This window comes from Lonchura striata, chromosome 6 (assembly GCF_046129695.1).
Source record: "Lonchura striata isolate bLonStr1 chromosome 6, bLonStr1.mat, whole genome shotgun sequence".
NCBI lineage: Eukaryota > Metazoa > Chordata > Aves > Passeriformes > Estrildidae > Lonchura > Lonchura striata.
Genome location: NC_134608.1, coordinates 44,032,160 through 44,292,049, shown reverse-complemented (window position 1 = coordinate 44,292,049; position 259,890 = coordinate 44,032,160). Strand labels below are relative to the sequence as shown.

At 41.5% G+C, this 259,890-nt stretch overlaps 2 protein-coding genes across 6 annotated transcripts; both read left to right on the top strand.

Annotated features, from left to right (window-relative positions):
- Positions 1 to 58,147: 58,147 nt before the first annotated feature.
- C6H11orf24 (chromosome 6 C11orf24 homolog) lies at positions 58,148 to 78,439 on the top strand. 5 transcript variants are annotated; one of them, XM_021555128.3, is made up of 6 exons: positions 58,148 to 58,280; positions 59,024 to 59,141; positions 62,525 to 62,621; positions 74,133 to 74,371; positions 75,386 to 75,502; positions 76,649 to 78,439. In XM_021555128.3, exons 4-6 carry the CDS (start codon positions 74,215 to 74,217, stop codon positions 77,791 to 77,793), a joined length of 1,419 nt encoding a protein of 472 aa, XP_021410803.2. In that variant the 5' UTR covers positions 58,148 to 58,280; positions 59,024 to 59,141; positions 62,525 to 62,621; positions 74,133 to 74,214; the 3' UTR covers positions 77,794 to 78,439. The 5 variants fall into 5 exon arrangements, with proteins under 5 accessions (XP_021410803.2, XP_021410804.2, XP_021410802.2 ...); XM_021555129.3 differs by having other exon boundaries at positions 58,269 to 58,284; XM_021555127.3 differs by lacking the exon at positions 58,148 to 58,280 and adding an exon at positions 58,326 to 58,465.
- A 38,539-nt stretch (positions 78,440 to 116,978) lies between these two features.
- On the top strand, positions 116,979 to 249,408 carry LRP5 (LDL receptor related protein 5). The gene is made up of 23 exons (XM_021555189.2): positions 116,979 to 117,168; positions 146,880 to 147,276; positions 161,201 to 161,398; positions 164,939 to 165,135; positions 167,470 to 167,601; positions 182,166 to 182,562; positions 183,041 to 183,212; positions 215,957 to 216,173; positions 217,605 to 217,894; positions 219,907 to 220,133; positions 220,438 to 220,622; positions 222,811 to 223,134; positions 223,934 to 224,136; positions 224,423 to 224,634; positions 226,558 to 226,748; positions 229,176 to 229,385; positions 231,641 to 231,766; positions 234,708 to 234,944; positions 235,501 to 235,611; positions 237,478 to 237,714; positions 238,997 to 239,136; positions 242,001 to 242,098; positions 242,592 to 249,408. The coding sequence occupies exons 1-23, from the start codon at positions 117,075 to 117,077 to the stop codon at positions 242,851 to 242,853; spliced, it is 4,857 nt and encodes a 1,618-aa protein (XP_021410864.1). The 5' UTR covers positions 116,979 to 117,074; the 3' UTR covers positions 242,854 to 249,408.
- Positions 249,409 to 259,890: the final 10,482 nt, after the last annotated feature.

Here is a 259,890-nt window from a genome sequence, read left to right as displayed (position 1 = left end):
ATAGACAGAAGGTGGTATTTGTACAGAAAACAAAGGTTGGAACCTGAAGAAAAAGAGGCTCCAGGTATTGTTCACAAACTTGAGGCAAAGCCCTTCCAATTTATTATGGATTTACTAATTTCAGTAAGCCTGTTATTGCTCTTACGGTGTCATGTACAAAGCCCAGTCACATGAGGGACCCACAATATTAAATGTTATATAAATGTACAGAAAGGTATCAAAAAGGTATTTTAAATAAAGATATGTTTTTTGGTTTTGTTTTCATTTTGTTGTTGTTTTTTGTTTAGGTTTTTTCCCTCTTTTTTTGGGTTTTAAAAAATATTTTGTTTGGGTTTTTTGTTTCTTTGCTTGGGTTTTTGTTTATTTTTGGTTTTTTGGGGGTTTTTTTGGGATTGTTTTTGGGGGGGGGGAGTGTTGGTTTTTTCTTTCCTGGAATTAAATGCTTGCTTCTGGGTACTTTTAAAATTGCTTGTGGTTTTGTAGTAGCACATCTCTAGAAGTTTGACTCTCCTGGCTCACCTTTAACTTCATAGGAACTGTGCATACAGCAGGTGACCAGCTGGACCACAGCCAGCCCATGATTTGCAACTTCCAGGGCAGTTGCAAAAGTATTCTCCATTTCCTCTTGAATTGTACCTGAATCCACCCCTTTTTTTTTTCCTTTCCAAACTCAGCTTAGGTTGTTTGGGGTTGCTTTTCCTTGTCTCTATGTGTCTTTGCTTTGCTTGCTTACTTTGGATGCAGTTTGTATGAAGGCTGCTCTACAAAAACTTTGAGAGCTGGGAAGTGTCTCCCTTAAGCTGTATTGATCTCTGCGATTTCCATGCTTTGGAGGGAGGAATTGTTACTATCTTCCCAAAGCTCCATTGTTACTCAGAAATTCATTATATTGGCTTGAATTTTTAATTTTCTTTTGTCATATCAACAAGGAAGGCTGCTAATCCTGTAATTTTCTTTATAATCAACTTTTCCTTCCTGCACAGACAGGCAAATCAGTGCAAGAATACAGAGTCCCGAGGAGTTATGATACAGAGTGTTACTCCCCATTCCTGATTATTCTGCAAGTTCAGAGAAAATTTGTTCCACAAACAGCAGCAAGATGCCTGGTGCTCTCAGTCCCCCAACTCCTCTAAAATAGAGACAAAGCAGAGGTAGTTGTTACACCTGACCTAATCCTGAGTGGCCACCAGAAGAAACAATGAACTGCTTACTATCTCTCATGGTAAATAGTAGTGAACCAGGTTCTGCTATGCAGACTCTTTGGGCTGCCTGGATCACACCTGTTAGAAGGGAGGAAGGATTTGCATTCATCCATTACAGATTGCTGAATCCAAAGAGATGGTATTTGCAGTTCTGTTACTGAGCAGTCTCCATCCATGTGACTAGCAGTAGGAACCTGTGTGTCAAGTGATAGAGCAAAACCACAGATTTCACCTTGCAAGCTTTGTTGTTGTAGAAAGTTTGTGTGGGTGCTTTTCTTTTCTTGGACAGAGTTGTTTCGGTTTTGACAGGTTTTTTGGTTGGTTTGTTTTTAAAGTACAGGATCATGGAATATTCCGATGGATACTGATCTGATTCCACCTGAGTATGCTGATCAAAGTGTTATTTTCCCATCTATATTTATCTACATTACTTGTACTAATACACACCTGGAAAAATTAGTGTCTGTTTCTAAAATGATCCAAACAGCAGAGAAAGGGAAAAAAGGATCCAGAAATGTTCTTGTTGCAGATTTTCATGCACTCACACTGTTCTGCCATTATCTACTTACAAAACCTAACAGTGTTTTCTTCTCATCACTGCTTTTGTTGGATTTGTTGGAGAGATATGTGGGTATTCATCTTTTTCCTTCTCTTATCAGAGCCTGTCAGGCCTTTGGCTTTTCCTGATGGAGGATGGTTCTCAGGTGTGTTTTTGGTTTTGTTTTGTTGTTTGCTTTTTTAAAGTTCACTAGATGCTCATTTCCTTTTTGCTCCATCAGCATGAAAGAGTTACCTCACAGTGAGCACTGGATGCACATGCAAGTCATGTTCTGACATAAAACACAGGCACTTCGCTAAGAGTAAATCCCATGAGAAGGGCAGTAAATCAAGCACAATGTTCTCTTTTCCCTGTGGGTACCTCAAGCCTCAGCTATTGTTTCCAGAAAGGCTGCCTTACCCAGCAATGGTGCAGTAGCATGGATAATTTGTGTGCTTGTAATTTTGGCTTCATATCCCAGGGCTGGCACAAGACTTCTTCCTCTCCTTGGGGAAAAAAGAAAAAAAAAAAAAAAAAAAGGAAAAATATAGAGAATTTATGTCAAGTGGCAAAAAATAAGTTGAGTGCATCTCTGCAGCATTTCCATCAAGCAAAATGGAGTTTACTTGTTCACTACTTGTTCAGAAGGGGGAATAATGTCTTTTACCATTTGATTACACATTTTGGAAGAATGCAAGAGGTTAATTTAGGGGAGGGAAGGATGAGGAGTTTAAAAGAACTCTGTCCTTTTTTACTTCATTTATGTATTTTGGGGAAGGATAAAAAATATGAGCTGAAGTAAGTTTGGACCAGATGATCTATCAACACCTGCAACAGTGGAAAATGTCTCAGGATTTAATATATGCAACTACTGAGCATCATTTCTTCTTGCATGTCTGTTACATTGGAGGCTTGCATCTTATGGAGGTAATTTTGAGAACAGTTTGGAAGAAATCCAGAAAAAAATTCTGTCAAAGCCAGCCAATTTTTGTTAAGACATTTGGATACAGTACCAGATATGAGTTATGTGGGAAAAACCACTTTGGCTTTATTTGATGTTGAAAGACATACAGGAGTCTTGGTGTTCTTCTGGTGATTCAACTCGAGTGCAACATATCTGCTTTGCTGTTTCACCCTTACAATTCTGCAGATGGGAGTGTCACACCATTTTACATGACATTGGCCCTAAAACTACTTGATTAGCCTCAGGAGAGGTTCCTGCAGGTCCTAGGAAAATTTCATTCTGTAGAGGTGGAATTTTCAGTGACTTTCACTTTGGTTTTTCAAAATCATTATCCATTTAAGGTGCTAAGATTAGGCTGATTGAGAGGGATTGTTGCTCTGCTCTTTTGGCAACCAGAGATCACTGTAAAATGTCACAAAGGGGGCAATCTATCTCTGTCTGCTTTTCAAAATTTTGGTCATAATGCCCAGTTGCCTACTTTGTTCATGTAATGGTGAGTTCTGCTAAAGTCTCTTTGGTAAATAATTTGATTACTTAGAGTGAAAGAAAAATTGATCATTTGTCTGTGCTTACTTTTGAGGCTTTCCCTCAGTGTGCTTGTGATAACTATGTGTGTCTCAGTGCAATGGCATTACAGCTTTGATAAGATGTCTTCCCTAAATATGATAGAAAGTCTTGCTGGACTCCAAAGAGCAATGCAGTAAATCTACCTCAGTTATTATCACTTCAGGAACTGTCATAATTGACCTGCTTCCTTGTGGCTGTAAAGCACATTGAAATATATTACTGTTAAGAGCCTTTTCTCTGTCCTCTCAGCTCTGTCTGGGACTGAAGCATGGAAAAAAAAAAATTGGTTACTGCCATGGATGTCCATGGAGGAGGCTTGATGCCTGTATTCTAAGGTGTGGAAAGACTGTGTTATTCCTGGAGGCAGAATAGAAGGCAAGAGATGGAAATTTAATCTGTACTCATTTTTTCATACAGGCAAGTAAGAAGTTACCAACACATTTGGACTGGGCTTTGCCTTGGCAACAAGGGTTTTTTTTTTGGCTTGACAGGGTTTGGTTTGGTTGTTTTTGGTTTTTTTCCTCTGTTAAAGACTCCATCCTGATGACTTTGGCATTTGTGTGAAACCACAAAGTGGTAGATGCAAGAGGCAGGATTGAAAGCTCTGAGTTGGTGCGTGGGCTGGTACTTTGAAATGACAGAGGGATGGAATCAGAAAAGCGGGGATGTAATGTGTTCTAGACATGCCTGCCTATTCTGACTTTGTTTTTCTGCAGACAGCACCTTCCTCTTGGTCAGTCTCAGAAGATGTTTGTCTGCTTTTCTTCGTAGTTGTAACACTTCACTAGCAGTTTACAGAGGGAGCATAATGAAAACACAAAACCCTTCACTGGAAATGGTGCCATTAGAGGATAGGGAAAGGCTGGGATGACAGATTCCTCAATACAGTTCTAGTTTTGCATGTGAAACATTTCACTAATCTCCTGTCTCCCTCTGTTTTTTCATTGTCCTTCTAATCTTCTTTTTTCATACCCTATCAGTAAGTTAATGAAGTCTACCTCAAAGGTTTGCTATGTGACTTAAGAGGGTTTAAAAATTGCATTGCAGTGAAGTAAAAGATTCTCCTGAAATTTAGCCTTTCACATTCTCCTCCTTTCCCTTAATTTAGAGGAAGAATAAACTTGTGTCCATCTTTCTAGATGATCTAGAAAAAAAAGTTCTTTTTGATTTGCTGTAACTTTCTGACATCCTTCTCAGCCTTCTGACAGAAGTAACCATAGTCATGGCAGTGCAGTGATAGGTCTTCCAAGATGAAGGCTGATTGGAAATTTTGTCTTTCTTGAAATTTCTGAGGGATTTGAAGACCTGGATTAACTTTCTAGGAGGGTATAGTTTCCCCAGCAGGAGCAAGGAGGGCCCAGTGTGCAAATACTGCTTTAATGAAGCATTGAAAAAGAAGCAGCCTGTGTTCCAAGACTGAGGGAGGTCTGGCTCACATGATTCAGGGTGCTGAGTCTGTAGCTGAAGGCTAGTAGTTCAATGCCAAACCCGTTTACCTCTTTGAAGAATTCCAAGATGCCTCTGAGGAGAGGTGGAGACAAATAGGGAAACTTGGTCAGTGACACACCAGGATAAACAAGGAGTTTCCCTATTCAGAGTTAGAACGTGGATGGAAGTGATCAGAGTAGATGCTTGCACTTGTCTGCATAAAGCAAATCAGTTTTGCTTCTCCTGCTTTGCTGTCCTTTCTCATTCCCATTACCTGAATGTAAAAGGACATCTGGTGATAGGGGAAATTTTTCTTGATTCTTCTGAATATTAATGGGAACCCCCTTTTTCTTTTAAGGAGCTCTGGCTTTTCTTGTCAGTGGGGTTTTTTTCACACAAAGGGGAAGATGATGTGCCATCGTGTCAGAAAGCTGCTTCCCCAGCAGATGTCTGCCAGCATGAGAGGTCATATCTGCCTGACCTGCCATGAGCAGAGAGAGGCAGCTCTCCCTCAAGGGCTCAGAGCCCAGTTTATCAATACAACTTCTTCACATCCCAACTACTCTGGAAAAATAGCTACTTGCTGGCAGCTAATACATTATTAGTCCCCCAAAAAAGGCGGCTAGGTTCAAATCTGTAGTTTACATGGCAGGGGAATGGCAGGGAGCAGCTGTCTAGGTGGCTGCAGGATGCAATGATTTTTCAGTGAAAGCTGAAGTCAGTGGAAGGCCCTGGTTTCACTAAGGAACCTTAAGGGTAAGAGCAATATCTTATTAAATGTCTAAGTAGTCTGATAGACTCTGTCTTATGAACAGAATTCCAGGCTTGAGATGAGGCATTAAGAACTGCCTTGTGTTCCTGTGCATAAAGGGCACTGTGTGTGAGTCCCAGCTGCCAAAGATGTTACTGCATGTGCAGTGTTGTGCTGAATGCAGAGATTACTGCACCTTCACAGCAAACCCTGAAGGTTTTCCTCAGCTGCCTCAAGAAATACAGCAACTTTATTCTTTGCATTGAAACAGCTTCTGTTGCTGAAACTGAGAAGTACAGAAGAAAAACCTTCATTTTTCCCAGTGCAGCTTTGCTTTTGGTAGTGTATTTCTCTCCTCAAGAAAACCTTAGACCTGGTATGTAAGAGCAATGTCTTTAAAGGACTCCACAACTGAAATCAGAACTTGTTCTTTATTATAGCTCCTTCTCAGGTCTTAGTCTTCTTTTCGTTATGGTTAAGTAATAGAAATTCACTTTAACTTTTTCATAGTAACACCTAACATCTGATATAGGTATGCTTTTGGTTTCTGCTATCCTTTTTTGTCCAGAAAGTATAGATACACAGAACAGTTCAATGCTTTCAATTATGTGTTTTGTTGTTTTATTTTTTAATGTTAAATAAACTCCAGGATTCTAGCTTATACGATCATGCCCTATCTCAGCTTCTTTTTGAAGCTCCAGTCTGTACAGTCTGCCAGTCCTGTTACACCCCATAATAACCATTAGCCTGTTCTGTAGGCTTTTATCCTTTTCATCCAGTATCCATCCATTAGGTGTAGCAGGCAGAGCTTGTAGGACAGGGTTGGCCAGTCTCATCATCCTTGCCCCAAAGAGGCCACTTCCCTGCAAGCCCCCTGCCCCAGGCACTGTGTCAGAGCTGCTCTGGCCACCTGGCCATGCTTGGGTTGGGCACTGGGCACCCCTCGTGAGGCTGCTGCATTGCTGAACGGGCTCTGTGTGTGGATTTGAGGCCATACCTTCTGCATTCACACAGAAATGCAGACATTTCTTTTGCATTCTTCTTCCAGTCGCTTTATGTTGCGGATAGAATTTTAGTTTACAAATCTGCAAGCAGCAGTGGTCTAGTTACAGTCTCTGTTAAGCTTTTAAAAACCAAATGGCCCCTTGTAATTGAGAAGTCATCAGTGTAGAAACCAGCTATTTGTTACTTTAAAAAAGAAAAAAAATTCCAAATGGTTCTTAGCTGTTCATTTTTTCCTCATATGCTTGTTTATTTGAGGCAGAAAAATGTGTTAGGTTAAAATACTAGTAAGTGGAATTTCCAGGAGGAGCTCTACTTTTGGTGTATTTTTCATCAGCATTTTGTAGCTAATGCCCGAGTACCACTGAATTATTCTGCTAGAGGATGTTCTAACCCATATTCCTCTCTGCTCTGCAAGGGAATGGAAACTCCACAGGTCATAAGCCTGTAATCTATTGATTCATTATATCAGCCAGACACTATAGAGCAGGCATTTTGCAAAAAATCCTGCTGCCTTAGTGTAGCTGTTCATCTGTCTGGTTCTTGTTGTGGAAAGTTTTCTCATATTTCATGGGCCAGATGATCTAATTTTTATGTGAATTTTCAGGGTTTTTTCCTGAAAAAAAGTATTTTCTGAAGTGAAAGTAAAGTATTTTCTGAAGTGAAATTTTGCTGAGGAAATCTGTTAATGCACTGTGCCTTGTGGTGAAATGGTAGTTAAGGACAGGACAGACTGACAAGGCCATTTCTGTGGGGGTGAGGGCAACACAGAGTAAAGCTTGCTTTCAAACAAGGGATTACTGGATCCTTGTTTGCTCTCCTGCTGTTTGCAATCTTATTTATGAGTCTACTCTTAGTTGTCCTATTTTAGGAGAGAATTGTGAAAAAGGTGATTCATCGCTCATGATGCCTGACACCCTCTGACTCTCTGGAGGCTGGATAGTTTGTGTACCTTGTACAAACCTGGGTTACTGCATCAGTTTTGTGGTTTCCTGTGGTCAAGATTTGATTGTTTTGAGTCATCTCTCTCTGATTTCCTTGACCATGGAAATACTGACATGCTCAGTATTGTGGCAGGGACACATGTGTTCTCTAATGGCCTTGGCATTGGTTTACCTGTTTTGACTCTGTTATCCTCCTCATCTCAAAGTGAATTGAGAATTGTTGGTTTTTCTGTCAGCCTCTCCTGAGAGCTAGAGCCATTTCAAGGTAACAGTGAGACCATGCAGGCCATGCCATCTGCAAGGTGTTGAATTTCTAGTTTGGGTTTGTTTAGTCAGCTACACATTATCCTGCGGGCAGGACATAGGGCTGGACACACATGAGGTCACCACAGCTGTCAGGAATGAATTTAGGTTCGGAATCTGGAGAAAACAGCAATCCATGCTTATGCCACCTGAAGGAATCCACATGAACTCTATGATCTTCATACTGCTTGTGCCTCAGGATTAGCCATGAACATCAAGAGTCCATGGGCAGACAGTTTTTTCTTCAGGAAAAAATTATTTGTGCTCTGCAATTTTTGCTGGCTTCTGGATTGCCAGATGAAATGTGATGCATGGTGTCCTAAATGGATTGATTCCTGGTTACCTGGAGAAGATGAGCTGATACTGCTGGTTACAAGACTGTCTGAGGTATCTGGGCTAATAAACTCTGTCACAAGAAAGGTGCCAGAGAAAGATCTAGGGCTTTCCTTCCTTTCCTTGATAATGAATTTCTGATGAAATGTTTTTCCCCCTTCAGGCTGGTACCCTAATTTATTGACTTTCAGTTAATTTGTGTCTATACTTGTTTTCCTGATCCCTTGAAAATGCAGTTGCCTGTGTACAAAGTTTCCTAATGCTCTGAACAGTGGGGACTTGGACATACTGCCTTTTGTGGAGAGCTGGTTCTTGTAATAAGTTCAAGAATTGTATTCTGTAACTGCTTAACATTTTCCAGTATTTAATAGGAAGATCCTGTTACCCTCCACAGGCTATGAACTTAGAAAACTGAGAACTAAATAGAGACCAGGGATTGTCCCAGTACTGGCCTTCTGACTACCCATTTCTTACTTACTGCCCCAAATTACTTATTTTCTATAGCAGAATGATGTAATGATCTTGTTTCATCTCGATGTTTCTGTAAGGGCAAAAAAATTACCAGGATATTTTAAATTAGCTCTTAATAAAGCCTTTCTGATTTATTGCAGACTCTTCTGGAAAGTTAAGTCTCCCATAAAATCCTGTAGCAGTGATTTGGAAATTTAATTATGTTTTTGCTTCAGAGGTTATGAAAAGAAATTTCTTTGTGAGGGAGGGAAAGGAAGCTGAACTTTTGAAATCAGTCTCTTGCACTGAAGAAGGCCAGCTAGAGCTAGGTTCATGAATAAAACTTGTTTTTATGGAGCAAGGTTTCTAAGCAAAGGAAAAGACAAACTGTAACTGAGAGCTAGCATTCAAAGAAGCTCTTGAGGCCAACATCAGCAAAACTGTTGGTTTATTACCACAGCCCAGGCACAGCAGTTATACTGATGTAAAATAACTGGGCCAAAAGAATATTACCATTTACCTCTGTTATGAATGCTAAGCATTAGTGCATACTATTGCCCATTCTGGGTGGTGGTGAGGATGCACAGGCAGGACCTTACCACCATCTGTATCCAAACCCATGAAAATCCCTCACCACAGAGTATTCACATCGAGGATTTGCTGATGCTGCTTTCAGAAGGAAGAATGAGTGTCAGGGCCTTGTTCCATCAGCTTTAAGACCAGATTTTTGCCCTTTTCACCCCTTCTATGCCATTCAGCTAGTGCCTTTTAATAGCTTTATTCTAGCCTTATATATTTACCTACAGCCACACATCAAAATCAATACCTTCTCTTTAGAATTCTTTTGATGCATTACAGTATTGGAGAGAATTTCCAATGGGAACACTGGGAAATTGGAGATTAGTTACCAAGTAAATATACTTGGTGCCAGAAGGCTATTCTGGTTTCATAAGCACAATTTAATAATTTTTTTTTTGCCTTTGTGTATGTCAAAATCATAACTGAATGATTCTTGCTTGTGATTCTAAAGAAATTTGACTGAGATCCTTTTCTCCTTTTTTCACTCAGTAGCAGCTTCTGGAGTTTTTCCACTCTCACTGTGGAAAAACCTGGTCTAATGAGGCTGCACAAGACCAAATGCATCCCCCGTCTTGGTCCCCTGGGTCATCAGAGCTCTTCTTTGCTTTGTTCCTCCTGATGCTTAATCCAACCTGCTGTGCAAAGGAGGTTGCTCTAATTGTGTTTGCTCACTACACAAATTTTTGTGGTAAACAAAGGTTTTGCCATACTTTCCATTGTATTAGAAATCTTAACAAAACAGTTCCTCAACTAATGACTCTTTCTCCCCCAACAATTTGGGCCCAACTGTTCATTTAACAAATAACGGTGTTGCTCTTTTCTTTTAGCACCCTCTAATAAACCAAGAGCAAATTACTGACTGACCTACTTTCTGGGATTGTTTAAATAATCCTCAATATGGCAGTATAATTTGATGCCTTAAAATACAGGGCATACAATTTGCAATTTAAAAGAAGAAATATTGGATGTTAACACAAGTGGGGTAACATAATAGCCTGAGGAATATTATGTTTCATATCTAAGGTCCCCCTCCTTTCTTATTCCCTTCAGCAACAGCATTTTGTTCTCCCCTCTTGTACATGAACTTATTCCTGAATTTCTGAATGAATATTTCACCCATCTCTGAGCCATTTCTGAGTGGTCTGGAGCTAAACTACAATATGTGTTTTCTATCTTTAATAGCAGTATGTTTTAAAGGGAGAAAAATTAGTGCTTGCATTACACCATTTCTTGCTTTGTGCATTCCTTTTACATCTGAGCATATATCAGTGATGGCCCATTTAAAGAAGAAGAAAAGTATTTCAGGAGTAGGGGGAATCACTAAGATACTTAATTTTCTTTCTTAGAAAGGTGACAGAAACCTTTCAAAGTCAACAGTCAGCTAGCTTCCTGATTTAGTAAAATACTGTACTTAATTCTACCTAAAAAGCATTTTTTGTTACAGATTCATGCTTCAGCACTGAATCTCAATTTCTTTAAATCCAGAATGTCATAAGCATATGACCCTATTTGTTTGTGGCCATTTCAAAGAATCACCAAATGGATCAGGTTGGAAGAGACCATAGTGATCTGATCCAACTTTTCTGCTTAAATGGGGCCATCCCAGAGCACATGGCACAGGATTGTGTCCAGATAGATCCTGAGTATCTCCAGTGAGGAGACTCCACACACTCTCTGGCCAATCCAGTGTGCAATCACCCACACAGTCAAGAAGTTCTTCCTTGTGTTCAGATTAAAATTCCTGTGCATCAGTTTCTGCCCACTGCCTCTTGTTCTATTGCTTGGCTCCCTCCTCCTGGCATCCTCACTTCAAATACTTATTGACATTGATGAGGTTTCCTCTCAGTCTTCTCTTCTTGAGGCTGAAGGCCCAGGTCCCTCAGCATTTCCTTGTGAGATGCTCCAGCCCTTTAACCATCTTTGTTGCCCTCCACTGAACTTGTTCCAGGAGCTCCATGTTTCTCTAGTCCTGAGGAGCCCAGAACTGGACACAGGACTCCAGATGTGCCTCACCAGGGCTGAGTAGAGGGACAGGATCTTTTCCCTCGACCTGCTGGCAATGCTGTTCCAAATGCATCCCAAGATCCCATTGGCCTCCTTGGCCACTGCTGCCCATGGACAGCTTGTTTTCCACCAGGACCTCCAGGTCCTTCTCCACAGAGCTGCTTTCCAAGAGCTCAGCCCCAGCCTGTCCAGGTGTGTTTCTTTCAGCAATAAGTAAGATATGAGAAAAGATATCCCCTCAAAATTCTCTGCTGAATTTTCTTCTTAGTTGCTACCTTCTTCCTATTATCTTGATTTCAGTGCCCATATTATAAAATTTTAACACACTACTGCTTGCCTACAGAAATAATTATCAAATAACTTCAGGTTTCATATATGACAGAATCCCAGTTCAAATCTTGACAAGGATGGATCTACTTTTGATTATTGTTGCACAGGTGTGGCAAGCTCCCAGTGGTCTCTAGGAGACCTTCAAGGTCTCAAGGTATACATCAGGATTCACCCTATTTTATAATAGAGTTTGGACTGAAGTTCCTGAGCATGGTTGCATTTCAGAGTTGCTGAATGCATGTCCTGGTCATGACTTTGAGTAAGTTATTTCATTGCAAATCCTGAGTAATGGGATTTCTAATTTCCCCTTGGTTGCTTAAGCAACCTCTTAGGATTTGGGCCTTCGTGTAGATGTCACTGAAGACTTCCAGCAAATCTGTGGTTACTGGCAAACTAAAACATGTTGCAGCTTCAGATTTGTAGAAGCCTCTGCTTATACATACAACCTTGGGTTAAACAAGGACTATTTATTACACAATTAGGAATACTCTCTATATGGGTTTATTTGATTTCTGTTCTAACAAGGACAAGTGCCAGACATTTAAAAAATTAATGTCTGATCCAACATACTTTATTCTGCCAGAGGAAGGGGTTCATTGAATGAGAAAGATCTCCACAGGAAACTAAGAGAAAACAGAGCAACTTGAAGTGGTTAGAAAAATGTGTCTAACCTTAGCAACTTTCAATAAAGAATTTGGAACATCTGGATTTTAATTAAATGCTTGGTCACTTCAGTGTGTATGGAACAAGACTAAAAATTACCTAGTGACAGTACTCAGTTACTGGTTCTAACCAGGCATTGCATCTACATTCAAACAAGACAATAAGGGGAAAAAAAAAAGGACTCAAGAAAGAAGAACTTGGTTATGCTACAGAGGTTTGATAAATATTTGGTGGTAGTTGAAATATGTGAAGAGCAAAGTTGTGGAGCCAGGTTTGTTTACCAGATGTCTTACAGAGGAATTAGAATACACTTTCTCTTGCCTAATTTTTGGACCTAAGTATTACTGTCATGTTGTCTAGGAGACTGATGAATTACCTCACAAAGAAAATGATGAATGCATTGTTATGACATATGTGAGACTGGACTGATAAAGCAGTAGACCATATTACAGAAGCAATTGGATATTGACCCTATATGGGGGAGGACTCAGTAGATTCAGCAATATTTATTTCAATAGTGGAAACTAGGGTTAGGAATAGGATAAAAGAAGAAAGGAGACATTAATAAAATGTATGTGGTGCTGCTCAGCTGCATTTCTCCATCTTCTTGGTATCACAAGTGTTTAGTCAGCATTATTGGCAGGGACTTATTCTAACACCTAATTCTTGTTCAGCGAGAGGCACTACAACACTTGCTAAATAGAAGTGCCAAAACTGTGCAAAAATTGGAGGGAAGAATGAAGTTCAGTAGATTCTTTGCTTTAACAAACACTTCTTGACTGCTCTTTCCAATCAGTTTATTCTGCTAAATGATCACAGATGGATCATTGTTAGTTGCCCTCATAGTAAACACTGTTATATTAAATGTATGTTAAATTTCTGACCTTCTCTCTCTCTGTCTTTGCCTACAGGAAAACTCCATGGAAATATTCAAACTAACTGCAGAGTAGGAGGTGTAAATTAGCCTGTCTGACTCTTCCTGCTTCATATGCTTTAGGGTTTTCAGGATCTGGGCTAGCTCTTTTAATACTCCATGCCATGATGACATTGGAAGCCCAGCAGTTTTCTATCTCCATGTTGCTGTAAGTGAGGTTTTCCCTATGGCATGACCAATTCAAGCTGGGTTCTGCTTACCTGTTTGATGTTCTATGGTGAATGTCTGGTATTTGTTTTAGCACTGTAAGGTGCTGTAAAGAGACTGCAGAATCCTTCATTGAATCAGCCTTTCTTATACAGCAGGATGTCTCTGAAAGTAATAGACATGTCAAATGAGAATTGTTTCTTCAATTTGGAAAGAAGAGTTGAAAGAAAAGAGGAGTAGAGGATTTTTTCAGCAGTATCAGGATTTCTCCCAACATTTGCATGGTCTACTGAGACACATTCCTTCTTAATTCCCATTCCAGAGGTCAACAGGTGGAAGATCATGTCTCTCAGTGGGAAAACCTGCTCTGAGACACTCCTTCCAAAGGGTTTGAAAGGGTGTGGTTGTATGTGCAAGTCCCAGCAAGTGCCAGTTGCTCTTTACCTGGCTAGAAACCTTGAAGTCTTCAGTAGTAAGGCAATGCTCTACCTGAGAGGGAGCAGGCAGAGAACACAGTATTCACAGTATTTAGAAGATTTTCATGTCTGTGGACAGGATAAATTAATGCACTGGGAACCAGAGAATAAATGCAAGGGAAAAAGAAACACAAATTAAACAGTCAAGAGACTGTGGTTTCATGTTTAGTCTGGAAACTTGTCAGGATGTCCTGTGGGTTCATTATGGCTCCAGTGGTGTTTCCCAGTATATCACACTACAGTCTAATCAAATAGAGAGTGTATATAATTCTCAGGACACTTTAAGGGGCCTAAATCTGTGCTTTTTCTGTCTGTTGTTTTTCTTTTGGGCAGGCTTTGTGAATAAATTTTGAGATATTTCCTTCTGAGCCACTTGTTTTAGACTAGCGAGAGAAGGCAGCCTCCTTTATAGCTCAACAATGGACAGCTCTGCAGTGAAGTGTGTGTCTTGACAAATCAAAAATATGCCCTGGCAAGGAATTGCTCCAATGAGATGAGTGTAGGGGAAGACATTCCCATCCCCTACGGACCTAGGGGCATAATGGCACCTGGAGTCAATGGCTACATTAGGCAAGATGTCTGAAAGAGCAACATCTCCAGGATTAGCATAGGAAGAAAGCTGGGACTGTGCAAATCATTTTGTCCAACAGATGAAGCCCTAAAATGTTATTGAAGCATCTGAAACAGGAAGACAGTTTGTAAAATCAGGAGAGATAAAAGGGCTTTTCCAAGCCACAGTAAAGCAAAAGTTTTTTTCTGACCCACACTTATCTTCCTAAAGTAGTCAGTCTGAAACCGTGTGCGCACGGCTTCTAAAAGCCCTGGAATCCCAGTGCCTGCTAGTTTGTGGAGGTGAAACAGAACATGAATTTGGTAGCCTTTAAGAGACTGGCATGATGTCAAAGCTGATCTTCAGTGTGTTATGAGGGAAAATTTGTGTTTGCTGTGATTTAATCTCTTTTGCTCAACAGTCCAGTGATGTCATTTAAGAGATGAGAGGAAATGAAGAGTGTTTGGTCTTTGTGCTGATTTCATTGGGGTAGTTAAGGTTCTTCTCAATAGGTAGTGGGGGCCTGTGTTTTGGATTTGTTCTGGAAACAGCTCTGAAAAGTCAGGGATGTTTCAGTTATTATTGAGCTGTTCTTACACAGAGTCAAGGCCTTTCCTGCTTCTCCACTCCACCAGCGAGGAGGCTGGGGGTGCACAAGGAATTGGGAAGGCATACAGCCAGGGCAGCTGACCCCAGCTGACCAAAGGGATATTCCAGACCATAAGGCATTGTGCTCAGCACATAAAGCTGGGGGAAGAACAAGGAAGGGTTGGATGATATTTGCCTTCCCAAGTCACCATTACACATGATGGAGCCCTCCTTTCTTGGGGAAGGCTGAACACCTGCCCATGGGAAGTGATTTAATTACTTGTTTTATTTTGCTTGTATACACATGGCTTTTGCTTTCCCTATTAAACTGTCTTTATCCAAACCTACAAGTTTTTTCACTTCTACCCTCTGATTCTCTCCCCTATCCCCCTGTGGAGGATTGAGTGAGTGGCTCTGTCTGGCTGAGTTGCCAGCTGGTGTTGAACCATGACAGTCTCAGATCCAAAAAGATATTTAATCTAAGAATTGGGAGGACAAGCCACAGGTTCGAAATAAATTATGTATGGGTTTTGTATATCCCAGTTTTCAAAAGAATATAATTTTACATCTTCACAGTTTGAGATATTTTTATCTCCTCCAAAAATCCTTGCTTCTGTATTGTATCTATTTGTACTTTTTGAATGGTCCCTGTTGACACTTCACATCAGTAGAAAACTGGTCTTTGGAGAAAGTAGGAGCATCTGAATATGGAGCACTCTTAAATATACAGTACAGCAGAAGCTGGGTGCACTGCACTTATTTTCAGTGCTGCTCCATTTCATTTGAGACCATGTACTTAGCTGAGTCTGGAAATCTGTTTTCTAGGGCCTGCACAAGGCTTCTGTTCTGAATGGCTGCTAGACTGCAATCTTTCTTTCTAAACAAAAAGTTGGAGTTAGGGAGGGAAAGGACCAGTTTCAGAGATGTGCAGAGCTGGGCAAGTCTGATCCTTACTATGGTGATTTGCCTACTTGGCCATGCTGCTTCCTCAAGCTATCAAGGGAGCAGGGCAATCACTTGCCTCTGCCAGGGTACCTAGATTGCAGCTGAACACAGAAGTGCAACAAGTCAGGCAGCAGGCAGGACACAGGGAGAAAACAGCAGTGCTTCATTTGAACTGGCAGCATTTGATGCAACACATCAGGAGCTGTAAAGAGACAGGAGGCATTTCTCTTTAGCCGGACTGCTGATGTCAACTTGGATAGCAGATGCTTCAGCTAGATTACAGAGACAGGATAGAAAAGGTCTCACTTTCTCACAGGGTTTTCAATCTCCTACTGTTTTCCTCTAGCCTTGTTAGCTTTATCATATGTTACACTGAGACCTGTGATTTTCATATGGAAAAAGGGAAAATGTGAAGTCGTAGTTCTGCATCACTTTTCCTACAGAGGGGCAGAATTGGCAAGAAATGGTGATTAAATATTTGCACTTTCTCACTTTCTATTTATTTCAGGAATCAGCCCACACCTGCACACAGGCACACGTTGAAAGCTGAAGCTGAATGTGCAGTAGTCAAGGTTCATACCATCATTTAATTGCACCTTGTGCAGTGAGATTATACTTAATGGTATGATGCAGAAGCATTCTGTGGGGAACACAGCAGTGACAATCCCACCAAATCATTGGCAGGAATGCATAATCTACAGCCCTGCATAAACTCTGGGTCCCACAAGAATCTAAATCTGAACTATACAACATAAGGAATTGCTACACTTGAGATAAACTGAAGCAACTGGAGAAGGCTCAAGTGCTGACCTTCCTCTGTTTTAGACCCCTGCGGCTCCAACTCAAGGAATTCTATCCTGAGCATGCCAATTGATACATATTCATACTGCTTATTGAAAGAGACAACGCCCTGGCTATTAAATCTCATACTTGCTGATGAGTTTGATGTAATTGCTGCAGCTGTTAAGCAAAACGTGTAATTTTTACTTTCTTTTTACTTTGTTCTCTAGGAAGTTGTTTTAGCATGTCCAAGTTGCTTTTGGTATCATGGGTTGACTAATTTCTGTACATTACTGTTATTCCAGTGCAGCCTGGAGAAAACTTGTGTTTTGATTGCCAAGTAGAAATCACTGCATGTGCATCTTGTCTGCTTCTCTGCAGTGCTTTGTTCTTGCAAACTTGCTCTTTCAAAACAGAGAATGTCAGGAGAAAGTGAGACCAAGAATTCAGAGCTGTGGAAATTACCAGTTAGCTAAGGGTTGTTCCTGTTCTTGGTGTCTTGGATGGCTGTTGGTTTGGGTTTTTGTTTTAATCGTGAAGACTGTAGTAAACGAGCAAGAGGCAGTTCCTTTGTTTCTGCTCTGTATCAGTATGCAGCTATTGGTACGAAACGCTGACATTCCCTGAGCATCCCGGCTAAACAAAAATCTTTGGAACAAAGTGTTTAGGAAGGGCAAACAAGCGTGGGCATGGGGTGGGGATGAGTGTGTGAACGCTGGTGTTTAATTTACGCTGATATTTCTTCGTCCACCTAGAAAAGAGTTAAACGGCAAAATCACCTGATCCGGTTTTCACCTCCCGAGCTTGTTCCTTAGAATGAGAAATACTTTCCTGTCCGCTTTTGAAAGAAACAACTTCAAAACCTTTGTGGCTGGGATGCCATCATGCTCTGCACAGCCCGGGTTCAGCTGGACCGAGATGCAGCCACCATCAGCAAGACAAAGGCAGAGATAATGAAAACGGGAACTAACCCAAAGAATTAAGGGGACCGAGCAGCATCTGATGAGAGCTGAAAGGAAAACCCGGCTGGTGTTTCCGAGCGCTTATGGTCATCTCCGCCGCAAGCGCCCGGTCTCATCGCAGGATGCCGGGAGGTGAGGACCGGACCCTCCGCAGAAGGTCCCACATCAGTCACAACACAGCGTTCTTCTGGCCACTTACAGGAGGGGAAGCGCATAAATGGAGTTGTCTCTTCCCCCTCCGGCAGAATTTTGCAGAGAGATTGGAAGTGGAGGGAAGGAGTTAATCTCTGTGCAGTCAGACTGTGCCTCCTCCTCGCTATTTTCTCCTCAACTCCTCTGTTGTTGCCGCACTGTAAGTGCTCGGGCTGAGCTGCCGGAGCAGCTCCCTGATTGCACTGCCCAGGCACGAACACCACCTGCTTCAAAACTCAGTCGATTTACTTTTTTAATTACAAACCCCGCCCCCCCCAAAAAAAAAACAAAAAACAAACAAACAAACAAACAAAAACCCCAAAAACCAAAATAAAAAAAAATACCCAAAAAAACCACCCCAAAAATAAAAAATCCCCCCCAAAAAAAACCAAACCAAAAAAACCCTCAAAACCAAAGACACTTATAAAAGGGCTTATTTAGTGTATGCTAGCAGTTTGCTTTCCTCTTCCCTAATGATTTAGCTTTTTAAGTCTCTGTGGCAGAGCCTCAGCCATTGCTTTCTTGAAAGCACTCCCAGACACTCTGTAATTCTGCTGCTTCTGTGCATTCCTAAGCAACAGCCACCACCACTGTCAGCTCTGCCATGAGGATCATCCTGCCTTCCCACTACTTCTTTTATAAGCTCTGCTGCCTTCAGAGATCTGTGTGATTGTTCCCATGGGGCTACTGCAGAAAGGCACAGTTAAAAACTTAAATCAGAAAGGACCACTGTTATTGCCTAGCTCCACCCTTTCCATTTAACAGAGGACACAAAGCTTCTTGTTGAAAGTCTTCAGTTGGATCTTTTAACTTTTGTCTGAAGAACAGAATTGCCTAGATACCTGTCTCCACAAAGAGGGGATAGCAGAGCAAAATCTGGATCAGATCAGCAGTTTGTTTTCCCTAGAATCATATTTTCTTAGGTGCTAAAGTAATTAACACTTCAAAGGCAAATGAAACAACATTTTACTTGCAAAAATATAGATAGGGTGTTGATCATAATACTTTTGGATTTTGACATGAGCTATTTCCTGACAAGAAACAGGAATGGTGCTGCATAAAGATCTCAGTATAAAAGTTTGGAAGTTGCTGAAGTCCGTCATGCCAGTGTACACATTATTATCTATCCTTACTTTGTGCAGACTGCACACTTATCCACAACATCTGACCTAAGCAATAACCCCTCACTCCCTTGAAAGGTGCAGGTAGGATGTTTTTGTCCATTTTCACATCTAGGACATGCTGCACCCGGAATTCCCTATTTTGCAGCATGACTGTGGGTGCGCACATCAGCCTGCACTGTGCTTTTCATGTAACAAAGTCACCTCCTCACCACTTGGACCTGTGTTGGTGACAAGTCTGAGTTTTTATTTCAATATTTAAACTGGAAAAGCATTATTCTTATAAGAATCTCTGAACATCAGCAATTCTAAACTCTACTTAGGATTTTTTATGACATATCTTTATTGCAATGTGGTTTTTTGGAGTTTATTTCAGAGGTGTGCACAAGTTCAAAATCTTCCCAAATACCAGCATGTGTGGTCTCACTTGGTATGAGGGATATCTGCTGTGCCTGAGGGGAAAATTACTGAACTGAATTTGGCCCAGAGGCATAAACCAGCCTTCTTCCCCCCTTGCACAGTATCAGAAATAAAATTACATAGCCCTGTTCCTAGAACACACCTAGACAACACAAGCTCTGCCAATGGGATCCCAGTTTTAACTGAACTGTGAAACTAAAGAGCTGTTGACTGACACAGGGTGATAGTACCAGAACCTCATTGAAGAGTTATTGACTTTTCTCTGCATCATTTTATTTTCAATTACAGAATCAATCTAGTCTGGAAAACCATTGTAGGGAAATAGTATATTCATTGACAAAATCAAAGCATTGACTAACATGATTTTAATTTTAGGACTAGCAATAAACTTCTCTATTTAACACTGGGTTTATTTTTATCCTTTGAAAATAAGCCATGCTGGCCTCCTGCTTTTCACAAGGAGCTCAACTTGCCATGACTCAAAACTTCAGTCTTCTTTATGAAAGAAAAAGAAACATTTTTCTTTAAGAGGAGGAAGAAGAGTATTTCTTATAACTCTTGAAATCATATTGCATCATCTTGCAAAGCATGATGGAAAAAGGATGTGTGACTCACTCCCTTTTTCAGGGCCCTCAGACACAAAATATTAATCTTATAACTCCCTTTGCAAAGAGGTGTTCCTCATTAAGAAGTTGATAAGGTGAAGTTGATAATGTAAATTCTCCTTACCTGTGGGAATGCCATGGCTTGTGCCAAACCTCAGTAAGTTCAGTAACCCTTGGGGTGAGGGAAGTGTGTGCATACTTCAGCACTTATTGAAACTCAGCCCATCCCTGTACCTTCAAGGATTTGTAGAGGACTGGGTCTCTGGAAAGTGAGCTACCCAGGGACAGGCAGCATAAATGTCATCAGGCACGAGCTCAGCCTCCACACAGTAGCAGTGATCCTTCCTGAGCTGACAAGTTGTTGGGTTTCCATGGCAGTTTAAGGCATGCTCAGATTTCCGCTCAAACCTTAAAACCTTGCCTTGAAAATCTTAGAATTTGAATCCATAGATTGGCTCTGTCACTTTTCATCATTTACAGGAAGACAGAAGCATCACGGACTCATTTTCCCTAGCCCAAAAGGCTTTCAAAAAATCTTTCTCAGGGACCAGGGGACAACCTGAATCATAGTTCTTGTTGGCCACAGAGAATTTCTTGCAGACAAGTGGGAAGCCAAGGTGAAAAAGCAGATTGACATAGTTTGATCCCTTATTGCTCTCAAGTGCAGGCTGTGCAAAAATGAATGTGTACTTTGGACTCCATTTTATACCAATGATCTCCACCAGCAACACAAACCTTATCATTAGCTATGGGGATCTCATTGTTGCTCATCCCTGCTTGTTGTCTTCCTTGGTTAATGAAGCCTTTACATTTTTGAAATGTTGTCTCCAAAATTTGAATTCCATCCAGAGGGACTGCAGAAGATTTGGTTCTTCATTGCATGTTTATGACTGTCCCAATGACTGGGGAAAGAAGGTAGAGGACTGGGTGATTTGCACTTGTTTCTGCAGAGCTGTTAAATTTCTTAACAACATTCTTAAACTAAGACCTAATTCAGTTTGCATGTGGTATCCAAGGAAAAGGTATCTGGGGCATTTCCAAATACTAAGGCTGTAAATTTTATTACTGAGCACAGTTAGGAGAGAAGAAAGGTGGGGCTGCTGCTCTGTTGCTTTTGTTAATGTCTTCATGTGGACACAACAACCAGAATGCTACTGATTTTTTGCATTGAGCTGTGAATGAGGAGTGTACTGGTATATTTGTCTGCCTGGCAGCACATGCCAGTTTAGAGGTAAGGAAACCATGGCAGTGGGGTGCAAAATAACTTAAGCTACGAAGCTGGTCAGTGCAGAAGTCCAGCTGTTTAATTTTCTGGAGCCAGAGAGGTTTATAATGCTGCCTGGTGAAAATCCCCTGCCCTGAGGATAGCCATGGGGGGTCCTCATGGATCAGAGTACAATTTGGTGTCCAGAAACACCTTGCTTCTAGCATAGCTCCATTGTCTAATCATCATGGATATCCCACACGAGGTCCTGACCCATGTTTGCCCACACAGGTTTCAGAGAGCACTAACTTTGAATGTATGGCTGCTGGATGGGACTGTCCATTGCCTGAAATGCAGGCAAGGGAGTGTATATCTGCCCCTTGTTCACATTTCAGCTTTAGTTATGGGTAAAGGGGACTTTGAACTGAGACATGAGTCCATGAACTGCAGCACACGGCAGCTTCTCCCATTGTGCCAACTGTGCTGCAAGGCTCTGCTGGCTGCAGGGCTAGCAAAAACCTAAGAATGGTGGTATAGTAGGCTGCCCCAGGAAGAATTCATTAATTTTGCTCACCTGAGTCCATAAATTTGCCTCTGTAGAATTTCTACAATGGTTTTAATTATTCAGTTTCATTCAATACTAACAAATTAGGCTGGAGAGACTTATTCTTGTAGATGAAGTTCACACCTCTATGTTCTGCAGCATATTAGAAAGGGAAGATGCCCCTTTATCCTAACTCAGAAGGAGGTTTTTATTACTGTGAGATAGTCTGAAGATGAGAGTAGCTACGTAAATGAGAGGATATGGACTTTGCATTCATGTATGTGCATATACATCACAGAATCACAGAATATGTCACATTGGAAGGGACTCCGATGGTCATCAAGTCCAACTCCTGGCCCTACACAGGACACACAAAGGATGCCATTAAGGGCCTTGAGAGCATTGTCCCAACACTTCTTGAACTCTGTCAGGCTGGTGCTGTTGCCACTTTCCTGGGGAGCCAGTTCCAGTACCCAAGCACACTCTGGGTGAAGAACCTTTTTCTAATATCCAGCTTAAATCTCCCTGATGTGACTTCAGGCCATTTCCTCGAGTCCTGTCACTTGAGAAAAGTGTTACCTGAGAGAAGAGATCAGTGCCTACCCCTTCTTTTCCCTTCAGGAGGAAGCTGTAACTGCAGTGAGGTCTGCCCTCAGTCTCCTCCATGCTGAACCAAGTGACCTCAGCTGCTCCTCACACAGCTTCCCCTCAAGGCTTTCACCATCCTCATGCCCCTCCTTTGGACAATCTCTAATAGCTTCAGCTCATTTTAATATTGTGACACCCAAAACTGCCCCCAGCACTGGAGGTGAGGCTGCCCCAATGCAGAGCAGAGGGGACAGTCCCCTCCCTTGCCCAGCTGTGCCTGATGTCCCCAGGACAGGCTTGGCCCTCCTGGCTGCCAGGGCACTGCAGACTCAGATCCAACTTCCATGGACCAGGACCCCCAGGGCCCTTTCCTGTGGCACTGCTCTGCAGCCTCTCATTCCCCAGTCTGTCTGTGCATCCAGGATTGCCCACATACATAGTGTGTGTATATATAAGCAGCGTTAAATGTAGCTCTTATTTGCCACAGACTGATCTAGAAACACTTTGGAAATTGGAAGTGCTCCGCCCTCCTTCCTCCTACACACAGATTTACTCATGCCCTGGCACTGGTGTTCTTTGGACCCTCAGTGGTATACATGGATTTGTAAATGGGGAAATGAAGATCCCAGAGCAGGAGAGGCAGTAGGAAACAGAAGCCAACATCTAGGAGGGGACTGATTACAGCCCAGGGACAATCCTCTCCATTGCTAAGGGTGCCATGAGATCTCTAGTAACCCTACAGTTCATCAAGTCCAGCATGATTAAAAGATTGCCCTCATTATTGTTTAACTTGGTGTCATTTATATTGAAGAGTGAAATGGAATGACATGGAGAGTGAAATTCACAGGCATTGGAAACATAGGCTGAGCCCAAAAAAACCCCTATTTTGTGGCTGTTGCCACAAAACCCCTCTGGCTCCCCAGCAGTTGAGTTTTGTGTAAGTTAGCACCCCTGCTGCCCCTCTTGAGGATGCAGAATTCTGTGTGAACAGAGCACAACCAGCAGTAGCATGGCTGCAGGCCAGGAGTGAGGGGAGGAAGGCTAGTTCTTCAGCTCTGAGCTTTGTTGATACTGGCTTATATTTTTTGTGTTTGGATGCTAATATGCTTAAGGAGAGGCAGAGCTGGTTTGACAGATCCACACTTGTGTTACAATGAAATTCCCGGAGCAGTGAAAATTTTCAATCATGCAGAAATATTTTGATATTGCAAACTGTGTTCAGAATGGCAGCTCTTCTTCCTGGAGCCCTTAGCCATGAGCATGTAGATATTGACTTTAAACAGGGACAATTTGGCACTGGGTGAAGGTTTTATTCATGGAACACTCTGACACACAGACCTATTTGATACAACAAAGGTAGGGAAAAGTCTAAAAGCTGGGAGATTTGTTTTCTTCACTCTTGCGTATAAGGGGTGCAAGGTCAATGCCTGTGTCACTGAGTGAAATCAGATTTATATCAACAAGATGAACTGGCTGAGCACAATATTGCAAGGGCCAGTCCTAATATTCAATCTGAAAAGGTAGAATTGCAGTCATTTGATAATAACAGTTTTGAAAAGCGTGAACTATCCGTTCAGAATTTCATTATCAAGTACTGCTGGAAAATGTACATGTTTATATTTGGTTATAAAGCAATCTGCAGCTACATGAGGAAAGCAGAATTACAGTGACATATACATGATGAAGCTTCAAGTGTTATTCCATTACTGGAAATCTCTAATGTCACATGAGTCCAGATGACTGTGCTTTATCTTAAATCCTTTAAGATTCAGTTTAGAATTGAGATTTTGGGATGAATCCAACCAAAACTTTCAAATTTTTCATTACTTCACCTGAAGTTACCAGTCCTAACAAGCCAAAAGCTTCTGAAAGTGAGCAGGTTTCAGATAATGCAGTGAAACAGTGTGTTTGCACTGAAACCTGGAATTTAATGAGATGCACATGTTTGATGACAAGTTCTGCAGAGATCCAGCTGTGGCATATGGGTAGGCTTCAAATATGTCTCTCAGCACACTAGGCTGCTAAATGTCAAACAAAAGAGCACAGGGACAGAGTATGGTGACAGCCTACACTGAGGAAAGAGCAGATTAAAAAAATCTTATTCTATTCATTGCTTTCATTTGTCATGAAGGATTTATCATGAAAACTGTCTTGCTCATCAAGAAAACAGCAACACAAAATGTGAGAGACCTGGAAAGAGAGGTAATATTGAAAGGTGCTCTTGAGTCTGAGCAGCCTTGAGAATCATGGGACACACAAATGATGTGTGGTTGTAGAAAATGGAAATTAAATGTTTCTGGGACAATGATCTGGAGGAGCAGGAAAGACTGCTCAACAGTGCAGACCCAGATGTGTGACATGAGACTGTCACACTGTGTGATGGCATGTGGGAGCAAGGCAGGACATTTTGTGAAAAGTCTGGAAGTGCTAAAGTATTCTTGCCAAAAGAAAAGAAAGTCATTTACTGTGAAAGGACTCAAGGTGACAGCAAAGGGAAAACAATACAGTGAGTTGTTCAGGAATAAGAGGTTATTTCTATCATTAAGGGATATTAAAAAGTTTACTGACCAGATAGATGCTGGATGCTCTGTCTTTCCTAAAGATACAGGTGCTGAAAAGATCACTTGGTGCTCATAGCTGTCCGTATTAGGAAAAAGTTAACAGAATGAGACTTGATGGATGGCAGAAATATGAGAAGCAGAAAACAGTATCAGTGGTGTGGCAATCAGTGCAGATGATGCAAGAAATATTTAGAACTTGTAACAGACCCAGGTCACTGTTAAAACATTTACAAAATGCAGGAAAACTGTGCATAGAGAGCAAGGAAAGAGATTCCTATGTCATGAAAGATGTTCTTTGGATTGTAACACAGTGCATCAAACTGGAAAAGGATTTTGCAGTTAAGAGTCACAAACATGGCATTACTGGCAATATATGGTCAGTGTGAGGTGTATGTCAAAATGGAAAGGTTACAAAGAAAGCTGTAATGAACTTCTGTTTGGAAGAACTGTGCCTGAGCTGGCAGAGCATGCCCTGAGAAAGTGGAAAGTTTAGAAAATTAAGATGTAAGTCTTTCAGTGTGGTGATGTAAGTCACCTAATTATGCGTGACAGTACACGCTCCATCTGTCAATACACAATCATGTTGTCTGCATCAGATATTTCACACCCATGATAAGGCCACTGTATCTCTGTTCCTCTGGCCATATGGGTCTCCACTGTGAATCAGGTAGGAAAAAAAGGCTGCAGGCTTGCTACACGTTAAGGAAGGAGAAAAAGCTTCACCCCTTAATCTTTCACTTTTCTACTGTAAAAATGAGGTCTCACTGAGAGCAGGTGCACAAACACTCAAGGAAGGCCAAGGGGCACTGACCCTGCTTTCCCCATTTATGTTCAGATATTGTTCCTGTGCCTAATTGTCGGGATAGAGCACAACATTAAACTGGCAGCCAAAATATCCTGTGATAGTTCTGATTGCTCTGGTCATGTGATGAGAAATTACTGGACTGAACAGCAGAAGAGAAATTCCTATATCCAAAAGAAAGAGGCAGAGAAGTTCTGTTTTGTACATGGATCAATGAAAGCAAAACACAAATACTAGAAAAATGTCAAGCATGGACCAACCCAGAAGAACAGGGATTGTTAGGAGAAAGGACTGAGATTGCTCAGTGAACAATTTTCAATTTCAGGGAGAAAGATAGAATTTTATGAGGACCAGGCTATGTCTGTATCTTGTGAGAGACCATGGGATGGGATGGGACTGGGGTGGATGACACTTGAGGATTGGAGGAGATGTAGGAGATGTTGAGACAGATATCAGCAGGTCAGCCAGGAGTGGGTGTGTAAGAGCCTTTCTTTCTGAGACAACATACGTGCCCAGCCTATCCCTGGCAGTCACATCCAATACTGGAAATGACAGATACTGTCAACAGACATATGGATATCAGCTTGCTCATGTGGCCCCTTGCATATTGCTCAGAGTCATAAAAAAAGGTGAAAAAATGAACTCTACACAATGTGAGTGCATACCCAGGACAAGGAAATTGAGATCAGATTCAGAGGTTGGAAATTATTCACTGAATTATTTCCTTGTTAGTTCCAAAGCGGAACAATCTGTTGCTAGTATGGATTTATCTAAAAAAAGTGACATTACAGCAGATTAGTGAGGTCGACTGAAATTCCAGAAAGTGCCATACTTACCATGATTTTCGAGCAACCTGAAGGCTAATGGTATTTTGTCTTTTACAGGTTGCTATATTTACAAGTTTTTAAGTAAGAAAGGAAATTTCAAATGGGTTCTAAAAAGTGGTATGGTTTGATATAGAACAGTAGTTTTAATCTGTTGTCTATGAGACATGAGGAGGTAGGCTGCAAAGCATTATCAGTTTATTTTCTTTAAAACCCATGCAATATATTCCCACGTATTCAGACTGGGAAATTTTAGAAACATCCTACAATATATCTCAAGAACACATGTATTTTAAAAGAAAGCACTGTGCCTATAATAGCCCATTCAACTATTTTTGTAACAATTGCACCCACTGTACTTAAAATTGCTTTGTTTTCAGATGACCTGGCACAATGACAAAAACCAATGACACATGAGCACAATGGCAAGTGCTTGTCCCAAGAACCTCAAGTATTGTGTTATACACTTAAGGGGTGGGTGGGGAATCTGATTTGAGGGGGGAGGTTTTGCATGCTGACAGGACAGCGTGGGATTGAAAATCTGGTAAAACCTGGTTGCTGGCAAGGGAAGAGTGGGGAGGTACAGAACACATTTCAAGTCTTAAGTACAAAACTGGTGGAAGTATTTGTTAGTTTATTTTGTATGTAATTTCTACTTTTAGTTAAAGGTTCGTCTGAGCTCTGTCTTGTCTGTTAAGCAAACACCACTTGTGACATTTCAACATCACAGTGTTGGGGTCTGTGCACCATGAATTACATTGCTAATGACTTTAAAAGAGCCTGGCAGGACTCACTTGACTCTCTGTGGTGAAATTCTCTGCATTTTTATGTGCTCTGCTTGGCACACTGGCCCGCTGAGAAATTGCATGATGTCAGATTTCCTGTCTAGGACTTTACCTTTCTAAAGCTTTATGTTGTTATGGTGTAACGCAGCAAGCTGCAGAAAAAGAATGCTTCTCATCCAAGGAACTGAATTAAGGGTCCTTGAACTTGTGACTCTTGCGCAGCTGAATTATTTTTGGTTATATCTTTATGCCTTGTGAACAGCAGAGTGGAAGTTAACAGGATGAAATTAATGTGCTTTCTGGTTCTCAGGGGAGCCAGGGTGTAAGGCACGCTTCACTCTGTTGGTAAAGCTTGCACAGATTTTTTTCATAAAAAGAATTGCAGAAACAATAGCAACATGGCCATTACACATATAAGAAACATTTGCATTGTTCAGAAAAAACCAGGAGGGTTCTGTATGAAATAAGAGAACTCAATTTTGAGGTACCAGTAGTAAATACTAAAAGATAAAGACTTAATCATGTAAGTGGGGTGTGTATGTGTGTGTGTTTGGATTTCTGTGAAGATTTCTGGAAGAAAATTATTGTGCATCTGTAAATTAGGATCCTTTAGGCCTATCTCAGATCAGTGAGCCACAAACCTGCTGAACAGTGTCTTCTCTGCTTGCTCTGTGTATCCCTATATGCCTCTGAGACAAAAAGGTCTGCCTCTTTTTGGCTAAAGCTTGTAGCTTTTTTTAATTAGCAGCAGCAGACGTGGATCACTTCTCTGTCTAAGCATAGGAGCAGCTGCAAGGGGGAGTTGAGAGAGATTTGGGGGGTAGGAATCCACACTGGACACAAGAAGCATCTTGTTTAGTGCTTTGTTACAGGAAAAACTCTGGCACAAGAGATGCATGGGTGGAGTTGCAAGCCCTTCCTCTGCTGGAAACAGCATCTGGTTGTATCTCCAACACACCCTTCCTCCTGCCCTTGGTGCCCAGCAGTGGGGACATGAGAGGGCTGCAACTGCAGGAGAGAGCAGTCCTCTGTGTGGTGGTTCTGCAGGGAGTTCTCCCTCAAAAGGGGAGCCCATGTTGTCTTTGCTGGGTGTTTCAGGGATTTCTTTGTGTGGACTTAGCAAAAATGAGCGTGTGGTTTGGTTCTGCCAGGATGGGCGGAGTTGCTCAGGATTGTGTTAGGGAGATGAATTTTCTGCTAACAGCAGGCAGCAGGTCCTGCAGCTTTCCCTGGAGCCTCTGAGCCTGGCCTTGGTGGTGAAGAGACTATGGCCAGCCAGATTAGGGGTAGATTAGGTGCTACACACTTAGCTGAGCTGCTCTTGAGTTGACAGTTCCTACTGCTCCTGTTTAAACAAGCATACTTTAGAAATTGCTTACCTGGCTTGTGCATCACCTAAAAGGCAAGCAGGCTTGACAGCAAATGCACCAAGCAATAAATGGACTTGTACTGTGTGACTTCATGTGGTGACCAGTGACAGGACCAAAGGGAATGCCCTGATGTGTCAAGGGAGGTTTGCTTTAGGTATTAGAAAAAGGTTCTTCACCCAGTGGGTGTTTGGGCACTGGAACAGGCTCCCCAGGGATGAGGTCACAGCACCAAACCTGACAGAGCTCAAAATGTGTTTGGACAATGCTCTTGGGCATATGGTGTGACTCCTGGGGATGGTGCTGTGCATGGATGGGAGCTGGACTTGGTGATCCTTGTGGGTCCCTTGCAACTCTGCATATTCTGTGATTCTGTAATTGATAGGTCAACAGCACAGGGAAAGGAGAGAAGGTGGAGGAGAAAAAAACCCACAGAAACTCACAGCTTCATTTCAGACCTATTTTGCTCTCTGCTTCAGTGATACAGGTTCCTGCTTAAATCAGGACCCTCCCATTTTTCATTCTGAATTATTTACTGCAATTCTGAAACAGAAACAATAAAGTGAGGTCTGTCTATGCCACCCAAATCATTAAGACAGCACATCTGTGGCTAATGATTGCCAGCAGTGTTTGCCTTTTGCCCAACCAGGAATCTTTACCTGCCTCTGTAGGAAGTGGTGTGACTCACTTTTTTCCTTCAGATGGAAACATTCCAATCCTTAGCATAAGGTGAGTAGAGTGATTCTTGATCCCTGGGCAGTTATTTATAAGGATGCAGGAAGCAAAGAAATATACACAGTTCTGTGAAGGCACAGCCCCCCACACTCCACTCTCCCTTCCAAGAAGGATTAATTCAGGCTGTGATGAGTATGCACAAGAAAAGGTTACTGAGATGATCAAGGAGTGAAGATCCTCTCTTACAGGAATAAATCAGAAAGGCTATGTCTGTTCAGTCAGGTAATCAGGAATGGAGAAGGAGAGACAATTCCTGTCTGTAAATCCTGCTTCTATGTATGCATTAGTTGAGAAGAGAGAAAATAATGATGTGTTGGCACAAAATCTAACATTTATTTGGGATGTATAGGAGTATGTCTAAATTTAAGCAAGACGTTAGAAGGCTTTTAGCTGTTTCATGGATGTCTCAGCTGTTGGGCAGCTTTAGAATAAAAGCCTTTGCTTTTCTTTCCAGAGTTTACAACAAAGGCATTATTTGTCTTTCCCTGAGAAGTGAGAGCACATGTCTTAAAACATTTCCAGCAAAGACATGCACTGGAGCAATTTGTGTTCTCTGACTTCTGTTCCTACAAGGTTTCATCTTAGACTGATACAACAATTTATTAAATGAAGACACTCAGTTTTAATCTAGTTTGTTTTCTTCTTGCCTTTTTCCCCCTCAGACTCTCCATTTCTATACAAGTGCTACAGGTCTCTCTTGAGCTTGTAGGGGTGGAGGGTAATTTCTGCCCTTGCTAAATTGCTGTGGCATCAAACAAAGCAGAGGGAAGACCAGAACAGCCTTTCTGCAGCATCCCTATCATAACTGCTCAGTCATATCACAGACAATGTGGTTTTAGGGACTACAGAAACATCCCTTGTGAGCGTAGCATTTCTCCCTGGTTTTGCTTAGTTTAAATGAAGCCTAAAAGGATGGATGGGTGTGATGGGTTTGCCTGTGAAACTGGGGACAGTGCTTGAAAGCCCAAGTAGCGTTTTCTGGTTTTATGCCCCTTTGCACTCAGTGCTGAACAAACAGGTGTCTGAAGAAAGTGCTGTCCTGATTTTTGGATGGGATGCAGAACATGAGTAAAGGCTCTGTGGCTGCTGAAGTGTTAGAGCTGTGCTGGGAGGGGAAGGGGCACTCATTACTACTGGCTGATATCAATAGCCTGGAGGTATTAAATGGAGGATGAAAATGCTGCTGGCATTAGGCTTTGTGGAGGCAAATCTTCCATTCAGTTTCTGGAACAGGAATACAGGTAGGACCCCAAATGAAGCCTCATGTGGGTAAAGGTGCATTTGCCCAGGAGTCAAAGCTCCTCTGAAAAATGTTTTACCCTTGAAGCCACAATCATGACACAGATTTCAAGAGCTTCAAGTGAAGCCTAAGCTGACCCACTGTACAGTCCACCTGCCCTGCCAGAGCAGTGCACCAAAGACTTCCTGCCTGCTCCCAGCTGTCGTCCACAGACAGACCTCAGCAGTGTGGCAGACAGGGAGCAGACTCCTGGGCACAGAAATGTCTCTGGTGGACCTGTCCATTCTGCCTGTGATGTGACTCAGTGTCCTAATAAACTTGGTGAGCAGCTAGTTTGTGGTGAAGTCCTTCTCTCATAGGGACAATGCTTCTGTATCCATCTCCTTCAGAGAGATGGCAACAATGAGTGATAAATTTTGCTCAGGTTGTCATTCCTCATTTTTCAACTGCTGAGAGGCAGAAAAGCTCAGCTATTGCTTTTTTTTAAAAAAAAAAAAGTTGAGTTAGAAAAAGGAGGGTTGAAAAGGAATTTTTTTTTTTACCAGATCTAAACGTATTCATGATGATGATGATGATGACCTGCTGTCATTCCAGATGTAAACCACAACTATAGTATTTGTTAGAAAAGTCAGATCTTACAAGGAGCAGCTGAAGGAGCTGAAGTTCTTTAGCCTGGAGGAAAGGAAGCTGGTGAGGAGTTCATCACTCTCTACAACTGCCTGAAAGGAGGGTGTATCTGGGTAGGGGCCAGTCTCTTCCCCCTGGTAACAAGTGATAACACAATGTAAACCAGCCTCAAGCTGCACCAGGGCAGGTTTAGATTGGATATTAGGAAAAAATACTTCACTGGAAGTGTTATCAAGCATTGGAACAGGATGCCAAGGGAAGTTGTGGAGTCACCATTCCTGGTGGTATTTAAAAGGCATGTGCTTGTGGCACTTAGGGACATGGTTTAGTGGTGGATTTGGCAGCATTAGCTTTGAACTTGATGATCTTAAGAGTCTTTTCCAACCTACATGAATCTATGATTCTATGATTCTCTGTTTACTGAGATTTAAATTTATCTAGGAGACATCTCTCACAAGGTTGTCAAAGTCTATGACAACTTTGTGGGAACAGAGAAGTTCCATTTCTAGCAGTTCCTCTTTCTAAAATTTACTTTGTGTTTTTTGGGTTTACTGCCAGGGTGGTACTGGTTTAAGTACTCTACTTTCCCCACAGTCCTAACTCTGACCCCTCGCTCCCCACCTCAGCATCATGGCACTCTGTTGTATTGTGATGTTCCCTTATCCACTTCTGGTATCACATTCTGTCACATGAATGGGCTGTTGTGCCACTGCCAAAAATAAATGCTGTGCTGGCTTTTCCTAAATATGTACAGACTCAGCTGGGTCTCCAGGACTTTTTATAGCCCTCCAGCGCAGTCCTATCTTTGGTAGCATCAGCATTTCCATAGCAACTAACTGTGATGTCAAAGCAACTTGGTTTTTTTGGTGAAAACAGGCAGGAAGCAATGAACTCTTCATAAGCAAACATCCATTTTTAATTCAAGTGTCTCTCATAGTGTCTGCCACTGCTGCTGTTTATGGTTCTAATCCTAATTATCTCACTGTTACCTTGCTGTCTCCCATCTGTCACACCCACCAGCTGCATGTTCTTTGCTTAGGTCCTGCAGTGTGCCCTTCCTTACAGGAATGTGTGGGTATTCTTGAGGAGAAAGGTGTGCTCCTTTCAAAGCTAGAAGCACCAGCAGGAGTGGCAGAGATATAGCAGTAGCATTTATATACAAGCTTGCTTATTTTTTCCTAAACCAAACCTAACCTAACTGGTCAACACCAGCCTTCTCCAACCTTTTCCAGTGGTGGATATACTTCCAGCGAAATGGAAGTATGGAATTTGTAGTGATGTGACATGAGCCTTCTGACTATACTTTCCAGGACCTCTTACAGTCAGGTTCTCCAGGGGGAAGAATCATGAATTGATGCGTTACACTGACAGCTTTTAAGGGAAAAAAGGGAATAAATGAGCTTCTGAGTCCGAAAGGCTGCTTGCTAACCCTATCTTAAATGAACCCTCAAGACCACAGATTCTATCTTAGCCTTGTCCACTTGCAGTACTGCCACTTTGCATGTCCTCTACCCACAGCACAGCAGGGAACAGTAGGGGATTTAACTTTTAATAGGATCTCTCTGTCTTTATCTGCAGTACTGCATATTCCTTGGACCAAAGAGTCACGTGATGGAGAGTGCCTTGTGGTATTAAGGATTAAGCCTGTAAGAAATTTGATTTGTAGGGCAGATTTCCCCCCATGCTGAGGGTGGGAGAAACAACACAATTGTGGCTTAATGCTGCAAAGAACAGAATTTATCTACTCAGAGCTTTCCAGATGTCATCTGTTTTGTGGGACTGATTGTGTTTTTACAGTTTAAGTGAAGATATAAGAGTGACTTTTTGTATCTACAGGAGTGAATGACGTTTACCCAATACTACTTTGGGCAAGGAAGAGTCAATGTACTCCTCCCTGCCCAACCTGAATCAACAAATAAATGAGTTTACCTCCTCTTTAATTACAGGTAAGTCACTGGCTCATTGGCAGCAGAAAATGCACTGTGGTTTCTCCTGCTTTTTATTCTTGAGCATTATTAAATACATACATATAAAAAAAGAGCTGAGAGAGAAAAATGAACAACTGACTTCCTGGCCCTGCAGAGGAGACAAGTTCACACAAAACCTCATCTGCCTTTACTCCATGGGAAGACATAGGCAGGGCTCTTACTCATCTATAAATTGTCTTGCAGACTAACTTCTCCCCCATCTCATAGGCACTGGCTGGCACTGCATTCTCTGGGATCCTCTGGATCTGGGCTCCTTGGCCCAGGTGAGGCACAGTCCACAGAAAAGGGACATCTTGTCACTCAGTGTCCCTAGGGCAGAAGTGAATCCTACCTTCTGTACCCATCACAGGGTGACAAGACCATCTGCAGCTCCCATCTCATCCTTGTCTTCTGTGCAGCTGAGCTGTTTGCTGTGCTGAGCTGACTGCTGGCTTCTGCAGCAGGCAAGACACTGCTGCACAGAGCCAGGGGATCTGCACGGTCCCACCTCACACCCCCAGCCTCCACTCATTCACCTTGGTGCAGCCATTGATCCCGAAACATAATGATGGGCACAAACCTGGCAGGTATTCAGTTAATCATTTAGAAATAAATGCACATAAACTCAGTATCATGAGAGTTTCTCTCATAATATAGCCATCACTGTTTGCAAAATGCTACAGTTACAGTTGCTCATTACAGACATACTGCACTTTACTTCATTTTACACCGTTTCTCAGAACTTCTATCTGTGGCAAAGTTTTTCAACCAGTATGATGACAATAATAATTATCGTAGGGAAAATCAAGCAAGTCAAAACAACCAATACATATTGATACATGTTTTATGACAAAAAATCCTGGCAGACTATAGATAACATATTGTGGCTTTAAAAGTTGTGTTGATGGGGTCTTGTCTTGAGACCCTGCTACCCATCCACTTCCATGCCAACAGAGCTGAATAAGTATTTATGCTGAATAAGTGTTTCTCAAAATAACACCCAAATGCATTCATCAGAGTACATGGCTTTTTGCTTTTCTTTTTTTTCCTTCTTGTCTGTATTGCTTCCTAGAATCTGAACTGCAAATGTCAATCAGCTCAGCTAACCAGTGTCTCCTCAGGGAAGAGAGCCAGGAGCTCCTCAATGGGATCTAGAAAAGGAAACACCTGATGGCACGCAAGCAACCTTATTAAATTCCAGCCAGATCCCACCCACTGTGCTGATCTTCTTCACCTGTGACACTTCCAACAAGATGAGGTAAATCAATGCCCAAGAAACCTATATTTCTTCCTCTCTCTAAGTTTGGCATTTCAATGCTAGTAAGAATATTTTTAGGAAATTGGGGGTTCTTTCTATCATCACAGTGTGATTTCATGTACTCACCAGTACTCTCAGGTTTATGAACTTTGTGCAGAACCTGGTCTTTAGCATCCCCTCCTTATTTTTTCTTTCAGTTAAAAAATTCAAATTTAATATTGACAGTCTTAAGCAATGCGGAAGAGATAAAAGCTACAGAAATAACCCAGACCTAAGCAAAATCATCTGCTCCTGATTTGTGAATTGCATTGTGATTTTTGAAACTGCTGTGCGTATAATTTTCTGCATGGAGTTTTCTTAGCAACAGTGTTAACAACTGGCCAGGTCTAGACCTGAACATTAACTCATGTGTTGGTTCATATGCAGTGCTATATGAACCACCCCCTTACAAAAAGGGGGGAAAATAATCTGCTTGCTGGTTAAACCAGGATAAAAGAATGTTTCAATTTAGAATGCCTAAACTTTATAATTGTTCCTCTACAAGAATAATCTGAATCTGACCAATGCTACCTATAGAACAACCTCCTGTTTTCATCATGGTATGAGTATGAGATTGTAGCATGACCTGCATCTGGCCAATGAGTAGCTGGTTGTTTTGTGACAGGCCACAAGTAATCCTGACTTCATATATTTGTAGAGATACTGGAATTTAATCAATTTATTCAGCAGAATTGTATTCATTTATTTGGTTAACAAAACTGCTTACAGTCAGGATTTGATGCTTGTACTAGGTAAAGGCTCCAAGTTTCAGTCGTGAATGTCTGGAAAACTGGAGAGAAAAAGGGGGAAAACATAAATTTGAAAGATTATCATACCTCTGAAACCTTCTCCATGTCAAAAGGAAGGCTGTGATTACTTCTACTGGCAGAAGAAAGGCAAGTTGCAAAGGTAATATAGGTAAAAGAAGAGAGCTTGTGGTGCCCTAGAGGCTATTATGAGGGAGCTATCTATGGCTGCTATGCTTGTTACAGAAAGCTGACTGAGAGGAGGAGGGAGTTAAAACAAATGTCTCCAACATCTTCAAGTATGTGCCACTCGGTGTTAGTGGTATCACCCCTTTCCTCACCTTGTGCCTGAATGTCTGTACAGCACAGCACCCAGGCACCACTTTTCTATCCCTTCCCTTGGAAATGCTCAGTGCTGCACAGAAGTTCCATAGTTTTTCCACAGAAGCAATGTAACAAGCACCTCTCCCTCTGCACACCCTACACCTGGAGGGAAACCAAGGCAGACTCTGTGCAGGATGTGTCTGACACTGGCTCCTGTGTGGATCCTGTGCCACATTTTCCTTCTGTGGGCTCGCTAACACGAGGTGTGTGGGTATGCAGGTGTAGTCATGCTTCTGTGTGAAACAAAGACACTGGGCTTTGCTCTTTGCCATTCAGTTTGTTCTTCCTGAGGTGGCAGGGACCTTCTCAGACCCTGCTGAGGTGATGCACAGGGAAACAAACAGGGCACATGGAGGAGCTGAGCTTCCACATGTAAGGCGAAGGTGGAAGGCGTGCATCTCCTCTTGTTCCCAATCCATGAGGGTCCTGTCTTAATAGCACTGCCTTTTTGGGGGAGGTGAGGCCCTTTATGAAGCCTCTTCTGAAAAGTTGCTCTTCTCATCTGTGAGGGGACAGCTTCTGCCTTGCAGTGAGGAACAAGGTACCTCAGCCACAGAGAGCTGGTGTATGACACCAGTGTGTTTATATGCTGCTCGTGAAGCAAAGAAGGTTTATCTGCTTTTGGAGCTGCTTCGTTACATTTAGATTTTTAGTTAAGTTTCCCTAAAGAAGAGACAGCAGGGGAGGACATACTGTTCACTGTCTACAACCCTTTTCCAGACACCAGGATGCCCCAAGGGGCTGAGACACCCAGGAGAACAGGTTCTTCCAGCAAGCCAGGAGAAAAGCATCTTCCTAGTGATTCCAAACAGGTAGCATTCAGAAACTGCTCCTGATCTCCCTGCAAGCTCTTTGTGCATGTGCTGTGGGGACGACTTTCCCTGCTCCCTTCCAGCTTTATAATCCCCTGGACCTGTTAATAACAAGAAGCCACAAGAGAGGCAGCTGTTGCAGTGAAACACAGCAAAAAACTTCCACAAGACAATATTTATCCAAGGCAATAAGGAGGAGCTTCCTTATTTTGCAGAGCTATCAGTTTTGCAACTCTCTATCTTTTACATTTATTTCCAGTCTGCACGAGCCAGTGTGACTTGTCATTGTTTGCTTAGAGGGATTGTCTTGCCTTCCAGCAAAAATACCAGTTATTTCTAATTCTCTTTTACTGCTAAAGAGATAACTTTGCTTGAGGGAAGCCTGATATTGAAGGCTGAGAGATTTTCCCATCTCTCTGAGGAGCTTCCTCCACACACCTCTATGGATACACCATCCTCCTCCTTCCCTGGCTTCCTTTCCTCTGACCCAGAGTTCCCAAAGAACTCTGTGGATATCATCTATAGAGAGGAAGTTACCCTACAGATGGGTAATCCTTATAAACCCCCTCCAGACCAGTCTTAGCCCATGTTGTCCTGCTAAGGTGACAGTGGTCTTGCCTCTCTGCCTGAGCAGCACCGTGGTTGCCAGGTTTTGGGGTGAGTTTTTTCCACCATCTCTGAAATAATCCAGTGGTTGTGTGCTGGATAATGACAGCAGAATGGCAGTGATGGCAAGACTGATCATGCTAGGTTGGATACATGTGCAAGTTGACAGCCCAGGCATGTGATCAGGGCAGGAAGACACGATGGCTGTGGATTTGAGCACTTTGAGGGGTGTGAAAGGCATGAAAGGAAATGGTTACTGATTAGTGACCAGCTAGAAGCTCTGAGTGAGGCCTCCACCTTCATATTAGTTATCTTCATTATGGAAGTACCTGCAGAATTCAACCTTTTTTTGTGGGAGTGTAGCCAAGTAAGGAACACCACTGTCCCTTTGGGAGCAGTTCAGAGGTCTCTCCTCAGCAACACATCCTTGGCCAAGCTACTCCATGAAGGCTGCAACAAGCCTGAATTTCATCTCTTGTTTATGCCAGGGCTCTGTTAGGACAAAGAAAGCTGCTGCATTTTCTCATTCTCTACAGGCATTTCTGTGTATGGGGGAACAAGGGAGGAATCTGCCAGTCTGCATCTACAAGGCTGGGAAAGAAAGGCACAAAACCTTTTCTTGTGGTCCACTGATTGGGAAAGAAAAACACAGGGAAATCTCTTCCATGCTCACTCATGGCTTCTAAGCAAGACATTTTGTTCCTCAGGGCACAAGGGAGGTTGGGTATATTCTCCTCAGAGCCCAGCCCCACATCAAGCACAAGGAAAGTACTTCCCAGTAGTGTCTTCCTCTTCACAGCTGAATTCAAGGGCAGATCCCGAGCTTTTCTTCAGCCACTGAGGATGTGACAAGGCTGCCTGCCTAGTAAGACACAAGGTCTCAGGCTGGTTGTCCCTGTTCCAAGCCCTATGGAGCTGCTGACATCCCTGCATTTCAGATTTTGGACTGAACAGCTCTAATCCACAGATTGTGAATGACTCAAATGCTCTTCATCAGCAGTTGTTGAATCTTTCCCTTTTACTTTCCAGGAAGGGGGAAGAGACTGATGTATTCACTTTGCTGGGATGGCAAAGGATAGAAACAAACTGTAAAAAGGAACAGCATATTTCAAAATTATTCAAATCCTGAGGTTTACTGCATGCAATCTGCCCTTCCAGGATTTCAGCTCTCTCATGAGTGGTATCTTAATTTGCATCCAATTATGATTAAAGTGTGCACCATTTAACTTTCTAAGGGAATTCTCACAAACTGACATGTGAGATGCTTCTCATAGCTTAATGATAACTGGTTGCAGAAAGCTACTGCAATTCTGTGTGTGTGGTTGTATCATTGCTTTTCAGAGTGCTCAGACTGCTCATCTTTGTCACATGTTCCATGCTGCAAACTTCTCAGGGAGATTTTTATTTTGTTGGGGAGTGAAAAAGGGAAAGGAGAGAGTTAGAAGTCAAATTTTTTTAAAGGAATGTCATGCAAACCCCCCTCACTGTGGTGCTGAAGTCCTGTGTGAAGTTTTATTGCTAATATTTCCTTTTACTATGATGGTGATTAGAGGTATCAACGATTTTACTGTGCACGGTGCAAACATTATAAATTGCTTCTCCCAGCCTCTCAAATTACCAATAATCTAACAGTCTGATGTCAGCAAATCTGAAACCATTAAGTGGCTAGGAATTTATCACCCCAGAGAGAAAGAGATCACTGATCACCTCCCCCACATGCTCAAGCCTTTCACTCAGTCCCATCTGCAGTGGCTTCTTTTTCCTTTAAGAAAACAGAGCACACCAAAAGTCTGTGCCATGACCTACGATTCTGTAGGTCCTGAGACTCCAGGGCCTGTTGGTAGGGAGCTGAGCCTGGTCTGTGGAAGTCTTGCAACAAGCAGCATTTTGCAGCCAGGCTGCCTTAATTTTGGGGTGGGTTCATCTGTCCAGAGCTGTGTATACTGCCAGCCCAGCCTTTTAAAAGCCTTTATTAAACAAATTCCAAAGGAATGCTACCAGGATACCATAATCAGCGCTGCTAAGATTTTTTTAAAATCACCCCACTGCCATTGTTTGAAGGATATTTTCTATTTCTGCTATTCTTTTTGCTGAGAGGTGGTGACAGCCATGGAGAGATGCATTTGTAAACATTCATAATTCTCTCCTGGCTAAGGCCAAGACAATACCCTTTCCTTATCTCAGAGAGCAGTTGAATTAATGGTGATGTCAGTCAATGGACTCTTGATTTTGTTGATGCCTCTCCAGCTCAGTCACTAGCCTTCAAGGAGGATATGGGGTTCAAACTGTCATGTGGCCAATAGTTTGTACAAAATTTTCATATGTCATGCTGATATGATTGTCTTTTGCAAACAGCCAATTTCCCAGTCCTCCAGTAAAAAGCCCCACAAGTCTCAGTTCTTTCCCTGCCTTAGATAATCTATATTTTAGCCTCTGGGGAACTGGTAGGCCCAAATTTTGGAGCAAATGCTAATTAAACAGCTGTACTTCAGCCACACGGGGCTGGTAACAAAAGGCAACAGCTGTGTGAAAATTTTTCTGCCTTCAGTGCTGAAGATGGTGAGCTGAGCAAAACTTATTGCATGCCCATTCCCTCCCTTGTGCAGGTGGTTTGCACAGTGCAGAGCACCATGTGGACCTTGGGTTCTGACTATGTTGGAGCACAACAAGCAAGGGGGACTGAAGCTGCCCATCTGACAAGTAAGAAAAGGTGCATCATCCTTAAACAACTCTATCCCCCTCCTGAGAGGTCAGCTCCCCATGGAAAAAGGGGATGTGCCCTTTTGGGTGATGGGGAAGGCTTAAATCAATTGAAAAAAGGAGGCCTGAAATCTTGTCCTTTTTATTTTTGGGAATGAGGAATTACTCATACCTCAGCTTGGTCTGTTTTCATTACAAATAAAGCCAAGTACCACCAGGCTTTTCCTCTGTAGTGATACAGAAATGGGTGAGTTCATACCACTGTAACATGACAGATGCCAAGAGAATTCATTTGAAGGGGACTGATGAGAAAAAAAAGACACAACCATATTTTCTTTTGTCAACACTTAATCAATTAATGTTTTCAATGAAGAGCTGGGAGAATAGACTCTGAAAAGAGGTCACAAGCCATCCAGAACCATGGGGAATCTCCCACCACTCTTGCTGTGCCTGTGGCTCCATGTGCCTTGGTTACTTGGTCATTTTATTTGGATTCTGCAGCTGGAACATCCCACAGAGGTTGGAGGCTGTCAGCCTCAAGGATGCCCTAGTGAAGCTAGAGCAATCAGTTCCAACACCCCTTGGCATTGCCAGCAGCCTACTTGAGTGCACCAGGTACTTTTAGCAAGATTAGAGGCTTTGAGGTCAGTCTAAGACCATGCAAGGACCTTCTAACAAAACAGCATCTGTAGATGCAGCTGACACCTCAGCTCAAAAAACCAGCAGATTTTAGGTTCTGGTAAACACCATCCCGACAGAAGAAGGGCAATTCCATCCTCCTGGCTGGCTCAATGACCCAAGTGAAGCAATCCAGCACTTGTGAAGTGTCCCAGTCTTTCTGTCATGGTCTCATTTCTGACTGACAGACAAGTCTTGCTGTAGTTTCAGCTGCAGGGCTCTCCTCTCCATCAGGGGCTTGTTGCCCTCACAAGCTACCCTGGTTTTTCTTTTGTGTCCTGTGCTTTATGGTGCGACTTTGACACTCACTGGTTGTTTTACAGCCTTCTGCCTACTCCTACAATGCATATGAGAACAGGACTGAAGGGCCAAGGATGAATGTAAATGGGGCTCCTGGGGCCATGGGCAGAGGTTGTTTGTGGGGTTGGTTGGATCAATTAAGATCTATAGCAGTCAACCTGAAAGCAGGTTGTACAGAGCTGGTGTTCAGTCTCTTCTCCCTGGTAGCCAGCAACAGGATGAGAGGAAATGGCCTCAAGTTATGCAAGGGAGGTTTAAATTAAGTATTAGGAAAAATTTCTTTCCTGAAAGGATGGTCAGGTGTTGAAAAGAGGCTGCCCAGGGAAGACTTGTAATTGTTATCCCTGGAAGTGTTCAAAAGGCAACTGGGGATATGGCTTAGTGTGGAACATGGCAGATGCTGGGTGAATGGTTGGGCTTTACAGTCTTAGATGTCTTCTCCAACTTTTATAATTCTGTGTCTGTGCTCCAAATGAGCAGTTGTAAAAGTTGTGAGTCTTGGGTGGTACAGTGAGAGCCCCCTGGCAGTGGGCAATTGCAGATACACAAAGAAGAACAGATCAAGCCCAGAGTGTGAGGGTTTTCACAGTCTCCACCAATGCATGGTTTCTGTATTTTATGGTGCCTTTGTCTGCCCTGAATCTGTCCATCCTTTCCTGTCCAGAATCCAACACATTCTGCTGTGGGCAGTTCTGCAGTGTCACTACACATCATGGGAAAAGCTCCTGTTCCCCCTGAACATTATGAATCTGTTGTCTCTTGCCTTTGTTTGAGTTTTCTGAGCTTTTTTATGAGAGGAGGCGGAAGTTAGTTATCTTTTCTAATTTCTGCCATGCCATCTGAATTACTGATTTCATGATTTCAATGGGTTCAGAATGGCTGAAGGCTGCAAACTGTGTGCTCTGACATCAGTAAACATGCAGTGGATTGGTAGCAGACTGTCTTCTCTCTGCCTTTGAATGACTTGATTTTAATAACTTAATGGCATAGAGGGAAAGGGATGGAGGTACCCAAGCAGATGCTTCTCTCTATTATTGCAACTACTAGACTCTTTCAGACAAAAGAGAGCTAACAGCACTGTGAAACCATGGCCTTTCTTGCCTTATCCCAGCCTGGCTGGTTGCCAGGCTAGCTAGGCAGATAAAGTCCCACAGCATCTCATTGCTTGCTATGACCTGATGCTGAAAAATGCACTTTTCCAGACCATGTTGTTGTGTGCCACCCATCTCCTGAAACAGGGAAATTCAGTTTGAGAGACAGGGAGTGACATTCAGCTGTGTTCTTATCTCCTCCACAAAAATGATTATTTCTTTATATGTTTGCTTTTTTAAAAAAGTCAGGGCCTCAGGAAAGCAATCTATCCTGTCCCTAAAATACTGGGATATACAAACACTGAGACCTTGGCCTCAGTGTTAAAGGTCACTGTAATAAGCTGCACCTCTCTGCTCTCTCTCCAATTGCTTATTCTTTCAATTCTACCCTTCAACTCTGAATGTGTCCCTGGATATTATTCCTTCAGACAGCCAGTCCCCAGCAGCTTAGAGGATACTCCTTCTTGCACAAGAGCAGCTGGATCTTCTCTGCATGCCTGCAAGGCTAAACCCTGCTGATTATTTCATGGGAAAAGATGGGAGGGAGAGACCCGGATAGCCAGAACAGAATAGCTTAACTCCTACGCTGCTGGATCTCCTACCCCACTCCTGTGCTGGTGATCTGGCAGAGTGTGTGCAGGTTGGGACACACCCAGGTGCTGCCTGGATACCCTTGCTTTTCAAGGAATAGTTGGTGCAAAGAAAAGAGGTGAGGTGGTACCAAGCAGCAGGGAGAGAAATGCAGCTTGAAAATAACACAGCACCTGCAGGTTTTGAGGGGAGACAGCAGAGGGGATCTGGGAGATGCTGCTGCATTTCTTGACAAAGGGAAAAACACCAGGGCTGGATATCCTTTCTGAAATGTTCATGTTGTAGTCACACTGGGCTTTTTCTCACCTGAAATAATTTTCTATTTTCAGAGGAAGCAACATCGTTGCTCTTAAAGGCTCAGGCTGGTATTGAGAGTAACCCAAAGAAGCAGTTCTTTGAGGGGCGCCTCTGGGAGCCCTGCAGATGGTGAGGACAACCAGGAGCCTGCAGTGGCTGAGAAGTGGTCAGGTGGTGATAAGAGTTCCTGAGAAGAAAAGCCCCTCTGTTCTCTCCCTCAAAGCCTCCTGCAGCAGCTGGAACCTTCAGTCCTCTCCAGGGCTCTGCCTGATCCAAACGCCTTTGCCAGGCCTTCTGCTTTGCTTTGGTGAGCAGGAAAATCCCGCAGGGAGAATTTGCTCTTTTACTCCTTTAGCTTGGCTGTCTGCTGGGCTTTGTTCCATCCTCAGCCCCAGCCACCATGCAGCTCCAAGCCGGACCCCATTCCTTCCTTCCCCTCGCCCCCACCCTCGCAGCGCTGCCCTCCAGCCGTGCCTCTGCAGAGTGCGAGCGCAGCTCTCGGAAACGGCCCTGCCGCTTTGCAGGGAGACCCGGGGATTATTTGCAGTGCCCTCCCTGTCCAGATCACTCTGGTTCTTGCTCCCAAATGCTCGTGTTTGCGGCTGTTCGCCACTTCTTGAGTGCAGCCGGTGTGTGATGCGGCGTGCGAGCTCTTTGGTGTACCCCAAGAAGGGAAAAGCAGCCCTACACCCTATTTGCAAATGAATGTACTCCATCCCCCCGCGCTTCTCTCCCTCCCCGCTGCCAGCCCCACTGCTCCTCCCATGCACGGAGGGAAGAGTGCCTGGCTGGGCACACGCACGTCCCTGCAGGACAGGGGAGGATGAACCGCAGATCCCTCGGCAGCGTTCCCTCCTCCTCCCTGCCAGCGCCGTCAGCCTGGCGGAACTTCGAGCCGAGCTGTCACAATGTGAGTGGGAAGTGGCAGCACAAAGGGACTCGCAGCCCGTATGGATCTGCCCACCATCCTGCCTCCTCGCTCCCTTCATGCCCAGCCTGTGCCTTGCTTCCTGCAGCCATGGGCAGCAGGAAGGTGGAGGGAGAGGGATGCAGAGGGACAGTGCCCCGCAGGGTGTGTTGTGTGACCCCCACACCCAAGAGCCTCGGAGCCGCAGCTGCTCCGTGCTGCATCGGCCACCAGCATTTTCATGGGATGGCTCTGGGTTGAAGCCAGGTCCGTATTGGGGTGTGCGTGAGGAGAAATGTGTCCTTGGGTAGCACCCCACAATGGATGCTACAACGCCACTTGCTCCTCCCAGAAGAGAAGTTTCAGCATGTCTCGCTCAGATCTCTCTGCCGTCCACTTCATCCCGAGTTCGCCGCACTTGGTGGAAGCAGTTCAGTCAGCTTTGGATTGCATCTGTGTCAGCAGGGAACAGCAAAGCCTGCCAGCTGAGGTGGGAGATGCCAGCAAACCAGTGGCGCCCTCTCCTGCCTTATCCTTCCTTTTCGGTTTGCAGCCAAGTCCTTGCTGTCTTTACGGGGTTTTGTGGGATAAAGTATCCCCCTGGGGAAGCAAAACTTAGCGCACCCTGCTGAAGACCTCTTCTTTCACAACAGTTTGCAAGCCACCACTCTAACGTAGGGTTTGGCATCTTTCCCCCTTTTGCCTCTCATTTCTATCTAACAGCCTTTATAATCGCGCAGACTCATTTATTTCTTTTGTGTGTTCCTGACAAGAGATTTCCTGGCTCCCAGCTTGGATTGAGGTCTGAGCAGATCCTGTGCTCACCTATCCTGCCCCAGCAGTCCTGATGGTGGCAGCTGAGCTCTTTCTACCTGCAGCACACCCTGGGCTTTGTTTGTAGCTGCCTGGAGCTGTATGAATCCACACTGGTGTGCAGTGGAAAGGGAGAGGTCTGATTCCTTTGGTACAGGGCTTGCAATTCCAGCAGTGGGTCCTGCAGCAATTGAATCAGACTCAGACTGACCCAAATGGACCCCTGCCCTGCAAACTCAGGTGTAAGAAGTGAATTTGCAAAGGGATTTTTAATCTATCTAAGCACAATCTGAGGTAGTATTAATTATTTCATAACAAGTGATCAGATTTAAAGGGGAGAGAGGACATTTTGTCATTGACTGTAGTAGTTATAAAATGAGAATATGATGCAGGTTCAGAGGCCAAGGTTGTTTTATTTCCACCCAGATCTCATGCGTGAATACAGAAACTCTGCAGTGAAAAAAACATGCACGTTACTCTGCAAATGATTCCTCCGTGTGGTGCCTCTCTGTTTAGGTAGAGTTTCCAGGAGTCAGTTGTCCTTCATAACCTGAGCAGGAATGCTGCAACCCAAGATGCCCAGAAAGTTGTCTGTTATTGTGGCTATTGCCATTAATGAAAGCTCAAGAAGGAGTGGCAACAGCTATAAAATGGTACTAAAGGCAGTGGTTCCAGTGGCAAATGATGAAGCCTAAGAAAACTCTGCAGGCTTGAGATCATGGGAAATACAGGAATCTCTGACCTCGTATAGTCTGCACACTTTTTTTTTCTGCCAACTGATGCTAAATCTACATCTGCTTTGAATAGCAGAGAGGGAAGAGGTTGGCTGGCAAAGGGTGAAATCAGGATGTCCACTGATCTGTGTCCTTGCTATGAAGTTTGAAAGTGCTATTGGAGACCTTCAAGCCATTCTGTTTTCCTTTGGCAGCTACTGCAGTCCAGCCCCGAGGGAAGATCTTGCTAGCTGATTTGGGATATGGTTTTACTGCATTGGTGCTGACTCAGATGATTTACAAGGGCAAATTCTGAACCTCATCTACCTGCTACTGTTTCCTTAGCTGTCTGGGGAGTCAGAGAATGGGAGCAGACCATCTGTCATCCCCAAATCAAAAGAAATATTTGAAAAGTTCACTTGGAAACAGAAATGTTCATTGGCTAGGGGTGAAATCTGGGACTCTCTTACACTTGAATAACCCCATATGGAATGGTATTGGCAGGAGCCAGCACCCTCTAGGGCATACAGACATGCTGCATTACACATCTGAAATGCATGGCCGTGCATGAAGACTGCCAGAGTCAGGAAGAAACAGCTGCAAAAGTAGCACCAGATTTTGATGTAATATGTACTGCTTTCCATTGGATGAGAAACAAAACCTGTGGCAAAGAGGGAGAGCTGTCCATTCAGCCTAGCTTTCCATGGTAAAATGGAGGACAGCCTGCCAGCCTTCAGCAAGGGATTAGATCCCCTCAGCAAAATGACACCCCACAACCTACACTCCAGGAGCACCCACCTGGGACACATGCTGCAAAGACAGAGTAAAATTTGTAAATTCCTGTTGGATTTGGGGCTTTTGGCCCTGTTCTGTGAGCCCAGGAATTGCCAAGGAGTGCAAATATTTTCTAATATAAGGTGTGGATAACCAAGAGGGGGTTAATTCCATATCAGTTTGCTCTGCTTGACCATTTAAAGTTGTTGGATACAGATACAGCGAAAAAAGGCTGAGCTCAGCTGTCACTCAGTGGTGAAGCAGGGCTGGTGCCCTTTGGCAGTGGTAGGGGAACAAATAGGTTGGGAGGAGGTGTTCTACCTGCTCAGTCAGTATCTGGCTGGAGATTCAAGAAGTGGTTTTAAGGTTCAAACACCTCAAGGGAGAGTAAAGCTGGAGGAAAGAGACAGTGACCATAAGCATAATATGCTCTAGTTCAACATTAAACATCTTGAAATACTATGGGTTTGTTTTTTCCTAAAAACACAGCACTCTTCTGGTTACTGTAGACTACAAGGTATGCCTGTTCTTAGGCTTTTTCTCTTATCCTAAGAATTATAAATCTGTCTTACTGCTAGTGGGTGAAAGCTCAGGTATCTAAATCACTATTATGAAACTGGAAATATACAATCTAAAAGCCCTATTTCATGACTGCAAAATAGCCAGAGTTGACAATGCTGCAGATAACTCGGGTCTAAAGCATCTGAGTTAATTTCCAAAGGTTCCTCTCCTGCATTTCCTTCTCCTAAAGGCTCCTGACTGCTCTGATGTGGGTTATCTTGATTAATAATGCAGAGATGTGTGAGAAGGCAAAAGCAACATCAATCCCTAGAGGCAGTTCAATAAAGCAACAAATGGTTTTCTTCTGAGGTGTGTATTTATCCTGATGGTGCTGTGATGAGACAGATAAAAAGCTAGGTAGGAAGGCTGGTCCTGGTGACTCCTGGAGCAACAGGCATCTTTTATGGCTCCCTTCTGCCTCATGACAAATTATAGGCTTGGCATCTCTTCCTCAGCAGAAGTACTGATGAGATCCTGGCTCCTTACAGTCTCAGCTCCTCAAAATTTAGCAGCAGAGAACATAAGAATTCTGTCCCACAGGCCCCAGCCACTCTTGAGAGGATGACTTCGAACTTCACTTCAAGGGGGAGCCAGAGCAGCAAATATGTAGTCAAGGATTAAAAAGAAGTGATTGGAATGGGAACCTCTTCTGTGTCAGTTCTATGGCTGCTTTACCAGAGTGGCACAATGTGCACGGAGTAACAGACATAGTCTAAATGCTTTTGCTATGGTAATTTATAGAAGATGCATGATATCCTATTGGATGAAGTGATCCCTGATTAGCTCACTCCCTGTTTTCTGCTCACATTGTTCAGATGTGTTTCAGTGCTGGTAGAGGTAGAGTGCAGTAATACAGGTTCTCAGTGTGGATAAAATGGCATTGCTCTGTTCCCTTCAGAAATTCAGCCCATGTTCTCACACACAGGTCTAGACTAGGATTCTCCTATTCCCTCCTGTCCTGAACAAACCCTTGAACCACCACCAATATAACTCTGCTCTATCTTCCTGCATCTTACTGGCAGGAGCTGATCCAACCAGCTGCCACTCAACACCCTTCTGACACGCTTGTACAGACAGTGTTGCTGCTCTTGGCTCCTCAGAACCATGCTGAGAGCCCACTGTCCCAAGGCCTTTTTGACTCTGGGCTCTACCACCAGCTTTAAGATTGCAGCACCTCCTGGGCTGGGAATACATGGGCTGTGAATGTGTTTGTCAGTACTGGCTGTGCAGCCTGCAGTAATGCATGCAGGCAAAATGGAAACCCGTGAGAAGCAACATTAGCAGAATATGCAGAGGGCCAGATTCTGATGGCATATGTGCACCTTCAGACCTAGTGCATGCAGTGACAGCCAGCTCAAATGAAACTTAACATGAACCAAAAGGGAAAAAGCAGCTTGACAACTCTAACCCTTGGCAAAATGAAACCAATCTGAAAGCACATCTGCAAAAAATATGGCAAATTAACAACCTTATTCATTAACAAATTCTCTTGTGATGAGTAATGTCTCCTGGCACCTAGCAAGCAGTCAACCTCAAGCTAGCAGAAGTCAGGAAGGATGTTGAATAATCCTGTTTTTTGCATCAGGTCATCCTCCTCATTCTGGAGGCATGCGTCTTCCCTGGCTCTTTTAGAGGCTTTAGCCCTTTCAAAGGGAAGGCTGCAAACTGTGGTTGCAATCCATGAATATGATCCCTGAAATGTAGTTATTTCTTTCAAGGGTGCTAGCCTTCTTTTTCAAGAACTCCAGTTTTCACTTTCCCTTCTGCTCTCTAATCTATTGAATCAGAGATAAAATGTTACTGTAGGTAAGTTAGAGACTACTAAAAGTGGTTTGTGATCTTCTAAAAACTTGGGAAGTTTTTTCTGGCCTTCTGGGTAACTGTGTGAACTGCCCAAAGTATTGCCTAACTTGCTTGGACTGTTGAAGGTTTGATGTGGCTTTAGGATGTAAGGAAAGCCAGTGGCTGTGTGCAGCCATTAACAAATGGAGGGCCACAGACCTCACTCACTGAGCTCAGGGGCCAGCAATGGCAGATTTTTTCACTGTGTTATGTTGTTGCTCAATGAGTTGTGCAACCACTCAAAGTTTAGAAGGACTGCACCCATTACCTTATTAATTCAAATAACATGCTGCCAGCCTCAGATAAAGGGAAAGTAATGACCTCCTGCAATGTCAGGGGTTTATTTACATTGTTTTCTATGCCAACAACTGTGAACATTTTCCCTGGAGTAAAGAAACTTCCTCTAGCTGGGTTCTTTCTGACGACCAAATGAGCAGAGGAGTGGCATGTGGCCATTTTGCTTCATGCTGATAAACAAAAAAAGGCCTGTGAGTATATTTGTTTGATCAAGGGCTTTTCTTTTCTGATGTGATTCTATGCTTTTGCAGAATCAGGGATGGTGAGTCCTCTCTTTCTCACTTTTGATGAGACCAAGGAGGTGCCTAACACAGAGATATGACTCATGACTTTACATCTGATTGCCAGTTGCCAGCCCTGAATATTCCCAGGTTCCTTTTCCTGCGTTCCTCCTATAAACAGCTCTCCAGGGTAGATCTTTAAGACAAGCTCCCAAGCCACCTGCTCTCTTCTCACCTGCTGTTCTTTTTCTCTTGGCATGAAATGTCTGGCTTAGGTTTCTGTCCTGAAGGATCTAACAGCTGCTGAACTGGGTTATTATCTGCAGAGAAAGGAGGTAGGGAAACACAGAGACCAGTAACTTAGCTCTAATTTTTTCCTCTCCAAGAGAAGAACATTCATGAGACTAAAAGGCAAGAAAAGAAGCTTTGTTCAAACTGTCAACTTTATCTCCTCTTCCCTTAAGAGTGATCAATCAGTGTGGCTTCTGCCAGCCCAAACCTAATTCTTAGTACCCAACAAAACAGAGTTTTCCCCCTGCACCAACAGAGAGCTCCTGTTAACTCACCCTAAAGTTGTATTAGCTGGTTTTGCTAAGTCTTTTGCAAGGCACCATATATCTGTGTTCAGCTTGTGTTTCATCACATTCACCATGTCCCTATCCAAGATGCAACCTGTACTTTTCTGTCCTCTACACCACCTCTTTTCAGCTTAGGATGAAACCCTTACTTCTTGGAGTTTGTCCTTTCACATTACTATACTAAAAAGTACTCAGACTCAATGTGCCTATGGCCAAGTAACCCAGCCCATGCCATATGACTGATGGTGGAAGATATTTCTCTGGAGCCTGCAAGGAGCTGTGCAGAGTTAAACCACCTAGAAGTATTGTACTGCCCTTAGGCACAGCTGTCAGATGGTACAGTGTGATTGTGTGATTATTTCTATTATTTGTATCCTTTTCTTCCCTCTCTATCCTCTTTCTTCTTACAAGAACACCAGATTTAGTCTGAGTACCACAATGCACACATTGCAATGAGACCTGGTGGAATTTGGTGTAAGACTGTTTCTCAGGGAGCCATTCAAGAGCTCTTGCTTAAACTCCCCTTCCATAATAGAAAACCCTTAATTCTCTTTGTAGTGGATTCCATCTTTCATCTAGCAAATACCCTTTTGAGCCAATTTGCATTGCTGGAGAACAAATCTGGACCAAAGGAGTTTACACACTTCTGATTTGAGAAATAGAGATTACAAAAGGGGTCAGCCCAGAGCAACAAGCAGGAAAGTTTAGTTGTTGACTAGATCAGTGGTCTCCAAAGTGGGGTGTGTGCACACCATGGGGTGCACACAACTATTCAAAACTTTTTTACTGATAGTGGTATGCAAGATCAAAAATGTTTGGAGAACATGGATCTACATTTACCACAACACATGCTGTTCTGTCTTAGTTCTACATTTATGTCCAAGGAGCCAACAGGATTAGCCATTGCAAGGGTAGTTTAAACTTGGTTATGAACAGAAAGACCTCAGAGACAGGACAGCCACATAAAAAGAGATGACCAGGGTGAGATCTCTGATGACTGAGTTTCTGGATATACACAAGACAGAGGCAATTATTTGCCCTGTGGACAAGTAGATCTCCAAGGGCTGGCATGAGTCAATGTTTGCCAAGTGGCTGTGTTCTGTTTTCTCTGAGTGATTCTCTGAAGACCTGAACATGAATGCTGAGAGATGGTGATCTCTGGTATCGTGAATGTGAGTGTTTTTAGTATAAGACATTTTAGTACCATTTAGAAAGCAACACATGCTTATAAAGGGCAACGGATATCTTGCCCCATTAATATGGAGATTTTCGCATACTTGTTGGCTGATTACTACTTATAGTACGCAGTACCACATTCTGTATTCACATCAAATCTGTCATCTTAATGGAAGTAAAAGAAGTGAGGCCAAATAAGACATATATATGTCCACTGGTGATTTAGGGACATGGATGTACTTTAGTGTGTATGTTTTTTTGGAAACTTCTCTACCATTATCAAGGTGTGTGGTTTCAGGGTAAGCAAATGGGTTCAATCTCTAAACAACTGACATTTTCAAGTGATTACTACCAAATTTCAGAATTAAATGACCTTGTTGTAAGGATGGAGGCAGTGCACAGTTTCTGTCAGTTTTAGAGGCAGAAGAGACACTGCTAAGACAAGAGATTTTAGTGCAGCTGTAAGATCAAGTACTTGGAAGTTTGCTGAAAAGCACTTTGCTAGTTCTGAAGGTATCACTGTGGAGCAAAGGGGAAGAAGGACACACCAAACTGAAGGAAAGGTAACAGAAGCAGTAGCTGGTGACAGTCTTCTCCTGCACTGTTTGTGTGAAGAGGTCTTTGGGAGTGTAGGTAGCAATGGAGGCCCGTTTTCTCTGTCTCCAGCAGGCTGGGGGACATTGCAAGCAGCACAGGTTGCAATCTGAAACTCTGATTGTTTCAGAACAATGTTGCAGAGCAGTGGTGGGACAGACACAAAACATCCCATCTTGCCTTTGAAATGTGCACCAGTCGGTGGGCACTGAGCAAGGATCCCTGCCAGCTTGCTCCCACTGTCCCCTTGGACAGCCTCCAAGCACTGATTAGCAGCTGCCCTGTTGAGATGTGCAGATCTGGTGCAGCAGGAGGAGATGGTCTGTCACCAAAGTGGCATGAGAGTGGGCTTATATCAAAGACATTAATTTTGTCTGACAGGATGGCAATAAGTTAATCAAGCAGAAAAAGCAGTGAGCAGAAGATACTTTAACCCTTTTCTACTTCCTTGCAGGTTCTGGAAAGGGGAATCAGTCCTTAAGCCACCCTCAGAAATGTGCATGCACCTCCTTGTCTAGCCTGCTTTCAATCCAATTCCCCACTGGTTTTCAGGCTACCTCTGCTATCTCCTTCTACCACCCCACTCCTCCTTTGAGGCTTTTTTGTCAGTCCTAGGTCATGGGTAGGAAAGCCACAGTGTCCTGGGCAGGCTGGGGAGGAAATCCTCATATGGCACCAGTAGCAGTCAGCACTCAGCTCATTAAGGAGATGCTTATTTAGGAAACTAAGCACCAGAGAGTTTGCTAATTGTTAACTGCCCTCTCTTGCCCTTTCTGTACCTTATCTCAGGAGAAGACTGGTGCCATGCCCTGCTGTCCTCCAGCCTCTGTAGACACTCCATGGACCCCTGTTTAAAAAGTGTGGATGTTCATGCACATGCTGTATCATTAGAGCAGCTACCCTGTTCTTCCATCAGTATTTCTACTATTTAGACTGTTGTGTGGTTTGTTTGGGCTGAGATTTTATTTTTTTAGCAAAATCTACAGGTATTTCTGTGATGGTTTGGTAATAATTAAGTGCCTCTTTCTATGCAGGGACACCTCAGAATTTGCCTGAATCAAGTCACAAGGCTTTATTATAAAATAACCAGCTTTTTTCTTTTGTAGCATAACAAACCAAACCATATCTGCTCCACACTGAGTTAATTTATGCAGACTCCTGATCACCTCATATTTTAATATTGCAGCTATAAACCCTGGAATGGAAAGGTGATGGTCAGAATGGTGACTTGCAGAAATGCCACCAGACACAAGGCTGGCAGCAACACTGTGAGGCATTGTTTTAATGATCTTTGTTTCTTTGGGTTATACAAATAGCTACAGCCTTTTACTTCTGTGCCTGTCTAAGGCCAGAGGGCTGGTGGCTCAATGGAGGCTGCTGTTAAGATGGCAAGTAGAGAGAAAATTATGGAAAAATCACTGGCAAATCCACAGCTTGCAAACTCACAGGCTGAAAATAAAGCAAACACACACCAACAGCAACATTTGCAGAGTATTCATCCATTCTGGTTTCACCTGTACATAATCTTCAGATATTCTTGGCATTAGATCAAGATCCTGGTCTGTGTTGTGAGGAGAGAGGGAGGAGGAGGACTGAAGCAGGAAGTCCTGTGTTTGGCTTGAATACGTTGCAGTCAAAATCAGGTGTTGTGCATTCAATTGGAAAAGTAGCATTTGAGCTTGACTCCTTATTATTGACAGTCATTTCAAGCAAGTAAACCCCTGCTTTCAGCATAAAGGCTATAGGCTCAAGTTCCAGGTTATTTTTATGCACTCCTAATCTCTCAGGTTAAAAATCCCCCTGGCATAGCTCTAGGCAAAGATTTGGTAACTACTGTCATTATTACATTTTTTTTGTCTTTTCATAATGGCCATTCCCTGTTCTCTGCCACTCCACTCAAACCCCCACTTTTCCCACTCTATGGATACTTGCTTATGCTGCTTTTCCAGAATTACTTTCTGAAGGGGTTACCTCTTGTTCCCAAATACATTCTTTCCACCAGCTTGGGCTGTTCTGCAAAAAAAGGAAGCAGCCGGTGCAAAGCATTCTAGCCTGAGTCAGAAATCCTTATGGATGAGCTGAACAGAGTGGAGCAGAAACCAGGCCAACAGCAGCTCTCATGAGAATTTAGCTGTATCCCTGGAGTGGCCATTCTGATCTGATCTCTCCTCCCAGCCCTTCTACTTCCCTGTACGGTCACACCTCTGTCAGGAAGGGCGTGCATAAAATCTTGGTGTGGACAAGACAGGTTGTACTGACCAGCAACAGCACGTTTCACTTTTCCTTAGGAAAAATCCCCCAATTCACTTACTCGAAGTGTTTCCCACCCCTATTAGTGAAGCAAGGCCTGTCTGCCCCCTTTCAGAATGGTATTTTGCATGTGAGGACCAGCTCTTGTGTGTGTCTGTACAATAAGCATGGGACATGTCCCACATCTCTCAACACGAGCATTACAAACCAGAAGCAGAAAACACCACATTCTCCCCCTTGTGGTGACGTTGGAGTCTCTGCATCAGGAGAAATCCAAATGCTAGGACAGCCAACAACAATTCCCACAATAATCCCACAGAGGTGGATTTGGACACTTGGGAATTGGCATGAATTCATCTGGCAAGCTCCAGTTCTGGTTTATTATAACCCTACAGGATGTATAGATATATACAGGATCTATAGGTACAAGACAGCAGCATTGCCTGCTGCCACATAAATGGAGCACAGCTGCCAACTGCAGCCCAGAGGTGAGCTACAACAGCACTCCCATCCAGACTTCACAAAGTCTTCCACGGATAAGGCATGCATTTGTGCTTGGCTAAGGGATTTTCCTGGCTGCATTGTGTTGGCAGGACAAAACAGTGGGGCCGTGGTTAAAAACTTCTTGCCTTATGCTATGGCCCCAGAGCAATTTTAAGTTTTCTGATACCCCTTTCTGCACTACCTCTCGAGCAGTTTGTGGCTCTCTTTGGTCCCAGGTTCTCTCCGTTTTCAGCCAGCATTAGTTAAAAGATGGAAGAGATAGAAAGGTTAGTAAAGACAGATGAGCGCAGGACGCTGCAATGCATTGCTCCACAACGTCAGGTACAATACATCTGACAATGCACTGCTAGAAATATCTTTCAGGCTGCTCCTGTGAGGAGGTAATGTATATGTAACTCGTACTTCAGAGAGTCCCATGGCTTCTGAGAGGAAGGATTTCTGGCAAAGTGTGATATGGATTTATCATGGCAAAGCTGCAGTAATATGATGTCAGCGGTACAGCTCTAGGAGTTTGAACATCAACAGGAGCATCCTGATGGGTCCCAAGTAATGTTATAATGTAATGTTCTGCTGATGCCCAGAGAAGATAATTGGTAGTTGTTTGTGTGCATTTAATGCTTTACAGTAATTACAAATCTAGTCAATTCAATGGTCTCTGCTTGTGACTAGTTCTTTAATTTGGTCTATATTATTAAAATTAAATTACATGAGAGTCTTGTCTTTAAAGTAAGTTTAAAAAGAGGTTTTGTATTTAGTTATGAATTTTTTTAAGTGACTACTATCAGTGGATGGGAACCCCTCTGCTCAAATATGAGGAGTTAATCTCAGTGAAATATAGATAAGTTTATCTACATTATCACTTCTAAGGGCACTTGTTTCACATTTCCATATGTTTCCTCACACACACCAAAACAAATTTAGAATGATAGTCAAGATTTGTATGCAGTATCTTGCTTAAGGAAGCTAGAATGCTCTAAAAAGGCTTAAAAGTTAGAAGAATTGGCCAGACTCATGATTTTGTGGCACTGAATTTAGGGCTGGGAAAGATGTAGGGTCAGAAAGAAATCCAGTTCTCTTCAATATTGTTATACCAAAGCAAGCCATTGTACACTTGGCTGCTGGAGAACAAGAAGTCTCTTTCCCCAGCTAAAATGTCTCTTCTCTCAGCCTAGGAAAACCAGTGCTCCTGCAGTCTGTGCTGCCTCAGTTGCACACAGCAATAATACCTATTCTAGCAGTGGTATTTTGCAGAGAACGTAATTCCCAAAGAATGTATTTTCTTATCATACCACTGTCTTTAAAAATAAAAGCTCCAAAGAAACATCATGGATTTTTTTTTTCACAACATGATTTTTATTAGCAATTTATTCAGTCTGACAGATGCCTGCATGCAAACTATGCAAAGAGCAGATCTCTTCCTCCAAGTGTAAATATTTATAGATCATATTAAATGGTATTTAGTACTATGCAAACATATTGTCAACAGTTCTAGCCAGATTCTTCCCTAATCACAGCCTGGGAGTTGGCACAGGCATGTCCTCCATGAGAAGATGGTTATCAGAAAAAATAATAGCAGGTTAAATAGGTTCTTGGCTTAATTAAGACTTGAGTTTACACCAGAGGTGAATCTGGCCGATACCAAGCTAAAACTGTTAGAGCAGCTTGTATGTACCACACACAGAGCTGGAAAGATGATGCTTCCCTGGGGGGACAGCTTTCCCAAGCAGGCTGGGAACCTCTCTTGGCACTGGACAAAATGGGCCATTACAATGCAGGGTAGGGAGTTTCAACCTTTTATATGTTTTAATGTAGTTCCACATTTTCTTAGACATAATAGGAGGTGTATGACTATTCCTCAATTTGCATTAACTGGCTACGTTTATTTGAATAGTCCAGAAGAGCAAATATTTCTCATTCAAATCACCATCTGTTCTCAAAACAGAAAAGTGTTTTCTTAAACACAGATCTGCCTTTTGGACTCCAACTCAGACAGTGCAAAGTCCCTGAATAGGTTAATGTCTGTGACACAGCTGGACTATACTGAAGCCACTGTGTTTCAACTAATATCCTAAAATCTCCTTTCCTGCATCACCAGCCCAAAACCCTTTGATAGCATTTTGTTATATCCCATAATCTCTACTCTCCTGACAATCTGGAATAAATGCAAACCAACTGAAAGCTCATTTATATTCTATGAAAACCTGCTATTGCAAGCATGTCTTAGCACCCTGGCTTTTCACACAAGAGATGTAAAGTTGCAAAGATCCCTAAACACTTCAAGATTGTCCTCTGGCTGTCTCAAACAAAACAGCCCAACTCACTTTCTCCATGCATCGTAGGGAGACAGGCGAGTGAGGGCACGTTCATGGCATCCCATTCTCTCTGGCTGCGCGATAACAGCTTTTTTTCAGTGCCTCTACTTTCCCATTCTGCATCTGGACTTCTCTATGGGCATTTTTTTTTCTCCTGGGACTGTTTTTCCCAGAAATGTGCTTGTTTTCCCCTGCACCAACCCTAAGGGCCACATGCCCTTGTGCTTTGCTCGACAGCTTCACAATATTTCCTCCACCATTGTGCTTGGTCCTGCCAGAAAATCTGTTCTACAGCAGACAGTCCTCCTCCCCCCTTAAACTGTCTCTTCTAATTCTATTACATTGCAGAGCTTCCTTCTCCCTTCCTCCTCCTCTGGAAAGGAAGGCAGGGAATATTCAGTAAATGCTAGCATCCTACATGAATGATGGAATGATATATCTATACAATGTATACAGACAGACATGCTTTAAATGGACTACTTAATGCCAACTTTGCATTTTGTCTATTTTTAATTAACTGATGGACCAGGGTTTCAGCTCCTCCGCCTCCTCCTCCTCACTGCTCATTTTGAAAAGCAAATTTCTGTGTTCTAAAATTACATTGGGACGTGTGAATGATTTTGGCATCACTTTTATCTACAGCCAGATTAGCAGTAGCAGACAAATCCATACATGACTTGAAGGAACAAGAATTTCTTCCTCACCTGTTTGATGGTAGAATTACTATGTGAAGCATCTCACAGTCTGGACATCTGTGTCTGTGTGCACAAGGCTGGTTTCTGCACATTTTTTGATTACCCTTTTTTCATATCATCACAGAATGGTTTCAGTTGGAAGAGATCTTAAAGATCACCCAGATCCCACCCCCATGTCATTGACAGAGACACCTTCCACTAGACAAAGTTGCTCAGGGCTCCATCCAGCCTGGCCTTGAACACAGAGAGGGATGGAGCATCCACAGCTTCTCTGGGAGAACTGATCCAGTGACTCACCACCTCCACAGTAAAGAATTTCTTCCAGTGTCTAATGCCTCTCTGGGCAATCTGGAAATAACCCAAAGGAGCTGAATTCAGGAGACCCTGTGCTTGCTCAGGAATGGGCACGCATGGTTTCTTAAGTCCTGCACCCTACACCATCTCGGGGAGCCAGCTCCACACGTCAGAGTGCAGCTCAGATATTTATATCATGTATTTGTCTGTATACACGTGAGCAGTACATGTTCTAGAAATTATTCAAAGCTCTGTTGCTGGTAGGGTTTGTCCCAAGCAGCAGGGGGCTGCTGATGTGCAAACTTTTGCCATAGATAGCGACACTAAAAACAACAAAATGATCATTGAAGAGCTGATTTCTGGCCTTCGATTTAGTATTTATTTCAGCAGCATTCTCGTTTACTCAATGCTGAGGGCAGTGGACTGGCATGTCCGTAGAGCAGACCTGCACACTGCAGGGGTTATACGAGAACAGTTGTGTCTGGATTATGGTGGAATGTGTGTTTCTCATACTCCGGGACAGCAAGATGCTGTTAGCCAGTGTAATTATATATGTATATGTATATTTTTTTTCCTCCCTGCTGGGTGGTGATAACGAACCATAGAGTGGTTTGGGTTGGAAGGGGCTTTAAAGCTCGTCCAGCTGCAGCCCCGCTGCCACGGGCAGGGGCACCTCCCGGCAGACCAGGCTGCTCAGAGCCGCTGCAGCCGCAGGACGGGTCGGCATCAGCGGGAGCTTTGCCAAGGCCGCTCCCGCCGCTGTGCCGCCACCGCAGCCGGAAGGCAGCCCGGTGCGAGCACGGCTCCTCGCCGCTGTGCGCCAGGCAGAACTGCGGAGACACCCCGGCAGCGTTAAGCCGCGGCAATTCACACACAGCCCCCCGCCCCGGGCCCGCGGCGCCCGTCACTTCCGCGGGCAGCGCCCGGCCCTGCCCCGCGGCCTTCCCGCGGCCTTCCCGGGGCCTTCCCGGGGCCTTCCCGCGGCCTTCCCGGGGCCTTCCCGGGGCGGCCGGGCGGGGCGGGGCTCGCGGGGCCGGGCCAATGGAGCGCGGAGGGGCGGGGCCCGGCCGTGGCATGTGGCGGGGCCGCGGGGCTCCGGCGCTCCTGTCCGTCCCTTCCCGTCGCGGGGCTCTCCCTGCCTCTCCCTGCCCGCGGGGCCGCGCCAGCGCCGGCCGAGCGCCTCTCCCGCCCCGGGGCCGCCTTCTCCGCCGGGCCCCGCCACGTCGTGAGTTGCGGGCGGGCGGTGATCCTCTGGGCCTGAGGGGCGCGCTGCCGGCGGGCGGCCGTGCCGGGGTCGTGCCGGGCGGGCGAGCAGCCGCGAGCGGGGAGCGGCCGCTCGGCAGCCGTTCCCGGGAGCCGCCACATAAAGTTGCGGGCACACTGTGGCACGAGTTGGGAATAAATTTTGCAGTAAGTTGCAGCCCTCCCCCCGCGGCAGCGGAGGCTGCGGGCTGTGAGCCTTGTCGGGGTTTTGTTAGCGGGGAGGCGGGAGCGGGGAGAGCGGGGTTTCATCGCGGGGAGGGGGTGATTGACTCAGCAAGTAACTCCCGCCGGAGTATGGCATTTTTAGGCCCTACGGACCACCTCAAAGATCCGGTGTCTGTGGGGGTCGCCACCCTTAGGCACGGCATCACCGATATATAAATATATCGTGTGTCCGAATAAATGATGTTGAGTGTCTGCGAGTGAGGTTGCCCTGGTAAGTGGCGTCCTGTGGTATGGCACTGAAATGTTTTTCAGTTTATCCTACCTGAAGTACAGGTTTTCAGAAGATTTGACTGTACCCTGTGCGATGTTAGCAAGGTGTCAGCTGGAGTCCAGGAAGTGGCAGGAAGAATAAACACTGTTTTTTGACAAGGCTCTCAAATATGGCATTCTCTGGGGATATCCCCTTGCAGTGAATCGTCTCCTGGTGGATTCTGCAAATCCTTTAACTTTCCCCTCTGTCTCCTGAACTTTGTTTTCTAGGATTGGGAAAAGAAACTCCTGTCGCAGGATCAAGTAATGTGCCTTGGTGTCCTACATGTTAGCTGACTGAATCCCTGCCAGACTTGGTCATGCAACACCACTGCTGTTTCCTGATAAAGTGAGTTATCTGACTGCTTACTGGAGGGACAAACCCAACAAATCCTCCCCACCTTAAGACAGATTGCTGTGTACTTTTGATGAGCAATGTAAATTTGTTGATAGTGAACATCTGGTGCCCTTTAGTCCTCAGAGGGTTTATGACTGAATGGTAGCTTTGAAGAGTAGGCTACAGGATGCAGATTGATGCAATGTCTCTGTTTCAAAAGTACATGTATTAATCTAATGTATCTACCATAATCAACCACTACTATGCATATTAATGCAGTCCATTATGTGATAATGGATAGTTTAAGAGAAAACCATCAATTTTTATTAGCTTTCATGTCTGTACTAGATTTGTACATGTGTTGGGTGTGTTTTCTGCTTGATTCTGGCTTTTATGTATATATAATGCAGGCATACACACATGTATTGTTTTAGTACTTTTTTGGAAGAAATTCCAGTCTACATGTCTCTTAACATGTTGGTGAGGACATCTTTATTTTTTGTTTTTAATTGAGAATTCCCCGCTGGATTTATAAACCCATCTGCCAGGAAACAGACTTTGCATCTGGTTAGCTATTATTGAAATTCTTATTGGCACATCCATACAATGTGAAGCCTCTGCCTTCTAAGGCAAGTCTCCTGGCACAGGCTTTTTGAAGGCTACGGGAGTAATTTGCAAGCAAAATTTCAAGCTTTGGTGATGAAAAACTTCAATGCTGAAGACCTGGTGATTAAAATGTTTGGATGTATACAATGGGTTAGAGGAAATGTGCTAGCAGGCTTTTCACTAGTATGTTACTGGCTAAATTTTCAAGTGAGAGTGTTGCAGGGACACTAAGGAACGGAGATGTTTGTGCATGGGAAAGCTGGAGGAAAAAGCAGTCAATTCACCAGGACTTGCAGGTAGTTCCTCAGCTGCTATGCATTGCAGATCAGTGACAACCCACAGCAGCTGGCCATTTGTCCTTGTTTCAATTGGGGTGGGATGCTTTTCTGAAGGAGGTGTCTGTACCTATGTACACAACTGGTTCAAAGTTCATTAGTGAGGTACACAAAATGCCCTTCCCACCCTGTCCAACACAGTAATTGTAGTGTGAACCCCTATGGGTTGTGCTGAGCCAGCAGCCAGACCAGATGACCTTTGACTTTTTTTCCTCCTGCCCTTAAAAGGACTGGGAGGGCAGTATCCCTGCTGTGTGTGCTGTTGCTGGATGCCATCTAACACTGTGTGCTCTGGCTCAGCAAGGCTGGTTCCCTTCCCAGCTTCCAGCCTGTTCTGCAGGTGTAGTCCATTGTCATACACCACATGTCAATGGCACCCAGCCTGGGTGTGGGAAGGGCTCCCAGAAGGCTGTTGACTTGGTTGATAGTGGAGCCAAGAAGTTCTGTGAAATAAACTGCTGTTGAGCCCTCTCTTGCTTGATGGTAGCAAGCATTTGATGTGTTCATTCCTCCAGTCATTTCTGGTTTCCTTCTTACAGCTTAGACGGGGGGGAGTTACTGAAGGAGTTGTGAATTGGCAGCTGGAGTCTATGGATGCTTCTGGCACTGCAGGGACAGTGACAATGCTGAAAATTAGTGCAGGCAGCACCTGGTTGTGCTTTTTGGGTTCACAGCTCTTTCAGCTTTTGAGTGCTGGCAATCCAAGAGAGTCCCCATGCAGGTGAGATGCTCAGGATGCTTGTGGGGCAGCAATTCATTCAGGAAAGGACAGCTTATCTCCTCCACGGTATGGAGACTCCCTTCTTGAAGGAATGTCTGCATTGACATTTCTGCATGTGCCTGTGAACAACTTGTCCAATGAAAGTAAGTAGCAAGAACTGCAGAGGTGGGCTCTAATGCTCAGTGGAGCCACATGACTGTTTTGCTGGTGTGTAAAGTAGCATTTGGCTGCTTGCTGTTTTGCTGTCTGGCTTGTGCATTGCTTTGGTTCTGTAGATGAAAACCTTGCATTTAGCTGAGGGCTCTGCTTTGCTGTTCTTGTGATTTCACTGGAATGAGGTTTCCTCAGGGCAGTTTTGAATGTCCATCACCATAGATGCCAAAATGTCTGAGGGTCTTCTATTTCCTTTGCTGGCTTTATTTTTCTTTGCTGTTCTGGGCACAGCCTCCTCAAGGCTCAGACCTTGGGTTTTAGTGCTGAGAGGTAGCTGTGCTGCTGCACTGGCACCAGGGTGGTGCTGTGTAGTGCTGTCGGACTGGATGGGACTGGAACCCTGTCTCCAGTGGTGGCATTGCTGTGGTAGGAAGGCTGGTCTTCAGACAACCTTTGCAGAATGTGAGGTCTGGAATGACAGTGTGTGGGTCTGCATTCTTCATCATGTCCTTTCCTCCTGTTGAACATAACTTGTCAACCATTTGGAAAACATGCTGGGTGCTTGTTTGGTTGGTTGCTTTCTTCCAAGACTATGTGATGAAAAGAAAGGAGCAGAAGGCAAAGAGCCAGGGATAAGGGTATTTGTTTATTTGTGGCCAGCTGGACTGTCCCCCAGGGTAGCAGGGCCCACAGTACATTTGTACATTTTGCACCTGCGTGAGGAACCAGCTGGTCCCCCATTTGAGCAGGAAGTTTGGCCTGTGCTGGCAGTGTGGGTTGCAGGGGTGTGCCTGGATTATCTCTGTGCATCACCACAGCTCCTGGCACCTTTGCTTGTGGAGACTCAGCTGGGCTGTGTCCCCTAAAGGACAGCTAAATTGTGTTCTGCAGATGTGGCCATGGGGTGTCCAAGCCCCCACAGCTACCTGTGTTATTCCCTAAGTACACAGAGAAGGAAGGTGAGGTGGTCTGTGTACAAGAGCCTTTTCATTAACTTACTGAGACATTCAGCAAGTCCCCTTCACTGCTTCTGCTAACAATGACTGTTCAGGAGGGCATTGGGACTGCCTTCCCTGGCTCCACCTGACTCTGACTTGGTGCCAAGCCCAGAGAACTACTTATGCAATAGTCCAGCAAAGCATGTCAGTATATATTTCTCATGTGTCCCACTGTCCTGATTTCAGATTTGTTAAAAATAAAAAAAAGGGATGAAGGAGAGTGGCTGATAAAATTTGTGTTGAATTTTACATGTATGTTTGTGTTGGATTTATATTTGTTTGGCTTGAGGAGACTTTGCTGCACTTTAACTAAATCTGTTTTTAAATCCATTTAAGTTAAACTGCTACTACAGCTAGTGTGTGGAGACCAGGATGAAATCTCATTAATTTTAATAGGATTAAGCATGTTCTTTTGCTGAGTCTTCTGCTCTATCTTTTTTATGTTTGGCTTTTCTATATAGAAAGTAGGATAAACTTTTCCACTCTTCCACCTCTTTGTGAAAATGCTTTGACAGGCTCACAGAAATGTCTCTCTAGTTGCATACAATAACATTTTACACATTTTTTTTCCTATGCTTTCAGCTGTAGTCCTACTGTATCCAGGCTTTTATTGGCTTTTGCTTTCCCTAAAGGCACACTAATTCCTGACAGCAAGAAAACAGTTACAAGTGTTTGCATGGTAAGTTTCTACACTCAAAATCATTATTTTTGCTTTTGGTCTCTCTGCATAGATTTGAAACTGCTGTAAAACAAGCCAATTAGTAGAGAGAAACTCTGTAGAAAGTCAGCAGGGACTGAGCATGTGCAGATGGATGAGGGCAAAATTAATCTTTGTTCAACAACTAGGAATAAATTGAAGTACAGGAAATAAAGGTAGAAGTGGTCTAAATGCAAACTGGTTGAAGGGTAATATTTGGGATCTGTCTAAGATTAAACAACCATTAACTGGAGAGGAGGCTGCTTTATGCATTTGTGTTACCTCTTTACTTCCACATTTCTCAGTGTACATCATGCCCTGAATATAATTATTGATATAGGAATTTGATTTGTTTGTAGTTTATGTTATAGGAACACTCCTCTTCCCTCTCTCCATCTGAAAAGACAAATCCCACAGCAGGTATTTCTGGATGTTCCTGAGATGCTCCTAATGACACACTTACTACATATGTGCTTTCATAGGAAAAGCTGACTGTCTTGTAGCTGTACACTAAGCTGGATTTCAAGAGACTTGATTTACATTTTCACTTCCACCTCTGATTAGTTCCTCCTGTAGCTATACACAAATGACTCAGTCTCACACCCCTTTTCCCACCCTGTGAGATAAGGGAGGGTTGATCTACCTTGCTTCTGCTCTGCTCTTTTGAACTGATGCCCTGTTGTAGTATGGACTAACCCATGTTACAAAGGTTTGGCTTGTGTTTTTGTGTCAGCAAAACTCCTCTATAACATCAGTCCTTTTGATGAAGCTTTACATCATCGGTGTGTTGTCTTGCTGGCAGTAGCATCTAGATTGAAACTCCTGTATCTAATTAAAAAAGGAGAACATGGTGGGGAAAAAAGCATTCCGGGTTTTTTTCTGGAAGATAAACAGAGATCAGCTTTTTAAGGGGGTTAAAGATGGGAAATTCTGACAGGTGAGAAATGCCCAGTGATACCTTCAAGTTCTCAATGTGTAAGCAAAGAGCACTTATTCTCATCATAAAAAGGGTAGGCTTGGAAGGGACCTTAAATATCATCTAGTTCCAAACCCCCTGCCATGGGCAGAGATGATCAGGTTGCTCAGGGCTCCTTCCAGCCTGGCCTTGGACATTTTCAGGGAAGGGGTATCTACAGCTTCACTGAGGAACCTGTGCCAGTGCTTCACCACCCTCACAGTGAAGAATTAATTCCTAGCATCTAATCTAAATCTCTCCTTGTCCTGTCACTTTCTTCCCCTGTAAAATGTCCATCTCCCTCTTTTTTATATGCCCCCTTCAAGTACTGCAAGAACATAGTGAGGTCTCCCCAGAATCTTTTCTTCTCCATTCTGAACAACTCTCTTAGCCTGTCTTCATAGGAGATGTGCTGGACACAGCACTCCAGGTGAGGTTTCACCAGAGCACAGTAGAGAGGCACAATTCCCTCCCTTGACCTACTGACCATGCTGCTGTTGATGCAGCCTAGGCTTTCTAGGCTGTAAACATGCATTGCTGAAATATAAATTATATCTTCATCTATGATGATGATTTTTAAGGGATTGCCAGCAGTTTATATTTGCCTTGTGGCAGTGGCAGGACCCATGTGTTGTGGCTATAATGATCATCTCTGAGGTGGCTGGAGGAGGCATGTGCTGTGGCAGAAATGCATTGCTGACAGTGTCTGGGCTATCCCTGACTCCACTGGGCACATTTTGGGTGGTGTAGCCAGCAAGGGAATGCAGTATCATGAGCCTGCCAGTAGCTACTCAACTAAATTCTGTGCAGGTCTCAGGTTCCACAGGTTCTGTTAGACTTACTGTCACATATGAAGTTAAACATGGGCTTTGTGTGTTTGAAGAATTACTGCCCAAGACAGATATGCTAATGTGGAAACAGCTGATAGTGTTCTTCGGGGATAGTTGCTTGAGTTTGAGAAGCGTGTGGCCTGGTCTGAGCTCTAATGCAGATGGCTTTTGTTACCAAATGACTTGGTAAGCAAAAGCAGGAAGTTGTGTTGGTTTACTGTTTAGCAAGTAGCTTTTGACTGAATCCCGTGTATTCATAGATTCCCATTTGTTGTTTTCTGTCCACTGCAAAGGGAGCAAGGATTTCTAGGCTTTGCAAATCTTGTAATGTAGAGAAGCTGGATATATATTGATTACATGAATCCATCCTCTTAAGGAATATCTGAATGAAAGACTTTAAAAATAAAATATAAACAGAAAATGGTGGTGAGTTGGGGGATTTTGGTTGCCTTTTTTTTCCTGCAGGTTTTGGCAATATTAGTAAGCAGTTTCTTTCTGGGTGGTATGTTCTGCACTTGGTCTTTGACCCCTCTGAAAGTGAAAACACATGTAATGCAAACTGTGGAGTAGGCAGCCTGCCCCCCTGGGAGCTGACTGAAATCAAACCCCTCTACTGAATGAGCTCTTAAGTTATTGCATGTCTTGGGACAAATTTGTTTGCTGTAAATCAGTAAGATAACACCTGCAGAGGTCCCTTCTGGAGTTAAAAGGCATGCTCCAAAATTGTGATGAACAGCTGACTCAGGCATTCACATTTACAGTTGCTTCTTAGGAATATGCAGTGAATGCCATCCAGTGAACATAGGACTATAACACAGGATTTCATACAGAGATTCATCTGCATAAAAGATATCTGGGTGAAGGAAAGAATTTGTAAATAAAAGACAGGGACAAATTCATTTCAGTGTTTTCTCTCATCTCCAGCAATGTTACTGCTGTGGGGAAGTGCTTTAAAAAGCAAAGACTGAAATGGTGGGCATGCAGTTTAAATGGCTAGAGATTGTTTGATTTTTGTAGATGTTAATATGCATCTGCATAGGTAGAGAGTTTTCTGTCTTGACTTAGAGGTGCTAGAGAATTTGTTAAATCTTCTTCAGATGGCTGTCAGAAAAAAAAGGCATATAAACCCAAAACTAACTCCTAAATCCTCAACACATGATCCTCACTGCAGTGCAGTTTTTCTGCTCTGCTGTCAGCTTGGGCAGATTTATCTCATGATATTATTCCAGGCAATTGAAGTGAAAGTGCCCTTCTTCATTACATCCCAAAAGGATGCTGATTCTAAACTGCCCAAAATAGAGAAGAAGCCCGAAGAGGATACCTGGAGTTTTCTCTGATCTCTTCTGGAAGCTTTCAGATTTCTGGATGGTTTTAAGAAGCAAACACACTTCTCAGCAGTTGACAGTTGTGGTGCCAAACATGCCATTGTGTCATTCTGAGATTCCTGACATTCTGTAGAGATGACTCTGCTGTTTATAGGGCAGTTCTTGGTTTACTGCAGACTGCAGCTTTTGAGGAAAGCAGCATTGGTACCACTTCATCTTGTGTTCTGAGGCAGCTTACTGGTGGGGTTTAGCCCTCTGCTTCATTACAATTGGACAGAAGCAAGAGCAGCTGAGAGGGCAGGGGCAGGTTTATGGGTTTGAGGTCCCCACAACCAGCTGATGGGACTCTTCAGCCTTCACGCTGGATGTGTTAGTCTGGTCTCTAGTTCTGAGGGTCCTAAACTTGGTTTAAAGGATGAGGCTGAAGAAGTGTTGTACCTCAGTGCTGACTGCCTGGGTTCTAACTTTTCTGCATTTATAGCCATTTCCCATTCCAGTCTTGCAGAGTCTCTAGCAGCAAACAATTTGAAACAAAATGCGTTGTTTGATAGGTAGAAGTGCATGTTAATTCAAGTGTGAATTCTTTAATTCTTGGCACATATTTTGTTTTGTATCTGATTTCATTCAGTCACAGTCTGTTCCACCTGTTGATTCCTGACCTACAATGGTGTTCTGCTGCTCTGATGATATTGGACAGGTTTGTACTGGAGTACACTGGAGCTGAAGTCCTCAGAACACCAGTCAGAAGCAAGCAGTGAGAGTTACTGCTTGTACTGTGGTTATCACATCCTTGTCCTTTTCCTTATTTTTCTTGTCTGAGCTTGGACAACCTCTCCTGGGGAAACTCTTGGCCTAGGTAATGAGTATATGGTGAGCTCATCTTTGAACCAGGGTGAAATCAGGGTCTGTCTTGTTGGTAGTTTGGCTTTTCTAGTTCACTATTCCCCTCATTAGAGGATTGGGGAATCTTTGGCATAAAATCAATAGCCAGAAGTTTCTAATAGGTTTAGTCTTCCTGCTACTTCTAGGTCACAGCTTCTGGAGAAGTAAGAATAACCTTGTGGTTTTGTTACAAGTTCAGGTATTAAAATTTGAGAGAGAGGTTTCAAGTTTGGTTTTTTTTTTCTTTTTTTTGTTGCTGTACTGCTGAGCAAAAATTGAAGACTGATATTAACACAGAGGTATCTGAGATGGCTTCTGAAAATATCTGTATTTATAACTCCATCTGTCCAGTCAAATGCAGAACACTTTTCACATTGGTGAATGGTACCAGTTAAAGTGATGTTTGTGGTAATTGTAATCTCTGTAGATGCCCATGGCATTCAGGTGACCCCCTGGAATACTTTTAGAGTACAGCTGCTGCCCTGCTGGTTTGTAGGAGATGAGAGCCGAGAGCTGGGCTGAGGCACTTCTGCAGATGCTGCCTTGGCAGCTCATGAGGGTAAGGAGAGGGAGGATATTTTTCCTCTAGGTTCTGATAACAGGTTTAAATTCAGATTTGTGCATGACCTGAAGACTTGCTGGCTAAGAAGAACCTGCCACAGGGAAGATCAGCAAGGATGAGGAGAGCTGCTACTGCATTTGATTCTTTCTTTGTTTGGAAAAAAATAGATTTGGCTAAGCTTTCCTACCCACCCTGCCCTATGATTTCCACACTTTTCAAGCTCTCAAAATCACAAAGCATGTGCCAACAAACTTTATTTGGTATCACTGTAAGTGTATTCCTGGCTTGGAGACTTTACGAAGAATCTCTTCTTTGTCCTAACATATGTATGGTGAAAACCTCCCCAGTGTCATATTGCATTGAGATAAGCTGCAGTGTCTTTTTGCTGCATCTCACTTGGGAGACTCCACATGAAACTACCTTTGTTTTTAAACCTGAGTTGTTTGCTTAAATAAGGGAAACCCATAATCTAGGAGCCTTCAGGTTGTTTTGCTTGTGAAGATAACTGGAGGTGAAGCCACATATGTTTGGATTTTTTTATTAAAATTTATGTTAATTTTCCATATTTCAGGATATGCACAAAGATAGGGAAACATTTTTGACTTTCTTCCAGTTGTTTTAGGGCTGAGCAGACATTCCCTTTCACTTGTAGCACTGGGGTTGTGTTTTTGCTGTTTCCAGGCTCTCTGAACTTTTCCTAAGTTTCTGAACTCCCATGATTTTGCCTGATGCTTTTGTAATATAAAGTGACATTTTTGCTGTGTGTAAGCCTGCTGAAAACCATGGACAGGCTTAAATACCTGAGTAAAGTTGCAGAACCTTGTGTTCTGGATGGAGGTATATCCTGTGTTTCCACTGGCCTAAAATTAGTATTTCAGCTACATGAACCTACAGAAGAGCATAATGGTTTCTCAGAATTGTCTAGAGTGGAAGACAGCATTTCAGTGAAACTTGAATTGGTGTGGATTGCCAGGTACCTGCTGACCGTAGTAAAATTCTGCGGGGCAGGAGATGGATGGGTGACCAGACTTCAACACACTGGCACTTGCTCCAGAGGTAACACTTGGTTATTTGTACTTTCAGCCTGAAGTCATTGCTTGCTAAGTCTCTGTTAGCTCCACATGTGTCAATTTTGGATTCAGTAGCACCTCAGGCACAGTTTATTTCTGTGCATGTGGAATGTGCTGGTCCCATCCCTCAGCAAGCGTGAAGCACCTGCACTGCAGAGTACCTGCTGCTGCAGTCACTTAGAGGAACCAGTGTCGGGAGCTGCCTTTTACCCTTCTTGATGAACTTTGCTCTCTGTTAGTTCAAGGGCTGCAGAGTTCATGTGGGAGCCCACTGGGATGGTTCCTTTGAGGGTCTTGTTGAAAGCTGGTTAATTTGAAACACATGGTGTGAAATGCCCTGCATGTGATCTCCAGTTCCCATGAGACAGCAACACGTCTGAAAACTTCTATCTGCTTCGGGTGCAGACCAGACTAGGGAAGGTTGCAGTTGAGCCGTAGTACATATTTTTATTGCTTAAAAGTATTTTTGTTGACAGATTTATTGTTCAGTCACAGCTTTATGCAGTTAGCTTTTGGCAGCTTGCTTTTCTGTATATTAAAACTAGATTGTTTCAGATATTTCAAAACAAGGCACATTTTCATAAATCAAATGGCTGTCTGATCATTTTTCACAGGAAAAATGTTTTGCTGAGTAGTACTTCTCAGCATCAGAACTGCAGCACATGGCACTAATATGAGTGAGAAAGGATGATGGATGGGTGGTCCTGGTTTGGGAATTTTAGGCTTTAACATTTCTTTCTTCAGAGGCAAAGCATGATGGCCATGAATAGTGGCAGTGTGGATTGTCCTCAACTGTATAAGCTGTCTGCCTGGTGCCCTGAGAGAGGAACCAAGTGGGCAACCAAGGAACTGAGAGATGGAGATTGCCTACCCAAGAAAGTTACTGAAAAGCTGCAAAACTGCTCCTACCAGCTTTACCAAAGGAATGTAATGGCTCTAAAGCTGCTGTTCAGAGAATCGTGTAATTTCATCTGGTCATATTAGGCTGACATTGAGTCAGCCTCATGTGCCTTGGTGTTGCCTCTTCTGTCTCCAAATCTATCTACATGTGCATCTTCAGTCTTGGAGAGAAGCTTGTGAAGTAAATGCATCTGAGGATTGCAGTGCAGGTTCCCTGTCTCCTGTATTCTTGCCTCGATTTATGAAATGAGATGTGCTTGCCTTAGCAAAATCTGGTTTAATTCTGTTTTTCCAAAGAGAAATGTTGCACTTGTTCAGACAGCTGACATGTCAAGTGTTCGTCAGCAAATGCAAGTGGGAAACAAGCCTTATGCCTTCTCAGTTTGATGGGAGAAGTAGCATTGTTGTCTGCAAAAGGTATTCCACCCTGTTATCCCTGCTTTGTTGTTATACTGAAGATAGAAGATTTCTTTGCAACTCTGACCTTATTTCATACCTAGTTCCTGCACACTTCAGTCTGAATTTTGAGGCAATGCCTATTGGCTGTTCAGTGACAGCTCAAAGGAGCATGTGTTGTCCTAAATTATTTGCTTTGCACACTTTGTACGTGTGATCTCTAACACCCACATTCCCTCTTTTTGTGGTTTTTTTTGGTCTAATTCCATATCTCTTCACCCTGGTGCAGTCACTGCGTGCACCTTGCAGCTGCTTAACCAGGAACAGCTGAGGCTGCTGAGTGGGGGGCGTGGAGGCAAGGGATTTGTGTTCCATGGGCTTCTCTCTGCTTTTGCAACATCATCCCAATTATTGTTCTTTGAAATAATGATTTTTTTTTTTTTCATTTGTATGAGTTCCTTGGCTTAAGCACTGTGAGATCAGCAAGAAGTGAGGAACTCTTCTGAAACCCAGCAGGCAGTGCCCTCTGGGTATGCGTGTGTATTGCAAAGTCATCAGTCATTCAGTTGTTGACTCGAAGTTATTCTGGTTTGCCAGCATGCTTATTCCCTGCTGAGTTACAGCCACAGATAACAAAAGTGAACTTTGTATTTTTCAGAGTGTAGTTTTTTTCCCAGATTTTATTTGCTGTCTTTTGGGGTTTGGTTTTGCTTTGGTTTGGCTTTTCCTTGAGGATGTTCTATAGGTGGAGAATGTAGTGCTTGAGAAGTGAATTTTGCCCCAGTTTCTCAAAATTACTTCTGAGGAGAACAGTAGCAGTCATTGCTTGCACTGTGTTGTCCAGATGGATCAACATGGTTTGGACAAGAAGGTTTAGTGTTGTTTTGGATCTAGATGCAGGGGGTGGGTGCTCAAAGGCCTCTCTGAGTACAGACGGAGCCATGTGGGACTGGCTGGAAGTATGACAGGAAGTCTGAAATACTTATCACAAGATTATTGATTGTGATATCAGAGGGCAGCTGTTAAGTTGGGAAAAGTGATCTGCAAGTCATTGTAATTCCTGTTCTGGATGAATGGAATTGGCTAAGATAGAAGAGGCCAAAAAACCCCACACCTCTAGCTGGAGCTTCTAATATTTAATACAGCATCACAAGCCTCATCTGTCGTGCATTAAGGTATGGCTGCAACTGGTTATCCTCTCGCTGGTCTTGGAAAGGAGCTGTTTGCTTGTCTGTGCATTGTGTTTGTCTGCTTCACACACTCGCTCTGCAGTCTGCAAAGGGATTTTTATAGTTGGCTAAAGGATGTTGAAAAGTGTTTTAAGCTTGTGATCTTGTATTGAGTCCCTATGGGAGGGGTAGTGCCAGTTGGTCTCTGAGGAGACCATGTTTAGGGAGAGGCAAAGGGGGGACAAATCTCTTGTGCATGAGCTTGGCATGTCTCCCCAAACCAATGCTGACCTAATCCAGAAAGGCTGCCAGGTACTTTGGAAGAGGTGAGAGTAATTTTCTGGGGTTTTGTTTTGCTCTGCATTTGTTAGAGTTAAGTGGAACCAAAGTCAGCTGTGATGATAATGACTTCTAGTGAATTGAGGTGATTGGGGATACAAAGCATCTCTGCATAGGGGATGCATGTTTATGCAACAGCTTCTAGCTACTTTTGGAAGATTTTTGCAAGATCTTTGGATCTTACAAATATATGTAGTTCTTGGGATGGTTGAGATTAATATTTTATTTTTTCTAATAAATTTGTTCTAATTAATCCTGAGATTTTAATTATAATAATAATGATAGTATTTATTTATAGCTATAATCCTGTTATATTTGCAGTTTCAAAATGCCATGCAAGATGTTTATTCTTTGAAGGTGGTTATTATAATTTCAAAATTATTACTAAAGGTATGAAAAAAAACTTCTATAATAAATGTTTAGTGTTTGTATTTGTTGCTTTTATTTGTTACTAGTTTATTTAAAACGGTGTATGTGTACCTTATTATGTGGGTAATTCATTCTCAGGGTCACTTCTTAGGTTGTAAAATAATGTTTCTCATAAACTCTTACCTTGAAAAGGGACATAAGCTGCACTCTTTAAAATGTGAAATACATTAAGGATGCTTTTTTTCCTTTTATGTTTGTGGGTTAAGTATTTTCTGAATCTCTGCTATGACCTGTGAACTTTTCATAAGTGCACTTACTTTGTCCCTGTGTGGTAGGAATGCAGGTTGCCAGACAGTGCTCTGAAGCACCTGTAGTGTCTTTGAGAGAACCCAATTCACTTGCTTTAAGTTGAAGGATTTGGGGTTTAAAGGAAGTCCTTGCTGTCTGCTCTAGGAAAATCTCTTGTGGGCAGAATATTTAATTTTTTTCCCTTGCTTTCCCCCTTGATCCCAGGCTTATCCACTGCAGCTTTCAATGGTTAATCTACAACATATGTGAAGAGTGACAGTAAGAGTGTGGTGAAGGTTGAGATAAACTTGTAAAACTGCCTTGCAGTTTGGGGCAGTGGGAGAAGTACTGGAAATTGGCCTGGCTGAACAACACAAATTATTATTGCCAATTCCCTGACAAGAATGTGAGGCTGCTTTCCTGAGTAGCCAGTGCTGGTGTAGCATGTTGCAAAGGCTGTGCTGGTATTGCACAGGTCATCTCCTCTCCTGTCCTGATACTTTCATCTGTGCTAAGGTGCAGGTGGAAGCAGTGATAAGGAAAGAGCAAAGTCAGTCTGTGCTGTGCTTGCATAGTGTGTAATGGGAGAGAGGCCCTGGTGGAGCTGGGCACCCGGCGTAGTCGCTGGTACGTAGGACTAGATGGGGCTGCTGAGCTGCCTTTCCCTGCCAAGACTTCTGTTCTCGGGTCAGATTTAGAAATATTTCCAGCTGCCAGGTGAGATGACACAGGCTTGAACTTCTGGCTGCACTGAGAAACCTGCTTGCACAAAATGAGCCTGATGCTGTGCACACCTGCTCCAGGGAGAAAGCTGCAGAGCGGGTGCAAGGGCCCTTCAGTCATTTTGGGCTTCCCATCTCTCTGGGAGAGCAGAAGATCTAAAAATCCTCCATCTGTTTTCAACAGGTAAAATAACTCTTTTTACTAGAATAAATAGGCAGGAAGAAGACTCTTGAGATCCTCAGGGAACTTGAAGGTTGGCTAGGAAAACTGAATTTGAGGCACTGCACTTTAGTATCAGGTTTTGTCCCCATCTTTGGCTATTTGATGGTCCAGTGTAGACCTGTGTATTGCGTGTCCTCTGAGAAGTTTGGGGAAGCTGTTTCTATTTCATCCCTTTACAGATAGGGTGGTTTTGAAGCTAAAACTCTGTTGCCCTGTTTGGGGCTTTAGGATATAGCAGAAGGAAAAATTGGAAGCAGGAGTTTAATGGTACAAAGCATCAAAATATTGCAATCTGAGTCACAGGTAACAAACATTATTTGGGGCTTTTATGGAGGAGAAATAGCTCTTAGATTCTTAAACTCCCAAGCATGGTTGAAACTGAGACTTCTAGCCTGGATGGCTAAATTAGGGTCTTACGCATATTACTGAGGATTGTTGGGTGTTCTTCACTGTGGTATTTATACCATTCACACATACTGCTCATTCTGTGTTGTGAACTGCCTTTGCAGTCATCACATCCATCTCAGAGATGTCACACAAAGCTGAATCTTAACACTCTTTGAAGGCTGTCACATTTCTCTTCGTAATTTCAGGATGGTGACTAAAGCTTGCTTTACTGATGAGGAGGAGGATTGCCCTTAAAAATTACTTGGGGAAGAGGCTTACAATAGGTCTAGTTCAGACTGAAATGTTTGGAAGTTGATACAAAGCTCCAAAAACCTCAGAACCAAGAGGATAAATCCAGATAGAAACTACTAATCTGCTTGGATATCAGTGGGAGCTGTTTCAGTGTCTTCAGTGATGAAAGCCCCTCCATTTGGTCAAAATTACATGCGTACATTAATAATGAAGGAAATACATTTTCTGTTGTTATATGTGGGGAAATGAAGGCTTACTGTGGGTGTGAATATTCTTCAGTAACAGCTGTGTCTGTGTAATGTCTTGGAAGACCAGAAGTAGTAGTTTTTGCTTGTTTTCAATCAAAATTTCTTTGAGCTTTTTTTAATGAGCAAGTAAACTAAAGCAGAAATCAACCTTGGTTCCTTGGTTTTGACTGACTGGGTGTAAAGGCAAGGCCAGGACTGTAGCTCCCCTTATTATCAGTGTGCTCAAACTGGTGAAAACCCTTCTGCTGAGCCTGGGTACAACATTATTAATTGCCTCAGAATGAGTCCAAAGACATCATATCTGTGCTGCCACATGCTTCTGGGCTTTGAGATTGACTTTGTACACTTGGCTTTTTGACTTAAGCATTTCCATTGGGATGTGAAAGAAGGAGAGCAAAGTACCTTTTCCAAAGAAGGAGCCTCTCTGGGAAGTTGGGAAAGATCTTTACTCCTCCTGCCTCTGAGCCCTAGCTTGTTTGTGATGTGTAATGATACTTGCCTGCCTTTTGTATGTTTTTATTTTCCATTCCTGCTCATAGGGATATAAATTGTTCTTTGTTTTTTTTTTTTTAATAGGTATATTGCAGTGGATCTGAAGTTGATATAAGAGAGAATTTCTTCTGGGAAGAGAAGCTTCCCTGTAAGGCCAACCCTGAAGATGTGGACTGCCATTGTGTTCTTCCTGCTGATTTCCATCTGTATATGTGAACACAGGTTTTCTGTCCTGAAAAGGAGAGGAGTCCATGTAGTGCAAATAAACAGACTTACAAGTGAAGAGCAATGCAGGCGGGCTTGTCAGAGCTCAGGAGCTTCAGGTGAGGTTCTTGTCCCTTGGATGGAATTCCAGCTGCATTTTCAGCTCCTTGAAGGTCTCTGCTGCTCCTTTGACTTTCTTTTTTCAATTCCAGTTGTTTACAGGCATTTACAGTTACAGCTGCTATGTGTGGTGCTGAATAACTTCTGACAGCTTTGGTTAAATTGAATCCAGGACAACTGCTTCCCAGGGCCCTTCAAGCTTCCATAGGAAACAGCATGTGCTGTTGGTGTGCATTGATGGCGTGCAAAGTGTTAGGTCACTTGAATTGAAGAAATTATTCCCTGCTGCCAGATGTTTTGCAAGTGAGCAGTGCTGTTATAGACAGCTGCACTAGAATGAGCAGTCTTTGCTCCCTTTTATTTGTGTATGTTTTTTGCCTCAGAAGAAACCACTTTGTCCTGCAACCAAGCACAAGGGTTAAATCTGTTGAGGTAAAAGCCTTCTCACTACCTCTGTCTTCACAAAGAATTAAACTTCTAAAAGAGTCTTATAGTTGTCCTTTTGAAGGTCCCAACCTTGTCTAGCCAGATGAGAAAACTTGTAGCTCCTACAAAAAGCTGGTGATGCTGTGGTAAAGAAGAGACCTTGGCTCAGGTGGATTAATAACTGACATTCAAATGGTTAGGAACTTAATAAAGATGCTGGTTTAATTGGTCATTTTCCTCATTAAGACATATAGATGAATTTACCAGGTCCTAACTGTAGTGCACTTTGTCCCTGTCTGGGTGAGTGAATTGCTGTTGTCAGGAATTGCTGATACCAGAAGACAAACAGGTGGGTAGGTTACATTGGCAATATTGTTTTCATTGGCTTTCTTTGTTTGTTTTCATTAAGGCTGAGTCAGAATCCTTTAAGGCCAGACCTTCTAGATATTGTCTGGTTTGGGCTTTATTTTTTTGGTTGTGTTTTTTTTATGTCTTTTTTTTTTTTTTTCTTAATTCTTTAATTAGAGTGCCAAAGCAATGCCTTTGGTATCCTGTGTGCAGCAATCCATTTTCTCTGCTGTTTTCAGGGAGCCATGACTGTAATTGGTCTGTGCCCTACCAGAATCACTGCCTCCTCCTGCAGTGTCACCAGCTGAGTGTGTGCCAGAATGCTGGAGAACAAGACATCAAAGACCTGCTTGCAGGTAAAACCCTGTTTCAGCCTTCTGGGAAATCAGTTTCCTGATTCTTTTGCTTTAAATGCCTACATTTAACCCCTGATAGGCTTTCAGCTGAGGAAGATGGGCTCTGAAATGCCTGCAGGGTGATTCTGTAGGTACAGTTCATTGGAATAACTGTTTCATTTTGTCCTAGGGACTCTGGCACTTGCATGAGTGCATGATGTGTCTTTGAATAGCTTTTGTAACACTGAGTAACAGTTTGTCTCCATGTTGAAGACATCATTCATTCAAGCCATTTGCACACCACACGCTGTCCTAGTGAAAATAAAGGCATAACAGATGTATTTATATCTTTTTTTTTTCAGAGAAAGGAAAATGTCCTGGCATTGTTTTTCTCTCAGATTGCCAGGGTTTTGTTCCAGAGTCAACAGACTGCTTCTTTAATCAGAGCAGCAATTGCTCATGGTGACTTTCCAGTGCCAGAGTATTCAGTTTTAATAAAGTGACACAATAACAAAATGGAGCTTATTTATAATTGGGAAATCAATCTTCTAAAGTTTGTTTCAAGAGTTCACTGTACCCAAGTTTAAAAAAAGTTTGTTCATGGTTCTTTGGGCAAAGGTTTCTCTGCAATATAACAACTGGACTTGTGATAAGCAGATGGGGTTTATGTCACTATAAATCTAGCTCACTTAGTTGTGAAGGAAATTATCCTGATGTATGAAGGTGTAAGTACAAATTTCTGTTCAGTTTTGACAAGTGAAAATTACAAATCTAGGCACAAAGGCTTTGTCGATGATGTGTAACTTTGAAAGCATGAGTTTTCTTCTCAGGAGCTGACATTTGTAAGACTGCTCCCATTGATGCTGTGCTCCGCATTGTAGCTCTCTACTTCATTACTCCCCTTTTGTGAAATTAACTCCCTGGCTGGGCAAATATGAGAGGTCTGTGCTAGAAAAAAACAAACCAAAAAACCTCAAAGGGATTATGTGCAATAAAGGCTGGGGGTCTTTAATTTTCATGTTCTTGCTGAATTCAGGACAGATCTATTCCACTTGTACTGTGTGTACTGCAGAATATGTGTTCTGGTTTGCATGTTGGGGGTTGAGATTAGATTTGATCTTGAAATTTTTTATTCTTACAAAAGTAATTTGTTTTGTCTTTTGGAAGAAATTGTCAGCAGCAAATGGGAGCCAGCCCTGTTTCACCACCAGAGCCATCCCCAGAAAACTCAGAGGATGCTGAATGCACAGATTGACCAACACAGTGCAGAAAACACGTTTTCTTTAATTGCTCAGACTCATAATATTCATTTGAGGCATTTTCCTGGGGTTGAGAAGAGAGATGTCACAATAAGAACAAGAAAACTACTTGCAAGCAATGCTATCACCACTGCCCCTGCTATAACAACAAACATTACAAATGCAACTTTGTCTACCACTTACAAAGCACCTACCAAAGCCCCAGACAGCTCTGGAGGTTCTGATACCTTTACTACAGCCATGTCATCCAGTGACTTTTCTCCCCCTCATGGTAACATCTCTGCTCCTGTTTCCAGCAATGTCACCCAGATGGTGACGACCAGCCAAAGATTAGGAAGTAGTAGCTCTGTCCCAGTATTGTCCCCCACTTCTGCTCCCCTCACTGCTACTTCTGAAGGAGGTACCCAAGCACAGCAGCCTAGGCTGGGTACCACCAGCAGCAATGCTCCTCACCCTGACAGTCACACCCGTGCTGGAGATGACCTGAAGACACTGACCACAACACTGAGCACCCCCATCCTGCAGGATGCAGGAACGTCTTCCCGTGCTTCCACGCATGCAACGGCACCCATCCCAACAGAGAGCTCTCACTCTGTGAATCCAGTGCATGCTGGCACATCACCAGAGCTAAAGCCAGAGGCAAATACATCCACAGCATCCTTGAATGAATCGGCTTCTCCTCTGGGCTCTACAAGAGGTGCCATGGTTTTAACTACAACCTCTACAGTAGCAACTACGACTGAACATGGGCTAAAGTCAACATCTGATGTCTTTTCAACAGCCATGGCTCCAACAGATGCAGCCAAAACAACAGCTTTGGGCCTCACAGAAACTCAGCACACAGACAACGAGTATATTCTCATTGCTGCCGAGCCCCTGACTCAGTACTTAGTGGATGAAAGTTCACTACTTGCAGTGCTTTTAGTTGGTACATTCTTTTTCTTAACTGTTATAGTTCTTTTCCTCCTGCAGGCCTATGAGAGCTACAAGAAGAAAGATTACACACAAGTGGATTACCTGATCAATGGAATGTATGTGGACTCAGAGATGTGAAGAGGTGGGGATGAATAGTAGGCAAGAGGTGGAAAGGAGATTCAAAGTCTGCATGACTTGTTTTTCCTTTCTGTCTGCCTATAACACAAACTGAAAGTGCTTCCAAATTTACTTCTAGTGCAATTGAGGAGAAATGCCATGTACTGTATTAAAAAAAAATAATAATTTTTTATTCAATTGTGCAACAGGTTGCTGTAAAACCATAAAAATAATAATTTTTAACATTTTCATAATGCACAGTAACTTTGGCCATTATAATTCATTGTAAAGCAAATCTAACAAGGTGTAAGTTGCCATCCTCTGAAAATGCTATAGTGCTTTTCAGCTGTTTACAGTGCAGGTTGTTTCATTGGTTTCATGTGTGCTCCTCTGAAAACAGAGCAAAGGATGCTGTCACCTTTTGTGAAGTGCTCCCAAATAGCCAGATGAGAATTGTGGAGTACTGTTGCAACAGGGGACTTTTCATCCAGTGTGTGTCATATTTCAGTGTGCTTCTTGCTTATGAAGAGGTCTGTTTACAAGGTATTGTAAACTCTGTTTACTGCTAACCCAAGGTATCTTTTCACCACGGAGTGGATTACTGTGCCTCTGCACTTAAATGATCTTATTTTTATATTCAGTTAATAAATGGGGCCCTGGAAGGGCATATCTTGTTGTGTTTCTCATTTCATTGCTGTCCCTGCCAGTTCAGAAGCAAGCAAATGGGCTTTTGGGGCTTAAGTAAATTAGCTCCACTTCAGTATTCCAAGTGTGGGGGCTTTGAAGACCTTGCTGAAAGCTTGGACATGTCACAGAAGATACTGATCATCTTCCTGAGTACTGCTTCTATAATTTAAAACCATTATGCTGTCAGTCTCCCAGGTATGCAGACCCACTTACTGCTTGTTATCTTTCATACTTGGAGCATTGGCCTCTGTTTTGATTTTTCTTTTGAGTTTAGGACCAGCACAGTGGTGTTAGTATTATAGAAACTTAATTGCACATGCAGTTGCAACTTGGCTCCCAAGATCTGCAGCTGATTGAATGAGTAGAAAACACTTGATTTTTAGGCAAGTATTTTTCAGTGATTAGTGCATCTTGTTTGGATGAAACATAAATACCAATAGCAAAGTGCTGAATTGAGGTGTGTTGGGTGTTTTTGTAACCATACTGACAGCTTGTCTCTCACTTTGAATTAGTTGGCTCTTCTTTAATTTAGATTGCATGTAATCTTGAGTGAGAATTGATAATAAGCAAACCCCAGAATCTGAGCTGCTGAGTTCCAGTTTGATTATTTATTCAAGTTTTTGGGCTGTTTAGAATTTGGAGGGAGCCTTTACCCTGGAAAAGGCTGCTTTGTAGACAACTTCGTTGTCAGTTGAGAGTGCTGTGAAAACAGCTGCAGAGAGCACAAGCAGCAATACAGCCAAGGCGTTGTTTGAACAAAATAGGCTGGAGAGATTTTCCTGAGTCTTACCCAACACAAATTTTGAGGGCAAAACTTCAGCCAGTAGAGTGTGTTGAGGAAAGAGATTGCTTTGGAAGTGAGATCACTTGTTTTTCAGCATCAGGGTGCATTTAGCAGTACTTTTGCAGGGACCTTGTCTGCATGCCAGCAGGCAGTAGGTTAGAGCATCTCTCAGGGTAAAGGGGTAGTGTGGTTTGGGGAGTCTACCTCCTTGGAAAGTTTGAAGTATAAGCCAAAAAATATATTCCATGTTTCTGCAGTCAGGGGGAGGGGCTGAATTTTTGAGGGTCTCAGTTTTATTGTATTTTAAGATTGCTATTAATTGGTTTGCCCTGAGCAGAAGGGAACTGAATTCTGATTTCTCTGTCTTCCAGGAGCCACCCATGTAGAGCATCTGTACAAACAAGGTGCTGGGAACATCCCCCAGCACAGCTGGGAGTTGTACCCTGTTGAGGTGCTTGGGATTGTGTTGAGCTGTTAGCATGTCTGGCAGATGCTCCTTTATATCCACCAAGTCCAGAGATTTATCTTTACATAGTGATTTCAGGTTTCACCTTACTTGCAGGTGAGTCACTAACCACAGACCTAAGCATGTGGTCTTGAGCTCTGCTCCAGATACTGAGATAAGAGCTGTCTGCTGGCTCCCTGCCACCTCCCAAATATAGGAAGATGAGCTTTACCTCAGACTCAGCTCACTTCTTTTCCTCCTTGTTTAGGCAGCTTGGATAAATGCATTTTGATAGGACAAATCCAGGCAATAGTGCTTTTCCTTCTCTGTCTATGTAGTGAATTCCTGCCTTTAGGAAGTGCCTTCCTACATAAAGGGTCAGTGTTTCAGCTTTTCTGCTGGTTCTCTGCAGTATTTTTGTGTTTTTTTTTCCCTAAGTTGCCTGAGCCATCTCCACAAACACAAGCTATGATCATCAGGCTTGTGACTGCTTATCCTGCAAATGGGGAAATCTCTGATAAACTTTGCATTCACTGTGGCCTTTTATCTTTTGGTCTCGGTGGATCTATTTACAGAGCTGAAGTTGGACACCAGATTCTGTGGAGTAGAAATTTGTGAAGTTGTGTTGGTATTTATTTTTCTCTTTGAAGAGGTATTAGACTCTTGGACTGATTTTTTTGAGAGACTAGGAAGGGAAGGGAGAGTAAAGTGACATTACTTAAACTCTTGAGTTTTTTCTAAAACTTGGAAGATTGGTATATTAAAAACAAATAAAACCCCTCAGGGATAATTTACATGGGAATAATATAATTACAAGAGTTGGAATCGAGTTACAACTCAATTTAAAAGAGTCTTGGGGAGTTTCTCATGGACATAGTGAGAATATTACAAGTACATCATGGCTAAATGAAACCACCACTATAAAAATCTTTGTGGCCTTTTAGCAGGTCCTTACAGGAAGGTGAGTGCTCATCAGAATCTTGATGCAGTTCCCACAGCTGTGGTATGTTTATATCCAGGTCTCCTCATCAGATACTGGCACAGCCTGTCTTTTTTGTTCTTACTGGAGTTATTGCACTTCCAGGTCTGAGTTAGTTTCTCAACAGAAACTGAGCCTTTTAGATGAGCACCAGAATGAGTGCTTATCTCAGTGCATTTCTGCATACAAGGTGGAGATCTTTGTTTGCCACGCAATCATAGAATGATTTGGGTTAGAAGGAACCTTGAAAGGTTATCCAGTTTTAAGTTTTAACTCCCTGCTGTGGCAGAGACATCTTCAACTAGACCAGGTTGCTTAGAGCCCTGGCTAACCTGACCAGGAAGGTTTCCAGGGAGGGAGCAACCACCACCTCTCTGAGCAACCTGTTCAAGTGTTTTACCACCCTCATAGTGAAAAATTTCTCCTTTATATCTAGTCTGGATCTACCCTTTTTAGTTTAAAACCCTTAACTGCTTGTCCTATCTCCATGGTGCTCAAATGCAGTGCCAGCTGAAGTAGGTTTTTCTTTGCAGCCCAGTGGTCTCATGATAGCTCAGTTTAAGCATTTGAAAATAAACAATCCCAAATCATAAAACCCTGGGCTAGAACCTTGGCTTAGAAAGGCTAGGTGTGTTTTCTGACTTGTATGTTGAGACTCAGTTGTAAAGATTGTCAACTTTGATGTTTTTTGTCTAGCTACTTATAAGCCTTGACGAAGGAAAGCAGCAGGACCATGAAAGCTGGGTTGCATGTACAGTTTTCTAAAGGGCTCTTCTCTAGTGGTGAATTGATGTGCAAATCTAAGGCAATTAGGATTTCTTCCCTTCTGGCTCTTTGAGCTGGAGGTCACCAGCAGCAAACATCCACTTGGTTGTTTGTACCTCCACACTGTTATTTCTCTCTGGTTTAAAGTCATCCTCCTGGAATGGCTTCCCTTGTTTTGCTTTTGAAGCCACAAATGGTGGCCCATCTACTGCATTTCATGGTGTAGTGTTGAAGTAGTTAGTAGTATGTCAAGGGAGAAAATGCAACACCTTTGGAATCTTGTTTACAGAATTCACAATATAACAATACGTAGGGTCCTACTAGGTTATCTAGAATACATCTGCCAAGAACAACATTCTGCTGCTGTGAAGCATATCTGATGCATATTGGGATTCAACCTGTTGTATGGCCTAAAACAGGAACATCCTGGAATTAAATTTAGATTAGATTAATTCTAAATGCCACCTCCCTTTTGTTTAATTACCTGTACTAGAAGGACGTTGCTCTAGACAGATGAGAAGAAAGGAAATAATGGAATATTAAAATATTTAAAGGAATAGTAGAAAAGAACTTTGCAATTATAAATAGGAGTTTCCAACATGCCATGTAGTGTCCAGAGGATTAAAGAGCATATGCAGAACTCTTTAGCAGGACCTTAAAAACAGCTATTGCACGTAGTTGGAAAATGTTTAGGAAGGTCTGGAAATGGAGGTATCATGGAGCTGGTTTCTCTGGATTTGTCTAGTGGCTGCTTATTTTTGGCATCAAAAAAGGAAACCTGAGACCTTCTGTGCTGAAGCATTTCTGAGGGCTTTTTCCACTGTGGGTTCTCTGGTATGCAGTAAAGGCAAGTGTCCTTAGTTCAGCTGGGTGAGAGTTAATTTTCCATTAAGTAACTGGTACAGTGCCATGTTTTGGATTTAGTATGACAAAAACATAGACAATTCTCTGATATTTTAGTTGTTGCAAGCCGGCGGCTGCTTGGTACTCAGTTGCCAGCTGGGGTTAAGCTGTGACAGCAAATTCAGATTGCGACATTTCCCCGAGCCGGGCAACTGCAGCTGCCTCCTTTCCATGGCCTCTGAGTCTCATGAAACTTAATTTCCTTTGTTGTGCTTGGCTGAAGTTGGCCCGTGGGTTCAAAAGCAAATGCTTTCATCTTGCATGAAGTACAGGCTCGTAAGGTTGTGTTTTTCTCGAAGAAACCAGGCTGAAGAACAGCAGAGCCTAGAGCTGTATTGATTCCTGTCTGCTGGAAGGACTAGGTAGTTCAGGGTTAGGGATTGCTTCGACTTTTTGGGCTTGCTGGATAGCTGGTTGTAGTGGGGAAAGCTGGTCTTTGCTCTACAGCGTTCGGGGTCCTTGTAGTTTCATGTCCTTGGATCTTGTCTTTCTGTGCTGCTGCTGGGCTGGGTGATGTGTTCGGAGCAGCCCTGCCTTGGCTGCGAAATGCCAGCAGGTTGTGCTGCGGGGCTCCACAAGAGCTTGTCTGTTCAGCCTCCCTCTGGCAGGGAAACCCCAAAGGATCTGGGGAAAGGTCTCTGCCTGATCCGGGGCTTCCTGGTTAGCCCTGGGTTATGTTCAGCTTGTGCTTTGGCTGGAGTTATGTTTGTATTACGATGTTTGAAGGAGAGGTTCTGCAAGCACGCAGAACTTGCCCAGCATCCTCCTGGTCCAAATTAAGAGGGCTAAAGCTGTTTGGACTGGATTATACCATCTGTTTGAAAAAGCAAACAAATAACTTGTCTTCATGAAAAGTGGCTAAATGATTTTAACTCTTTCAAGCTGGGAGAGGTGAAACCAATTACACTGTTTTTGAGGGTAATGGACTTTTGCAACTTGTTCCTGTTCTTTACTGCAGATCATATAGCCAAAGCTTGTGAGTGTCAATACTGTTACATCTTTCACATAACTCTTGTAACAGTGAGAAAAGGAAAAGAAAGGAGGAGGTGTTTATTCATCTGGAAAAAGCTCACATTTAGAAGTGACTGTCATGGCTATTTAAAACAAAAACAACCAATCAAGATTTAACCACCTTCTAAAGTTTAAATTAACCTCTGCTCTCAAATCTTGAGATTACAGTCACTGCTGCAGATTACAAAGCAGGAATTTTCAAAAGTACCTATGTTGTGATTTCTCACAAGTGCTGCACCCACTATAGGCATTCTCCTGAGCAACTTTACTCATTCTTGGTCACTGCAGTTAAGCTGAACTCAGCAGCTGACTAATGACCATAGTGGGCTGTACCATGGGGCAGAAGTCCCCCTGCTCTTGCAAAACTGAAACCTTTTACTGCAGTAGAGGAGTGGGGATGTGCACAGTGGCTGCCAGCTTGTCCTGCACCCTTGTGGCATCAGGCAGTGACAAGACTGTCCTTAGTTCAGTGTGGTGCCTTGTGTGATCAGGTGATGCCAGGGAGCAGATGAGCCTGTGAAGTGCCAGAAAAGAGAGTTTGCTCTGGGAGGAAGCTTTGCTGATAGTGGTGCACAGGGCAGTACTGTTAGGGAGCAGCTGAAATCCTTGTTGATGACTTTTATCAGAACTAGGGGAAGCTTGTTATGTAGGGAGGTGCTAATATGGTTGTTCAAGGGACAGGGAGTAAATGGAAACAACTTTTGATGAACTGTTTATTTCTGACCAGCTCAGCTGTGGGCACTTGCTGCTGGTAGAAGACAGCTCTAGGCTGATTCCTTCTGCGTGGATCCTGGTGAGTATTCCCAGCAGTGAGAGAGCAGCAGCAGTGCTGTGTGTGCTACAGCCAGTGTCTACAAGTTCCAGGCAAAAAGCTGTCTGATCTGCAGGAAAAAAGCCAGCTGTCCTATCTCATTCTCCTGATTGCTGGGTCAAAGTGTACTGCAGAGATGTTGTAAGAGCTCAAGGCAAGTTGTTTTCAGCTTTTTATTCCCCGATTTATTGATTTTTACATATACCTACATGTCTTCAGTATTTAGATTGAAGTACTATTGGGCTAAAGATCTTCAGAACACCATGACCTTCCCTGCTAAAGGCACCCTAGAGTGGGTCAGTTTTTAATGGAGCTTTCCTGAGCTGGGGTTTAAGTCTCCAGCATGTCGCAGAGGGTCAGACAGAACTGGTCCAAAATTGCCTTGGGAATTTTTGTGGAAAGTTTTATACTTTTTATCCTATTTCAATCTGCAAGGAGAAGTAGAGAGACTCTTCTGCAGAAAGGAGCAATCTCTTATACCAGAAGTTTGCGACACACAGTGAGCATCCCATTTGGAAGGAAATAGTGAGCCTCATGAGCACAGCCTCCTTGCCTCTCCTGAATTACAGTCTTGGGGCCTGTTTATAGCCAAACATAAAACTTTTTCAAAAGATGATCTCACCTGTTGAAAATCACATCCATGTGAATCAAAGCAGGAAGGGGAGCAGTGGCTGAAAGGGATGGAAGGCTCCACATGGGCAGCAGATGCACATGGCTTGCAGTAGAACAACCCATGTGGTTTTTTCCAGCTGTGAGCCTTGGTTCTGCCATCAGTGTGTGTGAGCCTTGGTAGAGTGTACTTTTTGTTGAATGTTTGCAGTTTTGTTTGACAGCGGGAAATGCTGGAAAATGTTAGTGAGAGCTGTCAAACCCTGTAATGATCTCCCAAGGGAAGGAGTAGCATCCCTACAGGAGTTCAAATCCTTACAGACTTAATGTGGCATAGGAAAAATCCTGGCAAAGAAAGGATGACCTGAGAACTCTTCTGTGAAGACGTAATGATGTGAGCTGGAGAGATCTGTGTGCCTGCTAAAGGTAAAGGAAGATCAGGCATTTCTGTGAAGAACAGTCCTGCTATGATTGGACTTGGCTATTACTCTTCATACTTCTGGGTTTACATGATTGCTGGCCAGATAAAAGCAAAATATTCCTTTGAATGCATTTGTACAGAACTGTCTGCAGAGGGAATTAAAAACCAGAACAGAAACACTCTTTGAGGTATGTGATATTTGTACTCAAGACAATTGTCTGCCCATTGAGTTGCTGGCTGAAAACACTGGGCTGAGAAGATCCATGTGGCAGAGTCACAGAGCCATTTCTGGCCACAGAACTGGGTAAAGGTTTGCTACATTACCATGTCCTTAACTTAGGTTTAAAGGTATTCTGATGCCTGTCGCTAAGAGAGAGCACTGCAGCAGTGAGGTGAGGTTGCCTCATGTCCCCACCATGGTGTGTGGATGCCCACTGTGGCTGCTCCTTCCCACCCTCAACGTGTGTGTTCATGTGAGCATGTCTTGGTCTAGGAATTGTCCCACAACAACTTTGAAATATATAGTCTTCACCTATTGCCACCACAGATGTCACGGCTCTTTTCGAAGGAAAAAGCAAGATCTCTCCTGTTTAAAAAAAAAAAAAAAAAAGTAGTCTGAGATGTCTCCTCCACATCTCTGAATCTGACTCCAGCCCTGAGCTATGAGGTTTAATATTCCTTCATGTCTTGTCATTTCCTGCCAAAAATGACCAGCAAAGTGCCAGAGGGAGGCTAATTCTTATTCTGAGATTTATATACACCACAAATCCTTTAGCACAGCTAATTAAGTCTAAGCTCCACTTATCAAATAGCCATGTACCTTTTTCCAGGACTGCCATGTGGTGTCTGTTTGTTCTCTCTCCATGGATTTCCTGGTCATTCCAGTGGGTTGAGGAGGCCATAATGTAGATGAGACTAATAATAAACCTGCACTAAAAGCAGCTGCATTGTGGAGGAACTGTAAACCCCAAAGCAAAGCAGGCAGGGACAGTTTTAACTGCAGTGTGCTCTTTAATTGAAACCTGGGCTGGAGCTGACCTGCCTGCCTGGTGGTACTGTGTGAGCTGGGTGGGGATACAGCCTGTGTTGTTAACCTACTGCTGTAATATTTACACTGATAAATTTAGCAGCTAACATTGAGAAAATGATTTTCTGTACAACCTTTTGGCTTGGGCCACCTATGTACTCTGGGAGAGAGGAGATTTCATGAGTGCTTTTGCATGGGTCCTTTTGCAAGTTTCCCATGCTCCTGACAGGTGAACAGTCACTGGGTAGGAGACAGCACCACCTCTGGGGATGGTGCATTTTAAATCACTTTACCTTGTCTTCTGCTCATCACCTAGCTAGAATAGCCTTGTTGAAAAATGCTAGAATCACTTTTTTCCCAGTGCAGATCCCTCATTTGGGTACTTATATAGGCTTCACAAGAGACCCTTACCATTAGCAGCTGGCTTTGAATTGCGCTGCTGGAGCTGAGCAAGGGTGTGGGGCAACCTTGTGCTGCAAGCTGAGGTGGGGCTGAGGTGCCAAGGCAGGTCGGTGGAAGGCTGAGATGGACAGGCTTGTGGTTTTGGGTTGTTTTTTTTTGTTTTGTTTTGTTTTGGTGTTTTTTTTTTTTTTTCCCCAAGGTTTCCAGTGTGCCTGCCCAATACATTTTATCTACAGCTGTCACTTACTGGGAAGTGCTGCAGCATCCCCTTTTTGAGCTAGCAAAACTCAGAGAGAAAGGGGTGTCTTCAGAAAAAGACCCTGCTAGCATGGTATGTGGGCTGATTTGCTGAAACAGCTCAGGCAAATGAAGATTTTGAGTGCTGACTTCACTGGGGCCTCCTGAGGTGCCTCCTTATTCGTTGGACCTGGAGCACGAGCCAAAGCAGAAGGTTTCTGGAGCACAGCTGCTGCTCAGCCCCCAGCTTGGGTGAGCAGTAGCTGCCCTGCCCAAGCACAGCTGCTTTGTGTTACTGGGGCCTGATAACAACTTCCTCTTCCCCGTGTGTGTGCTGGCGGCCTGGCACTTGCTGGCCACAGCTACTGCCTGTCCTTGGCACTGCTTGCTGGGGGATCTGTGTGTGCAGGCAGCAAAAGGGGTCACTGGTATTTAGCTTTGGTGTCAGGGGAGGCTTCCCCTGTTGACTCAGAAGAGGAGGGGCCAGGAGAACTGAAAATAAGCTGAGGGTAGCTGTTCTTTCTCTCTCTGTGGCTCTCATAGCTTTATTCACCAGAGTCAGGGAGGGCAGAAAAAGGGAGTGTTCAGCAAGCTGTGTAGAACAAGTTGTGTTGAAGTAGGGAACAGAAGGAAGAGGAGGCAGGTCCTTGGAGTTTTGTGTCAAGCACCCCATCTGTTGACTTTTGGCTGCCCACTCAGTAAGAGTGGTCCTTGCATGGACAAGCTGATGAAGAGCACCGGGTTCCCTTGCTTGTGGGCCTGGACAGCTGGCAAAGCAGCAGCTGTGGCATGGTGAGAGCATGGAGGGGCAAGTGGCTGTACCTTGTTCCTCCCAGGTACAGGTGTCTGAAAATGAGTAACATGGATTCCAGTGACAAGAGCCAGCCTTGCTGCTCATGCTCTGAAACACCTTACTGGTGGGGTGTGTCCTCCTTCTGTGGCTGTCACACAAAGGCCAGAGGTATTTTATGTCTGGGGCAAAGAAGTATGAGATGCTTCCTTAATGTTGCACTTTCCAGATTAGCTGGCACAGAGTTGTGCTACCCTTCAAGTACATAAAAAGAAAAGCTGACCAGCCCCTCCTATACAATATGTGGTTTATTATTTTATTTAGAATATTTTAACCATGGTTCACATTGCATTAGGCTGGAAGCATACATATACTGAGGTGCTGCATGGAGTAAATAGCTCATGACCTGTACAGTCTAGACAGCTTTGGGGTACAACAGAGAGGGAAGTGGAGGCGTAGCAACTAACTTAGGGAGGCAGAGGAGGAGAGTGGTGAAGTCAAGAGAAGTGGCTGGGCCTCTCATGTCCAGTTCCTGCTTCCCACCCCATCCCTGACAATACTGCTTCTCCTGTTTTAACACAAGAAGGATTTATCATAAAGGGGAAGGGAAACAGAAGCTGTCCTGCTCTAGAGGTAGTGTTAGTCTGGCAATGCAGCTTTCCACAAGCACTGGCTCCCTTCAGAGATGCCAACCCCAAACAAAGCTGTTCAGGATGTTTGCTCAGTGTGCTGTGCCACAGCAGTCCATGTGGGCCATAAAGCCACTCAGGGTGGCTTGGAAGAAAAACAAACTGCCTGCCAGGAAACACATGTTTATTTATTGCCAGGCCAGGCTAAAATGTGTACAGGGCTGCAGTGGTTTTGTATTGTAAGAAACAATGGATACATCACATTGCAGGAGAGAAAACATGGCACTAAGTCTCAGTATGCCTTGAAAGGACAAGAGATGGTCTGCTGAGTACAAGAGCCTAAAATCCATGGATTTTCATAAAGATCTGCTTCTAACCTTTTCCAGAGTGGAGGTAGCCATTGCTACCTAAGGGGACTTTTCATTATCTGATATGCCCTCTCCTTCTGCCAGCTGGATAAGAGCTTTGTGTTGAACCTGTGGCTTCATGCTGCTGTTCTGTCAGCTACAGGCCCTTTTTGAGCTGTCACCTCTTCAGGTGTTTGTTCCCAGGTGTTGCTGCCTCATCTGCAGTGCACTGATTCATCTGTTTCTGCTGCTCTACTCTGTACCGAATTAACAGCAGGAATTTTTGGGGGCAGGTGCTGATTGCTTTTTAACTTTTTTGAACCAAAACCAGGAACAGTTTTTTTTCCAGCATCATCTTCCCCCCTTCAGGAGTGGGATGCAATATTTCCTTCAAATCACCTTCCTTTGACCTCAAGAACAGGCTTTGAAAAATAGAGAGTCCTTTCTAGCATTCAAGGGCCATGACCTCTATCACCATTGCTGCTATTGAGTGGTTATTGCCTAAGACACCCATCTCTGGATTTGTTCCTGGATTTTAAGCAGCAGATTCTGGGTAGGTTAGCTCAGCAGGCATTGATGTGATTCAGCTAATTTGAGATGTGTTTTCTTTGGAAAACTAATGAGTGCATGTATGAGCCAACTTTAAGGTTCCCTTTTCTTGGTAAAGGAGTGATTGCTCAAGACAAGGTGACAGAATATTTATTTTGACTTTTAAATTGTAGTAACAGTTGTATTTTCCTCCACCTACTCACTGTCTTAAAACTAAAAAAACAGCTGAACCAAACTTTCCGAAAAGTTTTCTGGCAGAAACCAGAAGGGCAAAATTCCACCTGAAAAGGTTGAAGTTGCTTATAACTGAAAAAACCCACTTGGGAATAGAAGTGAGAGCTTTCCATATGTGCTTCTCTTCTAATATTAACAGTAATGAGAGTCCTAGATGGTCAAGGAGCGTTTTATAGGTACTTCAGCTACCTAAGAAGATGCCAAAAATCTGTCATGTTGACAGGCCTTGTCAGTGTAAGACAACATTACACAACAGCTCTTCAGAAGTGGAGAAAATTGGTTTCTGGTGAAAATGAAATTAAGTAAGGGAACTTTAATTGCTGCAGCTGGAATATGGCCTGGCCAGTAAGATTTTTAAAACTTTGCTTGATGTGAGCTCTGTTGAAAGTGGTCTATTCTCTACTTTGCATCTCACACAGAAAGGAAACCTCTGAGAGCAGAGATTAGCTGGCACTGTGCAAAGGTACTGAGTTCAACCTGGGAAGGGAATCATCAAGTTAAATTCAAATGCCACCTTTGGCAGCTGTTTATTCAAGTGTTGACTCAGCCTAGCTTTTGAGATCTAACAAGATTGAGAGCCCTAAGGGCTTATGGCCATGGGCATTAATAAGGCAATCTAATTATGAGATAATTAAGTCACATTTATTACATTCCTAATTAAGCATCCAACTGTAAATTTGTTAAGTAAGGAATGCTCAGTTGGGATTATTCACTTTCCACACCCTAGCAAAAGATTAAAATGGGGGGAAAAGAACTCCAAAAAAATCCTCCCCCTTCTGAAATACGATTTATAGTTTAGGTGTGGTGCTTGCGGAGGACGCAAAGACTAAACATCTCTGCCCTGCTGAAGTAGAAGGAGAGCATTTCCAGAAAGATTCCTTCCTCCTAGCAGTGAGAGCACAGTGGGAATGGATGCATCTGCTCCTTGGGAAGAGGAGAAAGGAAAATCTGAAGATAGGAAGGGATCTCTGTGTGCCTCCCTTGGTGTTGGGTTAAGCTCAGCACTACTGTGAACTCATGGCCTCAAGTCTTAATTAAGACCAAAATCAGTCCTGAACTTCTCTAGGATATGGTATCTGACCAGGGGAAAAAAAAAAAAGTAGAGAAATAAGAGATTTTTCTACTCCTGTTTCACAGATGAGGAAAAATAGTATGCAAGAAGAACTGATGACATAGCTAAGATGACTTAGGTAGACCATAACTGAGCACTCAACTGAAGGCCTCTGAGCAACCTCCCTTAAACAGCAGGTACTACCTCTGTACTGAGAGGCCTGGGTTTTCCTCCATACGTGACAGTTCTCTGCTCTAAATTGCTACTAGCTTCAGCTCTTCTTTGCAGAATCCCAAACAGGCCAGTTTTTTTCTGCTTAAACTCAACAACAAGAAAAAAAAAACAGCTAAATTGTTATTTATGGACTTGGGATTCCAGAAGAAAATTGTGCCAGTATTATCTCAGGTCTTTTGTTTGCTGATGTAGAGAAGAGGATGACGGGAGAGGATTCCAGCAGTGCCCATGAACCTTGCACAGAGCTGGCGAGGGCGCAGCGACTACGCTGGGTTTGGCCACACCTTGGGGAGTGGATGGGAGGCAGCAGCGTTTGGCCTGGGGCTCTGGGGCAGACTTCTAGGTGGAGCCTCACAACCTTCCTTTCCTGCTCCTCCTAGTTACTGACAGCAGTCTTGGGAGCTCTTCTGGGTTACTAATTTGCCTCCCAAACTGTGCTGCTTTCCTGAAGACTCTTTTGGACCATAGCGCTAAGATAAATGTCTTGTCACAAGGTTTAGTTTCCCTCTCTCAGGTTTATATTTGAAGGGGTGGACACACTCACAGCTGCAGACAGCTGGTGTATTTGGATGGATTATAGGCATCTCTGAGATTTAGTTTCTCTTGTTTGTCTGTCTGGTTCAAGCTCCTCAGTTTTCCAGAAGAAGATGACAAAAATGCTGATGGATTTACAGGAATGGTTAATATTCTAGGGCGCTGGCAGATGTCCAAGTTTACCAACTGCTAAACTGTGGCTCAGTTTAACTGCTATACTGGCAGTAAATTCCACTTCCAAGCTATTTAAACACCTGGCCTGAGAGTTGTTTCTTTCAGCAGTCACAGTCAGGAATATGTGATTTCCAGAGCAAAGGAGGACTATTTTCTTTTCTTGCACACAGCATGGCTGGAGAATATATCCCAGGCTAGCATAGATCAAAATAGTGACTGAAGGATAAGAGTGTTAGGCATGTATGCACACAGCAATAACCAGTTTATGAATAGTTTTGTCCCTTCTGCCTTTCCTGGTGCCTCTGTCTTTGCCTCCTACTGTGCTATGGATTCCTCAGTCTATAACAGGACCTATAGCTGTAATGATATTTTCAGGCAGAGGCAAGTCTGCTTCTTACTGTCCTGAGTCCAATAAAACACAGTCATCAAGTTTCAGGCTTTCTTTGGCTTGCCTAGTTTTGAGAGGCCCCTTGCTTCTCACAGGCTGGGGTTTGGGGACAGCAGTAGCCTCAAGGTGCTCCAGGGCTCTCAAACCCCTAACAGCCCATAGCAGAGAGTCAGTGCTGTGCATGGGCTTGTGTAAAGCAGGCTGAGCTCACAAGCATAGAGGTTTAGGTAAAGTTTCCACTTAGTTATATCATTTTTCAATGTCTTTTGTCCTTCATCATTACAGAGAACACAGGTCAAAGAGAACTGGCCATGCTGCTTTTTTTCACCTTCCCCAGCTTGGGCAATCTCAAAGAAGATCTAGATTACAAGGTGAGTTGTGAAGATGATGGTTGGACTTAATTATTTTAAAAGTCTTTCTCAAACTGAACAATCCTATCATTTAATGATTAAATCCTGATGATGGAACAGAAGCACTATGGTGTGGACACAGTTTATGCTGCTTCATCAGTTGCATCTAGTTCCAGCTCTGGATTCACCTTCAGACCTTCTCTAAGGAAAGCAGGTCTGGTCAGATAGGCTGGGTGAGGGACAGAACACGGAATTAGGGAGACTACAAGGTGGATGAATACAGACAAGGAGGATGTTTTCTTTTGCCCTGTCCTTTTCCCCTTTTAAGTAGCAGGACCATCACTCAGAGCAGTATTTTCTTGGCAAGACTGACAGATCATTTTTCTCTCCTCTGCTGAGTGAGGTCCATGGTTTTCTAGGAAGGGATGATCTTTGGGTGTCAGGCAGCACTGTCTTCGCAACACCAAGAATGCTATCCAGCAATGAAGCCTTTTTTCATATGAACGTGAATTTGCTGATGTGATTTTGCACTTGCAGAAGCTGAGGGATTCTTGTCACTTTTGTAGATTTATATTCACAACACATACTAAGAACACATTCTGCCCCACCCTTCCTTTTTGTTTTCTTTCTGCTAGCTTTGCTTTCTCCATATGAATTCTGGTTTCTAATGATACTCTTTCTGGTTATTAAGACTCCTTTTCTGTACAACCTTCCTCATGCCTCTTTCGTAGCCTAAGCCAAAAATATTTGTCTACCACAAGTGATCAATGCCAGATTTGTTGTGTGGGCAGGATTAACAGTGAGGGATAACAAAATAGAGGCAAATTGATGCTTCACTAAAAATAGACCTGCTGCAGAAGGTAGAAACTGTTTCCTCATGTTGAAGCTAAAGGATAATTAATAGAGCAATTGGGATGAGTTTGGGAAATGATTCTTGGTGAACCACATCCTTCCTGCACTCAGTAAAGGAGGCAGAGGATGATACAGATTTGAAGCAAGCACAGCAGTGGTGAGAGGGTCGGTGTTTGCAGCCATTAATAATTAAAGCTGCCCGTCATTTGGCTTTGCTGTAAGTGGCTAGAGCGCTACTGGCCATGGCAATGCTGGCAATTTTTGGCATCTCCCTTTCTGGATGAGCCAGAATCCATGTGGATCTCAGCCTTGAGTAGAGATGGCAGATTGTGCAGAGAGAGGGACCGTGACAAGGTTTCTTTCTTGGCTGCTTTTCTGTTTTACATTCAATGTTTTACATTCTGGATCAAGCCCTGAGACTTAATCCAGCTATTTAATTGCATATAATTTAATCTGTTGTCCTGTAAATCATGTTCTTTCCTGTAAACTGTCTGACCAAAATGATGTTTTCATCCTTTTAATACAACAGATTATAGCAGCCAATTCCCAAGGCAGCACCCGTTATTTAATTATAGCTAATAGATTATTACCTGCAAGCACCACTGTTGCCAACATGGGGAAGAAACCTGTGCCAGAAATGAGACATTTCTGATGTTGGGAAACTGGAGATGGCTGGAGGACAGGAAAAATGTCCACATGAGTCTGGTGCATATTTCTTTGAAGGCAATTTTCAGTGAGAGCAAGAGAGAAATGATGATACAAAAAGTCCTGGGATAAAGTTAAAAATGTGCACTCCTTTGCTAGTCAGGTTACTGCATCAGGATATGGCATCTGGGGCCTCCAAAGAGGACCAGCCTGCTGGAGTGGGTCCAGAGGAGGGCCACAAAAATGACCAGGGGGCTGGAGCACCTCTCCTTTGAGGGAAGGCTGAGAGATTTGGGGTTGTTCAGCCTGGAGAAGAGAAGGCTCCAGGGAGACCTTGTTGTGGCCTTTCAATATTAAAAGGGGGTTTATAAGAGAGATGGGGACAGACTGTTGCAACAGAGTAGTGGTTTTAAACAAAAAGAGAAGGTAGGTTTAAATTAGATATTAGGAAAAAAGGCTTTACTCTAAAGGTGGTGAGACACTGGAGGAGGTTGCTCAAAGAAGTCACATCCCAGGCAGTGTTCAAGGCCAAGTTGGATGTGGCTCTGAGCAGCCTGGTGTAGTAGGTGTCCCTGCACATGACAGAGGTGTGCAATCTGAATTATTAAGGCATACCCAAATAATTCTAAGATATTAGTATGTGTCTACTTGTGTTTATTATATCCTTTTCAGTGGTAAATGGCAAGCCCTCTATTTTGCAAAATAGGTTCATCTATTGTCATATCATCCCTTAATCTTCCATTTAACAGCTTAGAGGAATGCTGGATCCCACTGAAACCAGTAGGTGAAACAACCACTGCTTGAATAATTGGTTTCCTAGGATGATTCCAGTGATGCCCACTCATGACAAATTAGGCAGAGGACTTGTAATGAGAGGAGCAGTTGAGTGTCTGTAAATTCAGTGAATCTCCTGGGTGGGCAGAAGCAAGGAGCACAGGTTTGAGCCCTGAGTGGGGAGGAGGCCAGCAGGACTCAGCTGTGACACTGCCCCAGGATCTGCTTTGCCAAACAAACATGATGTGGGCTGGCCAGCCTAGCACATGTGCTAGACAGATGATCAATCTACACACAGCTCTCAACTAGCAGCAAAGCAATATTTTTTGCCTGTTGGGCATGAAACAGGGGAGGTGAAGGATTTTTAACTGAAAGTATCACAGTGAACACTGGGCATATATTACTGGAAAAAGAGTTGTATCAGTTCTGCTCTTATCAGAGCAGTTTATCATCATCAGTGCAGATTTCCCTCCTCTCCTACTGCTGGGTGTTAATCAAATGAGGTATAGCAGTTCTTTTGAACATTCTCACAAGGCTTTAGAAATGCCAAGATGATAAAACATAACATTTTCTAAGGGCAGCTCTGAGTCCCCTTGTGTCTTGTCTATACTTCTCATTCTTCAGTCTTTGCTAATTTCAGTCTTGGCATCCTGAATCCATGGTTTCCTAGACACGTAGGCTGGAAAAGACATGATAAATCATACAATTCTGCCTATGAGCAGAGGTGGCATCAATGTACCTGGACCACCCTGTTGACCTTATCAAAACGTCTTGATAATGATTTGTTTACACCTGTTCCTGAAGATCCTACATGAAGAGGATTCTATATCTGTTTCTACTATAATGCTTAACTAACTTGACAATAAATTTTATTGGAGTTATTAACTGAAGTCCTGCTTTATATAAATGTAGCTTTTATATTCTTCAGGCAGAGAACAACTTGAACAGTGTAATTGAGTTTTAAGTTTGTAGTTAGTGTTTTACCATATAGTCCTAATTTTCTTCCTGTGAGGCAAAAGAAGTGTGTTCTTTCAAACTTTTTTCTTGGTCATAATTCCTCAGCTATCAATATTGTTAATTTTCCTTTAACTAGATCACATTTTGAGTGAGAGACATTTGAGAGAGCTTAGAACTCTTCTAAGGTAGAGATCTATAATTGTAGAAAGACCCTTTAATACCAACTCACAGAACACAGTGTTGGGTGTCTCATATGTCCAGTAATGAATAGGGAAAATTTAAAAATTGGGATATGCTTCCTCTATAAGGCACACTCAGCTTTCAGCAATCAGTGGTTTGAAAACTTCCTGAACTGGAGGTTGCATTTCTATCACCACATTTAATAGACCCTGATGGGCTAATTCAATTGACTTGGAAAAGAGATTAGACAAATTTTATGGTTAATCTTCAAAGCATCTAGTGACATTGGGTTCCTCAATTTACGTGCTATCCGCACGAAAAACATATTTCCCGCAGCTTGTCTCAGATGTGTTTGCCTGGCAGCTTAACCACTGCTCCCACCCCTTTTATTCCCCATCAGCTCTTGCATTCTGAGAAATAGCAAGTGTCCTCCATATCATGCATGTTTGCATGGGTCTGTGGCAGCACTGGCTTTTGTTGAGAAACAAATGTATATCACTCCTGAAATCCTATAATAAAATAGACCTTCTCTTGATAATTGGCCAGCACTCCTGGCTCTCATCTCACAAGATATGGAGCCAAAAGTTTGCTTTGTTGTTGTCCACTTCTGCTTGGAGTTGTCCTGTATCTTTGTTTGTTGTAACAGAAGCAGCAGCCTGCCTTCACCAAGGGTCCAAACAGACTCATTTAATCTGTGGCAGGGACTGGGAGCACGCTTGTGGACAGTTACTGCACATTCCTGTCACACAGGCTATGAGCTTTGAGAAGTTATTACTGCCTCTACTAGGCTACACCAAGAACCTCTTTCAACCTTTTTTGCATGGTTATACAAGAGAAAGTAAATATTAAATGCTGCTCCCTGGCCAAATTAGTCTGCCAATTCTTCACCTTAACAGTTCCATCCAGCTAAACAAAGAAGCTGATCATTTAAGGATCAAAACTTTCATCTGAAAATTTAAGGGTGAGTATGGGAAATATGACCCATAACAATTAAAACACTTGTTGGAAATTTTTGATTTCTTGAAAGCTTAGGGAGGAGGTAATACAAACATTTGATTTTTTAGTAGTGCATTGTAAATCACTTCAATCCTTCTTTGCAGGGTCTCACAGGAGCCAGTGACTCCTTGGCAAATGTATGGGCTGTTGGGCTCCAGCAGCTGTCTGGGAGTTGGACGATTATCTGTCTCCTGGCAGCACCCTCAGCCTTGGTGTCCCTGTGCTGTGCTGTGCCACCAGAGGAAGATGGAAGGAAAATTTCTTGGTGGATCTCACTGGGGCTCTCCTGCTTGTCTACAAGCTTTCCAGGCCACTGCTGTAGGCTGAGGGGTGCTCCAAGGATGGAGGGGTTCTGCTGCAGGTATTGCATGTGTGTGTGTATTTGGACGTGTTAAATTCTAAAGCTAGATGACCTAAAACTCTTACAGCTCCACAAGGTCCTTATAAAAGGTTACCATAATCTCTTGTCTCTCTTCCAAGCATGACCTGAAGTAATGGCTTTGGGTGTGACCATATAACCTCTGGCACTTTGCAAAAGGGACTTCTTGCATCTCAAAGCATCATGGTTGCTGGTGAGAGAAGTAATAACCTCTTCTCTTTTCTCCTTTCCTTCCTGAAAATAGTGGATCTTTCCTGTTCTTTATGTGTGTTTTATCATTCACTCTTACTTGCATGTCTTTAATATATACACTTTTCCAAAACAGCAGAATGGCAAGACCTGGTCCAAGTGTTAGCAGGGATGGCTCTGCAGGATTATGGCTGGACTGAAGTGACCTGCAGGTTTAACACTGCTCCGGAAGACTGAAGTGCTATGGCATTCTGTGCTAGGACAAGTTCTGCTTCATGGACTGTTTTTGGAAGAGGACAATAAATATATATTATGGGGTTTTATGAGGTTTTAGAAAAGAGGTTGCACATTTTTAATTTTTGAGGGTAATGAAAGCCCAAGAAGTATATTATGATTATAGTTTGGAACCACCAGAGCTGTCCTTTTTTCCCCCGTCTTGACTATTCCTTGACCCAATCTAAAACTTTTCCTGCACAGGAGTGTCCCACACACTTTCCTCCCAAAGAGATCCACCCTGATTGTTCTGCTTCAGTAATGTTATAGGTCTGAGTAAGTAAAAAGGGAATTGCTGTACAGATGTGTTTTAGATAATATGAAAATGTTTTTCTTCTCTTCCTTTTCCTATTCATTCTCCATAGCTTACTCAGGAAAATTATGAGGAATCTTCCAGACAGCGAAGCTGGGTGCTGGAGCTGGTAAGTGTAGGGTGGTGTAGAAATCATACAGCAGCCCAACGTCCTATACTAAAGGGTAGTGAAGTTGTGTGTAAGACAGGAAATCATAGGCCAAATATTGGCAACCACATCCTATGTAGATTTTGCCGAGATTGGCTTTCATTGCCAACTGGTGGCCAGAAGCTGTCTCTGATTCAGTTCTTCCCTAAGGCCACCCACCTGGTGGCTCAGAGGCCCTGGAGCAGCCAGACTGGTTGTGGCCACAGCAATGCTCTAGCCAAAGGTCAAGTGAGCATCTCCTGCCAACACAGAATGGGCTGATTCCTTCTTATTGGTAGATTTGTATTAGGTAAGAAATCAGGAATGCTGTGGCCCTAAAGAGTTGGGTATGTTGATTTACCTCTTTCTGCTGGAAGAGTACAGATACCAGGATTTGCCATAGTTTGTGCAAACTTATTGTGAGGGTGGGTAGGATCAAGTGTTTCCAAACCACCCCTCTGGGGACTTCTGCTAAGAGACTCATCAACTCACTGCAGTAAATTGGCCAAGGACCCCACTGGGACGTGGAATTTGAGATGGTTGTGGATGTGGCTGGGATCTCCCTGCTTAACAAAAAGCTGCAGGTACAAGCTCTAGAGAGTCCTATGAAAGCTGGTGTTTGCTACTAATGGCCTCTAGGTACTCTGGTGAGATGGAGCTTCCTGGGATATCTGAGTGATTTTTGGATCACCTGGAGCAAGGGGGAGGTGGCAGGGGAATGACCTCTCCATAGTGTGTGATCTATCATGCTGCCTGTGTAGCAAAGTAGCTGGACTGAGAAGGAGAACCAGGTAGAAGTTAAAAGACAGGAAAACTTGATTTTTGGTGGTCAGGGTGACAGAAGACTTTCCTTTCTAAGCCCCCAGAATTCCAGTGTTATGGGAATTGTTGCCCAAAGATAGCTTGCACGAGGGCAAGCCTTGTGGTGGTAGTCTTAAAATATCCTTGCTATTCAAGAAATAATGTTCTTAAAGGTTTGATGGGAGAAGAGTCTGCTTTTTGACCTTCCTCTGCTTGGCTTTGATTTCAGACTTTCCCTTGAATAACATTGGAGCAAACTTTGATAACTTAAATTGCTGTTCTGGAGCTCAACTGGCAAAAAAGGTCAGGAAAGAAATGCTACTGCTTTCCCCTGGCTGGCAGCCACTCCTTCTCCTTATCACTGAGGCCATTGGCAGCTCAGATCACCCTTGTTCTTGTGACAAAGGTTGCTGGGTAGGAGGAGAATTGAGCAGCAAAAAGCAGACGAGACCTCAGGAGCAATTTGCAGGAGTATGTACTAAAGCTCAGGCCAGACTAAGGGGTGAGCACAGCCTGCATAAGGAACCCTCTCTGCAAAAGGCTGCACAAACTGTGCCAATACACATCCCTGTGCTCCCCTCACTATTTCCAGACTGCAGTCTGTGACTGGTGGAGTGGGATCCTGCTCGTGAGAGGTTTCTGCTAAGCTCCATCACCAGCCTCATCCTTGACAGGGACTGAGAAGAGCTTGAGGGGAGGAAGAGGGGCAGAATGGTGGTGTGGGTACCAGTAATCTGTGGAAAGATACCCTGCTGGGTATCCTAGGACCTGACTGAAACCCCTGTGTGGGACTCGGTCTAGTTCACTCAGAGATCACTGTGGTTCTTAAAGCCACTTCATTACAACAGAACACATCGACAGGCACTGCTCATGCCTGAACTCATCCTGTATGTCTTGGCTATGTCAGTGGCTGGCATATAGTGTTTTTTTTTCCTTTTGTGAGTAGCAAGATTTACAGATGATCACTCAGTGGGGTTTGTAGAGTCATTCAGGTCCTTGCATGTTTGTCCTCACATTTTTAAGAGTGCATCTACAAAAATCAATTTAATTGCTTTTGTGTGTCCAAAGACCAAGTTCAAGGCCTGGCTTTTTGCAGTCAAACCAAAGAAGTAAAATGTTCACTGGTTCACAGTACAGCCCCTATCCCTTTTCTTTGTATTGAAACCTACCCAGACTGCAGAACTGGGCCTGAAATATCCAAAGTCCAGCCTTTCCCTCTGAATTTTGCCATACTAGTTTTGGGGATAAGCTATCAGAAAACAGAATGCAAAGCAAAACGCAGGAGAGGAGAGGTGTTTACCACCTGCCTGGTTTTAAACAGGGGTCCACCTGCTGAGAAGGTCTAGCACAGTTCAGAAGGATTCTTGTTGTGTCATGGCGATTTCCTTATTTCTACTTCAAACCGCCCTCTGCAGTCTTTTTCAGAGAAGGGAAAATGTCCTACTCTGCTCCACAGAAGCTACTTATAGCAATGTTCATGGTGCTGGAGAGCTGTCAGCTTTGCTAAGTGGTGAGGCAGGGGGGAAGCAGATACTTGAGATAAGAATAGTAAGTGAAATCTTAAATTTGACAGCCTTGTCAAGGAGGAAATTACAGCTTGGAGGAGGAAAAGTGGTTGTGTTTTGAATTTTCTGTAGTAAATATAAAGTCTGGGGGTTTTGGCGGTGAGGAGGCAGTTCCACCAGGAATGTGTAAAGCTTTGTTTTGGACATGCCTACCACAGCTGTTTTTCATTATAAGAGAGCAAGAAGAGGACTTGGTGACAAGGAAACCTTGTTTACTCTGGTGGAGCTGGCGTAGAAGATGCAGGAAAGCAGGCAGAGATGAGTGTGGAGGGAGCCTAAAGGACACTGGAAATCTCTTAAGTCCAGGTGACACCTGAATCAATTTGGCATAAGTTTACCCTTTCTTCCCCATCTCCACTGAAGTAACAAGTTACTGACCTCACCTGGCAGTAACTGCAGTACCCAGCTGTGCCAGGGGCTGGGCACTTTTTTGTCATGGGCTGTGTTTAAGGATGTGATGCTTGCCTTTTAAATTTTTTTCTAAATTCTGCTCTCAGGCCAGCTTGAGCTTGTACTGTGGAAGAAGTTCTGGTATTTATGGCTGCTTTGCTGGGTTTCCATCAAGATTTCTGCCAGAGGGAGTGAAGGGTAAAAGGAGAGCTGAGGGATGTGCAGGAGAGCTCTGTTAGTTTGATCTAGAAATGTGCCAGCACACAGGCACTCGCTATCACCTGCTGCTCACAGGAGGCAGAGGTGTGAAATAACATGTCCAGGGGCAGGGCAGGCTGCAGTCAAAGCATGAGCAGTGCAGCCACATCTCAGCCTTTTCTGCTGGACTCTGCACTGCTCTGGATAAGCTGTCCTAGTCATTCCCTGCTCTTCCACATGTAGCATCAGCTTCTTTTTCTGCAGGATGTGTTCATGTAAACTGAATGCAATTTGCAATGAAAACAGAAGGGACATAGACATTCATCCTTTTTTTCTTCCTCCTCCAGAGTACTAAGAGGGTTTGGTTCTATACCAGTGATGAGTTTGGCAAAGGGAGGGTCCGGGGCACCAGAAATAACAGTATTGCAGTCACAGGATGTCCTGGTCTCACTTTTGAGGAAAACTCTCAGTGCATTGTCCTAGTGTTGGAACAAAGCTGTCCAGCCGGACTGAGACATTCTCTAACTGTGCTGTTCCTTTCCTCCTGGATGGGACCTCTTGGATGAGCTCCTGTGCAGCTGCTTCACTGGATTTCAGTAGTGACCCAGATGTGAACCATCCTCACCTCAGCAGGTCTGGGCTGCTTTGGCTGTTGGAAGGGCCTTCCCCAGGGGAAAAAGGGGGCACTTCCCTGTGCCCAAGTGGAGTGGGGTCAGCTATCCTGATGTTATGAATGCAAAGCAGCCAGCCTCACATTTCTCAAGTGTGATGCCCAGGACCAATCTGTCCATACTTTGTGCACTCAGGTGCTTAAGATATTCAGCCCTTTATTTTGATGCTTCTCTGACTACCAGTCTAATTTAAATACATGTTCTCAAGAAGTGAATACCGAAGCACTTCTGAACATTGCTTGTTCAATTAGTAGCTGGTGGTTTGTAAGAGATTTAGCTCATAGCTGCCTGGGCAGGTGTCAGAATTAATCTGGTCTTCTATGGATCAGCTGAAGCTTTCAGTGCCTAATAAGAGAGAAAATCTGATTTGAAAATTTACCTGGACATGGCAGTCCAGTAAAGGGTCTTGACTGCTAGAGGTTCTCGGTGTCCAAAAAGAGTTTAGGTCCTGCCTCTCTGTTCCTCTTTATGGGAATACACGACACCTATTTCTATGAACTCCTGCACATTTGGTATTTTTGGACCCTCACTTCTTCTGTCAAGAATGACAAAGAGTTTTAAAATATTTCAGGAGGACAAAGAAAATGATGGATAGCAGACAGGCACAGGTTGAGCCCTGTCATGTAAATTGAACATACAGTTCTCTTTCTGAGCACTTATGGCCATTTAACAGGGCCATGATGTTCCTAGGATTGTTTATGTAACAAATCAGGGTATTTCACTTTTCCTAATTGTCCTCCTATTTAGACAGAAGGGGTGAACGACTTCTGCTACTTCTTGAAGTGACACTCTTAGCAATGATAATATCCCAACATCATGTTATTGAAAGCTGTTTGCTCCCATCTCTTCCAGAGTGGATTGTGCCCAGACAGCAGGGAAATAAGATCAGAACCAAAAGCTGTTCTGCTCCCTGTGGACACACTGCTGTGATAATGGGGAGCAGGGTAGCCAGTGGATAAACCAGGTCAGTGCCAGAAAACCAGCCTGATGACCACCTCTCCTACCAGGGGTCTGCTGTTGGATCCTTATGGTGCTATCATAGTGCCAAGAGCCTGGGTCAGAGGAGCTGTGGAGCCAAAGTAAATATTTTAGCAAAGGCTGATGAGCCCAGACTGTGTCTGTAACAGCACAGTTTTCCCAGAAATTTGAGTGCTAAGACCTTTAGCTTTTTCATTTCTGCGTAACAAAAAAGTCTGCTCAGGTGACTTCTTTCTTTTCTCTCTCCTTTCCCCCATCCTTTTTCTTTCAACCTTTCTTTTTTTCCTCCTAGGTTGCAAATCATCATTATTAATCACTTAGAAGGGCTAAAAATAAAGGTGAGAAAGGTTTCACATTCAGGTTCACTTTGAGCTGGAGCTCAAGATAAGAAATGGCCATGGTGTCCTCGCTCTTGCAAACAGTGCAGAGGATGTGCCAGCCATGGTAGCAGAGGAGGTGGCTCAAGTGAGCCTGGATGTTGCTTCTCTAAACCTCTCTTCCTTTTGGCTCCCCAGACTGCAATACTTGCAAAGAAGAGTAGGTCTGGCTTCTGCTTCCCAGTCAGCTGAAATGCCACAGGATGTGGCTTCTCGTTTTTGCCTCTCTAGTCCTTTGGGAGTAAAACCTTCATGTTCCAAGTACAGGCACTGCAGAGAGGAGGCACAGGCAGATTTCGCCATGCTTGCCTCTGCTTTCCCCCTTTGACCAAGCAGCACCACACTGGGTTCTTTTCACAGTTTCTTGCTTAAGTTAACTACCACAGATTTACCCATCACTTGCCTTCTTTTCATTTCAAATTATTCACAGACTCAGATATACCTTTTAGTTCAAACACCAGTAGTCCTCATATTTTATAGTAAGTAGGCACATGGGCATATTTCAGCCTGCAGTTTTCAGAAGTCTGGAAACAAACATTTGGCTTTTCCCAGTGCCAAGCTGCTTAATAACCTGTTACAGCCTATATGTACTAATGCTCTTAGACATTATGCCCCTTCATAGATGCTTTTTTCCCTGGCATGCCTTCTTGAGGTTGATTTTTTTATTTTTTATTTTAGGTTTAGCAGATAAAGTGCAAGGTCTTTTGTTTTTTTGCAAGTAGCCACTTGAAACTTTCCACTTTGGCTTGTTACTGCCCAGTTGCTAAGAATCTTATTTCCTGTTGTGTTTTTCTCTTTATTGCCATTTGGTTTTGGGTACTTCCTGAGTTATGGTGTCTTCTCACAATAGCAGCAGACGTCAGCATGGCTTGTCTTGTGGCACAGACTGTATAGAGCAAAGCAGTATTGCCCACTGTGCCCCTTCCTATGAGCTGGCAGTGCATCATGAAATTCCTTTAGTGCATAAAAGGTAAAGACAGGCTGATTTTCATGAGAGGAACTGATGGAACCTGTGTGTAGCTGTTGTGTAGTGAGCTTCACTGGTAGAATTGAGTGCATTTCAGAGATTGCAGCAAGGTTAATTCCCACCCTTTTATAAGTGGGAAAACCAAAGCACATATAAAAGTTATTCAGCAGATCAAGTGCTGAACTGAGAATACAATCAGAATATAACTGTCCAGGCTCTCAAACGTGTGGCTTCTCCTTTCCCTGAGGGGAGAAGGTTTATGCACAAGTATGATTAAAAATGCCAAAAAACTATGCCTTGACTAGACTATTTCATGGCAACTAACCTTGACATTTGTTGATTTTTTCCCATGGCTTACACAGCAAATGAGGAGAAAATAGAAAGGATTGGAATGTGTAACATTGTAATATTATTTCTCATCCGAGCCCTAGGCCCCCATCTTGCTGTGATTTGATGCCTGTACTCGAGCTGTTCATCAAGGGCATGAAGGGTAGGTTATTCTTTTCCTCTTTACAGCAGCTAATACTGTTTTCACTTCTCCTCTCAGTCCTCCTTCCTTTGGGCTGCCATTACTGCTGGACACTGCAGCTACTGATGCAGTTTTTACAATGAATACCCCAGTTACTCTGTAAGATTTTCATCCAGGCCATATTTTTCCTAGTTTATTTTTGCTAAGGTCACATGAAACACTGTTAAAGCCCTCAGCAGGGTCAGTGTATGTGTTTTTCTGTGCTTGCCTGGTGTGTCTACAAGGTCTTTGTCATAGAAAGAAATACACTTCATTTGATCTGTTTGTGTCAGATGTGGGTGGTATTTTAACTACCTCCCAAATACTGGCTAGATGCTCCCACATGGTTTGTCAGTTTTGTTTTTTCTTAGAGTTGAATTTTAGCAAAGCAGCCCATAATTCTGACTCCTCCCTTTCCCCTTTTCTAAGATGGTAATTGTCTTTACAATTCTTCTGGAAGCATCCTGGTCCTGTACAAACTTTCAGATACCACTTCTGATGACACTGAGAGTTCTTCTAACTTCCTCTGGATTCATTTAATCCAGCTAAAAGCTGTATACCTTATCTATTTTGTTCTTTATTAATTCTAACCTAAGGTTAAATATTACTGATATTGTTGGTATTAATTTTGTTGACTGCCTGATCTGTAGCAGGTTTTTAATAGACACTGAAGCAAAAAAATTCATTAAATACTTCCTTGCTTAGTGATGTTTGATAAAAGCTTTCAATGCCTCTTAAGAGATCTGTTCATCACTTGTTTTGCTTTTGCTAATATTGTACAAATGCAAGCTTTAACATGGCTTTTTCTCTGTTAGTTGTATGTTACTTTCTGCCATGGCCTCTCTGATTTTCATTTCTGTACATCTGTTCCATCATTGCTTGTACTTTTTATCTGTTTTCCCAGAATTTATGTGCTTCCTCTCTGTGGAGGAGGTTGCTGAAGAACCATAGGATTTAGTCCCTTTTCCATGCCATTTATGCATTAGGACAGTTTTTGAGTTAGATGTGCTTTGTTTAAGGACTGGAGGCTCCTATGAACTTTTTACCTCACAGAAGCTGAATAATTTTAATTTGATTTCATCTTCAACAATTTATTTTGCTCTTCCCTGTGGCATTCACATTCTCTGAACAGAGAGATATAATTCTCTCTCTCAGGGCTTTTTCCTGGAGAAGCACAGAGAGAAGAAGAGAAAACAATTCTTATCTGTGCCTGTGTTTGTGCCCATGTGGAATGTGGTATGGAGATTGTTTATCCAAGGTGATTGCTTGATTGGATTCTGGTGATGGTGTTTTGGATTCATTGACCAATTGGATCCAGCTGTGCTGGGACTCTCAGGAGAAAGTCACGGGTTAGTTAGTGATAGGTCTTGTTAGTGTAATACAGTTATAGTATAGTTTAATAAAGTAATTAATTGTCTTCAGAAATCATTGGAGCTCAGAACTCATTCTTCCCAGGCATTGGGTTGTTCTTAGTATATTTCCCACTTTTTCTTCTCCTAAGACTCTGAGACTTTATAGTTTGCTCCTTCTCTACCAGTTTCCTTCTTTGCTTTCCTGTTTCATTGCATTTCACTACTGTCAGCATCAAATACTCCTCTGAGTGATTTCAGAGATGTTGCATGTACAGTATTTCTTCTTGAATATGGCTGAACAACCTGTGGAGCAGCCTGTGCTCTTGTGTCAGCTCATTCCTTGCTTCCCCTCATTACAACAGGTAACCACCGTCATGTTTCAGTTTGGCTAAAGTTTCATAGTTTGGTTTCTAAATTGTTTTCTTATGGCCTGAATTTACCCCAACCATCTCTGCCCTCTCTGTGTGATCTTATTCCAATTTACCAGCCACACTGAGGAGTTAAAATACTTGTTTTACAAAATCCCTCAGGGAAGAGAGCAGCAAAAGAAACTCAGAAATGGTGGATGTGTGTGTGGTGGAGGGTTGTGAAAATCAGTATAACAAAGTTAACTTCAAGGCTAGCCTGTTTCTGAAGTGAAGTCAGTAAATTGAAGATAGAGCTGGTAGAAGTTTCTTGTGAAGACCCCACTTGGCTCTTGAATGAAGAGGATGAAGACATTAACTCAGTCACATCCTCCTTGCCAGCAGACTGTTCAGCTGTATTGGCTGAAACAATTGTTTTCATCTCATAGAAGTCCAACAAGTAATGAAACTTTAATCCTTCTGTTTCCTAAGCAGAATATCATGTGTTCTTTATTTTAATTGGATTGAGGCCATGCTGATACTTCATTAGTACAACTATGAGCCTTACATAAATTCTTGTGTCTAAGTTCTGATCTCCCGAATGGTGTTTCAGTGTCATGTTCCTGTGCCTGTGTGTGCCTGCTGTATTATTCTGTCAAAAATCCTGCCGAATGTGTATTTGTGTCAGGCAAATATTGTATTTTTGGCATGTACTTTTATTATCAGATGAAGATGGGTGGAGCAAAACTGTAAGGTCCAGAATATGCCCAGTATCTGATCATAGAATTATTTGGGTTGAAAGGGACCTTTCAAAGTTCATAAAGTCCAATGCCCCTGCATTGAGCAGGGGCATCTTCATAAGCATCAGGTTGCTCTGAGCCAGCTCAAGGATCTGTTCCAAGATCTTCCCAGGCACAGAGGTGAGGCTGACAGGTCAGTAGTTCACAGGATCTCCCTTTCTACCCTTTTTTAAGATGGGTGCAATGATTCTCTTTTTCACCCAGGACTTCACCTGACTGCCATGACTTTTCAAATATCGTGGGGAGTAGCTTGACAACTACATCTGCCAAGTCCCTTGGGACTTTGGGACTCAGCTTTTCAGGTCCCATAGGCTTAGGCATGTTTCAGCTCATTCCTCAGGTGGTCTTAAACCTGATGTTCTCTTACAGTGGGAGGGACTTTGCTCCCTCAGTTCCTGCCTTGCCCCACTCAAGAGGTGTGGGAAGAGTGATGAGGCAAAAAATTGAGCACCTTGTCTGTTCCCACTTTGCTAGTCATGCTCATCAGAAGTAGTGCATTTTTTTGACACTCTTTTCTGGCAGATATACCTGTGGAAGCCCTTCTTAGTATTCTTTGGGTCCCCTGCCAAGTTCAGCTCCAGCCACACCTTGGCCTTGCTGACCCCATTTCTACACATACAAGCAATATCCCTCTATTCTTCCCAGGATTCCACTCCCTGTTTCCATTGACTGTGCATTTCCTTCTTGCCCTTTGCCTTTGACCACCACTTTTGACTCTTGGATGAGTCAAGACCTTTCTGATTTCTCATGTGTGGGGATTGAGAATTCTTGTGCTCTGTGGAAAATGTTCTTAAAGACCTGCCAGCTCTGCTCTGTCCCCTTGGGACAGGCACTTTCCAGGGGGTCTTATTGAACTTAGAAAGCAAAACTTTGGAATATTGCTTTCCTAAAATTCAGTGACCTGACTTTAGTCTGCTTGACCCATATTCCTGAGGACTGATCTCCACCAAAGCAGGATCACTGAGGCTGACTCCAGTCTTGATGTCACTGATTAGATCATTTGTGCTGCTGAATAACAGGTCTGATGTTGCATCTCCTTTGGCAGGGATATCTGTTACCTGGCTTGCCTGGCTTAAGAATTTCTCCTCAATGCATTTCAAGAGTTTCCTGGATCACCCACAGCTTTTCCAGCAGATGCCATTTGTTGAAGTCCCCCAACAGGATGATAGCCCTGATCATGACTTTAAGCTTCTCTTCTGGTGCTAGAGGTTTGTAAGGTGCAAACTATATGAAGAACTTAACAGATGCAAAAAATCCAGCCCCAAAACCAGCTTGTAAGAATTTATGCTTAGAGGGTAGAGGAGCTCACAGAAATAGTGTTGCTGTGTTTGCTTATCACTGTGCATCCAGTTCAGCCTGCTAAGTTCTTCCATGCTGTTTACAACAGAAATTCAACAGACACCTGCTGGCACATGAGCGTTTGAAACTCAAATTAACTCTGAAGTGAGAACAGGTTTTGTAGTTCTGTATGAACAAAAGTTTGTTAATTTTATAATTGATCCTGGACTGTCTGTCGAAGAAAATGAACATTCTTTAACAAGTGTTGACAGACCAATAGGAGCTCAGGTTTTCATTATTAGAATTATGGCTATATTTACAGCTGGATAATGCCCACTGCAGTGAGTTCCATGTCACTGGTCAGAGTTCCCTTGAGCTGCTGACACAACTCTGATTTGGTTCAATGTGCTTTGTCCAACAGGGATGAGAGAGGGGAAATTAATTATTAAAAAACAAAACAAAACAAACGCCAAGAAACTTGTAAAGCCAATTAATGATGAAACCCCCGCTGTGATCCCCAAGGAAAAGCGTCACCGGCACTGGCTGTGAGTGGCAGCCCGGCGGTGCGCGGCTCCCGAGGCTGCTGCCCGCAGGGGCCCGGCCGGACACGCCGCACCGTGGGCACCACGGGCACCGCTCCAGCCGCCGGACTTGCCACGCACCAAACTCAGCACAGGCAATGGGCACTCGCAGCCCAGAAAGCCAAACGTGCCCTGGGCTGCACCCAAAGCAGCGTGGGCGAGGGAGGGAGGGGATGCTGCCCCTCTGCTCTGCTCTGCTGAGCCCCCACCTGCAGGGCCGTGTCCAGCTCTGGGCTCCCCAGGGTGGACAGGGCATCAGCCTGTTGGAGCGACTCCAGTGGAGGGTCACCAAGCTGATCAGAGCGCCTGTCCTGTGAGGAAAGGCTGAGAGAATTGGGGTTTTTCAACCTGGAGAAGAGAAAGCTCTGAAGTGACCTAATTCTGGCCTTCCAATACATGAGGGGAGCCTACAGGAAAGATGGAGAGGGTTTTTTATTACAGCATATATACTAACAGGACTAGGGGAAATGGCTCCTAACTAAAAGAGAGTAGGTTTAGTTTAGATACTAGGAAAAAGTTTTTACTGTGAGGGTGGTGAGGCACTGGAACAGGTTGCACAGAGAGCTGTGCATGCCCCATCCCTGGTGGTGTTCAAGGCCAGCTTGATGGAGCTCTGAACAACTTGGTCTAGTGGAAGGCGTTCTTGCCCATGGCAGTGGGGTGGTACTAACTCTTCTTTAAGGTCCCTTCCAACACACATCATTCTATGATTCTATATACTTTCATTTGTTATGAACTGCAGACCAGGTACTGTTCAAGAGAATGTTACATGCAATGAATTTTCATGTGTATTGACATCTAGGAGCACATAAAACTTTATCAGGGATTCTTTCCCCTCTAGCTGCAACTTTGCCCCATAGGTCACTTTTCTCTTTTTATTTCCTCCCTTAACTTTTACTTTGTTTGGCAGGCACCAGGAGCATGCAGTGTAATCCCAGAAAAAGCTGCTCCCAGTGTTGCCAGTGAGCAGATTGCAGGTAGAATTGATGTAACTGCATTCATGGTTGGTTTCGACACCCACCATTTTAATATCTAAGTAGTCATGGCACTGAGCCATATCATAAGGGCCTTTCCCACTGCATACAGTGGAAAGATTTCTATCTCTATGGGACAGAGCAAGTCTTGCCTGGTATTTTAACCACCCACAAAAATTAGTCAGATGGTACCTAGCTGAGCATGGTTTTACCCCTACTTTACAAGATTTTTTGTGCTTCAAAAAGTAAGAGTAGCTTTCAAAACTAAAAGAAACTTTTAATGCTGAAAATGTCATAAGACCTACCAAAGTCTGTGACCTTTCAATAATCTATTTCAGGGAGCACATCACCACCAGGTTGTTCTGACACTCTTTCTACGTCTTCCAATCCTACTTGTTAGATGATTTTAATGGTGGCAGTGAACGTCGTCCCTGAAGGTATGAGTGGGTATGACAGTCACATATTCATATCATGCACTGCTATTTTACATGTGTTTATCAGCTGCAGTTGGCTGGGGTGTAAAGTGAGGCAGAACCTGCCAGTTACATGAATACAAATTGTGTTTATTCTTCCTTCAAAAAAACTCTTCTTGCTCTCCTCAGTACCCAGACACTTGTGAAGTGCAGATATGTTTGGAGCAGTGCAGGGCCATGTAAATATGCTACCCTAAATCACATCATTTTTCCATGACCCATCCAGCATCTGTTCTTGTATTCTCAAGGTGGTGTGATGACTACTGCGTTTGGAGAAAGCTCCTCATGCTATCCTTTTTCCTGTGCTGTGCTGAGACTCCACTTGGGGTACTGCGTCCAGCTCTGGGCTCCCAAGCACAGGAAAGGCTATTGGACCTGCTGGGGTGGCTCCAGAGGAAGGCTGCAAAAGTTATTAAAGGGCTGAAGAACCTCTGCTATGAGGAAAGGCTGAGAGAATTGGAGCTGTTCAACCTGGAGAAGACTGGGGGGACCTTTTTGCAGCCTTTCTTTGTTATTAAAGGGGTTTTGTAAGAGAGATGGGGCCAGACTGTTTAGCAGGGCCTGTTGCAATAGAACAAGGTTTTAAACTAACAGAGGATAGATTGACTGGATATAAGCATCCTGATTTCAGCTAGCATAGAGTTAATTTTCTTCCTGGCAGCTGGTACAGTGCTGTGTTTTGGATTTGTGGGAACAGTGTGATACCACTGATACTTTACTTATGCTAAATAGTGTGATTCTAACCCAAGGACTTGCTGGTTTCCCATGCTCCGCCAGCAAGGAAGTGCACAAGAAAGGAGGGAGCATGGCCAGGACAGCTGATCCAAACTGGCCAAAGGGATGTTTCAGGTCTTAAAATGTCAGGCTCAGAATAGAAACTGGGAGAAGTTGGCCTGGAGCCACTAATCACTGCTGGAGGAGGGGCTGGGCATTGGTCAGCAGGTGATGGGCAGGAGTATTGTGCATCACCTGTGTTTCTTGGAGTTTACTCCTCTCTCTCCTTTTCATTGCTATTATTAGTGTTGTTATTGTTATTATAATTGTTATGATTATTATATTTTGTTTTAATGCACTTATTAAACTGTTCTTATCTCAATCCATGATTTTTCGTGTTCTGATTCTCCTCCCCACAGGGTGGTGGGAGGGAATGAGCTAGCAGCTGCATGATACTAGTTTCAGGCTGGGGCTAAACCATCACAATGTAAGGAAGAAATGTCTTATATTGAGAGTAATAAAACATTGGAACAAGTTGCCCAGAGAGGTAGTAGATGCCCAGTCTCTGGAAACATTCAAGGTCAGGTTGGACAGGGCTCTGAACAGCCTGGTTTAGTTGAAGGTATCCCTGATTATTGCAGGGGTATTGGACTAGATAATTTTAAAAAGATCCCTTCCAACCCAAACAATTCTATTATTAATATAGGTTTTTGTTAGTGTTTCTTCAATATTTATCTGTGATGACTTTAATTATTGCTTTTGCTACAGAAATATTGATGTTGCTTGTTGTAAAAGATAGTCTTTCACAATTTTACCTTTACAGGGCGAAATGGAGTCCTAGTTTGGGACATGAAGATGGTCATCTTCTCTTTCCTCTGCAATCAATTTCCATGTTTCTTCACAATACTTCCTCTTTTTGACATAGAACTTTGATGACTAATAGTTAATTTTGCAAGCAGTTTTGCAAATGTTGCTGTCATGGGGGTTTTAAAGAAAAGCTTTAGCTCATACAGTGCAGGGAAATGCAGTGACTGCTGTTCTGGTAGCTGTAGCAGGGAGTGTACTTATAACCAGAAAAGCATTCAGAGTCCAAGTATCACCACCAAAAAACCCCACTGAACTATTTTTATGTTTTCAGAACTTTTTATGGTGACATGTTTCTCAGGCAGTGTCAGCCCCTCTGTTCTTGACATTGCTAGCCAGCATGAGATTTTGGGAACAGGCTCTTTACACTTGCTGTCTCACTTAAATGTTTTTTAAATTAGATAGCAGTGGGGCCTTTGTCAGATTTTTTTTTTTTTTTTTAATATTAGTTTTCCTCTTGCAAGCCTATGTGAGCCATCTCTCTCCTTAAATTCATATCTGCCAGGAAGCCTCTGCTCCCTTGGCTTGCAGTGTCTCCTGATTTCCCTGTATTTGAGTTACTGGCATGTGTGTCCCATTTATCCCTCTTGGAGCAGAAACTGCTGGCAGATGGGCCCTGGGTATTGCAGAAAATCTCAAGCAGTGGCAGGTTGCCATTCTCTGTCTTTTCTTTTCTGTGGTCCCACCTAGGATACTTGCTGCACAGTCTTCTTTTAAAAAAATGTCATAACTATTTAAAAAAAACAACCTTTTTTTGGTAGATCTCCCAGTCCTGTTTGTGACTCCACAACTGACCTCGCTGGGGTCACCACACTGGAAATGCTGGGGTTGCAATTCAGATGTGGCACTGGAGCCCTCTCTGTGCAGGAAAGTTTTCCAGCTTACATGTACTATAATGTAAGATAATCATGTGCCTAATGCTCTCCAGTTATATCTATAATGCACCTGTGCTCTTTCACATGGCTGCCTGAAAAGTGTAGTTTTCTTCCATATTTAACTTTTCACTACTCATCCCAAGATTTTCATGCTTTTTCAATCCGAAAGATTTCTCAATAAGCATAAAGAAGTTCTGTATAGACATTTTAAATGCTATAAAATTTTACTTCCTTTTCATAGTTTCTTTTAAGACTGCCTTAAAAGGGCCTTAAACCCACAGGCTGAAAGAGCATTGATTTTAAACTGACTGCATGGCACACTGTGGTGGTTTAACTGTTAGTTCATGTCAGAGTTGATCTGGGGAGGGGGAAGAAAACTGTCACACAAATTTGGGTTGCTGAAATATTTCAGGGAATAATTAGTTAAAAAAAATTAAGCTACTGTCCTTATGCAATGCCAGGGAAACTGTGTGATACAAAGTCATTATTTTTCTTACTGTTATTTTCTTTATAGAGAAGAAGGTGGTGATGGTGACATTTTCCCTCCTTTTAGTCAACTTAATGAGTGGCAGTGCAGTGATTTAGGTTTAAAGTATTATTTGGCACCTAAAAACCCACCTTTACCAAAGCAACACCTAAATCCCCCATGCAGCCTCAGAACCAAACCCACCCCTTACCAAGATTACTTCAGATTTCTGCTCAGGAGGGGTAATCTTAACTATGGCTGAATGCATAGATATGTTTTTCTCAGTGTGTCTATTTATTTGAGGCAATGAGGAAACCTGTATCCAGATAATACTTTCTGCTATAATTTCTGACTTGTTCTAGATTACATGTAAACATTTTCTTTTCTGATACAGGGTGATAGAGAATAGAGATCCCTACACACAATTTCTAACTGGAAGCTGGGAGTGAAAGGGTGAAGAAGTGTATTTGAGACGTGGTTAGAGGGAAATTATTTTGTCATATGGTTTAGAAGTAAAGAAGAAAAATGTTTTGATGGTGTCTTTGTTTTTTACTGATCACTTTGCCTTTCCCTTGCAAAGCTCCAAAGAGCAGCTTCAGTCTATCTGGATCTAGTGACTTCATCCTGACTAAACTGCACTGCCCCAGAGAATAAAAATGTGTGTCTTGATACCGATATTCACCATGAAATAAACCTGGGTGTCAGTTGTAAAACAGTAGATTCACTTTAGGGCCTTCTGCAGTTGTCATTAAGTGTTAGCTCCACAGGAGCTCAGAGAGCTCTGGCAGCTGGGAGAGAAGGACACTGTAAACTGGGGTAGGAAGAAGAAATCCAGGAGGCGTAAACATGCAGAAACATCTGGAGCGTTTCAGTCAAACCAAATTTCCCAGCTGTGGCAGGGTGGCTACATTATCCTGGTGCTCAGACATAGCTCTTTGTTTCCCCTCCTTTATCTCTGTGTGTCTTTCCTTTCCCCACCAGGAATGGCAATGGAAGGATACAGGAACTGACCTGCTTTTACACCTTGGCAGGGGAGGCCTGGCCTCCCAGTCTGGATTTCCTCCCTTTCCTGCTTCCTACAGTCAGGCTCCAAACTTGCTGCAGTTTCTGTCAAACTATAAACAGAAATTATGGAAGTTAGGAAAACTATTCCCTCTGCTCCTTTTATTGTAGGAAGAGAAACCAAGGGAATGTTAGACTGTGACTTGCCCAGAATCACACAAGAAATATTAGATGAAACGGGGCATTGGCGTTTTGGATTTTGCATTCTTGGACACTGTGAGATGCAGCAGTATGAAAAGAGATCCCTCTTTCTTCAATTAAAATAAAGGATAGAATTATGCTTGTGCTATCCTTATATGTGTTTTTGGTTTGTTTATTTTTACATTGTTTTATAATTTCTTGGAAAAATATGTACATCGGGCATTTTGGGAGTGTCACAGCTTTGCCTCCCTTGGTTTTGCTGGAGGGATTTTTGCAGGGCTGAAAAATAGATGGAAGGCAGCTTGCTCAGCTCATGACTTCAGGTTTGCATAACTTCAACTTCCTCCAATTTCCCCTTACAATATATTATCTAAATTTAAGATGGCATCTTCTGGGTTGGAGAAAGACTGTGTTCCTGGCTGCTACTGCATTTGCCATCGCTTTAGATGAATGTCTTTAATGTTTTTTTTAGCAGAGGTGTTTTGGTTAAAGCCCCAAAGAAGTAAGATTCTCTTCCCTAGCTGCCTGCCTCCATGGCCTGATCTCTCATCTCATTTTGTTTTAGACTGTGAGTCAGTCTAAAATTGCTAATTGCTCACATGCTGCTATCTCTCCCTTTTGGTATAAACTGCTGCCATTCCTAACTTGACCACGAAGTTTGACAGGATCAGATAGGGAGATAATCAACTCTTGGATGGAGCAGGGATAGCAGCAGGCTATTGCATACTAGTATGGGACCTTGGGACCCAAGTTATCAAGTGCTGGGATCAGCTGCAAGCTGAAAGAGGACTTGCTGCTGCCTTCCAGCAATCTGTGGGCAGACTCAACTCACCCTCTCTACGTGGCTTGGCGCTGGCATTGGAGCGATGGCTGGGTCATCTCAGCAGCTGATCCCTGATCCTGTTAGGGCCAGGGGCAGGAAGGGCAGGGAACCTGATTGCTGTGGTGCTGTTGAGGCCACCTCAGGACAGCCTGGCTCTCCCTCCAGGCACACAAGCCAATTTTGTGTATGGCCCCCAAGCTGATTAGGGTTTGGGATGAGAACCCCACTGTTCTCCACTGCCTGCTGCAAGCACAACTGCTTCATGTGCCCTTTCTCTGCCTCTAACTTCAGTTAACCCCACTTCATGCCATGCCAGGACTGCTGGGTAATTTCCACATTGCAGGAGGTTAGACCCATCAAAAGTAAAGTCCAATCACTGTCTTCAACAAATAAAGCTTTCATCCAGTTATTTGGCTGGTCTTGGGCAATTTCTTTAAGCAGATGCAAAACAAAACCCTCATTCAGTTGGTGTTCACACAAAGTTTTTCCATTAATGATTTACAGCAGCCTAGATTTGGGTTCCAGTTTATCCATCACCAAAAACCAACTTCTGCTTCTCCTACCTTCAAGGAAGTTGAGATTATTCTAGGTTTTAAATGCCACCTAAAATGAGCCCTCTTTAAAATACATGTTCTCTATATGTTAAACCAGAAGCAAGAGAGAGAAGAAAACCTTTCCTTTCCCCTTTATAGGTGATCTTTAATGTCAGCACTATAAGTCTTTTGTAAACCCTTGAATTTTTAAACTGCTTTCTGAGGTACGTTGAATATTGCTGACTTTAGGAACAAACCAAATCAAAACACTCGGCCTTTTCCCTTGCAGGGGATGTCTGCAATGGAGTAACCAACAGGACTTAGACTAATTCTTGAGTGTTTGATCCTGGTATTTGAGTTGGGCAGGGGTCCGTGGAGCACCAAGAAGAAATCTCAGCTGCTGCTATAGCACCTACAGCAAGGCAGATAAATTAGTACGTGGCAACAGGGCAACCTAGAAGTCACTAATCTCTGAAATGTAATGAAGCTATTAAAATGTGACATCCATTTGCTAAGTACTTGCATATGATTTATGGCTTCTGCTCTGAGACTTGCAAAAACTTGTTTAAAGGGGATGCTGGGCTGACCCTTGTGATTTCCACCTCTATTGAAGGCCATCTGGCAATCCTTTTTCTTATTGTCAGGTCAGTGTTAGCACAAGGACACTGATGCCCAAAAATGGACATTTAAATGAAAATTCTTGACTCACGGCATTTGGTTTTATCCCTGTGAGAGAGATGGGGGCAGTATCTGGCCTGTGAAAGGTGCGGGATGTTTCAGTGTGAGCCGGGGGCTTCTCAGCCCTCTGTACCCGGCCTCGGCACAAACCAAGCCCTGTCACAGTGCAGTTTCTGCCTCTTTCCTGGTGGTTACGTGTTTATAGGAGCAGGTGGCATGCTTAACAGGGAGAGGGGAAAGGCAACAAAAGACTGCTGTTGAATGCATTTTTCTTTGAAAAGTAGTGTTTTGTGGAAGAGTGACTTAACAAAATGTTTGTTTTGGTGGGAGGAGAAAGGCAAGAACGAACCTCCATTCGGGAAGAAAACAACCACTCTTTTTCCTGGAGACAGAAAAAGGGACGGGCGTCCCCGCTGTTAACTTCCAAATCCACCAGCGAAAGGCTGCTTTTTGAACACGCAGCGAGCCATCTTCTCCAGCCTTCCCGGCTGGTTCTGGAGTAATTGCTGCAGCAGGAACGAGTTAACAAGATAAAGAAGAAAGCCCCAGCGCCCCAGCTCCTCCCCGCGCGGCCAGGTGTTCCCGGGCGTGGGACGCGCCGCGGCGGGACGGGGCGCCCCCGCCCGCTCCCGGGATGCGGTGCGGGCCGGGATCCTCCGCCCCAGCCCCCTCCCTGGCGGCGGCGTGAGGAGGAGGAGGAGGAGGAGGAGGAGGAGGAGGGTCGGGTCGGCTGCAGCGCCTCCCCCCTTCCCCGCCTCCCTCCCTCCTCGGCGAGCGCAGCGCCCCGAGCATGGAGCCTGCCTGAGACGCTCCGTGCTCCGGCAGCTGCTGCGGCGGCACAACATGGAGGCGGCGGCGGCCCCGCCGCTCCCGCTGCTGCTGCTGCTGCGGCTCCTCGCCGCCTCGGTGCTGCGCTGCGAGCCGGGCTCGGCCGGGGGTAAGCTCGTCGGGGCGTCGCGGGGCCCGGGCGGGCGGGGAGGCGAGCGCCGCTGTCCCTTTTGTTGTCGGACTTGGGCAAACTTTCCCCCGCGCTCCGCCGGGAGTGCGGCGGGGAGGGGCGGGCGCGGGGCCAGGCTCCCGCGGAGGCGCGGGACGCGCACATGGACGGGCCGGGCCGGCAGGAGGACGGGAAGCTGCCTGCAGCGGTTCCCCCCCGAAACTACTGCTCCTCGCCCCTCTTTCCTGCAAAAAGGGTGCGCAGGAAAAGGAGGCCTCTCCTCTCTGTTCCCTCGGGACAATATCCCGTTTGGGGGCGAGGCGGTTTTCCCTCAGGGGTGGCGCAGGTAAACGCGCACAGTTGCAAAAAGAAAGACAAAAGTCGCCCACCCCCCTCGCCCCCCCAGTCCCGTCCTTCCGCGGTGCCGGGCAGGGATTTCTGTGGAGTTTGGAGGGGTCGGTGTCGGGTGTCGCTCAAACTGCTGGCCGGGCCGGGAGGGGGTGGGGGCACGGCGAGTTTGGTGTGCGTGCCCTGTTTCCCCCTCGCCCCGGCTCCCATGAGGGGCGGCGGGCGGGGGTCCGGCCCGGCCCGCGGGCGATGCCCGAGCTGCGGTCCGGGTGCCCCGTCCCGGGCATGGAGCCTGCCCTCCGCTTTCCCTTGGCCATCCCGTTTTCGAGAGTGTGCTGATCCTTTTAAATCACAAATAAACAGAGGCGGTGCTGTGCCTGCAGCATCCGTGGGCAGCGGGACGGTGTCCGTTCCTCCTCCGTTTCTCCTGCTTGCGGCTTCGCTCCCGACTTTGTCTCTCCCTGCATGTGCGAGACTTCTGGTTTTTTGCTGCTGCTGCATGTGCTCTGCCCTGATACATCACTCCGGTGCTCGAGCAAGCCGAAGCCTGGTTGTTGCGATTTCCTAGGTAGTTTAGAAAACTCGGCAGTGTGGCCAAGGCTGTCAGAACATCACCTCAGGGCCTCTTTTTATTAGGCCACCCACCTTTTCAAACCTCCTGTAATTATTAGAACTGTCGTTTAGAGCAAGAGAACAGACCATATTCTGCTGGCATCATCATTCTATATTTTTAGTTGGAGCTCTGTGTGGGTGTGTATTATGTATTGCTTATTCTGCCTGGATTATATCAAAAAGATACACTTCATATTGCAGGGTCCACCTTCTCCATACACACTGCCACAATCTTTATAAAAGGTTACTGAAAGCCTGAAATGTGGTTTGTTCCTTTCTGAACACTTACGTTTGTATAAAGATGTTCACATTCCTGCTTGGCTGAATGAAGCTAATGTAGCTTTGGGGGGGTGGAGGGTGGAAATTGACTTCTAAGGCTCTTATATGAAGGCTTCTTAAAGGATTTCCTTACATTTACTTAAAAGGTTCTAATAGAAAAATCCCTTCTTAAAAAAGGGATAACTCTGCATTTGGAATTCTTAGGAAAATAAGTGTTCATGATAAAACTAAGGAATAAGTTCTGACTTGGAGTTTGGTTTGCTTTCACCTTGTTTGAGAGACAGTGATTAGTTTAATATAGTCTATGTTTGGTATGAACAGTCACCTTCCTGAACACGCGTGGAGGAACTTGGCTACAAACATACCATTTTTAATAATTAGTTAAGGAGTCTTCGTTACAGATCTTAATGACATTGCTTTGTTCTGCCTACTTATTAGGAAGGTTTTATTGTGTTGATCTTGACAGTACTTTTAAGGACAGTTCATCTGTCCTTTTAGAAGGAGCACGGATGTACTATGAGAGGCTCTCCATGGATTTAATTCCCTTTCTGAGAATCCCTGCTCTGTAAGGAGATGCCTGACTTTTAGCTATTAAAAGTATTTTGATGTGCTTATCTTACAAATATGTAAATGCATCTCTGCACGATTGGGGATCTGCTGGGAGCTTCTGCAGTGCTAAAGCTTCCCTGAAGTTTGGCATGTTGTAATAGATCTTGAACACTCTGCTGTTAAATAATTTTGCTGTAGAGCTGTAAGTTCTTGCTCTGTATGTGGTGGTGGTGTCAGGAGTGGTTTTATTTAATTGGTTTGAAATAATGATAAACCTATTCCAGATATGGTTTGTACTTGACTAATTTCACTGTGAAAAGACAAAATGATCATTGCATTTGGTCCTTCCTTGAAGGGAGGAATTTCTTGCTCATGCAAAGTATTTGTTTTTTCATTTTTGTGAAAATACTGTAAGTTATGGATTCCTGCAATTGCACAGTAGGTATTTCATGTGGGGTCTTAAAATGTTCGAGTAAGTTGAGATAATTCTTGTTTTAGAGCTATCTCAAGCAAAAATTATTTTTACTTAAACTCACAAATGCTTGCTTAACTGTGTTTTGTCATGCACTTGAATGTTTCCCAAAATATGGAGATTGTATCTTAGTTTTCTTTAATGTTACAACTATCTGCCTGATACCAACACAGGATACAGAAAGGAGAAGTGTGACACAGGGAAGTGTGGTGGTTGCAAATATTTGAAACTAGGGATGCAGCATGAAATAAAAAATGCATTTGAGCACAACCAACCCTAAAATGACTTTTAATCCTTACTGTTTACATGAGATAACCTATAGCTAGGGAAACCTGTTGCTGTGGTGAAATGTAGAATGTAGCAGGAAGCTCACTTACTAATTTTATGACAGGGAAATGTGCTATGTAGGAGTCCTCAAGTGCATTTCAGTACCGTTTCATTTGGTCTGTCATTGATATAGGGGGCTAGTTACTATTTTCCTAGTAACTATTGCTACCATGATGTGAGGATCTGTCACAAATTATGGTCATAAATCCTCTTGAAATAATGAGGAAATAATGAAAGTTCAGGTTGACTGTGAAGTTTAAGTTCATACTTTCAAAGCACTGAGTCTTCTTTCTCCAGGGAAAGTTAAATGGGTTTAACTGTCTTTAGCTGTGGTATGTGAATGGATTTGTTACTATTTCATTTTAAATTAAATTATTTAGATTTATTTTAAAGCACACAGAGATGCTTTAACATCATTCATACTATAGATGCCTGAAATACGTAGACCAGCCTGACACACAAAGTCAGTAGTTAGAAGAATATGAATGTATTTCATCGATACCTCAGCATAAGTTCCATCGTTGCCACTTGCTGCTTTAGCTTAAGAATTTTTATTTTAGCTGTTTATAGTGTAATTGTTAGTAAAACAGGCTACGGGTTTTGTCCCAGCTGTAAATTTTCTCAGTCCTGCATGTTTCTTGAATAAGGCAAGCCAAGGTAAGTTTTTAGCAAACAGAGATTGTTTCTGGGAACTTGTTATCCTTTAGTGTTAGGGTAAGATTTGGCAGCATAACCAGAAATAAAGGTTACAAAACCTCTCCTGGAATATAGACACACCCGATTTACTCTATAAGACTGTCTATTGTACCTCTGCTTCTAGTTAAAAATTAACCAGCCCTGTACATTTCAAAGCAATTCTCTTTGTCAAAACAGAAATAAATTTCACTTGGTGAATTTCACTTGGTGGTGCTCAGAAACAGCTATAATAACAAGGTTTAGTTTCATGTTAGATCAGTATTTCTTGTAAACTTACTGTACGGTATGAAAGCAGCCTGCCATCTTAAGACTAAGGACAATAAGTAGACTTAAATTCCTTCTTAGAATGAAGAGAAATAAAGTTACCTACAATACCATCTTTCTAAGAAATCCTCTTATTTTTTTCCTTATGTGTGTAACCCAAGGGCTATTATACAGTCAAAATGTTTAGCTTTTGTAAATTCAGAATTTCTCTTGGGAGTTGATATGGCTGAAAAAAACCCCGAAACACTGAGAACCCTTGAAAGAAATGGGTGTTACTTTCTGCTCAAGACTTCTGTGGAGATCTCACATAAGTACCAACCTGAGCTTCAGGGGAGGATGGGCAGTAGAACAATTATTCCCTCAAGTTTGTGGCACAGGCCAGCAACAATGCAATTCTACTGTGCACAGTGGAAAGCAACATTTTCCTTAGATTTTGAGGCATGTGGGTTGTGTTTTTTTTTTTTGTATTCTTTCTGACAGGATTGTCTGACAAGACTTCAAGGTTGTTCACTTAGGATAGGAGCAAATAATTAAGATGCTGGCTAGGTGGACCCATGTGCTGTTTGGACACTGAGGTCTTTCTGAAGAAGGCAAAGATGTACCATCTCCTGATAGCTCACATCTGGGACTTCTAAACTGGAAAAAGTAATTCTGGAGAGTCCTACTGCCATTAACTTAGGCTATGGAAAAGCTTATGATAGAGTCAAAGGATATTTTTAGCAATTCTTGAGATTTTGAGTGATGAAACAGTTGTGGCAAGAGCAGGAAAGAAAATGGGAACTATGTCCCACACAGTATTGTTCAGTAGAGTTGTTTTTTTGGAGCTTATGGGCCAACAACTCTTCGGTTTCTTGTCTCAGAAAAATTGGAATGTGGAACTTAGCAGTGTCTCATCTTTGTGGTTTCTGTTTACTAAAGATTGAAACTATCTGTTAAGCCACACAATTCGACTGAGAAGCTCCAAAGAGTGTAAGGAATGGGTGATGGGCTGGTAAGGATGTTGAGGGTCTGTGTAATAAACAAGATTTTTAATTTAGCTGTTCTTTCCTTTATTCTTGCTTGACTCACTCTTTGCCTGCCAGCACAGACAGATGTAAGGTGTCATTTTGTATTGATGTTAAATCCATGGGCAACTTTTGCAAGGATGCCAATAAATTGACACATGCTTTATTTAAATTGGTGTGTTTGCTCTGGATCATAAAAGTGTTAAAGCAATTGAAACTGCTTTCAAACCAATAAATAATTTGTGGTGTGTTAGATTAACTTAATGGAAATAGCCTACTGGGAAAAGAGCTTTCTTGACTGTAAATCAGCTACAGAATTGTCTTCATTTCACAGTTTGTAGGCCTTTTGCTATTGCAATAAACAGCACTGACAGCAGATTCAGTAGTAAATTCTTGGTGAGATTGCCAGTGGTGTGAAAAGCTCAAATGTTGGCATGTGTGTTTAAAAGGTGCCTGGTTAATAATATAATTGTTGAATTCTGTTTGGCACTTTTACTTTTTTAAATACTGTGTTTATTTTTAGCTAATTCTGAATGTTCTGCAAGGATGGCATCTGTTATTTATCTATTATACATAAGGAAATTGAGCTTCCCAAGTTAAATTTCACTTACTTTAAACAGTGACAAAAGTTGTCTTTGTGGCAGGCAGAATTTTTGAACTCTGGTCTTCCTGTCGAGACTATAGATGTAAATCGGGTAATTGTTCAATAAATCAAGTGTGATATTCCTGAGCTGTCATGAAAGGTGATGCAGCTGGAGAAATGAAGTTGCAAGTGTGTTAAGGGGTAACTCTCCCCTCTGCTAAGGAAAGTAGAAAGATGGAAACTGTATTTCTGGTTTTTATTTGGTTACACAAAGGTCTTGATTTTCATGTTTTTCTCATGCATTCTTGTTAAAGGGCATATGGTGTTCTGTGAAAGCATAGTGTTTTTAATTTAGTAGTTCTGTCCTTACAGGACACCTGTTGGCTTGAGTTTTGTCTTGGAGGGAGATAAACGATTGATTTATTTATCTTGACATTTCTTCACGTGGCTTAGAATTTGATAACCTTTTGTAATGGTGATTCCAGAGGTCCTCTCTTGCCCTTTCTTTACATGCCATAACTGTACATTTTGTTTATTTCACCATGTTGTTGCATTTAATGTGATGCATTATACATTTTTTAATACAGGAATTGGATGTGACTTGTTACACATGACTGCTAAGATGATAAATTAGCTCTGGGGGATTCTTGATCCTCAGCCTTCAAGAATTAGACTGGAGGTAGGAGGGGGCAGTCAGTAGAGACAGAAGCTTGACCCCTTCTTTCTGTAGTGTTTTCAAGAGTAAAGCAAGGCCGGAGAGAGTGAGTGAGTATTGTCTGCTTTGTGTTTCTGCACCTCTGGGCTGATGAGGAGTAGCAGTGGATTGAATGAACCTGCTTAGTGAACTTGGCTTTGGGGTTTGGGAATCAAATACTGTTACTATAATGTGATTTTGCAAATGTTCTTTCTATTTTTCTGCTGTTCAGTGCTGGTTTTAACTAAATAAGAAAAAAAAAAAAGGGAGTAAAAAAATCTGAGAAGACTCAGATGATGAAATTGTACAGTGCTGCTATAATCTATAGGTTGTTGATACATAATTTGAGAACTCCTCTGGAATTCTGTATGTATGGCTTAAGCCATATACCACAGGACTTGAAGTAGGCACAGATTATGCTTAACAGCAATAAGAAACTTAAATCCTGGTCAATAACTTCAGGATGTCTTCAGTGGAAATTATGATTCCAGTTTCATGGATGCTTTTTCCAGTCCTTAATTTTTCATTAATTTTGCACAAAGACACTATTTTCTATTCTTCCAGATTGAACCTGTACATGCTGGGTTTAAGAAAGGGGGGAAAAAAATCTTTAAAACACAATAAGTGTAATTAAATTGTGTGATTTGGTTTTGATTTTTTTTTTGGTTATCACACAAAATCATGCTGTAGAGTATGGCTATCAAGAAGGTCAAGTTACTTCCTTTTGGCCTTGCTGTAGGAGATGGAATGCTTTTTTAGTGGACTTTTCATGATGGTGGTGATCAGAACTTGTTTGTTCTTAGTATGTGCTCCTGAAGGAAACAGCTTCATGGGGTAGGTAAAGACTTTGCAAATCTGTTCCTTCAGGTAAAGCTGAAGGGTATTTTTTGTGACATTGAGTGAGTGGTCTGCCAGCTGCCTTATTGTTATGAGATTTTGCTGTTCCTTGCACCCAGTGGGGTGCTTTGGCACTTTTTTGTGTTATTTTTCCTTCAGCCCATCATTTCTAGGGCGTTGTGAAAACTGTGGCATGTTCCTGTGTAACCAGACTTTGTCTGAAGAGTCTGTTGAGTGTTGAAATCTGTGTGTGAAGTTTAAGAAAGTCTTTTAAGCTGATTTCTCTAGTTTTAGTTCTAGAAGTGGAGCATAAATGATACTCAAGGCAATGTGAAAGGCCTTACGTCTTTACTGTAATTATTATTGTTCAAAGGTTATTTTCAAATAACTGGTAGGGGACAGTTTCTACAAGTTTTTGTGCAGATACAAAAATAAGATTTTGGGGGCAAAAAGTGATTGCTTTAGAAGGACAATCGCAAAGCCGTGGCATTTGGAAATGTTTCTGCTGCGTATTTGTCTTCACAACACTGTTGTTAGTTCTGTGGTGGCTTGACCTTGTCTGGATGCCAGGTGCTCACCAAAACTGCTCTATTTCTCCCCTTTTTGACTGGAGAGGGGAGAGAAAGTTTAACAAAAGGGTCACGGGTGGAGTTAAAGACAGGCAGAGATCAGTCACCAGTTACTGTTATGGGCAAAACAAACCGAGCTTGTGGAAATTAGTTCAACTTATTACCAATCAAATCAGAGTAGGATAATGAGAAATAAAATCTTAAAAATACCTATCCCTCACCCCTCCTTTTCTCCCTGGCTTATTTAATTTTATTCCTGATTTTCTCCCTCCTCTCTGCCAGCAGTGCAGAGGGACAAGGAAAGGGGGGCTGCAGTCAGTTCACCACACGTTGTTATCTACACAGTAAGTTTTTTCCCTTGTAATTTCCCCGGTGACATTCCCAGCACCAGCCGTGGGCCTGGCCTTGGCCAGCAGTGGGTCCATGCTGGAGCTGCCTGGCATTGGCTCTATGGGACATGGGGGAAACTTGCAGCAGCTTCTCACAGAAACCACCCCTGTAGCCCCTTCAATTATCAAAACATTGCCACACCAACCCAGTACAGGCTCAGTCGCTTAGACCAGGGTCTTGCTGATGCCAGGAAAACATATTCTGTAATAGAGCTGTCTTTTTATCTGTTTTGCATTTCATTGTAGAGGAAGAGAAAAAGTGAGAGTTTGCCTCTTGGATAACAGTTTGTCTCTGGTGATGACAGTGAACGACTCGAGGAAGAAAAGGAATGAGAGGTTATGAGATTTATTCTCTGTAGTGTAACCAGGCAATGTCTATACAACATACTTATTAGTCTTTTTTAGCACTTTAGGCTGATACAAAAGTCAGTATGCTGTTTCTTGAACTTTTCAAAGCAGCAGAACTTAAAAACCAAAACCCTAATCCTTTGTTTTAAAGAAGGTATCACCTTTGGCCACTGAACTATAAATTACCCAGTGGTAGATATATGTTGGTCCCTACTTACATTGTCCATATTATTCCAAGAGCTTTGGAGGCTTTGTGTAACTAGTTATTTCAGAATACTTAGCTATTCTGTCCTCTTTAAGGAAGTTTACTCATGGCCACCAAGTTTCCTATTTTCTCTGTCACCTTTTGCTTTGTTTTCAGTTGTTGAAAACTTTCTGGTTTTAGAAAAAGCTCAGAATAGTCACCTGCCATATAGGAATGAATTTCAACATAAAATATAATAGAAATTATACAAATAGTTTTACTTTTGCTTTAGATTTTTTTTTCCCTGATTGCTTCATCTGCTTGAAATTAAGGAGCTTGAATTATGAGGTGTTTAAGCATCTGTTTTTTTTTTTCAAAGGGAAAATGTTTTAACCTCAGAAATCTGTATTGCTGACTTACCTGGATGTGTCTATCCCAAAAGATATAAAAGCAAATTAATCTGACTTATTTGTGTTCCCAAGTGAGAGTAAGAGGATGAGAATGCACATGGGTGGCATTTTCCACTTAGAAAGTCTGCCCAGCTGTGGATGATTAAAAAATATCTATACATTATCTGTATCTTTAAAAGCTGAGTAAAAGAAATATGTAGTTAGGGGGAATTTTGGGCTGTCTGGGTTTTAACAGTATGTTTTTTACTGTCTGAATGTTGTAGACTATTACTTATATTCTAAATCTCCAGTTTGCAGGTGTTCACTGATAGAAAGGGCATACTCAGAAACAGTTACACATCTGGACTTACTTAGGCAAGCTACATAGTGAGAGTAGGCAGGGTGTGGCTAATGCAGGCAAAATTACAGTGGATCCTCAATAAATTGGAATTGAATCGTTGGCAATCCTTCCCTGCCTCTAAAAATGAATTTGGATTTTCATCTCATCTGGCCTATCTTTAACAGTCCTCCCATCCTGAGCCACAGAGCCCCTGACTCAATGTCAGCTGTGACTTTGGAACCTGCACAGGAGGGAAGGTTTTCTGTGATGCTGTTAAAAAGATGAACTTTTCAATTGCAAAAGCCAGGTATGGTGACTTACAGGAGGAACCACACATCCTCTAAAGAGTGAGGTAATACTCCTTGAGGCTTTTTGACTAGAGTTACTGAATTCTTAAGGGTTCTCATAACTTCTGTGAACATTGTAGCTAGGTGAAATTTGGAGAAATGCACAGACACCAGCAAAGACGTGAGTGTTGGATATGCTTGCAGTGAATAGACCATGATCTGCAGGTGTTCTCTAAGAGTCACAGGCAGCTCGAGTGAGCTCTGTACCTTGTCTGTAGCTACCAGACCATTCCGTTTTCCTGGAGCAGAGACAGGTTTGCTTCTAGTTCAGAAAAATGCTGACCTAGGCAGAAGTAATCTTTTGCAAGGACCTGGCTAGTTTATGGTAAAGTATTTACACAGGGAAGGGTGTGAGACTTTGGGGGGGAGAGGGTGGTTTTCCTCATATGTCTGTGTGTGAGCATGTATGCAGTAAGTATCTATGTTCTCACATGCTTACACACTTGGTTAACCAGTTTCTCCTGCTCTGTTTTTTCTCCTTTCATTCTAATGGCTGTGTTATTGAATAACCTCCAGTTTCTGAAAAAAAAAAATCTCCATAACCCAGAAAACCACAACCATACTTTTTGTGTAGACTTGAATGCCTGATGTTAGCTGTTGATACAGAATTTTGAGGTGAGTTTCACAGTTGCCAAGTATGGCACTGGAATGCAGTATACCTGGATTTGGTTTTGGTGGTGTTACCAAAGCATGCCCTGAAGTCTGTGAACTGACAGCATTTTGTCCGAGAACAGGTGACAGTGATACAGAAATGGTCTCTGAATGCATCTTGGAGTGTTCTGCACAAGAAGCACTTCAGAGTCATCTTCTCCTGTACTTATGGTTTTTAAATAACCATCTAGGAGTAAACCTACTTTGACTCCATTGCATTGTTCTCTTAATGACTGTTGGTCCATTAGAGAGGAACGAAGCCTCAAACTAACAGGATGATAGGTAAAGTATTCCTTAAAAGGCAGGGCAATGAGTATTTATTAATCAAAATTGTATGCCTGATCAGTGTTCTGCACCTAAATATTTGACCTTGCATAACCACTTTTCTAGTCCTTTTGCAATCTTTACAATTTCTGCATGCAGTATCACTTTCCTGTATTGGTAGTATTTCTTTTTAACTTGAAAGCTCTTTTAGGCAGAGATCTTGTATGTTGTTTTTAAAATTTCTACCAGCTTCTTTTGTGTTGTTCCCCCCTCTTCCCCAACTGTGTGAAGAACCAAGGCTGCTAAAGGTTGAAATGTCTGTAGGTGGGTAATTTTTATTACCCGGTGGTCAAGAGAGGTTACTTCCCTAAGTAGGATGATGAGGTAGCATCGACTGAAAGGCAGAAAACCAAACCCTAAGCAAAACAAGAAGCCAGCCCCAAACCACCCTTCTATTTCTGGCAGTTTGGAAAAGCTGCCTGCTGTCCCTTTAGCATGTGGCTCCACTAACATTGTCTACTCATGACAGAATTGGTAAAACTGGAGAAGCTGCAGCTGAGTGTGTGTTTGAAGATTGCTGCTTTTTATTCAGTCTAGGGCACAACAGAGAAGATGAGCACATGGAAATACTTTGCTGGTGGCCTCTGTTGATGTTACCTCTCAACTTGCACGATCCAAATTAAGGTTTTCATTGTTACCTGCAAAAGACATAAGTGATCTAGGATTCATTTACCTTAGGTATTAACCACCTTGACACATCTTGTCCATCTTGTGACAGTAATTAGGTCATGGAAAATAACTCTGGTTGCTGATTCCCAGGTTGTGGAACTCCTGGCATGTGGAGATAGAGCACATCTGGTGCTGGTCCTCAGAGGCAGAATACAGCCAGCCCAGAGCCTATTGCATGTGGGGAATGATGCAAGTGACTTGTTTTCTCTGAACAATGGCTATGGGATCTTTGTGAGTGTTGGCTTCTTGCCTGTTGGGTGTTTTTGTTTGGTTTTTTTTGTTTGTTTGTTTGTTTTCCCTGAGGAAGTCTGTGTGCAGTGAGGGAGGATGTGGACTACTATAAGTTCTTGATACAGCTGACTTGGTCCTCCAAGCAGTCTTTGCTTCTTAACAGTGGTGCCCTTATATATGCAAAATGCCTGCTTCTTCACTGTAGAAAACACTTGGTAGATACAGGTAAAGATTCTGGGGTCCTGTCTTTTGTGCTTTTCTGACCCTTGGGATTCTGTGCAGTCAGTGTTGCGGGGCCATAGTAGAAAGTATTCTATCTGAAGTAGATGTACTGAAGTGTTCAACTTTGAGGAACTTACTTGGGGCCTGTTAGACTCTCCTTCCTTGTACAGATTATCAGGCTTTTGTAGGGTAACAAAACTTGCTTTGTTTGAGGTAGAATATGAATTCAAAATCTAACAGCTATTCCACAATTACTTCCCCTGGGGTGCTTGTATTTTGGAACGGTTTCCCCACAAAGATTTAATTCTGGAATACTTTATTATGGTCTTATATTCCTCTTGGTCTTGGAACTCATTTTGCACTATGGGGATTGAGAGTGAGTTACAGGCTCATGTTACTGAATCACATCTGCTGGTCACATCTTGATGTAAACTGTTTCATTATCACGGTTGTTTATAACATGTCACATTTCCATTCACTTGTTGGTAGCTTCTTAGGATCCTTTTGTCCACAAATGGTGGTTTCTGAGGGGAGAAGCCTTCCGGGAGTCTGTGGGAACACTTTGGGTCATATGGCAAGAGTATCCTTCAGACACATTTGGCCCTTGATTGGCAATGAGGCAGAGGTGGGTGTGAGGACTTGTTTGAATGGACAACAGGAAAAATGTTGATTTGCATGGGAAGCCATGATGTAGGACAGGTACACTCAACTCATGTGTACTATTGTGGGGTAGGAATTCATTCTGTTACTTGTAAATTCTACTGTTCTGTTTTTTAATTACTGTTAAATTCTCCAGGTGTTTAGATCCCTGACCATTACTTGTGAGGAAGCTGCTTTATGTATTCTTTCCTGTAGCAGCAGGTTTGTTTGGTTTTTTGTTTCGTGGGTTGGTGGTTTTTGGGTTTTTGGTTTTTTTTTTACTCATTTAAATTTTATGAATAAAACCTTTATCTCTGTTGGAAACTAAAATGACTTCAGGTGTCTCTGCTGGCATTGCACAAGTGCCATTGCTGTTGCAAACCACTGTGTTGGCAGGGAGTGATGAGTGGGTCAGTAAAACTTCACAGCACTTGAGGGATGATGTCCCATTACTAATGAAAAGCTTTTGCATGGTTTCTCAAGTTTTGGGCATCAACTGGAGAATTTGGGGAAGTTTCAGGGATAAAAATCAAAAACCTCTGATTTTCTTCAGGAACTAATATTGATAATTTTTTTTTCTTTTTAATTTGAAATGTTTTGTATGCAACAATAGACCAGTCAAGCACAGTGGGGGATGTTTAAATGTTATGTGCACACGCTTAAAACTGCAAAAAGAAATTTTAGCACCAGTTTGTTATTCCAAAGTCTGAATTAATGTTGGCTGTTTATAAAAGGGAATGGACTTCACAGGGTTGTTTTCATATTTAAACTTCAGCAGGACACTGGGAGCAGATTACTGTGAGTATTTGAGTAAATTGTGTTTGCTTAGTGTGCTTGGCAACATTTATTTTAATGAAAGTTTAGCTTTTAAGCTATTCAAATTCAATTGCAAATCTTTGGCCTTCACTGTGAAGGTAAGATGACTGGGAAGAAAAATCAGTGTGGGATTTTTTTGTTTGGTTGTTTTTTTTCGTTTGGGTTTTTTTGGGGGGATTTTTTTTGCAGTTATTGATGTGTATGATGTCAGTTGTAATATCTCTCTTGTGAATGTGGCCAGAGGTGACTGTGTTTTGTTATCTTTATTCAGAAAGGCTTTGAAACATGGAATGTTAATTTATTCAAAGCCTTGTCATAGATATTGCTTAATCCTAAAGTGAAAATTTTTGCTGGGATGATCCCAAAATACTGACAAATAGATGAGCCTACACAGATAGGCAGAGAATGCTTTCTCCCATGTTTGGCTGAGCATGTGCCAAGTGGATGGTCAGACTCTGCTGGATCCTACACGTCTCCCAGCTTCAGCTCCACCTGCTGCACTGGCCAAGCAGTAATGGTTACAAAATTCTTCCCAGCGTCTGAAATGGCACAAAACTTCCAAGTCCTGACAGCTGCAAGTTCATGTTAAAAAACAAGATTTCCTGAAATTGTCTATTGCCTACCTCAAAGCACATCTCTCTATATCTTTGTGAGATTGGCACTACCAGAAAAGACCTGAATTTGATTTATTTGCAGTTTATTCTTTAGATTTTAGTTATTTTTTTACTCTTCCCCAGTGGCTTATTTGACACAAAACTCAACAACTGGTTCTGTTACTGCTTCCTTAATCCTGGAGAATGGTTGTGTGGGGTTTTTTGTGTGTGTGTGTGTGTGCGGGGGGGGGGGGGTTCCTCCTCTAATACAATATATAGGCACAGACAATGCAAATGGAGTTGCAGCAATGGAATGCCATTCAGTGAATTTACTAATGTTATATATTTTAGAGCTATTTTTGTAACTGATGGTGTTACAATAAACCAGGAGCTGGTTGAAAACACCTGGTGTGGATTAGGACAAGGCTATGTTTCAAATGGAGTGTTTTGTCCAGTGGTTTCAGTTGAAGCAGCATTCTGTTTCAATTCTGTGCTCCTTCTAGTGACAGCATGAAAATATGTGACCATGTAGTAAACTAGGCCTGAAAGTAACCTTAGTTATCCTCTGGTTTGTGGGATATCTTATCCTTACTCATTGTTTTAATTATTGTTTTAACTTCCTTCTGTTCTTCCGACACCAGTCTCCCCTCTCCGTCAAAAATATTATTAATAAATCCCTGTATCAGAGAGGAGAAAGAGGGAGACTGATCAATGACATAGGTTAAGATGTGACTTAAATTTTCTCTAGTCTAATAAAACTGTGATACTGAAAGATCAAGGATTTGATGGGTCTAACATTCAGCTTTGAAGGAAGGATGATGCCACATGTTTCTATGCAATTCACATGTTGCACAGCCTGTGATGTTGGGGGTTCTTTTTTTAAATAAATAAAAAAAAAATCTAAGCTCTGTGTGTTATTTTTACAAGTCTTTAATTGTTTGTGCTGCACCTCATTAGTGACAAGAATAGCATCTTGGAGAATCTTCTGAGCAATGCAGAAATGGAGCATGTGTTCGCATTTATAGTGTGATGTGATGTGAAGGAGGGTTAATTGTATGGATTAACTGTTCTCTGGAGTAGATAGATGTTTTTTCCTTTGATGTTGTGGTGTCCTTGGACAATTAATGCATGAGCTGAAGTTTTTGGTTTGAAAATTTCAGCTTAAGTAGCCTTTAGAAATGTTTGGTGTCATTTGATGTCAAGTCTTATTATCTCATTAGCATATATATATGTGTGTGTGTATGTATGTTTATATCTATATAAAAATGTCCTCTGCCTTATGAGGTTTTATAAAGGAAGCAACTTAATGCTATAATCAGTGGAAAACATTCTTGAGAGGTTTTAGGTGCCCTAACTTCCTCCAAGTAAAGCATCTTCTCATTACAGAGCTTCTTGATGCCCAACAGTGAATTGGTGATAATGACTTGCAGTTACTGGCCCCTGGGTGGCTTTTCTAAAACAAGTTGGTGGTTTTGAATCTCCTTGCTGTAGAGGTGATAACATGTATCTCACAGTGCTCTCTACATTGCAAGTACAGGTCACAGCAAAGGAGACAAAATCCTGTGAATTGTCCTCAAAAGTGCTTTACTTCCTTCACCCAAGCAAAGTCTCTTGATATCAAGGGTGACCCATATTGCCCATGGTAATTAATAGAAGACTGACATAGGTAGGGAGTTCTGGATTTTAGGTCCCCTTTTTAAAGGAGAAAATGTTTTAATTTTCATTTGCATCTTAGTTCATTTCTCTACCACATGAGCTTGATAAAGGACTTTCCTGTTTCTGCTTGGTGCTGCTGTTGTTGCAATAGTACAGTATTTTCTGTTAGGACAAGGTGATGGTTGCCTTAGGTCTGAGCAATTACTTAAATACAGAAGCTACCTAAGTTTAGTATAGAAGTGAAGGGGTTTTGTCAGCTGTGCTTTGAGTGTTTGGTGTGGCTTGTGCTCTTTTTGGTGTTTTTGAGGAGAAAGCAGTTTTTGATAAAAAGTGAATGCTTTTGTGGTCTAGTTTACATCTAGTTTTAGAGAAGGTAGGTTTTTTCCTCTAGTTTAACAATACTCTCTGGCTGTTCAGCCTTCTCTTTCAGACAGTACATCAAAGGTTAGGTGAATGAAGACAACATGTTCAATTTTCTTGCATTTCACAAATGAAATTTAAGGTGTCTTCTGTTTGCTTTTGGAACTATTCACATAAGTCTTACATTTGGGGCATAACATATTTTTAAGCAAATCTTCCATCTTCAGTATGTAGGAAAAAAAGCCCTTCCCTTTGCATGTAAATCTGTGGGTTAAATTTGGTTTATAAGCCCCTATTGTATTGTAAGAGGACAGATGTTTATTTTGTATTTAGTCATTGTCATTCATACCTGGAGGGAGTTACTTAAATGCAAATGCTCATTTCTTGTTGCATTTCATGTTTATTGAGAGTCTGCTGCACAGTCTCGGTTATAAAAAGTTAAAATGATGTTGGTACTTGACAGTGTGCTGGAGTCTGACATTTCTGGATTGGAAACATGGTTTTAGGCTGTGGGTCATACATAGCTTTTTGTATTAACAGTTGTATTTTGTCTTGTTTTTAATAAGCAAAAGGATATGCACATGTTTAATAGGGAGGATGGGATCCAGGACTTTTTAAGTCCAAAACAGTCTGCAACAGCTGGAAATAGAAGAGGTGTAAAACTGGTTCCAATAAGCTTACTGTGCTAAAAGGCTTTCACCAGACAGGACAAATGGCACTGCTCCTTAGTGCAGCTGTGAGTGTGTTCAGTGCTGGGCAGAGCACTGCAGTGGTGAGTGTGTTGTGTGTGTTTGCCCCAGATGCCCAGTCTGGTGTCTGAACGACTGCAGTATTTGTTAAGTTTTCTCAACTGTTGTGTGTGGTTGAAATAGTTGTTTGGAATACCATTCTCTGAAATGCCCTGGATGTTTTCCAGATACCAAGAGAGAAATGTTCCCGCTGTGAAAGTCTTGGGTCATGTCTTCATTGCTGAAACGGGTGTTGTTACTACACTGATACTGCAATCTTGATGTGAAATTCCCGATAGAGTCAGTGCAATTCTGTGCAGCTTATGAAATCTTGGGTGAGGAGTGAAATAATGCTGCTGACTTTTTACTTGATGTAAAATTTCCAGTTCTCCTCGAGCACCTTTGCATTAAAATAGCTATCTCAATGGAAAATTTGCATCTTTCTCTTTAGCAATGAAGGCATAGCCAAGCAGTGCAAATGAAGGGTGGAGAAAGACAATATGGTTCATGAAACAGGATGATCGGATCACTTGTGGCCATAAATTGCTGGAGTTTGTTTTGTTATAGTATAAACAAATGCATTTTGTTCTGTCCTCCATGATAGTGCTTCCTTGTGTAATGCTTACAGGCTTGTGCCCTTCCTTCTGGAGAAATCTTGTTGCTGTTTATCAGAAATCCTGTTTCTTATTTGCAGTACACCTTGTCTAGGCTGCAAAGGAATGGGAGATTTGGTGTGGCTGAGATAATTCCTAAACCATTCATGATAGTAAAATCTATGTCTTTTGTACAAAAAAAAATATTGCAGGGTAGCTTGAGGTATGAAAAAATATAAGTTACTTTGGAACAAAAAACACTGGCTATGGTTCTACTGTGGTCCTGATTAGCAGGCTGGGCTCTTGCTTTGGATGTGCTGTGCATGACCCTTAATCCTGGTCCTCTGTGGATTTCCTTTCATTCTTTGCCTTGTGTTTCTGGACAGCAAGTTTGTCAGCTGTGACAGTCCTTCCCATGGAGCGTTTCAGGGTGCACATCACAATTCTGGCTTGTAGGTGTCTCCGTAGTGTGAATGACCACAGTTCATGTTGTGTAGAGTTTGTTGTTTCCTTTTTTTTCCCCACTGTGTTTCTCTGCAGAGACAAATCTGACTTTCTTCTGATCCCTCCTTCCCCCCCTTTATAATGAATTTCAGGTTTTTTTAGACATTCATTTCCTTTTTTGTTTGGGAAAGGCAGATATGTGTTGGGTTAAAACAATAATTAGGCTTGGCTGTTTATTCAGGTGGGGAAATCATGTAGAAAAAAAAAGGAAGAATTAAGTCTTGAAACGACCTGGGAAGAAAACAATATATTTTTTTTTCTTTTTATATCTTAGCTCTTTCTGGAGTTAACCTGCTGTCAAAGTTGAGGTGCACCATGCTTTTCTAGTACCTGTCCTGCTTTATGTTTCTGTAATATGAGAGTATTCTACAACATTGTGGCAGCTTCTCTTGCCTATGCAGTGCAGACAGTTAATTTCTTATGCCACTAAGATGTTATTGAGACTCACATGAAAATTTCAAGAGGCAAATAAGATTAACTTGAAAAATAGGTGATAATTTGTTGTAGCTCTACGTGGAAATATTTAAAATCTTTAGTTTGGGAGTTTGTGCGTGGCTAGGTTTATGCCTAAAGCATAGAAGTACAGCAGACCTATGCATACCAATGAATTCTTTTTTATAAGCACAAAACCTCTTCTAAAGCTCCTTCCCCTGAGCACTGTGTGGACAAGACACAGCAGCATAAGAGAAGGTGCTCTGCAGGTCTGTCTGCAATATTCTGTCTGCAGCTGAGCTGGGCAAAGAAGTTACCTTATTGGTTTTTATAAAATCTGTGTGCCTTTTGAAACCAAGATCCTTTTGACAAGATCAATTCAAGGAAACCAACGGTGTATGCAGTCAAATGGGCAGATTTCAGGACACCAAAACACCTGTGGCCCAGTAGGAGACTGGGGAATGCCACTGGGGAGGGACAGGAATGGGTGGCCAGTTCAATCAGACAGCAGAACTAAACCCATCTGACCTAGCCCAAAGCAAAGGGCATATTTAAATCAAGATCCCTCCTAACACAGTGTAGCTGCAGTTTGATTTGCACAGTTTCTGATTATTTGCAGTTTTACAGCCTTCTCTTGGTGCACCACACCATCACTTCTTTAATATTGTTTTTAGTCTTCTTTTTTGGTTCCTCATCCTTGATTATTCACCACAGTATCAATAGATGCATGTCACACGCTGCAGACACCAAGGAAAGTGACTAGTTAATAATCTTGAGCAGTAATTAGCTGTAAAAATAACAAAACAAAATGTTAAACAGCTCCTGTGTAACTTACCTTTTAAAGCCCCAAATTTCTATTGCCTTTCAGGTTTTCTTAATTTTTAAATAATTATCTATATTCAAAACCTTTTCCAAAATCCAAATGAGGCATTCTGGGGCTGAATTCTAAAACATGTTTCCCATCTTGCACATACAAACTACCAGTCTATACATTTAGGCACAGAACTAATGCAATCTGCTTTCTTTTGAATATTATCAACACTTCTCCAAATGTGGAGACTTTTATTCTGGAAGATTTGAGCTGACAACTGTGTTTTTTGGAAATGTCCTTAAATTCTACATTGTGGAGAGACAAATAACATAGATGATTATTTTATGTTTCTTCAGCTAAGCTACCAGAAGATCATCTTTTTTGTAGTACCATTAGTACAAACATTCCAGATAACTTGCATGACAAATACTGACCTTAAAAAGATAAAAGGAGCCATAAGGAATTGATTTGGTTACATCAAAGTTCTTGGCTAAAGCAGAGTCATCTTCTGCAAGGAATGATCTGCAATGCTTGGAACAGGTTGTTCTGTTTATTTGCTGCCTTCGAGGTGGTAAATTAGGTATTACCAGTGATGTAAGTACAAGCACAAGGTTACAGGTTTCATTATCTGAAATAATCCTCTATTTTCCTCCTTCCTAACAAGCTCTCGCAAAACCTAAATCTTGAATATTTGACTGGAACGTAGTCTGTACAAAAAACAGAAGTTGTGTCTACAACTTGGCACTGAAATCTTCTCTTAACTTTATGCCCTCTAAAGCTCAGTATCATGTAGCAGGTTCCATTTAACAAGGTGGTTTTTTGGGGGAATATTCCTAACTGTTAGAAGAAAACCATGACAAATTGTGGAACCTATATTTGAGACTTGACTGGTTTTTTGTTCCAATAAGTAACATTTGTCAGCAGCTGAATCCAGCACACGCTATTTCTGAGTCTCTTTTTCTGCAATTTGCAAATACAGTACATATTGTACCTTTGGTGGAAATAGAAATAAAATATCTTTTTTTTTTTACAGCTTTCTAAAGATTTGTGTTTTTTGGAGTTAACATAACATCTGGAACTGGAACTAAAAACTGGAAACAGTTCAGATCAGAAACAAGCATACCTTTGTCAAGCCTGTATTTGTTTAAGTCCTGGATAAAATTTGCAAGCCAAATTTTCCAAATTATGTAGAGCCACTATTTTATCCATTAAAAGTTTGGAACCCTCATCACTGTGTAATCTACTATTATTGGCCAGACAGCTGTCTGCCAAACCAAGGAGGAATACTGAAAAAGAAAAAACAACAGAAAAGAACCTTGCTCCCATTGACATCCAGAATCTAAAAAGGGGACACTGCAGGTTTTTTTTTTCCATTCCTGGATTGACCTGAACTGTTGTTCCCAGAAAAAGTCATGTTTAGATGTTCAAGGAAGTCACCCTTTTGTCCTCATTCTTCTAAACCATTTTATGCAGAAGTAGGACAAATCTTCAGTTTCCTCTGCAGTTTTAAAATTGTGGAGCATATCTTGGGGGTGGGGGGAAATCCACACCTATTACATTTAGAATAACAACAGGAAAATTGTTGCCATGTACTCTGCATCACAGAATGTGAAACATCCAAGTATATTTTTTTCCTGTCACATCCCCCAACCCTATTTTTAAGCACTGCCTTCGGCACTTACCCATTTTGGCAAAGCCCAACAGCAGTATTGTGTAAGAGACTACTTCAGTGCCACTTCTGCTTATTCTAAAATCAGAAAATACCAGAAATCTCAACGGACAGGCTGTATCCCACTTTTGTGGGTACAAGCAGAGTGCCATATTAATTCTCACAAAGAAAACTGCCAACTGTGTGGAATGTGGTGAACATTGTTATGGAATTGGAGTGATTGTTGGTGAAGCTAATGGTATTAGGCAAAATGCAGGTATGTACTTTAAAGAATCCTTAATCAAAATGTGAAACCTCACTGACAAAACAATGAACCTGCTGTTGAAGCAAATGTGCCTGTGATAAGAATCTCTCTATGATGGTATCTTGTTAGTGACTTGCTGAGTGATTTGCCTCAGAACACGGTTGTCAGAGACTTCTGAGTTTCTGGCAGAGGTAGGGGCACTATGGGCACTATGGGCAGCAGCACATAGACCATAGCTTTGTACAGCTGCAGGAGGTGAACATCCAGTGCAGTAGTCTGTGATGGCTCTGCAGGAGTTGCTTGGTACATCTTCAAATAGCAGGTGGTGTGTGGGAACTGTGGCAGCCTTCCTTGTGTCACACTGTTCTTAATTTAACACCGGGGAGGGCTGGAGGCTGGCTGTGGTGCCAGTGGATCACCCGTGTGTGTGCAGTGGGTCTCTGCTTTCCAATTCCTCTGTTTTGACACTGTGTTGAACTCAAACATCTCAGTGCAGACCTGTGAAGTACTGCTGCCTACTTGTTCATAGAGAAGGGAAGTTTTGACTTTCTTGGGGAGTTTACTGTCTTCATTTAGAGTGGGATTTTTGGTGTACCTTGGGAGCTTTGACCATCATCGTTGAAGTTTGATGGAAATTGTCAGTTTAAGCTCCCTTGGAGTTCAGTGCATATTCTAATCTCCAACCAGTACCAAACTCAAAAGCTGACTTGTGAGATTGGAGAATGCTCAGTTTAGCAGCCATTTTCAAAGTAGTAGTTTCCAAAGCTTGTTGGTGGTATCTGTCTAAAGCCAATTCCCTAATCCCCAGTAGATGATATATTTGTATTTTAGCTATCATGTGCGTTGTGGTTCCTGAACAGCAAATTGCAGCAGGAGCCTCAAAAGAACAAACAAGTGGTTGTGAACGGTATACTGCTTTTGGGAAAATCTCATGTATAGTTTAACCTCTGTAAAAAGCTCAGGTGAGAACTTTCCTGAGGTCAGGAAGATGTGGGGGTTCAGACTGCAGAGATTTTATCTGCTTAACATTAGCTAGTCAGGATTGCATGAGGCTGCAATCCTCAAAACTTTTTGGCTTAACACCAGTTGTGCATTGCACAGAGAGATTGCCAAGAAACAGTTTTGCAATAATGTTTAGAAATTTCCTCTAGCAATACAGACCAAATAAAAATTGCTTTATGATCTAGTGAATCATGTTCTTCTCTAAATGTTTAAAGTGCTTGCAAGTCTTATCTGATTAATATCTCATTGTAAGTTGATGTGTCCCCAAATCGCAGCTTATATTTTGGGTTTTGTTTAGTTTTTCAGTGAATCTTTAAATATGTTCTGTATGCTGCTTGGTGGTCCTTGTAGTGTCGTCAGCTCACGTGGGCTTGGCTGTCATCCTTTCCAGCTGCTAAAGCTGTGTTAGAAGTGAAATATGCTGTCCTATGTAACCAATTGTAGTATTTGCTATAGCAGTACTAAGGGCAGGCTGAGAGAACCATTGCCTGATGCACCAGAAGAGGCATTTGTCTGGTGTCCTTAATGGGTGGTCTTCAGAAAAGAGCGAGAGTTTGAGAAACCCTCCTTTAAAATAATGTGTCCACATAGGAGTGGTCTTGAACACATGTAGCTTGCTTCCAGGATCTGCTGAGATGCAAGTGCACTGAAGTATGCACACTGAATCCACTAACTTGGCTTTTTTAACATGTGAATTTTTTTTTTTTTACTTGAAGTACGTAATATAACCAGAAACAGGACAGAAAAATAATAAGTTCAGAGTGTGTTGTTGGATATTTTAAAAATATTTAATTACCACCCAGCTAAGTAGAACAGGTTCTAAATTTCATAATTTGTGTAAAACACCTTTGCTGGATTTCTTCAGAGCATGCTCTTCAGGGACATAGTTTGGCATCTCTTGACCAAGGGAAATGAACTAATTTCGGCCAATGGAGATGACATGGTATATAAGCAGTGCTATATTTTGTTGTTACTGCTAACATTATTATTTAAAAACAAGGCTGCCAAACAAAACCAGTGGTCTGAAGTAACTCTCATCCTCCTAAAACCCTGTCATTATTGCATGTGTGGGAACCCTATGCAATGTGAAAAATACAACAAGATTTTCAAAAGACTTGCTGCTTGTTTATTTAAAAGATAAAACAAAAGTAGCTCAAAGTTTATTTAACAATACTTTAACATTACTATTTGATAAAGCTACTAAATTAATCTGTTTCAGGCAGTCAGCAGAAACAGTGATGTGAGTTACTTAGAAGTTTAAAACTATTTTGTGTAAAACCTGGCATAAACATAATCAATTCCAGACCCCCTTAATCATGATTTTCAGTGAAGCAGTGTGGGGAGTTCAGTCCACTGAGCTCTTTTTAATTTTTTTTTTTTATTATTTTTAAATTAGCTTTTGATTTCAAGACACATAAAAAACCTGCTTTCTTGAGGCAGGGATTAACTGTACAAAAACCATACCTGAGGAATGGCTATCCAACTGCTATTAAAATTCACCTTTTGCAAGCAGTTTTGTGGCTTCTGTAGTGTGCTCCAGTATCTTCAGAACATGCTCCTCTCTGCATTGTGTCTGCATTCTCTTCCCTATCAAGGAAAGCCACAAAAGCCTAACCTGATCTAGTTTTAGTTTCTTCAGTGCATCCTTTCTTCATTGGCTAAGAAAAACTGAACTTCAGCCTCTCATAAAAGTGTTTGCTGATTGGTCTTACTATAATTTTATCTCACAGCCTTCCCAGCTCCTCTTCTTGATAAGAACAAGCTTCATATGTTTTCTAAACCCCCCTAAACCTTTTTCATATACTTTCTGTGGACCCTTTCCCCCTTGCTGGAAACAAGATGTCCTTTAAACTTGCTAAAGTTTAAACGAGATGTCCTTTAAACTTGCGTAATTTATTTACATAACCTGCTTGGAAATATATTTGTGGCTAAAGCCTTGTCACTTCTTGTAGGTACATTAGTGGATGAACAGCCTTGCTTTTACTGTAGCTTGATAGCAAACAGATCTGAGCACTGAGATCCTGTCTGTCTTGTGGTATTCAAGATCATACTTAGCATATATAAACAAACATTTTACCAAATATGATTTATAATATGGGATATTAGCATGGGCTGGATTACTGCACACTGTGGTATGTGTGGTGTGACCATCTGAATAATTTAAAATACAGGCTGGTAAAGGGGAAAGTTTACAAAGTTACTGGCTGTACACAACACATGTAGATGTATGATATTCTTAGTGGTCTCATCCTGAATTTCAGACCTTGATTCTAAGTAAAGTCAGATAAAATGGAAATGAATCCTCCTTATTTGATAACCAGAACACCTCACAGTTTGGAAAACAAAACTCCTATAAAATGGATTGAACAGGAGGGTTAGAGGAATGGGATGTAATTTGGAGGAGTGTGTTTTCCTCTTCAAGTACTGCTACAAACCAGTCATCATTGAGAGGATCAGCTCACAGAGACAAGTCTTAGCCATTCAGGAATGAAAAGCTGAGTGCATCACTGAGCCTTTTGTTGGAATATCTTCAAGTGCCTTACTTGAGCATGAGTGGCTTCACTGCAGCCCTTTGAGATAATTAATAGCAGAAGGAAGGATATGTTTGTAGCAGGAGGAATGAGTTTTACAAATTGTTGGGCTGAAATTCCTGTTCAAGTTCTTTGCTACAAGGGAAGAAATGTGTGGGAGTGAAGCCAAGGAGTCCTGATTTTTTTTTTTTAATCTTGTGTCCTAAAACTGCTACCACCTACCTCTGTGCTGGAGCAGGAATATTCAGTAATTTACTTATTGCACGGGGAATTTGCTTTATTTTCAGTAATGTGTTTTGAGGATGACAGCCATAGCCCTGTGTTCTTCAGGGAGTCCACAAGGCAAGCTGAAACTTGGGTCGAGTACGTGCAGTTAGTACAGGAAGATCAACATTCACTCCTCTGACGTTGATGATTTCCCAGCACAGGAGGGACATTGACCTGCTGCAGAGTCCAGAGGGGGGCACCAAGATGATTAGAGGGATGGAGGACCACTCCTACAAGGAAAGGCAGTGAAATTTGGGGTTGTTCAACATGGAAAAAAGAAGGCATTGAGTTGACTTAGCTGTACCTGAAGGGGCCTGCAAGCAAGATGGACAGGGACTTTTTATGAGAACATGTAGTGACAGAACAAAGAGGAATGGCTTCAAACTGAGAGTGGGCTTAGATTGGATTTTAAGCAGAAATTACTGTGAGAATGCTGAGACCTGCAACAGATTGCCCAGAGAAGCTGTGGGTGCCCCATCCCTGTCAGTGTTCAAGGCCAGGCTGGAGGAGGCTTTGAGTGACCTATTCCAAGGTCTCCCTGCCCATGGCAGTGGGGAGCTGAAGATAGATGCTCTTTAAGGTCTCTTCCAACCCAAACTGTTCTGTGATTCTATAACATCCAAGGTCTAAGCCTCCATATGCTCCAGAGAGAGCTGGACAAGAGTTGTAGAAGTGGTTTCTCCCAATTAATTTATGGCTTAGGACCCTACAGTCTTGTTACTGCACAACAGCTATTTTTAAGTCTAGAGAGCTGATGCATGCTAATTCCATGTCCTGCCTAAGAGTTTCCGTAACATGGTGCAGCCTTGGGTGCAAAAGTTGTGACATGTTTGTTTTTTACCATCTTGCATGCCTGTGGTAGGGGTGTGTGGGGTTCTTTTGCTCTTTGGTAATAAATGTTTTTGTGGTTTGGGACATTGACTGCTGCAAGAATTATGCTATTCTCTCTGTCCAGCCATACAGATGGCTTAACCACAGAGGTCTCCATTGCAATTGTCCTGTTAAGGTTTGAAATAATATTTAAAATATAAGTTGGTGCACATGCTGTAATTTTGGATAGCTATTTTCGCTTGTATGCTTATTAAAATGAGACCCTTGTTTTATGTTGTGTGCCAGGTTCCCAAGATCCTTAGTTGCTTTTCTTAAAATCACAGTTAAACCTTTCCATGAACTTCAGCCTAGTTAACCAGTTTAGGAACTGGTAAGTTAGGCTTTTCTCCTATGTGCTATACACAGGAGTTGTGTTTGTTCTGTGCTTCTGGTGCTTTCAAGGGTGGAAATCATGCATGTGCCTCAGTATTCTCATGTCTTTCTATTTTGGCTTTAAGGGGAAGGAGACAAAATGTAGGCATGTCAACAAGTATGAAGCAGTACTATAAATATAACTTTTTAAAACTCTTGCTCAACTTGTCTTAGAAGTGTTGCAGCTTTGCAAAAAACCAACAACTGATGACAAATACACTGTTATCACTCATTATCATCTTAGTCTTAATATGTATGTTGAACCTTGTCAAACTGGTTTTTAGAAAGCTATTACTGAAACTAATAGTAAAGACCATATAGTGCAATTTTTCGTTGTTTGTTCCATGCCAGTTTACTGAGGCTAATAGGTACCCCTGAAGCACTTAATAAAATTCAAGTGCTCTAAATGGGCACAATTAAAACAATGGAAGTTGATGACTGAATTCAGGAATTCAGAAACTGATACTGTTTATGGTGGTCAACCAAATAAATTATACAAAAGCGTACAAATCCTCCAGTCTTAAGTTATGTCTGCACAAAACAACTTTCCTGATGCAGGTGAAACAATTTAAATTTAGTAAATGGCCACAGACGAGGAGTGAGCATTTAAAGGATCAAAGGCAAAGCTGGAAACTGAACCCTTGCTTGATTCCTACCCTGTCTGACCAGGAGTGTTTCCTTTTCTGCAGTTAATGGACTGATGAGAAGCTCTGTTTTCACACAATTGTACAATAGGCTTCTGTGTAGATAGCTCACTACATTGTCAAGTCAAGGGTGTTTTCCACTTAACAGAAAACCACAGGAAAAATGGTGGGTTTCTACACAGAAATAATATGTCTTTCTAGAATGAAATGGTTTTGATCAAGTACTGCATGATCCAAGAAAGATTGTAGAATTGCTGCAAGAAGAAATTATGTAACTTTGTGTAGTTCAGGTTGTTATCTCTTTAGAGTTTATTTGAAAATTTGAGAGGTTTCAGGTTTGGGTGGGTTTTTTTTGGTGTTTTTTTTTTTTTTTTTTTGTGTCCAAAGGCTGTGAACTGCAGCGATGTACAGACATTTTAAATATTGCCTATTATGGAAAAATATAAACTGTTCTAATTGTACTGAAAAAGAATACTTTTTTGGTGACTTCATTAAAATGTCGTTTCAATTGGGTGGTAATAGACTGGATAGGAACAGTTTATCCTCCACATTCAGCATTCATCCTTTCACTGTTTATTCTTCTATTTTTTCGAAATAGAAATGGTGTTTCCCTTTTCAAGCAATTTGCAGTTGTCAGGAGTATTGCTGATCAAAATAGAGCAAAACACTCATTGTTCCTTTGAATCTCTTAACCTTCTAACCATGGAATAACTTCTCAAGGAAAGAATATTTCCTCCTGTGAAACAAATAAGCTCATTTGCAGGTTAATGGTAAGCAGTTATTGCTGCTTTTTTTGGGTCTCCCCCATCCCTCTCCTTAGAAACTCTTGTTAACTTGCTTTCTGGTTTGTCTTGTCAAGAATTATGCAGTAAAGAATTAAATGCATCAAGGATAAAAGTGTTCTGTGGACCATCAAGCTCAGTTCAGGACTGAGAAGACAGCATGGTTTAGATTGGTCTTCATATTCTTGAAATGAAGTTTTGATTCTGCTTTCATGTGGGATTCAAAATAAACTTGTATCCTCCATGGGTGGGATGGCCTTGTATCTCAAGTGGTTTATTGATGGCACAGCAAATCAAGTGTTTTGTCAATGCCATTTATTTTGATACTTTTTGAGCTTCATTTCTCATTCTCATGCCTTAAAAACCCTGTTGGTTGTAATTTTCTAGAGTATGAATATATATTTTGAATTGCTAAACTGTTGAGTAATTTTATGAAGCGATATGCTATGTGTGTGTCTTTCTAGAAACACATTTGTTGTCTTAGCTGCCTCTTTCAGATTTACTGCTTATTAACTGGGAAAGCTGAAAAGTTGAAAAGTTCTGTGAACTTTTCTTGCGACATCTTGGAAATTGTATTTAGTGGAATCTGCAGAGTTACTAGAACTAACTTTGCCTTCTCATGAGCCATCACATTCTGACCTGAAGTGATAAATACAAGACGGTGGAAGTACATTTAGGTACTTTTCTGACTTTTGTTTTATTTCCTTTATTTATGTGAGAGACATAGGCTTTCTTCAGCAGCATTTCAAGCAAGAATTACTGTAGAGAAGCAGATCACTGTTTGTTGGCCTTTTTGTGATTTTCTTGTTTGTTTATTTTCCCAACCAGTATTGCTCTAAAAGGGCTCTGTAACCATTTCAAAAGTAAAATTTGGAATTAAAAAAAATAGGCTGGTGGGGAGGAGCAGAGAAGTGAATATAGTTTTCAGAATCAGAGTTCTGCCTTCTCTTTTTGTCTTTCTCAAAGGAAGTGGACTTGTTCTTAAAGGGGATAAAACCTGGTCATTTTCAATAATCAATCAGTTTAGAGGAGTGTATAGTGCACTGAAGTTCTAATAACACAGTTACGAGCAGGGCAGTGTGATTCCCCTGCTGGGTGTTCATGGCCAGCACAATGAGGCTGCACTTCAATCAGGACATCTCTGAAGAACAGAAGTGACGGAGAACACAGCAGTTTAGTGCCTTATCTGCCTGCTGCTGCCCACTGTGTACATCAGCAGGGAAGAAATCTGCTGAAAGGGATGGGGAGCTGGGATAATGTTGATACTGATTGGATTAGACATTTTTCATGTCTGATCTTTAGTTAAGAAGCTGTTGAGTTCTTCTGCTGTTGATTGGACTTGATATTTCAGGTTCATTTTTCCTTTGTAGTAGCATTAATAATGCCTTCAGTATGGAAATGTCTAGATGAAAATCAATCTATTCAGATTCCTCTAAACAAGTTTGTGGGACAATATTTAAAAAAAAATTCTACATAGGCTTTTTGCAGCTTTGATCTTTGTCTGGATGTGGGGCTGGTTTTGTGAGGCAGTGTGCGTAACTTGAGAAGGTCTCTGCCCCAAAGAATTTGTGACTTGGAGCCCTCTAACATGAAACTTCCCAAGTGTTCAAATGTTTTGATACAGTGCCACTTAAAACAGACGTGGCTATGGGGAACCAATCAGCTGCAGAGAAGAAAACAAGCACTTGGTATTTTAGACTTTTTTTTGTCTGTTTGCAATAACTAACCTGTTGGATTTTCCTGATACTATTCGTAGTGTTTTTAAAGATTGAGAGAAGGGCTTGGCAAGCCAGCAAAATTAAATAGGAGGGTTACTGAGACATCATTTCTTAACAAGTAATTCTTCTCAAGCTGTATAAACTTCCCTGAGTTAAATATTGTAGAGAAAAAAGATACATCTTCAGTGAAACGTTAATGATAACAATTGGTTCTCTTTGCTGTCCAAGACCCTCATTAAAACCACCTGGTGATGTAAATTACATCAGCATACTTTTCCTTCAAAAAGCAAAATAAAACAATCTCTTTCCTGGCTTTGGGGGGGAAAAAGACCATGGAGAATAATAATGAAAACTCTGAATTTTTATGTATGTTTTTGAGGTCATCTGAAGGTGTGTATTCTGACTGAGGTCTTTGGCCTGCACATAAACACATTAGCTGTTGTCAAGGATGTGCAGAGGCACACACTCTCCAGTGAGAATGTAGCCAGAGCCAGAATTCACGAGACTGGCAATATAGCAATGACAGGGCAGCCAGCATTGCAGACCTGCAATTCAGACACTGTATAAACTGTCTTCTTTTTTAGAAAGTGCAGGAGAAATTTAATCTGAAAGATAATATCAAGAAGTAACTCTTACATACAGTAACGTGAATTTAAAACTGAAGGTATTTATATGACAGGCTTGAAACATAGGAGATATATTCTTCTCTATTCTATGAGTATTCTATGAGCTGCTCTGTTCCATGAGTAGCAAATTATTGGACCTGTGCTGACTGTGCATTGGAGGCAGCACGTCAAATGCAATGGTTCCATATGAAGCTGGGACTCAGCAGGTGACTGGTGTAGAACTCCAGCAGCTGCTGCTTGAGTTAGAAAAATTGGGGTGAGATGGGGGAAACTGGGAAACCTTTGTCCTTTTGCTCTCGCTGTCTCTTTCAGCTAACAGCAGTCTTCACAAACACCCCTACTCTTCCATCTCTCTTTTACACCCCTGTCTGACATAGGGAAGGAACAGGTATTTAGATACGGTGACACACTGTACTCCGTGTCCTGCCAGTCTGGGAGAAGAAATCCTCTGCCACATACATAGCCAGCTCTTGAACATCTGTAGGTGCCTGTGATGCTAACACGTTTCCATTTTTTCCTTCTGCAGCATCTCCCTTTCTGCTCTTTGCTAACCGGCGGGACGTTCGGCTCGTGGATGCCGGAGGCACGAAGCTGGAGTCCACCGTGGTGGTCAGTGGTTTAGAGGACGCTGCTGCGGTCGACTTCCAGTATTCACAGGGCATCGTTTTCTGGACAGATGTGAGTGAAGAAGCCATCAAGCAAACTTACATTAACCAAACTGGGAATGTGGTGCAGAATGTCATCATTTCTGGTCTGGTTTCCCCGGACGGCCTGGCGTGTGATTGGATTGGGAAAAAACTTTATTGGACGGATTCAGAAACCAATAGGATAGAAGTAGCTAATCTCAATGGAACATCTAGAAAAGTCCTCTTCTGGCAAGACCTTGATCAGCCCAGGGCAATAGCTTTGGATCCGGCTCATGGGTAAATATTAATTTGGCTTAAATGCTTAAATGGATATGGTGGTGATTTATGTTAAGTTTATAGTTCTGAAAAGAAAAGGAACACATAACCTTTTGTTTCATTTAACATTTTCCTGAGGTATTTTTCTCAAGGTCTGTAACTGAACGTATGTTTGAGCTTAAATATTTTGTGGCAAGAAATGGTAGCCCAGACCTTGAGCCAAAAAGAAAAATACAGCTGGTTTTTAGGTGCCGAGCCAAATATTCAACCAGTATAATTACCTGGCTTATCCCATTGCACTTTGGAAAAGTAATTAATTTTCCAAGCTTTTTATTATTATTATGATTATTATGATCTTCTCAGTTATCTTGTTTAGTAAGTTAACTTTGTTTTTATATGTGATGTCTATTTAATGTAGACAGCAACATGTGAAAGTCTGCATGCGTTGAAACAGGAATTCTCACTTGCTATGCTCTGGTAAACAAAATCCACGGTATTTTTAAGTGATGATGTTGAATAATAATGTTTGTGCCAGCAAGGGAAAGAATCCAGGTGAAACTGTTGATTCTCAATGCTGTAAAATGACCATATTAAGAAGTAATGAGTACACGCTGCATGTGTCATCACTTCTAGTGCTCTAAAAAATACTTGTGTATATGCATGGTTCCTCCCTCCCTCTTCAACCCTCCCCAGGGTTTCACATGTGCCTTTTGCCCTCCCTGTGCACAAGCAGTGCTGATGTTGTGTCCTTTGGGCCTGGCATTTATTGCAGTGATGACTGCAGATGTGCTGTGCTAGATGAACCTTCATGAAAATGAGGAAAGAGAACTCAAGTACATTTCTCTTGTGTGCATGGATCCACACAAGTGAGCTGGTTTGCCACTGATCTGCTGCCATTTTCACAGTACTTTCTCAGAGATCACTTTTTCTTCCTCTAGGGTATAGATAGGTGGGTTTTTTATCTGTAGGAAAATCTGGCATTAACTGATATTTTCACTGAGTCTGTTGTCTTTGCAAAATGATGCTGAGTTAATGAAAGGGCTTAGTATAAACCATAAAAATAAAGTATTTGGTGGTTTATCCTACTCTGGGAGATGGACATTGTCTTGAGAAACTACCTGCTTCAAGTGTATGAACAATGAAAATGGAAACTAGCCAACAGAGGGCAACTTAAGATGACCATGTCAGCACCTTCCATGTCACAGACTGGAACTTCAGTTGTTTTTTCGGTGTTTCCTGTATAAGATTTTACAGATGGATGTGAGGTGTTACAGGTACATTTATGATTAATACATAAAGGGCATACAAAGGCTAAATGAAATTGTGTGTACCCAAAGAAATAAAATACTTAGTTTTGTTGACTCGTCAAATGCTGGAGCTGCTGGTATCCTTTAGAAAATGGCTGGAAGGGTACAGCCATTACCAGTGAAAGGGGAAGTGGAGTGACTTTGTTAGGCCAAAGGACTTTTCCAGAGGGGTCCTTATCCCTGCCTTCCTTACAGATGCCTTTAGGTGAAAGGAATGCTCCCCACAGCAAATTCCTGTATAGAGATGTTTTAAATAAATTAACAGGAATCCTGTTGTATCCTGACAGCAAGTAATCTATGCATAATTAATTAATGTTGATTCATTAGATGTAGAGTTCAGTAGTGTATTTAAAGAGAGAATATGATGTTAAATTGAGTATTTCACAGTGAGGTGGATTACAGAGAGTAGTATGGCACTTTGCATGAAATGCCAATGCCAGGTTTACTTCTCCTAAGTGGGTGCAGTTCCTTGTCTTTTGACTGATTCTTTAAGTGTTGAAATAAAGACAGGTTTGCCTGAAAAACTAATACATTATACTTAAAAGAAAATTTAAAAACTCAGACATCGCATATATTTGTGGAATAAAACATTCAGGTTTGCTTTTACAAGCACATCATTTCACCTGGTAGATCTGAAATATTTCCTAAGTGCATCTGAGAAATGGTGATTTTGGCACAGCAGGCTCTGGGGTTGAACTCGCATAGAACCACGTGTTCCTTGTTCCAGGTATTCTCAGGGAAAGAAAAATGGGTGCCAGAAGGAGAAAAGAACCATTTAATAATATCTTATTTGTCTTTTTGTTAATAAGTTTTTGAAATCGGGTGGCTAATACTGTCAGAACTGTATTAGATCAGAGCACCAGAGTAAGTTTGTGGGTTTTTTCCTGGATCATAAAATGTGATGAAGTTCAGACAAGGGTTCTTAAAACTGGATGAGGCAATCTGTCAGTGGCTAGTCATTTGCTTTCAGTTTGGAAGAGGTTCCAATATGAAACCATTCCATAGATGTGATTTTTGTCCTTTTAGCAGTTTCTACTATAGAAGTGTGGGTGAGGAGCTTAGAAAATGAGGAAGAAAACTTCATTAGTCAACTTTGGTTTCCAGAGGCAAAATGGAACAAATAAGGAGATTGCAAATGCTTAGCTGATATTATTAGTACCCAAACATGGGTTTGTCTAGAAGGCTCCAAGTCAAACAAGTCTGATTTCTCTTGAGGTAATAACATGTTGTGCAGAATGGTGAAACTTTCTCTTGTCTTCTAGCTTTAGTAAGGCTGTTCTGCAGAGGTGGATGGAGGACTGTATGTTTGCAGTGGGGTGTTACTCCCAGAGTAGTGTTTGCTTAATAAGTAGGTTTTAGTCCATTCTGAGTGTGATTCTTCAAGTCATAGACTACTTTGAGAGAATAGAAAAGAACATATTGAATATACAGTCATCATCTCTCAGGAACACCAGAAGTATAATGACCAAGCCTTAGGACATTGGAGAGGGGCTAAGCTGACTTCTGGAGTTTCCTTTTGAAGCCTGTTATTTTGTGATTTCCAGCTGACATTCAGGAGTATGATTTTTCAGATGTTCTGATGGGCTTCTTCAGTAGTAAGTCAGATGATTGTGGTGTAGTGACATTTTTAAAGAGAGCTGCACCTTTTGCATACTCAGCCTATCTTCCTTCTTTAAAGGTAGTGATTATCTCTCAGTTATGACTGAGAAAGAGAGAATACTCTTCCCTAATGATCATTCAGTCCATTCCTAAAATTTCATTTTTTCAGGCAAGCTGTGAGACAAAGCTTATCTGTGGGTCTCTCTTCTTCCCAGAGCTAGTGAAAATCATTCACTGTACAGGATCTTCTGATATGCTGAAAGACCATCATAATTAACAAGAGTTGGCTTAATATGTAATGACATCCTTTCCATACACATTAAAACTTTCTTGCTGGACCCACTGTATATTCTAGGAATTAAAGGAAGCATGTGATATGTGATAATCCAATTATTCTTCCCTGATATGAGGGATAAACTAAGAAGATAGAGGTTAGTACAAAACATTTTTCTGCAAATTTGCTGATGCTTTGTTTTGAACATTTAGATCCCAGTCCTGCTGTTGGGTATGTTAGGCTGAGTTTGTAAATGGAGGACTTTAGGCTAAATTCTTGGTAGTGTTTTGTAGAACATTAGCATTGATATACATTCTTGATAGGTAGACCGCTGATGGGGGCCTCAATAGTGTTGGTGTTACTAATTTTGAGTTTGCAGCCATTGCATAAGTATTTACTTGTTTTCAGGATAGCAGCTTATAACAAATCTGAATTTGTTGTATGTAAAGATTTTACTCAAGCCCAGCTCAGTGAGGTAGCTCAAATTCCCTGCAATGAACCCTTGCAAAGAACCTGTGTCATGAACATGGTCTGAAGAAGGAGGAGGAATGTATTTGAAAAACAAGTTTGTATCACGTCGTGGCAAGCAAACTTCAGTTTCCTGAAAAAAAGTCTTCAAAAGAATGCATGAATGAGTAGCCAAAACAAATGATTTAATTCTCAGTCCTGTAGTGAAGGTCTTAGATCTGAACACCCTAGAATGTGTGTTGACAAGGGTCATTAAATCTATGACATAAAAATCTCAATGCTTGCTACCTTCTCCATTTAATGCAGGGCTCAGATTCTGAGGATCTATAGCATATCCATAATTCTCATATCTGATTTTCACTAAGTGCTTAATGAAGTAGTTAGTTCACATTATTAAAGTCTAGAATGTATTAGAGATATTTACTTTGGTTAATATAAATCTTGAATTCCTACTTGTGTGATGGCTGCTGTATTGCCTTGGACTGTCCAAGTCCAGGCTGCATTTTCTGTAATTTACCTCGCTAAGCAGACAATAATGCTTGAGAAATTTCTGCTCCCTGTGTTTGCTGAAGCACAAAGAGCTAAATGAGACATCTGTGAAATGTTTGTGAAATTATTATTTTAAGGAAAGATAAAAAATGCTTGCCTCAAGAAAAGGTATTGCTGTCTTGTGGGGTTTTTGGTGTGGGTATAACCACAGCCATCACTTGGTGTAGTCACTGGGATTGTTGAATTTGCCATACCTGAGCTGGCCTGCTGACCCTGGTGGGATGTGTAGAAAGGATGAAAGAGGAGAATAAAGACATTTGAACTGGTTTAACTGACTGAAGAAAAGCTGCAAACTGCTGTCTCCCATTTCCTCCCTCATTTTCACTCCTAAAGTCTTCCATGGCATGGTGTGGGGCTGTTGGGCAGAGGCAGTGCTGTGCCAGTGGACCACCACAGAAGCTGACTTCATTTATGGAGCAATTCCTTTTGGAATAGCAAAGCTTCGGGGAAAGGAAATAAGATACAAATTAGAATGCAGCAATAAGAAAAAAATTACTGAGTACTAAAAATAAATCATCTGTTTTGGCATTCTGCAGAATGGCTATTAGTTCAGAGATTTAAACAAGCCTAATCGTGTCTGAACAACATTAAGGGATTGCATGCCATAGCCTGGCTTAGCCATTGCCTCAGGTTGCTTATAGCAAATCACCAAAATCTGCAAGTAGTTGCTGTCATTGACCTAAAGTATAGTTGGCACCAAATAAAGGATTAGATGGTAAATGCACCAAACAGGATATTAAAAATGGATATAGAAAGGACTGCTATCACAATTAGAAAGTTTTCAGTTCAGAGTCTAAAATTAAAAGCCTCAGACATGCCTAGTTGTTAATCCAGCGTTTCCTCAGTGTCACAGCAAAGCCATGAACAAGACCTGGAGCTGTTCTAACTCACAACTGTGTTTATGTCAGCACTTCAGACTGCAGTGGTGTTTGCTGATGATTCACCAGGACCTTGGTCCCACACAGCAGCGTGGCAGGTACTAGAGGTTAAGCATGTTGGCCTGCTGTGTTGGAATTACTGGGATCTATATGAGCTGCAGTAGACTGAGGCTTCTGAACAAATAAGCCTGAATGGTGACGTCTTTTTAGCAGTGTATCTTCTGGTCTTAATCTCTTTTGGAATAGTTGAGAGGAGAGGGAATAAAACTTGTGACTGTTGCAAGTGGTGGAGAAGAAAAGCAAGGAACATCCTCTGAGTAAAGACTGTGCTTTTTAGAAACCCTGACTCATGGCTGCTTGGTTAAAATTCAGAAGATGCCCAGGTTTTGAGTGAAACATGCTTATTGCTGCCTGAAAGCTAGAGATTAGTTTATGTCCTGTGTGCTTCTAGTTTGTAATTAATTGCAAGTATAAAATTATTTTGAAGCTTTTGGTTAGTTATTTGAAACTCTATAATATATGAGTAGCACAATTATTATCTTAAAATGAAAGAAAAGTACTCAACTGTAAAATTGGTTCACGGTCATATCCAGTATCTTGGTATGGCAGTAATTTCTGGGACTTGGAAAGCTTTTGATTCGGGTCTCCAAATAGCTGCAAATAGTCTCATGCATAAGAAACTTGAGGTTTTTGTGGGAATTGTTATTTACTTTAATTTTTGGATTATTGTCCTTGATGGTGACAGCCTTTCTTTAGATAGTTCATTAGTCTCCTCGGCTTATTTCTCCCTTTTCCTGCTCATAGCTATGACTAAAGGGCATATATTGTTCAAAGACCTTTAACTTCATTTGAGAGCAGACCTGCCTGTTCAGAGATGATAGAAAAAAGTCATTTACTTCTCCCCTACCCTGCAAAATTACATGGGAAAGAGGTGGAAATGTGAAGACTTCCTTAAAAGCCCCACTGAACTCCCTCCGCTGTTTGCACTCTTCCTTTGCTACGTTTCTGTGATTCCTTTTATCCTGGATCCTGGAGACTGATACTTCTTTGCCCTGTACACATTTAGTCTTATTAAGTTTGGGAATTGTATTCTTATCTTCTAAATTTCTATGCCATTTCTTGAGGGAGCAGAAGGAACAACAGGATTGCTTTAGTTGTCACAGTGCCAGTGTGTGTTGCAGTGGTTTCTTGGGTGAAGTCAGGAATGCACTGGCACCAAAGAGGTGATGGAAGCTCTTTGATTAGATGATGTAATTGGGTGCATTTTATAGCTGCATAATGTGGAGATCATGGCATATACAACATGTTGGTCTGGTTGGACTGGCACTGTTCTGTATGTCATGAATGAGTTGCTTTGGTTTAATCAAAACATGTTTCTAATTTTTTTTTTTCATGTAAAATTGAGCATTAGTATAAGCTGAAGGAAGAATTTTTCCATGTAACCTGCTGAGGGTGTTCTCAGGGTTTTGTTTGTTACTGTGTTTGAAATTACAAGGGTGCAAATGAACAAACTTAAGTTGCATGCCTTGACAAATTCCTGTCTTTAGCTGGAGTGTACCTTTCCCTAAACATTGAGTTAAAGTGCAGCAGCACGGTGAAACATTTGGTTTGAGCTAACCATTTGAGCAGTTGTGAGATCTGTGGATAAGAGAGCCACCAGCACCTCACACTTTTGGATTACTGTTGCTGAATACATTTGCTGCACCCCATCTTCCATTAAGTCAGTACAATGTGTGCATACAATTTTTTTGACCATCCCAGGATTTTAATTCAGTGTTTCCTTATGAAGAGAGGAAGAAATCTAGGTTTAACTTCTTCAGGTAGATGTAGTTAAGTAATGACTGGGTCTAGCACTTTTTCATGTGAGGATACCCTGAATTTTGAATGTTTGCAGCGTGTCTTAAAATGGGTTGAATGTAGTGAGATTTGGACTATTTTTCCCATTCCTAAAATAAATCACATTTTATGAAAGAAGAAGGGGACCTGGGGTCAATGGACTGACTTTGAGACAACCCTTGCTGTCAAGAAAGCCAGCAGCGCTCCTGGGCTTCCTCAGAAGGAGTGCTGCCATCAGACCAGAACCTCCCTCTCTGCTCAGAGCTGTGGAATGACTCCTCAGCAGGACAGGGACATGGACATGCTGGTGTGAGCCAGTCACAGAGATCATTAAGGACATCTTACCAGTGTGTGTTTTAAAAGAATAAATCAGAATAAAAGACACTGTTGGAAAACCGTAGTGGAGAAGGCTGGTTTCAAGGGTTTTGTTTGCTTTGTACACAATTTTGAATACAATGTGATTAGTTGTAATGATTAACTATTGTGGCACGTTTTTGGGTTTGGTGTAATGATTTTGTCAAGGACATCCAGGTCTCAAAATTTAATGCTTGAAAAAAGAAAAAAGTAATTTGAGTAAGTAATTTGCAGCTTAATGCTATGTGGGATAGACATTCTTCTGTAAACAGTTGGGGATATTTAATTTCACAGTGGAGTTTTTGTAGCTTTAAAGGTGGGATGGAGGAAGTAAGTTTTAAATGTGCAGGAATCTAAACTTCATTGCAATTTCCTGTAAACTCCTGTTTTGTGCCATGGGCTTGTATAAGTTCAAGAGCATTGTTGAAATTGGAGAAGTTTGTACTGATTTATATCATCTGTACAACTGGCCCCTTTTGTGTAAGCAGGTTATGTAAGGTTTGGCAACTGTACTGCATTTTGGGAGATGGAAAAAGTGTTTGGGCAATGTTGGCTGTTTTTTATTATGTCTGTGATACCTTCCAGCTCAGATGGCTGATTGACTGCTCTTGGAGGGCACAGCCTTGATTTCTAATCTTTGTGAAAATGATGACAAGAGACATGAGGTGCTGGGAAATAAAAAATGACTTGCACCTTTAAGAGTGAGGGGAAATATGGTCTTCATTCTGGTTTTGCTCCTGCACCTGGAATTTTAAAATGAGTTAAGCAGGGGAAAGAAAACAAACCAACCAAACAAAAAAACCCGCCCAAAAAGAAAGCCAACAAAAAACCCACTGGGGTGCAGTTTGCCAACTTCAAAATCTGTTTGTTTTTGCAAGGTGGTTTTCAGTCCCATTCTTCTGATACAAGGGAAGCACCATTTAAGCCCTGATTCAATGTGGTAATTTATATGCCAAAACTCAGGGACTTGTTGACTGCAGTTGAATTGCATTTAATTAAGTTCTAACTAGAAAGCTTGGTTGTGAAGCATGCAGCTTACATATAGAACTTACATATTTGTAAGATATGTTACATATTTGTAATATATCTAGCACATTACATATATGTGCTTACATGTAGAGCAGTAACTGAATTTTATGTATTCTCTTGGGTCTGGCTTCTGGATCTGGCTTCTCTAGCTTCTGGCTACTGGGCTGGATGGACTGTTGGTGGCTGTGTGTTCAGAAGAAAGTGTACATTTACATCATAGCCTTGATGGAGCTTTGGCTTTTGATCTGCTTTGTTCCAGCTCGTTTCTTTAGTGCAAGCAAAGTGGTGTAGCAGATCAGTTTAGGACAGAATTGGTGCAAGTGCTGTGAAATCAAATTATTATTTGATGTTAGTCTCTTTTTTTGCCCTGCCTCTACTTCCTTGCTGCCTTGGAAGTCTGGAGTTCAGGTTTAAAACCAGAGATGGGGGGAAGACACTTAAACATCTCTGACCCACAAGTTTGTCCAAGGTCTGCTTTTTGTTTAGAGCTTCGGTAGTGCTGCTTGGTTACTTTTATTTTATTGTTTTTTTAAAGAGCATTGATTTGTGATAGCTGCTGCTTAGCAGTGAGTTTTGCTCACAAGGGGTTTTTTTCTCTCATTAGCTCTTTAGGAATTCCTGTTTTCATTTTCTTGGACAGCCTCAGTGCTGTTAGACTTTTGTTGACCTGTTGCCATGCAAGGAGGATGTAAAACTCAAGATGCCGGATCTCAGTCCTAAAATGTGATCGACCTAATGTGTACAAAGATACTGGTTTTGATATTTTTAGTTTCTTACAGTTGTTATGGCATGCCCTGGCCCAGGAGTATTTAAAACTCTGGAATTTACATTTAAAAACACCACCATCACCACAAAGAAAATCAACCAAATAAAAAAACTACCCAAATGCTTGCCTTAGGCTCTTCATTGTTATTCAGTGTGCATCTTTTCAGCTGGCTTCAAAAACTGGGAGGCATAATAGCACAGGTAGTGCCAGACTGAGATTCTTTGCTTAGTCTACTTATTTTTCTGAAATGTTATCTGGTTTAAATACTGGAGGTTTTTTAAAATGGTAAAATGAAAATGATAGGGATTGTTAATTTACTGGATGCCTGAAAATTGGTTCTATTTGAAAAATAAAAAAACCCATTCTTGAACCATCATTTGTCCCAGAAACATTGATGATGTCTTGACTATTTGAAAGTGCTTGTTTTATATTGAGGTCAATAAGAGATGTGGACTCTTGAGCATTCTTTAAAAAAGATAATTCAGGAAAGCCTTTTTTCCCTCCTCTACTGAAATAGTATGTCAGTTATCACTCCAGGCTCCTGAATTAAGGTTAATTTAAATCAGGATGAATCAAATCAGTTCCTACATTTAAGCTGTTAAAGCATGCAGATTAATTTCTTTCTCTGAGAAGCTACTTGGAGCTTTTTGCTATGTTCTCCCCCTGCCCAAAAAGCTCTAACACAAAAACTTTTGTGTAAGAATTGATTCTGTAGACTGGAGGCATTTGACAGGTGCAAGCTGTAAGACCTAATTATTACTTCAGGACATTACTAAAATCTTTAATTTCTCCACTGTTTTCCCTGTGTTCCTCTTTCTCTGATGAACCAGCTAGTGCAAGCAGATTTCAGTACTTTTGACAGGAGAATAATATTTTTAATGAGATCCATGGGCTCTTGTTAGCCTTTGTCTTTTTCTTCGTCACAAATCATAGCAAGGAGGTTTTCCACCTGCCCCAAAAATTTCTCTTATTACTGTTCCAGTTAAGTTTGCAGTGCTGGTTTAGCTACGTTTGTGTCATTCTTTCCATAATAGCCATGGATGTTTCTTTTCTTTAGGATTTATAACTTGTGCAAAAAAATTTCTGTCTTCAGGTTACTCTGTGTTCCAGCCAGGACACTGTATTTTTACCTTAGTTTGAACTAGCTTTGTCACTCAAAATAGAGGAGGGCAAAATAAAGGAAAACCGGATACTTTGTACATTTTTGAAAATCCCTCACAGGCATGCAGTTCAAACATGACATTTTATGGTTTGTTAGTCTCATGTCCAGTGCTCTGTTGTACCTTGTGCAGAAAAAAAAAAAAAAAAAGAGCCTAGCTGTTAGGCTAAAGAAAGGTGGAAGAGGAGGGATGGAAAGGACTGACTGGAAAGGACTGAACTAATTGTAGACTCAAAGGTGATTGATGAGAAGTGCCTCTTTCTCCTCTGGACTAGTTTCACAGGTGGCTTCAGCTGGCTGGTTGCTGCCCTTATTTGCTCCTTCTGTTTAAGCATCACTGCTGCAGAAACATTGGCAAGACTGATTATTTGCTGAGGTAATTTAAAGGTTTTGGGTCTTCTCTTTTTTTTTTTTTTTTTCCTTGTAGAATACTAATGTCAACACCAGGGGTGGGCATGAGGGAAGAAGTGCTTCATTTGGCAGTGGAACGATTTTAAATGGGCTCACTTAGACCAGAGAAGGTCAGTCCCTGTCATAGAAGCAGCTTCTTAGATTGATTTTAAAACTCCCAATTCAAGGTCTTGATGTGCTGAGAGATCCCCAAAGCAGAGAATTCTTGGCAATTCAGCACCTGCTGCCTGATGAAAGGATGGAAACCTCTTTGAAAAGGATGCAAAAATTGTATTTGCCATTCCATGGCTTGGTGTGTGCTCCTGTGATGGACCATGGGATTCTGTGGAGCACACAGAGGGAAGGAAACCATTACATCTTTAGGTGTTTGATTAGTGCAGAGACTCAGTATACTCTGAAAAGTTCACTGAGAAGATCAGCTTTATGATACTTGAGGGACTGCAGAGACACCCTGTTGTCAGATGAAGGTGGTGACAGGGTATGTTGCTTTAGAAAAGTCCAACTGAGCTAGAAGAGCTTTGAAAGAAGGCTGCCTGCATTCAGATTGTTTTCCATGTTGTCTAAGTGCATCTTCATCCTGCTGACCCTTCCTTTGTGGTGCAGCTACTTTGCTAATACCATGTAGTATTAAACCTTTGAGTAACATTGAGCTTGGTGCCTGCTAATGAGCTGAAATGTAGAGATGCAATTTTCCTGTGACAAATTTGTGTGTGAATTCGGAAGTACTACTTTTGTACAGCAGTCTCTGTGAGGCCAAGGGTAAACGCACATCACCTATGAAATTAAATGACACTGTTTTTTGGGAAGAGGCTCTTGAGTTGGAGCTCCTTTAATATCATAGAAAAGCCATGAAGGCCCTTTGGTTTACAGATTTGGGGTTTTTTTCCTTCATCTGAATGCATTGAGAGTGCAGGCTGAAATTTTAATGGAAGGCCTGAGGAGAGGAATTTTATTCCATAATAATTTAGGATGTTTTTTCATCCTTTTAACCTGCTTTAAGGGTTTAATAGGACTTAGCTAGTTTTGTCTCCTTTGTTTTATCTTTTCAGTAACTTTCATGGGATTTTTAATTTTGGTCTAAGCTCCTTTTTAGCCTGTACTTACAGATTTCAATAGCCATATGATATGGCCCAAAGTCACTTCTAATAGCCACATTTTTCTTCATCCAACAGTCTATCTTTTGTCTGTCTTTATTCCTGTAGAGTTGGATGCAGATGGTGCAAGCTCTAGTGCAGATGAGCTGGATCAGACAACTGATTAGACCTGACCAAAAATGGGTATTTGGCCATATCAGTTTCACAGTGTGATTCAGCAGCTGGTTGTGCAGACAGGTTTTTTATGTCTGCTTTTCTCTGTCTTTAGTTGTTTGTCAATAGCTGCTTCCTCACACAGTCCAAGTTGCCACAAATTACAGCCTGACTTGTTAAGGAAAACCAAAATGAGTGGCAATTTACATTCATAGGTTGTCCTCTGAACTGGGGCAGCTCTCAACTGCTGCTGCTGCTTTTTCAGGAGCTGTCAGTCTATCCTGGTTGCTGGAGCTGAAGAAGCTTTGGGAAGGCATCTGGGGATATGAATGTGTCTCAGCCACTCTAATGTGAGCTATCTCAGAAACCGGCAGACTCACCTGTGTGGAAGGTTTTTATTTCAATTAGAAAACTTGTTTGACCTCACACTCGGGTGTATTGTGATACAAGTGAGCAATTTCTGTCTGGTTATCTATATTCCCCTCTTTAGTGGGGTAAACTGCTCATGACTGTATATGCTGCTGTGTAGGTGCTGTGACTGCCCCAGAACTGGAGATCTGCCTAAAGTGGGGTGGAGGATGCACATGGAGATCAGAGCATTTTAAGGTTAAGTGTGTTGTGAGGGACATTTGCTGGTGATAACTGTAGAGCTTCCTGTTCCTCCTCGGATGAAATGATGGCCCCAGCTGCAGGTAAAGCAGCTGCAGAGCCTCTGCAGTTTGCAGGAGGATCTTGCTGTGCAAAGGGGAGACCACCCTGCAGAAGAACATCACAGCAATTACAAATGAGTCCCTACATCATCCCTGAAGTGTGGACAGGATTCTCTCTCATAAAATAAAGCATAAAGCTTTTTTTGTATAAGTGTGTTTTCAAAATCCATGTTCATTGACTTCCTTTGTAGTTCCTACTGTGACTGCACAGCAAGTGCTGTTTTCTCAGGGGAGCTAAGAGTGAGATAATCCGGGTTATGAAACATCTGGCTAAGCATTGTGCAGGACTGAATAGATGTCTCTTTTCCACGCTTTTCTGGAGCTCCAGTGTTAGGAGGACTTAGCTCAGATGCTCAATGCTCTTGCCCAGCTGGTGCCATCTGGTGCTCCTGTTGATCTAACACTGTGTGGGGAACCTGGGGAGGTGATGGGTGCAGTGCAGGTCCCTGGTTATGTTTGAGAGCTTCCTCAGGGCAAACGCTTTCTCACACAGAGCCATGGCCCAAATGGCTGTAGTGGCATTGGGGAAGCAGTGTCCTTTCTCTGAGCGCCCTGAGGCAGCTGTGCTAGGAGCTGCCTGTGTTGTGTGTGCATGTGGAACTTGCAGGCTGGGTATGTGATGCTGGGTAATGCTTACCAGCTGTCCTCTTCTCACCAGAGCATTTCTCTTACAGAGTGCTGTCTGTCCTCTTCTCAGCAGAGCATTTCTCTTGTAGCTGCACAATCTCAGCTTTTCATGCAGATTCGCCACACTTTGATCTGGTCCTTTCCAATTAGTACGTGCTGTAATCTATTGTAAATCCATTCAGGCTACTTAAATTGTCCATTGGTGGAGTGACAGGGAAACTGGGAGATGGATGGGAATGGGGAAAAAAATACCCCAAAATTTAATATCTTTCTAAGTTTCATGGATTCATGATTTATTTTTTGACAGAAACAAATTTCAGAACACTTGATTTTATTCTTTTTTTTCCTCTATGGATTTGCATAATGAGGTTAAGCTGTGCTCATTGCCTGCTTGGATAGTTATTCGGAGTGTGATATAGGATATTAACTTGTAGTCACTGACCACACAAGGATGATACTCAGTTGTAAATGCTTATAACAATCAGATACTGCTCAGCATTGGAAGAGAATGGTAAATACACAGAGGCAAAACTTGTGAGATGATTTAATGAAGGACTTCTTTTGAGCCCTGTGGGCCTGGGGTTTGATTTGCTTTAATAAGTGTGTAAAAGTTTTGAGAATAAACCCTGGTGTCTATACCCTGCTGTATGTATGTACCACTGCAGGCTGTGCAATGAGCTGCTATCCTAGCATGTCTTGTGGCCTCATCTGTGTGTTTGTGTCTCTTTCAGATACATGTACTGGACGGACTGGGGTGAAACACCCCGAATAGAACGGGCAGGAATGGACAGCAGCATGCGAAAGATAATTGTTGATTCTGATATTTATTGGCCAAATGGACTCACGATAGATCTCGACGAGCAGAAACTTTACTGGGCTGACGCAAAACTGAGTTTCATTCATAGGGCAAATCTGGATGGTTCCTTTAGGTAAGCTCTCTTTTGCCTATAGTAAGGTCTAAGTTATTTCTCACTTTTTGTGTTCATTTTGAAATGAGACTTTTTTTCCCCCCAGTAGTCTAGAATAATGCAAATACCATTTTTTTTTAATGCAGTTCTTAATAACCTTGCAAAAAACCCTTCACATACTATAAAACTGATTTTAAGAGAAAGAGTGTTTGTATCAGCATTTCACTATAGACTGTTTACAGCCTTCTTGTACAGCAGGATTCTTCTTTTTTAGGCTCTTACTTGTCTTGAAAATAGTTGGAAATGCTTATTCATGACCCTAGAAAATATGACATTTAACCTTGACTGGAATTTTACAGTATTTTTAATGTTTTTTTTTTACCAACAAGAAATACACATTGAGTCACACTTGTCTGTGGCCCCATCCAGAGATGTCCTTTATGTCATGCCTATTAATTAACCAATTTGGGGGTTGTTTCAAACAACAAGCTTTTAGGAAACAAATTTTCCTAAAGCTTGCTGGAAAGCACAGTGTGGAAGTTTTTTGGTGGCTGCTGTCCAAGTGTGCTGTTAAGTTTTGGCTTCTGTAGACATGGAGAAATGACACTTTAGGCAGGGCAGACTTAAGCATTTGAGATTGCATCTTCAGTTTGGGGCAGTGCTCAGTGGGCAGGTTATGTTGGTCCTGAAGGGTGAGTGTCACATGCAGTAAAATGTCCTGCATTTTACATTTAAAGAAATCTCTGCATTGTTATCTGGCTCTGGTCTTCAGGTAGTTTTAAATGACATTTTCATGATTTCATAACATTGTAAATGCCTGTGTCAATAAAATTGTTTTGCCCTGGTGAAAAGTTGGAGGAGTTCTATTTTACACATTTCTGTGTAATAGAATAATATGTCTTCCCCCCCAAAAAAAAATGTTTCCATGGTGTTTTTATTTTTTTTTTCTACTGAGTTACATTCTATGCCTGATTTTCACAGTCATAAAAGAGCAATAGCAATATTGACATCCTTTATAAAACATTCCCAAGTTCCTTTGAGGGCACTGTGTAAGAGCTGGATAATGGTGGCATTGTAGTAAGTGACAAGTATTGACTGACAGTCCAGAGCAGAGACGAGGGAAAAGGCCTTTGTGGAAGGCAGTGGTAGCTCCAGGTTTGTAGACAGAAAAAAAGATTTTCATATAATTCAGCATGAATACGTTTCTCTGATTTGGTGGTGAGTGGCAGAGTTTGAGGTTTCCAGGCTGTTTCTGGGGTTTTCGTGCACATACAAATTATACAGGTTTTACTTGCATATGTGTTTAAATCTTGAAGTATGAATTGGCAAGTAAAATCTATTAGTCTCATTTTAAGGTAGAGAAAGGCCACCTGAAAGGAAGCAAGACTTTGAATAGACCAATTCCAGCAATCTATTCAAATTACTTTATGATGGATCAATGCCCCACCTCCCAAACAAATTTCTGTTGAACCATAAATCAAGTAGTATTTGAGGAAAAAATAATGTATTTTGCATTAAGAAAAAATTGGCTATTGCATATTTTACTGAGCTGCTAGAGCATGTAAATGCACACTTGAGGTCAGAATATCCCTGTACAGGGTGCATTCTGGAAGTCCCTGATGTGTGACATTACGTGAACTTTTAGGTATTGTCCAACATAATAAATCTGAAAGTGTTGCAGATATTGATAAAATGCCATGAAGATTGATCTTAATCATAACTTCTTTTAAATGAAATTTTTATTTATTCCCTTTTCCATTCCACTGATCAATGTTGAAACAGACGTCTGTGAAGCTGGGACTCCTGGATTCTGGTGTTAAGGTGTACTTCAGTAAGGGCTGGATGGTAACTTCAGAAGTTTTTTCTGTTCCTTAAACATGGAGCAAACGAGTTTCACTCATCCATGACAATAAAGAAATCTGTGATGTTTCAAATGCTTCCAACCCTCCCATCCCAGAATCCATTCAGGATTACCTCAAAATTTAAATAAAAAGGAAATTTGCATTCTGTGTGGTGGATTAATGTTACTGGAGCACTCTGCCTCTTAGCAAGCTTTAATTTGCAACCACATTTTCTGGAACTATTTCAAGAGATGTAATTACAGGAGAATGGGAGACTTGATATCTAAGAATGATGGAAATAGGGGCAATACATAGTGGAAAGCAGCTGTTACGATATTAGGATACAGCCACTGCTGTTATTAGTTAAGAGGAAAGAGCAATGTGAGGGTGGAAAGAGAAAGTGAAATTAGTATTTGTATTTATTCTGTTGTGTTTTATGTTAAGAAGTAGTGGCAATTAGAATTTTTAGAACAGTTTCAATTTTATCTCTAGAAGAGAAAGATTATTAATAATTTTGTTTTCTCATGTATATGCTGGTATTTTTGTGCATGTGTCAGTCCATTTTAAACTTGTCCATGTCTGAATATATATCAAGAATTTTGGAGGTGTTTTTTATTCCCTTCTACCCTGGAAAATGCAGATAATTACCTATGCTGCTCAAAATGAGAAAGAGTCCTTTCCCTGCCAAATGTTAGGTGTTTTTTGTTTTTCCTTAAACATCTTCACTGGAAACAAATTGAAGGCATATTTAATAGAGGTATAAGAAAATTAAGTTCCTCATTTTCCTTCAGGATGAGACTGAGATTTCAGCTTTCTCAAAGTCATATGATGAAAAATTCTGAATAATGCTTTGCTGTGTCACAACACTGGTTTGAAAGGTGTGTGCATACCTTTGTGTATACATAAAATGCATGGATTTTGTGAAAACTGAGTACCTAGTGTTTTGACTGAGGAATTGTCCAGCATCTTTTCTTTGACTCAATAAATATCTTCAAAACTACTGAATCTAAATTATATGCATTTATTGCAACAGGTGTAAACTTTGGGATCCTGTGAAAACATGTTAGAAATGTCATGTGTTTTGTGGCTTCCAGTTCATCTAATCCTTGGAGGTGTGGCTATATGTCATTGAAAAACCATCTCAAATGTTTCTGATTTGTATTAATTATAAATATTTAGTTTTAGGAAAAGCATAACTGACCTTTGCTCTACATTAAAAATTAGTCTGAAAAATATTTACTTCTGCTGAAGACAAAGTTAAGAGGAGGTAATTTAATGAGACTCCTAGGTAATTTCTGCCTTTTTCTCCTGGAAGAAAAGATTGAGTGCAACTGAAGTTCTGAACAAAGATGTCATATACTGCTGTAATCAGAGGAGCACTCTTTGAACCTAAGTTTCCTTGAAAAGTCACTTGTGTTTGGGTATTTGCACAGCTCCAGAAGTTAAGGAACTTAAGGGGTCAGTGTAGAGCCTGAATCAGATACCTTGATGCTCTGAAACCCAGTATGTTTGTCTCCTTGTTGCTATGAAGGGATAAAACCTTATTTTACATTTTTCAGTCTGCTTGTCACTTTCATCACCAGGTGAATCTCTTGGTGCTGTGAATTTGTTGAAAGATGACAATTCCTACAGAGTTTCTACAGAGCGAAATGTTTTCTCGTGTGTGTGGTAACAAGTGAAAGCAATCAATTTTTTAATCTTTACTCTTTCTCCCAAAAAGGCAAAAAGTTGTCGAAGGTAGCCTTACTCATCCCTTTGCCCTGACGTTGTCTGGGGACACTCTGTACTGGACGGACTGGCAGACGCGCTCCATCCACGCCTGTAACAAAAGGACGGGAGAGAAGAGGAGGGAGATCCTGTCTGCCCTCTACTCGCCCATGGACATCCAGGTCCTGAGCCCGGACCGGCAGCCCTACTGTACGTCCTGCTTGCCCTCAAACCCTGCATGACTGCTGCTCTCTGTCAGGGACAGTGTCAGCCAGGAAAGTGGCCAGCGTGCAGTTTCAAAGGATTGGTTGCTAGACATGCTTGAATCCTGTGCCTTGCTTTGAGTGTTCTGGCCCGAATTTGTGTGAACTCACTTGTTGGAGCTCAAAATATCCCTCAGACATTTTTGAAGGTTCTGGGCCCAGGTCAGAAGCATTTGAGACCCTGGCAGGCAGCTGGAAACAGCTGTGATTTTGGGTTTGAACCATGGAATGAGTTACCAACCTTGCAGGAAGAACAAGAAGTCACAAAAGTTTAGATATTATAGTAGAAATAGTCACGAAGTAGAGGGAAGAATTTTGTAATGCTGTACAGGGGGGTTTTAAGTCCTGTACAGGGGGTTTTTAGTTTTGTACATGGGAGTCAGAAGTTTTAAGATGGAGGGATTTGGGCCTGTCCTGTCATCCCTCGTTCTTCTTCCTTACCTTCATGTTCTTGGTGATGTTGGCACTTATGGATTGGTTTAGAGTAGAAAAGCACCATTTAATATAGGTAGTAGGTATTGGGGATAAACTGTAAACATTTATCCTGTAATATATCATATAAAAGACAGCAGCAGCCCTGGGCAGGGGGAGAGAAGAAGAAGACAGCAGACAGAGAGGGTGTCAGGGGTGTGTGTGACTCTGCCGGAGCTGCTGAGCAAACTGCAGTAGCCAGAGAAGACAATCTTTTAGATAGCTTGCAATAAACTGCCTTGAGACCAAACAACAGAAGCTATTGAGCGTTTCTTTGGAAGCACGGGTTGGAGGAGAGATTTTTCCACCACACGGAGCCACCCCTGATCTAGGGTGGTCTCCGGCATTCACTCACTGTCCCAGTTGGTAGCAAAATTCAAAATCCAGTGCAGTATTTCAATGACTTTTTTTGGTTTGGAAAATTTGAACAAGAACGGTACCAGCTTACCTGGCATCATTTTAATGCCATTGTTTTAAAGACAGCTATCAGAGATGCTTATAATTGCTTTTTTTCTTAAGTAAAATGGCCACAAAACATAAAATGTTCGTGTTGTACTTTTAAGTGCCATTTTTGCAGTCCAAACTTGGTTGTCGTTTCTTAAATACATATCAAATAGTTTGTGCATGTATTAGTATGGAAGAGTTTTAGTTTTGAGGTTTCATATGAACACACTTGTACCTCTATTTTTCTATATATTCTCTAGTGCTACTTTGAAGGAAGTAGAGTATTGAAAATTGAGTAGAGCTCCATATATTTTGTATGTTCACGTGATTCCATGTGGCAGCTGGTCTAGGTTTTGGAGGTTTTTTTAGGATTGTGAGAATGGGACTTAAAATCAGTGTTGTAAAATGTACATATTTGAGTAGCTCTGGGAAAAATCAGTCCTTGTCCAGAGGAAATATTTTTGCCATTTGGACTGGCTTCTTTCCTTATGCCAACTCTAAAATCTGCTTCCCTAAAGATAACATTTGTTATTCTAATGAAGTTAATAGGATGTGAGTAAACAGGCCTGAAAGTAAGCAAGAGGAGTTCGGAGATCCTCTTGGGGATGTGCAAATTTTCCTTGAGGTTGCTGGGTATGCACAGCACCCTGGTCTATCTCACAGTTCAGATAAGAGTTTGTCTGTGCTGAATTCTTGTCATTGCTTTTAGCTCCAGGAATGTCCCAGCCTTGGGTCATAGTATTTGAGTCAGTCACAAAGAAAATACAGCACACGGAGAAAGAGCATATGCTGAAAATAGCTCGGATGCCATTGACTTCATTAAGATCAGGCTTGGATTCCTTCCTCACCATTTTTTTTTCTCTGTGTCAGTGGAAGTAACAAAGGTCAAATCAGCCACACATTTTGTGCTTTTATATTAAAATAGTTTAGATGATGATTCAAACAACAGTTTTGCAGAAATCTTGCAAAAGTTGCAAGTATTTTTTATAAATGGCAATTTTTACCAATAATTACTTATTAATATGGTTTCATGTCTTTTTTCCTCCTCTAAAGGAGAAAGGAGTGTTCAGTTGTCATATGTCCATCTCTGTACATGCAACAGTACTGTAATGTAGGAATTGTACAAATTGTTGTTTTCTTTCAGAGAACTGGTTGTCTCATCAGTTGCATGCATCTCAATTTAGGTGCCCCTAGAGTTCAGAGGCTGGGGTGGGGGGAAATCAAGCATTTTATATCGTGATTCCTCTGCTTTTTTACTACTAAAGCTTATGCCAGTCATTTGGGATCTGTAATTTCTTCCTCATGGAAAAAACAGAGTTTATGGGCTTCTAGAAAAATTAGAATAAATCTGCTTTGTTTCTTGAAGTTCACACTCCATGTGAAGAAAACAACGGTGGTTGCTCCCATCTGTGCCTGCTGTCTCCAAGGGACCCCTTCTACAGCTGTGCCTGTCCCACTGGTGTGCAGCTGGAAGACGACGGCAGGACGTGCAAAGCAGGTAGGAACTTAGCTTTTTTCTACAGTCACACTGTTGGTTTGGTTTGGGTTCACTGCTTCAGAGCTGATCCTTGAAGAAGTGAGTTGAGAGGAGCTGCCTAAGAAACTGAAATGCTATTTTGCATTCAGACCTCCCACCAAGCTACCAAAGTGATTTTTATGGACTAAAGTCATCCCTTGTAGCAGAAATCAGAGGCTTTTGTCCGTGTTTAGGGTTGCCAGTTCTCTGTAGGAATGAAGTAGTATGTGAAACCCATTGCTGAAGGATTTTATTAGAAGTAAATTAATGTAGGGCATCTTTCCATTTGGACAGTGGAGAAACTTATGCTCCCTCCCATTTGTTGTCCAGAAGAGATCTATGGTAAAGTAGTGCTGGCTGAGTTGTTGAGAGAGCTAAGAAAATACTATTCCAGGTGAGTTGCTCATGTCCCTGAGAAGTAGGACAGGATTGTGTATCACCAATAAGAAGCTGTTTAAAAAATATAGCCAGAGTATATCTTTTAATTAGAAAGTGTAACTAGATGTGTATTTTGTATCCACAGATTGAATGAGCTTTGTGGTATACTCTGAAAACTTGTTTTTCATTGTTTGAGAAGTCTTTTTAAAAGATGCATCTTACAAAAGCAGGCAACTAACACTGATAGGGTGGCAGAACACTAGGAGGCAAGGTTTTGGAGAGTGTTCTGCTGACTCTGCTGCCTGTCTTCAGTGTGCTTTTGAGTCTAGTCAAATAAAATAATCATTTTCTGATGTGGCTTGATTCCCCTGTATACTAGAGCACGCATAAGAGATGCCTTTCATTTATGAACCAGAAGCACAGTTTAAACACTGAATCTCCAGAGTTTAAGGGCTGGTTTTATTAGCTCATCCTACCCTATTTGAAAGGCTTATAAGGTAATTTTGCAACTGCTAAGAGAATTTTCCCTTTACTACTTCCAGCTTTGGAAAGTTTCCCTTTTGCAGCTTTTAAAAACCCCTCACTGAATGCTCAGGACAACCTTTTTAGACGTTCAGATTGACTTCATGTTTCTGGCAGTGGCAATGAAGGTCAGCCTGCTTTTGGCATTTTGGCACATAGCACAAGTAGGACCGACTGCTTATACTGTGCTTTCACCTTTCCATTGTCAGGCCAGACAGTCTGCCAAGGGTTTTCTGTCAAAGGAGGGCAAAAAAGTGGGATGAGAACAGGAAATCTGGTTTTGCATAAGAATGTAGCTTTTTCGTTCAGTTTTATGGATTATTTCTTTCCCAAGCTCCACATCTTTTGTTGTCCTGTGTGCCTTATGCCAACATCCATGTGCTTCTCCTTCCCATTTTGCTAATTAACTCCTTGGTTGCAAGGAATTGACTTTTTGTTCTCCACATGAGCCATTTGAAGTGATGTTGTAAGCAGGAGCTGCAGATCCATGGGTGTTGACCACCTTCATTTTGTTCCCTGTTGGCTTAGGCAGAGGTGCAAAAGTACAGAGTCACTTGGGCATGTGAGCTTAGATTTCAGGCTGTTAAGTGAATCACACAAAGGCTGCTGCTGGGGGTTTATCTGCAGAAGGAAAAAGCATTCTGCTCTCCAGATCCCTGTCCACATGGGGAGTTTACTGGTGCAAATATAACTATATAATGTTATTGTATATATCTGTCAGAAAGAATTCTTGAGCAGAAAAGCCCTGGAGTGCTTAGGTGATTTTAGCTCTCTTGAATATTGAAGTATACATACATTAGTGATGTTCAGATGAGAGCACTCTATAGCTCTTTACAAATGGTAAAGGGCCTAGGTAATTAACAAAAAATACAAGTTCATGGACAGGCTGTGCAAGTATTTGCCTTGCTGAGTTACACCTGTATGTAATGAAACTCTGGATTTTTATACTTTGACTAAACTAATCATTGATCTGCTGGAACCTTAAGTATTGTGCCTGTGTTAAAATAATAGTTCATTTTCCTGTAGTTTTAGCTTCTGGTGTTCATTCTTGCTTTCTCTCTGGTTCTAAAGAGTTGCTCTGAAATTTTATTTTTTTTAATTACCTTTACAGTAAATATCCATCACTAATAATGGATGATAGATAGAAACTAACTGGCATCAAGTGTATGTTCTCCTCTGGGAATATGTATGTGTTTTGTGCAGGTAAATTTATTGTTTGCAGACCCATGGTGCTAGGTCTGTTGTCTTCTGTTGGATTGAAAATGGTCTGCAATACCTTGAAGCTTCCATATCAGCAAGCAAGGGGGTTATAACTTTGGAAAGTAAATCAGCTGCTTCTGACCATGTCATCTCAGCAAAGTGAACATTCAAGCTCTGGTCTTTGAAATTATTTAGGAAGTTGTGTTGGACCACTACTGTCTTGTGGATGTGTCAAATACATGATTTTAGATAAGTGTCTGAACCTGATCTTGCTGGCATAGAAGGTAATGAAATCACAGTTTGTAAAGCCTGTCAGAGTGATGGTTCTGGTTGTGCCTGTGGAGTCGCCTGCTCAGTAGGATCTGGTAACACCTTGTAACATTCAAGAATAATTGACTATGAAATGTCATTTCTCCAAATGGAGCTTCAGTTCTTAGACTAGGTAGTTTTCTTGATTTGTTGTTTGTTTTTTTTTTAGGTTTTTAGTAATTTGTTTGAAAACCTTTCCTAAGCTGACTTGAGCAATTGAATGAATACTTGAGAAAGGAACCAACATTTGGTTGCAGTCATTTAGAAGGGTTGTGTAATTCTGCCAGCAAATAGGCCAGTTAAAAGCAGAGCAAAAGGGTGGAAGTTTCACAAGCTTGGGGACCTTATTTAAGTAATTTTGCTGATTTAGGACTATCCTGAATTTTTTCTTGCTTTCATTGTTTAAGGATCACATTTATTTTCTTAATGAACAGAATTATTTTGATTCATGAGTCTTCTGATTGTGTGCAATGTCTCCTTTCAAGAAGATGTTCTTTCTCCTCTCCTGGGGTTCCCTTCCTAGGATTTAGTGAGTTCTGTTGTTGGGCCAGTGGTAGTTTGTAGTGTTGTGAGAAAGACAAATATATTAATGGCTACTGTCTCATCTCCAGCAGTGAATTATTTGCTCCATTTTTACCTTGCAGGCAGAGACTTCAGGTGATACCTGTCACCTCTTTTGAGCAGATGCACCTTCCTCATGCTTCTCATTTTCCACAGCACACAGTGAATGACATGAATTTATCTGTTTCTCACCCCAGCTCTGGTGTAATTTGTACTTGTTAAAGTGAGTGTTTCCAGATAAAATGGAGCTGGATCTTTGCACCCTGTTCTGCTTTTGTGGAGCAGGTTTGTTTTGCTTTGCTGGGTGAAGCTGCAGTCTCAAAATATTGGATGACTCCCTCTGCTTTTTCCTTCCGTCTGTGGCTTCATCATGTGGTTCAGTTCAATCACATTCAGGGAAGTCTAGATGGTTTTTGTGCATCTTTAAACCCTGATCCCAGTCTCCTGTACAGCAGCTATGCGTCTGCATCCTTCTAAGACTGAGCTGCTTTTTGTAAACAGCATTTAGCAGCATGTTTCTCTTATTTCTGGAAAATACATAATTTCTTTCTGCCGTGTTCAGTGTCACTGGCATACAGCTATCACTGCAGGCCTTCTAGAGGAATGTCAAAAGCTTAATCTTTTTTTCTAAGTGGATATATTTCCTGTAAGCGGTCACTCGACTTCCTAAATTCCCTCTGCCTGTCAGAGTTGCATTCCCAAAGGAATTACTCTCATTACACATAAATTTCCTGATATCATAGTATCAAGTTAGTCAAAGTATATGAACTAGAATTAGTTGGATAGCATTTTAAAACCTATTATCCAGGGCTGATACCTGCAAAATATTTTCAGTATTCCACACCTCGCTCTCACAAGTCTTTACTAGCTTGGCTCTATGGCTATGAAGCTGTAGTAGGTAGGATAAACTGGGACTTCAGCTATGGTTCTTTTTTATTCTGTTTTTTTAACTTCAGCAAGGACACTCAGAGCTACACAATCTCAGAATTAGTCCAGATCCATGCAGCTTCTGGACCCCCTAGTTTTTTAAAAAAAAATATTTTTCAGGATTTTGTTTTGCTTCTTATTAAATATGTAATGTTTGCTGCAGTGTATAGATAAAATATTTCAGTAAATGCTGCAGAATTTTACTTTACTCATTATGCAAATTCATTACAGCAATTTCACATGGCCTGGATATCATTAATTCTTGATCCATTTTACATACCTAAATTCCTCTCTAACCAAATTTAAATATCTATTAAGAAGAACCTTTTTGTATTTGCTTCCTCATAAAAACACAAATTAAAATGAGCCAAGCCTTTCTGTGACACTGGAATCTCTTGGAGATTTAATTTTACTCTGATATATTGTTTGTTTTTCCATTTTTATTGTGTTTTAAAGTAATGTGAGAGGCCTCTTACTAAGAAGGCATAAGGGTGGTTGAGGTATAGGTGTATTTGCATGCCATGCAAAGAGAAGATGACAAATGCAACATCCAAGTTTGCCACGGTTTTGTGGCAAATGCTTTTGATATTTTGAATTTTGCACAAAGAAGTGATGCGTGGAAGTAAGGGCAGTGCTAACTAAAGTATGTTCCTTTAATACACTGGCCATTGGCTCAGTATAGATCTAAGCCAGGGGGTGCCTGGACAATGTTCTTGATTGTAGGATTTAGTTTTAGGTGGTCCTGCAAAGAGCAGGGAGCTGGACTAAATAGTCCTTTACAACTTGAGATATTCTGTGTTCTGAGTAGACCAAGCAAAACTGTCTTCAGGAAGGGCTATAAAAACATAAACACTCCTCTGTCATAGCTGAAGACAAAGAATTTGGCTGCAAAAGCAACCATATTGCAATGGTATTTTAGCTTCTGCTCACGCTGATATTATTACTGAGCTCAGAAAAAGTGAATGCCCATGTGCTGGGGGACAGATTTGTGAGCTGATGCTATTCATGCAATGCATGGTAATGGATTGCTCCTATAAGGGTCCTTTTCCTAAAGGCTGTGCAAAAGTATATTAGGGATAAATATCCACAATTGCATGGAATCCTGCTAGTGGCTTACCTTAATGCTGGGGTAGCTGGCAGGTTTCACAGTGAAAGAGGTACCTGAATTCACAATTATCTTAGTGGCTTCTTTACCACAGCAAATCTACCCTTAAAGAAAAGGGGGTTTACACTTCTTAAGATGTGGAAATTAAACACTTGCTGTGCATCAGCATGAGCATTCCTTAAAGCCAGCATAAGAACTGCTGCTGAATATTGAGCTTTAAGCATAATGTGAATCAAATGAAAAAGTTACTAATTTTTAGAACTTTTATATTGTCAGTGGCAAGAGTTTGGTTGCTTTAAAGCTTCTGCTCCTCAAATATACCTCAGTTGATAGATACTTTTTAGAAATCTTGTTCCTTTTAGATATTTCAGTCTAGATGTTGTAACTAGCCAGCTGCTTTTTGCAATAATATTGTCCCTGCTATGTCATAATGTAAGTGGCCATTTGAGACATGGTGCATTGACCTCAACTCACCACAGGCATTTCTCCAGTGAAAGGCAACTGTTCTTTGCTTGAAAATGGGAAAGTTTGGCTGTGAGTTAGTCTTGTGTGGTGTTAGAAGTTGTAGGTTTCTGTCAGAAAGGTGTGACAGCTGCAGTTTCTCAAATAAATGAGAAAATTCTGTTCTCCCAAATGAAAACCAGAAAAAAAGCCCCCATATTTTCATAACCGAAAAAGAAAATACTTGCTTCAGTTGTTTGAAAAGTCAGTTACCCTTTTCTATCCTTGATCCTGTTGTTGAGGCAGTTGATCAGGGTTGGCTGCTATTCCCAGCCTCTTATTTCTCTTTGCCATTCTGAACATTGTGAAATAGAAAACTGTTTTTCGAACCTGCTGGCTAATACTGCAGGGCATACCGTGGTGTTTTAATATGCAGGAGATAGAAGAGTATTGAAGGAAGAAATGCGAAGGCACTTAGCATCTTCTCATCTCCTTTGTGTTTCTTGGTGCACATCATACGTTTTAAAAGTTTTGTCTGCGGTTCCTTGGCAAGCAGTCATGAATTCATTACAGCAACTAAGCCTCCAAGCAAGACAAGCTGGCAGAAAAGAAAACCTTCATGGTGAAGTACTTACCTCATGCCATTTAACCACCATAGAAGGTTTCTTAGCATGTCTTCCTGACAAATAAGAGGAGCAATATGGATTAATCCAGACTTTCTGATGAAGTAGATCAACCACTAATTTGAGAAAAACAGCTCTGTTGAGAAAGTGAAGGGTCAGGGAGGTATTTGTTATTTGGGATAACTGCTGTAGATTCAGTTCCTTCAAATACCCGATAAAGCTTCTGCTGGCATTGTGTGAATAACTGTCTGGAGTATTTTAGCACTTGGAAGATGCTGGGAGAGAAACCTGGTGTATCAGGAGATAAACTCTGATTGCATTCTATCATTGATTTGAGGCTGTATTGGGAAGCAGCACTCATGTCCTAATCTGTTTGTCATGAAATAAAAAAGCAAAAAGAAAACGGTGTTTTGCCTTATTTCCTAGAACCTGGACAGCCAACAGCATATCTGTCTCTCCCTGTTGACAACTCTGTGATTGAAATGCAGCTGTGGAAAACCATGGGCTTGGTTGCAAGATATTTTGATACCTTAAGTGTCTTCTGCCCTCTGCCTGGTGTTTGACTACTGTAGGGAGATGTTATCCAGAAGCTGGGTGACTTTCTGCACTCCTTCTCTCCCTATTGCACTCCCAAAGGTGCATTGTACTTCCTTTGCTTATCCAGGAATTGTTGCAAGTGCAAGTTTGTAATTAAAAACTGTTCGGTAATGGGTACCTAGAGTCTGGGAAATCTAGAGGGAAATCTACCTCTTCTTGTTCTACTCCATTTAGTGAGTGGATTTTTTCCTTTCATTCATGTGTAGATATTTGTTTTGAGTCTGTTTTCCCCTTGCTTGATTTAGTGTGTTATGTTTATGAGTTTATTTGATATATTAAAAGATTACATTATTTTCTATTCATAGCAACTTTTATGCTTCTGAATGGGGCTACTTTGTTTAGTGACAAAATGAAATAGCCTCATATAGAAATGGCCTTATTTATAATTTCACTGGATAAAAGCCATTAGGAACATACCATAAGGAACAAACCTGGAGGGAGTGAGGAGCATTCTTGAAGGTCTGCCACATCATCTTCTAGTTCTGTTGTCAGTGGTTTTCCTGGGCTATGGTGAATGAAACTTTCTTTTCAGGCTTTGTTGGTGCATGTTTCAAATTGATTACTACTTTCCAGGACTCTGAAACACTGTCTAGTTAGAGTTTATTTTTGTGGTTAGGGGTTTTTTGTTTTGAGTTTGTTGTTTTGGTTTTTCTTTGGTTTTTTTTTTGGTTTTTTTTTTTTTTTTGGTGTGCGCATATAAAGGAAATAGCGACACTCTCCTTTTTCAGCTCTGTTGAGTCTCTGGATTTAATCTGGTTTTAAGCTGCAAAAGAACCACACCCTGGGTCTGCACTGAAAAAGTTTACATGTAAACTTCGTTATCTCGCATTCTCTTTGTGCTGGGAACATACACAGGCAAAGTCACCAAGACCCAGTGGTAACTGCCTAAACTGCTGTGGCTTGACTTCTTCCAGCATTGGGTGGCTGTCTCTCAGTTTTACTACATCAATGTGAGATTGATACTCTCCCTAGATGTGCAAACCCTAATTTGCAGCTGTTTATATCTTTTTTGTTTGTTTTGTTTTGCTGTTTTGCTTTTTTCTTGGATTGTGTCAGCTCAGAATTGAATTTTCTGGGGCTCCATCAGACTTGGCACATAGTAAATAATGCTTAAATTTCAAAGCATTACACAGTTTTCAGCCTCAGAGAGGGCTCATGGTGTGTATTTATTTCTGTTTGTGTAAAGGATGACAGCAGTGCAAAGAAACTTAATATGTTCAAGGTCTCTTGCTGAATTGGAAACATCTGCAATTACAAGTCAATAGAAGTGGGATTGTAGAAAACCTACTGTATTTCTGTTCATTTGTAAAATATATTAATTGTGTATCTTGTTGAGTTATAATGAATTTTTGGTTCTTGTCTCTCTTGTGCATTAGGGGTTTTACTGCCAAAAATCTGTTAAACAATAACTAGGTGGCAAAATGGATGTCAGTTCCAAAGTCAGTGATTCCTTATTCTGAGCCAGTGGAATTGTGTATCTCCAGCAGAGAGCAGGTACCTGTAAACTTTAAAACCTTGCTTTGTGAGGAAACACCACAATCCAAAGCCAACCCTTTTTCTAGCGGTAGGGATTTTTGGCAGACTTTTTCTTCACCCATCCTTCTTCCTATGGCTTGCAGTGAGCTGTTATTAAGAATTATGTGCAAAGGGATGTTAATTTTTTTTTTTTTTTTTGTTAATAAAGAGTAGAAGCTGGGAGTATGACATCCATAAGGTAACAGATTTACCAATTAACATTTTCAACTTCCTCTTCTCTTTTTTTAAAGCTCACAGAGATTATAAAGACCCCAGGGCAGGGTAAGACTTGGTAGTTCAAGTGCTTTGAGCTCTTTGGATGAAACCTGTGTGTAAGGGAAGCTTCTTTGCTTGGTACAGCAGCAGCCAGATGGCTGTGCTGACCTTTGATTCTGGTTAATACCAATGCAATTATGACTTACATTAATGCTGTTTTGAGTAAATCTTCCTAAGAGTTACCTACTCCTCTGTCAGTAGTAACTTCTCAAACCTTTGTACTCACAAGTATAGTACTGGGCATGTAAAACTGAGCATGTTTCACAGAATCTCCTAAACTAGAACAGGGTGACTGTGATTTCTGTCCTGCAACAGCTTTTTCTGGAAGAAACATTACTTTTGTCCTAGTCAGCTGCTTTGTGCTAATGGTCTTATCAGCTGTGCAGTTTAACTAATAATCCATTTGTGGAATTTCATTTTGGTGGCTGTGTGAATGTGTCAAAACTCTGATTTGTAGGTGTTTTTTCTGGTTCAGGCGACGTTAGAAGTCTACAGCTATGACAGTGGCAGAACCAGGAGACAATAGCTTTTCACTGTAACATGCAGACAGAAATGATGTAATTTATGAGTTACGTAAGTGCTCTGGTATTTCCGTTCTTTGTCACAATTGTTAGTTTTCCTTATGCTTACTTACCTTTCAATTAAATCAAGTCCTGTCTGAATGTGGCCACTCAAAACATTCTTTCAAAGAAACCTTTCCTGTTTCTATTTTGCTGGTTGCACACTCCCACTGCACATGGTCCTTGGTTTTAAATTGCATGTGCAGTGTCCAGTTGGAGAGTACATGGCCAGCCTTTCCCAGCCCACCACTGGCACACAGTAAGAAGCAGCAGTCCTGTCTTCCTCTCAGACTGAAAGATAAATAAAGGCCTGAACTGGAATGCACAGTGCTGTTCATGTTGCAGCTGGCTCTAGTAAGGTAACCAAGGAGAATGAATAAAAAGATTTTCCATTTGTTTCTAGGTATTGCTAAAGGTTGTTTCAACTCCTTAAATATTACTGTTTTCTGGGGAGGTTGAGTAACAAGAAGGGGGTTTTACAGAATTTTGTTGATTTAAATCCAGTCAATTTCATTACATCATTTTTCTTTTGGTGTGAAGAGTGACTGATGTTAAACCCTTGTACAAGGTGTCGTCGTTGTTTTGAATATTGGAAAACTCATTAAGCAGTGTGGCAGTGTTATCAGTATTCATTTGCTCCATGTTTTCTCCCAAAACCATACTCTGGTCCTCTTTTGCCATACACTGGAAGTTTGCTGGGTAATTCACTGTATTGCAGCAATAACAGAATCCCTTGCTTTTTTGATAAATCTGTTTTGTTTCTCAAGAGTGCTGAGGTAGCTGTGTTCAAACAGCTTGTAAGGGAGTTGCCTGCAGTCAAAGTACTTCTAACACAGTCTTTTCAAAAAGTATTTTGTTCTTTGGAACAGAGCTGAAATCTTTCCTGTTCTTACAGTGTATCTGATTTTCTCCCCACAAGTATAGAGATCTCCAGAATTGTTTGCAGTGAGACTGGGTCTGCACATGCAGGTGCATGCTCATGCATATACATAAAACTGGGGGATGAGTTCTACAATAGGTCATTGTTCTAGCCTAATTAGCAGACAGACAAATAGAAAAGGAATAGCATGGCTTTTTCTGGCAAAGATTAACAGAGGCAGCCACTGCAGTCCACATGTTTAGGTTGGGTGAATAAATTGGGGCATTTGTTACTGTGTTATAGATGTCTTGTTACTTGTCAAATGTGAAGTGGGCCAAGGGAAGAATAAAAGAGGGTCCTGTCAAGCTGGTGAGATGGCCTGTTTTGCTGCTGTCAGCTCTGATTGCAGTTAGTTTTGCAAATAGAATACAGTTCCCATTTCCAGCAGTGAAGCATGAATTTTTAATAACAAAAGCACAAGCCAACCAAATCAAAGCAAGAATGATATCCTAGCATAGATATTAAAAATACTGATTTTTGAGTATGGCAGGAAAGCATCTTGTGTAAGTGCAAAAAAAAAAAAAAAAAAAAAAGGTATCCCAACCTGTTTTTCTAGGACTTATTAATTGAAAATAGACCTTAGAGTCGTCTTATTTGTGGGTTTGGTTATTTGTTTTGTTTTGTAAACCCCATCTCTGGAAGAGTTCAAGGCCAGGCTCTGAGCAATCTGATCTAGTGTGTGGCATCCTTTTCTGTGACAGAGGGATTGGAATTAGATGATTTTCAAGGTCCCTTCCAACCCACACCTTTCTGTGATTGTGCGTCAACCAGAAGAGCTCATCAGTTCTTATGGTTATTAGATCTCCTAAAAATTTCTCTTGAAGGTCTGTAGAAAGCTTGAGATTAATAGAGTAGAGAAAAAGCAGCAGTTCAAAATTTAAACCAGTTGAAAAAATAAAACAATTTGAATATGGGTATTTTAAAATGTTTTCTGGAAATTTTAGATTGATCTAGTTCCTCCTGGTTTTCTATTTATGGTTTGCATAGAAAACTTCTCATGAACTTCTGCTGAAGTGTTTGGTTGCTGCAATTGTGATGTTGGAATAGCTTGCATTTCCCACTCCCCTCCAAAAAGGCTTTTGTTCATTGTGTGGTGTTATAAATGACCATGTTGTAACAGTTAGCAGTTCTGTTGGGAATCTCTTGATCATGTGGTTAGAGAAGTGACTGCAGTGAGAGAGGTTTTGAAAATGAAGTTAATTAAATATATGTTACAGCACTTTAGGTAAATAGCTGGCTGTAATGTGTTAAGCAGATTCTAGGGTATCTAGGATAACACTGGGCCTGTCACAGCACAACACTCCTGCAGCCTTGAAAACATTCCTACCAACATTAATAATCAAAATACCTCCATGATGCAGATAAAACTAATGAGCCAGACAAGCGTGTTTGGCCAGGTTTTTAGAGACAACCAGTGTCAGGTTCTCATCTCTTGCTGTTGTGCTCAGAGCCTGCTGCCAACTCTTTCTCTCTAGCAGAAATTTGTTAATGGAGTCAAATACAGTTATAACCAACTGTAATTGAGAATTCTGTTGTAATAAAAGACAGGATTTTTTACACTTATTAGCAATTACCTCTGATAACAAATCTATTACAGGATTTCAAGTGGGGGGGTGTAAAGTCGTGATACATGCTGTGGTAATGTTTTCTCTGTTCATGTCTATTTTATTGTTCAAAGATGTAGGTGCATGTCTGCCAAGAGTCTTTCTGTGTAATATTTCACTTAATTTTAAGCATCCTTACAGAATTACCCAGGTAGCTCATTCCCCATATTATTTCTTTTTCCCCACAAGCCTCAGTTAAAGGTATGTTAGAAAATAGAAGAAATTGCCAAGAGGCATCTTATTCAACTACCAACAAAACGTGCCAGTTGTCAACTGAAGATTTTCTTTTTGTTCACTAGATCAGCAGGGAGAAGTTTTTTTCCTGTTTATTTTTAGCCATATATGTCCATGGGACAGAACTGAGGTAGGGAATGTATCTCCAATAGTGTTTGCTTGGAGAAAAAAGTCAGAGCAGCTGAATGTGTCAGAAACAAATTGTTTCTTTCGATTTGCAAGAAGATTCTAGTCGTGCAGTTGATTCAAGGTGTCCGGGCTGTCCTGGTCCTGGTCAAAACAATACCTTGTGTGCAAGTAAGGTTCACCTCTGCGTAAGACCATGCACTATCTCAGAGCGGGATGAAATAAATTTGAGTCTTAATTACTGCTGCTGTGAGGAAGTGAAAGCTGTTTTGGTACTACTTGTGAATTTTAGGGGGTGTTTACGGTGTTTTTCAGCCTGTTGTCTAGTCAGCATTTTTAGACACAATCTGGGCCTTGGTCTGATGGTTGCTTTCTCTGAGTTTGTTTACAGTGAACCAAGGTGACCCTGCAATCCCTTGTGTGAAGAGCCAAAACATATGCATTTGATTCTTATCTGTTTGTTCCCATGCAATGAGGCTTGCAATGTTGGTTATCCTAGAAATACATGTAATATTGGTAATTGCTGTGTTATCACTTGCTAGGCATGTATTTGATAGTCCTCTGTTTCACAGTATTCATACTTCAGTATTAAGGTTATGATTGCAGATACATAGATATAGTAGAAATTCAGAGGTTAACAAACACCCACAGCAGTGTCACCCTGCCTGCTCTGCTCTTTAATCCCAACCCATAAACTCTTGACTGGCTCATCATCCTCCCTGAGACAGAGGGCCATGTGTTCCAGGTGTTCTCTTAAATAAAAAGCAACTCCAACATCTCGCCTGTCTTTTTAAATTTGAAACCCTTCTGTGTTTGTACAACACTTAGATGACCAGATGCATCACCCTTTCCATGTTGAGGCCTGAATTTTTACTTAACTTGCACTAACCCGTTTTAATTTTGACTCCCATAATGAAATATTTCAGAAGCATAGAAGCTAGACATAAAACTTTGTTACATTAGGTATTTGGTTCTGCTGTAGTTGCTGTGTCTCTCGTGTTTTGCTGTCATGAATGAATGGGCTTTCATTCCTCCCTTTTCTCCAGGAGGTTTTTGAGCTCTGAGTTGTTTTTTTGTTCCTTCTACCTAAGCCTTGCCTCAAAGTGATGCTGTCCTTACCAGACCTTGTCAGCTGATGCTGACTGGGAGAAGCATTCTTGCTGGAGCCCCTCACTGTGCCAGCACAAGCGTTTGTGGAGCTCTGCCGGTCTTGTTGTTTATTTCAGCTGATGACTTAATTTCTACTGAGTTGGTTTTTGCTTGGATCAGCTCTCTGGTGTGGTTTGCAGCACACAGCTATGGTACAAGGCCATGCTGTGCTTGCATGTGAGGCTGGGTGATACTGAAATGAAAACAAGCAGCCTATAGCAAGAAGGAGAGCAGCACTGCTCCATCCAAGAGTTGTGATGGCTTGAGGTAGTTTGGAGCTCTTAAATGATACTAAAATGCTGCTATTTTAGATCCTTTCTGTCATTATACACTTGTGCCCTGAGCACTGTTTCTTTTCAGAGCTTCTGAGATGATACATGGAGGCTAAACCCAAAATCAAAACCAAATCCAGCACCCGTAGTGAAAGTAAATTTGGTTGTGTTGTACAACAGATTCAACTTCTGTGTCTCCAGAACTACATAAGCATGCCTAGGTGTTAAATATTTCTAGAAGAAATATTTCTCATGAGCATTTGAATTTCTGTTATTCTTAGCTATGTCCCCATGATGGCCATTTTCATTCAATCTCAGCTATTGGGGAAAACTGGAAATTGCCACCTCCTATGGCATTTGCTGGTCTGGATGAAATACAAAAAATTACTTTTATTTAGGTTTCTAATTTTTGAGTATTGCTAAACTATAAAATTTCCTTGTCAGTTTTCAAAATACTCAGCATAAACTTGGCAACAGAAGTAGGAAAAAACCCACATACTTCACTTGTACTGAAGCATGCATGGGTGGATGTGGGGAAACTTTATTAAGCAACTGCACATTTGCTGTCTGTCCCCTTATTTTCATTAATAAAAGAAGCTGCCACTTCCATGTCCGTCAACACTGAAGATGCCATTTGTCCTTGAAATGTACTCCAAGCTGTTGTTTGTCACCCTTTCCACAAGCAGGAAAACTTTGCAGTAGGGAGAAAGAATAGAGGAGAGAAAAGAACAACAATCCTATTGCCTTAAAATTGTTTTGCATCATCTGTGGCCAAATGAGAAATACTTGCTGTGGTTGTGACTTGTTTTCTTGTTGGACTGTCTGGAGTAAATCATTAATGGAATTTGTTTACAAAATACTCCAGTCTTCTGTTAGCCTACATTTACTGTGTAGGGCATGTGTGAAAACTTGTCTAGTGCACTGATAGAGCTAGTGGGACATTTGGCTGAGCAAGTCTCTATAATGTGATGAAATATTTGAACCTGCACCCACCAATTTTTTTTTTTTTTTTCTAGAGACAGATTGCTATGGTCTGTGTTAATTTAGAAGGCTGGGAGAAATTGTCATCTGAAATGCAAACAGGTCTTTATTTTCACATAAGCTTGATGTCCGTATTTAAGGAAATCTCTTGTTACAGTGACAGTAGCAGTTCACAGCCTGCTGTGCTCTACTGAAATCTTCACATCTGTAGCAATGGAGATGATGCCATGAATGCCTTTCTCCCCAGGTGCTGAGGAAGTCTTGCTGCTCGCCAGAAGAACCGACTTGAGGAGGATTTCCCTGGACACACCAGATTTCACTGACATTATTCTGCAGATTGACAACATCAGACATGCAATTGCCATTGACTATGACCCTGTGGAAGGCTACATCTACTGGACTGATGATGATGTCCGGGCAATTCGTCGGGCCTATCTTGATGGCACTGGAGCCCAGACTCTGGTGACCACGGAGATCAACCACCCAGATGGGATTGCTGTGGACTGGGTGGCCAGGAACCTGTACTGGACCGATACTGGCACCGACCGCATCGAAGTGACCCGGCTGAACGGGACATCCAGGAAGATCCTGATCTCCGAAAACCTCGATGAACCTCGAGCCATAGTGCTCAATCCTGTCATGGGGTAAGCTGGGGTTTAGTGAGAGCCCTGTGGTAGGTCTTGAGATCCAGCTTATGGTCTCCTGAAAGTGAAAATGTGCAAATTGCAGGATGGTGCCTGTGCTGTTTGTCAGATATTCAGGAAATGACTGGTTTTCCCTTGATTCATCCCTTTAATAACTGTGTACATAAAAGGTGACTTCTAGATATAGTGTTCCTCAATGAACTTATACATTGGGTATTTAGTTGAATTTTCTTTTCTTTGCATCTTCAGTGTTATCCTAACTATGAAGGAATTGGGCCACTGCATATTTTCAGTAGTTTAATTTATTTACTGCTCAAACTTTATATTGTCTTCACTGATTGCTGTTTAAGCTGGCTTGTTTGCTGTTGTTGGGGAAGCAAAAAGCAAATTCTTTCAAAAGCAACACAGACCTTAACTCTTGTCTTGCCTGTTGCATGCATTAACTGTTCCCCCTCTTTTCTTTCTTTTTTTTTAACAGCTACATGTATTGGACAGACTGGGGTGAAAGTCCAAAGATAGAATGTGCTTATTTGGATGGCTCAGAAAGGCGAGTTCTGGTGAATACTTCTCTTGGGTGGCCTAATGGCTTGGCACTGGATCTTGAGAAAAACAAGCTTTACTGGGGAGATGCAAAAACAGATAAAATTGAGGTAAGTAACAGAACCATACTTGGGTGCATTTGTAGAAAACAAGTGCAGTTCTCATCTGCAGCTTTTGTCTTGGGTACATTTACCCATTTTTGGAGGAGTCTTTTGTTTCATTAATATTAAAATATACTTAGCATAACAAGACATATTTGAGAAGAAAGGAAGTACATTTATGTGGTTCAGAAAATTTCTGCAAGAAATGGTATGTTTGTTATGCCTACATTGCTCCAAGTGTAATTTAATTACTTGAAATCTCAGATTTTACCTGAGGCTTTTGCAACAAATTGGGACACTCAGGTAAAATTTGTTTAAAAAATGTTTTGGCTTTGGTGCTTGGAACTGCTATCTAAAATTGCTGAATGCAAAAGACAGTGCAAGGTTCATGTACAGGAGCCAGTGGATATGGAGGCCCTGGAAAGCCATCTTTCAGGACGTTAATGATTGTGGTGTCCAGATATGTGGACAAGAAGGAAATTTTAATGTACCTAGTGCTTTGAAAACAATCTAGGTAGTCTGTGCCTGAATTTGAGGAGGGAAATTTCTACCTTGGTCATGGCCTGTGAAATCAATTGAGTTTTAATGTTGTTCAGGGTAGTAGCATATGCAACATTTTTTGATAAATAATTTAGATAAATAGATTTTGAGGAATGACTGCTTTCTAAAGGCTTTGCCACAAGGAAGAGAGGAAACTAGACTGTCTGCTAGCTCCAGAAATTTAACTTCAGTGTTTGGCAATAGCTAATGCTGAGTTTGATGACTACCAGAGAGATCCTGTCTCCCCTTACCTTTCAGCTTGCAGGGCAGGGAACATTCCAGATGCCACTTTTTATAGCTGGGGCTGCCTTGTGTTTCATGGTTTAAACAATCTGTTCAGTCTGTCTTACTTCACTGTCAGGCAGCAAATCCAGCAATCCTGTTTGGTTTGACATCAAAGTCTAGGAGAACCAGAGAAACTAATGTAAGGCTTTTAATTCACTCTGTTTTTCTTTTGTGCTACTCTGCTGGCCCTAATACACACAAAATCTCACTGTATGTTGTTTGAGGTGGGGCATTTCCAGTTTCACTTGCTGCTGCAGTCATTCAGCATAAATTCATTTTCCCATGCTTGTGTTTTGTTGCCAAGAACATGCCATTTTAGTAGCAGCACTATATCTCAGTGATTTGTTCTGTATGTATGTTGCATCCACACCTTGTCAGAAACAAAAGTCAGCTGACTTCAAGTCGAGGATACATATTTATATTTTACACTATAGTTGACCCAGCTGGGTATTGGGATTTCTCTTTTTTTCCCAATAGATGCCTAAAACTACCTTGAAACATGTTACTGGGTAAATTTAATTTCTGTTATCACCTAAAACCAGCATAAATGGGATGGTAGATAGTAAGCTGTAACTATTTTGTAGCTCATTAGGTAGCAAATGAAAAAAAAACCCAAAACTATGATGTTTTGGGTGGTTTACTCTCTTGCTGCACTTCAGGGAGGGAGTTCTTGCTTCATATTCTTGCTTCATGCCTAAATGACATTCAGATTTATGCTGAGTGCTCCTGAAGAAGGAAGGCTTCAACCAAACACTTCGCCTCTGCATAGTTCAGAAAGTTGTGCTCTGCATCTGCATTCTGCTGCAGAAGGCAAAGAAGGTGCTGCTTTGTCTGTGCTGAAGATGGGATCCCAAAATTGCTGTTAGATGGTAATTGAGAATTGCTTTCATCACATGGCATGCCTTCAGTTGCTTTCTACATAGAACAAAACATGAGGGTGAATATAGCTTATGCATATTTGTGTGTATCACTGCTTGGTATTCTGCTCTGGCTTCTGGTATTCCAGATCTGCAGGGAGTCATCTTACTCTCACTGGGAAGGCGTGTTTGAATTTAAAGTTCTTAAACAGTGAATGAACTTTGTACAGCTTGGCAATTTGATAAGCTGAAGGCATCTGTCCTGTTTTTCCTGGACCTTGGGTTTGAAATGCCCTGTGAATGTCCCTGGGTGGATCGGTTGGTTGGTTTCAGGGGTGGTTTTGTTCTGTTCTGGTAACACACTGTGACATTACTTTTGGGTGCACTCTTCCTCAGTTAGAAAATAATCTCTGCAGAGCTGTTGAGGGTACACCAAGCATCACCCGATACCAGGAGACTGTGTTTCATTTGTGCATGGAGAACTTCACAGGGTGAAAACAGCAGTTCCCCTTTCCTGTCAAAACCCCTTTGCTAACCTTCCCATCTGCAGCATTCAACTGTGACACAAAGGGCCCAGTCACTTTGCAAGCAGTTTGCATCCCGAAGAAACCACTTGGCAAGGCTTGTCAAAATTTTGTGTGACAGGAGCCTGTGGGGCTTTCGCTGCAAACTTGGCATCCTGTGGTAACACTGTTCCCAGGTTTTAAGTTTATTTTTTTTTAATTGGTTTGACAAAGAGTAGGGCAAATAGAAAATAGATAGCAGATTTTGAGTTCGTGTCTGTCAAAATCAAGTGTTTGTCCACACAGCTTCAGCTACAAGTAAAGGGCATAGATTAATCCAACTGAGCTTTGGATTTTACTGACAGAGATAAGTTACTTTCCAGGAACAAACAGCAGATTAATAAGGATTACAGGATTCCAGCAGAGAGAGAAGCAAAGGCCCATGTGTATAGTTTCCTAATTCTTCTTTAAAAAAATCTATGGCAAGCCAGGTTTTCCCATGTATTATTTCTTCAGTATTTGCTTAAAGTGCCTAAGGTATAGTTGCATAATGAGTAATTATGAAATTTTCAGCTGCCTGTCATTACCTATGCATTTTAGTTGAGCTTGTGCAATATTCTTGGAATAAGTATTCAGCAGACTCTCCCTTCTGGCAGCTTCCCCTCGTTGCCCTCTTCTCTCTCCCCTCTGTTGACAAATGGCCTTTGGTTTTTTTAGTGGGAGCTCCATAATCATATAACTATCACACACACAATAACCTATCACATACAGTAAGTCTTTGCAAGTTTATAGGGTGTTTTAAGTGTAAGTCAGCACTAGATGATGATCATGGAACTCACTGGAATTTCTTTCCCAGGTGTAGTTGTGTGGGCTGCCCTTGAATTTTCAGGAAACAAGCTTTATAATTAGTGTGTTGTTGATCACATTCTGCATAAATAATGTAAAAGGCTATTTGGAACAATTTGCAACTTAAATATAGGAGTAGGATTTGTAGAAGTCATTTGTACTGGGAAGAAAAAAATAATAATTAAACTAACTTAAAGCTGCTTTTTCTAAACAAGTCCAAGTATACTTCACATATTACACTTCTATTTTCCAGTTATTTGACCCGAAAGATGCATTATTTAGTTTATACATGAAACATTTTCTCATAACTATAATACATTTTTGTTTGTGTGCTTCATTTTTCAGCAAAGGATTAAAAAAACCTACACAATGTAATAAACTACTTGGAAGAGATTCTGTACTGGTTTACAGAAACAGGCAAATCTTATAGGAAGAACAACTAATTTAAACTTATTGCCACATGCTAATTAGCTGTAAAGATCTCAAAGCATTGTTTTTCTATAAATATAAATGCATTTCAGAAGACCTAGTTTATACTTATATTAATGTAAATAATTCCCACACTGCATACTTACATTAATATATGATAACAGAAAAGTTAAATGGATATAGAAGTAAGGAATGCAGGATCCCCTTAACTGAAAGAACAGATCTACAATCTTAGATCAGTCTAAATAGGCAGGTGCATGAATAAAATTATTTAGATTTTTAATAGTGAGGGAGCCTTAATTTCAGTGGGGTTTTTTGAAACTTTTCGGTAACATTCAATTCAATTCGGTTTAAAACTGTGGCAAAGAAATGTTGTGAATTGAAGCTTACACTGTGGTCCTTAGATGAATGAGATATGTATCTTCTACACTTTTTACTATATCCTATATTTTTTACTTCTGACAAATTGGTAGATTATATCCTTTCCAGCTGCAAGTGCTGTATATGTGAAGTGATATGCATCACATGATGATGACATACGATGTGTTCATGTTGAATAGCACATGTCAGAACTGGGCTGGCAAACCTCGTGCTCGTCCCTGCAGTTCATGTAGCTCTGTTCAGCTCTGTATTCCTGCAGCTCCTTTGGGTGCTGCCACTTCTGGTTTTTCTGTTTGTGATGCACTCCTCACTGGCATTAGGCTGTACTGTTGGGGGAGTGACACGCGTGCACGTTTGTGGCTGTTGGGTATTTTTTTTTGTTGGGAATTGTCTGTGTGGTTTGTGAGCATTATATACCTCTGTGTTTTTATTAATCTGAAGTAGCTGTCAGGCTTTGTATTGCTCTGCCTTTAGCTTGAGGAACCGTGAATGCTGTTATAGGTGGAGGGGGATTTTTTTCTTTTGCCTGAAGGGAGCTGCTCAGCAAACTTCTATCACGTGAGAGCTCTGTTTGGTAGCAGTGTCCAAAGACCTGGTGTATAACCAACTATCTTTTAAGCTTCTGGAGGGTATAATCTGTGCTGGTGAGCTTGAGACCAGATTTAGACCAGGAGCCACATAGCCATTGTAGATTGGATAGGAGGAGTCATTTGGAGGAAGGATTACCTTAAAATGCTTGGAGGAAGGATTACCTTAAAATGTTGTTACAGCATTATTTTTTTACTGAAAGAGTGATAAAGTACTGGAATGGTCTGCCTGGGGAGGTGGTGGAGTCACCATCCCTGGATGTGTTTAGAAAAAGACTGGAAGTGGCACTCAGTGCCATGGTTTAGTTGAGGTTTTAGGGCATGGGTTGGACTCGGTGGTCTTGAAAGTCTCTTTCAACCTAGTTATTCTGTGAATTCTGTGACAGTTTTTAGAGTTTGATTAGACTGTTGATAAATCAGTTATGGTTGCTTTTCCCAGAGGGACTTTGTTGGGATGGAACACAGACTTTCAGGGAGGGAAGAGAGCTGTATCTTTGACTAAAAGAAATTCTAATTCTACAAAATTATGTACGGCCTCAAATGGGTGTGCACCTGTAGGAAAAAGAAGGAAACCTGGCAGCCAGTGGAAGAGGATCTTTATTCTCTCTTGTTTGAGAATCCCCACTCTCTCATCTGTCTGTTGGCTGTGTTCTGCTTGCAACACCAGACTCATCACCAGATTTGGGGTCAGGAGTAAGCACCTAAGTTCTGACTCCCAGGGATCTTAGTGGAGCCTCAGCTTCCTATGCAAGGAAAGCAATTTCCTATGCAATTTTCTGCTTATGCATATTTGCAATGGAATGATCTTGACTAATTTGCTATGGTAGAAATGATGTTGCAGTTTGTCCAGCCTTGAACACACCAGTCTGTAGTGTGCAACAGACTGCTGAGATGACATACAATGATGTGTAATGGTCAGCAGGTCAGACTGGTGAGTCATTTCAGATCTTAATGGCTTTTAGTGAATTTAAACTCTTCTGAGTCTGTCACATGTTTCTAAACCCTGAACTGTGGTTCAGGATTTCCTGATGTAATTCTACCTCTTTCTGGAACACAGAAATATAGCCAGCCTCTATCTGCCGACAAGCAATGCACATATCCTGTTCAGGAGCATAGAGCCTTCTAGTTCCACTCTTCTAATTGCAAGATCAGTTTGTCTGTGTTTTGCTTACTGCTTAATTAGGCATTTCAGTATGTTATTTTATACCTTGCACCACATGAGCTTTGTTTACTTCTAAGAGGACTTTTGCCAAGTGTGGGAGTTGTTGAAGAAAGTCAGATCCAGTTTCACAGAATTCGATGTTTTAGATCAGAACAGAAGAGTCACACCTTTCTGCTCTAAGCTAAGTAGAAAGGAAATGTTCAGAACAGAGAGACTGATTGACCAAAGAGAAGAAGATAAACTTATGAAAGTGAATTTCCTCCTGTCCCTTTTCAGTGTTAGCTGCCAGGTGAACATGTATCTGAGCCCTGAGCAAGTGAGAGGTACGACAGCTTGAAGAAGAAAGTGTTTATTATAAGGAACACATCCAAGCTGTGGCTGGTTCCATTCTGTGTTCAGTAGTGCTCTTGGAGATACATAAAACTTTCCATTCTTCAGCAAAATTTTCTTGAGAAATTTTTTTCTGCTATCCTGGATGGGATGGGGAGGGATGGTGGAGTGCCTCTGCAGGTGAATGATGACCTAGACTCGTTTATTCTGCTCTTGATGACCTTTTGGCTGAAATGCAGCAGCCCAGTTGACAGGGGTGTGGGGGCTTCAGTCCTCAAGGCTGGTACCATGTCTCCTTGGCAGCATGAGGTGCCATGAGCACATTCTTAATTCTTTAAGCTGACATTTCCCAGATAACTAACTACAAATCAAATTCAAGATGCCAGTTCTTTTCTTCACAGCCTAGGCCATACATATGGAAAAGGCAGCTACGTGTCTGAAGTGAAGACTGTTGTCTGGGCTACTGTTGAGCATAAATGGATTTTCCATAATAAAGGCGAATCTTTTCTGTAGTAAAGAGATTTTTTTCTTAGAGGTTGTGCTGAGATGCTGGATTAGCCTTCTCTCTTTCCCCCTTCCCCAATTTTTAGGAACTGAAAAACATCAAGGAGTTCTGTTTCTCTGTTCCAAGTGCAAGGTTCATATTAGTTGACCTTGCCTGCAGCATCATAAATAACCAGAAATTCTCATCTGTAAAGAAGTAGAGCAAAACCAGCCTTGCAGCAAAACCCCATTGTGTAGAAGCAGTTGCAACAGGGACTTCTTGTCCCACCTAGAGGTTACTGGAGATGATGTGGCCTGTGTTAATCATGTCACTTAATGTACTAATAGAAAACTGTCAAATATGTTTTTATTGAATGAGATCCCTCCATAGGATGGTTTTTATTAGACATTCTCTTAAACTTCTCTATGCCCCACTTGGTACTGTATCAAATAGATTCAAAATGAAAAAAAATATATCGTTTAAATCCTCCTTTGAGTCTTTCCACACTCAAATTTCTACCAGTATGAACTTACATTAATCTATAACAATCTGTGATTTATTAGAGTTGATATATTGCCATAAAGCCCTCTAAATCTTGTGTAATTATCCAGGAACTTTTTTGTTTTGTACTACTCTTTCAAAGGGACAACTTAAAAAAGAAGAAAATGACAGGCAACTTCTAAATTTGGTCTTTGTGGAGTGCTCAGAAATTACTTCTGTATGTGCAGCTTTTGCCATATTTATCACAAGGAAATCCTGAGGATGTATTAAACTACAAAGTTAAAGAATTATTTGAGTTTTAGATGTTTGAGGTTCTCCTTTCTCCCTAAAGAATTATTTTAGGCTATCTGATTTCAAATCACCCTTTTCCTCTTGCTAGGGAGAGAATTCTGCTTTACTTCCATTGCTGGGATCAGCTTGCTGTACTTAAAAAAGGGATTTTGTATGTAGTGGCACAAAGGCTTCTGTACCTGTGAAGTGTGGAAATGAGCCCCCCTTTAAGGCAACCTGATGTATATTCTAGCACAGAACAAGTATTTGTTTTTCCAATTGCTGAGAAAAAGTTGGCTTCTATGGAAGTTGGAGTAACTTTGAGTTTGTCAGACTGGCAGGTAGGATAGTTGAGAGAGGTTTTAACTTGGTGACCATCTTGAAGTTACTGACTATATTGTTTTTCAGTAGCTATGAGTGATTTCCTTCAAATACTGTTACCTTTTATGATTTCATTTTTCCACTTTCTTCTGTATTTTCCCAAGAAAAGTGCTGAATTTGCCATAGAGCTTACCTCTAACTTCAAGGGAAGGTGATCTTTGTTGCCCAGGAGTTGTGATCTCATGAATAATGTCTTTTTCCAGTGTCGGAAGAGACTTGTTTCTCTGGTGTTTTGAAGACAGTTGTGCCAATATGCATAGTTTGTCACCATAGTTTGGGAACTAACTTTTCACTGGGAAAAAAGTCCTCCCCCTGCTCTTGTTTGAACCCTTTCTTGGTCTTTAGTGACCTTAGATATGAACTTCTTAAATGAAGAATACAGAAATATTTTTGCCATAAATTCCAGCCTCCAATTTCAGCTTTGTTGGGTCATTTTTTTTAAGGCTGTCTGCATTAGTGATGGTATTTCACAACACCACAGAACATCATATTGGAATGTTCCAGATGGATTGTCTTGAGCAATGCTGGGAGGGCAGGTGATGGTACCACAGGTGCCTGTGAGCACAAATTTTTGCTTGTGAAACACATGAAATGTGGATGCTGTGAGAAACAAGAAACTTGGCATGCTGGGCTGGCCTGGTGAAGTTCCCATGCTTCTGAAGAGCTCACACTACAAATAAAGGTGTGGAACTTGCTTTTCATGCCACATCTTATTAGTGAAATTTTGAAAGCTGTCAGTACCATTTTTAGACTCCTGTCATCCAGGCCTAACGAGAGAGAAATCCAACAGACACTCATGACAGCCACCACAGTGGACAACCCTGGTTCTCCCAAGCTTGCCTGCAGTGGTGGGAAATTTTTCTGGTAAATGTCGGTAGTGTGGATGAGACCAAAGGTTTTTGTGTCTATTTATCCTTTCTAAAAATTCTTCAGTGTACTGATGGGATAGCAGTCACTCAAAGGAAGACTTCCTTTGCCTGGCTTGATTGACCAGAGTCATTCTGTGGGAAAGGATGCTAACTTATTCTAAACTGGAGGTGACCCTGGCCTTTTTGTGAGCAATAAAGACATAATAGAGGCCCAGTTAGGGTTCAGCGGAACCCCCACAGCCATCTGCACACTTCATTGGCAGAAGTGGCTTTCACTTGAACTTGCATTTGACAAGTGTTTTCTGTCTCTTTCTCATTCAGAAGGGTCCTTCAAAGCCAAGTAATTGAAATGCTTTCACCCCTCACTCCTTTTTCTCCTTCCCCCAGACTTGCTTTAAATTGCAGGGCAACTGGCACTCAGTGTTAAACGAGTAAAAATGCATCCACTTCCACAGCTCCCACTTTCCTTCCCTTCCCATAGGGAAGTTTCTAAATAAAAACCCACCATCTTTTCCACTCTCTTCAGCACCAGCTTCGTAAAGGAAAAGTTGGGGGAAAAAGTGTTTCTGTCACAAGACACCTACCCTTTTTTTCCCCTCCCTCTTTTTTTTTTTTTTTTTTTTTTCCCTCTGGGTTTTTTTTTTCTCCTCATCAGGCTGGACTTTTTGAAATGAAACACAAATCAGGTCTCTGGAATAAAAGGTTGTGAGTATGCCTTGTGGCATTTGGAATGAGGCTATTCACTGCCTGAATGACTATAAATAGAAAGCAAGGAGCTGCGTATTTCTCAGTTCAGACTCCCTGCAAAGAAGCGCCCTTCCCAGTTAAAGGGTGACTTTTTGAAAGAAGCCTTGTTCCTTGAGCTGAATTGAATTGCTCCAGGAATTCTTCTCCTTGCAGCTTGCATAAAAGGCGTTAATCTCTAATTTATTTCTCCTTTTAAAAGGCAGTGTACTCCATCATAAATGTATATTCTTAGCCATGTTGCCAGATATGCCTGTCATGTCTGTACAGAGTTGCATGTAAAAAAATTCTGAGCGCAGAACATTGTTCTGGGCAATTTTTGTCCCTGAAAGCCTTCTTTTTGGCTCTGGGCCAGCTGTCGGCTCTCTTTTTATCTGGTATTCATTCTTTAGTGAGGAGGCTAAATTAGCAGCACTTAGGTTTTTGTGGCTTTTTTTTTTTTTTAAGGGATCGAGGAACAGAATGGGAATTGTGATTGATTTTTATAATAAAAGATTTGATTCTCCCTACACACTTGTGATGTTGCCGATGGTAAGAGCTCCAATAGGTTACTGTTGCAGTTCTGCAGACAATCTGTTTGGCTGATTTGGCTGTTAAAAAATGATGATAAATCTCCCATGTTGTGCAGTTAATGTAAATGTAGTGCAATCATTTTTCTTCTGCCTCCTCTTTTCAGAAAGACTGTAGTATTGAAGAAAGACACATAGTAGATGGAGGAAAATGTTTGACAGGTTTGTGAGTTGGCAGTGGTAAAGATCCTAGCACTCAAGCTGTTGGATTATCTCTTTTCCTGGTTTTCACCCCTTTTTTCTCCCCCCCCCCCCCCCCACCTTTTTTTTGTTTTCTTCTCTTTTTTTTTTCTTCCACCCTTTCCCCTTTTTTTTCCTAACACAGTGGTGTTTTGTGTGGTGTTATTTTGAAAGCTGCTTCTTATTTTCTCCTCAGACCTTTTGTTTCACATTTTTTTCTACCTTAAAAAAAAACCTAGCAAGGGCAGCCTTTTTCATAGTCTTCTTTTCCCTGTTCAAAGTTTTTAAAGAATGGGTCTGTAGATTCTTTGCATTGCTCTTTCCATTACTTATGGAAATCTAGTTAGGTGAGTGGTTTTTCTCTTCCTTTTTTTAACAGAGGAATTAAAAGGTTGACAAATACCTTGCTTTTTTTTAAGCCCAGCCTGTGCATGGTTTCCAGTGGTTTTTGCATTAGTGCTAATGTAAAAATGAGAGCAACAGCAGACAGGAAATAAGGAGAGCAGTATGTCAGTGCTGTTCACATTTCTAGTAGAAGGGAGGAAAAGCAGAGAAAGAAATGTGCCCTTCAGCAAGACCAGGAAAGCAATGTTTAAGCAATTGCCAAACAGACTAAGAAGATACGAGATTCTATAATATCTAATTTATTTTTAGTTTTCTAGATCATAAATTTTTTAGCTTAAAACTGATGGTCAATGTCATTCAATTGAGGTTTTCATAGCTGGACAAATGAAAAACAAACTTTGTAGAGAAATATAGTCAAGTTGTTAGTTTGTTTCTCTTGATTCTGACTGTTGGGACATATTGATCTTTGTAATTTCATAATTGTCATTTTACCTTTATAAATCCCCTTGAGCAGAGCTCAAGTGATTGCTCAGGTTATATTTTGCCAGTTGGTCATCTGACTGGCATTTGAGTTCTTCACTTGACTTAAAGTTACTTTCCAAATAAAAAAAACATGCATTTTTCCTAGATCAGATATTGCATTAGTTTCTTTTTAATTATGTTGTCCACTACTTCATGGTTATATGAAATTTTGGATCATGTGTTTTTAAATTTATTGATAAGATGATTTGATGTGTTTAAAAGTAAAAGATCATTATTTGTAAAATGGGTGGCAAGGACAAAGTGCATTTTTCTCCTAGTTCTGGATCTGGTTTTATTCCTTGTTAAAATAACAAACTTTTTTGGCAAATTTAATGCAAGAAGAAACTTTCCAGGAAGGACATCATTGGAACCTAGGCAGTTGCTTCTAATGTAAAACAGGCCTCCTTTTTGTCAAATATATTAATATTTTAATTTTATTTTGAAAACCCCAATGCTGTCACCTAGCAGGTGAAGCACTGGAGAGGCCCTAGTCACAAAAGCTGTCTCCTTGGAGAGAAGTCAGGTGGGATCTGTCTCTAGACAGGTTTTTGTTCCTCTTCCCTGGGGTTCCTCCTTATCAGACTGGTTCAAGCAGTGAGGTTTGGGCCCAGCTACCCTGCTGTCACCTTCCATTCCTGTAGCCCCTCCATCTGTTTAAGGCCTCAGCAGTTAATACAGTTCTGCATGAGCAAAGTCCCCACTCAAACCCCATGCCTCTTGAGAACATCTCAGAATGGATCTTTGTTTTATCAGCTAATCAGAATTGACAGACTCCTTGCATCAATTTCACCAATGTCTGTGATGGCAGATCTGGTTTGGTTTCAGGTCTTGGTTCCCTTAGCAATTAGAAGGGTTTTACAAATTGTGCTCAAACAGTCAGTTTGAGGTCAGTCCTCTGATTTACCTTCTGGTCCTCTCTGCTCTCATATATGAGTGTTTATTTACCCAGAAACCATGGCTGTTTGTCTCATCCAAATTCTGTGCTACCTGTGAACAATAAAAATCATGTAATTACTTTTTCCAGTGAGGTAAGGTAGAAGTAAAGATGTTTCTTTTATTTTAACACTGTTCTTACTGAATCCCTCTGTGTTCCTTTGTTTCTGTCTTTGCTTTACTTTCCTTCAGTCTGACCCTGTGAAGTAGCAGTATTGTTAGCTGTCATGGCTCTAGCTGCATTCCTGTAGGAGTCAGAAGGTGTCTGTGTCTTATGTGTAACCAGGAAGACCTATTCACCTTGGCCACATCTGGAGGCATGACACTGTTATCTGAGGTGCTACAGAAAATCCTGTCTGAAGAGGTTCTTGATGTGCCTTGTATGTGTATGCAGACTCAGAAGGATCTGGGGTTAGGAAGGAATATTCCCTATGATTTGCTGTCCAGCCTGATACATGGTCCTGTTCCTGTTAGCATGGAATGGGAGTGTGCATCTTTGTGGCAGTATAGGTGTCATCCACGTTGCCTGTGGCATGAGGACGGGTGGCTTTCAGTGCCACTAGAGGGACCTCAGTGTGGAGCAGTGTAGGAATGTACCTGGATCTCATGTTCTTAAATGGTTTTGAGATGGACATCTGTGAACCATTAGATTAATTGGTGATTTGGCAGGTGTCTGTTTTTTTTTTGTTGGAAGGGAAAAAAAGTTGTGTTTCTTTTTAGAAAAGCAGTTCTGTGCTTTCCACTGATAAATGGTTTTGTCATACAGCGGCACAGGATAATCTACATACACCTTGTTCTAACTGTATAACCCTTTCTGAGCACTCGAATTTCTCGTGCAGGTTCATCCCCACTGGGAATAATAGAACTACCCAAGTCTGCTGTCAGATCAGAATATTAATGGATGGCATATTACTAAATCAAATCAGCAGAAATCAGAAGCTTCTTTTCTTCTTAAAGAGAAGCTGCAACCAGCAGCTGAATGTAGAGCCTGTACTCCCTGCATGTAGCAACATGAAGCAGGACCTGGACTGAAAGCACAGAAACGTGTCTTTGATAAAATGCAAATGAAATATTTGTCATGAGCATTAAAAAGAGGATGGTTTGGGTTTGTTTGCACAGCTCCCACAGAAATAATGTCAATTTAAGCAAATTTTCAACACCCAGCTTGTCACTGCTTGGACAGCTTGTGTAGAGACCACTGCAGCTGGGAAATCTCATGCCTGTGAATTTATGCTTAGATTGGAAGTTACTCTCAAAGGCTGTGCTGTGCTTTGGGAATTTCTGCTAGTCCAAACTAGAAAAAAAGTACAAGAAATATAAATCGCCCTGCTGAATTCCTACTTAAGAATGGGAAGATCAGCCTAAGGTGTGACATTACCTTAGTGATTCAGAAAGGTTGGGCACAGAAGAATGAGCAATTAATGCCAGATTCCCTGGGGAATCTGGGAGGTGGCAGAGGTCAGAACCAGAACTTTCTGAAGATTCTCCCAAAGGGGTAATTGCAAGACTCCTGGGTTTGGAGTTTGGTTTTGTTGTTTTTTTTCTTATAGGCTGGTTGAGTTTAGCAAAGGTTTAATAAGGTCCAGTCTTGGATTTGTTCCCCTAGGGAGATGCTGTATTTTGCAGCAACTTTCTAGGGCATCTTGTGAGGCAGTGAAATATAAGAACTTCCCATTTAGAGAAGGACTAAGGTTTGTACCACCTAGTTCTACAAAGTTGAAGAGCTCTTGTGAAGGGCAGTGATGTTCCCTGCTTAGCTTCACAGATTATTAAATTGAGACATTAAGTGAACTGCTGGGAGATGGTCAGATTTGGGTCTCAGGCCAGGTCTAGGAGTTGGTAAGGTAAGGAGTGTGGAAGAAGTTGTGTCCCTCAACCTGTGTGAGGGCCAGGAAGGTCATTTGCTCAGAGCATTTGTGTTATCCTGAGAGCACCATCGCTCCTCCTTCCTTCAGTGTGAGATGTTCCTCTCCTAGTGGGTGTTTCTGGCAGAGCTGCACTGGGGCAATCTTCCAGCACAAAGTAGATCCCCAGGGGACAAAAGTAGGTGGTACTTGTACTGACTTGCTGCAAGACCTTTGGCTGAGAGTTTGTTACTTGTGCCCCTGTGGTGGAAGAAAGATAGTGTTTTGTAGCTTGTTCAAGCCTTACTAATTTAAGGTTTATGAAATGATACACAAATGCAAACTTACTGTTGCCAGTAGATGAAATTTAAGGCGTCTTTGTAGAGTGCCACAGCCTCTCCTTTGGCCTCTGCGCTTTCTTCTGTATGGTTTGACTTACACTTTTTATGTTCTGATCTTGCAAATCCACCTTAGAGGATCCAGCAGCAGACCAAATGTCAAAATTGTTCCCGGTAGAAGCATTTCCCTTTTGCTTCTGGCATGGCCATACAGGAAAGAAAAGCAACGTTGTGTTCTCCTTGTCTTTGACATTTTGTAGTCATGCCATTATGGAATGTGGGTCTGTGCACTGTATGTTGCTTATGCATGAACGGGGTTTCGCTGTGGTGTGAACATAACACCCTTGGGACAGTTCTACGTTGTCTGTCACTTGTTTGTTCCCACTATGGAGACAGTTCACAGGGCAGAGGATCCCCATGTGTTCCACTGAACCAGTGTGCCTGATGTCATCCCTATGTGGTCAAAAGCTTCTCATCCATGGTTTTTGTTATCTTCTACTTCTGAGATCTACAGAACAACTGTACTTTTTTTTTTTTTCCCCTTCCCTTCATTTTCATAGTTACCAGTTACCTGTTGATTGTGCTACAGTGTATGAAAATCAGTGTTGGCTGTTACCATTTTCAAGAACACAGTAAAGGTCATATCAATCTGTGCCTTCATTATCTGTTTCCTGGCTTTTGAAAGTTTGGATTTGTGATTGTAATGAAGCACCCAGTGGCACAGGACAGCTTTGTCAGTGCAAAGTTCAAGTTGGTTTTGTTGGTGGATATCCCATCTTGACAAGTTGAAAACACCTTACATATGATTCTGAAAAGATGAAAGATGGACAGTGAGGTTTGGGAGGGGGAAGATGGCTGAAGTCAAAGATAATTTGCTGCTGTAGATTGATAATAAAACACAAATCATTTAGTGATGGAGCAGCAGACAGACTTCTTAAGCATGTCTTGTCTCCAGAGTGGAGTGGGATACTCATGCTATGAGTTAATTTCTTTTTCTCCAGATTAAACTTGGTACAAATGCACATTTTTCTGTGCCAAAACAAGCATTTGTACAAGAGGATGAAGAGGCCCTTTGCATCTGTATGCTGTTAACATCTGACAGGTTTGTGTCAGCATATGAGACTCCATCAGATTATTCCAATAGCATCCGGGTCCTTGCTTGTCTTTGAGTATTTGAGCAACAAATCCATTGATGAATCAACTTGAGAACCACTGTCTTTTTCAGCCTTGGTGATTTAAAGTAAATTGACTCAAGCTTTTCCAATAGAGACCCCAGCAAAGAGTAAAATGAAATTCATTTCAGTAAGTTCTCAGATATCTTTTGCTTTGGAGAGGTGAGTACTAGACAAGCCAAAAGCATCTCTCTTCTCAACTTCTCACTCTGGTATCTTTCCAAAAATATGGATTAAAGTTTTCACCCTAGCTTTTTGCAATTACTTTTGTGTCCATGTTGCAGCTTCTTTTAACAGGTCCTTAGAGAACCAATGGAGTAGGCAGTGCCAGCTGTTCACAGTTCAGGGCGTAAAAAAGAGTCTCGTGTTGAATATAGAATTGGAACTCTGACATAGATATTAAGATATAGGCAATGGAAGGTCATGGGAAGTCTCCTATCTATGATCAAACCAACTTTCAGCTTCCTTTCTGAGAGGAATTTCCTCTAAGTATCTAATAGTTTACTACATAACAGCTGCATAGCCCAAGCATTTCCAAAATATGATTTTTTTTTTTTCATGGAAATGGCCAGTTCTTTTATAAAAAGAATTGGGGTTGGATGTACTGAACAAATTCACCACAGGCAGTCTTTGAGTAAATTACTTGACTTTTTTTACTCACAATTGACATGAAATTGGCAAATATAAACACTGTGATCCAAGTCAGGAAACTGTGTTATCCTTAATATAAACAAACAAACCAACCTTCCCTATATCCAGAGAAACTTCTCAGATGATAAGCCACCAAGTCTAAATAAATACAGTCCCAGATTTAAACAGGAAACTGATATTTTTGTAGTCACAGTGGCTGTCTCCTCCCATGTGCTCAAAACCCCCGTACTTTTCCAATAGATGCATGGAATGCTTGTTAATTATGCAGTTCTTTTAAGTCAACTTGGTATCTAGGGGTAAATATTTCATTATTTTGGTCTGTTTTGATGCTTTCTCTTGCTTTCAGCCACATTTAATAAAACCAGGGGAAGAGGTTCTCCATGAGTCTGTGCCTCTGCTGATACACAGGGTGCTCTGTGCATCCCTGTGAGCTGGGAATTGAAGCTCAGACATGGCCTTGAGCCATTTTCTGTAGCAGGTAGAACCCAAAGTGTTCAGCTGGGGCTGTCACAGTGCCAGGCACACGGGTCTGGGGGTGTCTGTCTGTCCTTACCTTCAGCTCCAGAGAGGCGCCGTGCCACTTCACTGTGGCCATTTGGTGAAGTGATTCAGAAGGCTGTGAGAGTAAAACTCCAATTTTATTCAAAATGCATCGCTCTTTATACAGAGCTTCATGCAGACCAACTCCATTGGTCATGAAGTGAAAACAACCACACCATTGCTGCAGAGTGCTTGATGTACAGTGATAGAACTTAACTATAAACAATGTGAACAATAAGGAGATAAACCTCTTCTTTGCATTCTTTTCCAACAGATTCCCAGGCTTCTGTCTGGTTAGAAACTCTCCGTTTCTCTCTTTGACTGAATCTGAGACCCACAGACTATGGGTGTTAAGAGGTCTGTAAAATTGCCTTTTCTACCAGATCTGGAGTGTTGTCACACCATTGCTCTCTCTCCCCTCTACTTCTTTAAACTTCTTTCCACCAGAATATTATAAGTAACTAAACTGGTCAAAACTTAGTATTGGATAAATATGAAGTGACAAAGCTATACCCCAAGCAGATCTGCTCTGAAAAGGAAGTTCTAGAGAGTCTACAAAGTATTCTGAAAAGGTCTTCTCCCCTTGTAAATAGTGTAATTTTAAAAGATCCTCATGTTAAAAGTAAATGGTTAAATGACAATAAGAGGAATTTGTGAAGCTGAAATGATAAAAGCCCCTGCAGCTGGATAGCAAAACTCAGTTTAGCAAGATGGATTTATTTCCCAGGCTTTTTTGTACAGTAAGGCCTGGTACACAGTTATGCTTAAATTTACATGGGAATGAGCTGTGTCAGGAACATTATTTAGTGGTGGGTTTGTTTTTATTTTCTGGAACAATTATCTCTATTTTGGGTACTAAGTACTTGATCCTGGTGACTAGCACTGAGATATCATTTTTCTATATTGTGGAGATCAGTTTCATATTTGCATCTGGCATAAATGCTTAATTTCAAGATTAAATAATTGCAATAATTTGTACATTGACTTTGAGCTTTAGAAGGGAGGAAATAGTAGTGCAGCAGTTTTGTGGTCTCAGCATTTGGAATAAGGAGTAACAGGAGCCATACATAGTCCTTTGGTTAAATTTTTTGTATTCCTTTTAAAAACATGTTCAGCCGACCCTTCCCTTCAACTTTATCCTTTCTACCCTCTTATCTACTGTCTAGCAAGGATGTAAAACTTACATCCTTATTTTTGGTAGTTCCTGTGTATTTTTTTAAAAATGTGTGTGTGGCAGTGTCAATCTGGAGGCAGCAGTGGCTCCTGTGACTTCACTAATGCTGCATTAACCATCTATGTGAGCTACAGCAGTGTGTTGTGGTGTCCTGACTGTTTTCTTACAGGCAACGTGGGGATAACTGATAGCTTTCTGTACAAAATGTTTAGATCCATGGATGGAAAGAACTGAGAGAGAGAGGCTAAGCACTGTAGTTTGTGAGTGGAAAATTGACCTCTAGTTAGCCTCCCCCTTCTTCTAAGTATACACTGTGTTTTGTTTGATAGTGGAAATCTAATCCTTTGGGAAGCACAAATTCCTATAACAGCTCTGATATGTATAAATAAACCCATATTCCTCATTACAAACAACATCAAAGCAATCACAGTATGGATTAAAATACACAACCTACCCTCCTCCATACTAATATGCAGCAATGCAGAGTTCAAATGAAGCCATTAGCAGTATCTCCAAGTATTTGGCAAAAGCAACCACACTTGTGTAGCTACAGGCGATGAAAGTCCCTACTACAAAAAGGGAGGGACAGGGGGAGTAGCCTGCATTGATCTAATTAGTCAATGAAGCACAAAGAATGCAAAATCTCATTATATATCACCAGGAAAATTTGGCTTGAGAAATAAAGAATATGAAACTGATTTGTCCATGGGTGGGTTATTCGTGTCTTTGAATCTTCCAGCAGGAAATGGGATTTCTGAGAACATCTTAGAAACACGCACATGCACATACATGCACACAGAGAAAAAAAAAAAATATATATATTAATGTGTGTGTGTGGATATCTGTGTGTATATCTGTGTGGATTCCTAGGCACATGCATACTTACAGCCAGATCCTGAAACTTCTCAGCCCTTACCAAGGTGTGTTTTCATAAGAAAGTTCCTGACAGGGAGAAATTGAAGATTTTTTTTTTTTAATTTGGATTGCTGATGCCAGTCACAGTCTGAAAACACAGTGTGCGGGTGTTCCAGTGTTACTAAACCCAGACCCAGGGTTTGTCCCATTGCCCCAGGCAGTGCAGCTCATGCACGTAACAGCTCTTCTTCCTAAGGATCTGCTTAAAAATGGGGACTTAAAATGACTTTTTGTAGCTTGCTTTTTGCCCGTATCTTTGAAGCTTTTCAGGGATTCATGTTACATTTTTGGAATTTCTCTGAAACCCAGAGTAACTTAAAACATTTATATTTCAATTTAGGCCAAGTTTGTGTCCCAGTCAGTGTCTCCCAGGAGCTGAAGATATAAGTAAAGTGCCAAATAAAAAGTACAACACATCCCCCTCACCCCCAAAGATTTAAAAAACCAGCAAAAACAACCCCAAAAAAACCACAAGCTTAGCACAATACCCAAGCAACCACCCACAAAGCCCCAAAGCTAAACAGCTAAATAGACAAAACAAAAGGGGAGAGGAAGAGACACAAGCACTGAAATGAAGAGACTAGTTCAGTCTTGCAGGTGGCCAGTAGTGGGAACAAAGAAAGAAGTCGTCCTACTTCTTCTTCACAGAGTAAAACAAAAGGTTTGTGTCTCCAGAAGTTGGGTAGGATCAGGAGGGATGGCATTTGGGAAAAGTGAGTGTTAACACTGCAGTTGCAATTAGTGATTTGGCTCTCGATCGCTTATTTTTTAATAAATGTTTAATATTGGCTGTGTTCCAGCTGCATTCTGCTCTGCTCCAACCAGACTAGTAGGCTTAGTTCTCTTGGCCACTTTTGTGTCTGTCCTGCCTGGTTCTGCTTTGCTCCTTTCCCTTGAGCTCTGCTGTGACAAAAATTCCCTACCTAACTCATCTTTTACTCTGGTTGAGGGTGTAGTGTGGATTGTGGTCATATCAGGAGAGACTTGATGAAGAGGAGAAAGATTTTGTGACCCTCAGCAGTCAGGGTGAGTGCAGTCAGGTCCCACAGATCTGACTGGGTGCTGCGTGCAGTAAACGGGCAGAAAGATCCTCCTTTCTCCCCAAAACAAGCACATATCTGCTGGTCCCTCTCAGATACTGCCAACCCTCCAGGTCCCATCCTGAGCTATTTCTGAGCAGTGACCACATTTGCCATGTTCAAATGGAGTCTAAAAACAGCAAAATTTTGTGTTTAAGTACAGATCTGCACACAGAAAAAATGTGCATCTCCACTGCTGACAGTGGCATTGAACTACCCGGGGGTTGTTGATGCTTCACAGCTACTTTGAGAATTCTCTGCTTGGTGGGAAAGGAAGCACTGGAACACAGAGCAGCTCCAGTGCAAGGTATTTTCTTTTTTCTGGAACTAAATCCCTAGTTGCCATTGTCCAGTGCCTATCCATTTGTTCCACTTGTTTCTGGACAAGTCTGCTTCCTCTTTCCAAAAGTCACGTGATGGGAATTAACTCTCAAGAGTTGAAAGAGTGCTGGTTTTTCAGTCTGTGTCAGAGTAGATGTCTGTTAGGTGGTCTTTGGCTTGCAGCTCCCCATTGCCCTTGTTCTGTCAGCAATGGTGAAGGCACTGGGAGTGCCTCAGTGGGAGATACTGCACAAGGGAAACTGATGAATTGGTATGAAATACATTATTTTCACCAAATTATAAAAAAATAAAAATAAAACATGAGCAGACAGTAAAACATGTGCAGGTGGACATCCAAGGACCAGGTTTTTGATAAGGCAAGCCTAGTCCCTGAAACACACCCTTTCATTCTGTGCTTTCCATAGAGCCAGGAGTGCTGTGCAAAGTATAAGATTAAAAGGATAGCTGGAGCTAAAGCAGGAATGCTGAGCCGTTTTTGGAACAGGACTAGAATGCTTCACAAGTGTGAGTCTAAACCTCAGAAAAGAAGTTGAATATTTGTGTCCATTTGCAGGCTTGCAAACTTGGTGGAAATTATAATGAAAATAAAAACCATTGGCAATTACTGAGGTTGCTAAATGAGAAATTATTTACATACCATGCAGGGTTGGCAGAGGTCTGTCGTAAAGGGTAGAGGTGATATCTCCACAGCCCAATCATGTTTTAACTGGTACTAGGAGCTTAATACCTAGACCCCTGCAGGTGCCATGTTTTCAAGACCTGGATCTCAGCCATTGTTCAATTGAGTGAGAGGCTGGAAGGAATGGTTTATACTCATGAACAATGAATGCAGCACAGTGTCTCATTCTGAGTATCTGCTGTGCTTTTGCAGCAGACTTCTTAAATGAAAAGGCAGAAGGTAGCTAAAATAGACTGTCTAGCCTTTTTATGAGCTGCTTTGTTTTCAAGCTGGCTGCAGGAGTGAGTGGAATATTAGCTGTGGCATGTTGAGGTAGACTGCATCTTGACCACACCGCCAAAAAAGTGTGCTCGAATACTTAGTGCAGCTTGCAAAGAGAAGACAGCGACTGCAACACCAAAATCAGATGTTACGCTTCTTTTTTTGTTGTTTATTCCATTGTAAAAAGTGACCTCTTAGAGGAGAAACACTTTTTCATTGCCCACGTTTGTACTCATAGAGGAGGTGTGTGAGCCTGCAGATGCTGGGGGAAAGGAGGAGTGCCATGGGCAGGGCACTGGGAGCCATTGGGAGCACATGGCCTTTGTTTAGGAAGCTCTCCCCTGCCCCCATCATGTGCTTTTTCAATAATTCAAATGACAATGCACCTATCATTAACCACAAGCTCTAGGAAGAATGAATTTAAAGTATGCAAGTGTTTTCCTAAAATTAATGTAGAATAAGAGGAGGATAATAATATATCTGAGGAATATTTTTAAACTAGTAGTCTCTTCTGATATTTCAAAAGCTGGGTCTGATACCCATGTCTCAAACTATGATCACAAGAGAGTTTCCAGAATGTAGTGAGAGTGAGAGAAATATATTTGTTTTTCTCTTTGGTAAAAGTCTGTTGTTGTCAAGAAGTTTTTTTCATTACTATGTCAAAATGACTTTTAGATCCAGGACATCCTTGATGTGAAGTCTCGTGCTAGTGTGACATGTGGCATGTAGGTTTGCCCAACTACAACAATTCCTCAGATTTTTCTAATGTATTACAGTGAGGTTTTTTAATTGAATGAAACCACATAGATATGACAAAAAATCTTCTGTAATGTCTGATGATACTCTTCTACTACTAAATATTTTGTCAAGTGTATGAAAAAGTGTGGAGCTTTGAAGAAAAACAAGATTTCATAGTGGATTGTCACCTATTTTTACTTCAGAATATGCTTACAGAGACTATCTAGAAAGATACAGCTTTAGGCTACATGTGGGAGACTTTACTCCTGTGTAGTAGCAATTACCTCTAGATAGCAAAACCAGACAGAAATTTTACATTGTTAACTATTCATAAGCTTTAAACAACGCTTGGAAATATATCTGAAATCTAAGTTTACCCTGTAACTCTAAATTCTGAAGTACTTTTTTTTAATCTGGAAGAGAAATTAGAAGTTCTGTAATTTGCCACGGTGCAGCTTTTTTTTTTTCCTTAAGCTGATTATATCAATCTTAACAAAAAAAAAAAAAATTAAAATTTAAAAGGCTTTTTTTTGTCCTCTTATGGTTATTTGAGACTTACTAACATAATTGTGCCAAAGCTGGGGTTGAAGTTTCTTGTTTTATAACAGCGTTGCTGTTTTCAGAGCTGGCAGATTGTCTGTTCACAATGGATTCCATATGTGCTGGAGACCACAACGTGAAGGGATTTGCAGAGTCCAAGTTGGAGTGCAAATAGTGGAGGTGGGAAGCACTCCCTGTTTTTTAGTTTAAGAGGGCTTTATTAAACAGCAGTCACACAGAATCCCAGGATGGTTGATACAGGAAGGGACCGCCGGAGGTCATGTCCAGCCCCCACACTCAAGCAGGGCCACCTAGAAATGGTTGTCCAGAGCACATAACTTGTGAGTATCTCCAAGGATGGAGACTCCACAGCCTCCTTGGGGATCCTGTGCTATGGCTTGGTCAGTCTCACAGTGAAGAAATATTTCCTGATGTTCAGAGGGTGTCACCTGCGTTTGAGTTTGTTGTCGCTGGTGCTGCCGCTGGGTACTGCTGAGAAGTGGTATGGCTCTGCATTTTTTACTCCCTTCCTGCAGGTATTTACATACATTCATGAGATTTCCCCCTGAGCCTTCTCCAGGCTAAGCAGATGCATCTCCTTCAGCTTTTTTTTTTTTTGTAAGAAAAATATTATTCACCTTTGTAGCCTTTAGCTGTACTCACACCAGCACGTCCACATCTTTTTGTGCTGAGGAGCGTGGAACTGGACGCAGTACTCCAGAGGAAACCTCTTTGGTGCTGAGCAGAGGAGGATTGGCTCCCCTGCCCTCCTGATGCAGCCCAGATTACCATCACCTTCCCTGCAGCAAGGGCACATGTTCAGCTTGGTCTGCACCAGGACCTCCAGGTCCTTCTCTTTCCAGCTGGGTGGTACCCAGCATGTGCAGGTGCCTTGGCATTGTTCCTCTCCCGCTGTGGGATATTTTGGTACAGTCTGTGTAGATTGTCATAGACCTTGCCACAGAAAAGTCTAAATGACAATGTAGTGTTCTGTGGGCCTCAAGTTCTGCATGAATGCTTTGTCCAAGGGTAATCAAGCTACCTGTATTTATAAGATCTAGTGTTCATTACACCCACAAAAATGAATTAATGAACAATAGATGTAGTTCTTTACCATATTTCTGTCATTTTAAGCAGTTTACACCTTTCAGTTGTTTTGGAAGTCTGAAACAGTAATGCAGGAGAAGAATGTGCTGTTCCTGTGTTTCAGAGTGACTCAGTCTTAGGTTGCCTTGCTTCACCTGGACTTTACTCACACAGTGCTATAGCTGAGAGAGGAGAGGACAAGTTTCAGGTTTTATACTGAATCAGATTTTTAGTCTGTCTGGCTGTACAGCCAGAGAAAGGCATGTGCTGGCAGAGAAGGAAATGAGAGCGAGCTGCAAAGTTTGATGTGAAGGAAAGGTTCTTGAACTGTCTCATCCAGTGACTGAAAATGATCATGAAGTTGCTAGGCTATTGTGTAATAAATGTATAGCCTTAGCTGTGTTAAGAGCATCTTAAATCTTTACTGCTGGCTTCAGTTTTCTCAGGTGAAGCCAAGCATTCACCTGGGGAAAAGAAGATTTAACACTTCTTTTAGATACCTGTAGAACATCACTGACTTCTGTAGCTTTTAATCCAAAGCAAGAGGGGAATCAAATTTAAGAACTTTTTCATAGACATATCCAAATAGTGTTGCACTGGTAGCGACAAGATACAGGAGAATCAGTTTCTTGTATTCACATACACCTCAAGAAGCAAGCAAAGAGAGCTGGAATTCTTCAAATGTATTTCTAGAGGTACTAACTTGAGAAGAAATAATGCTGTTTGAATTACCATTCTTCAGTTTTTCTTGGCTGAAAAATGCTAAGATTCCTTTTTCTTTTTATATAAAAATATTTTCAGGAAACATTCTTTGATTATGTAACTGTTTTCACAGAAACAGCTTTAAACTAATTTTCCAGTAGAATATGATTTCTAATATTGGGTGTCTGACTCCTGAGGATACTTCTGTGAATACTATTGCAACATCTTTCATTTCTGCCATTGGCATCATTTACACTGAGGATAGACTTGTCTCCAATTCCTTAAGAAATGAGAAAAAAGTTTGCACTGCCTTCGTTCTAGGTTACTGAGATGAACTGCTGTTTTTGTTTGTTTTGTATTGTTTAAGCCCTAGTTCAGGATTTCAGGAATTTCATGCAGAATTTTAGAATTTTTTGGTGTGTTTGGGAGCTTACCAATGATTCCTTAAAGATTTTTGTTGTCAGAAGGTCCATCAGTTTTAAATAAAGCTTAAGTATGTGTTTCTGATTAATTGAAAACTTTTTGTGCATTAGTAGGATTCTGTCTCTATGTTCCAGCCCTTAACATTCTATGATTTTGAGCTGCTTTAACAGATGAATGTTTCATCCAGGCTGGATGCTGTTGTGCTCACTGCTGCGTATGGATGTCATATTTGGTGGAGTTCCTTCAAAGCCTGGAGTATTGGACTGCATTGCCTTGGCCTTTTGACCTCTTATTTCTCTATCTATTGCAAGTATTACAAACCATAAATGCCATGTCCAGTCTAGATGCAAACTCTGTCTGCTGTTAATGTGAGACACAGTTTTGGGTTGGCATTAGTCAGTTCAAGCTTTCTCTCCTTTTGCACTTGAGAGTTGTATTGTTTTAAGAGACATTTGTAAGACCTCAGCAAGGAGCAGTAGGTGTAGCTGGTGATCTCTGTGATCTCTCTCTTTCCTGTAAGAGCCTGAGTACTGCTAAAATCATATTTGACCTCAGGGGCCTTGAGGATTCCAATTTGGAGATTCTTCCCCTACTAATTAGTATTAGAAGGTAGGAAATACTTTCCTCAGATAATCATTTATATCCTTTCTTTCTAAGTAAGCTTTGCTTTTTGTTCCTTTCAGGACTTTCTATTAAAGTTCTGTGTTAGAACTTTAAAAGGGCATGTGGCCTGAGCCAAAGTCCATCTGGTACTACTTTCTAACTCCAACAGTGAACTCCAGGTATCTATAGAAGTAGAGAAGCTGTGTGTGCATATGCTATTTACCTGAATAGCTCTCTCATCTTTCAATTATTTTTAAGCTCAGGGTCTTTCCCTTGACATGGCAGGGCAACAATTGATCCATATAGTTTGGTGCCTGGGAGATAGGAGTTCATCAGCATTTCTGTCTTTGCCCTTTTGCTGTATTAAAATACTCTGTTAGAGAAGTGTGTTTCTGGCTCACATGAAATGCTTTACTTTCTTCATCTACTACTCCATCACTCTTGCTCTAGCCTGAGCTGCCATGGGAGCAGCTGCTTGTCTGCTACAGAAAGAACTCCTTTAGAAATAAATATCCTTGAAAAAACAAGCCCTCCAAACCAAAACAGTGAAAATGTTTTCAGTTACTGGTGTTTCATTGTCCTTCTCTTGTAAATCCAGTCTCCTGTAGTAGCAGGTTTTCAGCTGTGCTGCCCTTCAGGGAGGGAAACTCTGCCATTAATTAATTATTTTTAAAATGTAGATTTCCCATCCCCACCACTTTAAAACTGAATCCTGGTTTTCTGCTGATAGGTTGCTAAATGAGGATAAAAGCACCCATTCTTCCAGTGTGGTGCCATAAATGGACATGCCAGTTAATCTAGGGTCTACCTTTGGCTTCCAGTGGAATTTCTGTGCATGACACTTGAGGTGACTTAGAGCATAAGGGGTCATTACTGTGCTCTTTGAAGCACTGTATGTGCCTAGCACGGTGTGAAGAGGGTGTGAAGAGATACAGGTGACTTCAGATAATTGCACTGTGGTGAGGCTGAGAAAAAGAATATGTTATGATTCTCCAGGGCAATGCTAAGAAGTTGAGTTCTGAGCAAGAGGTCCCACTGTGCTGGACAAAGGACCAGCAGCTGAATCTCAGTTTGCTGTGGACAGAGGCTGACTGCAGGAGACCTTGCATTGTAAGGCCTCGGGAGGGAGGCATGACTTGACCAGTGTTTCTCATTCAGTTGTTCAGGAACCTCTCATTGGCTGTGACATAAAAGATTATATTTGAAAAAACCACTAAAATCCACGTATTTTAGGGTAAGGAAACAAAAAGGACTAAAATAGCAGTAGTGCAGACTAGATTTATCTTACTTTATATTTCGTTGCAAGCTAATTTTAAGCATGGTAACATTGGACATGAGACAGGATTTTTCTTTGGAAAAATTGACCAGTATTGGTGCCACTTTATATGTCAAGGTCTATTGTATCTGCTGGTTTTGGCATCCTTTTGACTTTTTAAGAAATTCCAGTTGGCTGTTGAAATTGCTGATTGGTTTTTTGGACTCAAAACTTTACCACAATTTTTTTTTCATATCAAGCTCATTATGTTTCTTTTCATGTCTTTCCTCCATGTTGTAAGTGTACATTATAGAAGTTCTTGCAGTCCTAGTATCACCTGCAGAAAACAGCATGGTAAATATTTACATGATGTGCTATTTCCACAGACTTCTAGTGGTCTGTTGAGTTGAGAAAGTGTTTGAATTTGGAAAGTTGATGTTACTGGATTATTGCAGTCCCTTGGAAGAAATGGGAAATCAGGAGAGAAAAATTAAGATACATGAGTTTTAAAAATATTCCTGTGAAAAGTTTAGATTCTTCTTCACCTTTCCTAGACTAGTTGTCTAGAAGTTGGAAAGGCATATTGTTTCCATAATGGGTGTTAGCTAAATTTCAGAGTTGTTGCATACCCCTTTAAACTAACAGTGGTCAGAATTTGAGAATGAAAAAGTATTTACAGAAGGTAAAATTTCCCCCAGGTGCATTAAATAAGCAGCTTCTACCTAAAAATAAAACTGGAATACCAATTTGGTAGTTTCTGCATGTTTTAGGGGCTAGCCACCAGTTGCCATAAATTATTTTTTTGTTTAACTTTTTCTCCTTTTAAGTACTTTTTAAGTATGTGATCATGTTCCTGCCTATGAGAGGTAAGTTACAGAACTGACCAGCTGCACCCTTAATCCTCTGATATCCTGTAAGCAGAAAAAATTCTGGAAATGTCAGGCTGATGTAACTCATTAACAACATTAGCTACTCCTAGAAGAGGCATATAAGACATAAAAAAGTTCAAAATCACAATCATGTTAACACAGCCTTTCCAACAAGAAGTTCATCTGTCTATCAGTGTCTGCTAGAGCCTATTTCATGTGCTTGTATTGTGGAAAGTCTGTCTGAAAGTGCAATACTCTCTGTGGAACTAAAAAAAATGTTGTGAATTCCTAAGAGAACACTAGGTGTGATGGTGATTTAATATGGGAAAAAATGAACAGATCAACACTGCAAATAAATAACTGCTTCATATGGTGATAAGAGCACAAGAATAAGAATATGTTTTGTTTATATTATTTACAGAGAAAATGGGAGTTCACTAGAAAGTACCACTTTTTATTCTGTAGATTTATATTCTGTTGCATTTGTCATCTCTCTAAATAGTTGGGTTGGTTTGTGGGTTATTAACAAGTCACTACTTAACTATCTTACATTCATTTATAGGTGTAGATTTTATTTTGCATGACTCAGAACAAAGTGATAAAGAAAATATGCTGGAGTCATTGCCTTTAGAATATTCTGTCAAGAAGCCGACATTGCTGGATTGTAGAGACTTTTGTAAGACTGTCAGAAAATTGTTTGAGTGTGGGCTCTTTTACCAATGGCTGTTATTTGGTATTTCACACCACCTTCTTTGCTTTGCCTGTCTAAGGACTGGCACATCTGCCCTGACAGCCGTGGCAGGCCACCACCACAGCTTCAAGTGAGAACCAAGCATCAGGGATGGTTTGCCACCACTGCTGTGCTTTACTCCAGGAGACTGCAAAGGTACTTCTGAAGGAAGATTGTTAAAAAAAAAAAGACTATTGACAGTCAGTCAGTCAGTGAGCCTCTTTGGAATTTTTTTTGCTGAGCATCTCAAAGTGGATTTTGTATTATGAGTAAAAATATGGCCCATCTGTGTAGCCATAGAGAAGTGTGTTCAGATGCTTTGCCTTCAGCAAGGTTAAATGACATGTTCTTCAGTGAGAAGTGAAAAATGTCTCTTAAAGAAAGGAAAAAAATATGATAGAAAAGGGTGGTGATGGGTCACTACGTGTATTTGCAAACAACAAATGGTTATTCACAGTTCAGCTGGGGTGTTGCACTCACAGTATTGTAGGGATTCATTCTCTGTGTTCTCTGGGTTTAGAGCTTGCTCTGAATGTAGGTGGGTGATGATAGTTTGGAGCTGCAACTAATGTAAGAATTCAGAAAATAATGATACAGGTGTATGCCATCATCAAAACTCATCTGAAAGAAGAGCCAGAATAGTACATGTAGGAGTAATCCATGAAATGTAGTAGCAATAGAAACCTGATGAATGTTGTTTATGAGGCAGCTTTTACCAGGTAGCCAAAGTGTTGTCAAAGGGGACAGAACTATGGACAACGATGAGGAACTGCTTTACAAATTCTAGAGTGTTTGAGGCAACAGCTTGCTAAGACACTCAAGCAGCCCATCTTTGTGGAAATGACCAGATATTTCTGTTGTCGATGTATCTCTTCTTTTTTGTTATAGGGGTTCTGGTACTGTTTGGTTGAATGTTATTCCCTTTTCTGCTTGCCAGTATCTGCCAATACATGCCTGACATTAAGCCCCTTCAGACATTTAAAAAAAAAAAAAAAAAAAAAGAAGGTGTTTGCTTTTATCCCAGAGCATTGATGAAAGGTGGCTGTGTTTCAGCTGTTGGAAATATTAATGAATGGCTTACACTCAGCTGAATATAGACTGTGGTATAGACTGCTCACAGCTGCTTCACTCTTCTCTTTTTGGGGCAGGCTTCTTTACCCATAGGAGTTTTTCTATGTAGTTCCATTTTTCTTTGTCTTTTTCTTTCCCTGCTGACTTTCCTGTTTTCTTTTCCATGCTGCCTATCCAATCTGTCTCACAAGTTCTTTCTTGAGCTGGAGAAGGCTGGGTATGTTCACTTGAGGTGCCATTCCAGAGGCTGCTGGTGAAAATCCTTAAAAGCCACTCAGAGAAGGGTTGAGGGTGGAAGGGACCTCTGGAGCTCAGCTGGTCCAAGCCCTGCTCAGGCAGGTTCTCCTGGAGGTGGGTGCTCTGGGCCATGACCAGATCACTTTGGAATAGCTCCAACAGGGGAGATTCCACAACCTCCTTGAGCAACCTGTTCCAGTTCCCAGGCACCCTCACAGCAAAAGTGCAGCTTTCTACAAGATCTGCAAGACTCACAGAGCTAAAGCACATCCCATGAGTCTCCTGAATATGCCAGTCATGTCATTTTGCTGTTGCCAACCTGCTGTGTTTGCTCACGTAGTGATTTAGCTCAGCCCAAAAATTGATTTCCATTTGACTGCATCTTTGTCTTTAGCAATCAAATAAATTTTGTTTTATCTTAGTGACTGAAATAGAGGGGTAAGGTCTTAGAGGTCTCTTTGTTGTTCTGTCAAAAGGTGTGCTGTATCTATGCTGAATAGCTGTTTTTTTCATAGATGCACCTGAAATACAGTTTGACTACATGAATCATGCTGATGTGTAGAATTTAATTGCATTGTTTTACTTTAATCTTCTTCAAAGAGCCAAGAGCTTTTGAGTGTTATATTTAGAAATATTTGTGAAATCATTTTGCATACATTGCAGCAGCATCTAAAAAAAAAAATCACACCTTACCACCTTCTTGTGTTTTTTGTGTAATTCAGTTCATTAAGGCGTTTGATGTTGATTTCACTTTGCCCACAACAGATTTTAGCTGAGCTTGGCAAGGCCTCATTAGGACATTTGTCATTGAAGTCTTGAGACTAATCAGGGGCTTTCAGTGTGTGACGCTGTTCAAGGGGAGCTTTCAGTGTTTCATGTGTAAAGCACAACACATTTAGTGTTTCATTTATCCTTTGAGATCCATTTATCACTTACAGAGAAGGAAAGAAAACCCTGAGTAGAATAAAGCCTATTCTAGTCAATTTGTGCTAAATTATAAGGATTGTGCTTTAAAGTCTTCCCTTTTGTCTGCAGGCAGCAGATTCTAGTTGTCAGATATTAAAAGATGAGTTAATATGGTATTTTATTATCTTTTCTTGTCTTTCTTCCATATTGTACATGTACATTATAAAGGTTCTTGCAGTCCCAATATCACCAGCAGAAGAACAACATGGTAAATATTTACATGGTGTGCTATTTCCACAGACTTCTAGTGGTCTGTTGAGCTGAGAAGATGTTTGAATTTGGAAAGGAGAGGGTAAAAGTCTTACGGGATTATTCCAGACCCTTTGAAGAAATGGGAAGTGCTGATTTAACAACAGGAGTTGTGATTTTGGTCATATTGTGCAGCCTGTTTGTAGATTTTTATTTTGAATCCTTGTGATTTCATTTGATATGCTAGAATGCAGCTGTATCTCTGGGAAGGTGGGTGGCAGCAAAATTTGAGGTAAGGACTGTGTACATGTACCTGTATTGACCTGCATGTGACACCTCCTTGTTCAAGATTTGCCCTAGCTCCTATGTAAGTAGGATCATGTCAGGGAGGGAGTTAGCATTTCCTGCTTGTTTCCTGGACCAGCTACTACTTGGAGGACTCAATTGCTCTCAGCACAGAAAAATCTTCCAAGTCAGAGTTGCCCTTTCTGCATCTAAGGGAAGCCTGCTTGGATTTGTAGGTGTTCTGCCTGTAGTACTGAGGAGGAACGTTTGGGAGAGGGAGACAGCAAACATTTATTCCATTATTTTCTTAGCCAAAATGCAAGCTATTAAATGTTTTATTGATGTCTGATTCCACATTTTGGACCTCCTTTCCCACTATGTTGAACAGTGTATAATTTGGGAGTGCTTGCAGTAAGGTCACTCTTCTCATCCCAAGGCTGAGCAACACCAACACTCTCAGCCTTTCTTCAGACAGCAGAAGTCTTGCAGCCTCCTGATGATTTTTGTGGCTCTCCTCTCAACTGGCTCTCAGCCTGTCTTGTACTGGGACCCCAGAGCTGGATGCTGCACTCCAGGTGGGGCCTCCCAGAGCAGAGTAGAGGGGGAGAATCACCTCCCTGCTGCTGGCCACGCTGCTTTGGATCCAGCCCAGGATATGAGTGACTTTCCAGGCCATGAGCACACATGGCTGACACCAGCACACAACAGGGCTGCTTTCAGTCCCATCACACTCCAGCCTGTATCAATACCAGGGCTTGCCCCGAACCAGGTGCAGCATCTTGCACCTGGCCTTGTCGAACCACATGAGATTCCTGAAGTTCAACAGCTTGGTGTTGTCTGCAGCATCCACAGATGTGCATGGGTTTCAATAAATGTGTCTGCATCCTTGGATTCAATCTTCACTTGTACATTTTAGTCAGCAGCTCTGCTATTTGAATTATATTTCTGCTGTCCATTTCTGTAGAAGTTGATGGAAATGTGGAAGCTTCATCCTCATCCTGCTGATGCACTGTTGTAAGGGAAGTGGTGTCCTGTTTACTTAGTGTGGTACCAGCTTGGCTCCAGCACCTGAGTATGTGTGAGGAACTTTTGAACCTGCAGTATTGCCTGTGGGACTGATAGTGTTCTATATAAGTGAGCATTTGGGGTTTGCCTGGACATGATGTAATGACATAATTGCAGAACCATTTGGCTTTTAACCACCGATACAGCCTTTTTTTTTTTTTTCTTTTTAATGTACTCTATTTACCTTAACAGAATAAAAATATACTAATCTTCAGTCTCTGTTACTCTATCAAGCAGTAGAAGAATCGTAAGTTGATGGGCAGATACAAAGCTCCCTTGAAACTTAGTTTGCAGGAATGCCAGTGTTATTTTTAACTGTCTCCAGCAGGCGGCATTTTGTCTGGAAGGCATCCAGAGGTGTCGATTATTGTGACCTCTGTTGAAATTCACTGCTGTTATAGGGATGATTTTTGTGCATGCCATAGTTGTAGCAGTAGCTGACTGCTCACCTCTGCTGTTTGGCTGGTGCTAGTTGGAAAATCCAGTGTGGGTTGGCCTTGGCTGGGTGCCAGGTGCCCACCCCAGCAGCTCTGTCACTCCACTGCCCAGCAGGACAGGGGAGAGAAAATGCAATGAAAGGCTTGTGGATCAAGATAAGGACAGGGAGACACCACTTAGCATAGGCTAAACAGGCTCAGCTTGGCGAAATTACTTTTATTTATGGCAAATCAAATCAAAATGCATACTGTTTTCACAAACTGTAAGGTTTTAAAGTGGAGATGTCATTTAAAATTTATTTGGGTATCTACTCTTTGTGCATTAATGTATTAGAAAGATGTGGTAATTGTCATTGGTTGTGTTAAAAAAATTAATTTTAGGTGCTTCTGCTGTTTATTGTATATCAAGAGAGCCTTATAACTCTATTAAAATTGTGGTAAAAGTGATTTTCACTGCCAGCATTTAGGCATTTCATGGTTTAATTTTACACTACAATAGAGTTACACATATTTGTGATAAAAATAATTATTGCTCAAACACTTAGAAATTTGAAAGTTAGATTCTTAAATCACAAGAAAATAGAAGCGCTGCACGGTGAAGGGGACATAATCACCTACAAGGTACAGATTTAATATGTGTCAAAATAAAATGTTTCCAAATAATAGCAAAGAGGAAGCTATTTAAAATCTCAGTCACAGATCATGGGAAAGACATGCTGGGAATATCAAGAGGTATTTGCATAGCAGTAGCTGTTCAAAACACAACTGATATTGCCATTTTAATTGTACCCACATTAGAGAAGATTTTTTTTTCTTTTTTTTTTATTTTTTGGGCATCCCACAGGTCATAAACGTTGATGGAACAATGAGGAAAACCCTCTTAGAAGATAAGCTTCCACATATATTTGGGTTTACACTGCTGGGGGACTACATCTACTGGACTGACTGGCAGAGACGAAGCATTGAGAGAGTTCACAAGATAAAGGCCAGCAGAGACATCATTATCGATCAGCTGCCGGATTTAATGGGCCTTAAGGCAACGAGTGTCACCAAAGCTTTTGGTAAGATGGGCAACATAGCATGGGTCTGTAGGAGTCTTCATAGGGCATTCCATGCATTAAGCTGCTGTTGGTCACTTGCAATGAGAATAACTGTGATCTGGTGGGTTTGAAAGGAAAATGGCACCTATTGTTTCTAAAGCTGGGAAAATATAGTGTTGCAAAAGAAGTTGCTCCCAGTTTTTAGTGACATAAATCTTCCACAGCTTTCACTGCACTCTTTGAAATTTTATGAGGATTTTATTGCTCTATGCTACAGGAATCATTATTCTCACAGAAATGCTCTATTTCCTGCTGCTCTTCCCTTCCAGAGCAAAGTCCCATGTTGTCAGCAGAATGCTTTTCACTGCTGGGTGGTATAGGCACAGTCAGTCACCATTACAACGCTGCCCCAAAGCATTTAGCACTTATATATTAACTCTTAACATCTTAGTTGTACCTAAACTTAACAACTAAAACTTGTCCTTAGCAAAGTGTCAGCAGCTGGGTCTCCGTGTCCTACCATTACATTTCTGAAAGGTGCAGCCAGTTTTTAGGTCCTCTGCTGGCACTGTGCAGCAAGTGTCACAGGACCTCCTAGCTTCAGTGCACCACAGATTTTCCAGCTACCTGGAACACTGGAATTTGGGCACAGCACTAAACAGATTCATTAGTCAGCTATTAAAATTAGTGAGAAGAGTCACAATGGAGTAATGGCATCGATGTGAAATACATATACCCTAAAGTAGGGAAAATGAAAAGAACCCTGGTTGAGACTGATCTTTGAGAATTTCTTTTGTGTGTGTGGTAATATTCTTAAAATACTTAAATCCTTGGTTCCAGCAGATGGAGAGAGGCATTTATTTATGTGTTGGCCCTTACTTTCCCCTACACATTCCATCCCCATTACATAAAAAAATAAGTGTGAGGTTGTGGGGATCTTGTTGGAACTGCTTCTGCTAATGACTCTTCTCAGCTTTAAATTAAACAGGTGGGAAAGAACTGTGATTATCCACCAATTTTCTCACCCTTTTGTATCACTGAACATTTGTAAAAGCTGGTGGTTTCAAAGAGATACAAAGATGGAGTACTTGGTGAAAACTAGCTAATTAATTATCTGTCTTCAGTGAAGGAATTTAATCCTTGGGGAGACAAGAAAGATCTGTTTGTAGATGGTGTTTGTACAATAGGAGGGATAGGTCCATCTTTGTAATCCTGGGTAGACAGGAAGAATCCACTTAGAATTCCCTGCTGACAACCCATACTGTTAACTTATGTTGGAAAATTATACTGGTTTTTTGCTCAACTTTCTGTGCTCCCCTTTCCCTTTTACCTTCACAATGCACTAATATGTGTTCTGGCTTAGTTGTTGGTTTTTTGGGGGTTTTTTAAGGAACTAATTCAATGCACTAATATCTGTTCTGGTTTGTTGTTTTGTTTATTTATTTTTTAAAGGAACTAATTCATGCGCAGAGAACAACGGAGGCTGCAGCCATCTGTGTTTCTTTACACCCCAGGAGGCCAGGTGTGCCTGTCCCATCGGCCTTGAGCTGTTGAGTGACATGAAGACTTGCATCATTCCTGAAGCCTTCTTAGTTTTCACAAGCAGAGCAGCAATTCATAGGATTTCCCTTGAAACCAATAATAATGATGTTGCTATTCCTCTTACTGGAGTCAAGGAAGCATCTGCTCTGGATTTTGATGTCTCTGATAACAGAATCTATTGGACTGATGTTAGTTTGAAGGTATTACTGATGTGTGAATTCCTTGAATATAAAGCCACAGAGCAGTTACTTTGATCTAACAAAGGTCTCTGTTACATGATCTGTCCTGCAGTTGCCAGTGTTGTCATTGAATTGCATCCAAGGAGACCCTTGGAGATGAAGACAGTTGCATTGCTGAATGCACAGTAGGGTGACAGGCATCTTCCTGCTTCAAATAAAAATCCAGAGTGGTGTCTGCTTGTACCGAATGCATAAATCTTGGATGCTGGATGTGTTGCATCCATGTGTGTATCTGCTGTAGAAAAGCTAATTTTATGTCAGAGTAGAGCAATTTAAACATTGAGCTCAGCAGCCCCCTGAGTTTTCTATCCTCTTCCAGTTTTGACTTGGAAGACAATTGTACTCAGTATTAACATTTGACAAGTGAACTTTGGATTGTTTGCTGTGGCTTCAGCTTGGCACACAAAAAGCCAGAGAACTTGTCCAGTCTCCTCCACACCATGTGAAGGGCCCACCTGCTCCCAGTTCTATCTCAATGTGTCTCCCAGAACACATTTCCTGTGATGTTTGGTACACATCCAGGTGCGTGCTAAAGTGAGGGTTGTTCTCTTCATCAGCATTACTTGGCCTTTTGAAATGAACTAAGGATATGGTAGAAATAAGATATTTGCTTCACTGGAACTAAATTATTCTATTTAAATTGTTAATATGTTTTCCAAGAGCAATCAGAGTTTCCTTGCCAGTGTGCCCAAGCCATAACACGGCAAAGCTCACTTCTGGAGCCTGCAGGGCTCAGGCAATTTCCATAGTCTCTGTGAGGACTAATGAGGGCTGTGCTTCAGAGTTACCAGTGCTGCTTGTGGTGTGGACACTGTTCCTTCAGGAGGAGTGCCAGTGTAATAAATTAGTGCAGTAGGCACAGTTACTAAATAAATCTCACACAGGCACATGGAGAGCAGGAGTTATGGACACCTTAACCATTTGTGCTGGAAAGCAGATCACTTCTGCTGCATCAGTGAGTAGATCGCAGTCTCACTCTATGCAGGAGTGGAAAACATTTTACTTATTTGTTGCCTCCTGAATTTTCCAGCATACTGTATTTTCATATACATACCAGGTATCTTCCAGTATCTTTGGGTTGTCATTCCTCTTGTCCCCCACATTTAGGTGATCAGGGCAGGTATTATAACTTCAGAGCTCACAATGATCTGTGAGTTACCACTGAGTGGTGGGCATCCTTTCCTTCAGCGCCCACCACTTCCCTGATCTCTGCCTCTGGTTATTAGAGGACACATTTTCAGCCACTACTTGACATGATTTCAAGGCTTACCTTTAAAAGTGTGAAATTTCTCTGACCCTTACACATCCATGTATCAAATTATTAAGAAATCAATAGCTGAAACATTGGCAGGCATGTAGACTGATTGCTCAGTGCTGATAAGCAAGGATGGGTACTTGGTCCTGGAAGTTACTATTTACTTGGGGGTTGTTCCAGTGCTTTTAGGAGTGACTTATTTATATGAGTGCAGTCCTTGCTCTGTGACTTATTTTGATGAGCGTGCATAACTAAAATGTAGATGGGATCAGTAGATGTTCTCTGATGTAGACGTGCTCCAGGTGACTGATTATGAGAAACAATTTAATTTAGATGCCACTGAGATGTGCTTCTGAGACTTAAAACATTACAGGGAATTAAATAATTTTTTAAAACCAGCTTCTTGTGTACAAATAGAAGACAGGGAGAGGGATCAAGAAAGAATCTGCAGTTACATGCTGCTTTCTGAAAATCATGTCCTCTTCAGATGTCTTGGTCTGGACATCAGAAACCACTAGCTTTCTGAAAATTCACGTGTTTTTCTCCTGAGAATTTCTGTATTTTTTGACAACAGAAATTAGTTGTTTAAAAAGTAACAATGGCTGCGGGTTTTTTGTTCTAATTTCTTTTTGTACACTAAACTTCATGATAATTACTTCTTTTTATTTCACTGGGGTGTCCATAAGCACTGTAATAATTTTACACCATTGTTTTCCAGACCATAAGCCGAGCTTTCATGAATGGGAGCTCTGTTGAGCATGTGATTGAGTTTGGGCTAGATTATCCTGAGGGAATGGCTGTGGACTGGATGGGAAAGAACCTCTACTGGGCAGATACTGGAACCAATCGCATCGAAGTCGCCCGTCTGGATGGGCAGTATAGACAGGTCCTTGTGTGGAAGGACTTGGACAACCCAAGGTCTTTGGCTCTTGATCCCACCAAAGGGTAAGGAACCCTGTTGTTTTTCAAAGCTTTGTGTGGGTGTTCTTATACGTAAGGAGTTGTTTGGCACCATTTCTTCAGAGTCTTTGAAAAGGCACTAAACCTTCCACAATCATATGGGCTACAATGAAAAATTTATAATTGTCAAAAATACTATTCTGCCTTTATGTAAAAAGACGAGTATTGTGATGCTGCACATAAGCATGTGGGTTATTTTTTTTTTCAAGTGGTGCAAAGAAATTTAGAAAGGCAAAGCATGCAGCTATACCTGGCTGATGCCCTGTTTTTGTTGCACTTCTCATTGCAGATACATGTACTGGACTGAGTGGGGAGGCAAACCCAGGATCGTTCGAGCCTACATGGATGGGACAAACAGCATCACTCTGGTGGACAAAGTGGGGCGTGCCAATGACCTCACTATTGATTATGTGGACCAAAGGCTCTACTGGACTGACTTAGACACAAGCATGATTGAGTCATCAAATATGCTGGGTAATCTAATGTTATTTACACCAGGCAGAACAGAAATATCCACTGGCCATAGTAAAGTAATTGAGTAATATGAAATTTGAGCAATATAACTGATAGTTAATCTGTGTGTATATTTTCTTATAAAAGGAAGAGAGTTAAGTGTTTGAGAAAATTTTTAAAACCTTCATGAATTAATAACCATATGATGATTTATAATGGTGGTGAGATGTCATTTCTCTCTATTGGTGTGAAACAGTGTTGTACCAAAGCAGAGATGGCCTCTGAGTTCTTAAAGTGAGGATAACATAGTGGTTCATTGTAAATCATCCCTGACATTTTAGCCTGAACACTAATATTCTATTGAGTATTATTTCTGACTTCAGACCAGTTGTATTAGTTCTAAACCAAAATACTTCTTGCATTTTGTGGAGGCTGAAAGGCTGTGCAGCTACTTCTGCAGTGTGTTTCAGATACAACTTCACACATTCTCATGTTTTCCATTAGAATTGCATTTATACATACAAGGGGTGTGGTCTGATTGACAATATACATTATTTCACTGCAACTAGATTTTTGTTTGTTTGTTTTTTTAATCCATTAGAAGATACTTTTAGAGAGTTGTTTGGTTTTTTTTAGGTGTCATTCTGTATGCATATCTTCAGAATTCAGAAGTCACTCCATTGTAGAAGGCCACCAAGGTGGTCAGGCTCAATTTGTCCTTGGTGAAGCTGTGCTGGCTGCTCTGATATGTCAGATCACCCCTTCATCTTGCATGTGCCTTAGAATTACTTCTAGGAGGATCTGTTCTGTGATCTTCCCAGCCACAGAAGGGAGGCTCACTGGGTTCTCTGGGCCGTCCTTTTAAAAATAGGAGTGATGTTTCCCTTTTTTCCAGTCACTGTCAACTACATGGCTTTTCAAATACGATGGACAGTGGCTTGCCAGCCTCATCAGCCAGTTGCCTCAGGACCCTGGGATGCATCCCGGCAGGTGCCATAGACTTGTGTCCATTCACTTTCATGTTGTACAATGTCTTTGTAGTTAGCAGATTATAAAGACTCAGGTAGACTTGTAACAAGTGGGCACAATAGTTAAGGGGTGAGGAAAGCACTCTGAATGCTGCTCCAGATTAATCTTGGACATTATAAACAGCAGGGGGAAAAAATCACACTGTTGGGAGCTTTTCTTCAGTTATACAGCTTATCTGCTTCCTTCAAAAGAGTCTTTCTCCTGAATTCTTCACTATGGATCAGAGTTGCTCTAAGAAGTAACTGAGAACATGCAGGATATCTATACCCCTAACTTGGAGAGTTTAGATGCCTAAAAGTTACATGGGGAGGTTGCCTCTGTATTTAGACCTGGTGGCTTATAAGGAAATGGCCTCATGTTCTGATTTATGGGTATTTCATTCTTTCTCAAGTCTCGGTGAAATGGAAAGTAGGAAAGAAGAAGAAAAGTGAGGTGTTCTGTAGAGTCTAGCATTTGGATGTTTGAGACAGGAGGAGTGGTGCTGCTAAAGGCTACATATTCATTTGATGACAGGGATTCATAGAGGTTTATGCTTTAAAATGTTCAGGAGGGTGGTTTTCAGTAAGACTTTATGTACTTCAGTAATGCATCTTTGTCAGAGACCATGCTCTAGAAGGTGTTAAATCTGTTGTAAATGTTGCTAACGGAACCACTGAATGTGGGGTATAGAGATTCCTGCCAAACAAATGGTTTCCTAAACTCCTGGAATAGCTGTATGTTAGATTGCACTGCAAAAGATTTGTTTCTTGAGTGAGACACCATAATTTCTCCTAGCAGTTTCTCTTTGAATCCCAAATTTGTTGTTGTTTTCATGCATATTAATGAGCTTTTTTATTGGCCTATGTGATTACCAAAGCTGATAGTATTCTTGGATATGTTTTTCAGTGTCTATTTGGGTTGATAAGCATGAGACATATGAAGTAGTATTTTTTTAGATTACAATACACTGGCAGCATTTCAAATTACTCTGTAGGCAAGAGGGTATCAAGGTAGGGCTTTTGAATGCAATTGCTTATGTTACCTTTTGAGCAGGTACTACTTAATAAATAATCCCATGATGCTGATTTGGAAAGTGAGGTTTTATTTTAAAAAGAAGTACAAGATTTTTCTGCATGCCAGTCACACTCTTCATTTTATGCCATGGGAATTGTCTTTTAGCTGATTATCCTTGTTTTTGCAGGACAAGAACGAGAAATCATAGCAGATGATCTACCTCATCCATTTGGATTAACCCAGTATAGTGACTACATTTACTGGACAGACTGGAATCTTCACAGCATAGAAAGAGCAGACAAGACGAGTGGGAAGAACAGGACACTTATTCAGGGCCATCTGGATTTTGTGATGGACATATTGGTCTTCCATTCTTCTCGTCAGGATGGCTTGAATGATTGTGTGCAGAATAATGGCCATTGTGGTCACCTGTGCCTTGCCATCCCAAATGGATTTAGGTGTGGCTGTGCTGCTCATTACACCTTGGATCCCAACAGCAGGAACTGCAGTTGTAAGCCTTTTTGTTTGCTATTGTGTTCTTCAGTGCTTGTGGCTCCCAAATGCAAAAGGAAAGGGGTCCCAAGTGTGTTTCAAAGGTTCTGACTTTAAAAGTGATCTTTGAATATGAGGACAGAGTATGGAATTCTATATCCATTTTTGTGACATGTACTAGGCATGAAGATTTGTGTTTCAAGTCTTAGAAATGACAGCACTGTCAAGTCTGGTCTTCCTTGTTTTACCCAAAATGCTTTCTAGGTGATTCAGCTGTGTAAATGAAGCTTTCCCACTCCTTACCTATGTGTGTAGGTGTGTGGAAATCACCAACAAAAATGTCTTTTTCCCTTACATGCTTGATAAAGGCAGCTAAAATAACACTCAGTAGAGCACTCTAACTCCTAAGTAATCTGCTCAACTTGTAGATGCACTTAAAATACATAGAAGTTTGCTTTCTCCCTGCATGTGATATTATGAGCCTGCCAGTGTACTGGTTGTCCAATAGGAACTAAAGTTTCCAGTAATAATGGCACATGAATATAAAATGCGTGCATAGTGGTGGATAAGGCAATTTTAACTGAATGAAAGGGTAAATTTTGAAAGGCAGGTCCTGCACATTTAACCTGATATCTTTCTATAACTACAGAAAGAAACTTTACAACTTTATACCAAAAATCTCCAGTTATGAGTTATTTAGTTTTCATTGTGAATATTAATATTTCTTTGTGACTTTGTTCCAAATATTCACTTTCTTCTGTGGGGATATATTTTTGGGAATTGTACTTTCTCATGCATTCTGTTTTGGCTTGTTTCAGCCCCGGCCAGTTTCCTGCTATTTAGCCAGAAATCTGCCATCAGCAGGATGATACCTGATGATCAGCAGAGCCCAGATATCATCCTACCTATGCATGGTCTGAGGAACGTCAAGGCTATTGATTATGATCCCTTAGATAAATTGATCTACTGGGTGGATGGGCGCCAGAATATTATAAAAAGAGCCAAAGATGATGGCACCCAGGCAAGTGTACATCTTGTATATAGTTTTGTTTCAGTCTTTTTGTGTGCTTTTCCTTTATGCTCTTCTATCTGCCACACCAAGGGATCCTCACAGTCACCTTCTCTTGTCAGCACTTACTCATGGATATTCTATTTATTATATGAGAATTACTGAATGTTTTTAGGATTGTGGTTTTAGGGGTTTATAAATCATCAAGCAGGTAAACCACACCTTCTGTGCAATCAGTGTTCTTCAGTCAATCATCAGAGCAATGGCTGGAAATCATTGCTGATGTGTTGTCTTGCAGCCTTTCACTGTAATGAGTACCCCAAACCAAAGCCAGAACCCAGAGAAGCAGCCACACGACCTCAGCATTGATATATACAGCCACACCTTGTACTGGACATGTGAGGCCACAAATTCCGTCAATGTGCACCGGCTGAACGGCGAATCCATCGGGATGGTGCTGCGGGGGGACCACGACCGGCCCAGAGCCATCGTAGTGAACGCAGAGCGAGGGTGAGCGTCCATCTGCACCTTGTGCAGAGCACTCCTGGGGCTGTGCCAGCTCTGTGCTGGGAACTTTGTGCTGCATCTGTCTGTTTGTACAAAGAGAAGTTCTGAATGTTGTTCTGGGTGTAGGTGACGCCTTAGCCAGTTCTGGGTTCTGGAGGTATCCAGCTTTCTCTTCCTGTTCTCTCCTTTGCCTCTGTTCTCACAACCTGTGTGAGGCACCAGGTGACAGCAAAGTACAACCACCTTGTACTGTTCTTTGTGTGGGTGCACATCCCTGCCACCTGATAGCAAAAACAAGAGAGTCTGTATCACCTCAGAATCTGGATCATAAATGTTTAGTCATCATAAAAGAAATGTTTCCAGGGGTAAAGAAAGGAGCATTGAATTTGATATTATTCCTGCTAATGTAGTGGTATAAAGCTTAAACAGTTAAACCTCTTATGTTCTATACATTCTTAAGTTAGTTCTGATGTAATGTGTATCTTAAAAACCTCTGAAATGAATTGAAGCAGGTCGGATGCACTAGAGTGATTTCCCACAGGAGGAAAATTTGTTGTTTTGCTGCAAAGCAGCTTTGGTCAGATTCAGCAGACACTCTCTGCTTCTGGTAGTTAGTAGCTTCCTTCTTAGATGTCAAAGATGGATGGTGCTTTACTGCTCTCTTGAATAAGTTAGATGCTTAAATCCCAGTTTACTGCTAAATGGCTTGCCATGTGCTTGACAGATGTTGAATGACAGTATTTCACAAATGTGTGGATACAGTAGTACCCAGAGACTCTTTCTGGAGTGTTTATAGGACTGGTGTTTTATACCAGTGTACTCTGCACAGTTCAAAAGCTGTTGTGGGGAGAGGGGGATTAGAGGAAAGATTCTAATCTTATTGGGACTAAGTCACTTGGATATAGTTTGTATTTATAAAAGCTTATCTGCTTTCTCCATTAAAATGGGAGTTTGGGTTTGTTGATTTCTAAAACTCTCAACTTTCCTGGTCAGGTTTTCAAGTGATTTAATGCTAAATCCATTTCTAAATAAAAGGAGGAAAAATGAGGAAGATAGTCACAGTGTTTAACATACTATCTGGGAGAGCTGAATTAGTGATCTTCAACGACTTCTGCCATGATTATAGAAATTCCTTCCTCCACCTCTCCCTTGGGTGCGTGTTCTGACTGCTGCCTCCCCTCCTTGTGCCATAAGGAAAGGCTGTGCAGCAATGCAGCCCATGCTCTTGGAGAGTTTGCCCATGTTACTCACCACTGAAAAAATAGTGGACTTTTCATTTGAAGAGGTCTCAGTTCATCGTGGGGGTGCACAAACCCTTTTTTCTCTATGCAGAAGGAGGACAGAGACTGCTTTTGTTTGCAACTTAACTGGCTTAGACAGATGTAAAGAATTCATGGAACTAAGATGTCAGGAACATGCCATCCTCAGGGGTTCTTCTGTAATCTTTTCTCAAATTTGGTAGGAAATTTTACTTGCTGAGAAGGAAAAGTTACCTAGAAGGAGAGGAGGTGGTGGTTAATGTTTTTTTTTTGTTTGTTTGGTTGGTTTTTTTTTTGGTTTTTTTTTGTTTTTGTTGTTGTCAGAAAGAACTTCTGGACTTCGATTTGTAAGTGGGGACAGCTTTACCCAGGGAGAGTTGCAGAAGGTCTTTGCTAGTCTCTTACAACCCCCAATTCCATGCAGGAGCAATGCTGCTGGTGCAGCAGTGCTGAGGCACTTTATGGCCTGGAGATAAATCCCATTAATTTCAGGCTAAGTGTGTCAGCTAGCAGGTGTTTGGTTCTGGATCTTTGCACCTGGGAGCAGTCACCACAGCCATGCCTGTGAAACCATTCCCACTTACAGGGTGGGTTACAAGACCCTGCAGACAAAGGGGAATTGCCTGTCCCTGGAGCTCCAGTTCAGCGGTGCTGTCTCTGTTCTCAGGTACATGTACTTCACCAACATGCAGGAGAGAGCTCCCAAGATTGAGCGTGCAGCCCTGGATGGCACAGAGAGAGAAGTGCTTTTTACAACTGGCTTGATCCGACCGGTAGCACTGGTGGTTGACAACAAACTTGGAAAGCTTTTCTGGGTGGATGCAGATCTGAAGCGCATCGAAAGCTGTGACCTGTCAGGTATGTGGTATGAAGTTAAACATTTGCAGCACAGTGTTAGCATGTGCAGGACATCATTCCCTCTTTGATGCTGACCCTGGTGACTTTCATTTCCACCGCTGCCAGTTCTGTGTAGGCAGTCACAGACAGCAATTGCTGGTGGGCTCCCATCTTTGATGTAATTAGAATAGACATGACTGTAATGATTGACATCCTCCAAGACTGCCATTTGACTTTTGATGTGTTCTGAAAGCGTTGTTAGTCATGGAACCCCTAAATAACCTCCTCTGTGCCCCTTTTCTTTTCTTAGTGGTTTGAAAAGTTTGCATACTTTTCAATTTTTCTCTCTGGAGCTTAAAGTTAGTACGTCAAGGTAGCTTGGAAAAAACAAACAGAAGAAAGAGCAATGATGTTTTTATTTTTTTAATCTGGGTGATAAAACAGCTCAACTGAAACAGCATTGCTGCAACACAGTGGAGAGATGCCAACTCATCACAGTTGTCCCATATTAGTAATATAAAGCATTACTCCATATACAAAGCAACAGCACCTCATGGATCTTAGCACAGTTCATCGCTGACTTTTAAAAGCACTGGGTAGTGCTGAAGAAGTGAGAGCCAAAGTAATGTTGATTTGAATTACTTCCTCTAAATAGTATTTTTTGAGCAAAATACTTTTGAAAAAATATTTGTGAGAACATTCTTTACTGAGCAAAATGGGCATATGTTAGGAAAAGGTTTTTAGCATAAACTAAGGCTGCTGAATAAATGAGACCAAAATTGTGTATAGCATCCTTCATTCCATTTAAACTGGTCTAGATATTCTAGTAGTTAGTAGCTTTATTATTCCATTGTAGACCTGTAGAGGTGACACGGTTTTGGAGGTTCTTGAAGTTTGCACTGTACCCTGATTAAAACAGCAGTCTGCTAAATCAGGGATTAGCCTCAGATGTCCAGTGCTTAATTTTCAGAGAGGGATGAAAGCATTATAAACCCATCTAACAGTTTTCTTTACAAGGTTCTGGAATTTTTCAGTTGGAGTTAGAGCAAAAGTTGGTCTTTTAAGTTCCTTTAGTTTAAAACCATTCGCCCTTGTCCTATCACTATCTGCCCATACAAAAAGTTGCTCTCCCTCTTTTTTATAAGCTCCCTTTAAGTGTGATGAATGGCTCCTTTAAGGTCTTCCCAGAGCCTTCTCTTCTCCAGGCTGAACAACCCCAGCTCTCTCTGCTTGTTCTCATAGGAGAGGTGCTCCAGCCCTCTCTGGTCATCTTCATGACCCTCCTCTGGAGCTATTCTAACAGCAAAACTAATAGAACCTGCTCATGCTTGGCTGAGATCTGCATAATTTATGCAGAAAATTAGTTGAATACAGTTTTCATAGCATTTTTATTATGTGGATTCTATAATCTCATTTTGTGTAGATACTAAAAACTTACATTTTTTTATATACAAGCAGACATAAGGTCATAGTTCCAAAATTAATTATGAGAGCAGAAGCAGCTCCAAGTTATGATTTTGTTTTAAATTTTCATTTTTTGAACCAAATATATCTAGTTACATAGGCATGCACAGGGTCTGAATGGTTTTGGTGAATTAATAGAATAATTTGGAATATCTTTACCCTAGAAAAGAATAATAAAAGCAATAACTAAATGACTTCAAGTGTAGGGCAGTATGCAGTGGAAGACTGCATAAGAAGATGCAAGTAATTAAAGTGAAAACATAATAAATGCATTTTTGCTTGACCTCTTTTTACTCCTTGGCTTAAAGCAGATTTTTACACATTTTTTCATAAAGCAGAGAGCCTGAGCATTTGACAGTGGGAACACTGGAGCATATTGAGTCATTTAAAATTTGGGTTTTCTGGTTGGTTACTAATAAAAAAAGTTGGAGTTTTTTTAAGTGCTTTTCTTTTTTTGATCATATATCTGTGGTAGTCACATAGGCTGGGACAAGGTTTGGTACTTGCCTCTTGCTTTGCAGGATGAATATGTTTTATTTGAGTAATGACAGTGAAACTAAACTGGTTGTATTTCACTCTTGTTTATATATTCCAGAAAAAGTGTACTGCTTCATGTGTGAGTGCACTGTAAAACCTTTGGCCCAAGAGCTGAGTGTGTACCAGCTTTTGGGAGTGCTCACAGCTGCACATAACAGAGATGTCAGTGTGGGGCTGAGCATGGCTGGCTGACCAGCCAGGCTGTGCAGGGATGAGCTGGGTTTCCTGTTCTATCTGCTTGCCCTCCAGACACAGACAGAGACAGGCACTGCTGGTGTTTACCTGAGACTGAACAAGCAGAGACAGATGAAGTCAATGACCTTGTAGCTCACTGTCTCCAAGGTTTGGTTTGGTTTTAGCTGGGATGTTGTTTTGTGATGTTTTTTTTTAAGGAATAACTTAGAAGTTGACTGGTGTAAAACTAGTCTTTGTTTTTGCTGGTCTCAGGTGCCAACCGTGTGACCCTGGAGGACTCCAACATTCTTCAGCCCATGGGACTCACGGTGCTGGGGAATCACCTGTATTGGATTGATCGTCAGCAGCAGATGATTGAGAGAGTGGAGAAAGTGAATGGCTACAAAAGGACTAGAATTCAAGGCAGGATTGCTCATCTAACGGGCATTCATGCTGTGGAAGAGCTTGATATGGAAGAATTCTGTAAGTTTCAGTATCTGATGTCTTGGTCATTGTATCTCAAAGTCCTTATCCAGTTGGATATTGTAATAATGTTGCCCATGGGCTTCAAATGAGCCATGAAATGCTTTCAACTTGACCAGTTGCAGGAGAGGAGAAACAAATTTCTCTTTCTTACTGAGGGAGCTATTGCTGCACAGCAGAACGTGTGATATTGTGGCACTGAGTTACCTGCTTCGTGCAAGCTCACATGACACTGAATTCAGTCTAAAAGCTATTTAAAATTCTGGTTGTTAATTTTCTAAGTACAATCAAGTAATAGTTCTTGGAAAAACTCTAATAAGAAACAAAAGGGTTGTACTTGCCTTTTCTCTAGGTGCTTCAGACTCCCATGTAAAGGTATGCATGGTTTGACTCAGCACAGAGGATGATGTAAAAGTCTGCAGTGAGGGAGGCAAAATGGGGAGGAAGCTCCTGCAATGAGTTGTACTGTGGATGGGGAATTTTTCACCCAACAGAGGTGGAGCATTTTAGGTGCTCACATCTGAAAGGGGTTATGCATTCAGGATGTTCTTTTTCTGGATTAGTGGTCCAAATTACTGTGGTTTATTGGAGAGTGTAAAAACATCTTCAAGCAGTCATTCCTCAAAGTGACAATCTACAGCTCCTCCTATTTAACAGGATTGTAAAGAGACTATAAAATTGGAAACAAAATGTGGAAAACAGTGGTCTCTGTTGCCTGTGATGAGTTGTCTTATATAGGGAGGGTATGTTGGTATCTAATGCATTAATTTTCAGAAAAAAATTATTCAACTTCATAACAAACACTCTGAGTCGCATGCATTAGTGTCTGTGATGGCTGGAAGTATTTTTGAACTTGTGTATATGGGTAAACTGTTACAAATCAGGTAACATAAGCATTTAAACTGTAGTAGATTCTATGGGGTAATCATGACCTAGAGGTTCTTTTTTACTTTCACAATACCCAGCTCTTCTTCTTCTATGCCACTTCACACATTTCACATATATTGGTATATTTCAAAGATAATACTGACTGAAGAAAAAGATTTTTTTTCTTTAATTCTCAACAACGTTAAAAAAAAAGAGGTTTGCTTTTCCCTCATGTGTTTCTTTAAGATAGGGAAAAGAAATCCTCTTTTGCAGCTGAAAAATTTCTACATAGGTGATTTCTGTTACAACAGGGGAGTAAAATACATATACACATGCAGGTATGTATGCATGCACTTCTGTGAGCAGCTCATGCCTGAAACACTGTATAAACTAATAAATTTGTTAAAGGTAGAAAGCAGGTTGCTAAGAAGCCTGGACAGTTGAAAAACAACTTTGGTAGAGAAATTATGATATCTGAACAATTTTTTCCCTGTGTAAATTCTTGGTGCTGAGCAGTAGGAAAGAAAGCACTACTCAGCAGCATCACAAATAACACAGGCTGTAGCCCCACAGATTGCTGCAGCAGATGCTCAGCTACCAGCCTCAATAAGCAGGCAAGAGACTGATTCTCTTCTGACTCCTTTGGGCTGGGGTCATCAGACAGTGACCTCCCATCTCTGTGCCTGTTTCTTGTCCACCTAATGTTCATTAAAACTTGCTCTTTTAGGACCTCTCAGTGTTTCTGGGTAACTGATTTGGAACACAAATGCGTAGCTTCCTGTCTTTAAACAAAGACCCCAAAATCTTTGTCCCTATATTTGCAGTTTTGTGAGGACCAGGGAAGCTGAGGCATTAGATACTAAGAGCTCTTTAAAGGAGAAATCCTGAGGGTTTTGCAGGTTGGCATTGTGCAGTGACATACATTGTTTCTTGATGCCTACCCTAGAAATGCAGGGGGGGATCTAGGTAAGACGTAAATGCAGCCTTCTCAAATCTGCTTTTTCAGTTCTCTTTACCTCAGCTCCCAGATTATTTTTAGAAGTTCTTGAAAGGAGGAAGAAAGTTCTCCATATGATAGAATCATAGAATAGTTAGGGTTGGGAGAGACCTTCTGAAGGTCATGCAGTTCCAATGTCCTGCAATGGGCTGGGACATCTTCAACTTGATCAGGTTGGTCTATTATGACTGTGAGAAATATAGTCCTTATGAAGTAATAAATCATCTTTCAAGCACTGAACTGAAAAATCCTGCATGTGTCTTCCTAATAATTTGTAGTGAAATCTTGGTTACTCAAAAGTGGTTTGTGAGTAGTTTTTTATTTTGTCCTATTGAGGAATAGTTATAATTTCTTTTATGCTACATAATATTATTTTTGTGTGTTTCACCAGCTGTGCATCCATGCTCCCGTGACAATGGTGGCTGTTCACACATCTGCATTGCCAAAGGGGATGGAACTCCAAGATGTTCATGCCCTGAGCACCTTGTGCTTCTACAGAATCTCTTAACATGTGGAGGTGAGTTACATTTAACAGCACTGCTAGTCAATTTATATCAAAAATGTGTTGGCTGAGGTTGCATTCCAATCTAAAATGTGGATTTACACACAGGTTTTCTGTACACATTGTGCTGCACTGTGTGTTAAATTAGTCTTTGGTAGCTCTACCAGCTGTTTTCTGCTTGAGGTTTTGGGCCCATGTGAGTTCTCATTCTGAGCAGAATATTTTTCTTTGGCCTTAAAATGCTTACATCTTCTACTGAGATTTTTATAATTGTATGATGTGACAGATTTGTGCTTTTAACAAGTGTTTATAAGATGATGCATCAACCTGTGATGACCTAGCAGCAGAAATTGTGCCTGTGATTCCCAGAGTATGAGACTCCAGTCTTTGAAATTAATTTGGCCTTCATGTAATGTGAAACACTGTACTGGCTACTTATCAAATGTAGGCTCTGTTGAGATTCTTTTTAATTAAGGTACCTCTACTTTTTCCACATGGTAGACTTTTCCTTTAGCCTTCCTTTTTACCATCCTAGTATTTTTAAAAACTGTTAACGTTACACTTGCAGAGGTACTGGAAAACAAAATGTTGCTTCTTTTTGGGAGGCATTATATCTTGTTTGGCTCTGTTGGTCCTCTTGACTTCTTCTCATGTATTTATTTTGCTGTGGATTTCATTTTCTGGCTGAACTCTGAACTCCCATGGGACAGTCATTTCCATGATAAACTGTTTTCTTTCCCATGACCACAACACGTTATGTGGCTTTAGAGTAGTGGTGGTTACATGGGGAGGGCAGGGTGGATCAATCTAATTATACTTCTTGCTGTAGTGTTGTTGCGCAACGTGGACAGTGAGAGAGTCTCACATTCCACTCCTTTGGATCTTCAGCTATAAATCTAAAATTTCAGGGGCCTCTATTTCAGTGTCTTTTTCTTTTTATTCTAATCTTTCACTAAGCCTGCAACAACTTTTTAACTCATCTTTTCTGGCCTAGTAACAGCCACTACCCAGTGTTTCAAAATAACTTAGTTGTCTGCAGAACATTAGTCCATGTTCTGGACATCCTTATGAATGCTTTTGTCAGTTTTTTTAATGCAAACTTGTTCTTGCTAAGTGCAACCACAGTGCAACATGAAATGTGCCTTTAAATGCAGAAGCAGTGATCTGTCTGTTGAATTATCCAAACAGCACGCTTGTATCAAAATATAATTCACCTTAATGTGTGTGTCTCACATCTTTATCTTATCTACAGCTGTCAGGTCACTGGCTACATTTATAATTCTCATATTGCTCCTCCAAATAATCATAAATGAGGAACTTAAAAAAATCATAATTTTTTCAAGATCCAAGCACTTTTTGGTTTTTATTTGCATTTTGCTTTTCAAACTCTTGATTATCCTTTTGTTTCATTCTTCAGCTTTTTGTCCCTAATGAACAAAGGACAACAGCATGTTAGAAACTGTTTGCATGTAATTCTAGAATTTTTAGCACCACCCTCAGGAGAAAAAATACTCATACAGCTAAGAAACTTATGCTGGGTTCTTTGTGAAGTCTATTCCTGAGCCTGAATCTCAAGAAAAGCCCACTGGGCTTCCAGAGGAGTGTTCCCATCCAGTGCCAGAGCACACCTCTAGCTTGATCTTACTATTGCTATAGGTAGGGTATGATGTGGTTCTCTCTCAATCCAAGTGGTGAATATTTACTCAGAGCATTACTGGGCAACAGCAGCTGTGGGGAGGAGTGGCTGCCTCTGCTAAATGATGTCGTTGTGTCATAGAGTTTTGACCCATCAACTTTTCAAATCAGTGGAAATGTATGTGATTGCTGCAGGGGTGTTTTGAGATGACCCCCACTTTTTGACTGTAACAAATTGCTCCTGATAACAACTGAGTGGATATGCCCATTGTCTATTTCTTTAATTGATAACAATGATGGAAAATTGTGTGCTAACTTGTTGTATGTAAGAATTTGGAGCATTTTTTGCAATAGATTCTTGACCTGGATTGTGTTTGTGTCCTGACATTCTAAAGAAAGCAACTATAGATGCCTTATAAGAGCATAATTGTTGCATCTCTATATGGGTTGTAGCTGCTGCCTAATTCTGTCAGTGCCTCACTGCAACTTGAACAACAGTATGGATGTGAAAATGAGTGATACCAGAGTCTTGGGGTCCATAAAAAGTCAAACTTGAAGGAAATCCCAGCTTTCTTAGGTCCAACAAACACAAAAATGGCTGTGCACAAGTTAAAGTGGTCTGTGTCTGTAGTGAGAGAATATAAGATTAGGGCAGGTCTGCAGTGCTCCTTGCACTGCTCTCTGAACATTTGCTGACCTGCAGCCCAGACACTTTCCAGCAAGAGACCTTAGCTTCCTGTTTACCAGTGCTATAAAGATATTTTTTTCTCCATTCATATTTTTCAATTCATAACTGACTCAGATATTTTTTTGTGGAAAAACCACTGGGAAAATAACAAAACAGATACTGTAGAAGCTACATGTTGTATGTTTTAGATGTATTTAGATGTATTGCAAATTAACTTTTCAGGTTTTTTAATGAAAAATTGGTCCAGGTTAATATAATTGCAGGGATTATAATTGTTTAGAATCTGGTTTGCAATCAGAAATTGAGTATTCTTTTGAATTTATGTATATGACAGTATCTTCCAAAACATGGCTGTTAGAGACAAAGCAAGTATTTGTAGCTCCTGTACTTAGTACAGTGCTTAACTGCTAAAGCAAACTTCTACCATCATGCATCCAGTTTTTGTTATGTAGTTAGTGAAATCTCATTCCCTATACAAAATCATTTTTTCCTCTACACTGGAATCTTAGTGTAGTCAGAGAAGAACTCCAGGGAAAGAATAAATGCTTTCCTTGACAAACTCTGTCATGTTTTTACTCTGTTGAAAGGGATAAGGTTGAGTATATAAATCTGATCTGTTTTCTCTTTCTCCAGAACCTCCAACTTGTTCCCCAGACCAGTTTACATGTGCAACCGGAGAGATTGACTGTATCCCAATGGCATGGAGGTGTGATGGGTTTCCTGAGTGTGATGACCAGAGTGATGAAGATAGCTGCCCCATATGCTCTGCATCCCAGTTCCAGTGTGAGAAGGGACAGTGCATTGATGCACACTTGCGGTGTAATGGAGAAATCGACTGTCAAGATAAATCTGATGAAGCAGACTGCGATAGTAAGATCAGTTTTCCTGAACTCATGGCTCTAACACAAGCATCCCTTTGGGATTCTAACTGTTCTTGAAATGTATGGATAAAAGTCCTTTTTGTTAAGTCAGAGGTTCCTGAATGCAGATAAGAAATCTAGCAGTTACTTAGCAAGGATATATTATACATAATATATCTATTACATATACACAATATAGGTATGGAGTACATAAGGTTTTATAATATGCCACATTACTACATTTTGTTAACATGTCAGGTGATCAACTACACTTTGTTAGGTTAATGTAAGAGATTCTTGCTGATTCGATCTTGGTTTTGCCCCAGCAGGACTGATATGAGAAAGGATTGGGAGTTACTGGGACCAGAATTTTATTTTAGCTCCATTAAGTTAGAGGTATAACAGCAAGGGGGAATAACAGGGATACACAGGCTTGCAGTTTACCCACAGCAGTGTTGTGACACCTACCTTGATCATAATATGAGACTGACTTGTTTCAGTTTTCTCAAAAGGCTCGAATGCTCCTGTGCTGTCAGTAATTGATTTTTCCCTTTCTTTCTGTGCAGCAATTTGCCTGCCCAACCAGTTCCGATGTGCGAGTGGGCAGTGCATTCTCCTGAAGCAGCAGTGTGACTCCTTTCCAGACTGCATGGACGGCTCTGACGAGCTCATGTGTGGTGAGATGGCTTTTCTTGACATTCAGGTGTTGTGTTGGGGCATGTTCTACACCCCCACGCAGAGCCCTGGTCTTTGCAGAGCAGTATTCTTTCAGGGAAGAATACTTCAGAAGGGCCTTCAGAGCTGTCCTTAGGGAAACCTGATTTGACTGTGCACAGTACCTTAGAACTTGTAGAGCTGCTGCTAAGCCTGGAGTGGCTTTTAAAAATGTGCATCCCTATCCACTGCAGTAACAGGGCCAAACTGGAGGCTAATTATGTGGAGGAGCTAACATGCAATGAGCAAGTGTCCACAAGCGACCACAAACTGGTCTCTTACAGTGCAGATGTGAAAAGAATATATGGAGAGATGTTGATTTTTCTGGGAAAAATGTGACTTTGAAGTCTCATGGCAGTAGGTATATGCAAGTTACAGACATGCAGCTGTTGTGTTAGTCCTTAGAGAGTCTGTTACTTTGCAGTCCAAAGTAGACTGTAAAATTCACTTACTTTTGCTGCTCATACAGTTTCTGTTGTTTTGTTTTGGGGTGACTAGAGCATGAAGTATTCAGGCAATAAGGCAGATGGAGGGAGCATTTAGAATCACAGAAGTGGTTTATCAAAATAGCTGAAACACAAAGCATTTTAGAATAAAAGCAAATAGGATGTGCTGGTCTGTAGTTCATTAATGTAGCTTACAAATAGCTTGCACTGGGTTTGTGTAGAGAAATGCTGCACTTACATTGCCTATAGGAGCAGCCTTAGCGGATTGTGAAGTTTTTAATATCTTAGATCTTGTCATGTCTTGAAGCACCAGTTGTCAGAAGCTGTGCCTCTGCTGGGATGAGAGGAGGGTTTGCCAGGTTTGGTCTGGTAGCCTTGTTTCTTCCTTCCATCTTCATGGTGGATACTGCAAGGGGAAGTGTATCATGAGTAAGAATGGTAAAGGAGACCTAGTTGTAAATAGAAAAAAAGGCTAAAAGAATGGGGACAGAAACTGTTGGAACCTTCAGACTGAACATGCTTCTCCCACATCTTCCATTTATCTCTTTAGCTTTCATCCAGTTCCCCCAGTTTCCTGGTTAATATACATATGAATCACATGGGAAAATTGCCTTCCCTGAAGACCATTGCCTATGTGAAAAACAGAGCGGTGTCAGGTTTATCTGGCAAGAATTTTGAATGTGTTACCCATAATCAGGGAGAGATGTGAGATGTAGGTTATCTCAAATACTGCAGCATTTTTTGTTATTTAACATTTGGCTACATAAGGGGAAAAATAATGAATAAAGAAAGTATTTGAGATATTTTGAATTGTGTTTTCCTTCCACTTTGTAAGGTGGGGTTTCTTTGAAAGCAAGTCATATTTTAGGAAGGAAAAGTATTCTGTTTTAAGACCTTTATTATCTAGGAAGACATCCATTGCTTAGTATATATGGTATCTTCCCTACTGATAAATTTTCTTGACTTTTCATGTTATTGCTAGTCCAAATGGCTTTTGAGACAACAATCCTCTCTGATTAAGGACTTAATATTTATAAGTATCCTCTGTCTTTGAGCCATTGACTTTGGAGGGCAGGGAAGAAAAGGAAACTTTCTAGACTGTTGTTGTATCAAGATAAGTAATCCTGTTACAAGACAAAAATGCTAGATAAAAAGAAGAGTACTTTGTTCTTACTGCTTTATGGAGGGGAAGAGGAAGCGTGAAGTCTTGTGTACTGCATCGGAATATCTGGAGTTACAGATGCCTGAGTGTGATGCAGATGCTTTTATGGGCACTGTGTGAACGGCTGTGTGCTGCCTGATTTGCTGAATGAGCTCCAGGACAGCAGCATGTACCCTGCTCCATGTTTAACAACCGTGGTTCATTTTCTTCTCTTCTTCCAGAAAAATCGAAGCCAGCCTCAGACGAGTCGCAGCCGCACAGCAGCGCCATCGGTCCCGTCATTGGGATCATCCTGTCCCTTTTTGTCATGGGAGGAATGTACTTTGTTTGCCAGCGGGTGGTGTGCCAGCGCTACGCCGGGCCCAACAGTCCCTTCCCACACGAGTATGTCAGTGGTACCCCCCACGTCCCTCTCAATTTCATCGCTCCAGGGAGCTCTCAGCATGGCACTTTCACTGGTAAGGGTGCTTGCATCTAATCAGTACCATTCCATTGCCTGCATTTTGAGTTTTACACATGATTAGGGCTGTTGGATGTGGGGTTTTCAAAGAGCAGAAATTAGATGTTGGTCTGTTTGGTGGTTCTGGGATGAATCTGTCATTTGAATCAAATATGTAAAATCCATTCACTTTTCTTGCACTTTAATGGCTATGGTCAGCTATTCCTGCTTAAATTATGCTACTGTGGTTATCAAGAGTTTTTGTGGTAGGAAATAAAATTAAAGGATGAAATAATTGTAGGTGAAATCTTCACAGGGATGTTTTAAACTGGACTTCACACTAAAGCTTTTTTAATTAAAGCAAGTATCAGTGGTTTTCATCTGTACTTCTGTAGGTGTTAAACCAAGCTGTCATTCTGATTCTCATCCGTATTTGTTAGCGTTCTCTAATCCATGTTGTTGTAACAAGTTACAACAGCTGAAAATCTTATTATTTATGTTAATTCTAAAGAAAAGACAGGCTTCTAATACCATGGCACTTTATGAGAAGGATATATAATCATGCACAATGATTACAAATACTTACTCTGCTTGTAATAAATATTTCCTGCATTTGAAAAGAGAAGTTCTAAAAACTTCCCAGACTTAACTCTTACAATAGCACTGAATAGTCTGATGGAAGAAGCTGAAAATTAATTTTCTGAGATAAGAGTATATTGTAGTAATTGGAGAATTATATATACTGTAGATTGGAGAATGATGTCTTTCATTTTCCTCTAACTCAGGTTTGCTTCCTTTTGTCTCTGCTGATTTTCAATTTAAGCTGTGATTTTTTTTAATAAAAATATTTGAGTTTTGCAGTTATTCATTTACTTGCAATTGAATTTCTTGCAATGGAAATTCAAACTTTGGAAGTCTTCGAGCTTGTTTCTTTTAGGCCTTGAATTTTTTTGTTTGGTTGGTTTTTCTGCAACTGCCTAAGTTTGTTTAATTGAAAAATTTCTTTGTTAATTTGTATGAACAGTTTGGATCAGCTGTTCTGAAGATTCCTTTCTCAGCAGTGTGATAGTAGATTGTGAGTTCAGTGCTGCAGTGAGACAATACGTGGTCTGAGGGTGAAATGTTCTTTACAAAAAGTGTCCTTCCTTGTAATGCTGAAGTTTTTACCTAAAGCACTCTTCCCAGGGTGTGACAACCATTACGATTGCAAGGGTTTGCAAAGCTAAGGATTTGGTTTCTGTTTGGCATTGATAGATAACACCGTGGTTTGTCTAACCTTGTTTTTCTCTGTTTCAATGCAGGCATTTCTTGTGGAAAGTCCATGATTAGCTCCATGAGTCTCATGGGAGGAAGCAGTGGTGCCCCATTGTATGACAGAAACCATGTTACTGGAGCATCTTCAAGCAGCTCATCCAGCACTAAAGCCACTTTCTATCCACAGGTATGTCTTGGAAATACACCAGTGATTTAAGTATTTCCTGCTTCTGGAGAAAGGAAAGGTGAAACTTTGTGCTTATTAAGTAAATGTTAACAACTGTTAACAGCTCTTTGGTGTTACTGTTTATGATATGCAGGCACATTTTGGCACTGCTGAACTTCACAAAAGGGCTTTGTTGTAGTTCATCAGGATTATACAGTGCTCTGTGATGTCCAAAATGTTTTGTTATCAGAGTGCTACTCAGATGGTTTGTTCCTGGATACTTCTGTTCTTCCCTTGGAGATATCACCTCCTTTGTTCTTCCTTAGCTCTGATGGCTGTGGCCCAATGACATTTTGCACTGCCTAATGCTGCAGGCACACATGGAATAATAAGGCAAGCAAAATGAAAAGGGACTGTAATACAAATGTGCATTAAATAAGCTTGACTTGCTGTTTAGATCAAGCATCGATTGTTGATTCAGAAAACCAAGTGCATGCACTGAGGGAAAACACTGGTGCAGCAGAGTGAAGCAGAGGGTACTTTGCTTGCATTTTTTCAGCTATAATTTAGCTGCATTTCTGACTTTTGAGTGTTGGAAGTGACTGAATTCTCATCCCCATATCACATTTCACAAATTCCAACATGTATATTCTGAACAGAAAGAGTCCTCTCTGAATATGTGCAAGAGGCATACAAAGGTTCCTGTTTGCTAGCATATTTTGTCACGACAGTTTTTTCCATTGTGCTTCTGAGCAATACATCCATTTGCTTTTAGGCACACACAACAAGCTGCCAGAGTTGATCTGCCAGCTATGGAGAGGATTTTTGTGTAGTATTGAATCAGGAGCCCACACACTGTGTGGGTATACATGCATTTGTGTTTACACGCAAGCTGTTATGCTCTGTGTGGGCATTTTGATTGATAACATTTTGGCCAGTTACAAAGGTATTTTTTCTCCCTTTAAGAAGGGCAAAAATGGAAAAGAGAGGCTTGTGAGCTTATCTGTTGGTAAGGTAAAGTATCTACTTACCTTTTGCATTGTGAAGCCATCGAGAAGCAGATGTTCAGGAACTCAGCAGCCCTTCTAATTTAGCTTGTCTCATGCATCACCGGTGTCTCTGTAATGTTTTGAACAATTTTATGCTCCACCTGATTGATGTGTCAGTACCATGCTAAAAAGGATGAACAGAAAAAACACTAACTTAAATAAAGCTTGAAAGAGAAAAGAAGCACAAGTGCTGATCTGCCTGTGTGATTCTATGGGATCTGTGTTGGCCAAAAGATCAACTCTTCCATTTGACTTCTGCCCTAAGTTAATCTGACTGTTACTGGGATTTCTTTTTCCACACTTTGCTGTGTCAGCCAGGGCCTGCAGGGATGATATCAGCATTTCCTTCATGAAAGGCATACTGGGTTCTTAGAGGGAAGCTATTGCAAGGGCTTTGTTACATTAAGGTACTGCTTAATCCAAATGTTTTGGTGAGTTCTGCCTGGTAGCTAATTACCCAGCTTTATGATAATAATCAAAAGGACAGATCTGAGCATCTTCGTTTTCTTGGTTTTTTTTGTTTGTTTAACACATCTTAGTGGTACTGAGAGGTGCTCCAGTGAATAAAGACTAGGAAAGAATCGGTGTCAATGAAGTTATGCCATTCTATATACCTCAGAACCTGGCTACAGGCATCCTGGCTGACACTGTTTGCTGTATTTAGTCTCAACATGAAGTGGTACTGATGCAGCTCAGGGTGTCAATAGGAGTGAATCCACAAGCAGTATGCAGTGCATCTCCAAGGAAGATTTCTGAAATCCTTTTGAGGCAGTTACTCATCATTCCCCACAGCTGGCAAAGAGGGGGTATTCAAGCTCGTCTCCCTTCATGTGAATCTGGGTGCAGGGATTGTCAGTATAAGTGACAGGGAGCTCAACTCAGAGGTCAGGAATCACTTTGCTGGCTGCTGCACAGTGCCGACCCAAACAATGATCTACACTCCAGTGATTTTAGAGTGTTTCTGTGGGAGAAGAGCAGAGGCAGAGGAAGGATGGTCAATGGGACAGGCCATGAGTTGACCAAATGCCCAGGGCAGGCAGTGTACAAGATGTGCACATGAGTAGCAAGGCTCAATCAACAGTAATGGTGTCATTTTTCACACTGGAAGAGATAATATTATCTTCTTAAGTTTAGGCCAATGTCCTAATGGCTGTGTCAGAAGTTCAGATTCCTGATGATGGAAGAATTCTAAATAATTTTGAAGCCTGCTAAACTTTTCCTTGTGTGAAGGCTACCAGTAACCATGTGTAAGCACTCACAGCTGAGCCATATGTGTGTATGCTGTCTATATGCACATATAGACAGGCTATAAGTATTTTTTAGCTCATAGGCTTTTTTTGCATTGTGAACTCTGCCAAAATGATATGTTTACAGACCAAGAGTAAAAATGAAGCATTCAGGGAAGGATGGGGTTTTATTAGTTATAATAAAGGAACTTGGGTTCCTGACCCTACTATTGATTGGGAACACATTTAGGGTCTGGGAGTGGAACATACTTTATTTCCAATAGCATCTGCTGAGGATGCTATCAGTCCTTATGTCCAAGGAAGTGCACTCAGATTCAGCCAAACTGGGTCTCATTTCCAGCTTTATTCCAGCCTTCCAGCATAATAACAGATGTGACAAGGAAGAAAATTCCCTGTACTGAGAACTTTGAAGGTCTGCACAGTACCTAAGTCCAAAGTAAAGTCTTGTAATGAATATCTGTGATCTTTAAAAATGCATTAACACATCCAAGCAGCTAGGAAAGCAAACAAGAATAAGGATGAATGACAGTAAAAGTAAAATTGTATAATTAACCCAAAATTTCACACTTCTTTTTCCTGTTGTTTCTAGATTTTGAACCCTCCTCCTTCCCCAGCTACCGATCGCTCCTTGTACAATGCAGAGATGTTTTATTCCTCAAACATTCCTTCAAACACAAGATCTTACAGGTACAGTTCAGATAACAAGGTTTGCTAAATCTTCTGTTTATCTGCCTTTAGTTCTAGATCTTGTTCAGACTTCATTTAAAAATCTCTTCCTCTCTTAATAAATGACCATTCAAATTATGTACATTATATTGCTATGTAATAGTCCCTGAGCATCCTGTATAAAGGTTGGTGTTTTCTGCTCTTTCCATCTTAAAACTCTTTCATGAGTAAGCCTATTTGTTAGTGACTGGGATAAATGGTCATAGTGATCTCCTCTGTTAGGTTAGGGGCTGTAACAATGTGCTGCTGGCTGAGGGTAGTTGTGCCGTTCAAAATTGACACAGTTCAGGTACTTCTTGTTGGATTTCTCTGAGAGCGTGTATTAAGGCTCACATATTAATGAGCAGGCATCTTGACTGAGCACACTGAGCTGTTCAATCTCTTTATTTTTTCCTTCTTTTCTCCCCAGGTTGCAACTAATGCATGTGCTTTGTTCTTTTTTGGTTTTGTGCAGGCCATACCTTATACGAGGGATAGCTCCACCCACAACCCCATGCAGCACAGATGTCTGTGACAGTGACTATACCACGAGTCGATGGAAGGCCAACAAATACTATATAGATTTAAATTCAGACTCAGACCCTTATCCCCCTCCACCCACACCTCGCAGTCAGTACATGTCGGCAGAAGAAAGCTGCCCTCCATCTCCTGCCACGGAACGAAGCTATTTTCACCTCTACCCCCCTCCACCCTCTCCTTGTACAGACTCTTCATGACCTCAACAGAAGGAACTTTTCCTGTAAATATTTTAAAATATGAACAGATTTAAAAATATATATTTTATGATTTAAAAATAAATCTGGGTGGGAATTAAACAAAACTAAATGTGAATAAAAATGGGTGGGAGAGGTGGGGCTGTGAAAAATTGTACAGAGGAAGAATATTTATAAAATTGATTTTTTTAACTTAATTTCCATTCTTTTGTGCCATATTTGCCTTTTTGAAGTCATGTAAGTGACTCAGTCTCTAATGGATTTGGGGAGGGATTGTTGAAACTTTCTACATTTTTAAGTCACCTTTTTACATGCAAAAAGTGTATGTGGTTCTTTTTGTTAATGAGACAAGAAAATGAAGTGGCTTGTGGGAGGGGGGGGGTCATCTAAAGAAAGATGCAGGCTTATTCCTAGAGAAAAAAAAAAACACCACCATTTTAAATACAATGGTCAGTATCATCCCTGCCCCACCACTGGAAGTAAACATACATGATCACAACCTTTAGATGCTCCTGTTTGCAAGTGAGCTGAATGCTTCCCAGCAGAACTTGAGTGCCAAGACCTGAATTTCAAACCTCCCTCTCCATCTGCTTAGCATTGAACTGAAAGAACACTTCTCTTGGCCAAACCTTCCAGGTTAACTAAACCCACAGGCATCATGTCCTACCTCATGGCAGTGGCACTCTGCACATGGCCAATTCTGTAACTGATTCAGGCCAAATAAGTTCAGTTCTAAAAAACTTGGTTTAGGCCCAGCCAGTTTCCCACCTGACTGGGTGAATGGTAGCAGAAGCAGTTGGACTGCAGTTGTACTGACCTTGCATGACAGCAAGGGTCAAGTCTGAAGTGGTATTTAAGCTAAGATAAATGCCCAACAAACTGCAGATTGGGTCAGACTCACCATTTTGATAGTGATGCAACCATGATCATTCATCTTCCTTGTGAAGCTTTAGTGAGTGTCTGGGAAGAAGCAGTAATATAATAGTCAGCTGCTTCTTAAAACACAGTGCTAGTTTTCTTTTTCTCAGAAGTCCTGTAATCACTGTACCAGGTTTCTGAAGTGTTCACCCATGTTGACTTGATCAGAGAATTGCTTCATCTCTTAATATTCATTTTCCAAAGTGGAACAAAATGGTCACTTGTATTCAAATGAGGAAAGTTGTTTGGGTTTTAACTGGTGTTTGTAGAAAAATGGTATCCACATAGATCAAATCAAAAATCAGTTTAGACATATCATAAAAATTTGTCACTTGATTCAGATTTAGAAATAGGTAGAAAAGAAGTACAGATGAGGGAGAAAAGACAAATACTTTTTTTCTATTCATGTTGATATGAAAATGATTAACTTGTACAAACTGCTGTAACCTCAGGACATCAAGATCAACAAAGTGCTTGTTCCCATTCCTACTAAAAAAAAAAATTAGGGAATGGGGGAGCTAGAATCAATCCCTTTCAAATTCAGAAGACAAATTTTTGCTTTAATTGTTCTTTCTTTGTAGCAAAAGGGATTGGGTATTGTATGGCACTTTATAAATTCAGCACTGGTGATGATAATGTGAGTGCCTGCTTGGGACATCTGAGGGAAGTTCTGAATATGCAAACTTGCACCTGTTTCTACAGCTGCTCAGTAACAGATGTGTTGGGCCTTCAACTGCTTTAATATTGATGGCAACAATTAACTTTTTTTTCTTGTTTGAACTAAAATTGTTCTTGACTTTGGGTCTTTTAAGCAAGTTATTTGAGAGCACATCAGAGAAAAGCCTACAACTCCAGGAGAGAGGTCTTTCTTGTGGTGGTGGAAGGGCTGGGACCACAGTGTTCTGATCCACTTTGTGTTTTCAGATCTGTTCTTCCTGTCTGCATAGTTCAATGATAGCATTTGTGATGTCACTGACATGTTACTAAAACTCCTAAAGTAGCTTTTACTACCTTCATGTCTATATTTTTACATGAGAAATTAAGCACAAAGAGGATGATTTTTCTTAGAGAAGAGTACAGAAATTGAGTTGAAGAATGGGTTCTTTCCTCTTCTTCTGTCAACATTAGCAATTTTGTATTATGCTGGCATGGACAAGGTCACAGCTTGTTACTCTTGGAGTGACTTAGCCAGTCTCTGAACTGCTGGTTTGGTGAAAAAAAGCAATTCTCATGTGATCGTGTTTCGATTAACTAAATTAGAATATACATCCACAGGATATTTTATGTGCCACATGAATTGCATGAAAGAGTATTTGTTCTGCATTACAGCAGTTGGTAGTCCAATTTCATATCATACATAATTTTCTGCTTGATAACTATTCACTATTTATAATGAATTCATTAGTTGTTTCATGTCACAGTTCTAGCTTAGAGATATATCACATTAATTTTCCTGTATTTCTGTGATGACACTGGATGAATAATTACTTAATTTTTTTTCATTAAACCACTGATCTTTTTTAAGAGCCATTACTATAAGAATCCTGACCATTCCATCTGAAGATTTGTATCCTATTAGAAACATTGGAATTGAGTCCAAGAAAATTGGCATTTTTACTGAGAATTGGACTATCTTAAGAGTCACATTCTTTTGGAGCTTAAGTTTTAAAAAGGAAGGAAGCATTTGCTGAATTGGGTGAATTAAATGTACATTTTTATTTCGGTTGAACATTATAGACTCTTGCTGTTGATGTTTGCTGAGGAATTGCCTTCTCTGAGGCACTTGAAGTTTGGTGGTGAAAATCAAAGCCCCACACCGCTCCATATTACTGACATTAAAAGCCTTTTCCAAAAAAAAGACTGTATACAAATTTAGCATCTTAACATTTAAATGCTAAATATTATTTTTTATTGTTGTAGACAGTATACTTTAAAAGGATTACTTTACCCCCGGTGTTAGAAAAGTCCAGGAAGAAATCTGAGCAACAGAAATTACTTCTTTCCAGAATATCCACACTGTGTTCTTAGTGGTTTCCATCCTGTGAATTTTCAGGCTAAAATATAAAAAATAGGTGCTATTTTCTTCTGGATAAGGATCAGAGAAGGACTTGCAAGGAATTAGTGCATATGAGAAATTCTGGTAGTTCAGGGATGAATAGGAAATGTGTGAGGGAAAGTTGCGTTTTGGTGAGGCTTAGGCATGGTTTTATAACTCGGAAGCTTTCTGTGAGAAAGCTGACTGAGACATTTTAGGACTTCTACCCTAATAATCTGCAGAGGGATACATGTGATTCAGCTACCTGTGTGAGCTAGTGAGTACTTGAATCAGTGTTTTCAACCACTATTGTCCAAGCCCATTGTGACTGCATATTAGCACTTGAAACAACTCAGGGTGTAACAAGGAATGGTGTCTGGAGAGCAGCCAGTAATGGGCAAATGATATGGCTGATTCTGTGTTCGATTTAAAGGACAGATGGCCCAGCAGAGAGCAGCTTACCTGTCCTGCAGGGCAGGTGGAGCAGCAGTGTGAGGCTGTAAGGTAAATGGACAAGTAATCATTGATAGCCAAGGATTCCTTCATTTCAAGGAACAGTTTGTGCAAATTATAACTTGACTTGAGCTAGACTAGACTATAGCCACTGCATCTTTAAATTTTAATAAATAGGGGTAGTGAATTTGTTCCAGTTGAGGCTGAGGAAACTTTATGAGCTCTATCCCAGCTGCCTTACTTAGATTTCTTACTCAGATTTATTTTGTCTGGACAGATCACTAAGAGAGCACTGTATGTATGACAAATAATGATTTCTTCAGGATAGTGTTATAGTAAAAAATGCTCTGTGTCTAAAAATGTGATTATGCCATTATCAACATATTCTAAAGAGGAAGGCAGAAATGAGTGGGAAACAAAATTCTTTTGGAATAATGGTATTGATTTTCAGTAATAAGCCTTAATTTCTGTGCTTTGCAAAAGTACAGGCACTAATCAGAATCTACAAGTTCTGATTCTTTTCAAAGTAACAACAAAATGGTCTGTTGCCTCAATACCTGTTTTATAGACCTAGGATGGGCATTTTGGAAATCTCCAGGCTTGTTTACCCTAGATCTGTTTTCCACCTGGTATCTAAAACATTATGTGCAAGGTCCAGGGCTCAGGGTGTTCTCACCGTTTTTATGCCAACTGGTGCTTTTGGGTTCTGGAACTTTTGACATTCTGATGCTCTGTGCACAGCAGTGGAAAAGGATTTGGAAGGAGGAGCATTTAAGTAAGAGCTGGTGCTGATGTCACTCCTCTGTGGCCTGCAGGGTCAGATCCCTTTGCTGGGGAGGGCTCTCGTGCTGCCCTTCCTCAGAGCCTCTCCAGCATGTTGTGCTAATTCACAAGTGTGCTCAGTTAAACATCACAAAAGTTGTGTGTCCTGTTGGCCTCAAGAATTTTTGGAAGCAGATCTCTTCTGTAATTTTGTTGGGGTTTATGCTGAGTCAGTCCAAATGAGTAACTGCTTACAATTGTACTACAAATTATATCCATTAATGTCCGGAAATGAAAACAGAAGGCAAGCATGTTCCAAATAATTAATAACATGCACTCCATGCTGGCACAGAGCCCTGAATTGGAAGCAGTATATTTGCTGTTACAGTGCTGAAGAATATTTTATAAAGGTCCATGCTTGGACAGAGCCTTAGACAAGCCACAAAGATAATTGTGTAAAGCTCAGTCATTTGGTGGTTGTTATGTGTTGAGACTCAGTTATGAATTATAAGTAGAATCCTTCTTGTAAATTTGCCTTGTCAATAAGAGATTCAAGGAAGGCTGAACCCTACACTCTGAGATGTGTCTGCTGTTTCTGCTGCTGTTCCCTTAGGTACTGCAACATTTTCTGTTCATTGCTGTAAATAAAACTGCCTTTCCACAGAAGTTGTAAGTTTAGCTAAACAGCTTGAGGTATTTACTACACATTAAAAGAAATATTTAATAGGCATAGATCTTTTCAGTCCTGTTAGGTCTTCTACCTCTTCTTCCTGAAAACTTTAGATTTTCTAAAGGGTGATTTTCTTTCATTTTGAGGTTGGCCAGCTATGCTGTGGACTTTTTCACATAGACTCATACTCCCTGTAAGGAGGAAAAAAAAAAAAAAAAAGGAAAAATTTGTTTTAAATCCATGTTAAGCCTGCTCATAGGAATGATGGAAACCAGTTTGATATGTCTTCTGCATTCCACAACAAAATCCTTCAAAATGCCATGTCCTGACGTGCTGACAGTGCTCCCAAACACCTGTGACAAGCTGCAACATCCTGGCTGTTCCCAGCATGAACCACAGCCCTTGTTGCAGCCCACCTCCGGGCTAGGTCTCACCAGCCAACACAGAATCCTGGCAGATAGAAGATTATAATGACAATTCCTAAACGGGTGGGTTTATATCGACAAAACACATGCAGAGATTGTGCTTAGAAGGACTTGTCAGAGGAGAAAAGCAAGTTTGACAGCTCCAGTGACAGACTAATTCAGCGCCGTTGACACGTCTGAAAAGCGAGCGCTCCCACTGATGCACCTGCCTGTAAATAAGGAGGCTGCTCTGGGTTCCTGGGCTGCCTGCTTGGCAAAGGGAGCCACGTTCCCGTTTGATTTGTGCAGAGATCCCGCAGCCTGTAAATAGCTGTACATGCACTTCATCAGCCTGCGGAGGTAAAACAAAGTGTTGAAAGCGGGAGGACAGCTGTGTGAAAGTTGGGGGTACCATAAACACAACTCTAACCCAGACTGCTTCCCTACTCACCTACTTGTATCGCAATTGCTGCTATTGTAAATGTACAGGAATATACAAAGAGTACCAAGGATTTTTATATAACCCACACATAATCTTTTTATATTTATATTAAATTGTGTATTCTGCAAACAGCCTAATAATTACAGCTTTATACGTGTATCGTTTTGTAGCATTTTTCACCTCAAAAGACAACCAAACCCAATACTTCAGTGCCTTGTGTATTTTAAACAGATTAACATATAAACTGGGGGAAAGAAATGTTCATTGTACTCCGCTGGTTTTAACAAAGCTTTGTATTATCGTTAGGGTTCCCTTCAGTTAAAATACATACAGCCAGAAGTTGCGGAACTAATTGAAAGCTTACCATTTTGGAGGTTTTTTTAGAGCATGCATGTTTTGAATTTGTAATATATTGGAGTTCCTCTCAAATGCATTCTTTCAAGTTAACTTTGATTTATATAGTCATATCTATTTCAACAGACATCCCAATATCTGTCAAAAAATACGTAGCATTTACATGTTTGGGGATTAAATTAATGCTGTTTTCAGCATGTCACAATTTTCATTAGCGTCATAAAATCTTTATTGTGTTACAGAAAGTCTGTATCAATTATTTTTCCAAGCACAGCCTTCTAACACACTAATGACTTGGTAATACTGTTGTAAAAAAATCTTTGAGGCTGTCATCACTTCAGACCATTGTTCGTTAACAATTTTCTGGTCATGAAACTGCAATGTTTCTTTCTGTTAACAAAACCAAAGGCTTGTTTGAAGTAACTGGTATTTTGTATAAATATTTGTACAGATAACAGACTCTGCTTTTGTACTATAGATTATGTGGATTTTGTTTTATAATAAATGCTTTAAAAAGAAATGCTTAGCAGCCATTTTATGAGCAAAGCTGTTTCATCACCTGCAAGAGACACCAGCCAGTATTACAACTGTTTTAGAGACTATTTAAGATAACGATAGTGCTGTCTTCTTGGTTTTAATTTCAAAATGTACAACAACAGTGAGAGCTGGAAAGTAAATCACCTTTTAGAATTAGAGTTGTTAGCTACAGAACTTACCACAAGTTTGTCAGCATCATGACCGTACAAAAATTGTTACACCATATAGGAACAATCTCAATTGTTCTGACTAGGCCAGATCTGATCTGTATTTCTTTTTTAATTGTATTACATCTTTTAAACGGATGCTATAGGATGTCAAAGTAAACTTTTAAAATAATTACTTCTATTATTTTTTATGGTGAACATACTTGAAAACTAGCTCAATTGAGTCTAGTTTTGTCCTGAGTTGTAGAGTCAATATTGGTGGTCTCAGATTTGTGAGATTTAACCTAGAAGTCAAAATAACTTTTAGTGGAGATACCCTTTCTCCTGTATGCTGGTTAGATGGGACTCAGACTGAAGTGTTCCTGAGCAGTCATCAGCAGTCGTGGTGAAATTCAGTTCTGTTTCTTCTGATTTTTCCAGGCTAGAGAAAAAATAGAACATACACTTTCAGAGACCTGCTTGTTTCCTACAAAGTTTGTCTAGACTTTGCATTATAATGAACCAGAAAATGTCAAAGGATTTTTCCTCTTAGTTACATTATCCTTGCTAATAATGCTTAATATAAATGGAGCCTGGAGCAGCCATATGATGACTGCCTACACCTAGTGATTTATATCATCACTGGTTAGGATGGATTTGTCAACTTCTGGTGCTCTGCTCAGCCTGGAACAGGCCTTCCATCATCCTATTGTGTTAGAAAAGTTGAACCAAATCATCCAGAAGTACAGAAAGATTTTTAGGATTTCATATGGCATGAAGCGTAACACCCCTACTCTTCTTTCTGGAACTCCTGGCTGTAGCTAGTCTTTCTCTCCTGTAAGATGCACAAGCTCCTTTTGGAGTGGACCCTGTCTGACACTGGCTGTTTGCAGGGAGGTGTCAGATACACACAATAATACAGATTTCTGCACAGCATACCTACAATTCTGAATCTCCAGTGCCTTAATTCCAGACGTTTCTTGAAACCAGAGGACACAGTATTTTCTTTTTGCTCCAGAAAAGCTTGCTCACCTGTCTGGATAGATCTTTGTAGCCTTACATTCCCACAGCTTACAGATTTCTTGAGCTCTGGTACATCATTTGTCTGAATACATTCCCAGGGCTGAACCTGTGGTCACAGGGAAGGGTGCATAATTCCAAATCCACTGGTGCTGATCTTTTACAAAATTGCCCCAGCTGTTACTGTCTGTGGCGGGGCAGAGCAAAGTGTTTGGCTGATTTTGTGCAGCATCACTGAGGGTTGAAGTGAATAACTGTGGGTGTGCTAGGAAGTGGTTCAAGTGGTCAAAATGCATTCTGCCATGGCATGGGTGGCTCACAGCTGCCCTCAAGAACAGCCTGGTCCTAAACAATTCAGCTCCATGGATTTCATTCCATGCTTCATGCCAGCCTCAAAGCTTCCATACACATGGTGGTTGCTCCACAAGACAAACATCATAAATAACTAATGCCCTTCCTTTCTCCTCCTTTCTCCTAGCTTTTATTGCTGAGCAGACATCGTGTCACATGGAATATATCCCTTTGGTCAGTGTGGGAGATGTCCCCTCCCAAGATCCTGCCCACCCCCAACTTACTGGTGAGGGGTTACTGCTGGAGAGATAGCACTGGTGCTGTGGGAGCACTGCTCAGGAGCAGCCAAATCACCACTTGGGGTGTTACCAACACTGCAAAGCACAGCACCATGAGAGCTGACCTGGGGACATGAGCTCCATGCCAGGCACACCCAGCACACTGAGTTAACTGTGCCCACACCCTGCCAAAAAGCCCTGTACGCTTATGAGGAGGAGTTCATGTGAAACTAATGCTTTTTAGGACAGATTTGGTTGTTTTTCTCCCACCTGTGCTCTGAGGGGTTTAACGCAGGTTGTCCTTCGAGTGACTGGCTAGGGAATGGTGGGGGAGCCTTTGAGGCCATGGGTGGTGCTGTGGAGAGCAGGGTGGAGGGAAGGCAGTGCATGCTGTGTGGTTTCTGCAGGAGCAGCACTGCAGCAGGCTGCCCACACCCCTGCTGACAGCACAGAGCTGCACACAGCCTTCCACTGATGGGGCAGGTGCTTGCTGTGCTCAGAAAGCACAGGTAGAAAGAGGGTTGGTATGCAGAGGAGCCAATACTGTTGTGGTTTAAGGCATCACAAAAAGGCACTTGTCTATAATTAAGGCTGGAGACAAAGGTAGCATCTGAGAAATGGAGGCCTGATGAGCCAGGCTAATTGCTGGACTCTGGGTATATTGAAGAAATGAAGTGAGGATCGTAAAGGCAAGGGGTATTGCCAGATCAGCTGGCTAAGATCACAGCTGCAGTGAAGATTAGGACAAGCAATTTACCTGGGTCTGGCCGCTTTGGGTTTTGATGGATTCTTCACAGAACACAACAGCTGGAAGAGGGATGGTAAGGGCAGGATAAGGTCTTGAATTTCCTCTTGCAATTAGAGACTAATCTCTTGTCTGTAATTAACATGAATAGTAAATAGGCTTGAAGCTGTAGTGGCTTTTGGAATAGAAAAATGTCAACAGTTTACATATATTCTGGACAGACAGTAAAGACAGGATCTATGCTTGCCCTAATTGGGGTTAATGCCTTCTGTTACAGTTTCCCAAAGGCAAAGCTACTTTGGCAATAAATCTGATTTAAGGTCTAGCAACAGCTTTGACAATCTATTACATGGGGAACGATGTTTGTTACTGAACTTTGCATGGCCTAGAAGGGTATAAGAAAGACTCATGAGAACAGGGACAATACTTTCCATTGTATTTTAATTTGGCTTACCAGGCTATTGTTACAGGATTAATTAGTATTTAATTCTTAGACAATTTCTCTCATAGCTATCTGAATTCCTTCTAGGTTGTAAGGATACAGATTTAGTGCTTATGCTCATTTTACTGTAGTCATTGTAAATAGGCAGTCAAAAATGAGAATAGAATTTGGGCATCAGGCTTCAAAGGTTTGTCAATTCCAATGCTATACATAGCCTGCAGCGTTTGGAAGGGTTGATATCCTTAGCTTCTCTTTCCTGTTGTAGGTGGTTGTACCAAAAGCCCAGGTGCTGGGACCAACAGAGTGGCAGGTGTTCAGGAGCTGGATTCCCTGGATCCAGACTAGACAGAAATGCTCAGGTAGCAGGGAGCTCATGAGCTGAGGTGCTGTCGGTGCTGTCGTGGTTTAAGAATGGTACTTTCCAATTCAGTGCCCCCACCACCAACAGTGTAAAAACAGTGTAACAAAAGTGTAAAAATGTGGACAAAGAGGGGGTGATTTACTTGCACAATGCTCGCCAAGCCCAAGATGTTGAAACCCAATGGTGGAAGGCTTCCCTCTGCCTGCCACACTTTTCCCTGACTGGAAAAGAAATCCTTTCTTCTCAGAAGTGAGGGGAAAAGACTCCCTTCCCATTCGGTTCCCATTCCTTCTTGTTAGTGCCTGATATGCTACAGGAGCCACCAATAAACTGAAGCCCAGGTGTTTTACATTTCTTAAACTGAATATTAAGCTTCACCCTTACAGGCTTGGCAGATATGTGAGTATTTCATGGATTTTAGTCCTCATTCTTACCCTTTCCCTCTGCAGTTTTGGCTGCTGTATCCAAATAAAATTAGGGGACCTGTTTGTTACACCCAGTTCCTGGAGAACAGTGTTACCTGCGGGATGAACACTGTGTGTGAGCAAACTTAGGAAAAATTAAAGGGGGTTCAGGGAAGTTCCAAGTTTAAGAATCTAAAATGTAGAAAGCTGACTGCTGTATCTGTAGAGGATGAAGTAGCACACTTCAATTGAAAGCTGAATTGAAGGAACCCACTTGTCTTTACTTGTAAAATTGCTTGGAGGACCAGACCTGATAAATCAGGAATGAGATTGAGTAATATGTGCCTCCTGTCCTGGGCCTTGTGAGAGATACTGTATTTTGTCTCATTTTATAAGTTGTTATCTTGTTTCTACCTAGAAGTGAGGGTAGGTTTTTGTGAATTGAGCACTTGAAGAGTCTAGTTTATTTCAAGATCCTGCTGGATTTTTAGAGATGCAGCCAACAAGGAAACATTTAGAATTCCATCTTCAGTCTTGTTCCAAAAGTATTTCTCAGGGGTTAGGCCTGGTAAAGGCAGTAGCAGGTGTAGGGACAAAATTTTCCCAGTCTTACAACAGAAGATTGGATTTCATTGCCATGAGTGCATTTAAGGTTTGGGAAGAAAGACCTGAAGAAGCACAGAATGGCTTTTCAGCTTGCGCACAAAAAAAGAAAAAAAAAAAAAAAAAGGGAGAGGGCAGATGTCAAAGGAATAGAATATTTTTCTTCCTATTTCTCTGGCTAGAGAAAAAAAATAAATGACAGTCATTTTAAAAGGAATTTTCACTTCATATGTTGTGTGTCATTTGAGGTTGTTTAAGACACTTTAAATTACAGTATATTTTGAAATTGGGTTAGTGTTTTCAAATTTATTTATTTATTTATTTAAGTAGGAGTGGCATGTTCTACCCTCACATTTTTAACCACTTCTGGATTTTGGAACCTGTTAAATTATATGCAGCTTCCCCAGTGCCCAATACAGGGGGGCAATCACTGTCCTAGTCCTCCTGGCCACATCTGATATTTATGGGGAGACATCCATGTTAAAATATGCATAAATACTTCAGAGCTTAGTACTAAGCAAAGCCACAAGGTGGCACAGTCATCTGCTCTGAAGAGTTGCTCACCAGACTTCATTTCCCAAAGTAAACACAGCTCCAGTTTCCCTTTTGAAGGGGGAATCACCCATCCCATCTCCACCCCTGCCTTCGATTTCACAGAGTAAACACTGATGGTGGGTGTAGCTTTCCTGGGAGTGAGATTTTTGTCGTATAATAAAACCCTACTATGGAAATACTTACATGGCAATATTTTGTGGCTGCTGCTAAATTTTTCACAGCCCTAGAAAATCTGTAATAGTAAACCCCCATTTTGCCAGTGGAAATAGCATCTCTGCTAGGCAACAGTTTGTTTGGTGCCTGATTTCAGCATTAATATCATGAGGCTTATGCAGGTTTTCAAAACAAGTTAATCTATTTATCTATCTCCTCATTTTCTTCTTTGGAGGGAAATATGGAAGGTATGGAAATCCTGAGATGAGCATCTGGGAGAGGCAAATGCCCAAAGGGAACAAATGATCTTTTGGGGGCGGGAAAAAAAAAAAGAAAATAATGTCCAAGAAAACAGCACTTGTTTGCAGAGACACCTGCATTTGTCAAGGGTATAGGGAGGATTTAGCATCACCAGGAAAAAGCAGAGCAGTAAAGGGAAATCATCAGCATATCTGTAATTTTCTCTTTTCTTCTTGCCTACCATGGAGTAAATGCAGACTTTTGGAGCTGCTTCTGTTTGCTGACTGAGTGTTGTTTGACGGTAGGTGAAAATAATTTCTCTCATGTAGACTTCTGTTTGTCTTTGTCTTAATAAGAAATATTCCAGTGCCCAACCTGTGCACAGACATCCTGGTCCTTTGGCTGGAAGAGACAGTGTTTTGCTGTTTACTTCTGAAAGGAAAGACACCCAGCAATGATGCATCTCTGCTTGGTGTTAAAAAGTTCTGACAACTGATCCTTTTGGTGCTGTTGAAAAGAGTTATTTGTCTATACACATATATACACATATTTTCTTCCCTGTCCCTCACTTCTGTACTGTCCCTTTTTGGAGGTTATGTATATAAAATTGCTATGTGTGTTATATCTCTCTAGATATATATTTATCACTTCTACATATGTTTAGATATGAGTGCTTGGGAATCTTGAGGAATTAACTAACTATCCTTGACTCTGTTGAATTGAAATCAATCCCTGTATATATCCCAAGTCAAGCCAGACTCCCATGTAGAAAATGTACATTTATTCCCCTGTTCATCACTTCTGTATTGTCCCTTTGAGCTTTGCTCCATGCCACAGACTTAAATGGCTGTGCTGAGCATCCTGTCCTTTGTGAAGGCTTCGTTCATGGGGCAGATCAAACCCCAGGGACACAAGTATGATCCTATAGGGTCCCAAGGCTGCTGCAGGAGCTGGCAGAGCTGAAAAGAGCCAGACTCAAGGCTGGGTGCTTGCAAATAATGTGTCCAAGCAAATCCTGCTCCAAAATGTGCTGTTTATCAGTTGCAGAAGTCCAGAGTTTAATTCAACAAGAATGAAATCAAACTTCTAGCACTGCTTTGCTTTTCCTGTCCAGAGGGCAGAGATTTACTTTGGGTGGCCTTTCTCATAGTAATTGATGAAATGCCTGAAGACACTCTCCTCCTCCTTGCATGGGAAATCAGAAGTTTGAAATCTCTGTGAACTCACACCCTGTACATGAGGCATATGGGAGTGCAGCAACTGATGACCTAAATGAGAACATGGAAGTATTTAGAACTCAGTGTCTACTCCTAGCCCTGGCTGTAAATTCCTTCTGTACATTGTGTGGGCTTTCCCCACTGAACTTCACCAAATGTCTAAAATGCAGCAGCAGTGTGTCAGCAGGGGCATATTATATTCTCAGTCCCTCCCACAGGCTGAGGTGCCTGAGCACCTTCATCTGAGCTGCTGCAAGGGGAAACACTACACTTCCCTTCCTGTAGGACTGCCCCAGGAGAATGGATCTTTTTTGTGCTAGCTTGAAGTTAAGATGAAAAATTACTGACAGGGCATCTCCACTGCATTATTTTTTTTCCCCAATCACTGTGCATCTTCCCCTGCCCTGCCAGAGGCTGACAGAGAAATTATATTCTTGATCAAAACATGCCATCTGCTGTTTGCAAGAAGGGAGACATGTATAGTCAATAAAGCCAGTGCATAAACTAACCAAACTGGAAATGCATTTGCATTGCAAAACCAGTTGAAAGTCCTGGGTGCCACAGGTTAGAGTCTGACCTTGGCCACTATACAAAAATCACCTGGCACCACTGCATTCTTGGAATCATAGAATCATTAAGGTTGGAAATGCCCTACAAGTAATAGACTTTAACCATTAGCATAGAACTACTGTGTTCACCACTAAACCTTATCCCAAATTGCTGCATCCACATGCTTTCCGACCACTTCCAGGGATGGTGACTCCAGCACTCACCTGGGCAGCGTGTTCCAATGCCTGACAACTCTTTCAGTGAAGACATTTTCCCCAACATTGTCTAAACTTTCCCTGTTGCAGCTTGAAGCAGTTTCCTCTCGTCCTGTCACTTGCTGCTTGGGAGAAGATATCAACTCCCACCTTGTGACAACCTCACTAAACTGATAAGATCCCCCTGAGCCTCCTTTTCTCCAGGCTGATCATCCCCATCCCCATCAGTTGCTCCTCAGAAGACTTGTATTCCAGCTCTGTTGGTCTTCTTTGGACTCACTCCAGCACGTCAATGTCTTTCTTGGAGTAAGTGGCCCAAAACTGAACTCAGGATTCATAGTGTGACCTCATTGGTGCTGAGTACAGATCCTTTCCCTGGTCCTGCTAGCCACATTATTTCTGATGGCCGGGATACCATTGGCCTTCTTGGCCATCTGGGCACTGCTGGTTCATATTCAGCCACCATCAGCCAGCACTCCCAGGTACTTTTCTACCCGACAGTTTTTCAGCCACTTTCCTCCCAGCCTGTAGCATTACGTGACTGTTTTGTCACCCAAGGGCTGGGCCTGGCATTTCAGCTTGAACATCATGCAATTGGCTTTGTCCCATCGATCCAGCCTGTCCAGATTCCTCTGCAGAGCCTTCCTACCCTCTAGGAGGTCAATGCTCCCATGCAGCCTGATGTCATCTGTGGACTGACTGGGGGTACTTGATCCCCTAATCCTGATCGTTGTTAAAGATATTAAACAGAATTGGCCCCAACACTGAGCCTTGGGGAGCACCCCCTCTGAACGGTCACCATCTGGATTTAACTTTGGTCACAGCCATCTCTGGGCCCAGCCATCCTGCAAAATTTCTACTGAGCAAAGAGTGCACACAATCAAGCCACGAGCAGCCAGTTTGTTCAGGCAATGCTGTGGGAAATGCTGTCAAAGGCTTTATTAAACTCCAGGCAGACAACATCCACAGCTCTTCCCTCATCCACCGAGTGGGTCACCTAGTCATAGAAGGAGATCAGTTTGGTCAAGCAGCAGATGAGTTTCACAAACCCATCCTGGCTGGATCTGATCCCCTGGTTCTCCTGTGTGTGCCACATGCTGGCACTCAGGACAATCTGCTCCATGACTTCCCTGGCACCAAGGTCAGGCTGACATGTCTGTCCTTCCCCAAATCCTCCTTCCCACCTTTCTGTAAATGGACATTACAATTGCTGACTTTGGTCATCTGGGAGCCCCCTGGTTCACCAGGACAGCTGGTAGATGGTTGGAAGTGGCTTGGGAAACTCTTCCAGCAGCTGCCTCATTGCCCCTGGGTGGATCCTATCAGGGCCTATAGCCTTGTGAATGTCTAGATGTGTAGCAGGTCACTGATCTGTTCTCCCGAATTATGAGGGCTTTGTTCTGCTCCTCATCTCTGCCTTCCAGCTCAGAGGGCTGGGTACCTGGAGAACAACTGATTTTGTTATTAAACACTGAGGCAAAGAAGGCATTAAGTAGCACAGTCTTTTCCACATCCTTTGTCACTATTGATCTGTAAATCTGCAAATGCCTTGGGCCAGCAAGGCCAGAGCCTTGACAACCTTGCAGATTACTGCCTTCCATCCAGAGGCAAAGCTCGCAATTGGCAGTGCCTAAAAACGCCACAGTGCAAGCAAACACCCCTGCTGCCTCCAGCTGAAAGTTCCTTACCCAGGGTAAGGAAGGGTCTAGCCAGGACAGCAAAACTGCTGTTGAAGCAGATTACAAGGCAACGCCCAATATCTGCTTCAGAAAAGCCGTGATAACAGAGGCCCCTGGGAGGAACCACTGCCTCTGTGAAAGGGAAAATTCCCAGTGGAGACACCATATAACATGCTTTAACTCTTGGTCAGCCCTGAAGTGGTTGGGTGCCTGTGAGAAGGTGAGGTGTCCTGGGACTTTTCTGCTGGTACCTGGGCCTGGATGGCTTTTGGGATGCTATTGAGTTGACATTGTAGCACAGAGGCAGAAGCGCAACCCTCTTTGATGTTGTGCTTGCAGTCCTGCCCCAGCACTGCCTCCTAGATTATCTGCCTGCTGCTGCAGAGCAGAACCCACGGTCCTAAAGGCGACTGCAGGACAGCCACAGGTCCCTGGAAGGCTGGGAGACACCATATGCTCTGCAGAGAGGGAAGGGGGGAAGAAGGGGTTAAAGGATAGAGGGAGGGACGGCTACATTAGCAGATGTCCAGGGCTGAAAAGTAGGTCACCTATTTCTGCCTCGGGGGGTGATTGAAAATCGACACTACATCAATGCACAAACAAAGCCGAGTAATAGAGCAAGGAATGAGCCTTAGAAGCCTGACAGAAATCCTCCTAGTACACACACAGCTTTTCTAACACACCATACAGAGCTATTAATTGAGACTAATTAAAAAAATATTTTACCCAGATAAACGTATATACAATCACATAAGAGGAGAGGCTAGTGAAAAGGAGAAGAAATGAATGAAAAACACCCAATAAAAGCAGAATTTATCTTATTATCCACGTGTGTGGCAAGAACATTTCTCTCCCTCTCAGGATTTTTCATAGAGATGCACAGAGAGAAATGAAAGAGAAAACAATTTCTATTTCTGTTCCTTGTTTTTCCTATGTGGAATATGTTTGGAGAATTGTTTACCTGGAGTGAGTGCTTGATTGGATTCTGGTGAGGATTGTTTGAGCCTGATGGCCAATCCAATCCACCCGTGTCTGGACTCTTGAGAGAGGGTCACGAGATGTGTTGGAGTTAGAGTCAGAGAAAGTAGTATGTAGTTTTAGTATTCTCCTTTTATATAGTGTATTAATGTATTTTAGCATAGTTATAATAAATAAATAATTCAGCCTTCTGAATTGAGTCAGACATCATCATTTCTTCCCATTGGGTTCACCTGCATTTACAATACATATGCAAGACTTGGACAGAGGTTCCAAGTTTTTCTTAGCAGCTTTATGAATATTATTTAGGCCTATATCCTCAAGGCTGAGTACTAACCCCAGCTGATGCCTTTGTGAGTCCTTGTAAGACAGACACTTGCAAATACTTCTGAGCTTGTGGCCCTCAGTGTGCCTTTGTCTCTCTGGACATGAAAAGTTTCCATAGCATGTCTGAAGCAGGTCAGGTGGTCTCTGCAAGGCACTGCCTTCCTCAGATGTTGAAATTACACAAATAGTTAATTGCAATCACCTACACTTTCCAGGAACCTAATCCCATGCTATGAGAGCAAGAAGGTCAGGACAGATGGGA

Bases quoted from the DNA above. Each gene is read 5' to 3' on its own strand.
- LRP5 (XM_021555189.2), top strand. From the start codon at position 117,075: ATGGAGGCGGCGGCGGCCCCGCCGCTCCCGCTGCTGCTGCTGCTGCGG. The intron at 217,895-219,906 runs GTATTACTGATG...ATTGTTTTCCAG, and splicing joins GGACTGATGTTAGTTTGAAG to ACCATAAGCCGAGCTTTCAT. The intron at 226,749-229,175 runs GTATGTGGTATG...TGCTGGTCTCAG, and splicing joins CGAAAGCTGTGACCTGTCAG to GTGCCAACCGTGTGACCCTG.
- C6H11orf24 (XM_021555128.3), top strand. From the start codon at position 74,215: ATGTGGACTGCCATTGTGTTCTTCCTGCTGATTTCCATCTGTATATGT. The intron at 74,372-75,385 runs GTGAGGTTCTTG...TGCTGTTTTCAG, and splicing joins TCAGAGCTCAGGAGCTTCAG to GGAGCCATGACTGTAATTGG. The intron at 75,503-76,648 runs GTAAAACCCTGT...GTCTTTTGGAAG, and splicing joins CATCAAAGACCTGCTTGCAG to AAATTGTCAGCAGCAAATGG.